The 288,358-nt window shown below is 36.5% G+C and overlaps 1 long non-coding RNA gene and 1 pseudogene across 1 annotated transcript; both read left to right on the top strand.

Moving 5' to 3' along the window:
- The first annotated feature begins 49,251 nt into the window (after positions 1-49,251).
- LOC125921904 (uncharacterized) lies at positions 49,252-192,424 on the top strand. Its single transcript, XR_007457531.1, has 3 exons — positions 49,252-49,364; positions 161,192-161,314; positions 192,323-192,424. It is a non-coding gene; the product is annotated as an uncharacterized LOC125921904 (long non-coding RNA).
- Positions 139,678-139,988, top strand: LOC125921898 (ATP synthase subunit g, mitochondrial-like; annotated as a pseudogene).
- Positions 192,425-288,358: the final 95,934 nt, after the last annotated feature.

The following is a 288,358-nucleotide window of genomic DNA, read 5'->3' as shown; positions in this document are numbered from 1 at the left end:
AGTGTACTCTTTAATAATTTTCTATAATTTTCCAAATTTCCTGTATTGAACATGTATTATTAAAAATGAAATAATTTTAAAAAGCTTATGTTGGGGTTTACCTTCATTTACTGTAAATAAGTAATAGTTGTTTGCCTAGCTGGCTTATTAATGGCTTGAACACCACTGACTTGATAGACTTTTACTTTAAATGAAAATTTCTTATTCTGAAAAAAACTAGCAGCTTCTGTTAGTACAATGACAATTGCATCTGTGAGAATTTCAGTCATAATTTCTTACAGGAAAAGAGGTCAAGACTCCTAAAAAGTACCAAAAAGGTAAAATCTCACTTCCCCCCAGTTAAATCAGAACATTATTAACTCTGTTTTTTTGTTTTGTTTTGTTTTTAACTGTGTGTGGGGGGGGGGGAGAGAGGGGGTGGGTGTTTCTGTGTTGGGGGGAAGAAGCTCTTTCCAAATGAGGTTAATTGTTGAACTTCCAAATGAACTGTTTTTAAAGTACAAAACCAGGGCTAATTCTATGGCATGGACTCTCTGAGATCATCAAAATTTTCAGCATTAATGAGATTATTATATCATTATGGTATCATTTGTGATAGTATTTCATATCTTGGGTTTAAGTAACCATCTCAGCACTAATTTTGAACCAATTAATTATATATGCCAACAGAATTCAGGTTGAGTTAGTTTCAAACTCCATTCCCTTTGACCGTGGTGGAAATAGACAAGAAACTTTAATTCAGTTTTAAGTGCAAAATAATTAAATGAATTGAGTTTGTTAATGGAATCTTCTGATTGGAAATGCCAGGAGGTCAATCAAGTAGTTTTATAGAATTTCTGTGAATTAAAATCATATCTCCAAGTAATGTGATAAATATTCACTCTATAGACTGAAAACATTGTTCATTTAATTGCCTTTCTTTTAAATTAGTCTAGAATAGGTAGTTTCATTAAATTTTATAGAAACCACTATACACTTTTAAAAGCACCATTTCTTAATATGTATTTGGTGGGGAAGCTTTTATCATCCCTTTTTCTTGATCAAAACAAAACTCTTTGGAGGAATTTTTCTTTCTCTCTTTTTCTTTTACTTTTCTGTTTCTTTCTTTTTTCTTTCTTTCTTTCTTTTCTTTCTTTCTTTCTTTTCTTTCTTTTTCTTTTTCTCTTTTTTTCTTTCTCTTTCTCTCTTTCTCTCTCTTTCTCTCTTTCTCTCTTTCTCTCTTTCTCTCTCTCTCTCTCTTTCTCTCTTTTCCTCTTTTCCTCTTTTCCTCTTTCTCTTTCTCTTTAAAACACTACTAATGTAGTGTGTCTTTGGTTTATATTGCAAAATATATACAAACTGTATAGCTTTTGATACTGAGATTCAATTCAAATGTGAATCCTCTATCTACAATGAAATATCTTTTCATAAATGCCCTGAAAACATTTAAGCAAGAATCTTGCTTAAAACAGTGTGATTTTTCTGATTTGTTTGAGGTATTTTAAAACAACTCACATAGCTCTGTTACCCTTGGACTCTTACTTCCTTCCATCAGTTGAAATGTCAATTTTTAAATCATTTCTCAATTTTACTTTCTCGCTTTCTTTTTCAGTATGGAACTTATCCATCCTTTTACTGACCTTTGTAAATGGTTTTCTTTGTTATAAGAACAAAGTAACAGTGCCCTCTTACTTGATAATTATCAGGAAACTATGAGATCAAGGAAGGAATAATTAATTTTATGTCTTCTTCTTGTTCTAAATCCCCTGTGCTTTTTGATGTCAGTCCTTATGGACCAGAAGGGAAACAGAAAAACTACTGCAAGTAGTTTACTGCTTCTGAATTTAGGCAAAAAGGCCATCTCTTAAAGTAGGAATAGAGTTTTCCTTTAATTATTATTGAGTGGCTTAACTACATAGGTTTATTTTTTCTGTTAAGCAAATAGCAAACAGGTCAAATTGAAATTGTTTCCATTAAAATTCACATAATTTTTGTAATACAATATTGAACTTGCCTATGTTCATTAGCTGAAGACAAGTCCGTTTCTTACAGAATAAATATATTAGGCCAAAAACTATAATCCCTCTCTTCATTTTATAATTATCTATGCATAGAGAGAAAAAGGAGTGAATTCGTGGTCTTGTTTTTTTTTTTTTTTTTTTTTTTCTAGGTACATTCTTAAGCATCAGGTAGCTATCTGTTCTGCTGGATAATTTCTGTTAATTAAAATTGATAATCCCAGAAAATGAAGTTCGTTACATTCATCTCTTGAGTCATTTTCGCCTCCTCTAAGTTTTGGATAATGAGGTCATCTGCTTCTTTGAAATGCCTCATGACTCTTGGCTGTTCAGAGAGATTGTCCATCTAAAACAGATAGCATAAGGTAATGAGACTCCTTTCCCATCTCATGGTGAAAGAACATTTTCTTTCCTGCCTTTTTTTTTTGCTTAGAAACTCTATGCAGAAATGAAATTATATATCTAATATTTTATGATTAATAAGTTTTTCCTTCAGGGTTACTGTTTTTCCCCTGTTTTTACTCTAATATATCTTGTTAAACAATGAAGCAGGTGACACTACCATTTGGCTTTAATGGCTGGCTTCTGAAAAGCATAATCATTCATCAAATTTATTTTTTAATTATGGCTCCCCGGGCCATTCACAAATATTCTTTGAAACAGTTTGTTAGAGTAAAAGTTAATTGTGGTATTTTCATAGTCTAGGGACTAAAGAGACCTTCAAAAACTCCTTTTGATGAAATAAGTAATAAAATATGGAAACAACCAAATCTGGAGTACAGTATGTATGTGTATATGCTAGAATCTTTATGCAAATTTGAAAACTTCTTATAGTTTTTTTTTTAGAGTGAAAATATGCCAGGACGTCAGACTTATAAACCCCTCTTGTCTTCAGTCTCATTGGCTATGTCCAATAAAGTTCGATATTTCCTAAAGGACCATTATGGTTTATTGGCTTAATGAAGCAAGTTGGAAAAAGTTTTGTGCAGCACCTTTTCTGTGCTCTGGGTGTTTTATAAAATTACAAAGTAGATTCCAACTTTAAACAATTCCTTTTGATGGGTTTACTTCCAGTGTGGCAAAACTGGACCTGAGGGAGTAACTACACAAGTGTCTCTTATACATATACACACTAGTTCTACCATGCTAACTGCTCCAAAGAGAGTATCCTTCAAGCAATGGTTAACATAGTGTTAATTTCCTCTTTTGGATATTTGCCAGGGTATCACGGTCAAAGTAATTGTATGGAGGATGGTTTGGGAGTCAGATGATTAACATTTTGTTATACAGGAGGAGATCTCTAAAAAATAGATTCATTCATTATCTTGAAAATTCTTTCTGAATATACGGATTTTCACAGCTAGACCGTTGGTACTGGACACGGAAGAATTCTGGTTTTCCTCACTAATATCAATGTCTAAAACCAAATTTTAAAATCTACTTCTTAATATAGAGAAGGGAAATAAGAAAACAATGAACAGGTCTGCTTAGTGTTTAAATAGATTAGTAGAGATGGATCTGGAAAATGCCCTTCCAGCAAACATACAAAGGAATGGAAGCTTTTCCTCTTTAATTTGTTGTTGTTGTGATCTTAAAACATTGATTCCTAGGCTGCCATTTGGTACTTAAAGGATAAACTTTAAAGCATACTTTATTCCATTATTTTATGTATTTGTTTTCTTAATATATATTAAACTATTCGGGTACAATTTAAGAGCTTCAGGTCAGAAAATGTATTCACTGTTCCCTGAAAAAGTGAATAAAGTCTCCAAGACAACCTATTAAGTTTTTTTTTGTTTGTTTGTTTGTTTTAAATTTTTTAACGTTTATTTATTTTTGAGACAGAGAGAGACAGAGCATGAATGGGGGAGGGTCAGAGAGAGAGGGAGACACAGAATCGGAAGCAGGCTCCAGGCTCTGAGCTGTCAGCACAGAGCCCGACGCGGGGCTCGAACTCACGGACCGTGAGATCATGACCTGAGCCGAAGTGGGATGCTTAACCGACCAAGCCACCCAGGCGCCCTGACGACCTATTAAGTTTATGGAAACACTTGATGTGCGTGATCTGGCTAGAAAAAAAAAAAAAAAGAGACAGAAGTGTGCTATTGAAAGATAATTTACAAAACAGATAAAATCACAGCTCTCATACAAATATAAAATGAACATATATCAGAGATTTTATTCAACTCCTTAATTAATGAGAAAAGTAGTAAGATGTTACAACTAGTTGAAAGGAAAATTCAAAGAAACATCTATATGAGCAGTAAGAAAAGCTGAAATGAATGTACAAGTAAATGCAAAACTGCTCTGTCCACAAACCAATAATGAATCACATTTCATAGGACTCAATTCATTTGCATTTCTATAGATAGGGTTGATTTGCGTTATTTTTAGTTTTCTAAAATTTACAGGGTTGTACAATAGCTCCGAGACAATGAAAGGCAGAAGTAACCAAGAAGGATGCACTAAACAGGACATCCAGCAGCATTTTTGCCCTGTTCAAGCCTTTCCCAATTTTTCCTGATAGTAAAAAAGTTGTTCAAATGTTGTCTTCCTACAATCTTGCTCACTAGGTGAAAAACATGAGTTTTTCCCATTAATTTTAATAAGAAGCTATCTGGCAAAAATAATTGCAAATTAGATTCAAGTGAATAAGAACTATGATTCCAAGATGAATAGAATATACTTCCTGCCACCCAAGACCATTTAACCTTTTAAATGAGAGCAGCGAGGTCTGGAATGTGCTCTAAGTAAATTATGAACTGCTGGGTGAATGTTGTAGAAGTTTCGACTTGGGAGGATCAAAGAGGGGTTGGCTCTTAATGATATTAAGTTGACTTAACTGCTTGGAAAGGGGACTCTTTTCTGATTATCCACATCCAATCTTCCTCATGTCTAATTGTTGCAACTGGGGAGGGACTTCCCTCTCCATGAAGGCAAGCTAGTAGAGGCTAGTAGAGCGTGTTGTGTTGTGTCTCAAACATATATACAAACTTTGAGTGTAAAATGAAGCACCCTAAGTGGAGAATTTCTAGATCCCAGATATTATGTTCTGAAGATGTAAAAAAAAAAAACAACTTTTTTTTTTTTTTTAAATCAGAGGTGGAAGGTAAGGAGCCAAGTTGGAAGGATGCTGTGCCCAAAGCTGAGGTTAGACAAGTGTGAGCATGTCTGAAAATCAGTTGGTGAGGCTGCTGGTAAACCTAATTAATGTGAAAGAGCAGAAATTCTTTGAAATCAAAGACTACATGCTTTATTCTTATTCACAAAGAAGGAAGCCTTGGGTGCATTCTGAAAGAGTTTGGTATAATGTAAGAGTAACTTAAAATAGTTTTCAGAATGCTACTATAATCACGGAGTTCATTAAAATATATGCATATTTTTCTTGCTTTACAGAGTTTTGCCTTGCACGTTAATATCAAAATTTATTATAGAAAATTTTACTCATGACCTTTTTTTTTTAACAAAGTTTCAAAGTTTCCTATGTTCATTTTATTGAGCTCAGGGATTTACATGGTAGCAGATATAAGAGATGAGTCCTGTCCTACTCATTAGTAGGGGCAGATGTTTCTCTAGGACTACTGAGAGATGTTCTTAGTAATCGTAATTATAATAAAAAATCTCTGCTTTATTAAGATGTGCTTCTGAGGGAAAGTCTTTCATTTTAAAAGATAAGGAGCTTCGAACATGTCCTATTCAGCAGAATCTAAAAAATCTAGTGAATGCTGGGAGAGTGTTCTAAATGCAGTGTGTGGGATCTCTTTGTCTTGACTGGCGTGTGATAAATTACCTAAATGAATAAAATAAAGGGAGTGGCTGATAAATTAATTTTGTCTTTTGCTAAACTCTTTGTGGTAGACTTTATAATAGTGAATTTTAGATGCTGATTAATTTATACTGTCGCTATTTATAAAATTCTGCAGTTGTTGCCTGAATGTTGTGGAGGCATTTGGGTCTAGTATAGAGATTGGATTTTTATTTGTCACATTGTCATTTCCTAACTTTTATAAACTTATACTTGATTGGAAAAGGGACAACAAGTGCTAGATGAGGGTCTTTTTTTTGTTTTGGGTTAAAAAAAAACAAATTGCACTTTCTGGTAGAAAAGAGTAGGGCACAAGATTCAAGAAGAGAATTTTTGCAACTAGAGCTTTCTTAAAAACTTTAGTATGTTTGCACACTGTGGATATGGCCATAGAAATTATAGATACAATTAAAAATTGTCACCTGATAAAGATTAAGTTAATAAGAATAGATTCAAAACATCTGAGGTTTGCATCTGCAACTGGATTGCCACCTAAAAGGAGAGGTTGCATATAATTTGCTGATGGACTTGATAGAATGACTCAGGTATCTTCTAAATATCAGGAACAATTTTATAGTATCATTCAGATATTGTCTAAAATACCACTAATACAAGATTCTTCGTGAATTGTGAGGTAGTGTTACAATAAGTGTTTTTGTTGCTAGTAAATATAAGATTTTTCTTGCATTGTGAGGTAATGTTATAATAAATGCTTTGGTTATAATAAATTATGCTGGTAATAAGGGATATAGAAAACTGAAAAGTTGTAAAGAAGCATTTTACCTTCAGGTTGGGGACACACCCCTCTCTAATGGATAGAAGTATATGGCAAATAGAAAAGTGTACTCTGTGGTATAAAATTCATTTGATACTTGATTTTAGAATAAGAAGACATATGCTGGGTGCCATCTTGCCACTTGTTACCCATCTTTCCTTAGAGATACTGCTAAATTGCGTCCTCTTTCCTCATTTTGAAATGAGTTTAATGCTATCACCATAGGATTGTAGTGAGGAATTAATGAAATAAAATTACCTGGCCTAGTGCCTGGCACATAATGAGTGTTCAGTTAAGTATTTATTGGCCTTGCCTCTTTCTAGAATCTGGTTGGAATGACCCATGAAATAATTCAGTTTCTTTTCCATGATGCTGTGATCGTCTTCCTTGTCTGTCTCACTACAGCAGAGGGACACCGATTCCTGTCACATCAGTAACAGAGGCATGTGCCAGCAGTTTCTGGGTGCTACCAGGATGTCTAAGTGAAGTAGATGAGTAATTTGGGAAAAAAACCCTCTCAATTGATTCTGATAGGATTCTCTCTAATTGAAGAATTGTCATAATATAATTACATTTTTTTTTTTCTGAAGTGCGTTGACGAAAGAAGGAGGCCTATGAATGAAATGCATAATTTTTCTGGCTCTGGAAATATACAAAGTACAATTGTCAAATTATACTTGTGGGTTATAAATCAGTCACTGCTCATCTTCAGGTGAGCTCTTAAGACTCACATCTGTAGACCTGGGGACCCAGAGCACAAAGGTGCAGTGGCTGGGGAATTGATTTTTTTTTCTACGTTGTTGTAAAAACACATTTCTGAGTGTAAACACATTTTTATCTATATTTCTGACCAAAAATGGACTGTATTTTTCTCTTACTAATCTGTGCCATCTGATCAACCAGCCATTTCAAACCAGGGTTAGTCTTAGGCCCAGTTTTAAAATAAGTAACATCCTATCAGTGGAACTAGAAACCTTTCTTGAAGGCTACTTACTGGTTTCAAGCAAGAGGGACAAAAATTCAGTAACACAGAACAGACTTCTAAGTAAGTTGTTTTTCTTGGGCACATTGGATATGCTGAAAAGTTAATGCTGTTTTTAAAGTTAATTCATGATAATTGAACTGAAGTGCTTGGAAAGTGCTGTTAGAGAGTCTATTTATGAACCCTGTGCCCTCTCTGTCCATTCAGTAAAAGCACCGTTCAGTAAAAGAAAGGAGAGTGAGCTGGCTGCATGGTGAGCACTTAGCCATATTTGCCTCCTTTCCCTCAAAAGTATCTGTTTTTCTAAGTGCTTTTTTTTCTTTTATTCCATCTACCTCATTGAGTCAGCACACCTGCAAGGCCCATTATCCCTCCACTCTGAAGACTGGGAAGGGCTGATAAAATGTATTTTTGTGTGATTCACTGCAAATAACCTTTGCTGCTCGGAGGTGTAGGTTGGAGATGGCAGTATAGGTTGGGAGGAGGAGAACATGTGGCACAAGTGAGTGAATTAATCTACTGTTTGGACAATCACATTGATAGATACTTTAAATAAATAAAATGCCAAGTCTTTGTTAGAATGGAGGACATTCATTGTTTTCATGACTGCGGCTGGAAATGAGTCATTTATAGGAAGGGTTACACTTTTACCCAGCAATTCCATTTTATAGTAGCAAAAAGTTGGTAACCACCTTTCTCTTCAACAATAGCAGGTTAATCAAATTATGCTCTATTTAAACAATGGAATACTAAGCAGGCCTTAAAATGATGATCTAAAGTAATATTTAATTACATGGGAAACTACCCTGATAAATGTAGTGAAAAAGGCTATGAGACCATATTTTTTTGTTTTGAGAGAAGTATTTCTCTATGTGAAAGAAAAGAGGCTAGCAAAATACCCATATAATATTAACAGTAATATTCTTTTTGTGATGGAATTAAAATTTCTTATTCTCATTGCATTGAATAACTAGGAACTATAAGGCATTATAGTAAAGTTATGAGAAAATTGTAAATAAATAACTTTTGAAAAGAGTGTGGGCATGTCAAGAAAGTCATGCTTGTAAACAAAAAGAAATTAGAAAGTGGGAAAGTCTTGTTTCAGCACATTTCTGATTAATTACCCAACTATATTACGTTGTTCAAGAATTGAGCCTTCCAGAAGTCTCTTTGCAAATAAGCCTAATATTAAGGAAGAAACCTATAAGAACCAAGAACATGCAGTTGTGAAAAAAATGTAGAAGCCTCATCGATATATCAAGGCTTAAGAAATAATTGAATCCACAATAGCTTCTTATCCTGAAAATGAAATCAGATTATTTAGAAGTAATATGTGAGAGTGTATTATTGTGTGTAAAACTAGATTTTAAAATATGTGTAATACAAAATATTTATAATATAAAATATTTCATGAACTAACAAAATTCTGCAAAGACATTTATCTTGTGGGGGGAATTGATCGGGATTCTTCACAGCACTATCTGTATAAAAGTGAATAGTCTGGGGGCATTAGACGGGTGGCAGTGGAAAAAACAGGGAGTTGGAATGGCTTTCTGCTCACCTCACTGGGCTGTGTGACCTCTTTGGACCTTGCTGTTCTAATCCGAAAATTGGAGAAAATAATAATAAATACCTATTAAAGTTGTTAAGTAAAAAGCATATTTAAAGTGCTTAGGAAAATGCTTGCCAAATAGCAGCGATTCAATGAATATTAGCTCTATGCTTGAATTTGGAGTCTCCCTTGGTGATTCAAATTTAATTATGGAAAAAGCTAATGGCTTCAAAAGTAGCCATTTTAGAGAGTGAATTCACAGTGGGGAGGAAAAACTCAAGCAGTTATTCTTTTACAGAACTCCGTGAACAGGTCTTGGGCTCATTTATTCAATATGATGCCAAATGGCCATGGAACAGTGGGTTTTCATATTTCTGTCATTTGTTTGGGTTCAGATTTGACTTTGATAAGTTCACAAGTGCAGAGATTCTTTTAGCTGGAGAGCGAGTTGGGTTCTCACCCTAGAAACTTCATGTTCAGTAGGTTAATTTGATTGACAGCCATTCTAATGGAGAGATTCAGAAGTAGAAGAACAAATCTGTGGCAATTAATGCCTGAATTATTGAGTAAGGAAATTAGGTTGGAATTTCGTCATCATGACATCTATTAACTTCCATAATCTTTACCTCAGGAAAAAGATTTAAAAATTCTCTGTTTTCGCAAGAATGACTATTGTAGGGGAAAGGAAGTGTTAAAACAGCTATATGAAATTACATTCTCTTAGGTGTTGTATGAAACAGTTTTCTCTGACATGTAATTTGCCTTTAAACAATCCAGAAGAGTTTGAATGGTGATTGTTAACTGAGTCTATCCAGATAGTTCAGTGACAGGGCAGCATGTGGACTTAGTGATGTCTCTGGATGTACGTCTACTTGACTAAGACACAGAGGTGAGCTCTTCTGGGGTGGCAGTGATCCAAAGATTTAAATCAAATTATAAAAGTAGAATCTTCCAGGCTTTCAACCTTACTTCTTTTAGTCCATTTTGTTTAAAATCATTGCAGGCTAGATTTTCTGCTTACCTGTTTTCGAGTTGCAGTAATGCTGGAATAATCATTTCAGGAACCACAACAAACATGTCCTCTAAGGCTCTCAGGCTACTGGATAAAGCAAAGAGATTCTATGATTATTAAGAGCTTTCAACATCTGAATTTGGTCTGGGAAAGCACGCTGTGCAATATTTTTCAGACTTGTAAAGCACATAGAAATGGATAGTATTGGACATATGGAGTTGTTCATTTTGCAGAACACTTGCTATCAGATGTTCTTAAATAACAGGATGAAGAACACATGCTTCATTAGCTCGATTGTCTGTGGATAACTGTGGTGATGCTCAACTTTTCTTTCACTTGCAAGTTTATGATGCTTTGGAAATTCTCTCTGAAATTTGCCACAGTGTGTAATGCTTGCACATTGCTTTAATCAAATTATTCACCCCTACTGAAATCCTGCTGGAGTCCATCAAGATATTTCTACTCAGCAATAATAATATCACATAAAGCTACATCCAGCCTTTAAACTACAATGCTAGGGGCTGTATTTTGAAGATCCAACATTCTAGAATTCCTATTCAACTGTCAACATATTTTCCCATTAACTTTTATGTAAACAACAACAAACAAAAACTACAACAATCTTCAGCCTTTAATATTAGACCTAATAATGCTAATATTACCTTTGGCCATCCAGTTATTGAATAGCTCTTTTAGGTGTCATGAAGTCAAGTGTTTACTGTGCCTTTTTTAAGTTTGCTTATTTTTTGAGACAGGCAGAGACAGCACCAGTGGGGGACGGGCAGAGAGACAGGGAGACAAAGAATCCCAAGCAGGCTCCGCACTGACAGTGGGGCTCAAACCCACGAAACCATGAGACCATGACCTGAGCGGAAACCAAGAGTCGGACACTTAACCACCTGTGCCGGCCAGGCATCCCCGAATGCTTATTATATTAACCGCAAGAAGAGATAGTAACTCTAGAGAACTGGGAAGTGGGCAGTTATCACTCACCACCTGGGGGTCGTTGCATTGTAGCAACAGAAACCTAATGGGTGCATGTGTATTAGTTTCCTATTGGTGTGACAAATTACTACAAACTTGGTGGACTTAAAACAAATATATTATCTTACAGTTCTAGAGGTGAGAAGTCGGAAGTGGGCCTCATTAAGCTAAAATCAGGGTGTTGGCAGGGTTGCCTTTCTTCTGAAGGCTCTAAGGGAGAATTCCATTTCCTTAACCTTTTCCATTTTCTAGATGCAGTCTGCACTCCTTGGCTGCTGGCCCCCTTCTATCTCCAAGCTCAGCAATAGCCGAATAGCCTGTGTCTCTCTGGCACTAATTCTTTTCCTTCCCTTTTCCACATTTAAAGGACTCTTATGATTATCTTGGACCCACCTGGATAACCCAGGATAATCTATTTTAACATCAGGTTATTAGGAACCTTAATCTCATCTGCAACCTTAATTCCTGCTTGCCCTGTAATATAATATATTCATGGGTTCTAAAGATTAGGGCATGGATTTTGGAGGGGGATTATTCCACCTATCTTAGAGTGTATTTCCACTTTTTCTCAAAGTTTACTTTTGAGAGAGAGAGAGAGAGAGAGAATGTGGAGGATGGCATGGAGAAGAGGAAGAGAGAGAGAATCCCAAGCAGGCTCTGAGCTGTCAGTGCAGAGCCTGACTTGGGGCTCTGTCTCATGAACTGCAAGATCCTGACCTGAGCTGAAATCGAGTCGGATGCTTAACTGACTGAGCCACCCAGGCATCCCTGCATTTCCATTCTTAAAAGAAGCTGGGAACCCATGATTTAGGTGAAATATCTGGATATTTAAATCTTTGAAACTACACATATACATATATTATATGGTCCATTTGAGCCAATAGGCTGCATATTTACAACCACTAATGTATTGCATGTCTGACTCAATGCAAAGTATCATGTCTCTTTTACTCAGGGCTTTTCAGTCTAATCAAGGAAGTAAACATTTAAGAATGTTTATAAAGCAATATGTCAACAACATAGTACAAGGAACACTAGTAGAGGCTTCGGAAATGATCATTATAGAGTGAAGCAAGATGGGTCTTAAAAAATTGTGATGGAGCTAGATTGGCAAAGGGGAATTTAAAACATATTATGAGTAGCTGGAGCAAGACCAGCAGTGGCGTGAATAGGAAAAAACCAGAGCGTGTAGTGACTTACCAAGAAGATGGTCTTGTTGGTGTAGGAGGAACCAGATTGAGGATAGGTTATATGGTACAGTGGTCCAGTTAACACACAGCATTCAAGTCTTTCTTTAGAATTTGGCTTTATTTTGAGATGCAATAAATTGTTTTAGTTTCATGTGCCAAAGAAACACATTGATATAATATAGGCTCAGGAAGTTATTTTGAGAGTTATCATAACAGAAAATGAAAGCATGACAATAAGAAGAATGACTGTTCTAGTTATCCAGGTGTGCTGTAATGAGAAACCTATACTAGCGTGCTCGGTGTGGGTTGAAAAAATCTAAAGACATTGCAAAGAAAGGATCAGCAGGGCTTGGTGAATGACTGGCAGTGAGGAGCTAATGAGATAAAGGTAATGACAAGATTTGAAGCATGGGGAGTAGGAGAACAATGGAATCACTGGCTGAGGTATATAGATTTGGGTAATTAAAGCCATGGAATTAGATGCATTTTTCTCAAAGGGAAAGAGCTGAAGTATGAGGGGATAGAAGAAGAAGGAAGAGCAGGACCATTGTAACACAGTGTCTCAACAGCCAGGTAGGAAGGAGTTTTAGGATAGACACATAAGGAATCCTGTGATAACAGATACAGTTTGTTTGCAGTGTGAGAATTGCTGGATGGATACAGAAGTTGAGAAGGCAAGATAAAGAAGACTTGTTCAAAAGAGTTTGCAGTGGAGTTTGAGGGAGAAATGAAATGCTTGGTAAGGGCGAGGAGATGAATTTCTAGGTTTGTTAGTCTTGAAGTGGTTACAAGACAGAAAAAGTCCAAGAGAAGAGTGGAGAGTAATGTTCCTGAAGAGACAGGTGTGGTGGACACCTTTGAAGTGCCTATGACACCAACTTCTTTTGTGAGATGCGCTCATTCTATCTTCAGGGTGAGCCCAGGAGACCCTTCTCTACTTCATGAGCTCACCCTATTGGCTACAATATATTTTCAGAGAGGAAATGAGCACCGGATACACGATAGACTAATCAGAATCTGTTCTCTAAGACATGTGTGGTTGAGCCTAAGAAGTGGATGTTATGAAATGAGGACATGTAAACTCAGGCTCTGAAGGTGCTATTTAGCTGTGTACATGTGCCTCACAACAGTGAGAATCAGTCAAGAGATAGGAGAGAGAGAGGAAGCAAGAGAGGTGGAAAGAAAGTGCGAGCAAAGAATGAGGGAGGGGCAGAAAGAGGAAGACTCTGCCTACATTTCTGCTGTTTTCCTGTTCCTGCTTTGAGCTCCTTCCGGTTTTCCCTCTTTCTTTAGATTTCAGTGATTATCCCATATCTTTTCCAGACATTCTCTTCTTTGCTTAAACTAGGTTGAAGTTATTCTGTTACTTTTACCCAAAAGAGTGAGGAATAAGACATAAGGCAAAGTTAAATACAGAACACTGGCTGACATTTTGAGAGCGCTTCCTAAGGTAAGAGGCAAGTGGAGAGATTTGGTACCATGAATATCTGGGAAACCAGATAACCAAAAGAGGTACTTTGGAAGCCTCATGTTCTTTATCCTATGATTAATTTAAGCCTCAGTTAGAAGATACATCTTCTGAGAAGTCTTCCTTCAACTGCTACTCTAGGTAAGGGGCCACTTTAATATGTTCCCTCCTGTATATTGTAGGATTTATTTTACTGTATTTAAATTGTGGGTGTACTTGTCTACAAGAGGCTCTAGACATTAAGCTCTAAAGAGTCAGGGACTATCTGTATTTATTAGAGAACAGTTCATATCTTCCCAGTAGAGACCAATAATTTTCCATTTTGCACGGTGTAAGTAAAGCTTTATACAGTTGAAACAGCTCTTCCTTGAAATGTTTAAAGTAGAAACTTAGTTGATCCATGCAACATCATGAGAACATGCCTAAAGATTTTAAATATATTGTTTGATTTGCTATTTCAATTATGCAGTGCTTAAAATTATTTGGGGGAAGTTGTTGATTTCTTTAAGTATTAATGGTAGTTACTTTCACAGCAATCTCAAAGTTGTATTACCTGATAATTTTAGGGGTCTAGATGTTCTAAATACAAATATAGAGGGAAAGAAAAAGGCAGAATATTCCTAATGATATGTGAATTGTTTTAGCAAAAATGTTTTAAGTAGTAAAGTGTGCAGTTAGGGGACATGTAATAATAAAATCAAGTACAGGCATCTCATAAAATGAGTTGGGCACTTGACTAGTCAAGCTTCTCCAAAGGGCGTCCAAGTGACTCAGCCTGTTAAGCGTCTGACTTTTGATTTTGCCTTAGGTCATGATCTCACGATTCGTGGGTTTGAACCCCAAATGGGGCTCTGTGCTGACAGTGTGGAGCCTGTTTGGAATTCTCCCTCCCCCTTTCTCTGCCCCTCCCGCACTTGCGAGCTCTCTCTCTCTTTCTCAAAATAAATAAACTTAAATTAAAAAAAAATTAAAAAAAGAAGCCTCTCCAAGCAGGTCTTCAAGCACACTGCTGCAACAAGTGACACTCACCCCTCTACTAACCTCAAAATAAAGAAATCGTGTTGTATCTCTTCTTTTCAATAAGGCCGGATTCCTCTGGTAGTAAGAAAAACGTGTAGAAGTGATGTTATTATGGACATAGTTCAGGTCCAGCACAGATATTTTGGATTTTTAAACTGTAAAAGAGATGGCATGCTTAACCATCATTTGCAGGACTTGATGATCGTAGACTCACACTATAGGAATTAGACAAATCTGCCATCACATGAGAACCAATTTTAGCAGAATTGACTCATGTTTGAAGTTCTGAAGATTTCAAGTCTTTGGTTCTGAAAATAACACACTTATTCATTCATACTCACACCCTGTTTTACCCTGTACTGGAAAGCAGCCAATGTATAAGGGAAAGACCCCCCTCTTGTCTCCCATGTCATTCACATCAGTGTTGGCAGGTGTCAGGTTATCAGTCCTTCTTGGTCTTCCTTCACACACTTGAGCTATCTGAATCATTTTTTTCCCCTCATTGAAACCCATTCCATCATCTTCTGAACATATTGATCTTCAGTCATGCACATACTCATCATACTCTTCATGGTGTTTCTGCCTTCAGGCCTCCCCTTCTCATTATTTCTATATTGGTCACTCTGTCCTCACAGCTGATGCCAATCACGCTTCTCACAAGTGCATTTCAAAGGCATTGAGCCTCTGGTGTTTCACTCACGGGAAAATAATACTGAATCTCTCGTTTGTGCCTGCAGTATAGATTCACTTAGCTGATTTAATTTGACTACTAGTCAAAAATTTTAAGAACTTTTATAAAAGTACATGCATTTTAAATCCTTCCCCAATACTCCCTTTTCACCCTATACACAAGTGAAAAGAGAAGAATTTCCTGTAACGAGCACAGAGAACAGTTGTACCACACACAAAAGAAAGGATCAATATTAATCATGACCTGCAGTCATACTACCTTTGGCTATGATCATCTCAGATCTCCCATTTGAGAGGGGCCCAGCTGGCTGCAGTTTTTTAAATAAAGAACCCTGTGGGAGGGCCAAGAAGTGGTCAGAAGCATTTCTGGTGATTCTGTTTGTGGCACTGCGTTCTGGCAAGTCTGCAACTCTGCCTTTGTCACGATCATGTATGCTCACTGGATTTCCTGTAGAAATTTTCATAAGATTATTACTAGTCTACTGTGGTCAATGTGTACTGATCCTACCTCGCACGTTGGATAGATTTTTTAAAGATATTTGGTTCAAGTAGATTCAAGAAAAACAACAACAATAGTGAGACCTGATTGGAATGTTAGGAAATGTCAGCTGCTGTGCAGCCTACTTCATCTAATTAAATTCTCAGCAATGTAAATTAACTTCTGGCCACATAATACAGGTGAGATGCTGTGGCGTAGAGGCATTGAGAATCATGTTCCATCAGTTTTGAGATGCATGTGTCTTAGTCCATTCGGGCTGCTATCACAAAATACCACAGACTAGGTGGCTTATAAACACCAGACACTTATTTCTCACAGTTCTGGGGCTGGAAGTCCAAGGTCAGGGTCCCGGTACAGTCAGGTTCTGGTGAAGGCCCTCTTTTGGCTTGCAGAATTCCACCTTCTCACCATGTCCTCACGTGATAGAAGGGTCGATAGAGCTTTGCCAGGCCTCTTTTAATAAAGACACCGATCCCATTCATGACGACCCTGCCTTCATGACCTAACTACCTCCCAAGGGTTCCCCCCCCCCCGCCCTATTAATACCAGCACCTCGGGCATTAGCTTTTCAACATAAGAATTTTGGGAAAGACACAAGCATTCAGACCATAGCACACAGTTTTCACATTTTAACACCTCCCAAATTGAGTCACGTCTTACTATCGATGGGTTGCAAAGGTAACCGGCAGTTTTATTTTTCCGAGTGGCCCATGAGATACTAGTATATATCTTCCAGTCCCTGGTGGTTTTGATTTCACAAAATGTGAGACTTTGTCTAACCCCATCCAGTTACTATGTGGTAAAGCAGACTGGAAATCCCAGGCTACGTTCTCCAACGTTACATTTCCAAGAAAGGAAAGCTGGGAATGAGGTGGAAGCACTCCAACTGATTCGAAGTAGCCTATTCTCTGTGAAGATGTGACATTCTTTCCACGGCTAGAGTTGACATTGACAAAAAGATTGGTAAAAACTTTGCTATTCTCGCCCCAGTTTTTATCGAGAGCAATTATGCAGGTCAGAGGGTGTGATCTCAGTGGCACTGGATGGAGAGGATAATAAGCTTGGAAACTCCTTTCGGTTTTCTGATTATGATATTTGCTGTGCAGATAAGGAAAGGACCTTTGAGTCTCTTTGTTTTTAGAATCTTATTTCTCTGGACTTTTTCTATATTCTCTTCTGCAGTCCTGAGCAGTCCTTGAATATACAGGTTATCCTCTCTGGACTCATAACCTAATTAATCAAAGACAAGGGCAGCCATCTCTTTGCTTAGGGACTGATAGTTTTCTGTTACACATTAGGAAATGTGTCTCAGAAGGCATTTATCTTTCTTTACTTGCTGTTCACATTGAAGAGAGAGAGTGAGAAGAGCAATAAATGGTTTCTCCTCTTCGCAGTGTTTCAGCATTTTCTGTGTGGCTTCTCATGTTCCTCTGCCTCCTGTTTTACTAGCACTTCAGAATGTCTGACAGTCTGTTTTAGAGACAGTTTATTGGCTGTGATGCTGAGAAACATGCAACTTATGTTTCTTAATTTTTTTCTGCTCTGTTTTCCTTTCCAAATTAATACCAGAAATGGCAACCATTTTATAAGTGGGAACTTGTCAAGAGAACTGGAAAAAAAAAAATCCAATCCCAGACTCCTGTGATGTGATGTTAATGAAATATTTTGGTGTGCTAAAACCTTAATTTAACACTGGCCTGGTGAGTGAAGCTGTCTTGTAATGAGTATCTTCAAGTCACAAAAACGCTTGAAACATTTCCAAAGATAATCAGAGTTCTGTAACACCAAACTTCATCTCGGGGGTAAATCACATAAAGAATTCCAAATATTTAACACACTCTCTTAGCAAAGATCAATCTCATGTGAGTTGTTGGATCAGACTTTTTATTGACCTTTGATAAAGGTAAATGCTGATGTTGGGAATCATGTAACTGCATCATTTGTGACAAGATGGACCCTTCTTAAAACCAGGAATTAGATGCTCAATTCAAATACTCTAATAACAGCTCTTTAAATCACTGAGCCCTTTTTTTTATGACTTGTGGGTTATTTTAAGATATTTTAAAACCACTACTCCAGCTGTTCCACCTATCCTTTGCCTGGGGATTATTTATTTATTTATTTATTTATCCAGTTACAAACATAAAGTTCAAATTTCCACTTGAAAAAGTCAGGAAGTTTCCAATGCTAAATAGGAGAAATTATTTTTTGATCCATGTTCCTCCTGCCTGACTTGTACTTTCTCATCACTTGTCTGCCATCCAATTAATGCATATCAGTTTTGTTTTGTCACCTCTGTTGAGAAATGTGATTGAATGATTAGTCCAATTTCATGCTATTACCTAACACATCACACATACGTAATTGAACAAAATGCTGTAGGTAGACTTCCCTGAGTTTGTGCTTCAGTAATTTCTCACAGAGTTAATGTAAGCATCACTTCCTCAGAAACAAAGATAACTAGGGCCAGCTATGTAATTTGTGGAGCTAAGTGCAGAAAAATAAAAAAACAAAAAACAAAAAAAAAGAAAAGAAAAAGGCAAGGCCCCACCTAGAAGTGAGGAAATCAATAGTCAGTGTCCTTTTCCCACAGTTTTGTGGACAAGTGACTCCTAAGGGACTACATCCTCTAGCACTAGACACCTGGACTGGGGGTTGACAAGAGGTTCCCATCAGGTGGACCACGGAGTGCATTGTGGGGCTGGCAGTCCCCTCAAATGCTAATGCATGCCTGTGCCTACCTACACATAGGCTCCCAATCAGGAACCAAGCCCTCACCCCTGCCCTAGGCAGAGAGCAGAGAAGCCCAGAGTAGGGGGGGAGCTGATTTGGGAGGAAGAGGTAAGAACCTGTCCGGGGGGTTGCAGGACGCTATGTGAGTTAGGGTTCCAAGCTTGGTCCATGTGCCACTGGCCCATTGAATGTCACTTAAAAAACACAAACTCAAAGATAAAATGATTCAGAATTTCAAGATGGCAACCACAGAGTATTAAAGCCATTTGAAATTGCCCTGGTTGTATGCCCTTGAAGCCTTCCTTGAATGATAACTACTCCTTCTTTTGTGAACTACTTACTTCAATTACTCTATGTTTGCTTCATGTTTTGAATATTTATTCATAAGCATTTCTCTTTACTAGATCATGCACTAATGAGCAGTCTGGTAGAATAAGTAGTATCTTTCTTGGAATTCCTACTTATTATATTTATAGCTGCAGTACTGCACATAGTAGGTTTATTAATTAGAAAAAGAAAACACAAAAATACATGATTCAAAGAATATTAGCTAAACCCTAACTTTTAATTTATTTAATATAGTAATGAGGCACTTATGTATATAATTTTCTAATATCTACTTGAGTATTATATTAGTTTTCAGGTTTGTAGGGATAGAGAGTATAAAGGAGATTGGTTATTTCCATCTGAGTGTTGTGAGTGTTGTTCATGCTACAAGTCAGTTGTTTCTGACCCTGGCTGCGGATTTCAATCACCCAGAAATTATTTTATAAACCCTGATGCTTGGGCTCTTCACTCAGTTTCTGACTGAAGTGAATAATACTCATTTACACTGAGTAAATGACTAAGTGAGAGACTGGTCATTATAGCCTTTCAACGCTCAGAGGGTGAAAGGGGACTGTGGGGGGTGGGGGTGGGGTTAAAGCTAGTTGTGGGCTGGGGCTGTCAACCTGAGCCCCTACACAAGCCTCTCCATTTGGCTTTGTCCTCTCAGAGCCTGGTAGCTGGGTTCTGAGGAATAGAGCAAGCGTTAGGATGCTCAGGTAGAACTCACAAGGCTGGCTGTGACCTAGCCTCAGAAATCCCAATGCATTGCTTCTGACACATTATGTTTGTCAAGCGAGCCACTAAGGCCAATCTAGATAAAAGAAAGGAAAAATTAGACTCCACTTCTTGTTGGTGGAGTGTCAAGATTACCTTTGAGAAGAGCATATAGGATGTAAAATATTGTTACATTTATCTTTGGAAATGCAACCTGCTGCAGAGGTCATGAACCCTTTAAAATCATTTTAGGCAGAACTGCAATATTAGAAAACCAAGGAAGTAGCCCAAGGTGTAGTTTGTTCCCCATTGTTTTTTTGAGTTCACAAGCTAGGCTTTTAAGATTTACCATGCTATGATTTCTAACTCTGGTGGTAAAAATTCTATTCATTTTTAAAAATGTTTGTAATGATAAAAGTGTATTGCTGAATTTTTAAAAATGAAAACAATGATAAATGGCAATCTTTTTATTTTGCTGCACTTTCCTTCCTAGCCCCAATTAAATAAAAGCAATGTATAAAATCTAGGATTTGGAAGGCCAGTCAATCCAACTCTCTAGTTTTATATCCACATGTCCAAAGAAACAAAACACTGAAAAGCCTAGATTTTATGAAACCTTACCTTGGCACACTACCTCTTCGTATCTATCACTTCAATAAAGAGACCTCATTAATTCTTTATCCAACCTGATTCAACTCAGTCCCTAGGTTTAGATGGTAACAGGTGTTCATCCACACCTGCCTGGCTTTAGGTCTTTCCTGGGCATGGCAAAGTCCTGGAACTTTGTGGGTTCAGTTTAGGTTCAGTTTGTAGAACCAGAGTGGTATTTTTTTGATGTTATGAACGTTCAACAAAAGTTAGAAAACAGTAACATAAAGTTTTCTCATTCAGCATATTTATAATATCCGTTGAGCAACCTAAACCCATTTAGGCAACCCAAACTGAGTTTATGGTACACATGATATATAGATATTTTACGAGGCTCTAAGGAGTGTTTATCTTTGGTGAGAACACACTCAGCAGCAGTAAATGCAGGCTATGGAAACATCTGTGCGTTTGTTTTATCCTAGGTAAATTTATACTTATGTCATTTTTTTCTTTCTAAGAACTATGATTAGTAGCAGAATTTTTGGAATAGATTACTAGGCCAGTCTCGAAGTATTAAGATGGTACGTTTTTTGCATGGGAAAGAGTCATGAAATTATCTGCACTACGAGCATCAGAGTTACAGATACATTTCAGTTACTGACCCAGTCTCTTCTTTTTTTTTTTTTTTTTTAATTTTTTTTTAACGTTTATTTATTTTTGAGACAGAGAGAGACAGAGCATGAACGGGGGAGGGTCAGAGAGAGAGGGAGACACAGAATCTGAAACAGGCTCCAGGCTCTGAGCAGTCAGCACAGAGCCCGACACGAGGCTCGAACTCACATACCGCGAGATCATGACCTGAGCTGAAGTCGGCCGCTCAACCGACTGAGCCACCCAGGCGCCCCTGACCCAGTCTCTTCTTATTAGCATTTTGAACACTTTTTTTTTTTCTAATTGAAGCCTCCCTTGTACGCTTCCATGTGGTCCTTTTCTTACCTTTGTTGTTGCTGCTGCTCTTGTTTTTAAATAATTAATCAATATTTGTCACCCTTCTCTCATCTTGACATCCTTTGGCTTTTTACAATGCGAGAATGGACACCTCCCGACTGTCTAGTTTTCAGTTTGTCCCTAAGTGAAGGACCACCTCTTTCAATACCACTTGGAGTATTCAAAAAACATGTGGTTCTTGGACCTACTCCAGATCTTATGGGATCAGTAAAATGCCCCACAAATCTGCATTTCAGCAGGTTTCCCCGGTGATTCTTAGTCATGAGAAATTTTGAGACCTACGTCTTACTGCTCAGCGGGCCATCCTCGGACTGGCAGGTTAGATATCCCTGGGGAGCTTGTTAGGAATGCAGAATCTCAGGTCCCCACCCCACACGTACTGAATTAGAAGCTGCATTTTAGCAGCATGTACCAATAATTGGTATTCACTTAAATTCTGAGAAGCAGTGATAGAGAAGGCTTAGTCCAAATTCCTAATGACTAACATAATTGTTACTACCCGTGTCTCCAGCTCCTTTTCCTGCCCCTTTCCGTCATGTGTACATTCCACTTGAGTCACTCCCAACTAGGAAAATGAGCCTGAAAAGTGCAGGTATTCTAGTATTTTTTGAGCTGCAAAATAAAAATTTTCTGTGGTTCAACCTAAATACTTGTGGTTCCTTGTATAAGAGTTGCTGTTCCATGATTCCTTGCCTTTGCTTTCTGCTGCAGTGACCCTTTTGCAAACTTGATGAATTGTTATTCATTCTAGAGGATGTTCTTTTATAAAGTTTGACTAACATCTGTACATCTGAGATCCTGGAAGTTTTAATCTGCCCATCACCCATTGCAATGACTAGAATATATAAGGAATTCAGTTAATACTTAATGAATGTTAAATGAATGAGTATTTCAAATGTTTTCTGTCTTCTTCACCACAAATCCACTACTGGTGATGGAAGCTTTTATTATAGTTTCCCTTATAACAGCTAGTATCAAAAGAAAACAAAGTAGAAATGTATTTTCCAATTCTTAATATAAAATATATAATATAATATGTTTTGCATGGTGCAAAATATATGTCCCTAAAAATTGTCACTAATTATGGTATTGGTCAAAAAATTAATGCCTTTCAGGGAAATACCCCTCTCTCTATTTGAACCCTATGCTTTATAGAAAGTTTTGACTCTTCTTAAGATAGTAATAGTCACCTCTAAATTTACCAGTTTTTAACTGGGTTTGTTGCTACCTCTACTGATATGGGATAGGGTTAGCAGGGCACTTCTGGTTTTATTCTAGGGAAAAAAAAGGAAACCAGATAACATCTTTACATCTTGAGTTTTTCTGCTGTGATATGAGAATAACAAAGAACACAGTTTGGATAAGTTCCAGTTTGGCTAGAGAATATATACTTCACATATGCTCTTTGACTTTAGCAATATTATCTTGTGATTTAAGGATTTCCCTTTTGTTTGGAAGGTTTTTATTCAGATAAATGCATCCTTGATGAAAATGAGATCTTAATAAAATTTTAACCCAGACGCTATGAAATTAAACACATACTCTATTTTAAAAAAAGTAATTTTCACTTTATACCAAATAGTAACAGATCCCCCAGATTGCTTGCCAAGAGATTACCCGGACAGTTCTGATTGTCCACTTTAATGAACAATTTCCTTTATTATTTCTCCCTGCTTGTAAAACTAATGTTAGTTCATTGTAAAAAATATATAAATTCTTTGAAGATATAAAGAAGGGTCAAGTCTGTGGTAATAATCACTATTAACATTTTAGCATATATTCTCCCAGATTTATTTCTCTGTAGGCACTACAATATATATGTTGTATGTTATGATTCATAGAAAACATGGGCCACTGAATCTGAAATGCACTAAAGGAAACCTATGTGTTTCTAGTCCACAGCTGTAAAGCATTTTTGATCCATTGGTTCATGCTATATATGGGCCATACTCCTTGAGAGTAAGGAATATAATTTTTGTGTTTTACATGCATATGAACTTTGTAAATATGTTATTAATATACACTTTCCATTGTAACATATTATAAATTAATACAGTGTTAAATGATCACTAAAGTTTTATTTAACTGTTTATATCTTTTTCTGAAATGTTGTAAGTTTTAATATTGATTCTTTTTCATGGACAAATGATTAGTGCGATTTTGTGAAAATTTATTGTTAAATCATTAGTTTTTCTTGCCAACTGGGGAACATATCTAAACCGAGACCACTAATTGTCTACGATTCTTTGAACTCTTTGTTTCTAATGAAAAAAATGGAAACTACTGGTCCCTTTCTAATGTGTTTTGTTAAGCAAGAAATGATGTTGGGCTTTTTTCATTCTCATGTTTTGAATTTCATCTTTTTTTTTTTTTGAGAATAGCTTATGTCTATTCAATCATTGGTGTTCTCTAATGTTATGAGTTTGTTTTCTGATTACTTAAATTTTCATCATTATTTAGAAGTTACCATAAGCAAAACTTTCTTTCTTCATTTTCTTTTTCAAGATATGTGTGACTTATAGAAAATCTACTAAAGCCACTTACACACACACACACACACACACACACACACACATTCACTTACAAATATTGGAAGCATATTTTGAGTTCAGGGTCAAGGCCTAAAAATTTCAATTGATTAAACTTAATGAGGATAAGGCATTTGAGACACTTGAATAGAGGATGCTATTCATAGTTCCAGTGATTATATGATAATTATAAAAAGTGGACCCAATGACCTTCACTCTGTGGAATTCTCTAAAGAAGGGGAAAATCAAGTTATTATCCTAGCATGATATTGTTCTTTAAGATGACTCTTAAAATAGACTTTTCATAATAATTACCTTGGAAAACTTTTGATATATGATTCATCAGTAGCTTTGGGCTAGATTTAAGCTTGAATCAAGGTCAGAATAAAATCACTTTGCTCAGCAAGAGTATAACCTTTGTGATCAAAACCTGAAAGGACATATGCTAAGTACTTTTACTTGATTTCTCTCATAGGTAGGAGATTTTTTTGTGTTTTTATTTTTTCTCTATTTTTAAGAAACTGAAATTTAACTATTTTGTCCTCTCAAAGAGGACTGGTGTATATTCTGAAGTGTGAGATGCCAAATTGACCTCAAGCTTTTGATACCTTGATAAACTTGATATCAGGTTTTGATACCTCAAGCTGTGAAGAAATTCGATTTTAAAGAATCAAATATTCTCCTTTATTGGAAGGCACTTTTATATGTACCTTTAAGTCTTTAATTTTCTTAAATATTTGTGAAAATAGGAAATATCTGTAATAAGTTGATTACTTTGTGACAGTGAAGCTGGACTTGGTAGGGTTCTGTTTGGGTTTAGACTGTTAAAGCTTTGATGACTCCCAGTTCTATAGTAGCAATGATCCTTCAGCATCTTTGAGTAGTGTGGAGATCTGAGACCAGTTCAACACAGGATGTTTTATTGATGTCTTGATAGCTACCATGGAAAAAGGATGTGGTTTTTAAACTCAATAACCACATATACCAAGCACTGTAATAGAAATGTTTCTTGCCCTTATGGGGCTTTCAGTCTGCAGAGTTAAAAATTTGTATTAAAGTTTATGAAGGAAAAGAACAGGATACTATGGGAGAAAATAATGGCATGTAGTGGCATAGTGGGGATGAGGGTTTTTTAACTTTGGTTACAGATGTTAGGAAAGAACTTTTTAAATAGGTGTTGTCATAGATTGGGTTCCCAGGAAACACACTCTAAGACTTGAGAGCCAGAGATTGATTGGTGGTAGGCAGGGCGGGGAGTGGGGTGGAGGGGAGACGGTGCTTGTGAGAATGACAAGAATAACTTGAAGAAAGGTGAAAGAAACAAAATTGGGCAGAGGTCGAAGCTGCAACAGTCTTAGACAATCCTATGGAAAGTGCTGGAGCTGAGATATACCTTCAGAGTTGTCTCTTCCTTGAAGCAAAAGGGCCTGGCTTGGCCTGTATACAATATCCCCCCTCCACTCAGCGCAAAGAGATATCTTACCAGGCATTGGGTAGGAGCTGCTCCTCAAGAGTGTGATCTCAGACAACGTTGCTGAAATAGGGATAATGCCCGGTTGGGAATTCAGCTGAGAGCCCTCAGTCACTGACTGAGGATCTTAGGAACATCATAGGATGTTCCAGAATCATAGGAACAAGCACATCAGTTTGAAGGAGGAATCTAGGCAGCACACCAGAGCATCCACTAGAATGAGAAAGCCACAGCCAAATGAAAATGGAGGGGCAGGGCTTTCTAGACAGAGAAAGCATCATGGGTAAAGGCCCTAGATTGGCAGTAGGTTTGAGTTATTGAAGTAACTGAGTGTTAGTAGGACTGCTGTAATCACTGTATAGAGAATGGGTTTAGTAGGAATGTGATAAAGGTTAGGACATTGTAACGATCCAAGGAAAATGGAATTGTGGCTTAGATATGATGGTAACAATAAATATGAAGAAAACTTATTTGCAGAATGTATTTCAAAGTAGAATCAACAGATCTTGGTGATGGGTTGGGTGATGGTGGAATGAATGAGAAGGTCTAGAATATCTTCCATATTTCTGGCTTGAGCAGCTAAGTGATAGACGGTACAGTTTACTAAGATAGGGAGTATTCAGAAAGGAGTAGGTTTCTGAAGACTACTACAAAAAAGGTATTTTGATTGAGTTAATAGAAACCATAATACCCATTAATCACACTTACACTGGAACATTTGACAACCTTTATGGTTGTCCTTTCCATCACTAAAATATTTCCTGAAAAACAGGGGAGTCATTACTGGGTACTACAAGAAAAGCAACATGACAATGTCAATTTTGTATCAATTTAGAAATGTTTATCCTCTGAGGTTTCATTGTATCCTATAGCACCTGTATAGGGTAACAACAACCACAACCACAACAACATTCCATATGGTTCTGGCTATTCTGTATGGATGTCTTGGTACAGATAATATCTCTTTGGGCATCCATATCCTGCAAAACATCCATATTCAATCACTTACTCAACTGTGTGTGTGTATGTGTGTGTGTATATACCTACAAGTTTCCAGAGAGTGTCCTAAAGTGTTGGAAGACACAGTTCTGAAGATGGCAGAAAAGGTCCCTGAGCTACTCATAAAGGTTACAGCCTTGTTAAGGGAAAAAAGCAAGAAACTAGTTAGTAACTAACAAAATAAGATCATTTCAGGTATGATTAATATATATATAAAAAAAGGGCAATGTAGTAAGTGATGAGTGAGGTGTGATGGGGCGTGCAACATGACATAGGACAGATACAGGAGGCCCCTCTGGGGAGGTGGCAGGCAGGCTGAGAACTGAACAGTAAGAAGGCTCGATTATGTGACGTCTGGGATAAGATCTTCCAGAGAAAAGAAAACTCAACTACCCAATGTCGGAACAAGTTTGGCATATCCAAGAAGCAGAAGGAAGCAGGGTAAGTGGCAATGGGAATGCCAGGAAATGAAGTCAGACAAGTAGACTGGAAGTACCTTGGAACCCATGGAAAGAACTTCGTCATTCAAAGAGCACTGGAGAACCTCTGAAGAACCTAAGCAGCTGAGTAAACCTGGTCTGATTTCTGTTTTCAAAAGAAAACTGGTGCGAAGAATGGATTCCAAAGAGGAAATGGGTAAAGCAGGAGGTAGCTGTTTAGGAGGACCTGGCAGTTGGCAGAAACATGATTGTGACTTGGACCAAATTGGTAGCAGGGGGGATTGAGAGGAATGCTTTGAAATACACTTTGGAGATGAATCCAATGAGTATTGCTGATAGCTAGGCTCTGGAGGTGAGGGAAAAGATCATTCCCCAGTTTTTAACTTGAGTAGCAGAGCATAGAGTACAATAAGAAATGGAAGACTGCGGAAAAAACACTTTGCAAAAAGAACCCAAATGTTCTCTTATGGAGATATCGAGGATGCTCTTGGACTGTGTCTGAAGATGCAAGACAGAAGTTCAAGTGGAAGTTGTAAATATAGGAGTCTTCAATGGCTACATCTTAATTAATGCAATCATAGTATATGACCTCCAATAAATAAAAGAAGAAGTAGACATCTAGAGGTCTGGAAGAGAGCAGAAGTCCAGCAAAGACCATATGTACTTTCTTCACCTTTGGTGTAGGTATATCTAAGGATAACTTTTCATTAGGCAGTAAGCTAGGAGGGAAATCAGAACAGCGCACTGTCACAGAAACCAACAGGGAAAAAAAAGTTTGAATAAAGGAAGAGTGACAAAAGTATTGGCTCCTACTGAATGAGGCAGGCTGGTAATATGTAAGTCACCGGTAAGATTGGTAAAATCAGGTTCAGTGGAGGAGAGGAAATTGAAACCTGATTACAGAAGAGTGAAAATGAGGCAATGAAATGCATTTGCCAGGAGACCACTCTTTTGATAGCTTTTCTGAGAAAGCAAAGAAGGGCAGTGGTCAATAAAGGATGAGAAGACTGGAAATAGACTTTCTGAAGGAGAGACCTTAGAGTAGTTTGCACTCTAGTGGAAATACTCCAGCTGAAAGAGAAGAAATGTTAATGCAGGATCCATGGGGATAACTGCTGGAATGATGACCCCTAGAGGTAAATTGGGGAGAGAATGGAGCCCAAGTGAGGGGCACAGCCTTCCATCTGAGTAGGGACAGAATGTGTCTTCTGTACAAGGAAGGCAGAAAGTGGGTAGAGATTCAGAGAGACTGGCAGGTTTTGTGATGAAAAGATGAAAATGTTCTGTTGCATCCATTTTTTCCCCCGTGAACTGCACGGTACTAATGGGGCAGGGGTGCCTGAAAAGGCAGATATGATGGAAGTGCAGATCGGGGAATACTGAAACTTTTCACATTGTGTATCTTCTTGGAGAAGATTGAAGGGAAATATTCTCAGGTTATTCCCAATTAACCATGTTTAATAGGTAAGAAAATATGGGATGGTAGCAACTTATGAGTGCCTAACCCTTATTATAAAGAGCAAACAATGACCCCTATAACAGTGTACTTCCTTCAAGTCTGACTGATGGATTTCTATTGTTCCTCAGCAGAAGTAACTATTTCTTCTTTTTTTTCACCAGAAGTAACTATTTCTAATCACTGAAAATTATAGACATGTCCACTTAAGTTTAGTATGACTCTCTTTTAAGAGAAGTTTCTAAATTTAGTGGGGTATTTTCACTATTAGTTTTATTGGGACCTTACTGAAACCAAGAAAATATTTCTTCTTTAGGAAAGAGGGTTTTCAACTTGCCTTCTTCTCCCCCATAAATAAGGAAAGAGAGCCCCTTTCAGAGCCCCTGTAAGGTAGGTTATAAAGTATCTATTTTTAGGGCAATAAAACTCACATAGAATCATCTTCTACCTCTGCATCCTCCACTCATTTTCCCCTTTCAGCTTTGTGTGAAGATTACAAGGGGGACACAACCTGTCCATAGAAGTGCCTTTACGAGCAGATTTTATCATGCTTGACGAAATTCCTGTTCTAGAACATACTCTATCATCATGAGAGCAGATCATCCTGATGTCACAGTTTCTCAGGCATGGGTGTTGCACCTTTCTGGATAACTGAAAGGGTAGGAAGGAAGATCAGCTCTGGCTGGAAATAACCATCTGTTCTGTTTTTATTGTTGTTGCTTGTTTACTTAATAACTGACGGCAGGAAAGCAAATCTGGGTTCTGTGCCCCAAATTTCTGTGTGTGTGTGTGTGTGTGTGTGTGTGTGTGTGTGTATGTGTCTATGTGTGAATGTGTTCATGTATTTCCCTTTCCCCTTGATGTGAGTCTTCTAAGGATGACTTTTTACTATGCAGTGTGATGGCTTTTCTCAAGATTATGAGCATTTAGTGGTTCTGTTTATTTGTATTTTTAATATTCTTAAATTACAGAAAATAACTTGAGGATTTAAAATATCACTTTATCCAATGCAAAAAAGAAAATGGGTGATGGGGCCTCATTGAAATTGATATCATGGAAGTACAGATTTAAAACAACTTAGTACTTTTTACTTAAGTTTTAATACATTTTTTGAGAGCTGAGTTATGATTTACAAGGTGATAGTAATGGAAGTTTAGCTATAAGCCAGTCTAACTTCGCAGAAATCTGAAATCCGTTTCCTCTGGAGAAAAACAGGCAAACACCTAAAAAGTTGAAATGGTACCTGGGTACATAGGGTAAAGCAAATATGAGCATAAATTTTAAAGATTTGTGGACCAGAGCCAACTTGCAAAACATTTCTGAGTCTTCAGTGATCTTATTAAAATGCAGACTCACAGTGTTCTGTAATGATATGCATTTAACATTAACTTTGCCTCCAAGTTTGTTATTCTCATCTGAGAAAGGGTTTAAAGTATAAAATTCTGTTTTTGAATTTAATTATTATTTTATGCCTGAGTATCAGAATGTTTGTTATTGGTTAACACTTACACTCATCATATGTACACATATTGTATTTATACTCTTTGGAGGCATGATATTTTATAAGTCGAAGAAATAAATATGTATCTATTATTAATGTACAGCCGCCATTGTATATTTATGATACATGATATTTTTCTTTGCTCTTTTAGAATGATTGATTTTTGTCTCTGTGCAGCTTTTATAGTTAGATTGAGTGATGATTTTCTCTCTCAGAGGTGTCAGTGGAAACATTTCTAACTGCCCGAGGCAGTCATATGCCACAGCTGCCACCATATTTAAACTACTTCCTCACGTAAGTGCATAATTTTGTCACCTGGTGGTAAAGAGCAAAGAGCTACAAAAAGGAAATTTTGCAAAAGGTAGTTTTATTTCTCCTGAGCTAATGCTGCAACTCTGTCAATTAGGCCTTTCAAGGTAGATGAAAACATTTGTTTGCAAATGAAATAACTCAGCGAATTTCAGCAAGACTCAGCAAAACTCAGAATGCCATTTCCTGAAGATGCAGCCACATTCTTGTTAATCATAGATGATCAGATACCATCTAGGACACTTAGTGGCTCTCCAGATATTGAAAACATTTTTAGTTAGAGACAAAGCAACACTCACCTAAGGAAAGCCAAAGAAAAATAATAAATGAAACAAAAATATTAAAAACATGAAGAATTTTACAAAAAGATAGAAAAAAGGAAGGTGGGAGAAATAATTTGAATCAGTAGATCTTTTCATTTTATATTGCAAGGTGTAGCTCTGGTTTTCTTGTTGCTAAATGATAAGACGTCTTAATGAAATAACAGAAATATTTGCTATCTAGGTTAACATGGTGTCAATGGTTTAAACCTAGGATGATGATTTAGTTAAAAAAAAAAAAAATAGACCTCTGCTTAAAATGACATTTGGGAAATTACCTAAAATCTGTCTTTAAAGTTTTGTGCTTTTGAGATTACTGCCTATTTCTTAACAACCCCCTCAAAGTATGTTTCTGTTTCAAAGAGAAAAAAAAATATGAAAATATTTATAGTCACACCATGCCAAACCACCATGTAGTGTGATTTGTTTCCTTGCTTTTCCAGGGCTGTCTCCACTAGGGTATCCAAGGCCTGCTTCCATACCATTCCTAAGCTTTTCTCCCTTTCAGTCTTTCCAATTTGGGTCCCATTCCTTAGACACCCTGCTTTCTGCTTTTTAGTTTTTGCTTTTAATGCAAAGTAATACCCTCATTCAATGGGTATTTGTGTCAATGAAAAAAAAATCTCAGCAGCCATGTTTATCCCTGTAGAAGCTGGTAGAATGATTTGCAGCTCTGTTTCCCCTCTGTCCTCACCAAATTATGCTGGGTTGGAATCTGCTACTTTTGTTCATGCATCTTGACCCTACATCTCTCTACAGAGAATTGAACTGTCAGCCTTTGAAATAACAGAATAATTTAGGTGATGAGGTTTTATTTTTTTTTTCCTCAGAGGATCATGCTGAAAAACATACTACTTTATATAGAGATAAACCCCAAATCTAAAAGAACAGTAAGAACAATGCCTCTTTTAAAATAGCATTTATGAATGAAGTAAATAGTTCATATAATAAATATGAGATAGAATTCCTTTCAGAAAATTAATGGACAATAAGATAATAATGGACTTTTCAGGGAGCAGAAGATTGAAAGAAAAAGAACAATTTCTGATTCTAGGTAGATAAAAAAAATACTCATAAAAATTATGATGATTTCCAGTATGGAAATAAAATAAAATACTGGATTGGAGGTCACTGAGTAGCATTACTTTTAGGAAATGTTAGTTTTTACTCTGCGTTCTGGAAAAAGATCCAGAAGTGGTAGTCAGATTGCTACAAATGTCCCCCAAATTCTCACAGGCTACCACTGGAGGTGCATATGTGCAAGTATGGGATAGCCAGGTTAGCTCTCAGTCAGTGGTTGACATAGTTTGTCCGGCTTGGCCAGCAGTTTGGCAGGCTAAAAATAAAAAGGCTAGAAAAGAGAACTTTAAAAGACAAAAGACTCAATAAGAGTTAAGAGGAATTCAAGGTAATGTCAACTCTTCAAATATTCAGGGAGGACCAGGAAGTAGCACAATCAATGCCAAGTTTGAATAGTAGATTCAATCCAGGCACAAGCTAAGCATTTGGGGCTCTTTGCTGGTTGTTTATTTCAAGGGAAATTGAACAAAATTTCAGGGATTTGGGTTTCATGGAGCCTGAAAGTAGTCCAATACAGGAAACCATATTTAATAAAAATAATCCAAAATTATGAATATGGAATTAGTTTTAGGGTCATGGAAGGGGCTCATGGAAGTGAGGGGGCTGCAAGCTTACATTTGAGAAACTTCATGTTAAATCCACTTCTGAGTAGAGAGATGTTGTCCCTGTCGGTTTTAAAGGCAGGCCATTCCAGAGGTAGTAAGAGGTGTTGTAGAAACAAGTTGACTCAAGATGGAACAGCCATTCTCACCTAGAAGAAGTGAATGTTAAAGCCACCTGGCAGGCTTTAAAATAAAACCTGCCTGGGCTCCATCTCTACAGATTTCAATCGAAACAGTCTGGAGTGGTGCTAGGTCTTTGGTATTATACAGCCCTTCTCTTCCATGTAGACCTATAAAATGCAGCCAAGATGGAAAGCTACTGATAGCTAATAATAATAGGGGTGATGATGATTTTGTTGCTGCCATGTATGAAACATCTACTTTGTAGAAGAAGATACTCTATCAGACACTTGACAAGCATTATCTTCTTAGTATTCATGACTCTCAGAGGTAAACTCCTCTGAGGTAAGACCTTGAGAGGTATTATCACCATCTCAAGAAGGAGGATTCTGAGGCTCAAGGAGGTGCCTTGGATTACACAGCAAATGCAAGATCTAAATGCAGATGCCAGGATCTAAGTAACTCTAGTCTGGCCATTTCTCTGCCTCTTTTTATTCCACCTCCTTAGACAACAGCATCTTTGAGGGGGGCAGAGAAAGTTCGAGACTTCACAGAAGGAGCTAACTGGGGGGAATTTATAAGAACTGCATACCAAATCAGTTCTTGGAAGTCCAGGAACATCCACATCCACATCCACATCCATGGAAGCAAAGAGAACTAGTTCTGGATCTCAAAAGAGTTCTTACGGAGGCCGAAGTTAAGTTTGTCTGTCTGTCTGTCTTTCTTTCTTTCTCTTTCTTCCGTCTTTTTACCCCCTTGATCCCAACACTGAGGGTTAAAGTCACCATCAGGAACAGTGACACAAGCCTTCCTCACTTCTCTTTTCCTCATTCATTGGGTCTCCTTTGCTGCTCACAGAGTGTTCCTGGCTTCCTGGGTAGATGCCACTGCTTCTGTCTATAGATTCTTTTTTCTATTTCCTGTACAAATGCTATCCATGGCCCTCCTCTTCTCTCTCTGCAACAACTGTAAGCTAATGGATTGTGTTTATATATACCTTTTGTATACATGGATCTATGTCCAACTTCCCTTCTAATTTCTAGCTGACACTATTGAACTCTATTCAGCTATCAAAAAGTAGGTTATGCAGCTGCTCTAGATTTCTTATACCACTTCCTTTTAAAAAAATTTAAGTTTATTTATTTTTTAAAGAGAGAGAGAGAGCTGTCAGCACTAGAGCTCAACACAGAGCTCAAACTCACAACCTGCGAGATCATGACCTGAGCCAAAGTTGGATGCTTAACTGACTGAGCTGCCCAGGTGCCCCTTATAGCACTTAATTCTAAATTACTTGCTTATGTTTTTAGTAACTCCCTTTTCCCTGATGACTGGACCATTTCATGTCCTAGGAACTAGGTGATTCCATGGGCAGTTTGAAAGGCATCATACCATATTGCAGTCACCCGTGGCTACCTACCACCAATCCATGTCCCGTGGTGTTTATGCGCCATGTTTTTTTTTCCATTTGGCTGGCTAATTGCTTTCAAATTAGCCAATAGGATTCTTATTGGCCAGTAGAATTTAGGATGTCCATCCAAGCTTGCTTGGATGTGACTTGATGACATGCTCTGGTTGTCTTACTCCATAGATGAATAGGCAGGAGAGATGCAGAGGGAAGGGCATGAGAGGTAGAGTCAGCATCCTGGATGAAAGTTTGCCTCTCGTGCTTCCCTGTTACAGGATCTTGGGCAAGTTAGTTGCTCTGTCATCTCCTAGAAAAATAGAATGACTATCTACTGTAATGTTTTAAATGTGGGAATGTGAAACATTATTGAAATAGGGAGATATCTAATGTATTTTCAAGTATTGCTTTTTTTTTTTAATTTTTAACGTTTATTTATTTTTGAGACAGAGAGAGACAGAGCATGAATGGGGGAGGGGCAGAGAGCGGGAGACACAGAATCTGAAACAGGCTTCAGGCTCTGAGCTGTCAGCACAGAGCCGGACGCAGGGCTTGAACTCACGGACCGCGAGATCATGACCTGAGCTGAAGTCGGCCGCTTAACCGACTGAGCCACCCAGGCGCCCCTCAAGTATTGCTTTTAAATGCAGACGCTTTCCTTTCTCAGGAAAGGAAATTCAATTCTAATTCTTTCACAAAGTCCCTTTTTCTTGGAAATGCTTTTTAAAAAAAGTTTAGTGACCATGGTTCTGTTTCTCTTGTGCAACTCCAATAAGCCCTCAAAAAAATCAGTATGTGTTTTGAGGGATGAGGTGTAGATTCAGAGATTCCAGATATTACTAGGTTTTGTCCCTCCCTGCCTGCTGATTTGAGGTCCACAGTCAACTCTAATACATAAATCAAGAGAAATCACTAGAAATATCTCAAACTCTCCTTTCTTGTTAGTGTAACAGCATAACACGTGTTCAGTCAGTACTGATTTATGCACAGTATTGTATTTCTCCTTTCTATTCTAAAAATGTGGTCTTTTATTGCTTTCAGGTGATTGATTAAATTAAGCAGCATTTATGTTTTATTCTGTTTAGGGAGCAGAAATAAAAATATATACTTTCGTATCAGGTATATATATTTTAGGGAAAAACAGAAAGGAAAGTAATATACATATTACATATTCGTTCACTTATTGGATCAGCAAAGTTACTGAGTTCCTACTCTGTGCCAGGTGCTAGAGATATAGCAATGGAAAACCCAGAGAGAAATCCCTGCCCTCATCTAACATAAATTCTACAATTAAAAGGATAAAACATGAAGATGATTTTTTTCTGTTTATGTTGCATACATATTATAACCAGCTAACACGTATTTTTTCTGGCATTTTACAACATGCTTTTATGTGATAATTTATCTAATTAAATATTCCTAGTAAATTTGTGAGGGAATGATTATACTTAATCCATTCTATATATGAGAAAAGGCCAGCTCTGTATAGCCTTAGTTCTCCATCAAAGTCAGTGGTAGAGTTGACCACGGACTTACATTTTCTGCTGTGTTTACAACCTCTATTTTAGTATTCTTTCTTCTCCTTATGATGTAACACTATATACCAGTCCCAGGGAAAAGAATGACAGAAATCTATTTTCTTCTTGCTTTGTCACAATACAAGCACAGGAAGTGTAATTATATTCATCCCAATTGATGGATGTAGCTAAATCTAAGCATTTTAGGAGAGGAATAAAAACAGAATTAGTTGTATTAACAAAGTAATCTTACATGTCTGGGAGTATCTTATATCTGACGTGATTTTTTTTTTTAAGTGTTCTGGCTTTTAGTGGACTAGAGACCACAAGAATGTTATGTTATGTTGCCACCCAGGCAATTCAAGCTAGGTTTCAACCTAGGTATTTATTTTTATGCTCTTATTAGTTTTATTGTGAGTATAATGCAACCATAGGCTTTTCCTTATAATGTAGCTTCAGTGGCCTCCTTCATTGTTGGTTAACACTGAATAAATATTTATAGACAGGTATAGATATTCTGTCAAGGAGATGATGATGATGAAAATGATTTTACAGGATTTTGGGAACAAGAACCACCTTCTAACATTTGTTTTTACCTTAAAACATTTTTTAAAACCTAATAATCTTTTTATGGACTATTTCATAAATGCAAAAATTTCAACAGAGATTCTGTAGGCTCAGGGGAGACACACTTTTCTCTCATCTGTAGGACAGTAGTGACTTTAGTTCTTATCGGGAGAAATGGCTGAGCAGCTAAAACGGATTCTTTCGCATTGGTTATGCATAACTAAATGCTGATAACATAATATAGTGTTCTTGGAACCATGCAACCATAAATAAATGTACCATATGTTTACTTTCTAAGAAACATCCTTTAAGAAGGAATGGGAAAATGTCAGTTTGAGGAAGCCAGAAATAAATATTCATAATTGACAGCTAAGGAAAATGACTTAGGTCTCACATATTCACACTCATATTACCACACTGACCTTCTTCATGTTACCTGCTTAGTACCCTAAAAGCCACAAAATGTATGGAATGGAGTAGAAAAGTCAAGGATGCTCAGATCTTGATTCCATTCCTTTCTGAGCAATGGCACTCAATATGAAGGAAGCAACAAGTCAAGTTACAGTGAAGTGAATGCGTGGGAAGTTGCTTCAGGGAAAAAAACCCAAAAAACATTATATAGGTTTGTTTTAATTTGTTGTAAAAGCTTCTAGAAATGACATATGATATGATAGTTAATTTTTTGAAAGAAAAGTTATGAACATAATTCCACCATACTAATGCTTTACATGATTTTGTCTATTGGCCTCACTAGCTCCAAGCAAAGTTAGTGGGGAGATATCGTTCACTTCTACAGTTTTCTTATCATATTCTTTAAATTATATTTGTTATCTAGTCGACATTACTTTTTTTTTTTTTTTTTAATTTCAGAGTCTCTCCAACAAGACCAAAGTTCTGTAATAATTGGTTCCTCTCAGTGTCTCCTATGATTATCAAGATGCCTGGTACATAGTTTGTACCCAATAAATGTTTGTGGATTAACTGAGTGAAAACATAGCCTTATGCTTGAACTATTTTCCTTTCTAAGATTCATTTCCTATTCCCATACTACCCTCCCAAACTATGCTTGCTTTCTTTCCTAAGATATAATTTACATATCATAAAATTCACCGTTTTATAGTATACAAATCTGTGATTTTTAGTATATTCAAAGAATTGTGGAACTATTACCACCATCTAATTCCAGAATATTTCCATTGCCTAAAAAGAAGCTCCATTCATAGTCACTCCCCAATCTCCCCTCCCTTCAGGAACTTGCAACCACCAAAACTTCTACTTTTTGTCTCTGTAGATTTGCCTATCTGGACATTTCATTTAAATGGAATCATATACTATGTGGCCTTTTTCTCTGTTCCTTCTTTCATTTAGCATGTTTTCAGTATTTATATTTTGTTTCAGTACTCCATTCTTTGCCTTTGCCTTTGTATGGATGAATAATATTCTTTTGTGTGAGTATACCACATTTTGTTTATTGATTCATTCGTTAATGCAAATTTTATTCACTATCAGTTGATAGTCATTTGAGTTGTTTCCACTTTTGGGCTATTATGAATAATGCTGCCACGAACATTTGTGTACAAGATTTTTTTGGGAACATATGTTTTTATTTCTCTTGGGAAGACACCTAGTTGTGGAAATGCTAGGTCATATAACTGAACTTTTTAAGGAGCTGATTTTCCACAGAAGTTGCACCATTTTGCATTCCCATCAGCAATGTAGGGAAATACCCAAATCTCCACATTCTCATCAAAACCTTTTCCCATTAAAAAAAAAAATTTTTTTAGACATCACAATGGGTATGAGGTGATATCTCTTTGTAGTTTTTTGACTTACATTTCCTTAATGACTATGTTGAGCATATTCTCATGTGCTTATTGGCCATTTGTATAACTTATTTGAAGAAATATCTGTTCAGATTTTTTTGCCAGTTTTTCAGTTGGGTTATTTGTCTTTTTATTGTTGATTTTTAAGTATTCTTTACATATTCTGGATATTAGACCCTTACCAGATTTGTGATTTGCAAATATTCTCTGCTATTCTAAAGGTTGTCTTTTAACTTTCTTTGTAGTATCCTTTGATACACAAAAGTTTTTACTTGTGATGAGGTCCAATTTTTCTATTTTTTTTTCTTTAGTGGCTTGTGCTTTTGGTGGTAGGTTGAAAGAACCACTGCCTAGTCCAAGGTCACAAAAATTTATGTCTATAATTTTCTCAAAGAGTTTTATAGTTTGAGTTATATTTAGGTCTTTAATCACTTTGAGTTAATTTTTGTATATGGTATGAGGCAGGGGTCCACATTTATTCTGTTGCATGTGTTATGTCTCATTATCCTGAGACATAATGAGAACACTGGCTTTTGAGTTTAAATTCTGAGATATTCCACTAATTATTAAATCTTTCTGAACTTTTGTGTTTCTCATAAAATGGAAGCTGTAAAATCTACTTCATAGGATTGTTCAGAAAATTAAATGAGATATATTCATAGTGCCTAGTCATATAGAGGATTACCCAAAGAAATGCAGCTATCATTAGTTTTGTTGTATATCATATTATTTTATTAGCATCGTTATTATTAAACCAAATATTTTGGCAAAAAATAAAGTGCTTAAAAATCCAAACATGATGAGAAATATTGGTTGTTCTGTTGATTGTTAACTGGCTCCCTCTACAGATAATTTAAGAGTCTTGGTTGTAATGGAAACCAATAACTAGTGTTAAGAATGTACAGATATTGGAAGTATGCTTGTGGTTCTCCAAAGATACTATGTTGTCCTTTTCATGTCGAGTATGATCTTAATTAAATCTGTTGGCAACACTGATTTATATTTTTAATAACCAGAGATATATTAGCTAGGATCAAAATAGTCATCTTTCTTGACTAATCTATTTCTCAAAATACCCTGCTGGGTTTTGCACATTTTCTTTGGATTAAGTAACATAAACTATGCAGGAAGTATAATTATGTTTCTATAGAAGAAGTCCAAAACACCTTGCAAAAGCATGATTTCTCTGAGCATAGAGAGATAAGTTGTAGGTATTTTTTGTCACTTTTTGGCCTACTACACAGCAAATGATACATTTTATATTGCTAGCAAACACACAATTTTAATTACAAAAAAAACTTTGTGATGTGCAGTGCCCTCCTTTATTTTCAGATTGGGTCTGCTCTATCCTATTTCATTAACCAATGTCACTAAATTGGTTTCACAACCCAATAAAATGTTGCAACCTGTAATTGAAAAAACTCTTCATTTCAAGAAGTAAACACTTCCTTTGTGGCTTTTTTTCCAGGATCAGACCAAGCAATTATTTGGAACACTTAGAAAAATCTTAAGAACTTAAGATTTTTAGTATTTTGGTTTTATAAATTTTGGTATTCACATTTTTGTGCCAGACCATTTTCTTTGGTAATATATCCCTCCTTCTTTCACTTTGTTTAAAGGCACTCTGTATACTTTTGTTTAAAATAAGAGTACAAAAGCATTCAAATGCGCTGTAGAATTGTGTTCACTTTAACTACAAAAAAATAATTCCACTGAATCCATATTATGCTCTTTCATTTTTTTCCACCATGATTTCTATTTACTTTCCTACATTTGATAAGGTTTGCATTTCGTACAAAGTTCTTCTTAACGAGTGATTTGTATTGAATGTCATGTTTTAAATGTAAAAAAGAGTATATTATTACAATGAAAAGGAAGCATGTCGAATAAAAGAGCAGACGGACAGGGCTTGATTGATGTTCGGAAGTTATTTTTGCTGTGAACTCCCGTCAGCCTAGAAATCATAAAACAGAAAGGAGGCTTGGTTCAGCTCACACGCCCTTAGGGGATGTATGGAAAAGGATTTAAAATTCTGATAGAGTAACTTCAAAAATGTAGCAGCTGAAATAATTTATTTCACTACAGAGCAACCAACTGAACTTTTACATTGAAATTATTCTTTTTGAACTTGCGCATGGTAGCAGGGAGGCTCAGTGGTCTCTGTACCTCAGTGCGAAGGATGCCTAGCTGCATAGCTCTGCCTTTCTGCCCCAAACCAAACACTGGCTGTTCTGATCCTTCCTGCACATTCTCACTGGCCATTTCCTGAATAATAGGGAAAAACAGCCAAAAGCTCACAATTTCAAAAAAAAAAGGTTGAAGAAGGAGGCTGAGGGTAGTGAACAGAAGAAATATTGGCCTACTCGCTACTTGGGCATTTTTACCCATAATGACACCTACATTCGATCCTAATTGTGGTATATGATCTAGACGGGACCTTGAGGTTATTTTAGAAGAGGAAAGACAAAAGTAGTGAACCGGCCAAGGGCGGGTGCTAGTTGTTGATACGTTACGTTCCTTCTCACTCTCTTTCCTCTCTACCAAGCTATGCTTGGGCAGCTCCATGTATCTCTTTCGTATCTGAGTGATACTGAGATGACCATCACCAAGGAAAAAGCTATTGCCACCTCTGACAATGTTTCTCAATGTGATCCCATCTATGATAGCTGTATGTTTAATCCTGGTTAACTATGAACATACAGGGTAATAATGATGAGGCCAATAAATTGTCAAATGAATTTTCATTGTATTAGTCAAAAGCAACAGTATTGACATTTGATAAACAGTATGTATTTATGTATATGCATGTGAGTGTATGACATATCATTAATCCAACATACAAAAATGCAATCTTATTTATGTGTAAGAGTTTTCAGACTCTGTAAATTTCCAGTTATTACCAGTGCTGTGTAACTCACAAATTGAAAACCATTGCTCTAAAATTTTAAAAATCACTATTCTAACAGATGAGGAAGATGAAGTTTAGAGGTATCCCTGGGTTAATCATTTAAATGGTCAGAAACTAAAACAGTAAAAAATAAAGGGATTATGAATAAAGAAAAATGTATTATCTAATTTGCCTTTATTGATACCCATACCTTGAAACATGGAAAAAGCCCAAAAGAATGGAAATATATATGTTTATTTTTAAATGAACATTTTCCTGGAATCTAGTTTGTGTGTTTTATTTTTCAGATGAAATTCTTCTTGCTTTAATGTAAAGAAACACCAGAAAATATGCTGCTATGAATAATATTTGTAACTTTAGTAAGTGTCTATGCTAATCACTTAAATATGTGATTTATCAAAAATTACTGAGGTACATAATCAGGACAAAAAAAAGACCCCATCACAACAATAACAACAAAAATAAATTTTCACACACACCTCTAGCAAAAGTGAAAGAATTAGAATTATTGAGTACATTTTTAATTTATGTTATTGAGATTTTAGTCACAATACTTTAAATTTTTATTTATGGAAGAAATATTTCCATTCTGAAAAAAGAAGAAAAGTTTCATTATCAGGTATAGAACTTGAAACCTGGAAAATTCTGCTTTGGGATGGAAGTTAGTATTGAATCATTTCATGGTTCATAGTTAATTAGCTTTTATCTAATGTTGAATAGAGATATTCCAACTGGAAAGCGATCTCTAGTTAACAAGCTTTTACAATTGAGGGTAATTTTTGTCCCCCACCAAGGAACAGCTAGATTGCATTCTATGCTAATGAAACTGTTTTTCAGCGGAGCATACAGTGATTTTCATAATTCTAGTCCTGGCTGGGATGTTGGGAAAATGGTGCATGGCCAGAATAATTAAAATGGGATTTAAGGCCATACGTTGGAGGGCTTTTATTTTCCAACATGGTTGTTTGTGACTGCAGTTACTCTGAAGCCTCAAAAATTGGGACTTCACAACTTTCCTTGGAAGTTGTGATCTTTGATTCAAATCCCAGCTCTGCTGCTACCAGCTCTATAACCTTGACCAATTTTCTTAACTTCTCTGAGACTCAACTTTGTAAGTATCAAATAATGTGGTGCTTATTTAGCAGTATTGTTAAGAAGGTTTTATATTATATCTAAAGTACCTGTCATGCTATATTCAAAAATCAAAATTGCTATTATTATTATCATGACCAGTATTATTACCAGTATAATTCACATAGTGATGATGATTATTCCTATGTTATTTAGCAAGTCCTCCTTTAAAAATATACTGAAAATAAACACTTTTCTAATGAAAGTGTCAGGCTAAATACATCCAACATAAAATAAATGAGTGTGTCTTTGAATGCATTGGTATGATGAACTCATGATTATGAAATTTAGAAATGCTGAATCTAATAAGCTGCCTCAGTTTCTTTACTATGACAGAGCAGATGAGATTCTAGAGAGATCCATACTGTCACACACATAGTTATTTGGTCACCATTATGGCCCGCCCTTATTCAAATGAATATTACCCCTTTGGTAATTGCATACAAGGTAGGAAAACATCTATACATTCTTCAGAATGTTCCAGAATCCCACTAAGACTTCTTTATTAACATTGTCCAGACTACAGCATTGATTTTTCCACATATATTCTAGCCTACAATATCCTCTCCGTTGGAAAAATAATGTATTTCCTTTACATTAAGAAAAGAGCAAGGTACATGAAGGCAAAAGGAAGTCCTTTACAGATTTTGTATGAAAAAGAAAAACAAAAGGAAAAACAGGTTGCTTCTATGTGGCAGGTCTCTCCACAAGATGGCACTCATTTTTCCTCCTCTTTTTAAATTGACAAATATCAATTTGTCATTGTTTTATTACACATTCATAGAACAAACATATTGATGGATTATGTATCAAATATAGCTGATTTCAAGTATTTTTAAAGCATTTAATTATATACCTTATTCTTAGTAGTAATGAGTGTAATTTTACCTCTAAGACTTTGTTTGGATGTGAGCATATTATTAAGTCTTAGGAGGACATACGTACCCCCACTCCCACTCCCACTCCCAAATGTGACAAAACTCATATTAACCTAAAAGATTTCTATTGAAACCTCCATGGAGTATAAACTTAAAATCATAACTGAAGGCTAAAAAGAACCAGAATGTTCCTCCATTCTTTAAGTGTATTTATTTATTTTGAGAAAGGGGCAGAGAGAGTGAGTGAGTAGAGAAGGGGCATAGAAGGAGGGAGAGACAATCCCAAGAAGGCTCTGCACTGTCAGCACAAAGCCCGACATGGGGCTCAAACTCACAAACAATGAGATCATGACCTGAAATCAAGAGTTGGAAGCTTAACGTACTGAACCACCCAGGCGCCTCCCCCCCATTTTGTTTTTATCATCACTTTAAATTTTAAGCAATGTACCTTTCCACTTAAAGAAAATATCTGTGATAATTTTATTTGGAAATGAGTCAGAAGCGTATTTACCCTCAAAGAATAAGGGTCTCCATACTCATTTTAATGATGTGAAATGTCACAAATTTATTCTTGTCACCTTAAGTTAACTTCAGTTGGAGTCTGTATAATCATAGAATTTTAAAACAGGAAAAAAGCTGATTCATTAACTGATTTTTTAAGATCAGATGCAGAGAAATATATGTCAGCTATTAAAACAATAGAGAAAAATGTTAGATTGTCTCATGAAAAACAGACTTTGAGTATGAACTAGTAAGTAAATAATAAATAGAATTTGACAACTTCACAGTTAAATCTTTAGAATTTGTCTCAGATTATATTTCCTATCTACTGGTTTTCTTTCAAAAAACTTAGAAGATATGGAGCGTATGAGGGCAAAATTAGAGCTTACTCGATTTGTTGATGTGGTGATAATGATCCCCTACTAAGAAACACTGAATCTAATATAGTTTCCAGTGTCTAGATTTTCTTTTGGTGGACTTTAGAGTAGTTTAAGGTTTCTATAAGACAGGTTGCTGAGGGCTATAGTAAAATTTGCAATGCCATGATCATAACAACTATTATTATGGAGTCTTCTCACGTTCTAGGATACCAGTGCTGCATTGGAAGCTAATATTGCAGAATGCTTGCCACTCCATAGCAAAAGTCACACTTGGAAAGAAGGAGGCAGAACAATTCTGAGAGAATTCTGAGAAGTGAAAAATATTACTACAGAGAGATAACTAGGATTTATATCAGACTGCTCATATGAAAACAAAACTAATGCTCAAATTATTTTCATAAGAATAATCACTACTGCTATAATAACTTGTCATGGACTTGACACTAAAATAAGCACTTCATATTTCATTTTTCTTAGATCATTTTACACTCCCAAAATTCCCAGTGAGACCAAAATCATTATCCCCTTTTTAATAGATAGAATGAGTAATAACCAGAAAGGTTAAGTGGCTTGGATTTGGAGGTAGGATTGAAACCCAGTTGTACCTTGTTTCAAAGCCCATGCCTTTAACCATTACACATCCCTGCCTCATGGTCTTGAAAGGGCATAGAATATTAGAATTTGACCACAGGCTTCAGAGATAAGTGATTATTTTTATATGAGTGTCAGTTCCATTCTTTCAAATTTTTAGGTTATTGAAAAAATACATTTTCAATGAATGCAGGAGAGATTTCAGTTTGATATACAGAAGAAATGCTTGGTCCTCAGGATGTGGACACAGTGAACAATCTACAAAAGGGCTGTGTGGACTCTGAATGAGAAGTCTGTAAAAAGCAAGTTGTCGGGACACCTGTTGGCTCAGTCGGTTAAGTGTCCGATTCTTGATCTTGGCTCAGGTCATGGTTTCATGGTTCCTGAGTTTGAACCTTGGGTCAGGGTTAGAATTCTCTCTCCTTCTCTCTCTTCCCCTACTCCCCTCATTCTCTCTGTCTGTCTCTCTCTCTCTCCCCCAAAATAAATAAACTTAAAAAAAAAAAAAGAAGCAGCAAGTTGTCACAACCACCTGTCCTAGTTGTGTGGTTCAATCCTCTAAAGGACTTAGGAACTGCACAGGTGTCTCCTTTTAGAGCGTTTATTATGACTGCAAACATCTTTACATGAAAGATATCTCATACATATTGAACTCAATCAGCATCTTTCCGCATTCACTTCTTGTCTCTATCAGTATAAAGCCCTAGACCTTTAACTAGCTGGTGTTACCTGATATGATAATTTTTCTCATTAATCACATTTTCACATTTTCATCAAACTAGTCGACTTTCACTTGTAATAGTTACCTGAAAGTTTCTCCAGTTCCTATGCCTTAGTTTATCTAGCTATTCATATACTGTTGGATATTTAGAATTTTCCATTTTGTGCTACCATGAGTGAGCATTTGCTGTTTCTTTTAGGGGAAGGCAGGGAGGGGTATTTGAGAGATACATGCTGGTTTCTTTGAAATCAAGTCCCTGTGGTAAAATTATTATATCAAAGGATATTAATAGATGTTAAACTCTTGTTTAAAATTTCAAGACAGCTTTTTAGAAAGAACAACTTTTTAATGACTTGGGCAATGTATAAATCATAAATCTCAAGCTCAGATTCTGAGTAAGTGATCTGGAAAAGCCCCCACCACCCTGGCCAAGTGATAGAAAAGTGACAGCAGCTGCCCAGGTGTTTGACAGCAGAGAGGAATAGGGGTAGATCACCTGGGTGGTCACCATCTACCATCTGGCAGGAACAGCGCCCTCTGCTCAGCTCTGTCTAGATGTTGCCTTGTGAGCATACAGTTCCGGTGCTGGCGTAGAACTTCCAATTTTTATGGAGACTCTGGAAATCCAGGTTTTATGTGAAATCTCTTTGGCAAGAACCTTAAAGTGTTCTTGAATACGGTGTGGGGAGAAAAGGTGCTGGCTTAATCCTGCCCATGGACAAGGCCTCCAGTTGGTGGCCTCTGTGGGATATATTCTATTTCTCCAAAGACTCACACTGAGCTTTACCATTTTCTATTTTATTTGCCGCATCGGTGGGTGTGCAATGATACCTTAGTGTTATTTTAGTTATCATTTTTAGTTGTTTGTAAAGCTGTGTTTGCCCACCTCCCCACTCCCCAGTTAGATAGTTCTCTCTTTATTCAAGTGAAATTTTGTTTGTCTCCTTTATTTGTGAGAGGAAGTCTGGGTAATGTGATGTGAAAGGCACATTAATTCTTTATACACTCGCAAACGTGTGTGTATACATATGTGTGGGTCTACACACATATATGATAGTATGTTTTAATTAGATATATTTCATGCATGATCTCATTGTGTTGCTTTCTTCTTCTATATGGTATAGTTCAGATGCTTTAGTTATACATATCTGTGCTCATCCATCTTGCCTCTGATGAGATCCTAATGTACTACATTTCTTTATTATCAGGGATTTATCTCTTCTCCCATGGCTAGAAGGAGACTTTTTTTTTTACCTCTAGTTTTCAATGAAATATTTAATTCTGACTCATCTGGAAATTAATACATTGTGTGATATGAGAAAAGTAATTTTTCTATACTGATATCATATCAGCTCAATATTATTTATTAAATAGTAATTTATTTCTTTATTGTTGAGGATTCTTATAATCTTTTGAATTGATTTTACCAATCTCAATTGTATTTCATTTGTCTTTCATGGGTTTTGAACTATTTCTTACTATGTAGTTATTGCTTTGTGATTTTAATCTCTGATAGAATAAATCATACAGAGATATGTCAGACTTCTTTATTATTTAGACAAGGTGATCCCTTCATGACCTCTAGTGTTTCCTTTTGCAAAACAAAAAAACAAAAACACAAACAAACAAAAACAAGAAAAATGTTAACTTCTAAAATGAACTAATATGGTCAAGGGGAATTAAGTGTTATCAGCTGAGAATGAATGACAGATTCCTTGTATAACATATTTTTGCCAAGTAAGCAGTATCATCTGATGCAATGATGTGATTAACAGTTTTCATTGAATCGTTTTAGGAATCCATGAAACTAAGAAATGAAATAGATGGTCTCTAAGTTTTCTCAAAATACTGGAGTTCTTTGACTTTTTTTTTCCTTGAAATAACTATACATCATGTAGATGACCCCAGTGTCTGACAATGTATTTCCTTTGTGATGTGACAACAATCTCAGACATCTGGGTGACCTTCCCTAAGTGCTACCACAACCTCCTATGCCCTACTCTCCTGCAGCCTCTCCTGCTTCTCCTCTTTGCCTGCCTGGCACCCTGTACGTATTCCCGCACAGGTCCTGGTACAACACTGTAGGAGGGAAGAATAACTTACTCGGTGACTTCAGTCCATGTGAATGAACCCTGTGGAGTGACCCTCAATGTTGTGGTATTTCCCCCTAGAGGGTGAAAGCAAGAAGTTTCCAAACCTGGAAAGTTTGAGATTCTGGCATCACAGCAGTCTGCCAGGGCTCCTTCCAAGAGGCAGCTTCATTATGGCCATGGCTCAGGTGTTTGAGACTGGAGTGAAAGCTAAAAATAGAATGGAAGTGCCTGATAATCATCGTGGCCACACGAACGTGTGTGAGTTCTTTGAGTTCTCTTCTTAGTCCAAGAGGATTAGCAGGACTGCACATACATACAGAATTAGAAGCTTAGAATATTTTGGGTTCTCTTTGCAGACAACCATAGAGGATAGCCTAAAGTTTAAAACAAAGCCACTGCATCTTTGCAGGGTGGTTATTTATTGTTCATGGCCAGTGATAAACTGGCTATTCCTGTTACAAGAGAGTGCCGTGCTGAGACTCCGGGAACTATATTTATCTGGACAATGATAATATATAACCTAGTAAATAGAAATGAAATTTTCCCACCTAGCACGTTTTCTGATTGCATCTTAAAGAAGAACATTTTGGTAAATATATCTAAAATGAAGGTAGGGATATTTTACAACTGTAAACCATCCTTGCATAGCAGGGATGTAGTCCATTAATTCTCAGAGCTTGAGGCAAGGCTGACAATTCATAAGTGGTAAATCCAGAGAGTTATGAAGATATTAAATCTCACATCTGGTGAGAAAATGTGTTATTTCACTGGGTTGATTGATGGACACTTTTCCATTACAGTGCAATTTAGGAAATTGCACTGTTAATTGCTAGGGTTTTAGCAAAGCTCTGTAGTTCAATTCCAATTACTTTCATTTTGAAAAACAGAACAGCTGGATGGTAAAATTGCCTGGAGCTGTCACCAAGGGAGGGCACGAGCCAGCAACCCGACCTCTCCCATTCCTGACTTGGATTTTCTACAGAACTATTAGTGAAATCAAAGGCTCCAGGTATCTGAGGTCTCCTTACCATGTATTTTCCTCAGGGTCCAGAGCATGTCCGTTTGCTGACTTCTCAGGTGATGGCCACTCTGTCATAGGTGCATTCCTATTAATACTAATTCGCCTCTCTCATCACAGGGCAGAGATGAGAAAAGTAAATCTCATTACACCTTGATCCCTTCCCACAAGGTGGTCACTTCCTTGCTTTGGAGCCAAGCAGAGCTTTGAATTTTTCCTGCAGAGATTTCTTTTGCTGTCATATTGACCTTTGGGGCCTCTGTCTGTGGGGCAAATTGCATGTCTCCACACACAATGTCTTTGTCTCTGGCTAACTTTAGAAAGAACAACTCCAGTCATGGTTTGGAAATGACCTGGTACCAGCAGCTCACTGGTTAAGTTAGCCCCCCGGGTTCTCAGATGATTCTGCCCCAGATCACTGACTGTTTGAGCCAGATATGGATCCGATTTTTTTTTCTTTTGGTTAATGTAATATAGGCTCCAGGAGGCTCTGCCTTGCTCGGTGTAGCTGTGGATATATAAGGGGGTTTCCTCAGTAGTTTCAGGATTTAGGGGGTATTATAAATGAGGGCATGGCAAGTCTGACAAAATCTTGATGAGGACAAAGTTGGGGAAGGATATCAAAGAAAAATATTTGTGAGGAGAAGGAAAGCTTACCTATGCAGATGGGAAATTTAGAGAAAATGGTGTCTCGCCTTTCCAGAATCTCTCCTTACTGTTCAGTACATTTTTGATGTTGTAAATTCAGATTAATACTTTTAAATGTCCTTTTAAATCACCCTTGAAATATGTGTTCAACATATTTTGACAGGACAGATTGAGGACAGGCGCTATGAGAGAAAGGGCCTTACCTCTCTGGTTGTTATCCTAAGCAATGCATTCTGGCCGAAGGCCTGTATAATACTCAGATAAACAGATACCTGCCCAAACTACTATTACTCTTGGGGGAAATGTTTTCTTGGAGTTAGACCCTCTCCCTACCTGAGAGGTTTTGAAGATATGACTATGTATGTATGTGGTCTGTGCCTTGTTCTAACACAATTATTAATAACCTCCCCCCCGGAACTCTCAAAAGAATCCCAAGGTGAATCATAAATTATATAATCACCCTACTTATCAAAGTCTTCTGAATTATATGTAGTGTGCAATCTGGTAAGTAAAATGTTCTCAGCCTCCCTAGATTTCCTGCCATGTTCTTAGCCTTTGTAGAACAGATGTCCCCAGGGAGTGGCACATCCCTCTCAATCAAGCTACGGTTAAAATCTCAGAGTCATAGAAATTTATGTCTGATGGGACCCTTAAAACCAAATCCAAAAAACCTCTTGGCAAGTTAAAAGGCTTGACTTACTTTCAAAAACTAAGACATAATGTTGTACACGAACTGGTTATTTTCATTTGTCATTATCTCTTCCTTTGCCTTTTGTGTTAATGGCAAGTGTATCTTCTGAAATATTTGAAATACCACCGTTCTGAGCTGTTGTCTCCTGTAACTCTTTCCTTCCTTACATTTAACAGCCCCATTACTTTCATTCTTCTCTCGTAGGTCCTCTTTTCTGTCTTTTTATTCCTGTGGGTCTGTCGTGTTACCCATCCGTGAGCCTCCATCGCATCCATCTGAAGACTGAGCAGAGCCCTTTGGACATGGTGATCTGGGGTTGGCAGAGGTAAGATTATTTATGTACGTGCACCTTTTTACTGAAATTGAATACGGCCAACTGCATCAATGAACACTGCATGAGTGCTTAATTGATGAGGACCCTGACTCTTCTTTACTTCGTTATATCCTTCCAAAGACATTTGTTGTGGGATTTTATTATTCTTGTTTAAGTGTATGCACTAGGTATATTTCTTCACTGAATCATTTAATCCTACTCCTAATAACAGGGGCCATTTATTTAGATTTTAGTTCATGTTCAATCTTGATCTTCCTCCAGAAAGTGTGTGAGATTTAGTTCTCTTCCATTATTTCCCTTTCTAGAAATGCTATTCCACAGAAAATTGGGCCTTTTTTTTTTCTTAGTAACTTAGTTATTCATAGTTCTGTAACCATTTCCCATGTGTGATTTCTGTTTCCCTATGTATATTTAAAGCTTACTGGCTTATTTAAAGCCATGTGTTTGTACACTTTTTAGATCTCTACAGAACTGAGCTTCTCGTCAAGTACACAGAAAAATTTCCTTGATTATCTTGACCAAAGGTGTCTGCACCATGGCTGTTTATCATTTTTGGATACAGAGAGGCTGTTCACCTCTTTTGGTTAGGCTCTTTGATTGAACGTGTCAGAAAGCACTTCTAACTTAGACAAAGTGAGAGTTTTGCTGAGATCTGTTATGGGGGTTGCCCAGAAAATTCAAGGAAAAATTGAAAACTAGTCTTAGAAACAGCAGAACCTAGGGCAGCCCTAGGGTTCCACATAATTGTTATTAATGGGCTTTTTTTTTTAATCTTTGTTGTTTAACTCAAGATTCAAATTCCAGAGCTAAGCTCAGCTCTTCTGTTCATTTTTGAACAAGAAAGGGTGGACTTTCTGGATTAGTGTTGCCTTTATGATGGGACCAATGATGGATAAAACCTTCAAAAAGCTCTTCCTTAGCTTTTTGTGTGCTACTTCACTCCACACATCTAAAGGTGCAATGATACATTACTAGCCCATTGAGTGCCCTTCATTCCATGCTACTGTTGTTTCTTTTGTATTTCTTACCCAGGCAAACACACATGTCCTCTCTATGACTCCACCATGCTTATATTTATAGATCATCCTATGGTTTCTCTACATTTAGAAATATTCTTGTAAGCTTTTATATTCCTGTGGCACCTAATGGATTTCTATGCAGGTTAAGGGAATGAATGAACATACAAAGTTGCTAGCTTTAATAGAATGCTATTAACCAGAGAAAAAAAGCCTTCTCCGCATGATTTGAAAACTTGAAGTTATAACATTTTTATATTCCCTTTAGGTACATTTTCAAAGTAATAGGCTATCCTATTATTCTTCCGAGCTAAATTTTTAAATTTTTTCAAAATGTATGAAGGTGGTTAAAAAAGAAATTTCTCCCTGTTTTCTATATCACCTCTTCTCAAGTAATATCAGCCTCATCCCTACAAATTAGCAGTTTCCAGAGTGCTAATGCACAGGCTATATATAGCCAAAGGTAGCCTTTTAGTGAGCGTTAAAGAGAGTGGGTGATAGACTCTGAATTCATTATGTCCTATATAGTAACATTGTTGCTTTATCTTTGGACATTCAAGATATTGTACAAGATAAAAAATAGCTCTTATTACTTCATGTAATTTTGTGATGCATTTCATTGAAATTTTATTAATATTTAACATAATAATTTATTGTAAGCTGTGAATTTGCCATAAATAATGGATTTAAAAATTATGAATATTGAAGCATGATTTAATTATGTTATAGCATGGTGTTTTTTAAAATTTTTCGGTAGGACTTATCTGACTTAAAAAAAAACTATGGGGAGAAAAGCTAATAGTAACTTTTATTTGTAGTGCAACTATGATCTTTTGAAGTACTTTTATATCTATTGCTTCATTGTTTGGTCATAACTAGGATACAAGAAAAACAGGTGATACAGGATGGGGGCTTTGAATCACATGGTACCAGTCAGCCTGGTGATAGAAACCCACCATGTGGGCAATCAACCAATCATACTATATAATTGATCCCCAATAAACACTCTGAACACTGAGTCCCAGGTGATTTTCCCTTGCTGGCAATATTCTGTGTGTATTGTCACACAGTGCCAGGAAAGTAGTACCTCCTGACTCCATGGGGAGAGGATAATGGAAGCTCCATGATTGCTACTTTCCTGGACTCAGCCCTTTGTGCCTCATTCTTTGACTGGTACTCCTCTGTACCCTTTCACTGTAATGAGCTGTAACCATGAAACTGCTTTCAGTGAGTTCTGTGAGTCCTTCTAGAGAGTCATCTAGACTGAGGGTAGTTATGGGATATCCCAAACTTGCAATTAGTGTCAGAAGTGAGGGCAGTCTAAGGACTATATGGCCTCTAACTTTGCAGTTGTCTGAACCTCCCAGAAGTGACATAAACTCTGACAATAAGGTACTGATCCATTGGATTTTGAATCAATATAATATTGAAATCCTGAAGTTATTAATTTTCCTATCCTATCATGTAAGTTTTTTTGTAAAATAAGCCAATTATGGATTATGCCTTCTTTCTCTGATGGAAGATTTTAAGTTTCTTAAAACAGGAATTACCTTTTTTTTTTTTTTTTGCCTCTTCTAGTTTTTACATTTATGGTTTTGCTAATGTTAAAGGATCACTTTTAGATTGATTGAAGTCCTCAAGGTTCTATTGTTTGTGTGTGTAATTTCAAGCCACAGATTCACTCACAATTTCTCAGTATTCTTTCCGTTTCCTTATCAGTAATTAGCAGGCCCCACTTCATTTTGTTTCTAATCTCTATTTACATTGCTTCTTTATTACCCTTTTTTTCATGCCTGCAAGCTACCATTTCTTTTGCCTTTTTGATTTGGTCCCTCTTCTAAAAATAGTTGTCTCTTCCTTACCATATCAGTTCAACTACTTGGTTATTGAATGTCAACTGTGTGTGAAACATCATTTCATATTTTGAGAGTCACATCTGGGAAAAATCCAAGGCCTACGTAATGAGTCTTTTTACTATGCTTTCCATTCTGATACTAGATTTGGGGTGTGTGCGTGTGTGTGTGCGTGCGTGCGTGTGTGTGTGTGTGTGTGTGTGTGTTGCCAGTCTTAGGAATGAATTATACCATCATCTCAGCAAATGTTGTCATGTGTGGCTATAGGAACAGAGCAAATAAAATGATAGCCGGTTTAAGGCAAAGGAGGAACAAGGGTGCAGGTCTCTGGACTTCAGTTTACTGCATTTTAGTTGCATTTGTTTTTCTTTCTACATGTTACTAGCTCAGAACATTCCCAAACTCAAAAATTTCAAACTGGAGGCATACAGGACATCATATAAATTACCACTCCCCCTGAAATTTCTAATACACAGCTATATAACCAGGAAACAAAGGGATCTATGGCTCTACATGTTTAGGTTCCTGAGCAGCTCACTTCTTTTTAACGTTGTTTCTAGTTGATCTCCAACCTGCTCTACGCAAGTTCTTAGCTGACAGAATTGAATACTTAGCCTAAAACAGATGTAATAGATTCATACCCGAACTTGTTTAAATCTGAGTAAGACTACAATTTTCATTCACAATGACAGAAAAATATGTAGCTCTGTGGAAGATACACCAGGCAAACAAGCTTTCTCCAACAGTGTGTTACGTTAGGCTTCTTTTTCTCTTGGTCTCCTTTGTTTTATTTCTTACTGATGAATCCAAACCTGATTAGGTGTTGAAGTTGCTTTGGATATTAGGCATGCCAATACCCTCTAGGTTTTAGGTCCTGTTCCTTCTCAAGCATTTCCTCTGAAGTCATCTTCATGGCACTCTTACTCCTAGGTGTCTGGCTGGGGGATAGAGCAGCCTCCCATCAGCAAAAGTGCTTTGGAGCAATAGCCTTCTACTTGTTTTAATTAATTAATTAATTTTTTTTTTTTTACGTTTATTTTTGAGACAGAGAGAGACAGAGCAGAGAGAGACAGAGAGGGGCAGACAGAGAGGGAGACACAGAATCGGAAGCAGGCTCCAGGCTCTGAGCCATCAGCCCAGAGCCGGACGCGGGGCTCGAACTCACGGTCTGTGAGATCATGACCTGAGCTGAAGTCGGACGCTTAACCGACCGAGCCACCCAGGCGCCCCTACTTGTTTTAATTTAAAAATAATTTTTTAGGGACATGGGTGGCTCAGTCAGTGAAGCGTCTGATGCTTGGTTTTGGCTCAGGTCATGATCTCACAGTTCGTGGGTTCAAGCCCCATGTCAGGCTCTCTGCTGGCAGTATGGTGCCTGCTTGAGATTCTCTCTCTCTCCCTCTGTCTTTGCCCCTCGCTTGCTCTCTTTCTCAAAAATAAACGTTAAAACAACTATATATATATATATATATATATATATATATATATTATTCATTAGTATAATAATAATTAAAACTGTCACTCCAGGAGTATATACCATACTTATTTTGTAGTTCTTGGTATTTCTGTCACATGATAGTCTATCCTTGACTCAGATGAACGTATACCCTCGTTTGAGAATCACAGAGGTAAAATATATGAATTTTGGAAATCATTAGACAAACAGGTTTCTGGTTTCAGATCTTCTCAGAGGTTTTTGTGTGTTAATATAGACTGAGAGTCAAGCTTTTTTTTTAATGTTTATTTATTTTTGACAGAGACAGAGACAGAGCATGAGCAGGGGAGGGACAGAGAGGGGGAGACACAGAATCTGAAGCAGGCTCCGGGCTCTGAACTGTCTCCAGCCCGACACGGGGCTCGAACTCACAGACCGCAAGATCATGACCTGAGCCAAAGTCAGACGCTCAACCAACTGAGCCACCCAGGCACCCCAATATAGACTGAGAGTCAAAAAGAAGAGACCTACTAACCCACGTTTCCCAAATATATTTTACCTTAAAATGTTTTTCACACAGATTACTGGAATCTTATGAAATGAGCATTCCAAGGGATACAGTTTGAGAAAGGCTTGTCTAATTCATTGTTACCTCTCCATTTTATTATGTAAATGCATGTTTTCTTAAAATAATTTTTTAACTTACTAATTAAATACAGTAAATATTAATTCTACTGTGATATAAAAGGAAATCAGGTTTTTTTCAGTTTCATAGCTTGTCACAAAACTTTTTCTGTTATTTGGGTAAAGATGTTTAAAAAATCTACTCAGTGTTTGGCAAATAGGTCATTAGGTACCTAGTCTAGAAATTAGAAGAATCCAGATTCTGACACCTATCAGTTCTGGGATTCCAACCTTTCTAGTCATATAACCTCTGTTTTATTTCAATTGCTTGTTTAAGAATTTTAAAAACACAAAACACCTGCCCCCCCAAAAATAAAGATAGCACCTGTCTTATGTACTTCACAGTATGTTGAGCATTAAATTAGATAGTTAAATTTACTGTGTAAACTAGAAAGTATAATAGGAATGTAAGGTCTTATCACTATTACTACCATTATTATATGACTAATCTCATGTCCATTTAATCTTGCAAGTGTGGGTAGAATTGGTGGGATTTACAGAGATGCTGAAAACCATTTGAAATAAAGAATGAATGGTTACTTGAATCAAATGTGAGTTTCTTCTACTAGTTTCCTCCATCATCTTTTTGAAAGAACTCTCTCTATATGTTTATATGGGTTAGTTTTAATTTGTTTCTTCTTATTTGCTCTCAGCCATCACAGCTACCATTCCCATGAGAGGCTTTCTTTGTCTTATAATTTATTTTTAAGTGAGACGGCAAAACTGTTTTAGTTTAATGCATTGTTTCTTCAAGTTTCCTGTAAGTAGCATTTATGAGCAATTTCAGATTTATTCTGTTATAATGGGCATTTTAAAAAGATTATCCTAAGGCTTTATGATGGCTTTAGAATAAATCTAGCTAAAAAAATCTATCTTGGTGGTGGAAAAAAAGAAAGTCTCCTAAATGTCTTTAAACAACAGTCCGTCTTTTGGAGACCTGTTTGGAGACAGGTTTGTCTCCTGAGTGTATTGAACAACAGTTATTCATGGCATTTCTTCAGCATTGTGTATTTTCAAAGCCATTTGCAATCATCAATTCATTTAACCACCCAGCAATTCCAGCACTGAGAAGTGAATGTAACCTGACCACCACCTGAGCTGTAGTATTAGTGCCCCAAATTGCCTCTGTGCTCACATCATCGAAGACTTGGCTTTGATTAAAAATCACCCTGGGAACAAATGGAAGGCTAAATATAAGCTACTCCTCTCTATTTCTTTGTCTCTTATTTGCTTATAAGTGGAATAATGTATCACCACTTCAGAGAGAGCTCTGTGTGTCCCCAAACTCCTTAGAGACGGTTTGCCCTTAGAAATCAGAAGGCAAGCTGTTGTGGTAGGATCCTTTTAGGGAACTTTTTGTATTCACCTTTAAGGTCCAGCTCAGACATGATTTTATAATTGAAAATTTCCATACAACTTCTCCTTCTGTCTTCCCATAATTTAATTCATGTACTTCTGTGTTCTCACAGAATTTTATACATATTTCACTTACAGCTTTTGCCACAATTTTGGTGTAGCTCTAAGTCTAGACTGGGAGCATTTCTCTGGCCTATAATCATATCTCATGTATTCATCTATCCTCATGCCTTATCACAGTGTGTGGATCATATGGAAACATGAGCATCTTTATATCTCATCTTAGAACTCCCCTTCTCCAAGCGGCTTTCACTGAGCTCAGGTTGATGTAAAGAGTAGAAGAGGGGCATCCAAAACAGCTGGGCTCAGTGCAATCTCCCCGGAGCCACTGATGCTTTGGCTAATTTCTCAGCATGATGAGGTTGTATTTTGGTGACGCAGATATGAAGGAAAAAATGGGGTGTGTGAAAGCTCCAGGGCAAGAAACAGCATGAGACACTGGATGGATTATGAATAGTCTTCATAATAGTGGCCATCACCTGCCAGCATCCTTTTCATTATCATCTCCACCATTGTCATCTCATAGTTACCATTTATTGAGCATTTTCTAGATGCCTAGCACTGTCTTTGGTGTCTTACGGACTTTACCTCACGTGATAATCACAATAGCCATGCAATGTAGGAATTATTATCATCATACTTTTTCAGGTGAAAAAAGATTCAGAGAGACTAAAGACTTTCTCAGGTTCCACGGTTAGTAAGCAAGGTAGCCAGGATTTGAACCTCATGGCATGAGGATTGTGTCTTTTTGTGTTGCACTGTGCCACTTGGATAACCATCTCAGGCCTGCTTCCTTCTTGGAATACCTGCTGATGTGTCACTTCTTTTTTCTCCTTTGTCTATGAACCTGCAAGTGGTGAGCAGCCCACAGGCTACGTTCAGTGACACTTTTCAGTTCTGTGATTCTGTTCAGAATCCACACATCCTCTAAAAGGCCTCCTATAGAAGGAGTCGCCATTAACTGCAAATGGAGCTCTGATCACAGGAGGAATGGGGACAGGAGCTGAGACCATTATTCTCTATTCTAAGATGTCTAAAGCAGACCATAACACCTTTTATGTTTTCATTCCTTGCTTTGAGGCCTACACCTTGAAGGCTACCTTTCTTCTCAGGTCCCCCAAATGGTTTTTATTCTCAAAATTATAAAAGGCAATGCTATTAGTTCATGCTCTTGCAGTTTAAGGAAGCAAAAACTTTTCAAATCTTGAGCACAATTACTTAGAGTGTTTAATTTAAAACAAGGCAGATTGAGCTCTATTGCTTGTGGTTAAATACGTGATGTGCTCCTTACGGGGCTTTGGACCATGTAGTAACTCATTGCAGAGTCAGCAGGAACCATTTGAGAGTTGCCTGACACAGTACAGAGTCATTTGCAATTTACATCAATCAAAGAAATCAATGAAATTTGCAAAACTTTGTGGCTCTCAGAAGACTTAAGTGTTACTTAAAATTCCAGCAAAGAGTGGCTTACCATATTTAAGTGTTCCATTCCATCTTCCATCTCAAACATACTATACCACAAAATTAATTCAAGGGGCATTTAACTAATATGAAAAGGATATAGAAGTGTGTAATCTGGGATGTGTGTGTGTGTGTGTGTGTGTGTGTGTGTGTGTGTGTGTATTCCTGCCATTTTTCAGTGTGGTACATACTTTACATTGGGAGATTTAGAAAACATGGTGATTATTATTTTTTTCCTTTTCCTTTCCTTTTCTTTCATTTATACTTTAATTCCCATCAGTTGCTTATATATCCTTAAATAAATCTTCATTATTTGGCACTGAAAATATTTATGTGTAAATTAATCTTACATCATCCATCTTATATATAGTTTGTTAAAAACTTATCATTAAATATTGCTTGTTTCCTTGACCTCGCCCTACATACTCTTTTTTTAGATTGTAAAAGTCTAGGTTAGAGGTCATGAATAGTGGTAAGGCACCAACCTTTGGAAGTATTGAAACTCACAAGACCCTTTACAAGTGATTTCACTCTTGCTCTTATAAGATTTTGTAAGATACCATGTATTATAAGCTGATATTGAGCTAAAAACAGAAAAGGGAGAAAATAAAAAGCATTGAATTTGTGGCCTTCTCACATTAGTGGATAGAAAACTATTAATTGGTATTAAAATGTAATGTTGAGTGCTATAAACTTTGTGGTAGTAGCTTGAACATTGTCAATATCTTTATCCATTGTTTTAATAAAATGCTTTTAAATGTGCTATGCTTTGTTTTAGTTATGAAGTTATGGGTCTTCCAGCCACCATCCCCAAATTTAATGCATTCTGAGAGAATCACTCAGAGTCGGTGATCCTTTGTTCCAGGCTCTAAGGGTGTATTGTCTCTCTGTCTGTCTGTCTCCCTCTCTCTCTCTCTCTCTCTGGCTGTCTCTCTCTTTCTTGATTTCTGGGAAATATACGTATTTTGCAAGACTTCATGGGGGGGGGGGTGAGGGAGTCAGAGAAGAAATCCTCTTACTCTGCCTTTCCTCATTTGTTAAAATGAAGGTTCATTGCTCTCATTCTAATTATCCCCAACTGTAAAGTCAACTAGGCATATTTGAACCATTTTTTCATAGTTACTGACCAAATAATTGTGTACATTTATGTATACAGTACTTGAATTTAGAATAAAGAACTGGTTGGCAACAGATTTAGTACAGTACTAGTGGACTGATAAAAATAAACTTAAGCTCTTAAAGATGATAGTTTTAGAAAAATTTTCATTGTACTAGGCACAGGATGTTATATATTTTTCAATATGTTGGAATAACCTTCAAAGGAAGAACTAATGGCTTGAAAATATTTTTTAAAATGTGTCACTGATAATAAAATTAGTCACTTACCCCTATAATTTATTCCATCTTGAGAGTTCCCTAATTCTGACTTTCTTGCTTTCCCTCTTCCTACTACCATCTCTTTCCATACTTTTACTTGTTTCTGGAGCATCAAACAGATATGGAGCCTCATGGCCAAGGTGTGACCACCAGATGCTAAGACTCCTCTGAGAAAACATTTCTAAAGGGGTCTCAGAATTGATGCACCAAGAGCCCCTAGCTTCAACTGAAACTGGTAATTTTGTGTTTCCGAAGAGTCCATTTCAGTGCTTAGGTTTTAGTTTACAGATCTAGGGAGCTCAAGGTTGATGAGGGCCTTTTTAAACCTTTAAAAAATGAATTCACATGTGTAAGGGAAGCAAGATTGTACCTCTGCCCAACCGAGGTTCAGGACTCTTGAACAAAAAGTCAAATTAACAAAAGAAAAACAGCTTACAATGCCTGCAGCACACATCACACAGGAGAAGGAAGACTCTGTGAAAAGTAATTCAAAGTGGTGATTTAGAACTCTGGTTTATACAGCATGTTCAGCAAGGAACAACAAATCTGTGTAGAAATCACAGGACAAAGGAGGGATTTTAGCCTTGCAAGGGTGGCAAACTGTGGGAAGGCAAATATATGAGAAGGAAATAATGGAGGTAGATTTGTTTACAGATTCCTCTGGTGCCATCTCTGGGCTGCTATGAGTCTGTCTGCAGTAAAAGGAGAATTTATATTTTATATACTGCCTTTAGGCTTCACAGGGGGAGGGTGGGGAGAGCTTTCCTGCATTTCCCTCTTCTTAATTGCCTTCAGCTCAAAATAATTTTTATGTCAAAGAAGTATATCTTAAGTGAAATATATTGATTTCCTTCATGTGCATAAGTGGAACCTCTACTTCAGCATACTTTAGAATAATGCACATCTGCTCATTTTAATTATTACTTAAATTAGTAAGGATTAAGACTCTAAGAACAGGTGATATCAGCAGGAATTGAAATTCATAGAGAAAAGATGGCCATTCCTGAGTCTTTTTCACACTTTGAGTTTTCACAGCATTGATGTCTGCATAGTTTGTATGGTAACATCCACTCCCTGGAGTTTTTCTCTCCGTTCATATTTAGGATGAGCAATGGCTGAGAGTCAGGCTTCTGGAGTCTAGTCCCAGGAGAACATTAGTTAGCTTTGTGGTGTGTGCAAAAGCACTTAAACTCTCTGGGCTTTAGTTCCTACACATTTAAAATGACTCTTTTTCAAGATCTTTGAGAGCATTCACAGCTTAAAAGGTCTGTGAATTCCTTGCATTTTTGATCTTTAGATATATATTACTATCTCCATGAGGCCATGGCTTCTATATCAGACATATCTAGAACAGTGCTGGTGATAATTTAGGCACTCAAGAAGTTGAATTCATTCAAAGGAAATAAAGTGTTAAAGAATGCATTCCTATAAGAATGCGTTCCTATAAGAATTCTGATAACTATCTGTCATATTTCCTTGTTCTCAGTGATGCATGTATTGTTGGCATATGGAATAGGGTTAACTCTGAAACTGTTTATGTTGAAATCAGCCTTCTTCAGACTTCAAATTAAGATTGTCAGAAGTGGATGTTTTGAGCCTGTGGGCTATATGTCTACACAGATAAAGGCTAGAGAGGAGCAGTAGAATCAGAATGAATTTGTACCATTTCCTACTAAGGCAGCAGAGAAAATCTAAACTCTTCCTCTCACCACCACCGCCCCCCCAACAAATCCTCCTAAAAATAACAAATTTAATTATAACTCATTGATAATCTAGGAGGATCCATTATTCTCCAGAGAATTGCCAACACTTTATTTCACTTAATTTGGGATGATGTAATGAAGAATCATTTTCTGGTGAAATGGCAGATGGAACTTGGTTTCTGGTTAGAGAGTTTTCATTGATAGTTATTTTTCCTTCTTTTTTTAATCAAGGGCTCCCGAACTTCATTAGTTGAAACCACACCTCCCACAGCTACAGTTAGGTGTGTGGGAATATTATTAAAAGTACATTTTCAGTAGAGGAAGTCTCCAGAATGTGTTACTGCTAATCTTCTGAGCCATTAGTGGTATTCATATGATAAAATGTTAATGTGTCTCTTCTAATTTAAGTGCATTTCTGAACATACCTCAAAGCCAAGCCATGCTGGGTTGAAATGAGGAATGTGATTGGATTTGATTTTAATAGAACATAACATTGATGGAATTGAGATTGACCTCATTATGATTCTCAATTCCATACTAGATCTTTGCTTTAGGCATTAAAGAGCATATGGTAATAACTTTTTTTTAAGCTTTGCTGTAAAGATTTAGTGGAAAGATTATCTGAAATACTCTTTATCAAATATCTTATTTAAATAAGAGGGATTCTTTAAAGCATTAGCATTAAAAATTCACAGAACGCATGAAATTAAAGACAGAAAAATCTATTAGGTTATCTTTCCTCTCCCAGAAAAGGATTACTTCAGAGGAAAGAAGCTATGAAAGTGAAAAATAATAACTGAAACAATTATAATATTAACATTACAGATGAAAGAGGAAAGAATGTATTGGATTGGTTAGAGAAATCAGCTGAAATAAATATTTTATTCTTTAAAAAGTCTTTTACTCCATTTTTACGTATTAAGTTTTCACGTTTGAAACATTTACACTTAAATCATCGGTCCTTTTTGTTGTTTTTACACCTGAGTGATTTTGAGGTGTTTTTATTACAAATAAACTTCTGGAATTAAAATTTGATTGAAAATTATTAATGCAAATCATCTGCTTAAAGTACCTTGTGAATCTGCCTTTTTTGTTTTTGGATTCTCAACACAAAATTCTCTTTAAGCACACATATATGACATTTTAGTTTTGTTATATAATATACACACAGACTGAAATGACTTGAAGTTTTACTTATGTGCTATAAAGAAATTATTAGCAGACTTGTAAATAAAATCATTTCTGATTTTATTTTTAAGAGCTAATGAGCTCTCATCTTTCTAAACATAAGGTAAATGAGTATAAGGGAGGAAAACTTGACGTTTTTCCCCCCTCTATCCATGTTAATTCATTGGCTTGAGCCCTGAAAATTAGACTGACAAAAGATATTCAAAGAAACATGGAGTTCATTAACGCATACACGTGCATACACAGAATTCAGTGATGAGTAACTCAAAGGGGTGGTTAAAACTTGGGCTTATTTAGCATCTTAACAAAAGAACAATAAAATTGTAGAGAAGTGTCAAGACAAAGGAAACGGTCTTTGAGTTTTTAGGGTGGCAAATTGTGGGAAAGTAAATATATGGAGAAACTAATTGTAGGTATGGGCCAGTTAGCAAGATTTGTTTGTGTAGAATCTCTTGGTGTCATCTTGTTTCCAGTAATAAGGTTGTTATCTCTTTCTTGCTAGGAGAAGTGGGTAGGGAGGGAGCACCTTCATGAGTAGAATTCACGTATTTATGTTCTGCTTTCAGGCAAATAAGGGAGAGGGTGGAGCAGGCAGAGATCTTATCCTGTGTCTATATTTTTTAAATTGCCTTCAGCACAAAATAATCCTTATGCCAGAGTGGAATACTTTGGGGTGACATACTCTGAACCCCTTCACGGCTAGGCAAAAAAACTTTAAATTTGTCAACTTAGAGCATCACTGATGCTTTCAATTTAATGATTTATTTTGGATGACTCAGTACCTTTTAGGAAAATGTTCACTCTTTTAGATACTTTCTACCCCCATCCTTTTCATCTCCAGCTAGACATGTATAGTTCTATTTCTTGTGGTGGGTGTAGATCATCTTATCTAGCAACAGTGTGGCAGGTCTGGTCTGCTCATAAGGCTGGCAACTGTGAGGTATGACTGATCCCATATAGACATTTGGGTGGAATGCTGGCACCCATGTTTGGAATCTATAGCCCAGTGAAGTGTCACTCATCTTGATTTTCAGTGAGATCCCATAGTATCTCAAACATGTCTGTATTCACCCAGCAATACTACCTGACATAAGTCATAATAAAGACTAACTTTAAATTTTTTTTAATGTTTATTTATTTTTGACAGAGAGACAGGGCATGAGTGAGGGGGGCAGAGAGAGGGAGACACAGAATCCAAAGCAGGCTCCAGGCTCTGAGCTGTCAGCACAGAGCCCGATGCGGGGCTTGAACCCACGAGCTGTGAGATCATGACCTGAGCCGAAGTCGGACGCTCAACCGACTGAGACACCCAGGTGCCCCTCCCCTTTTTAAAAAAATTTTTTTAAGATTAACTTAATGAAAGTTGAAAAAATAGAGTGATATCATTTGGCCTTTATAATAACTTGTTAAAGTGTGCATTGTTACCCCAGTTCACGATGGGAAAACTAAGTCTCGGGGCAGTTAAGTGACTTGTCTAAATTTACCATACTAGTTAGTGTGAGGCAGAAATGGAATTCTAACTGAAGTCTGTATAAAGGCAAAGCCCATCTTTGGACTCTAAGCCATACTGTCTCCTTCTGTAGTGCAGATTTTGTCACTTATTTCTAATAGCTTGGTTTATATGCTAATAGACTAATGTATTATTTTTTTCTCTATGTGTTACCCAGCATAAACATAGGTTGTATATAATTTGAGGTAGATTCCCCTACCTACATCTTATGTGAGAGCACAACCACATCTGCATATTCATTTTTCATAAAGCCTCATAGAAGGGGATGTTGAACTGTGCTCTTAATAGTAAAGCTGCAAATGTCATATCCACTCAGGTATGGAAATAATTTTCATAAATAATTCAAAGAAATGGAAACATTTTTAGGTAGTAACAACTTTCTGCAACTCTCAAAAATTTGAAGTTTTTTTTTTTAATGATTTTTGGCTTTCATGTTCAACTCCAGTTGGAAAATGCCATCATGGTATAATATTTCACTAAAGGAAAAGTTCATGTAGAACAATATAGAGTTATTGAGAAATAACCAAAGACTTTGCTGATAAATTAACATGAGTTTATTTGGTTTTGGACAGATTTCCAGGTCCTGTTCCTGACCATGATTGTATATACACAGCTCCTTGCTCTCTTGGCCACTGACACATCTGCAGGATAGATGATGGATAACTCCATCAAAAATACTTTATCATTCTCTTCATAATGAGGCATATTTTTTGTGCCTGTACTTGATGTAGTTATTTGGAGTACTTCTGGCTGAATACCTCTTCTCTCTCCCTCTCTCTTTCTCCCTCGCTTTCTTTTATGGATGAGAGAAGGAAAAATATAGTTTTTTTTTTTCCCACCAAATTTCCCACCTCTTACATGCTTTGCTTCAACAACTTGCGCAATGGCAGATAGAAAGAAGAGCTGAGCAGTTGCTAGGTAGCACGTTTCTGTAGATCGATCCACAAAGGACAGAATAGAGTGCATTCTGAAGGGGTGAGGACTAGAAAATGAAGCCAAATCAGCAAAACAAAGTAATACAAAAAGTATGAAGCAAATTAATCATGACAGAACCTATATAAAATCTGGAGAACAAGTTGCTGTACCTTAACCTTCAATAAACAGATTCATTTTGAATTTTTCTAGGGTGGAAGATTTAAATGCAGACAGATTCCCATAGTATCTTAAACATAGAGATTGATTTTGAGAGAAATTGATGGCAATAGTTGAATTCTGTTAACTATTTTCCAGTTTAAGGAGGGCATTTACTAAAACATTATTATTGTAAGATCATAGAAGTGACAGACTTTTCGCTTCCTTATAAAACAACTTTGTTATCCTATATTTAAATGAATATAAGTCCACTAAAATGAAATGCTCATGTTTAGCAAGATCATATTTTGGATTTAATTTTTGACACAGAAATTTTGGCAATTTTAAATGCAAAACTGTTATGTTGATAAAGGGAAATTCTATTAAAATCAATCAAATTCTTGCTTGTTACTACCATCCATTTCAGTTTGTTAGAATGTTTTCCATTAGTAGAACCAACTTTATTAGTAATCACTTACCCTGGTAACCATCTGTATTGATTGCGTGGTAAAGAACACCAGATTTGCTTGTTTGTTTGCTTTTACATCTCTTGGTGAAAAACCGACAGCTAAATTATTAGTGACATGTTCCAGGATTCGAAAACGTGTCTTTGTGACATCTTGTTTCTTCTCCTCAAACTAGTAACTGGTTGTGATTGGAGTTTCTCTTTTGAGTGAGAGACATAGATGCAACCGGTTTTAGAACAAAAACTGGCTCATGATAATTACATGCATGAGAAAATAAATAAAGTTATGAGGTAGAATTTGCTGAAATGCATATTTAAGAAGTGGGGCCAATGGCACTTAATAATATATAAAAACTCTAAGAAGATATCTTTGGTATTTCTAAAGATGTGGCCAGGAAACTGAAGATTTGGGGAGCGTGACTTGAGGTCTCATTGCTTCTTTCAGTAAATGGCTGGGATAGTGGAAGAGAGAGGCAGGGTCAGGAAATAAAATGGCTGACTTTGAATTTCAGAGGCTTGCCTTAAGAAAAAGTGGTGTCTGGATCAAAAGAATAGGGAGACAAACCTGTCCTCTCACAATGATTCTGTAATAGTTTTTCTAAAAATGGAATGGAGTTGCATCAGAAGGTAAAATTCCTTATTTCTGGGAAATGTTGAAACCAATGAACAACTTCTTGGTGAGAGAATTATAAAGAGAGTTTGATCATAGGTGATAGGAATAGATGATTTCTAAATGTCCCTATAGTCTTAGATCTTATGATATTGTTAATTTCTCTGCATTTAACTTTTTTAGAAGAGTGTAATTTTATAAAATGCCAGACCAGTTAACCTAGGTTACAGAATATAAATATAAATTTCTCTCTTTCAAAAAGAGTAAAGTTGTATCTCCTATGTTCCAATCCAATACAAAGAATTTAGTATTTACAGAATTGAAATGAAGCCCATATTTTATATAACTCATCATTTCAAACTTAAGAATACTTAGAGAGTACTATTTCATGTGACCCCACACTGGAAAGTTGTCATATTACAGGTTAGCTCTACTAGTCAAGCCTTGGGAAGACAAAAGTAGAAAGCAAACTCTGGAACATGGAGTAGCATGGGGAAAGGACTGGATCTCCCAGAAGATAGGAATGACTGATGAGGAAGGGGAATTTTCAGATGCTGATAAACCATATGCAGAAAGTGAAGTGAACTGTTAGGCCAGTGTTCCAGCTCTTGTGAGGCCAAACATATTCTTCTATGACAATTGTCATAATACAAATTCAACTCACAATTTACATGTTTTTAAGCTAGTCTATTATGAATTTTCTATGTGGGACAATACCTTTGATTTTATAATGAAACTTGATGGAAAATGAGAATTATAACAGTTTTCTGAGATATAATCCATAAAATTGAAGGATCTTTTATGTTGAAGGACTAGATTGTGACATTCCTTAAATATAGTTAATAAGAGTTATCTGAGTCAACATATTCTAATTGAATTAAACATAATTGAGTAAGACTCAAAGAAAGTAAAATATGAGCTATCTGCCATAATTTATTTTTAAATTTTCATTTCAAATGATTTCAAGGAATACTAAGTTGTCCCATGGAATATACTGTAGATTGAAGACCTCTTCTCATGGGGGCAGAAATTAAAGACTTTGACTTAATAGGTAAAGTTTTGAGATCACATATTTTCTATTGCCACCAGAAAATAATTACTGTATGAACACTTAGAACTGTGTTCTCTTTTTCCTCTTCAGCTCTGGGTATTCTCTTGATGAATTAAATAGGTCAAATGGCAAATAAAGATGGTTCCAATCTGATGTTCTAATATTCAATTCTATTTCATGTTCCTTTTCTTGATGATATGCATCATTTTTTGGTTAATAGAATGTACTTTTTTCTACATTAATAGTTAGCTCAATGGTTTAGAAAATAGTTTTCAAAAGGGTGAGATCTTATGTGAAATCCTTAAATTTGTTCAGTGTGTGTGTATGTGTGTGTGTGTGTGTGTGTGTGTGTGTGTGTTTATTTGTCTCTGTCTTTGCTAAGCATAGCCAGCCACTTTGGAAGTGCACATTATCAATTAGTTTTGCTGAAAACAGCTGGGGACATTTGGTGAAAGAATGTGACTAAAACAGCATATCCATCACCACTCCAAGGGAATCTGTTATAAGCATGTCCCCTTGGGGCTCAAGTGACTTCTGCAAACAGAGGAAGCTCTCTTATTCAGTAGGATCAGGACCAGGAGTTGGCTGGTTAATGGACACATTGATTAGTATGGAAAGTCAAATAATACATACAATGAAAGCTAATGATATATACAACTTTAAGCATTTTTTTTTAAATTAAGACATATGAATAAACTCTTAGCGATTCATCTTTTGATTAAGAATTAAGACTTTTTCTTTGAATGCAGGCCCTCTCTGGGATGTTTTGTGTTGTATTTTTAGTATAAGCCATATCCATTTTGTGCCCTCTCCATATCAGTTTCATTTTCATGAAAAAGAAGTGAGAGTATGGATGTTGATATAGTTATGTGACAAATCTTCCTAGGTATTTATGATTTTTTCCCATACCTAACTCAATAGTATTTTTTCAACTTTTCACCTTTAGCAAGACTCCCCAAAACTTTTAATCAAATAGTCTCTGAAGTTTAATACTCAAATTTCACTGCTTTTTGATAATATGTAATCAAATGTATATAAGTATAAATATGTTCTAAAAGAAGAACATAATTCTCATTGTAAAGATGTCCCCTCCTCTATTTCCCATACTAAGAAGTAGAAAACCATTTACTGGTGGAATAAAATGGCACTGAGAAAGAGCCTACACAAACAAACCTTCCTTTACCTACCATTAATTTTCCCATCTACTTATCTTCCTACAATCAGTCCCCTTAAAGCTTAAGCCCCTTTTCCTTCATCTTGTCACTTCTCTATGAAATTATTATTCTTTGTTAAGATGCTGTGTGTGCACAAGTTCTAACTGCTTCCTTCAGTTACTCATCTCTGAGTTCTCCCATGTGTACACTCATCGTGCACATTAATAAATTCTGTTTGTTTTTTCTCTTGTTGCTCTGTCTGTTGTGAGTTTATTTGGCAGGCCCAGCTACCAAACCTAGAAGGGTAGAAGAGCAATTGTTTTCCTTCTCTACATAGGCATACAACTCAACTGGTGGGTTAAGAAGCTAATGGTGAAAGAGCAGTCACTAGATTGAGTGTTTAGTACGTCATGGACAGCAATCATTGTGTTTAAGGGAGGAAATGGCTAGTGAGGGTTAGTCAGACGAATCACATAAATAAAGGTCAGTTAAGAGAACTTCTAGTGTTTTAATGTTCTTGATTTTAAAGTTCTTGAATGAAGTGACTGCATCTTATACATCCTTATATGTCCTATTTACCTAGCACAGCGTCTAGCACATAACAGACATATGCAATTGTTTCTCCATTTGAATTAATACACTTTGACAACTTAATTATCCCAACAGGAAACTGTTCCTTCTAAGGAGATTAGTGGTAGTTGCATTTTGTTTTGTTTTCTCCCATGCTCACTGAGCCATAAGGCAATATTAACATCCTGTTTGTGTTTCATTTTGATTGCCATTTGGTCAGCTTGAGCCTGAGAAAATTTATGCACAGTGTTTAAGAGGCCCAATTTATGCTGAAAGCTTTGGAATTATCTTAGAGCCATCTTGAAGCTCCTGCAAATTACAATTGCAGTCATAGAAATGCTAGAAATCAAATGACTTTTGGTATATACAGTGTCAGACCATGTTTAGATTACTCCCTTCAATCCAAGCATTGAAAAGAGCTGGCCATTAGTGGATTATAGGATTTTTACTAGATGCTAGCTTTCTATAAAAATGTATTTGTATTTTACGAAAGTTGTGCCTGTTCACGGTTTTAAAAGTCAGAGTAATACAGGCCTATTATTACTGTTTTAACAAGCTTTCTGCTGAACCACCACTCCACTACCATTCCTTGGTCTCTGCCCCTTCTACTGGACCTAATCTCAACTCTTCCACAGCTGTTTCTTCTCACACGTGTTTCCATATTTCTAAAGTGGCCAAATGGCCACTTTGCCGTTTTCTGATATTTCTTTTCCGGTTATGGTCCATCTTCCTATTACAGAAAATGAAGTTTGGGCTCTCTCACTTCAGGTCTGTCTCCATCCTACATTACATACATTTTCTCTTTCCTCAGTCCTCCCAAATCTATGTCACATGTTATTAAATGAATATTCAGTATTTACATAACTATATAAATATTGATCATAGAAAAGCCACTTGGTTACTATGATTACATTTTTCCCTTTTCTGACTTTTTTTGTGGAGCCAGTAATTGCTCCATTTTTCTCATTTTTTTTTTTCATTTTCCTCTGTAATTAATTCAGTGCAAACACTCAGAAAACTTATAGGCCCTCTTCAGTATGGTCAAACTCAGCAAGGGATCTAATGGTCCTATTTTCTCTTTAGAGACAGCTCTTCTGGGGCCTCCAACTCCTGCCCCGGTGGGGATGGTTTCCCTCAGGTTTGTAGCACAGTTGTTGCTTGGGACCTTTTTTCATCACTGCTATGGAAACTGCTTCTGTCTTCCCCTTGTATTGGGTGCCCTGCTTTCTGAATCTCCTAATTATTTCTTATGAGAACACTTTAGTAACTATCCAGAAAAACTGATTGAGGGGTACATTCCTTAAAATCTTCACTTTCTCAAAAAAGCTTTCTTGTACCCCCACATGTAATTGATCATGTGGCTAGTTATCGAATTCTAGGGTGAAAACAATTGCCCCTCAGAATTTTAAAGGCAATGCAGCGTTCTATTCTCGTCTACCTTCCAGCTTCGGAAGTCTAATGCCTTTATTATATCTGATTGGTTATTTTTAAAAGCTTTTCCCATTATTTTCTTTCCTACCTGGTGTCTTGAAATTTTACAATGTTATATCCTGATGTGGACCTTTTTCATTAATTTGTGCTCTGCACTTGGCTGACTCTTTTAATCCAGAAATGCATGCCTGCAATACTGGAAAATTGTATTCTATTTTCTTGGATCATTCTGACCCTCTGTTTTCTCTTTTCTCCTCCTGGAACTCCCATCAATCAGATGTCGATCTCCTGGATTCATTCTCTACTGTATGTAAGTTTTTGGTGTCCTATTTTCTTTTTTTTTTAATTGTTTAATGTTTATTTATTTTTGAGAGAGAGAGAGAAACAGAGTGTGAGTGAAGGAGGGTCAGAGAGAGAGGGAGACACAGAATCTGAAGCAGGCTCCAGGCTCTGAGCTGTCAGCACAGAGCCTTGACGTGGGGCTCAAACTCACGAGCCTTGAGATCATGACCTGAGTCAAAGTTGGACACCCAACTGACTGAGTCATCCAGGAGTCCCTGTTGTCCTATTTTCTATCATTTGTTTTATTTATATAGTTTCTGAGAAATTTCTTCAACCTTTATATTGGACTTTTTATTGGATAATCATTTTAATTTCTAAGAGTCCTTTCCTATTTCTGAATGCTTTTGTTTATGGTGTCCTGATAAAATTGCATAGGTGCAAGATCTACTCGTCTTTCCTTTTATGTCAGAGAATACACATATGCAAATATGCACACACACACACACACATACACACACACACACACACACACACACACAGAGTTTAGTTTCTTCTTCTTGCATTGTCTGTTTCCATCAATGTCTTTTGTTATTTTTAGTACTGACCTAAGTACCAAACAGTACAGAAAAGACTGATGAGAAATCCCATATGGGTGTGGGTATAAAGGGCGCCATCTTTGGGTAAATGCACAGGAACAGGGCTCAGCCTTTTTTTTTGTGTGTGTGTGCATGAGGACATACAAATGCCAGTCCAAATCTCTAGGTCCTTTTTCTTGGACCATTTAGTTTCCCCAGAAAAGAATTTTCTGCTCTCATTCCATATGGACAAGTGTATTTAACTCCTGTTTTCAGTGTAGTATTTCACCCCTCCCCTAGCTGGTGTCCTTGAGTCTTTTCAGTAAGTTAACTTCCTATCTTCAGTGAGGATGGGGAAAGGGCAGTTAATTAGCTGGCTAAGTGGAAAATGGGATCTGAGAGTCTGATTTTTCTCCTGTGGACTTAAAAATAATCTTCCTGCTTTTAGTTCCATCCTGCACCCTGGACTTCCCAGGTCCCTGGTAACTAATTCCAAAGCCTAGCAGGGCTTCTACATCTGCATGTGGTTTTCATCGGACTGGTAAATACCCTTTCTCTCCCCAGGCAGTGAAATTTCTCAGGCTATCTCAGTACCCCACTTCCTTCCACGTTCCTCTTTCCAGAATTGGCTGACAAAACTTGTCTGCTGATGTCCCAGCTCCTATTTTCTCTGTGTTTATAGTTGAGCTCTTTATTTTGATTTTAGTGAAATTTGGGAAAGGAATAGGATAAAGATTATATTTCTTTTCTCACTAGTAAGAAGAAGCTAATATTTGCTTTTGTAAAATGCTAAATACATTCTATAGTAACTGCTATTAATTTACATTTATTAGTTCTGACCTTTGGTTAACGTTATTTTGACTTTGGGTGTTAACTTTCCTAAATCTGTATTCATAAAACCACTGAAGCCATTGACTATTTATTTCTATAACCTGAAAACTAAGCAGTCTGAGCGCTGCTTTAAAATTTGGACAGTTAATTTGCACACTGTTGCTTTTGAATGTTGTACTTTAGATTATGTTCTTAAGTTTATCTTATCTACTCTATAATAAGACGTTTTAATGCACATCTGATTCCCTATCATTCTCACAAGTATTTGCATTTAATGCTTTGTTTTCTTTATCTGATTCACCTTATGAAATATTCCCTTTAGCAGAGATTAGAAGTAGTTTATTACTTATTTTCTGAGTCAATGAGATTGCATACATGTAAATATTATAATCTAGTTATATGGTTAGAATACTTCTGCATACATGCTTGAATCATTCTCTCTGCTAACATAATTTTCAATGGAAATATATTACTTTCTTTTGCAGATAAAATGTATTAAGGATATCTTCTTTTTAAATAATGTATGAATTATAAATCTGTGCTTATAAGTTTATGATGCCTTCAAGTAAGCAACATTGTCAGTGGAAAAATTATTGCGTGAGTTTGTTTTTATGCTGCTAATAAAATGAAACTGTGTTAGGTAAGAATACATTAAAAAATGATAGTTAAAGTTAAACAAGAAACTACTGAATTGTGTTTGTTTTGAAACTGAAACAAAAAGCAATATTTACCCAGCATTCCCTGAAGCAACCATTCCAGATGAAGCTTTCATTGAACTTGGCAAGCAAATGATGACAATCATATTCTTTTTTTTTTTTTCTGACCATCATATTCTTAAGTAGAATAGATTGTTGGAAAAATGAACAGCTCTACCTCAATGATCAGTTATGCTTTTCTCTTCAACTAGTCTACATTTTGGCTTTAGCTAAGCTTCAGTGATGATTTCTTTGTCACTTGGTTTAAGTGGGAAGTTTAGTCTATTCTATGTAGGATGAGTAAACTAAGAGTTTTCATTACTTTTCCACAACTGAGCTAGCTCAATACAGAAATTACTTAAAGAATCCTGACCCTGGTACCAAAGAACATGGAACTAAAGACAGTTTGATAGCCCAAGTCATGCCCACGACATCTACGTCCCAGTCCTCAGACTCCATGAATATGTTACCTTATATGGCAGAAGGGACTTAACAGAGGTAATTAAAAATCTGGAGATGGGAAGACTACACTGAGTTCTCCAGGTGAGCCCAAGGATGTAACCACAAGTATACTTATAAGAGAGAAACAGAAGGGGAGGAGACTGTAGAAGAGGAGCAGGTGATGTGATGATAAGAGCAAATAAAAATTACAGATGCTGCACTCCTTCTTTGAAGATGGAAGGTGCTATGAGCTAAGGAACAAGGAGTATAGCTCTAGAAGCTGGAAAGGGCCAGGAAAGGATTCTCCTGTAGTGTATTTTATTACAGCAGCAATAGGAAATGAATACAGCAAGTCACTCCCCCCAAACCACTGTAAACCAATACAAAATAAAAAATAGGAAAAGAAAGCCACAAAACTTCCATTTCCCTTCAGCCATAACCTAGATCCATGCTGAAGTAAGATTGCAATAGAATATTTGCCAAATATTCCAGTTATCGCTACTTTTGTAGAAAGGTTCTTGAGGAGACTTTTCCGTTAGGTGAAATACTTAGTGAAATGGTTTGTAAAAGTTATCAGAGGTAGTCAAGCTTGGTATCCTTAGATTCAGCAACAGAACAATTTTATTTTAATCCCTCCTGGAATTTTTCTTTTTATACCATGTTCTCTAAGAGGAAATGAAGTGAATTTTATAATTAGTAATTACAGAGGAACTTCAGGCTAATTTGTTGACTAGCTTTTTTAGAGATGGCTATGGTAGCTATTTATTTATTTATTTTTCCTACAAGTAATCATGGCAGAAAAGGAGAAGCAAATGTATCGTTTTTGTGAAATTTAGTGGAGAGATATTGAAGTGCAAAACACTTTATAAAGATGTGTTTCAAAATGTGGCTTCAAAAATGCGTTACTTACAAATTGCATACAACAGATGTATATGAAAGCAAGCACAGTGATCATCAATTCTTTTGAATATTACATAAACTCCCGTATCAGTTACCTTTTAGTACCTAACAAATCACCCCGGGACTTATTAGCTTAAAAGCACAACCATTTATTTGTTCTCAATTCTGCAGTTTGGATTTGGCTTGACCGGTGGGTTCCTTTGCACATCCTGCTAATGATCCTGCCTAGGCTCACTCATGCAGCTGTAGAAATTAGACAACTCAGTTGAGGCCGAATGACCCAAGAGAATCTTTCACAAGCCTGGAAGTTGATGATGGCTGTTGGCTGTGGCACCCTCCTCTGTATTGCTTGCCTCTTATTTGCTAATAGGCTAGACTAGGTTTCTTCAGATGGTAGTGAAAGCATTCCAAAGCAAAAACAGAAGCTGAAGTTCTCTTAGGCTTAGCATGAGAAATCACACAATGGTACTTCTATTGTATTCTCTTTGGTAAAAGCAAATCACAAGGCCAGCCCATTTTTGTGGTGATGGTAGTGGTGGTTCCAGCCAGCCCATCCTGAAGGAGTGGAGAAAGAGTCCACATCTCAACGGGCAGAGTGTAAAGTCACATTACAAAGGATATAGATGTAGGGTAGCGCAGGTCTCATTAGGGGGTACTAGTGTAATTATCTACCCCACATCTCTAAAGCACATGATTTGCCTCATCTTTTATCTTTATCCAGGCGAGGTGGGTCTTTCTGTTTGTTTTTTATTTTTTCTTAATTAATGATGAATAATGGCGGGAGAGGAAATTATAGCAATTTGGTTTGGAAAAACAAATTACTTGAATACTTGAGGGTGTGTATAATGGACATTTGGGTTTTTTTTTAATTTTTTTTAATGTTTATTTATTTTTGAGACAGAGAGAGACAGAGCATGAACAGGGGAGGGGCAGAGAGAGAGGGAGACACAGAATCTGAAATGGGCTTCAGGCTCTGAGCTGTCAGCACAGAGCTCGACGCGGGGCTCGAACTCACAGACCGTGAGATCATGACCTGAGCTGAAGTCGGACGCTTAACCGACTGAGCCACCCAGGCGCCCCGGACATTTGTTTTTTGATGTTTTTTTTTTTTCATTACTTACTTTTAAATAGGTTGCTTGAATATAGAAAATATATAAGTCCTATTTTATTTGTATAAAGAAAGTGCTGTGGGGTTGTTCAAATTACTTGATAGAAGTGTATTGGAAACCAGAGGACTTTGATCTTTCATGGTACGGGTTTGTGAAGGGAAAGTGGTTAGATGTATAGTTTGGGGAAATAGGCAGTAGAAATGGATGATGGGGCTACTAGGTGATTTCTTTGGGGCAGTGGATCTCTTAACCTGGCTGCACCTTAGATTATCTAGGGAGCTTATAAAAACATCGATGCTTAAGTCCTATCCCAGCCCAATTACATCAGAATTTCTAGGTATCCACACTTTGTAAAATCTTCCCAGGAGAGTCTAATGTGTGGCCAGGATTTAGGACCACTCACTGTTTTAAGGGTTAGAGATTTGAAGGAATGGTTTGAAATAATGAGGTTTGGGGATATAGTATAGAAAGGTTGGGTTTGGACAGGGCCTCCAGCCAGAGCTGATAAATTGGCAGTGCCTCAAGGTGGAAAAATTATTAACCTTCCTGTTTGATTGGATAGCAGATGAAGTGTCCTAATTTTCTGATGGGGCTTCTAATTTTTTAATATATTTTTAGAAGGCAAAATAGCATCAGTGAGAGGACGTTATTTTGAGCTAATAAAAGTAATTGAAAGTCTGATAATAGAATGACTAGAGATAAAATAATGGCAAAAGGATTTTCATATACCAATTACATTTTTATGTTCTCTGTTTAAAAGAACAAAATTCATAAGTAGAGATTTGTAATTTGTACTCTCTTCCCCCAGTGGGATTATTCTTAACTCACTCATAGCTAGAGTCGAAAGTATATTGTTTAAAAGTTGGTGAGGCTTTTCAAAGGAACAAGGGATTATGCTACCTTCTTTTAATAATTCTTAAATATGTTACCCCCAGGAAATGGAAAAACATATTTGCAAATGGTATGCAAACCATTTGTCCAGTTGCACTATTTTATATAGGAGAGAATTCTTAGCTACCATAGTTGGGGAATTTACAAGGCTCTAGAGTAATCTGGGATGGATAGAAATGTAGCTTGTATTATGATACTACTATAATTTTGCTTGTTACTAGCAAAGCTCCTTTCTCACTAATATTTTCCAGAGCTAACAGAATAAGTGTTTGTATCTCAGCTACTCACAAAGGACTGAAATAACCAGACTATTCATTTGTTGACCTTCAAAAGTAGCTGATTAAAAGCAGTGTCTTGATGGCTCAACAGTGTCATCCCAAATCAAGACTTGATTGTGAATGGGGAGAGTAATCTAATACTGTACCTGAAGTGAAAGATTAATGTCTCAGACTGGGTGAAGCCATCAAATAGGTAATATTTCTTTTTTCCTTAAAAAGTAATTACTGGTGGGGTAAAGAATACATTCAGGCATTCAAAGATTTAAGATGACATGAAATCTTTGGAGTTAGAGTTATAAAAGTTGATTTATTCCAGAAGATCCAGAAAAAAACGGTTCAATGAAGCCATCTCTGTATGTTGAGACTGTTTGCTTCCACCCAAGTCACTAGGATAAAAAAAAGAAAAAATCAGCATTGAGATGAAAAATTCCATCAAAGGAAAAAACTCTAAGTTAAGGCCAAGGATTAAAAATAAAATAAAATAAAATTATCCCTTTGATCCTGAAGCTAAATCTAAAGTAATCTGCAGCAAAAGGCCTTTTTTTGTTTAAGGATTCCCAGTCCCTTGAGGTGAGGTGTGTGCTGTGTTTAATAAAGATGATGTGACTGATTACTTTTCACACACTGACAACTCCCTATGGTGTCTTTTATATGTATGTTTGTCCGGGGGGGTAGGTAGGGGGACGGATATTAAAGGTCTGTTTCTCTGTGTGGTGGTCACCTGTTCTTAAAAGGGATGTATCAAACTTACCTGGAAATAATGTTAGGGGTCCAAAACATAATGTGGAGACCAATGAGACTGATCTGCATGGAAGCTGTGCAGTACTGTGAATAGCAATGAAGTGGGGAGAATGGAGCCCCAGGCAAGGTGAGATATCTGCTCAACTGTTATATTTCTCAAGAATTATACTGAAGCTCAATTCTGATTATGGACAAAGTGTTATGTCCTGAAGTAAAGATGATGAGTAAACAAGAACGAGAATCTTCTTTTCTGTGATGTGTATGCATAAATGAGCTGTACAAATTTATTTTATTTCCCTAATTGATTTCATGGAGGAATCTTATTGAGTGAATGCGGGAAGAGCAATTTTTACACCAGACCTTAGTGTAAAGTAAAGCAAATGATTACTAGAAATCCTCAAGGTAATTATAGTACAAGGAAATCAATATAAAGCCATACTGCAGTGTTTATTTCGGTTATGGACGTGTATGGGTATGGTTAGAAACTGTTTCTATCTTACAATAAACAAAGCTGAAGTTTGCTTTCAGAATAACACAAAGGTAGATATCTTCCGTGTCAACATCAAAACCAGTTAAAAACTGAGATTCGATAACACAGAACAAAAAACTTTGTGTTAAAATATTTCTAGTATGACAACATGACTTACTATGGCCTGTGCAAAAGTTAACATGTTCTTTCTCTGGATTTTTTCCCCTTTACTTTCTCATTACATTTGGGGTACCTGTTTTCTGTCATTCGGTCATTAATGTGTCTTTCCATGTCCTTGGATTGTCTCAACTATTATTTTGGTTTTAAAGCCAGGATTCTCAAACCTATTATTTCAAATTTACCATATTTTAAATCAAGCTCATTGTCTACCTTCTGTAAACATCTTTATGCTTTCTTTATTGCTCTCGATTGATGCCATCACGACCCCCGTGTTCAGATAAGCTGGAAACCCAAGTGTCATTGTGCATTCTCCCTCCATCCCAACACCCAGTATTCGGCCTTTGTTGATGTTCAACGTTCTTTCTTTTCACTGCTACACATCCGAATACAGGCCCTCCTCATTTTCACCAGAATGTTTCACCTGCTTTCCAACTCATTGCTGGTATCTTACCACTTCTGGTAAAGCATACACATTCTCTGGCATTGCGTTCATGGCCTGTCACAAAATGACCTTGCGATCCTGATCTTTCACCAATTCTCTGCATCTCTCCCCAGGCGCTCCCTCTTACTTGTTCTCTGGTGATAACAAACTTCTAGGAGCCCCTTAATCTTTCATGTCTCTTGCTTTGCAAACCCTTCTCCCTCTTCTGGGAAGGCCTGTTCTCTTTTAATTGCTCATTGGTTGGTCCCTTTCCCTCTTCTTGGGTAGGTAATTCCACTCTTTCACCCCACATCCCACATCATGTATTGGTGATGGTCCATGCAATGACCCTATTATATGGCTTATGTCCTTTGAGCAAATGCTACCTTGACATGAAACTTTCTACAAAGACATTAATGTTAGTGAAATGCCACTTGGGAATTAAAGCATAATGTTTTGAGGGGCGCCTGGGTGGCTCAGTCGGTTAAGCATCCGACTTTGGCTCAGGTAACAATCCCGCGGTCCGTGAGTTCGAGCCCTGCATCGGGCTCTGTGCTGACAGCTCAGAGCCTGGAGCCTGCTTCTGATTCTGTGTCTCCCTCTCTCTGACCCTCCCCCATTCATGCTCTGTCTCTCTCTGTCTCAAAAATAAATAAATGTTAAAAAAAATTAAAAAAAAAAGCATACTGTTTTGAGAAGTGAAGTCCAATGACGTTGTAAAGAACTAGAAACTCTAGGGGCGCCTGGGTGGCTCGGTCGGTTAAGCGTCTGACTTCGGCTCAGGTCATGATCTCACGGTCCGTGAGTTCGAGCCCCACGTCGGGCTCTGTGCTGACCGCTCAGAGCCTGGAGCCTGTTTCAGATTCTGTGTCTCCCTCTCTCTCTGCCCCTCCCCTGTTCATGCTCTCTCTCTCTCTCTCTCTCTCTCTGTCTCAAAAATAAATAAACATTAAAAAAATTAAAAAATAAAAATAAAAAAGAACTAGAAACTCTTAACAAGGGTGCTCTCTCTAGAGGCTGCTTCCTTGAGGGGCCATGGTCTAGAGTCTATATCAGGGTCTGAGTTCATGTGTATGGAGAGTTGAGAGGTGGCAGTCGTGGTAGTTATCATGGAGGTGGGAGACCCAGACAAGATGGGTGTGTCTCAAGATGCCAGAAAGGTAAAAGCCAAAGAAGCTAGTACAAGACTGAAGATCAAAGATAATATACAAAATGCAAACACCAGATTTAAAGGTTGGTGCAGGGTTGATGAGGAGCTGAAGCTAAGCAGGGAATCAGGTAGAAATGGAACTGAGCGGAGCAGGGAAGGAATGCAGCAAGGCGGTTTCTGGGCCGCTGTCAGGATAGGCATGAAATGTTCATAGCTTGTCATTTTTTTTGGGAGGGTACATAAAACATGAAGCTTGGGCACATTGGACTGACATAGACCACTGGTTTCAGCAATCTCTGGTGTCCCATTTTCAAATTCAGATTAAAATGAAGGCCAATAAATCCTGCTTTGCTGTCTCTAAATAATTGGGATTGGAATTGGACTATGGGGCTTATTTCTAAGATATCTTTCGGCTCTACTGTGTTACACATCTATGATTTTATTTTTGTTTGGTTATCTGATGTGGACCATAATTTCATTTTGCTGGTTTAGAAGTAAGTCATGTCAGCATGATTTTTCTCTGTAACTTAGTTTCTGTTTTCCTTTTAATAGTAAAACACAGTGATACATATGTGTAATATCCTAAATTAATAGAAGTTACTCAAGTCTTTAGAATTTCTTGAAATTACACAGTATGCTTTTTTGAAAGCTCTACATTTTCTAAAATCAAATTTGCCAGGTGAAACTTTAGGTATTGTGTAGATATTCAGTGGACTTATGTTTTGGCAATATACCTTAGATTATATTTTTATATCTTTTTCTTTTGGCAGTGCATACAAATATATGCCACCATTAGATGGACTATATGGAAGTGCATGCTTTGTAAATACAATTTGATGATGGAGAAAGTTAGACATTTAAGTCTGTAATGATTGGTATAAAGTACGTTGGATGAGACCGTGTAGTTGAATTTCCCAAATGATAGGAAATCGGCAGTAAAGAAATATATACAAAATAAATTTCAAGAGTTGTCGGATGTTTACCTGTCACTACAAATTATGTTGGAGACAGTACAGGTAATCTGAATGGAAAATTGTGCTAGGAATGTCTTCCTCTGAGCCATTTATACCCATTCTTCCATAAAATGTTATTTATCCAATGATTTTATTGTATCTTGTCTTGCTTTATTTTTTTACTATCTTCTTGTGCTTCTCCTGACTTCAGACCTCTGTAACATCTTCCAGATGTGCTCTCCTGGCCCATGAAATCAAGTGTGGGTAAGACCTGGTGCAGAGCAGGAAGGCGACCCATACTTGGTTTCAGAGGCTGTGAGAATATCGACGGTTTTGAGGGAATACCATTCATGTTTACACAGGCCTTTCAGAGAACCCTTCAGGGCAACCTTGTTTTATTAAAGACAGAAACAAATAAGAAAAAGGGGTATATTCATAATTGTTTTACATTTCTGGTCCAAAAGAGTTTTTTAGAACTTTTTAAAAAATAGCCCGGTTGACATATAATTTGACACCTGTTAATGATTTTTAAAACATTGTACAAATATGAAGCTTCTTCCTCCTTAAGGACATACCTCTTCTCCCTCCACTACTTGAGCTCTGGTGTTCAGTTTGCCCACGCTCCAGAGCTAGCTCCTGGGAGAGAACAGAGGTGAACAGAGGTGCAAAGACAAGAGAACATTTGGCTGGGGCCCTCATTTATGCTTTCACATCTACCATAGTTTTTCTAAGTACATCTTTTCCACACACGCAGCCCCGCTCACGGCTGATTGCCTATAAGGCCAAACATCCTGAGTTAGCAATCTGCTAGAATTCCACATTTTTTTCTGTGTAAGAGATTGGTATATGTATACATATAAATGCACATATATGCATATCTAATTAGATACTTGGCTGCATGCATTGTATTTTTGCTGGTAATTCATTTATAGACTATATTTGTTGAACTGATATTTGTTAATTTTTGTTTATCCTATATTTTTTAATTTAATTCAATTTTTCTTGGGGTAGGGAGCATGGTAGTGTTGATATGGGTTGTCATCCCTTGAGCTATAGGAACCATTTCAAAATTGCTTTTTATATTTTCAACCAGAATTCTGAAGACCTGGATCCTTGGCATAAAAATTTAAGCTAGGAAAGCAAGTTCTGCCAAGTGTATATTACATACCTCCTGGCCATGGATTTCGGTGGGCTTACTTAGAGAAATATGAAAGTCATTTCCAATGAAGACTTATTCTGTATTGCCTTACTTGACTTTCATATTTCTAACACATTTTCTATTCACAAATGGCAGTCCTTTGTTCCACTTACAATATTTTAATCTATAAATATGCAAAATTAATAAAGGACACATTTCCATTTTCTTGGGTTCTGACACAGCAAATTCTTTGCTCAGGATTTTCCTTTGTTGAGAAATGAGTTGGAGCAACTCAGTTCCCTTTAAACCGTCTTCTAAATTAAAGATCCCCTTTGGGCTGATCTAGAGAAGTGCTGTCCAGTAGGTTTTTCTGCAGTGATGGGAATGACCTATTATAATTTAGGTCTACTATGGTAGCCAATAGCCATGGGACACTTGAAATATGGCTCATGTAATTGAGGAACTAATTTTTTAAATTTATACAGCTACATGTGCTTAGTAGGCACTGTATTGGACAGCACAGTTCTAGAGTGCAGTAATCATTCTGACAATTTCTTCTAGATTAAAATTTCACCAAATGCATCTTTTTCAGTTCTCTTATGAATGTGGTAGGCGTCGATCAGTAGCTTAAGTTTATATATTTTGGAACAATTTTAATTTATCACCATGTACTTCTGTAATAAACTGTCTACAAAATAGTAAACTAAAATGATTGTCCAATTTTTAAACTATTTCTATGGATGTAATTTTATTTTTAATAGAAACACTCATCAGATTTCTGCTGAATGCTAAAAGCTAGCCAATTACCAAGCAATGACCATATACAGTAATTGACTTTGGCCAGTATTGCATAAACTACTCCTTAAGTTGCAAAAAAGAATTTGATGTGATTCCTCTTTTCAACAATCTTCTGGTATTGCTAGAAAGACAAAACTAGCAGGCATGAAATAATTAAAAATCAATCAGTCTTAAACTCCATTATGCAAAATAGGAGTGTAAAAGTGGGTGAATCAGTGTGACCATAGTAGCCAATCTCTGCACTTTAAAGAATCCTTAGAAATCATGTATTCTGAATTTTAGACATGATAACATTGTAGTTCAGTGGGTTTACCCATTTAGGATTCCACAGTCAGGTAATGACATGTCCGGAATATGAATGAAGATTCTCCCAACCCTTACACCATTGGTCTTTCCTCATTAGTTTGCCTTTAAGGCTGCTGTCTAGAGAAGATTCTTTTTAACAATTCACTAAAAAGAAAGCTTGAGGTCAAGCAATTATAAAGCAAGTTCCATTTTAAATATCAGTTTCCTCTATCAGAGTGTTCCTCAAACTTTAGTTACTCACTTAATGCATTCATATGTTTTGTCATATGCTTCTATCACCTATACTGTTGTGTTATTTTAAATTTAAATCTACTATAAGGAAAATGGAAAGCCAAGATCATATATCATAAGTAAAGTTAACTGGGAAATAAATACCTGGAAAATAAAAACTAAGCTATGCTGTAAACTCCAGACAGATACTTTGCTTAAGCCAGAGGCCTGTTTTTTTTTTTTTTTCTTATAAAGGAGATTAGTAAATGTTGGAAAAGCATTAGTTGTAATAGTCCCACATTACTATAAAAAACAATCCTTTCCTTGACTTCTAGTTTTAAAAACTGTGAGATTTACGAGGTCTCATTGCTGAATCTAATACCTTTCATTCCAGTCTCTCCCCCACACCCCACCCAGAACCATGGTTGTTTTGTGACTGCTTCAGAAAAGAATTAACCAAGAACCCTTATGTCTGTACCAACACACATGCACGTCTGCATGAATCTGTATGTGTGTTGGCTGGTGGTGGGGCTAGGGGGTTTTTCAAATTGTGTAATAATTGTGTAAGTGTTCTGATTTGTTCTCTTAACTGAAGCAAAGCTTGTTTTATCTACTGGTTGTCATTTTTATTGTGGTTATCTTCTATAGGGAAGGTATTATATAATTAAATTATTTTTTAAATGTTAAGTAAACGGAATTTGTATGGACTGTCTTTCCATCTACAAACATGTAATTGTCACTATTCATTAAGTGAAAAAAATTTATGGTTGTAGCAGTCAGGAACCCATAGATAACTCTGTGGCTTATAGAAGTGGTTTATTAGGGGAAAAGATGACAGGTGTGTCTCTTTTAAAGGTGGAAAGGGCTGTCAAAGAATAGTTAAAAATCTTAAAAACATGACTTTCATACAAGTATCAAGTAAGGATACATCATAGTTTATTTAACTCATTAATTAGAAAAGCTTTAGGATGTTAGAGCTGGTTTAAAGAGCTTTGTGAGGAAGAGATATATAGTTAGCTGGGAAAGATATGAAGGTGGTAAGTTAGAGAAAATACAAATAAATGTCCAATAGGGCAATAAAAATCATAACCTTTGATTATATCTTTTCTACCAGAAGAGAAATAATTTGTATCTCTACCAGATCAAAATCTACAAAAGTAATTTGACCAACTCTGGGTGCTTCCCAATAGTAAATAGTAAATGAAACAATGGTACATTTCCCAAGAACAGTCCTTCTTGGGACTCCAGGTGATATTGCCCCCACGGGGTATTTGGCAAGGCTGGAGATGTTCTAGGTCTTGGCAACATGGAGAGTGTTGCTGGCATCTAGTGGATAGAGCCCAGGAATGATGCTAAACATCTTTAAAATTTTTTTTAAGTTTATTTATTTATTTTGAGAGACAGCATACATAAGCGGGGGAGGAGTAGTGAGAAGGAGAGACAGAATCCCAAGTAGGCTGCCTGCCGTCAGCACAGGGCTCAATGTGGGGCTCGAACTCATGAACCACAAGATCATGACCTGAGCCGAGACCAAGAGTTGGACGCTCAAACAACTGAGCCACCCAGGTGCCTCTGCTAGACATCTTAAAGTGCAAAGGACAACTTCCCTGCCTCCTCTTAATAGGGAAAGGATCATCCAGGCCAAAATCTCAGTGCTGTTCCAATATAGAAACCCTGCCCTAGAGAATTAAGTATCCTTTGTGCAGATCTGTTAGTACTCCAGCATGACATTGAAAGAAACCAGTCTTTTTTTTTTCCTTCTTTCCAAGTTTTGGGTAATTTTTCTCAACATGTGTGCAGACTTTCCAAGTGACTCAAGTTTCATTGGTTTTTTCAATAAACACTTGATTTATATTTTCAGAACACACCTAGAGGAAATAGACATTGTGAGCTGAACTAGAGCTAGAGCTCTGCCTTTCACATTTCCTGTCCCTTTCTTTCATTCTGAGGCTGCTTTCTTACATTTGATTTTTTTATCCTAAAATAAATGGTAAAGAAATAATAAAACATGAATTATCTGTCACTGTGACCATTTTCATGAATGTTTCATTCCATTTTCTACGGGACAACATTTTTCTCAGCTGACTGTATCTTCTCCTGATTGACATGATTCTTGAAAAAGAAATAGAGGCTGATGCATTGTAATGCGGGACAGGAAAGAAGTGCATATTAGTAAAGGATAGATGCTCCCCACTTCTGACTAAATTTCCTGTACAGTTAGGAAGTTAAGGAAAACTGACATATTCTTAATAAGGAAATAGGGAGTCGAAAGCATCATACTTTAGTCTTTTTTAGCACTTCAGCGGATTGAACTGAGAGTCAGAAATTGAGGGCAGTCTCTTCTTATACCCCTAAGTTAATGAAATGCTAAAAACAATGGAAAATTCATTCGTAATCTACCTGATAACCCAGCATTGTGTATTTTAGGCTTTTACTAAGTACTAGCTTCATGTTGTTGTTTTTTTTTTTCCTTCTTAAGTTAATTTGATTTAATTCAACATATGCTTCTTGGGTGAGGCAGAGGCACACAGAGATGAGGATAAGGTTGAAGACATAAACTCTTAAGACTAGTACCTAATGTTGTAGTTATGGAAAAGATGCAATTTCATAGACTTATCAGCATTATTCTCCTGTTGCCATATTGTCTTCCTGATTATCATTTTAATGGTGTGATTTAGATGGGTTTAAAAACAGCTGAAGTTTCCCACAGAAAGTAAGGTATAATTTATGATTACATATCTATATGTCTTAGCAATAGGATCAAGACTACTATACAAGAGTAAAATTCTCTTCCAAGTAATAGCACGGCACCTGCTACTTGATAGGTGCTTAGAAAATGTTTGTTACTGGGGCCTGGGTGGCTCTGTCAGTTAAGCGTCCGACTTCGGCCCAGGTTATGATCTCACAGTTAGTGAGTTTGAGCCCCGTGTCAGGCTCTGTGCTTACAGTTCAGAGCCTGGAACCTGCTTTTGGAGTCTCCCTTTCAATTTGTTCCTCCCTTGCCCACTCTCTGTCTCTTTGTCTCTCTGTCTCTCTGTCTCTGTCTCTCTCTCTCTCTCTTCCTCTTTCTCTCAAAAATAAATAAACATTTAGAAAAATTAAAAAAGATGTTTGTTCCTTTTCTTCTGTTCAAATCCTACAATTTTTATACTGGAAGGAACCTTGAACGTTTTAATTAAATGAAACCTAGTTAATTTCACTTAAGCAGTGTTGAGCTCTATACTTGAACTGAAAAGATTGGATTCAAGTCCTACCTCTGCCCCTCATTGACTGCATGATATTAGATAAGTCACTTTATATCTTAGGGAATATTTCTGTAATATAACTGTAAATGGGGCCAGTTGCACTAGATAACATAAAACATTTAAGGTTTAACATGTTTCGGTTCTATCCAAGATCTCCTGCTAACAAAATTGAGGTAAAGATCCATGGTTTCTTAAAGAAAACAAAAACTAATAAAGTAAATCTTAACCTATCAAACAAGGTTATCATATAAGGATCCCCAGAGTACTATAAAGTAATACACATTCATTTGGAAACAGAAAAATTACCATATTAAGAGCCCACTATATATTAAGGAGGACTTTAAATATTTTTTGAGAGTTTTCACTATTAATTCTCACTGATGCTCTCAGGTAGGTAGTATGCTTCTCAATTTATTTGAAGAAACTAAAGAAGTTACCACATTATCCCAAACAACCCACCAGGTATACTTTACCGTATACCGTGCCAATGTCTAGAAAACTGATGTGTTCATTTAAAAACATCACTTAAACCTGTATGTAGCAGTATTTTTCCTTACTTCTTTAAAGTTCTGAAAGGGCCTCTTAAGAATGCTTTTGTGGACTATGACTATTTAAAAAACCCTTCAGGAAAGTGGGAAATCACTTCTCTTGTATCTCACATGAATTGTTCCTATAGCTAGGAGACTGTAAAAATCATTCTTGGCATTCTTCAGAAAAATGTCAGGGTGTGGGGAGTAGGTGGATCTATGAACTGGAAGCCTGGGTGATGTCATGAAAAACACTTCAGAATTGAGTGTTCTACACTCTTGCTAACTCGGTGTGTGAGATAACTAATTGCCAGAAAGACATATGAGTGAGGGAGATATACCTGGTGATCTCCATGACCTTACAGTCTGTCTCCTACCTCTTCTTGTACAACTTTCTCTCTCTTTCTGTCTCTGATGTGCTGTGTGTAGTGAGCACGAGAGTCCAAAGTTCTGTTGGTAAGCTTTCAGTTAATCCTCTGTTTCTTAGCCTCCTATCTTCCCTCAGTCGTCCACTCTTATATGACAAGTACCAAATCTTTTTAGGTTTTTTTGCGGGGGCAACTCCCCTTTCAGCCTTTCTCCCTTCTGTGACCACTCCAGGTTTTGGCTTCTGCTCCTTTTTTATGTTTTTTCCAACTGCGTCAAAGAATTTCCACAATTGTGATGAGAACTCCGTGCAGAGATGGTCCCTTCCTCATTCTCTCTCTCTCTCTCTCTCTCTCTCTCTCTCTCTCTCTCTCTCTCTTTGTGGTAAGTTTTATTATTATTGTAGATTTCCAGTGATTTCAGTATCATTTCTGAATAGAAAGGAGATACATACATGTAGGGGTACACTATGCTGTAGCCTTGGGAAAGTAAGTGGAGAATGGAGATTATTGATAAATTAGGAAAAGAAGCAAATAATGTCACTCGAATGTTCCAAAGGAAATGTGCCTGTTTGGGTGGGGGGCCGGGGGGAGGGTATCCAGAGGTGGCTAGAAATGCATCAAGAGGAGAACCACACAAGATGAACCACACAAGAATTATAAACTTTTTTTCTCACTGTGAACATCTGGATGAGATGCTATAGTCATTCATTAAGTCAACAGATAATTACTGACAGCCTATTTATGGAAACTCCACCTTGGGTGCCTATGCTGTGAAGACCAATGAGTATAGCTTCTGTCTTCCATTTGCTCATGGTATTGAGGTACAGTTAGAGGCTTAAAAACAGAAAAGAAATACAACACAGTATGTTAAAGAGGAGGCATTATAATTTAGAAGTAACTAATTGCCCAAACTGAAAGAGAAATCTTACAACACATATTCTGGTTAATATTTTATAGAGTAGATGCTAATTATTTTTAAACTAATCAGAGGTTTGAAAAATGTTCATCAAAGGGTGGTTTCTATGATATGTACATAAACTAATCAGGGGTTTGAAAAATATTCATTAGAGAGTAGCTTCTATGATACATCCAATCTAAGATTAATATGTGGCACATGATTCCAAGAATCATGTTTTGAGTATTTAATCATAAGGTATAAGAGATGTGGAGCTTTAGAAGGGAGAGTTAATTATCATTGGAGTCATTCCTATTTTGGAAAATACAATAAACAAAAGGCAATGATGCATCATTATGCGCCAACTATAACAGCTCAAGGCATGGACAGTGCTGTATAAGGAGGTGCATTTTAATGCAAAAACAATGCCTTGTAAAGGTGGAGGGCACAGGATTTCTTGGTTTAGAGGAGAATATGGGTTCTCCAAAGGGTCGATTCTCCTAACGTATTCCCCAGTATTATAACTACTTATATCCAGGCTTTGAAATAATGGGGACTGTAGAATATGCCTATATGTAGATGGGGTCTCCTAGGAGGAAGAAGTAATTGAATAAATATACCAGTGTTATTAAATTGCAATTTCTCTGCCTCTTACTATTACATTATCTAGTCACAGAATTTCCCTTATCCTGTAACAGGACAGGGGTCACCAAGGGCCATAACCATGTCTCCCATCTTCTTCAAACCCTTTCCAGTGATCAGGAGAATGAAACCATGAAATAGGAAACATTTACTTTCAGGCACTGCCTTTATTCATTTTTAATAAGGAATTATTAGGAGGCACAACTCATGCTGTTATTAATTTCAAATTAAAGCTCAGACTATGTATGACCTCTTTAAATCAGTTATTTTCCAATTCACTTATTTTGGCTGTAATTATGACTGATTGTGCAATTCTTATTGGAATAGCTATGGTGTGATTTAATTTCAGTTGAGGTCTTTACAGTAATAACTAGGGAATCTTTTCTACATAAACTTATAATATACCTTTTTTTTTTTTTACCTTATAGCATTAAGATAACAGACTTGGGCACCTGACATATTTCTTTTTACTGCGTTGTGGAAAATAATTTGTCTGTTTATTCTGTGACTATGTCTAGGCAGCTCCAAAATATTGAACTTTGTTTCACTAACAGAAAGGATGATATGTTTCTTAATATCAGTACTTAATTTATTGACATATTATATGTATTTGTGGGCACATATCCACATATAAATACACATAGCCACTTATATAAAGATGCCCAGAGGTTAGAAACGAAGTATTCCTTGATAAAATTTTTTTAAAAAGCTCCATGTCAATATCTGCGTTGTGTTCCATTCTGAAAAATCAAACTCCGCACTTACATTTATTTTTGCATATTGAAACTAGAAAAGAAACTTCATTGGTTATTTTTATTATGTTAAAAACCTCAACCTTTCTATTTGACACTGTGCTCTATTTAAGCTCATCCTTTAGAATCTGACAAAAAATCCATTTTAAATATTGTTTTGGAAACCAGATTTCTGATGCTCTCCACTGTTGCTAGACCTTATTTTCGTGTGTGTGATGTACTGCACAAATTGCCTATTGATACGAAGCAGGCTGTGGAACGATTTTTCAGCTTTGATCACTAGAATGAATCGATTTTTAACAAGCCCTCGATATGGCAGCCGTTGCTGATGTTGTGTGTCTAACAACTTCATTGAAGGGCTGCATTTGATTTGCTGTTGCTAAGTGCTCTCTTTCAGTGAGCTTGTCTGTGAAGACTTCCGCAACCAACTGAAGATCTTCTATCGGGTTAGAAAATGCTGTTAAATGTTATTTACTGATTAAAAAATAATTATAGGCAGTCTCCATTACACAGAATCATCAGTTTGCCATTAGTGCTACTTGCATTAGAAAATGCAAATGAAACTCAAAACCAGCTTTCTCACCAAACACGCTGATTAAAATAAAAAGGTATCTGTTCATTTTGAATGTGCAAGGTTAGTGGCAGAGTCTATTGTGGTGTTACTTTCCCTTAGTGCTTATTATGTTTTGTGTTCAGCCAGCACAGTCATTGTTGTCCTCACAGAAAAACCATGAAATTGGGAGTCTCCAGAAATTGTCAGCATCCTAGCACAACTGGAAAGATGAAATCATAGACCACTGATTATTTATGTCCCAGTTGCAAGCTACCCTGTGGACCAGTATGCTAAGCTGAACAATTAACTATTACCATCGGCTTCCCGAAAATAGCAATATAGATAGCATTTTAAATCTGCAAGAGGATTGTCAACCTCTTTTCCTTCAATCCTTACTTGATTTCTGTAGTCAGTTAAAAAAGCCAAACTAGGTAAAACGTCCATAAAGGCAAAGTCTTTATTTTTTTTTTTAAAAACAGTCTCATTAATATCACTACCTATTTTATTCATCAAAGTACTTTACTCTAATTTTTTTTTTTAAATTTTTTTTTCAACGTTTTTTATTTATTTTTGGGACAGAGAGAGACAGAGCATGAACGGGGGAGGGGCAGAGAGAGAGGGAGACACAGAATCGGAAACAGGCTCCAGGCTCCGAGCCATCAGCCCAGAGCCTGACGCGGGGCTCGAACTCACAGACCGCGAGATCGTGACCTGGCTGAAGTCGGACGCTTAACCGACTGCGCCACCCAGGCGCCCCTCTAATTTTTCTTTTAATCTCCGTTAAAGACGTTAATGCGTTAGGGGGTTTACATGTATACGTGTTGTGTTAGCTCTTTGAAGCCTGGCAAGTGTTTGCTTTTCTAAAAAAAGTTTTTTTCGCCTAGTTGTCAGGTATCTTGGCATTGTCCTTTTCTTGTTGGATTCCACTGAGAATAGAATGTCCTTTAAATATTTTAACAACGTAGCCACAAACTATTCATGATTTCCTCCTTCCATTTAAAAATATAGTTTAGTTCATCTTGACCAAAGATTGACAATTTTAAGAGTATTTTTGACAGCTGTGACTGTCAAGAATAGAGTAGAATCAATGATTAAGCTGGGTAAATCTAGGAAAACTAAACTGACATAGCAAGGAAAAATATATTTCTGGTTTTAGAAATAAATATGTCAAACTAAAATAATTGCATTTGTCCTTAACCCACTTTCCCGAGAAGCTATCAGCCACTTGAATACCATGAAAGGGTTCAGATCAGAGAGGGAACCAACTCTCTACAGTTTCAGCAGCATAATCATGTCGTTGATCAGTATAAAAATTCACTGTCCTATTAAAATAGCTTAAGTTACAGCCAAGAATGGAACGAAACCAGGATCATAATAAACTTTGAGTTTTGTTTTGTAGGCAAATCAAATGTGAAAGGGAACCAGATAGTGGCAAAATTGCTTATAACTTCATGCTTGCTGCTTTCCTTATCGCTGTGTTTAGTTTTTGTTTTGTGTGTTAAATTGACCAGAATGGGCCAAAAAGGCTGAGTGTTCTTGTTCAATATGTGACGAAGTGCCAAATGCGGGAGGTACCTGAAGTACTGTTTGTTAATATTTTTGTCAGCTTTCATTTTGCTCTCTGTTAATAAGATGGATCAAAAGAAACAATTCAGTGAGTTTCTGTGTTTACTTAGTTTCCTTGGGTGATCTCTGGGTTTCTGTATTCTTTTAGAAACATGTTCATGTTTCATTCTCAAACATGTAAATATAGACGAAAATTTAAGGGCTGGTCAAGAGACATGAACTGGAGTGTTTGCTTTGATCCGCCTGTTCATTCTTCTTTATTCTAGCAGGGCATAAAAGGCCCTTGACAGTGGCCCGAGGCTGCCTTTTCTGAATGAAACTTTGTTCAGACCCAGAACCATAAATTTACCATGATTATCCATGCAGTTATTAATTACACGAGAGCCCTTTATTAAGACCTCTTGGTCCTCCCTAATTATTCACCAAATCACAGATCCTTAATGATTTACCACTTACCAGTTTTATCAACAACTTAGAGTAAAATTAGACACTCTTTTTAAGTCTTTTCATTTCCCTTCATTCTTCCTTGGGAAAGGAAAAATATTTTGCCCCAATTGCCACATTAGAAGACCATCTTTTCTTGAATAATTTCCTCAGAAAACACCCAAAGTTTTCATCACTTTTTCTAAAATGGCAATTCTATCTTTCTCTCTGAACACATGTTAGAATAAAAGATGCCTGACAGCTGATTAGGAAAGTGACATATATTTTACTTCCTTTCAGATGAAATCTTCTAAAAACGTATTTACTTACCAGGGGCAGTGACAGCCTATCCAGCAAAAATAATTGATATCCTTTTTGGTTATTTTAGAAGGGGGGCAATGAAACAAGAAAGACCTTTCTCGTACCTTCAGAGATGAAGAAGTTGGAAGAAACTGATTGTCATTAAATTAAGGTTTTCTTTTAGACACATCTGGCCACTAATATATTCTTGTATAATTGTGGGAACTCTTTGCTTCACTCGTGTTAATAATCAGGCTAAGTGTGTGCTGTTTTCAAATATGCTTGCCAGGAAAACATGCATATTCTGACCTTGAGGTAGAATCTAAAAAAAATATTTTAATATTAGCAAACTTATACATAATTACATATCCCTGAAATATTATCCAAGGTAAGTATAGCACATCTTCAATAATTCAGATAAATACATACAGAACTATTTTCTAAATGAAGCTCATTTACTTTTGAGTGAAACTTAAACTGGGAATGTTGCTTCTATTTTTATAAGCTAACTGATCATAAGAAAGTTTGTCATACATTTCAGGATATTTACTTTTGACATATATAAAATAGATACAGCTCCAGTACCCACACCATCCAGTTGCATGCTGTGAGCTTTATTCATAGTCATGTAAATATTATTAATTACTATGAAATACCTTTAAGGAAATGTGGTTTTGGCACTTATCTGTACAAACAGCAAGAAAGGAAAACAAGTTCTTTCTCCTTTCTTTTCTTTCTTCCTTTCCTTTCTCTTTCCCTTTCCCATTTTCTCTTTCTTTCTTCCTTTCTTTCTTTCTTTCTTTCTTTCTTTCTTTCTTTCTTTCTTTCTCTTTCTTAAGAGAGAGTCTGTTCTGCTTTAAGAAACAAACCCTGCTTGATTTTTTTTTCCAAAGGACCACAGCCAAGGAGGTCAAATTGTTTTTTTAAGCATAACAAACATTTTTAACAGAATATTTACAATGTTAATTTCTTAAAGACTTTGCTATAAATTCTTTTTTCTTAGCACTTCAATGTAGTCACAATCAAATAGTCATCTGCGGAGGTATTAATATATATGTTTTCTTGCCTTTTGAAATGCAATCACAAGTCAGTGTTGCTCATTTTAAAGCTTGACAGAGTGAGGTTATTCATTGTTCTAGAAATTACAACAATTTCCTGTTCTGTGGCAAGCCGAGAGAATAGGAACTAAGCTACTCTACCAAATTCCATATTTTCTAGGCACCCTGGAACATCCTTGTTTCTATATTAAAGCATTCTTCTATACATAAATCAGTATGTGGCACATGCCATCTGATCAGTGTGGTTGTGGGGCATCTGTAGAAGTCATGCTTTGTTGACCTAATGGGAGCTCTGTCTTCAGAGAAGTAGAAAATTGGTTGTTTCTGTAGGTTATAAATTTCCAAGCCATTGCTTGCCACCTGAGAGCTTTAATCCCATTATATTGGTTGTTTCCATAGTTAAGGAGTGGCTTGTCAGAATGCTAACTGTCCATGTCTCTTCTCCAAGCCATTAGGTAATAAATTGGATATAATATGTAATTTCTCAGGATTTTTTTTATATAATGAAAGATATTATGTTAAATCCTGTGCACTAAAATGTTTTTTAGCTGTCTCATATGATCTGATGTTTTTTGACCTGTGAAAACTGCAAAAACTCCCAGTTTCCATCAGAGACCCCATTGTGCTACTAGGTTTATCAGTTTTCTCCCCTTAAGAATGTTTGACTTTGGGGAATATAGTTTTTTTTCCACTCTATTAGATTACATTTTATTATATCTGTCCTTGAAACTTTTAACACTTAACTAGCAGTTCGATTTTTAACGACTCATGAGAGATCAGGAATTTTTCTTAAGCCTTATATTGTCGTGCCAATAACTTTTTGATGGGTATCACTCATAGTCTTGCAGCTTAATATTATAAATCACAAACTATTAAAACATATTGAAATTGTACAGGTGTTTAAAGATACAATATGTTAAAATGTTTTATATTTTTCAACATATTATAAACTGTAAATCACATTCAGTTATATCATTTCCCTTACCTTTCACTATTGTTTGTCTCATTATGGCATTTGTACTGTTTTTCTCGTTTGTGAATTGAAAGATTGAAGTGAGGAGGTTAACTTGACCAATGAAAGGTCATATGCCTAGTTGGCAAAATAAAGGCTAGAGCACAGATATAGTTTAATATCATCTCTACTACAATACTCTGAAAGCAATGCGTGGTTCATCGGAGTGGTATTTTATGTAACATACCAGGCTTTCTTTCTCAATGATTGTGGCTATACATTGCTTTCTGATAACATGAATGAATCAGGTCACTGAAGACTTTTCCAAATAACATCTGTCGAGTTTATCCACTGCCAAATTTTCAGGTGTGGAATCTGCCCTGGTGCAGGTACAGGCCTTCTGTGCCACTGCATGAAAAGACGTGAGTAAGGACTCCTTGAACAATAGCAACAATGACCACTTTCAGTTGAAATGTTAGTTGCCCGTAACTGCCCGAGACAGTTGCCCGAATAGCACTGCCCGAAACACTGCTATTTTTATGACACACACCAGAGCAAATTCTAAAGCATCTACCATATTACCAGTTACAATTCACTTCATTATTTTTTTTTTCTCCTTAGGAGAACAATGTAATTCCTATCATTGCAGATTCTCAAAATAAATTATGGTTGGAAAAAAAAAAACACACATACACACACAGTTTCCAATACAAATTTCACCAAGCTTTTGCATCCCCCTCGTTTTGGTTGAGAATCAAAGAAGAGAAACTGTGTTCCCAGTGGAGAAGCCACAAGGAAGGCTTTATATAAAAGCCAAAGTTAAAATGATGCCAACAGGCAGATGGAACCCAAGTCTGAATGAGAAAATTCTGAGCCAGGCCTCTCGCTGTGGCTTTAATATAGCCCAGTTGTTCCCTGATTCCGCTGTCTTTATTACTGGGATTTCAGTTATTTATGAATTGAATTCCCATGTAGTTATCTTGCTGTTATTGTAAAATGCCACATGATATTTTGTGCTAAGTCAATAAATGCCTCGTGCCACCACTGTATTTACTCTGGGTTTGTAATCTCTGTGCGTTTACCCTTTTTCTGACATTTTCCGAGTCTCTCCCTGCAAACTGGCTGGCCAGGAAGCCACGCTTCCTTTCAGCAATTGACAGTGTGCGGCTGCAGGCCTAACCACCAATTCACACCCCAGGGGACCGTCCTCTCCAGGAAGAGATTTGCTATCAGTTGTCTGACACTTCAGTTACTTTAAAAATTGCTCCTAGGACTTGAGTTTCTTGCAGGTAATTCTTAGAGAAACATGAAAAAGTATTGGTTGTTTGAAGCTTAAGCTTAAAAATAAGCAGAAGCAATAAAGTAGGATCATTTGAATTGGAGAAATAGGAATATCAAGAGGTTGTGGGATAAATTTTCTAATTCAGAGGCTTCAAACTCTTTCGAACAAGATCTATAATAAGAAATATAATTTATAATGTGGCTTACATTCGTTTGTATGCTTTTATTAAAACTACAGTTTATTTTTTAAGTTCGTTTTTGCCTTCCTTTTTTTATCTTCAAAGATTTTCTATTTATTTTCGCGGGAGAGAGAACGAGAGAGAGAGAGAGAACACAAGCGGAGGGAGGGCAGAGAGAGAGGAGACACAGAATCCGAAGCAGGCTCCAGCTCTTAGCTGTCAGCACAGAGCCTGACATGGGGCTTGAACTTATGAACCAGAAGATCATGACCTGAGCCAAAGTTGGATCCCCAACCGACTGAGCCACCCAGGCGTCCCATAGTCCAACAGTATTTATAAGCAATGCTTATCCTCATGACACGGGATTGTCAAAGTGTGATTTTTTTTAAGTTAAAAACATGATTTTCATGCAAAAATAAAATGAACAAATGTCAAAGATTTCATTCAACTCATTAGTTACTGAGGGAACAATTAAGATGTTAATATTGGTTAAAAGATCATCGAAGATCTGAATATTTATAGGGAATTTAATAGAGAGGTTAAGATTGCTCAGTTAGCTAGAACTCTGGTTATGGTGCTACAGGACAATCAGTCACAACCTGTAGGGCTTTATTTCCCACCAGACAGAAATTATTTGCATATCTACTATATAAAAAATTTACAAGTTTACATGTACTTTCACTAGTTCTGGGACCCTCCATCCATAATGAAGTCAAAGTTTATCCTCCTAAATAATGATTGGTTGAGTCTATTAAAAAATGCACCTATGTGATGGTGAAAGACAATAGTGTCCCAATTCTTTTTACTCGTCTTTTCCGAATTTGGTTAATTTTTATTAATAGGCTGCATTCTGATATTTTCTATTGTGTTCCCTCTCATTTTTAAAATGCTGATATGGCTCACCACATTACGGTCATGTGCCACTAGCAGGCCATGACTCGCTTTAAATAACACCACTCTAATGTACCTTTAATAAGGACCCTCCCGAACACCACCAGAGGCAAGTTTCTTTCTGTCCTGTGAATAAAAAGCTAACAAAAAGCTGGGGGTGGGGAATGGAAGGAGGAAGAGGAGAAGGAAGAGCCTATTAACAGATAAACTGAGGCATGTTAAAAACTTTAAGACTTTCTTTGAGCAAAAAGTGAGTCTAATAGTGCAGCACCAAACCAAAAGTGATTGGGAGCACTCTACTAGAGAAGCCAGGAGAAAGACTTACAGAGAAAGAAAGGAAAAAGTTTTTGTAATGTTCATTTATTTATTTTGAGATACAGATAGAAAGAGAGAGAGAACGAGCAGAGGAGGGGCAGAGAGAGAGAGAGGGAGAGAGAGAATCCCAAGCAGGCTCCACGTGGTCAGCACAGAGCCCGGTGCAGGGCTCCATCTTGCAAAGTGCGAGGTCATGACGTGAGCCGAAATCAAGAACCTGACGCTTAACCGACCGAGCCATTCAGGCACCCCAAGGAAGGAAATTATCTGACTGGCTATATCTTAAAGCCTAGTTGGCTGTTTGTGATTGGTTGTCCTGAGTGTTGTGGTTTCCTCACCTTGAGGCCTTTACAGGTTTAGATTTACGTGTGTTTACACAGGCCTCCACCTCACTCTGATGGCCTCCTTGTGTCATAAGCTTAACAAGCCTCAGCAATCTGTCTTCAGAGACCTCAGTATTCTATGAAGTGATAAGACTTCTTATAAAGTCATCATTCGTTTTCTCATAGAACACATATTTTGTGTAAGTTTCAACTTAACCTCCTCTCCCCCTGAGTAGAGTAGAAGTGAGACAACTTTGTAGAGTTTTCATAGCTATGGGCAAAGGTGAATTCGTTCTCTGGAGCCATGACCCCATTTTACAGATAGGGAAATTGATTTAGGAAACTAAGAGGATCTGCTCCACCACCAACAATTCTTTGGGGAAGCCCCAGTGTGAAGCCATGGCATGAAGAGGACGGTCCTGGGACTCAGAAGGCAGTGAAATTCATTATGAGTGACAGCCACCAGAAGAAAGGCCTTGACGAAAGCTCTCATCTTCCTTAGTTGCCACATCTCTAAAATAGAGCTATAATGAGGATTAAAGGGTGGACTACATATTTATTTGTAAAACTACAAACAGACAAAAAACCAAAACCAAACAAAAACCAAACACACACACAAAAACAACCCCTCGAAAAAAACAAAAAAGTAAAGACACTTCAAAAATGTATCGTAGCTTTACTCTAATCAGTTTATCCAGTGTACATTTTTCCATCCTTGGATACCTTCTAACAGAGGAGATCTAAATATTGACCTATTCGCACATATTTAGAAGGAGTTGAGATCATGGGTACAGCATTCCCTGTTTGAATCTAGTTAATTTTGTAACTGCTTCCTTTATTCTACATACAGTTCTATATTAAAATATTTAAAGATGTGATAGTTATTATTGCTAATAGATCATTGCTGTAAAATGCTCTAAAATTTGCAAGTTAAAGAGCACCATTCCGATAAAATGTATTATTATTATATAAGATTTTCCACCTGTGGAGGTTTCTAATTATGCTTTCCATGCATTAAAAAAATGCAGCTAGAGAAACTGATAAATGGCCAACAGCTACTTCCCTGCTGATTATACAAAATTTCATTATAGTAGAACATTTAACAATTTAATTCCAAGCTCTCTCAGGAATAGCATGTAAAGTGTTTTGCTTAGGTCTCTTTTTAAGCACCAAGTTTTCAGCTTAAATAAAAGGTACATTGAGCCTTTGCCATAAGCAAAGTTAAATTATTAAATTATAAGATGTGAGCTTGAAGATGACAGGCAAAGATAGCAGAAATAAACACAATCAAAACATGCCCAAATGTTTTCTTTCCCCCGCCCCCCCACCCTCTATTCTCAGAGAGACCATAATTGTTGGGATGGAAATGAGGCTGTTTCACTGAGAGGCTACTCTCCTGATTGCTAAGAAAGAAGTTTTAAAATTCCCATAAATATTAAAAAACATTCTAGGCATAATTACACCTTTTGCAAAGTGCTTCAGACAGTTGCAGTAATGGGTCTCTTGAGTTTTCTTTTTTTCGTGCCTTCTTCCACCTCCACCTCCACCTCCTACCCTGATTCTCCTGATTACATTAGAGAAATGAGAAGGCTTCATTTAGGCACTTGTGTGTCTATTGTACTTTCTGGCTCAACACTGGGCAGGTGCTATTTTCGTGTTTTGTAAACGAAAAAGCAGGGCCACAGATCAGTTGGCGTGGGACCTCGGCAGGCAGCAGACTGGTGCCAGGGAATGTGGACATAGAGTCTGCATCTGAGAACCAGCAACAGTGGAGCCCAGGATGGCATACCAGAGGGTATTTATTCACAGCTTTGAATCGTAAATGCAAAAGGTACATAGCCATTAAAATTCCAGGAATCGTCCTTTGGTTTTCCATTATGTAACTAAAATAACCACTTTGCCTACCATTTCCTGCTGCTAAGTTTTGGGGATCTAATTCTCTTCATTTCAGAGTATTCTAGAGGAATAATAGTTACTTAATTTGTACCTAGAAACCCTTTCTTTTTCTATTCCTGCTAAAATATTCTGACCCTCTGCTATTGACCCCTTCTTAGTCATATTTCCACTGTACTCTTTACCTCGTGCTCAAACCACAGCATACCTTCCTGCTCATGCAAAGGGCAGAAGACATTTGGTGTAGAGAAGATCACAGGTTTGGAGTCAGTTCAACCTGTTCTTAGATCGCAGTGCTTCCCCTCTGCTTGACCTTGTAGGGAAGGGAAAAAATACTTTTTATTCTACCCTTTTATGTTCAGTACCTGGGGCAATGCAAATAAAAGTGACAAATGGTCTAACAGGGGAAACAGTTTATTATGTATGCATATGGAAGCCTTAATAGAAAAATAGTGGAGATCCAAAGAAGTGGCTAGAACCTGAGATTTATATACCATTTTAGCAAAGAACAGTAAATATGTGGAAAAGTGACAGGATAAAGGAAAAGAGGTTTTAGGGGAGGTAAGCTATGGTAAGTTAAATGTTTGAGGAAACTAATGGAAGGTAAGTGTTGTCTAGTAAGGTTTGTTATAGATACCTCTTAGTGCCATCTCTGGGCTGATAAGAGTCGAGAGTCATCCATGGTGTAGGTAAATAGGAGGAAGCGTTGAGAAAAGAGCCTTTTTTGAGTCTCTTGTTTTTCAGTTTCCTTTTAGCTGAAAATAATCCTTCTGCCAAAGTGATTAATTTTAGAGTGGTATATTCTGATCCCCTTAAACCTTGAAAAGGTTACTCACTTCCCGGAGCCTCAACATCATACTCTGTAAAGGAGAGCAAAACCTTGTGTGATCGTTGTGGGAATAAATGCCTCTTACCCACTGCCTTCATAGGGCACTGCTCTTTTTTCAAGGCCTCTAAGAAAAGTGCTTCTCTACTTATCGTTTTCCTGGATTTTACTTTTCATTTTCTTTCTTTTCATTTTTTCTCTATTTAGTTAATTCCATATCCTCCAGCTGGACAATCCTACTGAGAGGTTGGGATGGGAGCAGGAAGAAACTGAAGAGGGATAAAGATAATGAAATAGTAGGAGACCAAGGAAATGTAAACATTTGTCATTTTTGTCTTACCCCGTAAACACATAGAAGCCATATAGTAACCTTGCCTATAATGTCCCCTTTATCCTTCATTCTTTCTATCCACAAATAGTGTAGTTCTGTATGTCTTTGAAGGCTCAACCCAGATTTTATATTTTTACTTACTTTATTTTAGTTCCTTAGCTGAAAGTAACTATTCTTACCCCAAACTTCCATGGAGTTTTAAAAAAAAATGTTATTTATTTGTTGTTATTGTCCTACTTTCTGCACTTTAGGATAGGTTCATATCTCAAGTTTCTTGTTTAATTGACCTGTGGAGCAACATCTCTTCCCGTTCTGACATGAGAACTAGATAAATGACTGTACTTAAGTGACTGAATTCAGGTCAGAAATAGAAATACTGGATTTAACTAATCATTACTTATGGGCAACATCCTGATAGTATTACTATTCTACCATCAATAAATGTTGTAGAAGGAAAAAAAATTCTGAAAGATTAATTCTTTGGGCCCATGTTGACTCTCTCTTTGCCACGGAGATTGCTCATTGTGCCAATAATTTAGCAATGTGGGAGATTATTTTTCTTCTGGTTGGTAGCAATTCTGATAACTGCTGATTTAGGCAGAATTCACGCCAAGAACCTCACAGTGAAAGCTGCTATACCATCACTAAATCTGTGAGCCCACTCATCTTGTAGTCTGAAAGTTTCAAATGAAGCTCTTTTTATGTTTTCACACTTTACGTACACTATGTTTAAAGTTAAAGTAGACCCCTGCCCCCACCTGACCTTTTCTCAAAGTTTTAGATCTTAAATAAAAGGAAATCAGTGACTGATTTCATTTCAGCTGAATTTCCCATAGAAGGACCGAGGAGAGTTGAGGGTCCTGTTTTATGCCATTAGATAAGAATAAATCCATGATAATCCATGATTTAAAGCAAGATAAATTTTGCTTTTATGGCAGTTGGGTCTTGTGTTAAAATATGACACTTTACTATAGGTCACTATAGTAAAAAAAAAGCTTTATTTCTTTAAGATTTTTGGTGAATTGCCTTTTGCAAAATATCAAGAACACATCTGAACCATAGGAGCCAAGGGCATGAAGATTATTGTAAGCTGAAGGCAACTGAGATGCTACCAGATCAAGAGAAACTTTTTGCCCCTCCATTAACTACACAGAAGAAACTAAATTTCCCAGAATAATGGTTATTGCCAGAGAGAAATTTTATCTGAGTGACTCATCTGTATGGTGGGGCAAACATCTAATTACTAAAATCCACTCATCTTATTGCCCTGTGATGTGCATTCCTTCCTTTCAAAGTCCCAGTCCCCTACCCCCAGTTCAGGATGGCATATATATATCTCTAGAGATATATATAGATATATATATCTCTAGATATATATATCTCATTTTGCCTGCCTATCTTTGGAATTTCCCTGTCTGTATGGATTCCCTGTACATATAGAATTAAATTTGATTTTTAGTCCAACTAGAAGGACCTTGAGAGGACAGGAGATTCTTGTTCCCAGACAGTAGTTTAATGACCAAAAGGACAGTGTGCCCTGTATTTAAGAAGATGGTATGAGCGGTGAGAAAATGGATACACATTTTTGGAATTAAGCTATGATTCAGTTATCTAGAAGATTAGCCAATAAATGCCTTGGTGTTACTATAATTGATTCCATTTGCAAATTGGAATTTTGCAAGCAAAACTCACTTGCTACTTTCTTGACACCATTGACTTTGCAAAATTAAATTCACATGTATGCTTCAAGGGAAAAAATGGAAAGCATGTCTTTCTTTCGCCATCTATCTCTGTCTTAGCAGAAATTTATGTTTTCATTGTGATTGTTCTTTTAAGGGAAGGCAAAGCATGAATGATTTTCCTTGTAACATAGAAAATTCTGATTTAATTGTTTGTAATAGTTGATTCTGGTTTCTGACTTCAATTGTGTTCTTCTTGACAAGCTCCTATTTCCTGATTCCCCCGCTCAGCTTCCCATCCTGTGGCTTGACAGGAAGATATTAAAAGACTGATGGAAAACTGTGTATGCCTCTAGCACTCTGCATTTTACCTTAACAGTTACTCAATAATTATTTGTTGAATGAGAGCTTAATTTTTCCTTTTATGTAAGATATGTGGCAGAAGGCAGTAAGCTGGAGATGGTGACTTACAGACAGTGTAGGGCTCATGAAACCCTCCACCAAACACCAGTGAGCAGGGAGGCACAGAAAGCAAGGAATGGAGAGTTTGTGCCCATTGTGTGTTGTGTCTGGGAAATCTCAACAACATCATCTGTCCATCCAGAATCACTGGATTTGTGAGATCCGTGAGGTTAGAAATGAACCCTTCCTTTATTCTTGACCGTTTCCATCTCACGCCTCTCATGCAATACTTGGCATGGGGGCATAGAAAAATGCCATTAAGGTACTTTCTATGAATACAAACAGAAATAACATTCTCTAAATGCAAAATGGAGTGAAATAAGTCTCCTTTTAATTTCTGAAATACTACAGATTAATCCCGAATGCTTTGAAAGATGATTCTCTTTAAAAGAAGAAATGCTTATACCATATATATAAAATGCTTATATATAACATAAAATCATTAAGCCTATCTGAATAATTACTATAGAACCAAAGAGCAAAGTTGCCCATTTATTTTTAATCTTGAATGACATGGCAGTGACTCACACTGTAGTGTAAAATATTTGGTGATACAGACACAGAAGGACTTTTTAAACTTCTATTTTGGGAGCAAAAGTAGGATTTCTAATCAGTGCGGCACCCTTTAAAATCATTCAATTGATGCCTGTGTATTTAGGGAGAGAAGAAATGAGGAACATGAATAGATTTCCTGAGAGAGTTAGAGTGAACAGTGATTAAGCTTAGAACATAAAATTACCATTTATGATTAGTTCGGTTCAATTAATTCCATCTATCTATCCATCCCTTAATTCATTTATTCAATCAACCAGCATTTATTGAAAAACCTATTTTGTGTCAGGCTCTGGGCAAAGCCCTGGGGATACAGGGATCAAAGAATTGATGGTCTTGTGGTAAAGCCAGAGATGTAATTGCGGTACCCAAGGGCAGCACAAGTTTTATGCTAGGGAATAACAGGGAGATCTAGAAGCACGTATTCCAGGCAAGTGATGCAGGCTGTAATTCACAAATAACGTGAGAACCACATGGAAGGCAAGGGGATAAGGTGCCAACAGTGACCAAAATAGGAAATGTTCCCTGCCCTCAAGAAGATTATAGTTCTTATGCATTATAGTTCTGATGCATATACTTATAGGCAATCATCTTTGAGGATATTTTTAGTTCTAAGTGGCTTCAGTGAAGTTTCTGGTAATAAACACTGGGTATGTAATCTTAGGTTACCAATTGCGTGTTTGTTCAAAGAGTCCTGGTTTGCACACTACTTCCCCTCTGCCAAAGAATTTAGTCACTATCATGATTTTTGCTCGTTGCTGTATGCAAGTTCACCCAGAAGTACAGAAAATCCAACCAACTAGTGTTTTGTGACTGTGACACGTTTATAAAAATTTTCATATTAGCAATGAAATGCTGTAATCCTGTTTGTCCCAAGAAAATGCTTGCATTTCTGTCTTAATTAAATCTCTCAAACCAAGCAGGTTTCTGCAGGATATAATCCATTCATTCAGGTGTGAAAGGCTGGGACCTATTTACATACTCACAACCCTGATAGCTGTGTCTGGTATAAAATAAATTTATTTCTGAGTTGTCTGGGTTCTGCAGATATTGCAATTACTATTGTACATTCAAACTTTCTCCTAAAAGACTCATTTAGGACAGTTCTGGAAAATACTGAAAATGTGAAAATAGATTGTAAGCTCTTGGGGCAAAGACCATGTTTTGATTTTGGTTTTCTTTACTGCTCCGAAAGTGCTGTGTGTGCCTACAGCTCCTTATAAATATGTAAATAAAAATAAAATGATTAGCTGAACTGGAGTTAAAAAAAAGAGACTCTTCTTATAAAAGGACCGTTATGAGAGAAAATAGCCAGAGTTTAGAAAATGCAGTCATTGGGAAAGAGTGTTCTGGATTATATAGGTCTAGTTTTATTTTCTTATATTCATCACAACGGGAATAATATTTGCTTGAAGTTATAGCAAAGGTTTTCAGTGAAACAGGCTACAAGCACATGAGTAATTCAATACATGGCAAGTAGAGTAATTATAGTTCTGAGTTACCTTTTCAGTCACTTGTAGTGGGGAAATGGCAGAACACTAAGGAAGGAGAAGAAACAGAGGAGCAGATTCAGAGAAGGATAAAACAGATACATGTTTGAGCTTAGCATATTTGAGGGAAATATCCTGTGGACACTCAGAGGAAAAGTGGCTCGAAAGAGTTCTGGGAATTTCTTTAAAAGTAAAAATATGACCATATTAAAGGCAAAGCATAGAGATAACCATGCAGATGAAAAGAAAGATAAGAAAACCATAGGAGGCTGCCATCTGTAAAGCATAGTCTGTTTTTAAGATCTGAAATGCAAAAAGCAATTATCTGCTGAATAGAACAAAGGCAGATCAGGAAGGAGGAGAGTTAGGGAACAGTAGAAGCCTGCGGGGCGGTCAGAGAGGCCAGGACACAAAATGAGTTCCAATTAGAGCAGGTCACCAAGGAGAAGGAAGAAGCCTTTCATAACACATTTGAAACAAGAACAAGGTGAAAGGAAGTGTAGGCTCCCCAGTTAACAAGGAAGGGAAACAAATAACATGACACAGAGAAGCCTTGGGTTTTCTATCTATTTATTTTTAGATTATGACCATGAAAAAAAGGATTTGCAGCAGACTCTGAATACAACTCACAAATAGAGACTTAGACATAGTCATTAAAGGAAAAATCAAGCAATTAAAACTTCACTCATTTTAGCTAAATGCAATAGATTATCTGTAATCATCAGTGAGATGGATGAGAATACTCTTTCTGAAGACTATGTTTTTATTGAGTCATTGGGGTTTAGACAAGATTCCACAAATCAGTCTTAAAGACGCTTTTTTTTTTAATTTTAGAGAGAGAGAGAGAGAGAGAGCAAGGAGAAGAGAGGGGCAGAGGGAGAGAGAGGGAATCTTAAGTAGATTCCACACTCAGAGCAGAGCCCAATGCAAGACTGAATCCCACACCCCTGGGATCATGACCTAAACAGAAATCAGGAATCAAACACTCAAGCGACAGAGCCACCCAGGCACCCCAGTGAAGAGGCTTTTTGAGAGAACTCACCCATTATCATCTTCAAATAGCTGGAGTTGCAATCATTGTAACTGATTTTAAAGTGGAGATGCTGGAAATATGTACTTTCTAATCAGATTTCTTTTCATTCTTACAAAGAAACTGGATCATTTCTTCCCAAGTCAAGTATTTATATCTTCATTAGCAATAAACACAGACTTTCCGTTAGAAAATTACATGAACTAGCTCGATACCTTTTTAAGGAGTTATGGAACTTTAATAGGAAATATGTCTGTGTTTATCTTTTCTTTATATTGTTTTCAATATGATACAAAGGATAAGGTTAGTGATGATTTGTATCTAGAAATACAAGAATATCTAAAAATAGTGTAATGGATAGATGGTCTCTAGTTCCTTCATAATGAACACATTTTATTGTATACTTTTTAAACCTCCCATATGGATATGTAACCAGTTTATTGAGCTGCTGAACTCAGTATATAGTCATGTGAAATGGTTTTGTTCTCCCAGTCTTCTCCTTCAAGCACACTTTTGTGTCTCCCTTTAGAGTCTCTTAATTCAGAGGTAGAAGACTGTGGTGATTAATAGTGAGGACCTGAACTGCCTGTTCCCAGTATATGCTAGTTGTGTGACTTTGGGAAAGTTACTTAACAGGTAATGCATCAATTTTCACATCTGTATAATGGAAAAGCAAAAGAAATTGTGTATAATAGCAAAATTGTGTATAATAGCAAAAGAAATTGTGAAGATTCATTGAATCTTATTTAAATCACAGTGTCTAGTGCACGGTAAAGACCCGTGTAAATGTTACCTATAATATTATCTCAGTCAAATTCAGTATTTTCCAGTCATGTTCAGTTATTGAAAAGTCAATCCAATATATATGTTTTTTAATTTGAATTGCATCATTACTCTTTCTTCTGTTTAGGTTTAACCCTAGATTTCAGGGAACTGCTTTAGGGAGAAGAAGGGAAAGTCTCTCTCAATCTTCTTTTAGGTTCTAACTCTTCTGATATCAAGGCAAACATTTGGGTTCTTGGGGAGAAGGCAAGGATTCCCATAAGAAAGCCAGACTTGGGACTATTGCCACATAGAAGGGATTGACACTGTAGGTAGTAGCAGGAAACTGTATGCAGGTGCCTTTTGCATGGCTTTCTCATGGAGCACGTGTATGTGGTCTCGTGGGGGAGGTCACTGTGTGATTTCTCCTTGGTACAGATTCTGGCTCCTGCTTGTCATCTTTGATACTGTCTCACATTTTCCCTATTTCCTGTTAACTGGTGAACCCCATAGCTGGGGTTTCCTCAACAGGCAGGCTGTGGTCTTAGGAAGGCACTGGCCAGATAGCCACGATGCTATTTTTCTGGTATCTCTCAAAGACAAATTATTGCTGTGTAAAGTGGAGAAATGTAAGCTACTTCACCTACCCTCAGCCTTCTGCTTATCAAGATTGGGAGCCGTTGGGTAGCAAAGCCAATGTGACAATGTCTTAAGAAGTCCCATTTGTTGGCAATTCATTTGTGGAACACAGAATACTAAATACCTATTTAGTTTTAGTTTAGGGACTAGTCACCAATTCCAGGGCAATAGGAAAATCTCCTATCAACTTGTCATAGATATACAGATCCATTAATTTGAAGCCAAGGCTACAGATCCCATAATTTGAGTATAGTCTTAACTTTAGAGATTCTTTAAATGTTACATTACCCTCTGCTGTTGCTCAATAAGAACAACCCTATTTGGGTACTGCATATCTGATTTATCACTCTCCACCTCTGAGTCTCATATGTAAAACTCATTTTTAATGGCCTCTTGGGAATTCCCATTAAGAACAAGGGACGCAGAATGACTTACGTGGGCAATTTCCAAGATTACAGTCTATTACAATTTTCCCAGCCCACACATGTGGTTTAACTGCACTAAATATGCTTGAATAGCAGGTATTTTTAAAAAGGTATTTATTAGGTGTATGGGCAAAAAGAATAAGATTGAGAAGTTTCCAGCCATTGGCTCCCCACTCCTGGCCCCAGATCTCCTCTCACCTATCTGAGTACTATGGAGGAAGGTGGTTGATTATGTTGCAGATGGCCCTCCTGTACCACTGCTTGCTCTTTCCGTCCAGATTTTGTATCTCTAGAAATGTAGAACAGACAGGAAGTTGGGACCCTAGGTTATCAAATTAATGGCGGAAATGCAACATCAACTTGGGCATCTCAGGAAATAGGACACACAATTTTTATAATGCTCATCCTAGAATTTTTTTAGGTTTGGATATAGCCAGCTTTTCATTGCTCCCTCATTGCTGGAGCTGATAGCCTTGAAACAGGTTGTTTTACCTTCTTTATCCCAAGATTCATGTGGGGGAAAGGAGATATGACACTACATTATTTGGAAAGTTACACTTAATGATTCAGAACTTTAAAAGTCTGGCCTTGATTCCTTTCCTTTAATTTTCAAACAAGGGGGTAAATATTCATAAGGAAAAAAATCTAATACAGACTGAAATCTGCTTTAGCTTTTGCGTTCTGACAAGCTTCCTTAACAAAAAAAGAAATATTTAGGAAGTCTTCTCAATAAGACACTGCCATTTCTCTGGTACCTCCACTATTAGCTCATTATCACCAACTTTTCCTTTGATATTGTGTGATTGGTAGTCCCTTCTCAATTTAAGTCTGGTGTGAGAAAATTGGGAAATATCACTTTATTCCTGCAGGACTGATCTTATTATGTATTGGTGATCCAGCCTTGCCATCTTAAGTATGACTCAGAGATGACATTGATGAAATTAGAAGTGAAGTCTAACATAGTTGTGACTCTCAGAGGCATGGGACTACTGAGTCATGTCAAGAGACTCTTGATTAGGAATTAAAATCCGTGGTTTCTACCAGTCCCATAAGACAGTCTCTGGGCCTCAGCCCAAAATGAAGTTTGGTATCTCTTTTGCATAGCTGTTACTTTAGTCTGGGTCTCAACCCAAAATTGGCCTTGTATTTTGTCTTTTTTGTTTACAAATAAAATTCACAGTGCTTTAATAATAGTTAATACTTATTAAGTATTGACTATGTGCCAGACATTGTGTTAATGCATTTCATATGCATTATCTCATGTAATCCTCCCAACACATTGAGGTAAATAATATTTTATATAAGAAGCTAATGTAGGGGCCAAGGACAGGCCTCCTCAACATGGGTTACTTGACATACAGAGGCCACCAAACTGAAAATAATCAAGGCCTGAAAGACTCAGGAAGAAATGTTGACACACACCTCCTGACACTCAACTGCCTTAAAGAATTTAAATAGAGGACCTGCTCTAGGAGGAGAGTTAGCCTCATATATAACTACCATATAATGGGAACTAGGTATGGTAGATAGGTAGGAACCCGGCAAGGCCTGTTTGATCAAAGTCCTGTCTATGCTATGTCACGTGTTTCTGAATGGCCCAGCGACCTTTTGTTTAACAAATATTTACTCTTTCTCATCTTCGTGTGAATTGCATTTCTTCTCTTTGAAGTCACAGATTCCTACCCTCCACCCCAGGCCACTTCTCCTTCGTTCAGAATGGCATATATACTTCATTTTGCCTGACCATCTTTGGAGTTTCCATGTCTGTGTGGATTCCCTGTATACATAAAATTAAATTCGATTTTCTCCGCTCATGTTAATTCTTCTCATGTCGAATTCTTAGTCCAGCTAGAAGAGCCTTGAATGGAAGATAAATTTTTTCTCCCCCACACTAGAGAAAATAAACATTTTTCTCAAAGATTTATAAATGATAGGAATCTAGGTCTTTTTGGCTTTTGACTTTGCATTTTGAACAGACAACTAATATTGCTACTAAAACTACTTTAACTATGTTCCATATTTCTTTATCAGTTAGATCATTTATTAAAGAAGGACATGGATAAGTTTGAAAACTTTAATGAAGCTTTTCAGGTTTGCATTCCAAAATAATCGTTTTTGACTGCGTCTCTCTGATAGTCCAATAAATCTTCATTAGCAACTTTCAACCAAACAATACAGCATTATTAGCTATAGTCACCATGCTATACATTAGATCCCGGGATTTATTCATCTTATAACTGAAAGTTTGTGCCCTTTAACCAATATCCTCCTATTTCCCCACCCCATAGCCCCTGGCAACCACCATTCTACTCTCTGTTTATATGTGTTTGATATTTATTTAGATTCCACATATCAAAATAAATGATATTGTATATATAAATATTTCCATATATATCTACATTCATATAGAAATATGAATATTTATGTGTCTCTATATATATCTGTGTACATGTGTGTATCATAGATATAGATATAGATATAGATATAGATATAGATACAGATATAGATAGATATAGATATATAGATGTCACAGTTTCCAGTTTCTCTATCCATTCATCTGATGATACACACAAGTTATTTCCATGTCTTAACTATTGTGAATAATGCTGTAATTAACATGGAAGTCCAGATATCTTTTCAAGGTAGTGATGTTATTTTTATATCTTTCTGATATATACCCCAAACCTGGATTTTTAAATGATATTGTTATTGTATTTTTTTATTTTTTTGAGGAATCTCCATACTGGTTTCCATAGTGGGTATATCTACATTCCTACCAACAACGTGCAGGGGTTCCCTTTTTTCTTCATCCTTGCCAGCATTTATCTCTTGCCCTTTTGGTAATAGCCATTCTATCTCATTATGGTGTTGATTTTTGTTTCCCTGATGATTTGTGATGTTGAGCATCTTTTCATGGACTTGGCCATTTGTATGTCAGCTTTGGGAAAAAGTCTATTCAAATCTCTTGACTGGTTTTTAGTTGTATTATTTGTTTTTTGGCTATTGAGTTGCATGAGCTCCTTATAATTTTGGATATTAACCACTTGTATTAACCATTACATCATACATTATATACATATATACATATGTGTGCATATATGTATATGTATATAATGTATATATGTACATATATGTATATATATTAACCACCACATTATACATTATATACATATATACATTAACCATGCATATATGTGTGTGTGTGTGTATATATATATATATGTGTGTGTGTGTGTGTGTGTGTGTATATATATATATATGTATATATATATATATATATAAACATTTGCAAACTATATATATATATTTGCAAATGTTTTTCCTGTTCTGTAGATTACCTTTTCATTGAATTGTTTCTTTGCCTGTGTAGAAGCTTTTTATTTTTATGTAGTCCCATTTGTTTATTTTTGCTTTTGTTGCTTGTGCTTTTGATGTCAAATCCAAAAAAAATATTGGATTTATAAGCATACAAACTTGTAACAAATACTAAATAAGCCATAGAGATCTAATGTACAGTATTTTGAATACAGATAATAATATTGTACTGATTGTACGGTGTGTCATATGATAAATATTACAATAGCAATCATATTGCAATATATAAATGTATCAAAGTAACATGCTATATGCAATTTACACAATGTACATGTCAAATTTATCCAACTAAAAATAATTTTTAAAAAAAGAAAAAAAATCTTTATTTTGTATTTGAATTTTATTTCATGTATCAGAGTTTCAGGTTCTCACATAGGACAAGTTACAAAACTCATGGATGATATTTGCTTAATTTATTCAGTTTGAATTATATTTTGTTGTTTTGTTTTTTTCTCAGTATTGTTGCTTCAGTTCTGTTCCTGTTGACATTTTCTGTTTCCTGCTCTCAATGTCCCAGGACCTGATCTGTTTATCTTTGTTTCTTGTAGTTTATTCACTTGTCAAACTATTATTAAGTATCTGTGTCAGCTAGTGTTGTTCACAAGTGATTGAAAATTACTACCTGAAAATGGTACTTACCTGTTGTTAATGGGGCAATATCAAATGGAAAGAAACTCTAATAAACTGCCAATTTATCTTTTAGAAAAATTGCGCGATCCTTTTATTAGCCTGGAACAAGTATAGACATTACTATTAATAACAAGTGGTACCATTCACTATGATCTCACCATGTGCCAAGTGACTCATGTGGAATATTCTACCAAAGTTGCTGTTACCCTAGGGGTTCTCTTTTTCCCATGGTTATGTTCTTATTTGTGACACAGCGGCAGCTTCATCGCAAAAGAAGAATCAGATAAATCGAGAGTGGTTTAAACAAACCAGAGAGAAAAAGAAGGAAGAGGAAAAAAGATTTATTTTTGTGAGCATATACTCAACTGATTAAAGACAAATTTTTCTCTTTCTAGCCTTCCCCAAATACATGGAGAAACTTGAAATCTTGGGGTCACACAGACAAAGTTTGGGCTAATCCAGATCTGCTAATGTCTAGGCATTTTTAAAGCTGCCTTAGGCTATTTCTGCCATCATTTTGTAGCAGGAATTTGTCTAGAATAGATTCAGATTTGGGGAGGATTTTGTGTGTCTTTTAAACAACTGCATGGGATGTGTGCCTCATTTTTTTTAATGCATGTTTGTTAGAGCATATTTATAAGTCATATGAGAGCCAGGTGCTCTAAAAAGATGGGAGCACTCAGTGGAAGGTATGTTTGAGAAGTGTGGTTAAACAACAGTTGTCTTTCTGGCAGGATATCAAAATACTCTGAATATACTAGTAAGTAAAGGGACTCTATAAGACACTGATAAGTGAGATTTTACTTTCATAATATTTGACCATCAAAATCTTTTTCAGAAAGCAACAATAGAGACAAGAATTTCTAGGAATACTCTATGGAAAAGAAATGCTATGGTAGAAGTAGGCAAATGGGCAGTTTCTAATCGCTTAGGTACAGAATGTCACATTCCCTCTGCGAGCCTAAATTCTTAGTATTTTCTACATATTTCTGGTAGAGTGTGATTGTTATAGCCATTTTAGAAAACTGTTGACAATACATATAAAGAGCCATAAAAGTATTCATACTTTTTGACCCAGCAATTCCACTTTGGAAAATAAAGAATCTAAAATAATGAATATGATATATGACCTCTTTTAGTATAACATTTTTTAACAACACATTATAGTACTAGAAAAAACTTAAATGCCCAGAGATAAGTAAGAAAATTATAATATAGTAAATGTGAATTATAATAGTCATTAAAATGATGATTATAAAGACTGTAACAGTAGAAAAATCCTTAGAAGAAGTCAATAAAAAGAAAGATGCAATAAAAAGAAACATGTATACAGAATGACTTTATAAACTACAAAAGAAGCAGAGGAAAATTTTCTCAAAGAAAATACAAAAAATGCCAATAGTAGTTATGTGTTTTTGAGCTGGTAGATTTCTGCATGGTTTTCTAATTCTTTAAAACAATGTGGTTCGTTTGTATTTATAATAATACTTCAAAGATATTTTTGCTAAATAAGAGAAAAATTGAGGCAATTACCCTTTTTTTTTGTATTCAAACTTTGACTTCTGAGTGAGCAAAATTGGTTCCTTTTTCTTATGATAAAGGAGGCCTGTCCTTTGTACCTGCTGCAGGCAGCCTACCTGGGAGGCGGGCAGTTCCTCCAACCAGCAAAGGATACTTCCCTTCAGAACTTCACTGATAAATGAGGAAGTTTTGGTATAAAGTTTCAGTCATTTGTGCAGACTAAATACATGGACCTCAGCATTCTCCTTTTTGTGTTCTTCATGAGTTGTTAGATGATAAAATGCAAAATGAAGAGAAGCTGATGCAAACATTTCTGTTTTATTTAATTTACGTGAGCTTTTTTTTTTAAATCCCCCAAATGAGCTCTTTGGTGTCTAAAGGTATTTCACACAGAGTTTTTAGCATCATTATTATTGAAATGAAAGGAGGGGAAATCAATGATAAACATCCTGCAGACGTAACACATTTGATTTCAATTTGCACCAAGTTGTTAGTTATTAAATCCATTGTGAAGCTTTCTTCAACTTGCTTAAATTCCTCATACTCTTGACTGCTGAACAAGTGCTTCTGAATTTCTGATATATTTTGGCAATTTTTTTCTCATGCTATATGACTTGTCATTTAAAGATGCACCAGAAACGAAATTTTCAGGATATGTCCACATTCAATTTGACGTCATAAAATTGTCTATTAGTTTGAGTTTTGAAACAGAAGAACAGGATTGAATCATTTTGTATTAAAACAAAGCTCTCTTGGCTTGTGGTCTTGGGAATATTTGCTTAGATAGACACTTCTCTTTCTTCAAGTGGAAATTGAGGTGACTTAGTAATGTACTTTGGATATACATTTTTACTCTGCTCCTTTAAAACTCTCCTCAGCAATTTTTCAGTGACCTTGAGTGAGTGACTTTATAATTCTGAAATTTCCTTGGGGAATATTTTAAGGGTCAAACAAATTTAATGGCATTTACCTCTAGAGAAATCAGGCATATGATACTCAGGTGTGGTATAGTGTATGCTCAAGTACAAATAACTAAGAGAAGCTTAAACAATTAGTAAGTAGTTTGTCTTCCAGTACCAAGTGGCCTAGGGGGAGGCCAGCAGGACCTGTAGTGGCTCAAGAATGCCTCCAAGTACCCAGATTCTTAACTTTCCCACTTCTGCACCTGCAGAATGTTCGTTTTCATTTTGTACTTTTCATCCATAGATTCAGGATGGCTTTTGCACCTCCAGGCACCTCATCTACATTGCGGTCTAAAAGATGACAAAGTAGGATGTCAGTGCCTGTATGAGGGCACATATCCAGAAATCTGGGGCAGACTTCTGTTTATACGCCATAAGCTGCCACTGGGTCACGTGGCCACCATTAGCTGCACAAAAGCTTCCAGCTCTCTACAGAAACAACAACAACAACAACAACAACAACAAGGCAGGGGTTAGGGAGGGGTGTGTCAAGTGACCTTGTCTCCAGTAACTGCCACATACCTCCCTAGAATATTACTTAAACCACAAAATCATCCCATTTTTCCCAAGCCAAATTAGATGTCTTAGCTTTTAAACACTGAAAGTTGTAAGCTTCCACTCTCTTCCCTCAAGTATGTTGCCCAGTTCTTAGAACTGTTGCTGGGTGAGGAGGAGGCCAGAACAAAGGAAGTGCTGCATGCTCCAGCAGGGACCACTCATAGTTGGATAGAGAAATATTAGGAGAACAGTCCTTATAGAAGTATTCCAGTCATGAGGATAGCGTGGGTTCATTTAAAATAGAAATTAGAAGTTCTTTATTGTTACAGTAGGGTACAATAAATAATGAGTGTAACATTGGCTGTTGAGTTCTCAAGAAGAAGGAAATTATGTTGACTATTTTTTTCTAATGAGGAGATGGCAGAAATATTTATGTTCTGTGTGTACATGGTAGAAAATGTAACATTATATAAAGAAGCAAACTCTGATAGACCGTCTAAAATCTTTTCCTAAGTAGAAAAGAGTTTCTACTTTTGTAGATCTACTTTTTGAAGATTTTGTGTCTCCACTGTTTTTACTTTTTAATGAGGGAGTTAACATAGTAGTGTGTTAAGGGGAAAAATCCACCTATGTTTACTTTCATTTCATACAGATCATTTTAGTGCCCAGAAAAGGAATGACACAATCTTGGTGTTAAAAATCTTTAAGCTGATGGGTGCCTGGGTGGCTCAGTTGGTTATACATCTGACTGTTGGTTTTGGCTTAATGATGATCTCATGCTTTAGTGAGTTCGAGCCCCACGTTGAGCTCTGTGCTGGCAGCAAGGAGCCTGCTTGGGGTTCTCTCTCTCTGTCTCTCTTGGAATAAATAAACTTTAAAAAATTTTTTTTAAAAATTTGTAAGTTTAGGAAGAGCTAATAAATTTAAAAAACAAATTTTTTGGGGTGCAAAAAAGCACAAACACTCAGTCACAGATCATCACCAGTCCAGAGGTGGATCTTTAGGGACCACTGACTTATTGTGAAGGATTTTGCATATCTGGGATTGACTTGTTTTTCTCGTCTTCAGCAGCCATATATATACAATTCATATTTGTTTGGTGGCTATTGTGTGCTACTAGCCCAGTCACATGCATGGTGTGAAGTGTTGTGTGTAGCAAATGATCTCCCCTCCAATTTTCTGAAATAATTGTCTTCCTTTTAGAATAAGTTGAGATGGGAAACACTATACATGTGCCATCATTGACCTATCTTATGCCAATGGCAAACTTACTATTCAGGGTAATTTTTACTGCTGAGACCAGAAATGGTATCAGCTCTTGTCTCACCACAATGTTTAGGAAGCCACATTCAATTTATTGGAGCTGACAGGTAAAAATCCCTTTGTCCTTCTTGAATTAGGCATTATCCCCAGAAGGCCTTTGTTAAAATGTGCTTGTTATGTGAAAGGGGAGACTTATTGACACATCAGTTCAGATTAACCAGCTGTTACATGGCAGAGAGAAGAGTACCAAGGGAAAAAATATATAAATCAATTATGTTTTAAAGTCATTGTGAGGAAAGGGCTGGGAATGTAGAGGGGCTTCTAAGGAGCAACATGAGAGCACCCTCAGAGAGGAGGTAAGGGCACTATCAAATGGTTCCTTTTGAGCTCCTACAGTTCCCCTTCTCATGTGGGAATGAGCACATTTGCAACGGCTTCTCATTGCTTGTCATATTCAATGTGGATTTCCCCCAACTACCTTGCACAAACTATAAACTCTGGCAAATCAGTTATGGATCCCAGAACATTGATCTATTTGTATCTCTGGTCTTTGATGTGGCTGTTCTTAAGCCTACATGCTTAAGTGTTTCAGGTAATTGCATTTAAGTAAAACTTAATACACAATATTGTGTAATTGCATTTAAATAAAACTAATACAAGAATATTTCTAATATTTAGAAATGTTAGCTTCTCTCAAACTTTACCTCCCTCCAAGAGTTCTTTCCAGATTTTTTGTTTGTTTGTTTTTCCCTACCTCCCAAATAAGACATGAGATTCATTTACCGAAGAAGTAGAAGAAATATGTTGTAAAGAAGCCTTTCCCATACTTCTATAAGGAGCATTCTCAGGATTAGAGTGAACCACAGTGTTAAACAGAACAACTTGAAGGTGTTTAAACTATGATAGGGCAGAGACTAAAATATATGTTTATTCAATTATAATTTTGTTTTTAAAAAAATCATTTTCATTTAAAATTCAGGGCACCTACGGGGCACCTGGGTGGCTCAGTCGGTTAAGCACCAGACTTCAGCTCAAGCATGATTTCATGGTTTGTGGTTTTGAGCCCCATGTCAGGCTCTGTGCTGACAGATCAGAGCCTGGAGCCTGCTTCAGATTCTGTGTCTCCCTCTCTCTCTGCCCCTCCCCTGCTTGTGTTCTATCTCCCTCTCTCAAAAAATAAATAAACATTAATTTTTTTTTTTTTTTTAATTCAGGGCACCTGTGTGGCTCAGTCAGTTAAACATCCAGATTCCGCTCAGGTCATGATCTCACGGCTCCTGAATTCAAGTTCTGTGCTGGAACATTGGGCTCTGTGCTAATGGCTCTGAGCCAGGAGCCTGCTTAGGATTCTGTGTCCCCCTCTCTCTCTGCCCCTCCTCCACTCGCACTCTGTCTCTCAAAAATAAACAAAAAAATTTTTGTAATAAAATAAAAAGTAATATAAAGACATTAGGGCTATGAAAAATAATCACCCATAATTCCACCATATTAATATAAATGCTTTGGGATTTTGGTGCGTTTCCTTCTAGAATCCTTTTTTTTTTTTTTTCTTTTTTCTTTTTTTGGTCCTAGGCATTGCTAAAATATGTTTGTATTTCATTCCTTCAACAAATATTTGTTGCATGAATTTTGTCAGCATGCCTTATATTTTAAATTGTCATCTTTTATAAATTAGAGCATTCTATATCATTACTGTATTAATTTACATTATTTGATTTCTAGTGAGAATGGTGTTTCTAAAGCACTTGCTAAAATATGGGAATTGCCAACTTCTGTGAGTTGTCTTACAGAATTTATCTATCTACTTAATGATTTTCTAAATAATTGCGTTCTCTTTAGTGAGGATAGTGATGTTATTTTGATGTATTTTCAAACATTACACTTTGTTCTTTCATTTGATCTATGTTTCTGTGACATGCAAAAGTTAAAAAAATGTCATGAGCTTGTGCTCAATCAATTCACTGATTATTGTCTTTGTGATTTTTTTTAACTTCTGATTGTTAAAAACTCCCCCTCTTCAGAGATTTAATGAATATCAATTTCAGTTTTTTAATAACTTGTTTTAAAAAATATTTAACTCTAATCTACTTGAATCTGTTTGGGTAAATGGTGTGAGGTGAGGCTCTAAATGGATTTTCCCCAAGATTGCTTATCATTTATTCAAACACAAATTATTGAATAATGTACCATTCCCCTGTGATTTGAGATGCTTTATCTATGATTCAAATTTTACAGAGAATACGACTATCTCCGGTCTAAAGCATTGCTTTAAATTGAAATTTTAAAAATCAAGACCCTTTTTTAAAAATGCAAAATATTGTGATTATTTATTTGTAATGCAGGGTACACGTGGCAGGCACTTTGAAATAGCTCTCTGAGGAGAGAACACAGAAATCATTATTATAGTTTCAAGTGCAGAGTATACTTGCAATATTTCCTTTGCAGAACTTTTAGACTAGCATACAAATAACAGGTGAGTCTCAATTGTGTCTGATTGCTTTCTGCAGCATTAAGAAGTCATACTGTAAGCAGGAATATGCACCAATATTTACCTAGAAGAATATTGATAGAAATATTGATAATGCTGAAAACAGAAATAAACTAAGCTCCAAAGTAGGAAACTTCTTATATAAATCATGACACTTCCTTGCAGTTCTTAAAACATTATGGAATGGTGATAACCTGGAAAATATTCACAGAATATTATTGAGTTAATAAAATGAAGTATTGTGTAAAAGAGAATGACCAATGTAATACCACATTGGTAAAACAACATGTGTATAGTGTTATACACTCGTATTATTTTCTTTGTCTGTGAAACAGAGGGAAAATACTTGCAAGATATTCAACATGATATTAATGAAGATTACCTGACCATCTCTATGTGGATATATTAATGCCTACATCAACACTAAGATTGAGCAGCTATCTGTACTGTTTCTTCCTTTGACTCTGATTTTTTTTTTTACTATAAATAGACAATTGACATGAGCTGAAATTATGTCAAGGAGGTTGGCTTAACAGCATAAACAGTAGATTTCACTTTCTGAGGATACTAGGTTTTTGTTCAGATAAGAAAACAAAACTCTGGCATCAAATGCTACTGTCTTGTTTTTCTTTGTGCCATTAATAAAGTTCAGTGATAAAATTTCAGGAAGCATCCTCTCAACCACACCCAAACATCATACCATTAGTTTCTAAACTCTGCAGAAGTAAAGGAAGAGGTTCATCCCAATAAAGAAAATCACAGGGTAAATGGATCTCTTGAAGTGTCTATGCAAAACGCTTTTTTTGCCACTTTCACCTTGTTCTTATGACTGAAGAGTTATGTGAGAGACCAGTGGTGACAAGACCAAGTCGCTCAGTTAATTTGTTTGGCACCCTTTGAAAATTCCATCATCATAAAAATTGTGTACCAAGTAAGGTTTTGCTATTTTAGTCATTAAATGGTTGGCTGACCATTAGGGACATTGATAGTATTCTATTATGCCAGATAAAACTCTGTGTCGTGCTCTCAGAGCAAAATATTTTAAAAGAGCAGATTAATGGTGCAAAAAGGCCTAATTAGGCTCTGGAGTTCTCTATAAGCACTACATTTTCCTATGTAAAGAAGCTTAGTGAGCGTGGGGAAGAGAATGCATATTTTATTTGGGCCATGTAAGAAATCTTCCTGCTCAGAAGGCTAGCTTTACCTACTGACTAATACAAGGCATGACTAAAAAGTAATCAAGGAAATCCCACAGGCCACATGTGAAAATCAGTTTCATCACTTTATAGTCACATCTCATTTTTCATTTATTTCATGCTGTGCCAATCTCAGAGAGGGCCACTGGAATTGGAGACAATAATTGAAACTTTGAATTCGGTGCCAAACAGTTATATTAATATTCTCTTTTGGTAACATTATAGGTACAGGTGATGGTGGCGGGGGTTGGGGAAGCTTACTTTTGTGTGAAGTGTATGGAACCCTGGTATGAAAGGGAAGGTGGTCATGGTGAAGGTGGGATAAGAAAACCAATAAAATTCATAGTACTTCATTTGAAGTGTTGGATATACGCGAAGGTGATATTTAACATTACTTTGTCACTTGTATGGAACAGGACAGCCACAAATTCAGAGCAGACACCAGAGCTGCTAGGGTCCTAGAGGCCCCCTACTGCTAGCTTTAATAATTTATTATCTGGATTGGGAGAGGTCCTTGAGGTCCAGCGGAGATGGAGGGAGCCATCTAGTGGGTGGGGGCACTCAGGGACTGGAGGACAGAGACTACTTCTCCACCAGTATGGAAATACATACAGCAATATTTTAACAACCAGTGTGCATATAAGCAACTAAAGTTCTTTCAGGACATTTATTTGAGGAGTTTGTGTCCAGGATTTCAGATTCTGAAAGAGCTTAGGATCCAAACCTTTTCAATATGAAGAGATTTCTTCCAGGCATTTTCTGTCATTCCTTCCCTTTGAGTTCAAGGGTCTGCTTCGTTTTGTCTGACTGTGTTTCCTAGCTCAGGCCCTAAGGGGGGCAATTATCACTGGCCTGGTGAAACCATCAGCAAGATCATTTCCTGTGTGGCTTCTGATGGAAACAACTGTCAAGGTACTGCCCTGTGCTAGAACTGGAGGTCTCCTCCCCTGAACCCCACCCCTCCTCTAAGGCTGATCACCTGTGCCCACAGCCACCATTAGTGCTTCTCTGTTTCACTGAGCATCTCTGACAGCCACAATGAGCACCAGCATCTGGGGCTGACTTGGAGGAAACATGAACTCAACACAAGCAGCTTTTAAATTATCAATGAAAGGTATCAAAATATGTATTTGTTCAATAAACAAAACCCCATTTGCCTTGGGAAGACGCTTGTGTCACTCATTACCAGTTCGACTTTACATTTGTATTTTAATATGTCTCCCCTCATCTGGTATTTGGTTTGCCAATTTTTAGTCACGTTGAGAGCAGAGAAAGTCTGTTTTTGAATACCATTTCGTTTCCACAGACCTATGTCTCACTTAACTTTAAATAATTTACTCTAGAAAATAAGATTTCTCCTTGGGAAGTTTAACTTTAAGTCACCCAAAACTCATTTTAATGACTTTTTTTTGTCAATAAAGCATTTTTGATTTTTAACCAAGTTGAAAGTTTTATTTATGTATTTGTTTTTTTGTTTATTTATTTATTTTAATATAATTTATTGTCAGACTGGCTTACATACAACACCTAGTACTCATCCCAACAAGTGCCCTCCTCAATGTCCATCACCCATTTTTCCTCTCCCCCACCCCGCCATCCACCCTCAGTTTGTTCTCTGTATTTAAGAGTCTCTTGTGGTTTGCCTCCCTCCCTCTCTGTTTGTAACTATTTTTTCCCCTTCCCTTCCCCCATGGCCTTCTGTTAAGTATCTTTTATTTTTAAATCTTTATTCAACATACTTATCTTTTTTTTTTTTCTTCCCTTATATAAAGTTCCTGTAAGTTTGTCAGGGAAAAGAAGTAGGAAAATTGATTCCTAGGTGAAATCATTTATGAACTGATGACTTCACAGAAAGAAAAAGAGAGACAACACAAATACAAAAGTGGAGACAGTGATAAGTTCTGCTGAACTTAGTATAGGAATTTGCAAACCACCATGAGAAAAATTATAGCAGAAATGTTTCTGATGGATTGATAGGGTCTCTTTTTAATTCACTTTTTTGTCCTCCTACAGCTTACCTTCCCGAGGTTTAAAACTTTAGAAATAAGCAAAGAATAGGAATCATTTTCCAAAACCTTTCATAAATGTGACATTGATTCATTGATATACAGCCCATTAGCTTAGAGTTTCATCTCTTCATCTATCATTTCAATTATCTCCTGATTTCCCCAGGGCATTTGATAAATGGGAGACCATTTACATTTGGTGCATTAATGACCTTGGTAAATTTTGAAAATGCACCCCCCTACTATAGGCCTATATGTTTCAAAGCGACCTACTAGTTCTTTGTGCGTGCTCAAGGATAGAATGACATACATGCATCTTCATTACTTGGAGAGAATTTAAAAATAAAATTCTGAAAATGTGGGGTTTTATGTTGTTACATCCATAACAATAAGTAATTGTGTATGGGTTAAAACATACATATAGCAAAAGAGACAGAAGGTCATTGTTCAAAATAAATATGGCCCTTTGGGTGGTATTTTTCCTCTTCAGAGTTTGTTCTCGAAAGCATTCCTCATCAGATATGGTTACAGAACAAGGTTTTTGTTTGTTTCAGTGTGATATTATTTTGTTGTTGTCATTTTCTTACCATGCTGAGTTGAAAAAGATTTTTTTTCTAATTTCACTTGTTGGCCTATCCCAAAATGTTCAACAACCAAATGCAACACACTCTACATAATCCCTGTTATATATGAGAGCTACCTATCTATATTGATACCTATTTATTTACTTCCTTGTTTGTACCTTATCTGTAGTTGCTTCTTTAGGGGAGGGGAGGGACAGTGGAATGTTGGGGGAACACACCAGTGGACCTATTCTACAATTACTCTCACATTCAGATGAAGCAAAAATGCTTCAAACAGAGCTATCTCCTGGTGGTCTGGAGTTTCATTTGGTCATCAAGATATTTGCATTGGAAGAATTTCTGAAAGAAATACATCTGCTAGGAAGGAAATGCTGGCTATGTCTAGTCCCTTTGAAGATTTAAAGAACGAGATTATGATCTCTTGTTTACAAAATTTAAATTACTCATACATAGCTTCACCAGTCATAGGATCTTCCCTCTCCATGAAGGGATCTGGCTTTCTCAATTCTTCATATTAATTGAAACCCATCAGTTATTTCCATTGAAAAGAAACTTATATTCTTTTAATTAACTGGTATCAAATATGAAGAATCATCCATGCTTTTCTCATCTTGTACTAATTTCCTGGTTAGTTTGGTGATGTTGCCTAACATAACTTTGGTCACATAAATGTCTATAAAATTAGGATAAATGTACTCTTATTAAAGATTCTTCAAAATTATTAGATAAACAGGAGATTTGGATTGAAAATTTTAGATGATGGTAATGAAGCCAAATTTCTGAGAAGTAGAAGCTGTTGATAACTTTCTCTGAATATAACATTAAGTGTATCACAAAAACAATCAAATAATTTTGTAAAAAAATCAGTTAACCCATCACCTTTACTTCCTTGTAAAAATACAAGATTTTTGAAGTAATGCTGGGGGTAATATTTATGATTAGAAAGAAGTTAGCTTCAGTGTGGCTTTAGCAAACTCCTGAGGGTGAGAGTTGGATGTGAAATGAGGAGATCTCTTTGGGGTTCAGCTCAGACTCCCAGCCGTTCAGGGTTATAGCCTACTCTGTTTTGACAGATGGCTCCTTTATGAGCAAGGCTTCTAAGAGGACATGTTGCAGATGTGAAATGTACTTGAAAAGGTCAGAAATTCATTGCTTTATAGCACTTAGTGGTTAAGGTTTTGGAGGGCAAGGATATATTTTATTTATCTAGATACCTTCTGGCACCTAGTGCAGTGCTTAGCACATATGAGGAATTTAGTAATTTTTGACAAATGAATGAATGACTGAAATAAATGATGAGTAAATGAATGAACATTTTGTTTTACTTAGAGGTTACCAGAGCTATTTATAAATTGCATGGCAAATACCCAGCACGTACATAATAAAGAGGAGATTCTGTCAGTGAACCACAGAAGTTAAAGGCTAGAGGAAAAATTGGAAATCTTGACATTTATATGGAAAAGTTCATCTTCATGCAGGTGACTCAAATCTACTTCTCTGGTCCCTCTTTTTGGGCAGGGCTCACCAGAGCACCAGCCAAATGACTAAGATGAGAATTGGATTCTTTCTTGTTAGGTCTAGAATGAATCAAGCATTTCCTACAAGATGTATCAGCTGAAATATGGGTTCAAGGATCCTGCCCAGCAGAAGAGAAAAGCCAAGGTCCAGATACCAAAAAGAAAAAATAAATACCAGGGATCAAAGGATAAAAAAAAGAGAAGCTAGGTCAAAACACAGAACCATGGTGTTTAATCTTGTTAGAACAAGGGATCACAGTAAAATAGGTTATTAATAAGCAAGAAGGAGGGAAGGGATGGAGTCCTTGGCAGTTGTCTCCAGTTCCAGCCTGTGGTTGTGTCCCAATTCAATGAGCTCACTGATGAGGTATGTGGAAAAATCAAGCCGAACTGACAAATTTATGCAAACCTGGTCCTTTGCTGGTGTGTAGCCTCACACTTCTGATTGCATACCGGACTTTCTCCCCAGAGTGTTTCCTTGGCACTGCATATTTAACATATCTAAAATGAAAAATAGCTTCTCTTACATTTATTGTCAGAAAAAAAAATATTGCAAGACTTGGAAATGGGCAATAGAGATTACAGGGTATCTTTCCTCTCAGTGGAGTGCTGGGCATTGTCTAAGAGGACTCTCTGGGGATTATATAATTCTATAGGAGTATGTACCTCTGATTGACTTTCTGTTGACTAGGCTATTTTACAACTCTCAAGACATAGAAGTCCTAAAAAACTGATAGTCATGTAAATGATCCTCTGTGTAGCAGTACAAAGGAATGGTGTCCCAGAGACTCATATTTGATTAGTGCACTATGGAAAAGATGACCTAAATAATGTTATTGCCCTTTATAATATTAACCAATTTGACATTTATTAACAAATTAATTTCAGCACTCCTGATTGCCCTTGTTAGGAGTGTGTGTGAGTGTGTGTTTTACTGTTTTTCTTTCATTAATTAATGTGTTGAATAAAATCTTTAACATATTCTATATTTACAAAATACTCATCTTTTTAATTTTATAAAAATTGTACTATTTATCACTAAATCTGTACCATGCTAAATACTTGATACCAGTGAGCTTTCTCATTCCTTGGCTCTCCGTTAATTTTTTGTAATTTTGCTAATTTTTTTTGTAATATTTTTATTTATTTTTGAGAGACAGAGCACGAGTTGGGGAGGGTCAAAGAGAGACACACAGAATCTGAAGCAGGCTCCAGGCTCAGAGCTGTCAGCACAGAGCCCAAAATGAGGCCCAAACTCACAAACTGTGAGATCATGACCTGTGCCAAAGTCAAGATGCTCAACCAACTGAGCCACCCAGGCGCCCCTATTCAGTTATTAAATTAAATGCACTTGACTTCAATTCACATTTTCTGTATCATGAGCCCGTTCAAATTCCAATTATTTTGTACTTTGGCTGATCCAATGACCCAATACTCCCCAAACTTATCTTGCAAATTTATCTCCCCGTCATCACAATCCAAACACAAAAGCCAAACTTTTCATCTAAACTCAAGTCTTCAGGACATTCTCAGCTCACAAACCTTGTTTGACTTCCTATTGACTAGTAAATCAAAATTCCCAAGCTTCAGCTCCTTACAAATAGAGATCTAAGGGATTCTCTTATCTCTATATTCACTGACCCTTCTATTAGTTTGCCATAACAAAGTAAAAACACTGGGTGGCTTAAACAGCAGAAATTTAAGTTCTCAAAGTTCTTGAGGATAATGGTATAAGATCAAGCTGTCGACAAGGTTGATTTCTTCTGAAGTCTTCTCTTCTTGGCTTGTAGATGGTTGTCTTATCCCTGTGTCTTCATGGTCTTTCCTTTGTGTGTCTGTGTCCTAATCTATTCTTATAAAGACATCAATAATATTAGAGTAGGATCTATCCATATGACCTCACTTTACCCGAATTACCTCTTCAAAACCCTATCTATACATTACAGGTTTGAGGTGTTGGGGATTAAAATTTCACCATATAAATTTGAGGAGAACACAGTTTAGCCTATAACACCTCTAGAGGAGGAAAGAAGATAAATGTTTGTTGAATGCCTACCGTGAGACACACGCTATATTTTATGCTTTCACGTATGTTAAAAAATAGTTGCCTTGATGTTTTCCTGAACATATCCCAACTCAATTTCTACTTGTAATATATCACCTCTATGACACCTAATTTTCCCCCTTATGGTACTTTCACATTCTACCTGGTTTTAAAATCATTTTGTAGGTGTTTTTTTTAATGTTTATTTATTTTTGAAACAGAAAGACATCATGAGCAGGGCTGGGGCAGAGAGAGAGGGAGACACAGAATATAACACAGGCTCTAAGCTATCAGCACAGAGCCTGACTCAGGGCTTGAACTCACAGACCATGAGATCTTGGCCTGAGCCAAAGTTGGACACTTAACCAACTGAGCCACTCAAGCACCTCTGTGTTTTTTAATAACAGTTTATTAGTTCCTTAAAGGTAAGATGATATTGACTTTTTTAGGACCCACCTGAGGTGTATGGCCTGTTGTATAGAATATAGGATATTTGCTAAATTAAAAATCAAAGGAAGGAAAAGAAAGTTTGTAAAATGAAAGAGACAAGGTGACCAAGTTGGTGTTTGTTTGTTTGTTTGTTTTTCTGGTGGGAGTGGGAAGGAGTTGGGGGAGGATGAGTCAAGAAAAGGAAGCACAAGACAGGTGTTTCATAAGAGGCACAATTAGAAAGATTTTAAGTTTGAGGCCAATAATAAACCATTTCTGGAATGTGGAAGTTCTAATACTTTACCTTTTAATTGATGGTGTTATTAGTAAATCATATTCCATATAGTTTCATGCCTTTGACCAATGGAGAACATTATAATTTTTTAATCAAAGTGATTTTAAGATTGATCCTCATTCCCAGTGTATCACATTGGTTTGAAGGTCTGATATTACTTATTTGTCTCCCGCAATCAGCTGGGGTGTGGCTTAAGGGGACAATTTACTGTGTGGCAGTGAATATATTCTGCAATTCAGCCAATCTGGTGTGGTTTGTGAAGCATGAAAAGATTTGAAAGTCTCAGCTAATGTGCATTACATGTGTCACATTCCCCAAACTAGGCCTAAGACTTGTGAGGGTGTGATCCATAACTCCATCTACTGCCACCAGACTGTGATATTTATTGCTGTGAAAATTCCCATGACAAATTTGTTGCTGTGGCACATTTACCATTATAAATTGACATAGAGCCATAGATGTGATGGCTTCAGACATAGAAACCCCAGCACTTTATTATTTTTTTCAAGTCTTAGACTTAGGTTGCTGTGAAATTTTTAGAAGTTCCTATTTCTTTGGGTTATTAAAAAAATCCAGCAAATCATTCTTTTAATAGAGTGTATTATTATTCAAACCTTTTCTGAAGAAAGGTTTCATCTGATTTCTAAATTTAACAGAATGCTCTTATCTCAAAATTGTAGTCACCATCCACTTAACATGTATTTTTCTCATTATTGAAATATTCCAAATGCTTCCTTGTAAAAGAAATCAGGACTAAATTTAATAGCTTGTACAGGGACTGTTTGGGAGGGGGGTATACATATGATTTCTCATTAAAGTAAGATGTTCTAAATTGAGACTGGTGGAGCTGAATGTGTGGCTTCAGTATATGTGGAGCTCTGTAGTGTGTCCAAGGCACATAAGGATGAATAGTCATTGTGCTGGTTTTCAAGAAGTTTCCGTCACCTGAGGAGAGAAACAAATGACCATATATAAGTTAACCATCAGTTCTCAACTGGGGGGTGATTTTTACCCCCTGAACCCACCTCCACAGAACACATTGCCAGTTGAGATAGGAATCTGCATCAGGAAATTAGATATATACATATAAAGCTTTAGTAGAGCACTGGGCTAGAGATATGGATGTGACAATCTTAACACAGTAGGTTTGAAATAAAAAGACCAGTAAGATTATACAGTAAGAGTGTGTGGATGATAAGGACATTCATCGGGTGAGGGACACCTGCCTTTAATAGGAAACATAGAATCACAAAGGCAACAAAGAAATCCAATAATATGATAAGATTAGCAAACAATTTTTAGAGCCCATACAATGTGCAAAAAGCTGTGCTAAGTACTTTACTTACATTAATTCTCATAACTAGCCTATTATTCTCAGCTGTTTTATATAATGATTGAAGGAGGGATCAACAGTATCAAATGCAACAGAAACCTTCAGTACAGTGAAAGCTAAGGTGTTTATAGATTTGACAATTAAGAGTTCATTGGCAACCTTAGTGAGAGCAGTATCTGCAGAGTCATGGAGCTGGAAGCTAGAGTCCAGTGGGTAGGAAGGGAGAGGCTGGTGTAGAAGTAGAGATAAAGACCTTTGCATTGGAGCACCTGGGTGACTTGGCCAGTTAAGTGTCCAATTCTTGTTTTTGTGTCAGGTCATGATCTCAGAGTCTGTTTCAGGATAGAAGAGATGGGAGAAAGTAAGAGTGTGGATATTGTTTGTAGACCTTGAGGAGAGAAATGAAGATTTCTGATAGACACCTTAGACAGGAAAAGAGACTTGAGACACAGTGCCTGTGGCCCAGCTGAGATAGGATATCACTTCCCTCAATCCAGCAGTCCACTGAGCCCCTTTTTGGAATTTCTCCCTTTTACCCCATTTGGATTTATCTGAAACACTCTTTCAGGAGGACCTTTGAATGTCTCATTATCCTTACTTATCAGGGCACTGTTCTATAAAATCAAATCACATGAATCCTCTACTACCTTCTGTCTTCTCTATTCCTGCAACCCAGGTAGTTCAGTGCCCAAGGGAAAAACAAACACTGTTGGACTACAGCCTGTATCTGAGATGAGGATTCCCTAAGTAAATGTTATATAATTTGCTTATTCTTTGTGATCATCTTACCATACCATATTAATGTATATTGAGCATTTCTTTCCATTAATACAATGCTAATATGGAATAATTTTTTCTTCACCCATCATTTTCCTGCCTCTGCATCTTACTCTGAGCAAAACATGTGTTTTCTATATTATTTATAGTCTGATTCATTGATTTAACCAAAAATATTGAATATCTGTAATATACTAGGTCTCAGTTTGTAGGCCACATACAACATGGTTCTGGTACTTGAAGAGTTCAGTCAGTAGAAAAAGCAGATAGGTTAATAACCATTTAAAATGAAAAAGAGTAAGTGCTCTAAGAGATGTAATATATAGAGTCATTATTCAAGCCAATGCAGTAACTACACCTCCCTCCCCCATAAAATGTCTTCTACTCAAATACTGAATTACTTTTATTTTTTCAAGTGGGCTGTCAAGAATGGAAACACCCCCTTTCTTTGCTTGATGGATTTTTTCCCCTCTTTCTTTCTCTCTTTTCTCTCTTTGGTTTTTACCTTGCCAATTCTGTGCATGGGCTCCTTTCATATTCTGAAATCCCAGTTAAGGGACTTTCTCACTGATTATAATGACTTGGTCTGTTTTCACAGCTGTAATCTTGAAGTTTCTTAATAGTGCCATATTTTAAACATTATTCTGAAATGCTAGAAGGTTTGAAGGTGTTCGAAAAGTAAACAGTCGGCTCGTATAAAAGAGAACAGTTGTAATATAAAACTTTCAACAATTTGTATCAGATCATTGGCACTTCATTGAAAATCTCAAGGTCTTGAAACAACAAAATTTTCCCCCAAGGGGAACTAATTCACTAGACATGTATATGCATTAGAACCAGATGAAGGTGATGCAGAGAAATTGGAAAGACAATTTCTGGGCTTATTAGAAGCCGGAGACCACGCATTTGTATTTCTACTGGATTCTTTGGCCTTGGCAAGACTCTTTTCTCCCAGCAGAGCAGATTTTGGGAATTTGCATTTATGTTCATGATCACCTTTGACATCTGAGACTCTGAGGACTTGACATCACATACTATTATTATTATAAGCTGTTAAGCTCAAATTGCTACTTTGGTGTTAACAAGAATGGTGCCACATGGTGAGCATATGCTGTTTGTGAAAGTAAATGATGCTTTAAGAATGTTTTATTCTCAAAAGGAAGTCTACTGGCAGATAGCTTGTATTCAAACTCTGTGTATGTTCCAATTTGACCATCATAAACAATGTTTAAAGAGTCAAGGTTGTTACTTGAGAATAAATCAGGGAGCTCTTGAACATGTGGGTGGATATATTCACTGTAAAGCATGACAGACATTTTCCCCTATGTTTATCCTTTTAAAAATGTATGTATTCCACTTCAGGGCTCCATAGATCTTTCAGATGGTATCTTAATAGAGTTTCCTCAGCACAGAAGTGATTTATTTCTTTCAATGGAAGATTTACCTAAATCTACTATTTAGAAATTTAGCATTATTATAACTGGATGTAGAATTCCTTTACCTTGGACAGACTAAAAAAAAAAAAAAAAAAAAAAACCTCCCAAGACTAATTAGGCAATTTAAATGGTGAATAATGCTATTTCCCTATGCATCTGCTTTGTGAGTTAAACTGATGAAGATTTAATCTTCTTTTTCACAGTTTCTTTTGTCTGCAAAACTAAAGATCCACTTTTATAAAAGATTCTCCTTTGTTTTGTTTTAGAAAGAGATTTGACACCTGAATAGTAGTGGTAATGAAATTCTCTGTGGGTTAAGCTTCAAGAAAGAAATATTAACATGAAACTAATGAAGTATTAACAAATAAATTGAGTTCATAATGGTAACCATTTCCCTACATTCTATGTGATGATCGTAGACTTATGTATAAGTAGTTTAGAGTTTTGCATCTGATCATCAATAGCCATCAGTGCATTCCTAAAAATAAAGCAACTGGGGAAAACTAATAAATAATCTCACCAGAATGAGATTATGAGCCCCTCAGCTGTCACAAGCCTTTCCCCCCACCCAAAAGAAAAAACAATTTATTTTCTTTTATAAGGATTAAAGTTCTAGTGTGTTATAACCTGAGACTTGAGATTAAATATGAATACAATTGAAAGCAAATAAAGGATATTACTTCCCTTCTTATATCCTATATAAGCTCATTCTTCATGGGGAACAGCTGGAGCATACAAACTGCCAGGTTAATCTTCCTCAAAGTTGGCTCCCAACGAATGACTTCTGTGTACAAACTGATGGAGGACCATATGAGACAAGCAAAGGGAGTTTAGATCTGATGCATTTATGGGGCAGGGAGGGAAGTGCTATTGACAGTATGGGAGCAAAAGAATGACAATACGTAAAAGTACTTTAAGGACAGTTAGTCTGGAAGCCAACAATAAAATGAACACTGCAGATAGAAAAGATGGAAACAAAGAGATGGTATTTGTATCACGTGGAGAACCTGGCACCCACTCACAAACTTCCTCCTTTACCTAATATGGCTCAAGGCAAATTAGTGTGGAGAAAAAGCCACTGAGCTTACAATAAAGATGCTCTTGGTGACTTTAAGAATGTATTTTTTTTCCAAAAATTATGGAAACAGCTATCAGCTTACAGAGAATTGGAAGAGGAAGTTTTGGGGACACGTGAAAAGATGCTATGGGTAAGGGGAATGAGGGCTTAGACAGAGAATGGAGAAAAATGAAAAAGTACCTAGAGGAAGATGCAATGTTATTTCTAATTTTTTGAAAGCCTGTGAGCAATTTACTGTAATACAAGGGTAATACACAAAGAACATGAGTGTGTGTCAGCAGTGAAATTGGTGACTTTAGGGAGGAGTTCAAATTGTTGAGAATAGAGATCCTAAAATGCCAATTCCTGAAGCAAATAGCCCCCAAGACTGGGGAATTCACTATTGACTATGTAGGCATATATTATATTTTGTGATTCAGCAAATATTTTTATTTCCTGATGATAAATTTGTGAATGAATCTACTTTCCCAAGTGACAGATGTTTCACAAGGGTGATAAAAGAGGTGAACTAGGAGATTCTTTGATTTCCCTTTCTAAAAGCAGAAAGAAACTGGAAGAAAAGCATGAAGGGAAAATACAAAGTCCATTAATATTTTCATGAGTCAAGCTTTATGGCCATAGTTATCCCCAGAAGGAGGTGAGTTCATAGTATCAATGGCCATTGGGAATTGGGGTGACAGGAGAGGGGAGGATATTGAAGGGAAGGATACAGGTATTCTTTTTACATGTACAAAAATGACCTAATTTGCCTACATATCAGTAGCTGATATTTTATCCCAAGAGTTTCTCTGCAATTAAAAGCTTTAGATGCTTAGTTTCAAAGACGTACAGGTTGACCAGCAGTCTAAAAGATAATAAGTTGTTGGATAATTATCTCAATCTACCTCTATCCCTTCACCCAAACAGAACTGTTAAACCACCAGCAGTAATTACTTGGATTTTAGCTTTCAGGCACCAGACAGTGGATTATAATCAATAGCAGCTCTGTCATTGGGGAAAGGAGGCTGCAGGTGAAAGGTGAGAAGCTCTTCTCTCTTTGCAAGCTTCAGAAAAGCAAGTCTGTTTTCTAGTCATTAGCCTCGTGTTGTGTGTGTGTGTACATGTTTAAGAGTTTATTCTAAGTCGTTTACTCCTTTTTATTAAAGATAATTTAAATGTGATCTATAATATGCCAAATTCTAGTTGATTACATTTTCGAGAGACTGCTCCTTCAAGAAAATAAACTAAGCACAGTGCCTCTTTTTTTCCCCTTTATCACAGATCTTTACTATTATTGAAATTCTTCTCTATGTTAAAAGTCAGATAGAATTTAGTTCATAAACAGCTTAAAGAATCTATTTTCCCAATCTTTTCCAGGTATGGAAAATGTAATACTTGAAAGACAAGTATCTATCACAAATCAAAATGATGTTTAAACACAAAAGATACATTTGCCAAATTGCTTCCTTTTCCTGGTGCTCCTTTAGAGACATATGGAAATTAATTCTTATTATATGCATGTTTTTCTCCTTTTCTTCAAAATTCACTGGTTTTTTTTCCCAAATTTGAACATTTCAGCTTTTTTATTTTTCTGGTTTTCAGCTCTAGGGTTTAATCCCCTTTCGCTCCCCACCACACCAACTTTTCTCCAGTCCTATTGCTGTGGCAGTATAACATTTTTAATTTCCTCTTTTTGAGAATTTGTTCTCATTGTTGTTGTTCCTGTTGTCTTTGCTTTTGCCCTGTACTTTTGGGCAAACCCCCCAGCAAATGTCTTAAAAGTTCACTGTAACCTTGCCCTTCAATAACAGGATCAGTGAATGATACTGTAGTAGGTGCCTTAGACTGAATGGAGAACAAGTAACCAAGGATGACAAGATCAGAAAAATCAGACAATGGCTGATGAAGATAAAAACATAACAGTTGGAATAACACTGAAAGAATGTATATATATAGAGAGAGCACAGAAATCTGAGTGCCATTAAAATATTATTACATTAAGTGTCTGAAAACCTATTGGGCTTTAATCCTGACTTTTCTGCTGCCAGCTAGGTGACTGTAGTGACTTCACTGAACTTAATGTTTTCTTTCAGAATGCAGGCATACCTTGGAGATGTTGCAAGTTTGTTTCCAGAACATTTCAATAAAGAAAATACCACAGTAAAGCAAGTCGCATGAATTTTTTTATTTCCTAGTGCATATAAAAGTTATTTTTACACTATACTGTAGTATATTAAGTGTGCAATAGCATTATTTCTAAAAACAAAACAAGTTGTACATACCTTAATTAAAAATAATTTATAGGTGGGGCACCTGGGTGACTCAGTTAAACGTCTGACTCTTGATTTCAGTTCAGATCATGATCTCACAGTTCATGGGATCAAGCCCTGCTGTCAGTGTGGAATCTGCTTGGGATTCTCTCTCCTCTCTCTGCCCCTTCCTCTCTGCCCCTCCCCCTTTCTCCCTTTCTCCCTTTCTCTAAAATAAATAAATAAACTTAAAAATACTTTATTGCTAAAAAATGTTAATCATCATCTGGGCTGTTAGTAAGTCATAATCTTTATTCTGGTGGAGGGTCTTGCCTCAGTTGTTGATGGCTGCTGACTGGTCAGGGTATCCGCTGCTGAAGGGTGGGGTGGCTGTGGCAATTTATTACAATAAAACAGCAATAAATATTACCTCACTGATTGATCCTTTCATGAACGATTTCTCTATAGCAAGAGATGCTGTGTTGGATACCATTTTATCCACAGTAGAACTTCTTTCAAAATTGGAGTCAATCTTCTTAAACTGATGCTTTGTCAATTAAGTTTATGTAATATTCTAAATCCTTTGTTGTCATTTCTACAGTCTTCACAGCATCTTCACCAGGGGTAGTTTCCATCCCACGAAACTACTTTCTTTGCTAATCTATAAGAAGCAACTTCTCATTTATTCAAGTTTTATCACGAGATTGCAGCAATTCAGTCCCATCTTCAGTCTCCACTTCTAATTTTCTTGCTACTTAAAACACATATGCAGTTACTTCCTCCACTGAAGTTTTGAACCCCTCAAAGTCATCCATGAGGGTTAAAATCCACTTCTTCCACATTACTGTTCATTCTGATAATTTGACCTCTTCTCATGAATCATGAATTTTCATAATAACATCTAGAATGGTGAATCCTTCCCAAAATGTATTTGATTTACTTTGCCTGGATCCACCAGAAGGATTACTGTCTATGGCAGCTATAGTCTTATGGAATATATTTCTTAAGAAATAATACTTGAAAGTTGAAATTACTTCCTCTTTTAAAATATTTTCAAGTTAGTTAACATACAGTGTAGTCTTGGCTTCAGGAGTAGAACCCAGTGATTCATCTCGTACATAAGACACCCAGTGCTCATCCCAAAAAGTGCCCTCCTTAATGCCTGTTGAAATTATTTCTTGATCTATGGGTTGCAGAATGGATGTTGTGTTAGCAGGCATGACAACAACATCAATCTTGTTATACATCACCATCAGAGCTCTTGGTGGCCAGGTACATTGTCCATGAACAGTAATATTTTGAAAGTAATCTTTTTTTTTCCCCCTCCTGAGCAGTAGGTCTCAACAACGGGCTTAAAATATCCAGTAAACCATGCTGTTAAATTAATGCACTGTAATCCAGGCTTCCTTGTTCCTTGTATGGAGCACAGGCAGGGTAGATTTAGCTAATTCTTAAAGGTTTAGGATCTTCAGGATGGTAATGAGTGTTCAATTTAAAGCCACCAGCTGCATTAGCCCCTAACCAAAGAGCCTGTCCTTTGAAGATTTAAAGCCAGGTGTTGACTTCTTTTCAGCTATGATAGTCCTTGATTGCACTTCCTTCCAATAGAAGGCTTTTTCATCTCATTGAAAATCTGTTGTTTAGTGTAGCCACCTTCATTACTTAGCTTAGCCAGATCTGGATAATTTGCTGCAGCTTCTACATCAGCACTTGCTGTGTCACCTCGCATTTTTATGTTATGGAGACTGCTTCTTTCCGTAAACCTCATGAACTGACCCTTCCAGCTTTTCTCCTATAGCTTCCTCACTTCTCTCAACCTTTACAGTATTAAAGAGTGCTAAAGCCTGCTCTGGATTAGGCTTTGGTTTTAGGGAATCTTGTGGCTGGTTTAATCTTTGATCTAGACCACTCAAACTTTCTCCATATCAGCAATAAGGCTGTTTTGCTTTTTAACATTTGTGCATTCACTGGAGTAGCATGCCTAATTTCCTTTGAGAACTTTTCCTTTGCATTCACAACTTTGCTAACTGATGCAAGGGGCCTACCTAGTTTTCAGCCTGTCTTAGCTTTCGACGTGTGTTCCTCACTCAATTGTTTCTAACTTCTGATTTCAGGTGAGAGACATGCAACTCTTCCTTTTACTTGAACACTTAGGGGCCATTGAAAGGCTGTTAACTAGCCTACTTTCAATATTGTTGTGTCTCAGGGAATAGGGAGGTCTGAGCAGAGGGAGACGGATGGGGGATTGACTGGTCAGTGTAGATGTGAAAACACACATGATATTTATTAAGTTCGCTATTCTATATGGGTGTGGTTCATGGTACCCCCAAACCGTTACAATGGTGATCAGAGATCGTGGAACACAGATCACCATAACAAAGCTAATAGTGATGAAAAGCTTTAAATACTATGAGAATTAACTAAAATATGACACAGAGACACAAAGTGAGCAAATGCTGTTGGAAAGATGACTCTGGAAGGCTTGCTCCATGCAGGGTTGCCACAAATCTTCAATTTGTACACAATGTAATATCTGGAAAGAGCAATAAAGTGAAGAGCAATAAACATGAGGTATGCCTGTATCTAGATCATAATACCCTTCCAGGATTATTGTGAAGAAAGTACGAATCTTTTTACAAACAGTGCTTTGAATTCCATTTATTATTAAAACCTGTGTTTATGCTGGGTCTGTGGAAGAGAACTAAAACTAACTCAAGAGCCATGGGGAATCTGATTTTTTTCTTCCTTCCTTTGCAGTTCAGGCTTTGCGAGGTAGCCCGAGAATTTACCCTTGATTTGGTTTGAAACCAGGGTGCTATTTTTAGGCAGAGTGACAATTTCTACTTACTGCTTTTATTAGCTTGACCTTGCTTCCCAGTCCAAGTACTCACTTCTTCTCCACTACCTAAATAGCAGATTCTTTCAGAAAACAGTCTAATTTTCTCTTACTTTGGAGATGGCCATGGTGTTATTTTTGCCCTTGCTTGTCTCCCAAGTAGAAGAGAGTAACTCTGCCCAATCCATCGTACTGGTGACCTCATGCTCAACCTGCTTTTGAGCATCCCTCCCTCATTAAGCAGTCCTTTTCAGCACTCTCAGACTGTCAAGGCAGTGAAATTCTGGTCAAGAAAAGCTCTCAAGTTATTGAAAGGATGTTCTTCACATTTAATGGTTGGGTCTACAGGTGGTATGGAAGGCTCTGTGCCACTTCTCCTGTATGTATGCCATATTCCTATAGCCTAAACTGAGGTTGCTAAAGGACATCAAGATAAAACTGAGGGTTTTAATCTTCTTCCTCATATTTAAACATCCAGGGGATACCAGTAAAGTGGGAAATTGTAGATTAGCAGAGGAGTCTCTTACACATTTCAATTGCCATGTTACTGCACAGTAATTTATGTCAATGCTTACATTATGAGCCTTGTTTGTCCCTGTGCTAATTTATCAGCTAACAAAATATGCATTTGCTGTGACAGTTACATTCTTCACTTAGGTTTATGTTCCTTCAGACCCTTTTTCTGGGGCCCATCCTGGTATATATAATTTTAAGAAGCCTAAACAACTGGCTTAAAAATTTTCACTTTGGCATAAATAACGCCAGAGTTCATTCGTTCTTAGTACTGTTCATGGAAATTTATTGTGTCCTCCTCTATGATTAACACCTGATAGCTGGTTGTCTGTGGTGAGCCAGTTTTCTTTGGGACCCTCGACTGACCAGTGTTTTCTGTAACCACCAGCTTTCCCTTGGCACCTTTCTCTGGGTAATTCTCCTCTCCCCCACAATCTCCCTGTACTCTTTGCTCGTCCAAGTTATTGACTTGGCTTAATTTAGTTTGAAGTATGCCACACCACACACATATTTTCTTATGAGGCCGTTGGAAGTGGGGTTCTAGTCTGTCCGGTTGAGCTCTAGCAGCCTCTGGCTACAGAGGTTCACCTTCTACTTGATGATCCTTTCAGCAGTCTTAGTACAGAAGAGTTTGCAAGCCGGTAGCTGGTAGGTCAAGTCAGCCCAAAGAATTCTTGTTTGGTCCATATAAATTGTTTATATGGATTTAAAGATTGAGAGATTTCATATGAAATGCACAGTTTCTCTTACCATAGCAAAGGACAACACTCAGGCCTAATCCCTTCTTGTCAACAATCTTTACCCTTGCCCACCATTTACACAGTATAAACAGGTCATTTACAACCAGTGCCTGCTTCACTCATGTATTGGGACAGTTTCCTTTTCTCAACAAGCATTTGAACAACTACATCATGTACTGAAGTTTTTAATCAAATAGATACGGTTTACGCGTGTGTTGACGGGAGGAAGGATGACATCTAATTTCTTAAGTCATGGAAAGGACTTAGGATATCTGTTTTGATATACAGAGATCTTTCTTAGATTCAGGTAAAAATAGGATACATTTTCTTCCCATTTTAATAATATGTTTATACAAAAATTCATTTTCTATCAAAGAGAAACTTTTCTGCAGTTGAAATGCATGATGATGAACTTCTGAATATTTTAAACAAGGTTATAATATGGGTGAATATATTTGCATTGTATTAGGTTGAGTCTGGAAAAATTATACACAAATGTTAAAGAAACTACACAAAGTGTGTGTGTGTGTATGTGTGTGTGTGTGAACTTCTAACGATTCATTCTATTTCTCTATTTTGTTATAAAGTGGTCCCCCTTATCCACAGTTTTGCCTCCCTTGGTTTCAGTTACCCACAGTCAACTATGGTTGGGAAGCAGGTGATCCCTTTTCTGACATAGTATCAGAAGTTCAAGAGTAACCTAACACTACATCACAATGCCTATGTCATTTACCTCACTCCATCTCATCATGTAGGAGTCTTACCGTCTCACATTATCAGAAGGGTGAGTACAGCACAATAAGATATTTTGAGAAAGAGAGAAAGAGTGAGAAAAAGGCCACATTCACATAACTTTTATTATAGCATATAGTTATAATTATTCTACTTTATTATCAGTTATTGTTGTTATTATCTTACTGTGCCAAATTTATAAATTAAACTTTATCATAGGTATGTATGCAGAGGAAAAAACATAGTATACATAGTGTAGGGTTTGGTACTATTCATGGTTCCAGGCATCCACTGGGGGTCATGCAACATATCCCCCACCGATAACAGGAGACTGCTGTACTTAAGCAGAGTTTTCAGGGCAAACACAGATACACTGTCATGATGTTAAACTATATAGTTTAATCCAACTTCACCAATGATCACTCAAATACCTTTTACAAATATATTGCAAGAACAGCATTTTTGTGTTTGTCTTGCTTTGGTTTTGGTTCTGTACTGCCTAGGTGACCTCTTCTTCTCATCCATCACTTAAATCAGGAAATCAAAAAGCAACAAGCTGCAAGACAGACTCTTGTTCAAGATAAACCTTGTGACCTTCTAACAGGTCACTGAATCTTCTGTGATAGTTCACCTGGCCAAGTGATTTCTTATATGTTGGAACTTATTCATGAGCCAGCAAAGCTCTGGCTGATGTCACAGAACCTGTGAGTACTGCTCATGGCTTCATCTTTAGACACACTGGGTCTATTCTGTTTCCTTCTGAAACTCAGTTGGGGCACCATATCTTTAAAACTAAATGCTTCAGATAAATAGGGCCTATTTTTCCTTATGAACATATGCATATCTTCTATTAATCCTAATGAGCTGGGAACATTCAGGAGAGAACAACTGAATAAGGTAATAGTATGGAGTATTTTGCTGAAAAAGAAGTGGTTTTTCTGTGGGGTGTATGGGGAAGAAATAGAAAAAAGAACAAAAAAAAAAGACCTTCATGAAGTAAATGGCTTAAAGGTAAAGCTTATAAAATAGGAATGCTGTTATTCCTTTTGTATTTTCTGAGAAAGTTCTGCCTGTGAATCCACAAAGTGGCACAAATACAAATACATCACATATGCCTGCTGTGATTAAATTTCTCTAATTACACAACCATACTTGATATGTGGGACTGATGCATCACCTCTTTTTTTTTTTTTTTCTTCTGTAATCATTGTTATATCCGTGCTCTATAATCAACGTTCATCACAGCTAATTAGAATTTTTTGGTCTGTTGTTTCTGAGATCTGACGTTCCTAGAGTTCAACTAAAAAATTCATTTTTAAATATCTCTAGACTCTGGAGCAAAAAAATAATAATAAAAATAATAAATTCTAGAGGCATATTATTCACAAATGGCTTTTTGAAATGTTAATGTACTATGATTTTTTTATTGAATTTAAATGATTACTCTTGATGTAAGAGACTAAGTCTCACTTATGATCTTAAAGGACTCTCCTGTGATATACAGGTACCTTTCTATTGGTGAAAGTACCTGTCAGTCTTGCTTGTTAGTAAAAATTCTGTGGATTTCTGTATGATACCTGGGGACAGATATTTTTTGTTGTGTTTGATTGCCATTAATGTTGCTTTCTCTGGTAAAAACAATAGAATGCTGCAGATTCACGTCATTCATAAGTTTAAAGCTTTTGTTCATTCTCAAATGCAGTTTTCTTTCAGTGTTTCTAATTATGACACTTTAAATGCTAAATGATAGTGGTAGGAAAAGCTGGTTAAATTTTAGCAGTCTATTACAACAGATTTAATCTACTTTCTAGATGTTAATTCGAGGCCAGAGCTTTCAACTTGTTGCTCTGTTTTGTCATAGGAAATCCTATCATCTCTTGCAACCCCCTCTTAAGGCAATTGTAACCTTTAGAAGTTTGACTGAAGAGTAAACCTAAGTGGAAGTCAGATATTCATTACCTGCTATATCCTACCTTCTTTATTTTGTATTATCCTAGCTTGTTTTCATCATCTACCTTCATCTACATTTTCATTTTCATTTCATTTGTACCTGTACTTTGGACTGAGTCATTCTCTAAAAAACAAACCTGTGCTACTGAGCAGCCATTTTGTTTCCCTCTCCTGAGAAGTTCACGGTACATTGGAGGATCTAGGGCTATGAACATATGATTACAATGAATCTGAAAAGATGGATTAGGAAAGAGGTACCATGCTAAGCTGGAAGGGAGAATGAAAAATCTGTGAGACTAATAGGAAAGGCTCTGCAGAATAGGTGATATTTGTGCTGAGACTTGAAGGATGCTAATAAAATTTAAATTAAATTAAATTAAATTAAATTTACAAAATTAAATTTAAGGAATGACATTCTCCGTGCTGGGCACTGTTCTAAGCACTTAAAATGTATTAGCTCCTTTAAATCTCCAGAACCCAGTGAAGTGCCATATATTATAACCATTTTAAAGGTAAGGAAACCGAGGCACAGAAAAGTTAGCTGACTTGTCCAAAGTCACTGTGGCAGATTTTATTTTCTAAAGATGGCCATAGCAATATCTCTCTTTAAATTTGTTTTTCTTAAATCTTGCCACTCCCACATTACGAAGGGAAGTCTAATTCCTTTGCTTGAATCTGGTTGGGTTTGGAACTCGCATAAAACGATCAGAATGTGGCAGAAGTGGCACTGAGTGACTTCAAGGCTTGGTCAGGAAAGAAGACACAGCATCCACCTGCATCACTAGAACACTTGTACTGGAGCCTTGAGCTGCCATGTTGTCAGTCCACAGCCCTGAGGCCATCTTGTTTTGAGGAAGCTCAAAATAGCTCTAATGAAAGGCCATCTGGAGAAGAGAGAGAGGTGCCTGACCAGCTCCCCGCAGCTCCAGTCCATCTTTGCTTTTCTAGCTCCATTCACACTAACTGTAGCTCATAAGAGATTTGGAGCCAGTACTTCCTAGCCATGGCTTCCCAAATTCCACTGGAACTGTGAGACAACACAATAATTACTTTTAAGCTACCAAATTTTGAACTGATTTGATACATAGCAACACTATTGGGAACAGTCACACAGCTAATAAGTTGTGAGCCCTTTATGCATCTTGGAACCATGGCCCAGTTTGTCCATAACCTCACAGGGAAGGCCCAGCGCTGGTAAACACTGATATAACTTACTCGGAGCCCTGATTGGCCACATTTTGGCCCAATGCCAAGGTTGAGCTGGTTCTTCCAACCCCTGCTAAGACCCCTAAAGCTATTCAGAGCGTGAAATAAATAGTTGAGAGTGTTCAAAATCATAGCTTCAAACAGCTCATACTTAAGGAAGCTCTGTTGAATGGTTTGGTGGCTACTGAGGTATGGATGTGATTTTATGTTGGCAAGATCATAGACAAGCATGGCCTCATTGGCTATAATGTTTGAAAATCAATCTTTAACATTGGTTTATTATTTGAGTGTTCTTGGACCATGTGTGATCAGACTGGCATTTGAAACAATAAGATAAGGAATACAATAAACATAGCATCATTGGCCATGATGTTTGAAGAGCAGTCTTTAACATGTGTTTATATTTGGCTTATTATTTGAGTTTTCTTGGACCATGTGTGATCAGACTGGTATTTGAATACAATAATAATAATAATTATTATTATTATAGAATTACAAAATAATAATATAATCATGCATTATTATATAATTATTATTATATAATTATATATAACAATAATTATAATAATAATTATTATTATAAGTAGTAGTAGTGAGCCAGAATTTGAACCCATTCTGACTTCAGAGCCACTTTTGCCCTATGCCAGAAAATAAAGCTTGAGAAGATATATGGATATTTTAAGTAAGTGCTTTAAGTAAAACCTCCATGTTGTGTGATGTGTTGGAAATCTCGCCTTCAAATCAATATTCTGAGGGTTGGGAAATGTTTTTGCATAATGAGTTTTTTCTTTTATGGTTGAAAATCAAATGAGGGAAGAATAAGAGAATGTTTGATGGGGTCATAAGCACATCAACTATCATAATTGTAAAAGGTGACTGTTCAGTGATTGGGTAGATATATGTTGCATCATCTGAGTAATGACTTCCAACCATGTTAAAATGACATGGCAGTTTAGATGGGGAGGTGGAGGGTGATTTAGATGAATATTTTAATGAGGCAATAATTTCTTAGTAGGCAGCTTAGAGTGGAGAAGACTGAAACTACTTTGGAGCCAGAAAGCTTATGTTTCAGTGAGCATGAGTTTCAACCTTGTCTTTAGTTAATTTATAGCAACTTGTTGAATTATATATCCCATACTAGCCAGTAAGCTTATTTAGCATGGGAATGAAAGTTTATTTTGAAAAATAATAATAATGGGTTTGATCTCTGGATCCTTTGGCCCCAGCATAAAGAAGACATTCAATAAACATTTACCAAGTAAGTGAATGACTGTATAATACAGTATTGTTAACTATCATTCACCATGCTGTGCATTGGATCTCTAGAACTGACTTGTCTTATAGTACTGAAACTGTGCTCTTTGACCAACATCTCATTTTGTATCCCCTTCTCTTCCTGGCAACCAACCACTATTCTACTCTCTGCTTCAGCGAATTTGATTATTTTAGATTCCATGTTAAAAGTGAGACCATACAGTATTTGTCTTTTTGTGTCTGGCTTATTTCACTTAACATAATGTCCTCCAGTTTCATCCATGTTGTTGCAAATGGCAGGATTTCCTTTTTTGGTTTTAAGGCTGAATAATATCCCATTGTGTATATATACTACATTTTCTTTGCCCATCTGTCCATTGGTGAACATTTAAGCTATTTCCATGTCTTGGCTGTTGTCACTAATGCTGTAATGAACATGGGAATATAGATACCTCTTTGAGACTCAGATTTCATTTCCCTTGGATATATACCCAGAAGTAGAATTGCTAGAATTATATGTTATTTCTATTATTAATTTTTTGAAGAACTCCATACCATATTTTCATAATGGCTATACTAATTTACATTTCCCCCAATAGTGGTGCCCTTTTCTCCACATCCACTTCAACACTTGTTATCTTTTGTCTTTTTTATAATTGTGATTCTAATAAGTATGAATGATATCTCATTGTGGTTTTGATTTGCATTTTTCCTGATAATCAGTGATATTGAGAACACTTTCACATACCTATTGGCCATTGTATGTCTTCTTTTGAAAAATGTCTATTTAGGTCCTTTGCCCATTTTAAAAATTGAGTTATTTCATTTCTTTGCTATTGAGTTGTATGAGTTTCTTATATATTAAATCTAAATATACTCACCACACACACATACACACACACAATAGTGATAATGTAGAAGTGATGGGTAATGTATTTACCTTGATTGTGGTGGTCTTTGCACAATGTATATGTATCAAAACATCAAGTTGTATGCCTTAAATGCATATAATTTTCACAGACAAATCTATCTCAATAAAGTTACTTAAAGAAGCAATAACTATAGTTTATTAGAACTTCGCCTTTCTGATTTCTAAAATGTAGATCAGTAGTCGAATTTGCAATCTAGAAATTATCTGTACTTGTCATACCTTATACTGGGAAATTTTCTAGGACCGGAGTATTTTCTAGGTCATGGAGTGGCCTGCACTTTACAAATAAATAAATAGCTACATTTAAAATTTGTCTTCTTGGGGTGCCTGAGCTTTGGGGCTCAGTCAGTTAAGCATCCAACGTTGGCTCAGGTCATGATCTCAGTTTGTGAGCTCAAGCCCTGCATCGATCGGGCTCTCTGCTGTCAGCACAGAGCCTGCTTCGGATCATCCGTCCCCCTCTCTCTCTGTTCCTTCCCCACTTGTGCACATGCATGAGTGTGTGATGTCTCTCTAAAAAATAAATAAACATAAAAAAATTTAAAATTTGTCTTCTTCGATCGACGTTATGTGTAAAACAAACACTATTAGAACTAATGTGACATTGGTTCCTACCATTGTTCTGTAATGATGCACAAATGGAGGGCTAGAGAATCCAGCTACAAGATAGATTTAGGATATCTCATTTTACTTCAGGATACAGAGGCTCATGTGATTTCTTAATAGTCTTCTGGGATAGAAGTTTCTCCACCACAGCTACCTCAATCCAGATAGTTCAATTCTGCCGTTATTAATAAGACTTATTCTACCTCCCTGATTTATGAAGTTCACATGTAACTCCGAATGTGAAAATATGATGCAAGCAGGCAAATGCTAATTATGTGAAATAATATATAATTGGTAATTATAATTATAAATCATGACTAATTTGTGCTATTGATAACTTAAAGGAAACCTAGAACAGAAGAGCCAATCAATTTTTGTCAGTTATGATATAGACTTGTCTGTGACTTTTTGCCTTTATGAATAAAGGCTGATAATTCAGTAAGACTGTATTTTACAAACTTGCAAACTTCCATCATATTACATAGTGGAGCTATTTTTTGCAGCTACTTGGTAAGAATAATATATAAATTGTGGACCTCTGACTCTTGGTTTCAGCTCAGGTCATGATCTCACGGGTTCATGGGTTCAAGCCCCTCATTGGGCTCCACGCTGCTGGTGAGGATCCTGTTTGGGATTCCCTCACCCTCTTTCTCTGTCCCTCCCCTGCTTGCACACTCTCTCTCTCAAAGTAAATAAATAAACTTTAAAAAGAATAGTATATAAATTGCATAGAAAATTTGAAATAAAGCGATTGCACTTAGAAAGTCACCGTGTTATAAATTGGAAAAAAGAAAAAAAGAAGCAAAAGAGAACAAATTTCATTTGTAACTAACATTTGAGAAATATTGATAATAGTAATAATAACATTACATGACTAAATAGGTCCATGCATTTAACTTGTAATAATGTAGTCTTCACAGCAAACCAATGAGGCAGGTCTTTAGCTATTACCCTCTTTTTAAAGATGAGGAAACTGAAGGATAGAGAGCAACAAACACCATAGTCTTTTGAAAATTTTATTTAAATCTAAGTTAGTTAACATATATAGTGTAATAATGGTTTCAGGAATAGAATTTATTGATTCATCACTTACATATAACACCCGGTGCTCATCACAAAAAGTGCCCTCCTTAATGCCCATCACCCATTTAGCTCATCCCCCCCGTCCACCTCCCCTCCAGCAACCCTTAGTTTGTTTTCTGTATTTAAGTCTTTTAAAGTTTGCCTCCCTCTCTGTTTTTATATTATTTTTCCTTTTCTTCCCTGTATTCATCTGTTTTGTGTCTTAAATTACACATATGAATAAAATCCTACCATATTTGTCTTTGACTGACTTATTTCACTCAGCATAATGCATTCTAGTTCCATCCACATTGTTGCAAATGGCAAGATTTCATTCTTTTTGAAGTCTGAGTAATATCACATTGTATATGTACACCACATCTTCTTTATAGGTTTAATTGATGGACATTGGGCTCTTTCCATAATTTGGCTATTGTTTATAGTGCTGCTGTAAACACTGAGGTGTGTGTGCCCTTTCAAATCATTTTTGTATCCTTTGGATAAATACCTAGGAGTGCAATTCCTGGGTTGTAGGTAGGGTAGACCTATTTTTACTTTTTTTTTTTTTTTTTGAGACACCTTCATACTGTTTCAGAGTGGCTGTATTTCCCTGATGATCAGTGATGTTGAGCATCTTTTCATCTTTTCATGTGTCTGTTAGCCATCTGGATGTCTTCTTTGTAAAAGTATCTGTTCATGTCTTTAGCCCATTTCTTCCCTGGAGTATTTGTTTTTTGAGTATTGAGTTTGCTAAGTTCTTCATAGATTTTGGATACTAACTCTTTATTCAGTATGTCATTTGCAAATATCTTCTCCCATTCCTTGGTCGCCTTTTAGTTTTGTTGATTGTTTCCTTTGCTGTGCAGATTTTTATCTTGGTGAGGTCCCAATAGTTTGTTTTTTCTTTTGTTTCCCTTGCCTCCCGAGACATGTCCAGTAAGAATTTGCTGAGGCCGAGGTCAAAGTGGTTGTTGCCTCTTTTCTCCTCGAGGATTTTGATGGTTTCCTGTCTTATATTGAGGTCTTTCATCTATTTTGAGTTTATTTTTTGTGTATGGTGTAAGAAAGTGGTCCAGGTTCATTTTTCTGCATGTCGCCTGTCTAGTTTTCCCAGCACCATTTGCTGAAGATAATGTCTTTTTTCCATTGGATACTGTTTCTTGCTTTATCGAAGATTAGTTGGCCATACATTTGTGGGTCCATTTCTGGGTTCTCTGTTGTGTTCCATTGATCTCTGTGTCTGCTTTTGTGCTAGTACTGTATTATCTTGATGATTACAGCTTTTTAATATAGCTCGAAGTCTGGAATTGTGATGCCTCCAGGTTAAGTTTTCTTTCTCACAATTACTTTGGCTATCCAGGGTATTTTGTGGTTCCATACAAATTTTAGAATTGTTTGTTCTAGCTCTGTGAAGAATTTTGGTGTTATTTTGATAGGGATTGTGTTGAATGTGTAGATTGCTTTAGGTAGTATTGACATTTTAACAGTATTTGTTCTTCCAATCCACGAGCATGGAATATTTTCCATTTCTTTGTGTCTTCTTCAATTTCTTTCATAAACTTTCCATAGTTTTCAGTGTACAGATCTTTTACCTCTTTGGTTAGGTTTATTCCTGTGTGTTTTGTGGGTTTTGATGCAATTGTAAATGGGATCGACTCCTTGTTTTCTCTTTCTGCTGCTTCATTATTGGTGTATAGAAATGCAACTGATTTCTGTATGTTGATTTTATATCCTGCAACTTTGCTGAATTCATGTATCAGCTCTAGCAGTTTTTTGATGGAGTATTTTGGTCTTTCCACATAGAGTATCTTGTCTGCAAAGAGTGAAAGCAAACACCATAGTCTTGACTATATCACTATAGTTAGTATGAGATTATTAGTTTCAGTTGAAAATTACAGTTAAAAATAGCACTGTAAGTACCCCAAAATATTTCAAACAATTCCTAATTATTAATAGAAAGGGGCTACAGTAAGGCAGTGATAATTTTAGAGTTATTATTTAACCTGACTGATTTATTGCAAATTTAGTGAGCTATGACATACGCTTAAAGACAACATAATTTTGGTTTCAATATTTTTGCCCTTTTTAAAAATTTCTTTAAAAAATAAATATATCTCTAAAAACATAGGCTACATTAAATGAGTGCACTATAATATAATGGCTCTTTTTTCACTATCTCTGGTTTCACTCATTTTAAAGTAGTCATTGTTGAATATAACTTATTTCCTATGTACCTTGTTTTTTCCACAGTTCCCTTTGTCAGATGAATTTCTGCTGAATCTTTAAGAAAAGCCACTTAGTGGAAACATGAAAGAAATTTGTATTGTCCCTGAGAGAGCATTTACAGGGGGTTTCAAAATGTGCATGGCATTGTCATAGGTATTATCATAGTTTTGCTTCTCAATATCCTATGAAGTATCATCACATTATTTTTTAAATGAGTTAGAAGAGGTTCACAAATGTGAAGTGAATTGCACAGTATCTTGTGTTAAGTGGTGGAACTAGGAATCAAACCTAGATTCTGTCAACTCTAATATTTTATTGCCTTCTAATTGTTTTCTGCCTTATAGAGTGGCCATGTAAAGAATGAAGTTATTAGTTCACAAGGAATGATCTCTTCTGATACTTTCTCCAATAGTCTAGCACATTTCCACATTCCTCCTTTCTGTCTCTACATAACCAGTGATGAACAGTATAAGAACGTGGTTGGACATCAGGAGACTCATGAAGGTCAAGATTTTTGTTGTGAGGTTTGTAGTTTGTTCCCTAGTGACTGGGGATTGAACGGGTTGCTCAGGCCTTGAAATTAAATCGCATGCACCAATTTAAGGAAAATCCTAGAATTAAGACTATGTATAGAAGTTATTCCTTTGGTGTTATCTAAATCTTCAGAATAAATATATTATTATTATCCTTCATGCGTAATTCTATAATCTCAAAATGAGGTCATAAAAACCCAGAACGTTGTTTAAGCGCATTTCCTAATTATATTTAGGGCATGTATGAATTTCTCAGAGATGTTGATTAATGCCATACCTTACCTAAATCTAAAGAGAATTACATTAAGCTTGGGACCTACAAAAAAATTAACTGATTTTCTGTAAAAGCTAATTACAGTAAGAAGCTTAGGTCATTCACTTCATGAAGCCCATTGATTTGAAAATTAGTGTGATACATAAGATCTGTGTGTGATCTTTGGGGTGATTTTCACAAAGCAAACACACAATCCTTTAAAAACAAAAATACACATACTAAATTGGGCCAACCATTTGGTTTAGAGAAAGATGTGAGTAAAATAAAACAGTTCTCATTTTGACTTTATTCTGCACTGTGGCCACCTCTGTGTAAGATTTGCTGTGTTCCTGAAAGCATTGTGCATTATTACTAAAACTGCATAAAAACAGACTAAATGGATCACATGATTTTAGAACAGAAGAATGTTTTAAGAAAATAATCAACTCTAAGGAGCCTAAATTCACAAATTGTGTTTAAAGATAGAAATTAACAGCCTATTTGTATAGCTTGTTCAACAGACCTTTCATGTGTTTGCAGTTCTGTTGTATTTGTCCTACAACCAGAAATGCAACACTGCTCTTGCAAACATCATATTTAATTCTTGAAGAGACTGCAGTATGTCATTACAGATGGATTGATAGCCTTGATGATATCATTGAACTTTTGTCATGCCTAACCTGGAAGACTTGCTATATGTCAGAGAATTTTTGTCATTCATCTTGCTTTTGAAAGGCCAAATTTATTTGCAACCTTGAATGACATTGGACACATGAAACAGCCTGAAATCTATCATGCAGCGAGTATCTTATAAAACTGCAATTTAAAATCCTAAGTATTGACTTGGTTTTCAGAACCATCTTCAAAGCCACTGACTTTCAAATTTTTTACTTATAGACACTGACTTTTAGTTGATAACAATAACTTTATATTTTCATTTTTTGAGTATATGAGGTCACCGCATGTATACCATGCTTTATTATTTCCTTTTTAAAGAAAACTAGAAAACAGTAGAAGAGGAAATGCATGTTTATATTTTATATTTATTGATGTCAATATGTAGCTGACCAGTGAACCAGCACTAGTAATGAATTCTATCCTTTGGTGGAATTATTCAGCCAAGTTTTAAAAAAATCTCAGATTATATATGAAAACAGCAGGGTTACATGAAAACAGCGCTATCAGAGGAAAAACAAAATTGTTTTTGAGCTTTCTCTGGTGTAGTATAAGAAATGTGATATTTGTTACTATAAATTTATAATTCTGTCCGTATTAAAACTGAATTCACATTTAATACAAATTAAACAAGAAAGCCAATTGAATGCCTTCTGTGAGCCAGGTTTGAATTCTCAAGTATGTGATAATAATAGCTAATGTGTAGCTAATAAAAAATAATAACAATAGCTTCTGTTTATAGAAATTACTTTATGTTAGAAAGCGTGCTAAGACTTTTAAATGTGTTACTGAATTTCATTCTCACAGAAGCCTTATAAAGTAGTTACTTTCTTTTTCCTTAGTGTACAGATGACAAAATTAAGAACTGTGAAGTTAACAACAAACATTTCATAAAGGGGTTTACTCTTGTGTTCATCGCTCTTAAGCCAAATATGAATTACTATCTTTGGAATTGTGTGTTCAGGGAAGTTGCCTGCCTGTTGCATTTAGTCATCCTTAAACGGTTTCTACTTTAGACCTAGCGGGAGGTTCTTGGTATAAAATGTGTGGCATCCTTTCCTTTCATCAAATCTCCAGTACATAAGCGTGGATCAAATTTTCTTAAGAGTACATGGTCTCTCCTATAACTTCCACTGAGGGTATCCTAGAATTCTGTTCTTACCACTTGAATGTGAAGATTCCTCCAGAGACCGAAAGCATTGGCATGCATTGCTGCTTTTTCAAGTATGGAGCATCCAACCGATGGTATGATATAGCCTTGGCCATGGGAAATGAACTGAATAAAACACCAACATTCTGTATCATTGAGTAGCTTTAAACTCCTCACAAAGCAAATTAGAAAGCAAAATCTTAAAGATTATTCATTTAAAAATAGCATACTATGTATTCTAAAATTCAAGTGAATATACTTAAAGTGATGTAATTGTGCACCATGACAGAGTGTATAAAAAAGAAAAACTACTAGCAACCTTTTAGCCTCAACTTTACATATTTTTTTTGCATTTATTGTGCTATTTTTCTCAAAGTATACTTATTACAAAGAAGTTGGGAAGCAGCCAAGGACAGAGCAACAAAACAAAAATCATCAATAATTACTTCATTCAGAGATACAAAGTTTTAGCATATTTTAGTATGTTCTTGCAATTTTTTTCTAATAAAATATATTGATATATCTTATATAAGTAGATACACATAGGGTTACCATTATATATGTACACACCCTTATTGTGTGATGACATTTGCAGAGGTGAATAAATATTCCCCTGGAATGTTGATTATTCTATAGCAGTCCTCTGTTTGGATGTATAATAATTTACTTAAAATTCTACTATATGATATTTAGTTTCCATTTTTCCTCCTCTGATATTTAAAAATACATAAACCATGGGGATGCCTGCGTGGCTCAGTCGGTTGAGTGTCTGACTCTTCATTTCGGCTCAGGTCGTGATCTCACGGTTCATGAGTTCAAGCCCCATGTCAGGCTCTGCACTGATGGTACGAGACTGCTTGAGATTCTTTCCCTCTCTCTCTGCCCCCCTCTCAAAAGAAATAAATAAAACATAAAAAATTAAAAATACATAAATCATGGACACTTGTAATCATTTCCCTTGGATGTCGTCTTGAAAGTAGAATTGCTGGGTAGAAAAGTATATATATTCCAATTCTTTTTTTAAATTGAGGTACAGTTGAACACAATGTGACGTTAGTTTCAGGTATAGAACAGTGATTTTACAAGTCTATATGTTATGCTGTGGTCACCACAAGTGTAGCTATCATCTGTCACCATACAATGCTGTTACAGTAATATTGACTATATTTCCTACACTGTACTTTTTATTCCTGTGACTTATTCCATGATTAAAAGCCTGTACCTCTCTCTTCCCTTTACCCATTTTACACATCCCTCCACCCTCTTCCCCTCTGTCAACCACCGGTTCCTTTGGGTCTTTTTCTGCTCTTATTGTTTTGTTTTATAGTTTTCACATGTAAGTGAAATCATATGGTACTTGTCTTTCTCTGTCTGACTTATTTCACTTACCAAATATCCTCTTGGTCCATCCATGTGGTCACAAATAGGAAGATTTCATTCTTTTTTTATGATTGGGTTAATTTTCCATGGTATATCTACACCACATCTTCATTATCACTTGAGTCGCTTCCATATCTTGGCTGTAGTAAATAACTCTGCAGTAAACATAGGAGTATATACCTTTTGGTATATACCTTTTGGAGTTGCTGTTTTTGTTTTCTTTGGGTAATGTTGAGTAGTGGAATTATCGGACCATATAATATTTCTGTTTTTAACTTTTTGAGGAACCCCATACTGGTTTTCATAGTGGTGGCACCAATTACGTTCCCAACAACACTGTATGATGTTCCCTTTTCTCACCAATACTTTTGATTTTTTTATTGTTTGTTTTTTGATTCTAGCCATTCTGACAGGTATGAGATGATATCTCATTGTGACTTTGATTTGCATTTCCCTGACAATTAGTGACATTGAGTGTCTTTTCATGTGTCTGTTGGCCATGTATAGCTCCTCTGGAAAAACGTCTCTTCAAGTCTTCTCCTCATTTTTAAAAATTTATTTATTAATTATTTATTAATTTATTTAATTTTTTAATGTTTATTTTATTTTTGAGAGAGAGTGACAGAGCATGAGGGGCAAAAAGAGAGGGGAACACAGAATCTGAATTAGGCTTGTCAGCTGTCAGCAGGCTGTCAGCACAGAGCCCCATGTGGAGCTCGAGCTCACGAACCACGAGATCATGACCTGAACTGAAGTCAGACACTTAACTAACTGAACCACCCAGGCACCCCTCCCCTCATTTTTTAATCGAATTATTATTTTTTTGGTGTTCAATTGTGTAAGGTCTTTATATATTTTGGATAGTAACCCTTTATTTGGTATATCGTTTGCAAATATCCTGTCCCATTCAGTAGGTTGCCTTTTTGTTTCGTTGATAGTCTTCACTGTGCAAAACTTTTTTTGTTTTTTGGGTTTTTTTGTTTTTGTTTTTGTTTTTGTTTTGTTTTGTTTTGTTTTGTTTTAGTCTCAGTAGTTTATTTTTGCTTTTGTTTCCCTTGCCCGAGGAGACATATCTAGAAAAGTGTTGCTAAGGCTGATGTCAGAGATTACTGCCTATTTTCTTTTAGGGTTTTAATGGTTTCGTGTCTCACCTTTAGATCTTTAATCCATTTTGAGTTTATTTGTGTATATGGTGTAAGGAAGTTGTCCAGTTTCATTCTTTTGCATGTAGTTGTTTATTTTTCCCACCACCACTTATTGAAGACTGTCTTTTCCCACTATATATTCTTGCCCCCTTTGTCAAAGATTAATTGCCCATATAAGCATGGGTTTATTTCTGGGCTTTCTATCCTTTTCCATTGATCTATGTGTCTGTTTTTTTTGCCAGTATCATACTGTTTTGGTTAATAAGCTTACTAACTGGCTTGTTGACTGAGTCAAATTGTTAAGAAAAATAAACAAACTTACAATGCTTCAATTAATGAGGTTTTCTTTGGGCTAATGTAAGGAAAAGTAAGGAAGATCCTATTCAAATACTGTGAATAGGAGTTCTTTTATTGGCTATGATTGTGTAAATAGTAGACCAATTCTCCACCCTAGAACAGCTAGAAAAGTTGCATTTAATATAAAAATCATTCATCTGAAGACATCAGAGAATATCATGGCAGGCAGGAAAGTCAGTGAGGTGAGTTTACCCCTCGAGGGGTTGATTCATAAGTAACATAATGGGACAAACTGAAAAGGTGAGAAGAAAGTGGCTGCTAACAAGGAGAAAAGGTACATGGGGCTGAGGTGATATAAATTGGAATTCAGACCTATCATGGAAGCCAAAATTTGAGGGATCAAGATACTGAAGAGAAAGTATACCAGTCAAAGTCTAGTAAGAGACAGAAACCATGCAAAGATTTGATCAGGACCAAAAAAAGGTAATACAGATTATTAATTAGGAACTGAGGATAAAGTACTCAGGGGGATAAAGAGAATGTTGAAGAATATAGGAATAGCAGATGATAGGGAGCAGCTACTATGTCTAGGACTGAAGGAGAATACCCAAGAAAGGAATGTACTTGGAAGCATTCTCCCACCCCTCTAACCCCCACAGTTTGAAATTTAGATCTTGGAGAGGGTGGGGCTATGTCCCACTTTATGGCACAGAAATTTGCAGTGGGGCTGCTGGCCAGGGACAGTGAGCAGGAGCCTGTTGCTGGGCATAGCAGTGAGATTCACTGAGAATCTGCCTGTTGGGGTACTGGTGAGACTTTCTGAAGCTGATACACCACTGGCAGGGGGCGCTGCTTGCTGGTGGAGATGCTTCCCACCTGCTGGCAGACACAGTGTCCACACCTGCAAAACAGAAAGCACTGGCCTTTTTCTCTTCCAGAGTTCCTCTAGGCCCTCTACCAAGATGACTTAACATTGCATCATCTGACCAGGGAGATATATTCATAAGATCCAGCTTCAGTATCATAAAGCAAGTCTAAGAAGAGTAGATTTATAGAAATGAGAAAATTGATGACAAGATGGAAAGTTTTACCTGAAAAGAAGAATTTATATAAATAATCAAATGAATGTAGGGGTGCCTGGGTGGCTCCATCAGTTAAGTGTCTGACTCTTGATTTCAGTTCAGGTCATGATATCATGGTTTCATGAGATTGAGTCCCTTGTGGCTTCTATGATGATGACACAGAGCCTGCTTGAGATTGTTCCCCTCTCTCTTCCCCTCCTCCACTTGCACTCTGTCTCAAAATAAATAAATAAACTTAAGAAAAAGAATTTAAAAAAATCAATTGTAAATAGTAGAAATGAAAAAGAAAACTTTAATGGAAAAATGAAGTATATGGAATTAATGGCATATGATAAAGAGCTGTTTATAGAATTAATAACCTAGAAGACAGAAATATATCTAGTGGAATATATCTAGACTGAAGTAAAGAAAGAAAAGAAAGATGATAAAACAAAACAAAACAGAAAAAAGCATGAGACAAATGATGTATAGTTCAAAAGTCTTACAAACATGTGTTATGCAGTACTAGGAAGAAAAGAAAGAAAATAGGGCAAAAGCAATATTCGAAGAGATAACCGTGGATACAATTTCTCTAAAACTGAAAGAAAGGCACAAAACTCCAAGGAGAAAAAATACAAAACAAAACACATAAAAGTATATCACAGTAAAACACATGAGAAAAAAAAAGGATAATGAGAAAATCTTAAAAGCAGACAGAAAGTCACATTATATTCAAAAGGAAATTTAATTGATAATGGAATGCCACTTTTGAAATGCTCCGAATAACTGCCAATGTAGAATTCTATTCCACTGATAGTCTTCTTCAAAAATTAAGATGTAATAAATGGAGAAGATAGACAAATCTGTGCAGAAGAGATCCAAATAATATATGTAAGTACTTCATCCTCAAAGAAAGGGAAGCATAACTCTCCACTCTTGAAGTGACCCCATTCCAAAGACCCCATTTTAAATGACCCTATTCCAAAGAATACAGGATGGAAAAAGGGATAAACAACAGTAACCTTACAGTCGAAAAACCTGACAAACAGTATGTCAGCCTGAGGATCAAGGTTGACATCAACAGTGCTAAATCATGTTGATAATTTATATCTCTGATATGATGTCATGAAAATGTCACTTTACTTCTGTGATCTTCCTCCTCAAAACACATAATCCCAGTCTAATAACAGCAAAGACATCATAAAAATCCAAATTGAAAGACAGTCTATAAAGCACCTGACTAGTACTCCTCAAAAATGTCAAGGTCACCAAAAGCAAGGAAAGTAGTAGAAACTGTCACGGCCTAAAATAAGTTAAGGGTACATGACAACTAAATAAAACCTGGATGGGATCCTGGGACACGAAAAGGGCAGTAAGTAAAAAGTAAGGAAGCCTGAGTAAAGTATGGACTTTAGTCAACAATAAGGTATCAATATTGGCTTATTATTATAACAAATGTACCATACTAATACAAAATATTTATAATAGTGGAATGTGGAGTATACGGGATATACTGGAACTCTGTACTATCTTTGCAGTTTTTTTCCTGCAAAATCAAAAACTGTTCTAAATATTTTTGTAAGTTTATTTAAAAATTAAGGTGAAGGTATCATTTCCCAACAAATAGAATCTGAAAAAAAAGAAAAGAAAAGTTGTGCCAGCAGTCCATATGAAAAGAAATACTAAAAGCAATTTTCAGGCAGAGGGAACATTATTCCAGAAAGAAGTACAGAAATGCAGGAAGCAATAATGAATAGCAGAAAAGGTAAATATATAGATGTTTATATTATTTTTGACCATGCAAAATAATAATAAAAAATCTTATGGGGTCTTTTGATCTGAAATTAAAAAGCATGATAGCAATAACATAAAAGCAGGAAAAGCATAATGGAGTTAAAATGTAAGTTTCTAGCATTACCAAGGAAGTGGTTAAAGCACTAATTTATATTAGAGTTTAATAATAGATGTTTTAATATCTATAGTAACTACTGAAAGAATAATATAGGATGTATAACTGACAATCTAATATAGAGTGCAAATAGAACGGCAAAAATAATAAATTTAAAAGGATAAAATAGCAGAGAGCAAAAGTAACATAAAATATATAGAATTTTAGAAAAATAGTAAAATGATAACTTTCATCCAAATATGTCAGGGAATACATTAAAAGTCAATGATGTAATACCACAACTTAAATATATTAGGATATTTACAATAACACATATAGATAGATATAACTATATGGATATAGTTTGTTGAATGCATGAATATGAAAAAGGTTAAAAGTATAGAAACAAAATGTCATGCAAACACAAACCAAAAGAAAACTGATATAGCTATACTAATATCATTAAACCTCAACTTTAATGAAAGAAACGTAACTGGATCTAAAGAGGAACACTTCATAATAACAAAGGGTTAATTTGCTAGGAAGATGTGGCAATTCTAAATTTGTATGTCACAATAGAGCTTCCAAATATATAGAACAAAATTTTCAATAGTCATAAAGAACAAATGTTAAAATCACATAGGGAAACTTTACTCTGCCACTTTCACTAGCTGATATAGTGAACAGTGCTTGGTATAACGAGCATATAAAGAAAAATCCTTAATGATACAAAGATATGAAATACATGGTTAACAAACTTGAACTAATTAAATCTACATATTTATATATATTTGAAATATATACATATAATATATACGCATATACACATACAGAATATGTAGTACTTGAGAATTACTGAATACATCTTATTTTCCAGTAAACATAGATTTTTTTTTAACCAGAATTGATCATGTGCTGGCATATGAAGCAAGTCTTAACAAATTTGGAAGAATTGAACCACGTAGATTATAATGTGTCCATAGTGGAATTAATATAGCATTTCATAATAATAAAATGATTGCAAATGCCTCAACTGTTTGAAAAACCTTCAAAATATACCTCAAAATAACCCAAAGAAGGGTGAATGTAGATTGGGAAATATATTGAATTGAATGATAACACATTACAACACAGAAAACCTGTGGGATGCAGTTAATACTTTATTTTTAGGAAAATTTATAGTCTGGAATGAATATATTAGTGTGATATGCTGTCTTCAAAGAGGCTGCCATCAACTTCTTTCTTTCCCGGACACTGCAATTCACACATTTTGGGAAGGAATTTTTCCACATCCTGGAATCTCAGCTGACCTGTGACTGCTTTAACCAAAATATATCTAAGAAGTGATGCTATGTAATTCCAAGTTTACGTCATGAGGAGCCTTGCAGCTTCTGTTTGGATCTCTTGGAATGTCTCTCTAGGGAGTGATAACCACCTTGTAAAATGTCTCTACCCTGAGACCACCACGCAGTGAGAAAGTCAAAGTTAGTCATGTGTAGAGAGAGATTAATGCCCAGCCAACCACCCAAATATTCCAACCATCTCAGCCCCAATCCCAACATGTGAGTTAAAAAGCTTGTATGCAAACCTAACTCCAACTTCCATTTGACTGCTATCATACTTGCACTCCCAAATGAGAACTATCAAACTGAGTCCTTCAATCCTCAGAAATGTGAAACATAAAAATAAATTGCCTCTTTAAATGAATTTGGGAGTAGTTTGTTACACATTTATAGCAAGAAGTATTTTTAAAGTTTATTTATTTATTTTGAGAGAGATAAAGAGAGCACAAGCAGGTGAGAGGCAAAGAGAAGGAGAAACAGGCTCCTTCCCAAGCAGGCTCCGTGCCATCAGCACAGAGCCCGATGCAAGGCTTGAACTCATGAACTGTGAGATTATAACTGAACCAAGATCAAGAGTCAGATGCTTATCTGACTGAGCCACCCCAGCACCCCGATAACCAGAAATATTTTATAAGAAGAAAGTCTAAAAACTGATGATGCAGATGTCCATCTCAATAGCTTAGAAGCAGAGCAGTGAAAGAAATCTATAAAAGGTAGAAGGAAGGCAATGATAGAGATCACAATGCTAAAGTAATTAGATGGAAAAATGTGGAATACTGAAAAATCAATAAAGCCAAAAGTTTGTTCTTAGAAAAGATGAAGATAGATAGATAGATAGATAGATACCAAAGCTGTTCAAAAATAAAAGAGAAGACATGCATTTATTTCAGGAATAAAAAAGGGGATGTCACTACAAATTGGACAGATATTTAAAAAGAGTGTGATGATTCCAGACTTCAAGCTGATTACAAAGTTATAGTCATCAAGACATTATGGTACTGGCACAAAAGCAGACACATAGATCAGTGGAACAGAATAGAAAACCCAGAAATGGACCCATAAATGTATGGCCAACTAATCTTTGACAAAGCAGGAAGTAATATCCAATGGAAAAAAACCAGTCTGGTATTGGGAAATGGTATTGGGAAAACTGGGCAGCTACATGCAAAAGAATGAAATTGAACTACTTTCTTACACTATATACAAAAGTAAATTCAAAATGGATGAAAGATCTAAATGTGAGACAGGAAACCATCAAAATCCTAAAGGAGAACACAGGCAGCAACCTCTTTGACCTCAGCCTAGCAACGTCTTACTAGACATATCACCAGAGGAAGAGAAACAAAAGCAAAAATGAACTATTGGGATTCCATAAAAAAGGTTTGCACAGTGAAGGAAGCAATCAACAAAACTAAAAGATAACCTACAGAATGGGAGAAAATATTTGCAAATGGCATTTATGATAAATGCTAGCATCCCAAATCTACAAAGAACTTAGCAAACTCAACACCCAAAAAACCAAATAATCCAGTTAAGAAATGAGAGAAGATATGAACAGATACTTCTCCAAAGAAGACATCCAAATGGCTCACAGACACATGAAAATATGCTCAACATCACTCATCATCAGGAAAATACACATCAAAACCACAAGGTACCACCTCATACCTTTCAGAATGGCTAAAACTAACAGCACAATAAATAATAGGTGTTGGCCAAGATGCAGAGAAAGGGGAATCATCTTGTACTATTGGTGGGAATGTAAACTGGTGTATCCACTTTGGAGAACAGGATGGAGTTTACTGTTCTCAAAAAGTTAAAAAAAGAATTATCAGCAATTGCGCTACTGGGTATTTACCCAAAGGATACAAAGATTCAGATTCGAAGGGGTACATGCACCTTGATTTTCATAGCAGCATATCAACAATAGCCAAGCTATGGAGAGAACCCAGATGTCCATCTATTGATGAATGGATAAAGAAGATGTGGTTTAAGCATAAGAGACTGTTAAAAACTGAGAACAAACTGAGGGTTGATGGGGGTTGGAGGGAGGGCAGGGTGGGTGATGGGTATTGAGGAGGGCACCTTTTGGGATGAGCACTGGGTGTTGTAAATAAATAAATAAATAAATAAATAAATAAATAAATAAATGTAAAAAAAAGAAGAAGATGTGGTTTATATGTGCAATGGAATATTACTCAGTCTTCAAAAAAGAATGAAATCCTGCTATTTGCAATGAAGTGAATGGATCTAAAATGTATTATGCTAAGCAAAATAAATCAGTCAGAGAAAGACAAATACTGCATGATTTCACTCAACTGTGGAATTTAATAAAACAAAACCTATGAACATATGGGGAGGGGGAAGAAAGAAAGGAAAAAGAGAGAGGGAAACAAACCATAAGAGACTCTTAAGATAGAGAGCAAACTCAGGGTTGATGGAGGGAGTTGGGTGAGGGATGGGCTAGATGGGTGATGTGTATTAAGGAGGGCATTTGTTATGATGAGCACTGGGTGTTGTATATAATTGGTGACTCAATGAATTCTACTCCTGAAACCAATATTGTACTGTTTGTTAACTAATTAGAATTGAAATAAAAACTTGAAAAAATAAAAATAAAAAGATAGTGTAAGAATATTGTTAACAACTTAACAGCAATGCATTTGACCATTTATATGATATGGACAAATTCCTTAAAACATATTTACATCTTTAAATAAAAATCTGAGTATTTTTATATTCACTAAAGAAATTGAATCTGTAATTAAAATCCTTTTAATGTGCACCCCACCCTCACACACACACACACACACACACACACACACACAAACACACACAGGTACACAATCATAATCCCAGACACAGATGGCATCACAGATAAACTCTTCCAAAACATTTAAGTAAGAAATAACAATGGTCTTATACTGGTTATCTCAGAGAATAGGAAAAGAGGAAAGACCTTTCCCACTTGTTTTATATATGACTTGGATGCCAAAACCTAACAAGAATATTATAAGAAATAAAAAATGTGGGCAAATCTCTCTCATGAATATAACCACAAAAATTCTAAACAAAATGTTAGCTAACTAAATCCAGGAATATATAAAAAAGACACTGTATCAGGACTACCTGTACAGGGGATTCAGGGATACAAAAATCAATCAGCTTTATTCATCATATTATCAGAATCAACAGGAAAAACCATATAATTATCTTTATAGATTCAGAAAATTAATAAATAAAACTTAACATCTATGTATGATACAAATACTAAATAAATGGGAAGAAAGAACATTTCTTAATCTGGTAAAACTAATCTATAAAAAAGCCCAACTATGTGCACATCATAATTAACAGCGAAATGTTAAAAAACTATCCGAGTTCAGAAGCAAGACAAGGGTGATCACTGCCACCATTGCTATTTAACATTCTACCTTGGCCACTAGTAAAAGAACCAATATTTTATTTTTTTTTAATTTATTTTTATTTTATTTTATTTTATTTTATTTTATTTTATTTTATTTATTTTTTGAGAGACAGAGCATGAGCAGGAGGGGGCCAGAGAGAGAGGGAGACACAGAACTTGAAGTGGGCTCCAGGCTCCATGCTGTCAGCACAGAGCCCAACGCGGGGCTGAAACTCACAAACCGTAAGATCGTGACCTGAGCTGAAGTCAAACGCTCAACTGGCTGAGCCATCCAGGCACCCCACCAATATTTTAAGAATTGGACAAATGGACAAAATTATTTGAACAAGCACTTCGACAAGATGTTATCTAAGTGGCCAGAAACATGAAAATGTGCTTAACCTAATTATCATCATGAAAATGCAAAATTAAAACTTGCAATATGATACGAGAATGCGCTCTCCAGAAGAGTAAAAATAAAACAAAAGAGAATATCCCAAATGGTGGCAGGGATGCATAACATGAGAAACATCTGGTGTCTAATATACCATTGGTGGGAGTGTAAATTAGAATAACTTCTTTAGAAGACCATTTGGGTATAAATACTAAAGCAAAGTATATCATACCTTTTGACCTAGCAATTCCAGTCCTAGCTTTATTACCCGACAGAAATGCGTATGTGAGTTCACTAAAGATGTGTATGAGAATGTTTATAACAGCACTCTTTATAATAACCCCAAGTAAGAAAACCCAATTTCTCAACAGCTATGAAATGGACCAATTAAAATGGTAGTTATTAATAGAATTAAGTAATATACAAGAGTGAGAATGAACGAACAAGTATGTGCAACAATGTGGATGTCTCATAAGCAGAAAGTCCAATGAAAGAAGCCAGACACTCACACACAAATACACACAGTATGATTCTGCTTATATAGTTCAAAAAGATAAAACTATCCTATAGTGATGAAAGATCAGGGTAGTTGTTACCTTCAGCCAGGCAGAGTGCTCCTTGGGTGCTAGGAATGTTCTCTTTATTGTGGCTGCATTGGTATATTCTATCTCTGAAAACTCAGCAAACTGTATACTTAGGATTTGTGTACTTTCCTGTGTATATGGCACACTTTAATGAAAAGTCAACTAAAAATAAGCAAAAGCAGTCTCAACACCTGCACAGCCATACCTCAGATCAAAGAAGTTACATCCAGTCAGGATGCAGGTAGCTCACTCTGCCTGTCGGTTCTTTGTTTTTTCAGGATTAGTTCTATCCTCTCGGGGTTCCACCGTCAGGGTGACTCAGCCCCACTTTTTCTATGCTTCTGCTTTGTCAGCTTCTTCTGCCCCAACACATTCTCCTTCTCTCTTTCGATCTCTCTCTTTTCTCTCCCATTTTTACCTGCCCCTCCCCACTTCCTCCCTGCCCTTTCTACCCTCCCTCTCTTCCAGCCACACTCATCTCATGAGGCAAAGACTTAGTAACTGTCAGCTAGTCAGCATGCAGGAGAGATGCCCCTTTTGAGGGGAACACACCATTATCAAACCTACAGTTGTGCTGGATGGAATATTTATTAGCTGTAAGCTGGATGGGGAAATACATAAAACTAAACCCTATCTGTAAAGGTGGGTTCTGGCCACAGGTTTAGAAGTGCGCCGTGGACGTAGCTAGTACATGGACACAACCAAATCACATTTCCGTTTAGTCCTTAACTCCATCTCTAGCCATTGGAAATCCTGGAACTACTTTTCTTTTTTTTTTTTTTTTTTTTTTTTTAACGTTTATTTATTTTTGAGACAGAGAGAGACAGAGCATGAACGGGGGAGGGTCTGAGAGAGGGAGACACAGAATCCGAAACAGGCTCCAGGCTCCGAGCTGTCAGCACAGGGCTCGATGCGGGGCTTGAACTCACCAACCATGAGATCATGACCTGAGCCGAAGTCGGACGCTTAACTGACTGAGCCACCCAGGCGCCCCCCTGGAACTACTTTTCTAACTTTCCCACGCTATCCAGCACAATGCCAAAAACATAGTGGAGGGTGTTGAAGAGTTATCTGTTTGAAAAGCCAGTAATAACATATTTCTTTAAGGGACAAATGGGTGACCTAGTGTTCTGACTCACTGGTTTATGACTCTGTTCTCAATCTCATCCTCAAATGATGACTTGGGTGTGAAATTTCTGGAGCCACTGAAGTCTTTTTTTGTGCGTGTCTAGTTATAGGAGGCTAATTCTGCTTAAATATTCAATTGCAGATAGAAATGAATGTACCGTTGACAGTGGTGGCTGTCAGAACCAATGCTGTAATACAGTTGGGCATTATCACTGCAAGTGTCAAGCTGGCCGGAAGCTGGAGGAAGATGGCAGAGGATGTGAAGGTAACGGGTAGGACTGTCTGCTTACTGATAAGGAAAAGAGAGAACATCTACGTAATGCAAAAGGGAGGGTTTGTCTTTTATCCAGAGCCAGTTGAAGTGCCTGTGTTGAATGTTGTCAAGAGTACAGATCTTCCTCTCATGTCTAGATTACAAAATTGTAACCCTAAGAACACTTCAAGTAGCTTATTATAGGAAACATATGATTATACACTGGTTTGGTTGTGTCATGTTCTGATTATGGAATTTCAATCATTCATTTAAATCCCTGGGTAAAGTACATATTTTTGAAAGCATTTCATTTAATTCTGAAGTAAAAATGGTGCTTATCATAAAATACTCATATGTTGCTACAATGGAAATGGAGAGGCACAAAACTAACCACAGGGATAGTATTCTTGGTATAGAATCAGCTTTTTTCACAAACTTCAATTTACTGTCTCCCTTTAAAATTAATTCCTTCCTGCCTTTATTTATTAATTCATCATTTTGTTCATTTGACGATCATTGAATTCCTGCTCTGTAGCTGGCATTAATCCATGCTCTGCGGATATAAAAATTAATGAGAGATAAATTCTGCCCTGAAGGAGTTTACTGATTACAGGCAAAGATGGAAACATAAGCCAAAACCTTACAGAATGGTGTGTAATACATTATAGCATAAGGCTAAATGCAATGGACTCAACGAGACCTGGGTTTGAAGCTCAGCTCTCACAATTTATGTAACCCTGGGAACGTTAATTGTTAACACTCTTTCCTCGTCTATAATATTTGGGATAATGCCAGTTTCTAAAATCACAAAATTTACTGTGGGATTAAATAAGATGATGTATCTAACGCAGTTGGCATAGTGCATGGCATATAGTATGCGTTCAGATGTTAACTATGAATTTTGCTCTCATTTATGAACTCAGTCGTTGCCCATATTGGGAATGTAATGGAGCCCAGACATTGTTCCCTTTTCTTGTTCTCTAAAAAGGACAAAGATCCAAATTAAAAGGAACCCTGTATCAAGCCTTTTAACTGTCTTTTCTGATTTTCCCTCCATCTATTCATATTACTAGAATGCTAGGGCATTTTTTTTAGATCACTTAGAAATGTATTTATTCTAACTATGTTTTCCATTGACCTTACAAAATCATACTTTTTTTTTAAACTCTGACAGAGTCTATTCCCAATGGGGCATGCGTGAATAAGTTGGTAGGAGAAAACAAAATAAACCGAGAGCCATCCAACTGGAGATGACTGGAGCTGGGGCTATGGGTTTGATTGGGACTGTCAAGGCAAGACAAGTTGTAGTGTTTTTCAGCCCCTTCTGGCATGTTCTGGCAGGCAGCAACAGGAAGGCCTCCAGGGAAGCTGGCAGATATTCAAGGGCAACTGCATCTGGGCCTTCTGGAGATAGGGCTTTACCCCAAGCAAAGTCCTCTGCCAGGAAGAGTATAAATTAATAAAGGCAAGCACTAAATTCACCCAGTCTCCTTTCATTCGAGGGAGGTAATCTCTATTTCTGATGAGATTATCTGTCAGTGGTGTTCTCACTGTTGATTCAATATCAGAGAACAGGAGGACTCAAGGACCCCATGGTGTCCAAATGAAAAGTGGGACACTGACCACTGCAGAGAGCATAGTCTACATGATGAGAATATTCTTTGTCGTGGCTTCTCCCTTCCCTTACAGGCAGCGATCTCTGTCTTTTTGGCTGAGTAGTATTATCACCATTGTCCTTATTATAAATACATTCAAAGTGCCAGCACAGCAATTACCTACTGTTAGGTTTAACAGTTGCTGTTATGTTTCTAATAACTATTAGGCTAATAAGTCATGATAAACTTTGTACCCGCTAATTCATTTACACGCCATTATCTCATATGTAACTGAACTTAGTTACTCTTCATGTAATCGTCAACACCTTTAGAGCAATGATTTCCTGGTTCCATTTAACTGATGTCCTTTTGCACAGACTGAATAAGAGCAAGGTTAGGATTTGGGAGAATCAAGAGCAGGACCCTGAGCTAACACTGACTTCCTGCTTACTGAGATTCAGCACTGGGGATGGTGGTGTGGAGCAGACCAATGTGCCATGGTAGAGAGCCACCCCACAGTGTGATACTTCTTACAATCTTTTCCTGTTCGTTTCCTTAAATGACAGTTTGGTAGATGTGATGCTAGAGAAGCGGCTTGCTAGATCACTCAATGTACAGTGGTCTCAGATTTGTTTATATACCTAATTAAATACAAAATAACAGAGGTCATTTTGAAATTGAGTGCATTCTAAAGTCACTGTAAATGAGCATTTCAATTTATGTGAGTATACTAATGAGTCATTCATATTTATTTACTGGATGCTAACAGTAAAGGTCAGTTGGTTTCCAAAACCATTGTGTTAAATGCTACAGACATAGAATTAAATAGTCATTTGAAAAGAGTTTTTTTTTTTTTTGCATTAATATAAATTTAATTTAACTTGTTTGAATTGCCTTTTAAAATAGAGATCAACATTTTAGTAAACGGTTGTTGTACTATCACAATAAATCTAGAGTCTACTTTTCAATGGAAATGGAAATATTTGTAAATGGTCTTGTTAGCCAATCTTATTTTTAACCTTTTCTCTCAACAGCTATAAACTTGTGGAGAAGGCTTCTGATTAGCTCAGTTACATGGTATCCCTTTTTCTCAGGCATGGCAGGGAGCCTAAAGCAGGGTTTCTAATTCACACTGCAGATAGGTTGTTATAAAGTGTAAATTAAACAGCAAAATAGAGGGGAAGGCACTGCCTCCTAGTGGACACTGTGGTATATAGTGTGTGTGTGTGTGTGTGTGTGTGTGTGTGTGTGTGTATGTGCGTGTGTGTATGTATATATACACACACGCACATATATATATATATATATACACACATGTTTGTATATGTATACATATATGTTTATATATTTTTTGAAAGGGCATTAGTTTTTTTTCTTTAATGTATTAATGTGGATTATAGTATTTACAGCTTTTCATATATGTAAGCATCTTCGCATTTCAGGAAAAAATTCAGCTGGATTTTAATATTTTATTTGCTACTAAATCCAATTTGCTATTATTTTATTTAGGATTTTTTTTTATTCATAACCATGAGTGAAATAGACCAGTAATTTGTCTTTCTCATATGTTTTATGGTAGTTGTTCTCACCTTGAGTGATTTTGTCCTCAGAGACCTTTGGCAATGTCTGCAGACATTGATTTTCACAACTGAGGGTAGGGGGTACTGTTGGCATCTAGTGGGTAGAGGCCAGGATATGCTAACTAGCCTCTTCTTCTGTTACTTTGACTATAACACTTGTTAGACCCTCAGTCTATCTCACAGGCTGCTTTCATCTGTTGTATTTTCCTTTCTCTCTTCACTGCATATGCTCAACTAGTTTATTGAGTTTGAAATATAAATAATTTAAATGGACAGTTTTAAACGTCTTATTTTTCTCAAATCTGTAGGTTTCTTTCTGTTGTATGCTCAGGTTTATATTCTATCCTTTTTTTTTTTTTTTTTTTACTGTTTCACACGTAGCTACATTGTGTGTCTGATTCCATTGTGTGTTTTGGTTGGGAAGTCTAAATCTGTTATTTCTTATTTCCGGGCCGTTAGTTACACTCTCTTTCCCTTCATGTTGTATACACTTCTAGTATGGAACTCACAGAGGACTGTACTTATTTATACATTTGTACTTCCTCTTACATTGGGAATAAGTTCTGAGAAAGGGCCATGTCTTACCACTTTCTCATCCCTAGTTAACAGGTGGCTAGAGCCCAGCAGAATTCCATAAATGTTATTGAATGACTGGATGGGCAGATGAATACCCATCTACTCAAATATAAATGCATACAAGCATACAATCTGTATACCTTTATTCACTTCCTTATCTACAGATTCTAATCATGCTGGGTCTGTCACTTAAAGTCTGGCTAGTTAAACCATTTGGTTATCACTAGGTCTTTGTGTAAATATTTGCTGATAACAAGACTGTTTCATTTGAAAAGGTAAATCACATTTTTAATTCTAGAGGGCAAATCAAAGTCTTTTAGCTTAGTTTAAACTTCCTGAAGTTTCTCCAGGTGACTTTTCTAAATATATAACTAGTGTAGCTCTTTCAGCATAGTAGTCCCATGGAATCAAAGAATTTCTCTAAATAAAACAGTAACTAACATTACTGTATTTTTAATAAGTGAACTGATAATAAACATTGGACATTTGAGATACACCTTACATTTGGGAAAAATAAATGGACATAAAAGTATATTATTTAATGAATTGACTGTTGAAATATTTTAAAGTAATTTTGATAATGTTTTCAGCCAATTCTTTTTCCTGAAAAATGTTAGAAATTATAATATGAATAAACAAAGTGTAACTCAGTATGCCATTGTCATGGAATTTATAGAATTTTTGGCTTAAAAAAGGCTTCTATAGATGGAATCCCAGGGAAATTAAATGATTTGAGCAAGCTCAAAATGCTAATTGGTGGACCAAGGGACAGCAGAAGCTGAGCTTTCATATTTCCTTTCTGGAGTATTGATAGGCAATATGAACTGGATACAGATCAGGTTAATCAGAACCATGGAGTCACAGCACTACCAGGGTCCCAGAGACCTTGAACTCACAGAGGCCAGGATCTACAGAGGAGGGAATTGAAGACCTGGAGAAATTGACTGACTTGCTCCAAGTTGCAGACTATTTATAGAGCTAAGAACAATCTAGTTCTTTTCCCAACTGCCATTCCACTCCTCAATCTGGTCAGTAAACATTCATCAGATAACTACTATGTGCTCAGCACTGTGTTGCATAGTTTTAGAATACTGGAGTACTATAAAATATGGTGTCTTCTGATATAGGGTTTCAGTATCATTATGAATCCTAGATATAAAATTATCTTGTGATAATATAAGCACAAGTAATTTTATTATATGCTTTGGGAGTTCATGCAGGCCAGCTCTTTGCCTCCAGGCAGCACTGTATCTAACCCTGGCTGTTTATCCTGCTCTCAGAGATCTCCAAGGGAAGAGGTTCTACACATCTTTTCCATGGTCTGTTTAATAACCCTTGTTATCAGGGAAGCCTTCCTTATATGTAATCTATTTTGCTTCTGCTGAAGTTTAAGCTTTTTGATTTTATTGTCTTCTTAGTCCAATAAGAGTTAGCTAACCAGAATCCTCCTTTACAGTAATTCTTCACATACTTACAGCTTACTACTGTGCCCCTCCTTAACTTAGTAAAACTGTATGCCCAATACCAGAGCCTGTTGACACTTTAAGAAAAAAGTATTATCTATCTATCCATCCACCCACCCACATACATAAATGCATGCATATTTGATTTTGAGTTCATAAAATTCACTTGAAGAGATTATTAAGGATTTATCTACTTCTGTGCATTGCTTCTGTTAATAGTCATTCATAAAGGGCCTCCTGAACATCTACTGGTGTTAGGGAGGATGTGAAGGTGGTAGCAATAATTTCCCTAACCTCCAACAGTTGACAATCTATTGGGATGATGAAAATGGAGAACTGTTGGTCTTTCCTCATAAACTAAAGAAAAAGTTATCCTTTTTGAATTTATCAAGACATATTTACAATAATGGAGTTCTTTATGTTTACAAGCTTGAATCACTTAAAATCCTCAGGATTTATAAGAGTTGATGCATAAATGTATTCCGAGTTTTCTTTCTTTTCATACATCTACCCATCCATTCATTCACCAAACATGTGTCTGACCCATCCACTGTAGGCCATGTTGAAGAAAGAGCACACACTTGGGTTTGAATATTGACTGACTTCCTAACTGTGAGGCTTAGAACAAGTTACTTAATATCTAGGGGTTTCCCTTTCTTAGTTTATGAAACCAGAATAACTATATCTAACCTGATGTAGATTGAAAGATTAAATGAGATGTATGAAACCCCTTGGTGGTGAAAACACCTCCTTTCCTCTACCTCATGACCACAGAAGAGGGATGTTCATCAGTTTAACAATCCTGACATCTTTCTGCCTGCTCACTCACTGCCTGCTTTCCAGACGAGAAGGAATAAGTTACCTTATTGGCAGGTTTGAAGAAGCAAACTTGTGTGTTTGGGGAAAGACATGTGAGGTTTAGCCCATCTTCCTGTCTCCTCTTTAGGATCTGCAAATGCCTGCAAAAATGCTCATTCTAGTCTTCTCTGCTATAATGTGTATTTAACAAGGGCAGAGCACCACATGGGGAAGAGTGAGATTTTTCAACTACACCTGTAACCAGGTGGGAGCATTTGCTTAATTCTGCATACAATTTTAGGAAGCCCATTGTTGCTGTACCCCTAAATCTTCTTCTCCAGTTTCAACTTTAACAAAAATAAAGCTTGTATTTTGTGTACATCCTTGTATTTTTGATTAGCTCTCAATTAATTCAAAACTAAGGCAAGGAACACAAATTTATTATTATACCCTTCCATATACTAATACCTTGCATTTGCCTAATGCATAATACATGCTCAAGACATTTTCCTTTCCTCATTTTTAAATTTCCTCCAATGTTATATGTTGTTAAAGATAAAAATACATGTAAGGTTATCTTTCTCTCTCCAAGGAGCTTCCAGTTCAATAAAAGATTTAAGATGGATGAACAAACAGCTACAGTGTAAGATAGCAGGAGTAAATATAAGGCAGGTGTAGGCAAAGTGCTATGGGAATTAACCAGACAAAGAGATAACCCACCATTGAATCAAAATAGGCTGTAAGAACAGGGTTAGACACTAATCATTCAGTCCTGGGACTGAACAACCCTCCTTCCATTTCTTTAGTTTCTTAAAAAAAAATCCCCTATTGGAGTACGGCTGTCAGTCTTCTCTCCTGTTTGACATTGGAAGGCATCTAAGATTTTAACAGCAAAGCTGGCATTGCCACACCCACAATCCTTCTTTGTAGAAAGTCTAAGGGTATTCTTAAGTATCTATGTCTTTTAGACACATCTGAAACTTTGCTATGAAAGGGGAAATCCACTTTATCTCTTTTTAAGTTGATCTTTTAAACGAAGCTCATCATTTCTCCTCTAATGATTCAGAGAGATCATTTCAACACCGTGGCTCTCAGCCAACACTTACAGTCAAAGGTGTATTTGGTAGTGAGGCAAACTGGAAGAGACTATAACTGACATAAATTCTCCAAGATGAGCTGGCTCACTTTCCAAATTTCATTAGGGACATACAGATTCACGGCAGTTATAGCTTCTATAGGTAGTACAAAAGAGAGAGACTAGAGAAAAGAGGTCCCAGAAGTCTGTGGTTAACAAACAAGACACCTCTCAGAGGGGTCTCTTGTTGGAAGTATGCCAGGACAAAAATTAACCAGCCACAAACCTACTGTTTCAGTACTACCCGGCACTTGCAAAAAACAGTGAAACAGAAGCGGCCAATCAGGGCAAACTGCTGTGTGGAAATGTCTGGGAATGGTGGGCAGTAAGGGATCTTCTTTCCAAAGTTCGGTTCATGGCCCTTAAATTTTACCTTATATCAAGAAACATAATATAGGCTTAATATTCTTTGTTTTAAGTGAAGCATAGTTGATATACAATGTCAACAATATTATATTCATTCAGGCGTACAACATAGTGATTCAATAATTCTCAATATTATGCTGTGCTCACCACGGTAAGTAGTTACCATCTGTCACCATACAACATTATTGCAATATTATTGACTATGTTCCCCTATGCTGTCCTACTTTTCACCCCATGACTTACTTATTTTATAACTGGAAGTTTGTACCTCTTAATCCCCTTCACTTATTTCACCCATCCCCCTCCCCGGTGGCAACCACCAATTCATTCTCTGAATTTATTTATTTATAATTCTATTTCTGTTTTTTGTTTATTTGTTTGTTCGTTTAGTTTTTTAGATTCCACATAGAAGTGAAATCATATGATATTTGTCTGTCTTTGCCTTATTTTACCTAGCATAATACCCTCTAGGTCCACTCATGTTGTTGCAAATGGCAAAATCTCATTCCTTGTTAGAGCTCAGTAATATTCCTGTGTGTGTGTGTGCGTGTGTGTGTGCGTGCGCGTGCGTGTGTGTGTGTGTGTGTGTATAATATCTTATCCATTTAACTATCAAGGGACACTTAGATTGTTTCCCTATCTTGGCTATTGTAAATAGTGCTGCAATAAACACAGGGCTGCATATATCTTTTGGATTAGTGTTTTTGTTTTCTTTGGGTAGTAGTGGAATTACTGGATTATATGGTATCTTTCTTCTGCAATTCTGAATGACAACCTTGCCAGGTAGAGTATTCTTAATTGTATGTTGTGTTTTTGTGGGTTTTTTTTTTTCCTTTCAGCACTTTGAATATATCACACCACTCTCTTGTTGCCTGCAAAGTTTCTGCTGAAAATCAGCTGGTAGCTTAACGGGCTATCTCTCGTACATAATTAATTACTCCTCTCTTGCCTCTAAGATTCTCTCTTTATCTTTAATCTTTGACATTTGAATTATCATGTGCCTTGGTGGTGACCTCCTTAGATTGGCCTTATTTGGGACTCCTGGACCTGTATCTGGATGTCTGTTTCCTTTCACAGGTTAGGGAAGCTTTTAGCTATTATTTCTTCGGGTAAGTTTTCTGCCTCTTTCACTCTCTATTCTCATCCTGAGACCCCTATAGTCCAAATGTTAGTATGCTGGATGTTGTCCTGGACATCCCATAACCTATCCTCATTCTGTTAAAAATATTTATTTATTTTTTGGGAAAGCACAAGCAGGGGAGGGGGAGAGAGAGGAGGACAAAGGATCTGAAGCTGGCTCTGTGCTAACAGGCTGACAGCAGTGAGCCTGGTGTGGTGCTCAAACTCATGAACCACGAGATTATGATCTGAGCCAAAGTCAGATGCTCAACCAACTGAGCCACCCATGTTCCCCAGCCTATCCTCATTTTTTTTGGTATTTTTTATATGAAATTTATTGTCAAATTAGTTTCCATACAACACCCAGTGCTCATCCCAAAAGATGCCCTCTTCAGTGCCCATCACCTACCCTACCCTCCCTCCCTCCCCCCCATCAACCCTCAGTTTGTTCTCAGTTTTTAAGAGTCTCTTATGCTTTGGCTCTCTCTCCCACTCTAACCTCTTTTTTTTTTTTCTTTTTTCCCCTTCCCCTCCCTATCCTCATTTTTTAATTTGTTTCTCTCTTTGCTGTTCAGCTTAGGTGCATTTCATTACCCTGTCTTCCAGATCACTGATATGTTGTTCTTCATTCTCTAATCTGTTGTTGAATTAATGAATTAGTGTATTTTTCATTTCAGTTATTCAACTATTTAGATCTTTGTTAAAGTTCTCACTGAGTTCATCCATTCTTTTATCAAGAGAGATATTGGGCCTCTGGCCTTGTAAAAAAGTGTTGGCTTCTGTGACTATTTATCAAAATACTCAGGGTACCTGATCATAAATTATGTTTTACTCATAGTCTGTCTTACAAACTGAGAAAAGCAGTTGGGTTTTTGAAAACCCTTTGATAACACTCCAATAATAGACCACCTAACAAGGCCGAGTGACACTGCTCATTGGAGGAGGCCTTCATTTCTCAGAAAACACCTGTGATGAGGAAAGGAGATAGCTCAGGTTAGTCTGAGTTTGTCCCTGGATCCTGTTGAACACCATTTCAGGGTTGGGATGGAGAAGAGCAAAACCACGATGCCTCAAGTTTCCCTGTCTGTGTGGGCATGAGGACAGGGATAGGAAGAATAATCCTTGACAGGAATGAATTTTATATGTGTGTTTCTCAGTTATAAAATTCTCTTGTTCTAACAAGCTTATAGAAGCATGATGCAAAAAGAAAATCTTTCTCTACTTCATGCATATTTCTTTCTTTTTTGAGGAGGACCAAAATGACTCCCACTAATTCATCAAAAAATATTAACAATAGTATAGTGAGAAAAATGGTGGTTATAAACTGCTTTTAATTGATAAGAAAATAAGTTGGTTTAAAATATTTTTCTGTATTTTTAAACAAGTTAGCTTGTGCATTTAAATCAATGATTATAAACGATGATATGCCTGTAAAATTCAAGGGGCTAAAAGATTTGAACAAGTTATCTATTTATTTTCTATAATTTCTTATATTTTAAATAATCATCACATTTTAGGAGGCTTGACTGAGCACTGGGAAATGTTAAAACTGCAGCTGAAAAAATTAGGTTAATTGTAATTCATTAGATGCTGTCCTTATTAAAAGTGAATTGATTTAATCCCCATTAAAAGCCCTAAGGCATGAGAAAGCAAAATGGCTATGTGAAAGCTTAGTGTTCTTAACAATTAGAAGATACCTCAGTTCAGTGTTTCTCAAACTTTAACGTGCATATGAATTATCTTGGATCTTGTTAAAATGCAAATTCTGATTCAGCAGGTATGGGACCAGCCTGAGAATCTGCATTTCTAACAGGTTTTCAGAGGATGTGATGCTGTTGTCCACAGACCACACTGAAGGGAGAGGCTTTTGTTAGACTTCTTTTTTTTTTTTTTTTTTTTTTAGTTTATTTGTAACATAATTACTAAGCCCTTACTAATTGAAATACAGCTATGGTAAGGAGTTATAGAATGGCGTAATATGATCTGCTATTCTGGACATTTTTTAGAACATTTCAAAAAACACTTTTATTGAGATATAATTCATATATGATACAATTTATCCTTTTGAAGTAGACAATTCAATGTTTTTTTAAATATATTTACAAAAATATGCAATTATCACCACAATTGATTTTAGAATATTTTTATCACCTCAAAAAGAAAACCTATACCTTTTAGTGTCACCTTTTTTATCTTCCCCATTTCCTTCTAGACCTAAGCAACCACAAATCTACTCTGTATCTCGCTATATTTTTCTATTTTGGACTTTATGTGAATGAAATAAAACAATATGTGGCCTTTTGTGACTGGTTTCTTTCACTTAGCATAGTGTTTTCATATAAGGCTCATCCATATTATAGATTGTGTCAAAATTTCTCTCCTTTTTAAGGCTGAATAATATTCTGTTTTATGGATATACTACTATTTGTTTATTCATTTGTCATCTGTTGGACATTTGGGTTGTCTCCATCTTTGAGCTATTATGAATAATACTGTTATAAACATCCATGTTCAAGTTTTTGTAAATACATACTTTCATTTCTCTTGGATATATACCTTGTAGGATAATTGCTGGAGTAAATGGTAACTGTATGTTTAATTTTTCTGGAGCTTTTAATTTAAATAAATAAATCAGATTTAGAAATATAGATATTCATATGGGTATGCATATGGCTAGATATACATCAAGCAATTGGCTTCATGAAAAGCATTCCATAGTTAAATAATTTTGAGGAGCACTATATACATTTAAAAAAAATAATAATTTTGAGGAACACTGTATATTAAAACTCTCTTGAGGAAAACCAGACAAAAGAGGAATCATTTAACTTTGTTTAACACAGGTTTCCCCAACATGTTAGGGAAACATGTTTGGAAATCTTTGAAAGTGAAATATTTACAACTCAAGGATTTAGTGTTTAATAGAATGCCCTTTGAGAAATGGTTTACTTGAATGTTCTGAAGATAGAAGACCTATTGGATGAGTATGAGTATTTTCCAGGAACGTATGAATGATTTGTTTGGACTGAAAATGGCTTCAACTCCAGAGGTAAATTCCATAGGAGCATAGGTGGGAGTGTGGTTTTCGATGAGGGATATTTGAGCAGAGCAATAAGATAAAAATGTAGTTTCTGTAAGTTGTTCTGGCAATGATGTATAGGCTGATGTGGAAATATCAGGGAGACCATTGAGATTGTCTAGCTATTGGCATCCATAATATGGAGAACCAAATAAGAATGAGCAAGTTGTGATGACACAAGGGAAAGGGGAAATACCAACGTTTTTGTAAATAAGATGATAAATAATATGGAATACATTATTGGTAGCAGAAATGCCAGGTGTAATATGATAGAAAAGGTAATGAACAGAGAGATTCCATTCTAACCAGATTTATTAGAATATCTATGTAAAAACTTCTATCATTGTAAGAAAATTATAGTCCATTTTTTCATCATTTCTCATTTGAAAATCAGTACTTGATTTCTGCGTGTGACCCTGCCATAGGTTTTGATGTTACCATCTGGTAGAGCCTGCTTATTATCTTCATTATAGACTGAGGCTCTTTTTATGCTAATTCCTATTTTTCACCATTAAATTGTAAGTTAACTCAATTTCAAATTAATGAGAAATAAGATTAAAGATAAAAACTTCCCCTGAATGTTATTATTAATTATGCTGTTAGGGCACAATATTTAGCACTGCTCAAATCTGCTTGTAAATAAGTTCTCTATTTGAATAAGATGACCTGTCTTTAATTTTGTTCCTGTTACTGTTTTTTCCTGTTTGCCTTTTGTTGGATGTCATTGGAAAATGGAATTGCCAGATGGTTTGTAGAGAGAAGTGAACAATGACAGTTTTTCTTTTAAAGACTCTTTATACACAAACAAGTTAGCAAACAAACAAAAAAGAACGTTTGCTTAAAAAAAAGAAAAAGAAACTTTTGCTTAAAACACACAGATACACTCAGAATCTCAGATTGTTAATTATATACTCTTGTTTCTATCAGGAGGAATATGACAAATATGGGTGATAGTTCTTAAATTAGATAGCAATATGGATCTCTAGGAGCCACACATTGTCAGCATAACAAAGCATGCAGATAGTCCCCTGGCCAGCATTTGTTGTTCAGCTATAGCTATTTAAGTCTCCATTCATTTTTACACGTGGTGCTCCCTGATATCAGTAAAGAGCTGCCCATGTTGCCCACAGGAGCTCCAACAGTATAAAGATCATCAATATAGACATCAGGAGATCACTTCAGTGATCACTTCAGATCTACCCACTGGGAACTCCCTTCCCTTCTCTGGGCCTCGGTTTTCTCATCTGTAAAATGGGACATGTGGAATGGGAAATCTTGAAGCTTCTTCCGGTTATAAATTCTGTAATTCACAAAGCATAAACCTACAACTTCAAATGTAATCCAAAAGCTGTAATTCTGTAAAAGAGACCAGGAAGAGATTTTTAGAGGATAATGAGGCATAAAGACTTCTTCTCTGAACCCCACAGCCTTTCTTCACTAGTCCTGGGGCTACACAGAGAAGGTAAGGCATCTAGCGAAGATAGGAGATCATATCTAATTGGAGGGTGGAAAAGAACAAAACATAAGCAGCAACTAAACTGCATCAGACATTATGGAAGCAATGGATTCTACCTGCCTTTTAGGCATAGCTTTAGGACAACCTTGTTTTCCATTTAGGTCTTGTTTCTGGTTCTCTCAAAAAATGAAAGTTCTGTGGGATTTCCACAGCTCCAGCATAGCGTTACATACCTTATATTCAATATATTCATGTTGAACTTACTGTCGTCCATTATTCACATCAGTCGTCAGTCTAGAGGAGATTTTAGACAAGAAAATAAAACACCATATATTTCCTCAAATAATTCTTTGAATTGCTCACTTTTAAATTGAGAGGAATAGCTGCAGTCTCAATAAATATTTCTTTAAAAATTATATATATATATTAATAAAAACTATAATTAAAGTTCCTTTTTGCCCAATTAAATGGTTTACATTTCTGTGCTGATTCCCAGGAAACACATTCTAAATTACAAGGCATATATGGTTCTCACGTTAATACACATATTAACCAAAAATGTTACCTATGTGTTTTCTGGATATACTCCCCACACTCACATAATTAAGCTAGTACTTACATTGGTTAGTAAACGTATCAGAAATGAAAGTTATCAATTACTGTTTTAAGAGTATGATGCCTTTTAAAAGTTGCTTTTTATGGGTCATTTCTAATGTACATATGATATTGGCATAACTGAAGATCCCAGTGAGGCCAAGCTCAAGAAGTTGGAGTGAGAAAGAAAATTAGATATCTTCTGAAAATCAACACAAAATCAATGAGAGTAAAGATAAATCGAGGTAATTCTGTTCTCAGAGAAATGGGAAGAGCTGACCATAACCTTAAGTTACTCACAGAGCTTGAAAAAGAGTTTGGCAATCAAAGGTGCTGGGACACAAAATCGTACAAAGATGGCAGCCCATCCAAGCACACCCAGGAGAAATGGAGCCTTTAAAACAGCAAACTCTGAAAATCTTGGTCCTATGTGCCAATAAATAAGTTAATTTATCCCACTGAACAATAAGTTTCACATAACTAATTCCACGTGTTAGATCTCTGTGATAGATTATAGTATGGTTCCTGTATCAGCTTGGATACAATTAAGAGAGAGAGAAACACATAGTAATTTGAACATGGGAAGTTTAATGCAAAGAATGGTTAACTCTAACAGGAAGTTGGAGGAAAGAATAACTAGACAGTAAGAACTATAGGAGACTCTAAAGAATACATGATCACAGCTATTACCCCAGACTGGGGTCCATACCCTTCAAGAAGAGGCTCCCCAGACTGGGGAGATGTCTGGAAGAGATCCAGACATTGTCGGAGAGGGTGTGGTCGTGATTCACTGGATGGCAGAGAGGCCACTGTGGTGGCCACCAAAACTTGCTGGAAATATGACCTCTGGAACTTGCCAGAAATCTGCTCTCTAGAGTGCTGGAGAAAACTATTTATGGAGAGGTATCTCTTCACTACAACATTTCCCAAAGGGTGTGTCAGGGGAACCTGCTGGTTGTTGGGGTTTGATGACCACCAGTCATTGCAAGAACCAAGAATTGAGGAAGCTGTCTACAATGTAGAAGTTGACACTGGAAGAACTATGCACAAATGCAGCAACCTAATGCTAGAGAAGCTGCCCATGCTGCTGAAGCCTAACACTGGACAAACAGCCTGCATTAGAAAATCTGGCTAGTAGGAAACCTGTGTGCCGCAAGAGCCAGTTGCTGGTGAAGACTTTTGTACTAAGGGAGCCAGGCATTGGAGAAGTTGTCTCAGGAACCTGCCTATGAGAGCATGGTGGAACAGGAAGAGAACCCCTTACTTTACCATGTCTCTCTAGTACTTTCAACTGGTAGGGGAAGGGAAATGATTTAAAAGACCCAGATCCATTTTCACACAAAGGGAAAAAGCAAATTTGAAGCCGGGACATAATAAACCAACAATGAGCACAACTCCCAATTATGCTCATTCCACCTATTAAAAGGATTATAAATACACGTCCTTAATCATAGAGACTTGGGTACTCCCCTGAAGTCAGTTATTTCCCCTATCCATTGCCAACTTGGTCATGTAACTTGCTTGGGCCAATAGCATTTGAGTGGAAGTGATACACCACCAGCTCTGAACAGAGGTTTTGTTTTTAATAATTTTTTGTTGTTTAATTTTTTATTTCATAATCATAAACTTAACTCTGCAATGCAGCTAGATTTGGAGGGGATAAGGAAAATATGGAGCCCACAGAACTGCAGCAAGAGCACAAAGATTATAGGATATTTCAAACAAGGGTGATGGGGTGTTCACCTGAGCTACAAAAGGATTGGTCTGGCGGTTGAGATAAAACACAAGTCAAATTTATTAGACTTGTCCACAGTCAGCAGTAATGATCTTGCTGGTCTTGCCATTCCTGGACCCAAAGCTGAGCAGAAATTTTAAATGTGAATGTGTAATTCGATGTCTCTATCCTCTTCCATGAAGAAAGCAAGTCCCAGAGAGAGGCTACTCTTTTATCTGAGTCCCAGAATGAGGCACAGAGCTTAGTGGAGCCACAGCCAACCTACAGACCTCTAAAAGAAGATAAGACATTGATGTTTATTGATGTTTATACACCCCTAAGGATTTTGGTTGTTTTTTACTACAAATGCAGCTTCATGCTTGACAAACAACTCTGGTTTTGACTTGGCTGGTTATGACTATGCTGCTTAAACTGTAGTGTAAATCATTATGTTATTTGCTGATTTTACATATTCACCTGCACTAAGAAGATGTAAATGGAGAGGCAAGGCTTGAGCTTGGATTGAGGCAAATTACATCACAGCACTGTCAACCTGAGAAAAGTCTCCAGATGCAGCTAGCTAGTATTTCCCAGATGGCATCTAGCTGGTATTTCTTGGATGGCATCTCAGCCTTGCTTAGGCATAACTGTCTAGTGGAAGGTTAGAGATGGAAAGATTATAGTCAACTGTTTCTTTAATGCCAAGAGCTGCTCTACAATACTATCACTTTTCTGTCTTTGACAGTTTTGCTGATCAACTGTCAAGATTATCATTTACTTCATTTTATTTTATCTTAATCAAGCATCCCCAGATCAGTTGGGATACTGGGTTGTGGATTATCTTTGGATTGATTGTTGTCCTTAACTAGATTTGGTTGACTTCTACACAACTTTCTGTGGAGGAAATTTTTTTTTTTTTGACAATTTCATACTCACATAGACTCACTCACTTACATAGACGTATTCTTTCCTAATTGATTTAGAAGAAAATCATTTTCTAATTCACTGTTCTCCTAGCCACTGTAAGTATAATTGATTTCCCTGTGCATTGCTATTAAAACAATTATTATATTTAGTAATCTCAAAGCACCTCCCAACCACACACACACACACACACACACACACACACATGCACACACGCGTGCCACTGCCATCTGGGACTAGATAGTTCAGCCTTTATTCAGCTGAAAAATAATTCTGCTACTCAATAAAATATTTTTAATTAAATTCAGAAATAGGAATTAATATACTATGATTTTATCACTGAATTATTAGAGCATGGGTCAAATATTAACATGTATGTAAAATCTATGTATAATTAAGGAAAATTTGGAAACCTGGGTGGATCGGTCAATTAAGTGTCTGACTCGTGATTTCATCTCAGGTCATGATCTCACAGTTTGTGAGACTAAGCCTCACATCAGGCTCTGCACTGAAGGTGTGAAGCCTGTTTGGGATTCTTTCTCTCTCTCTGCCCCTCCTGCTCTCTCTCTCTCTCTCAAAATAAATAAATAAGCCTTAACAAAAGAAAAACTAAATATCACTAATGCTTTCCTTTGACAGTGAGAAATATTACTTCCTATGGATATTTTAAAAATTGGCTACAGTGTTCAGATCCTGTTTCTGTAATAATGATCAATCCTAGAACTAATTTCATTTGGGGCAAGTAAATGAAAGACATCATGAGGAAGTAGAAAAAAATGCACAGTCTAGTCTAGGCTCTGCCATTGTACTTCCAGAATCAGCTTTCTCATATCTAAAGCGGGGATTAATAATATTTGCTTGACCAAACTCATGGGAACCTTTTTCTAAGAACCAAATTAACATGTGTCAGTAAAAAGGATATGTAAATAGTAAAAGTGTTTGCAAACGTGAAAAATTTTTATACTGTGAAGCGATGTTGGAATCTTCCTTAATCCCATTGAACCTAGAGCCTAGGCAAGGGGGTAAGACTTATCCAGAAGAGTAATCTTCAAAGTATATCCTACTACAGAAAGAAGCACAAGATATCGATAGGATGTTAAAGGTAAGAGTAGGTAGAAATGTAATGTCTCCTTCTTCTGAAGCCATTAATAACTATAACTTAAACTATCAGGAAGTATCATATTTCCCAAAGTCCCATTTAACAAAAAAGATGTGGTCAAGCAGTAGAGAAATTTATTGCTGATATGCTCCCTAATAATTATATAGCATTATCATTAAAATGGGAGGAGACAAAATGATGAAAAGTAGCTTAATGCCAAACTGGAGGTGGGGGTTAGGGATGGAAGGAATGTACTCAACCCATACTCATATCTTCTCTCTGCCTTTGCCTGGACTCCATTGTTCCAAGAATCTAGTGAGCACTTAGTTTCCTTATTTCTCTGTAGTCCCCCAGCCTTGGGGCAAACCCTCTATATTAAAAATTCATGTGGCATATTATATTTCTTTGTTAAACTGTCTGTCTCTCCCATAAGACTAGAAGTGCCTTGAAGATAAGAATCCTGTCTTTTTTTTTTTAATTCTTTTTTAAGTTTATTTATTTTTAGAGAGAGAGCAAGCAAGCACAAATGGAGTAGGGGCAGAGAGAGTGGGAGAGAGAATTCCAAGTGGACTCCACGTTGACACAGCACAGAGCCCAACATAAGGCTCAAACTGACAAACCGTGAGATCATGACCTGAGCTGAAATCAGGAGTTGGAGGCTTAACCAACTGAGGCAACCAGATGCCCCTAAAGAATCCTGTCATAATTGTCTTGTAGCCCTGACTGATGCTTTGCACTGGGCCTGTCATTCAGTAGATGTTCAATGAATGTTAGGTGAAGGAATGAATGGGTAGAAAATAAAGTAGTAGGAAGAGATAGAATTTAGTAAAGCTTTAATGAAGAATTGCACTTCTTAAATTAAAAGGAACTGTTTTCAAGACAGAGCATAATGCAAATGTTGTATCAAAGTTTAGTAGAAAAATTAGTCCATAGCCTTGCAGGTATTTTTTTCAGGAGACTCCTGGAAGACATGATTAGTTGCTAATGTCTGAGTTCCTATGTTTATGCTTACTCTTGTCTTAAAAATAGACTTAGAACAATTATGATATTTGGTTTAAACAGATAACACTTTTCTTTGAAAAAAAAAGAATGTATTTTTAGGTTGAAATAGGGTGGAGGAAGAGGTGTTACAAAAGTCACAGGGCTGTGTCCAGTATATAAACCTAAAAGCTTAGGAATCCTTTTCATATACAGATTTGGTAATTATTTTGTAAAAGGAGAGAGAACATTTTAAATTTCTTTGAACTGAATATATTCTGAATTACAATATGGCATTAACTTCCATTTTTTCAGATGTTGTAAAGATAGGTGTGAAACTCTCAAGCATTTTCCAGAATTTTTGAGCAAACTTAACTATTAACCATCTGTAAACGGGTCATCTCATTCTTCCTCTTAAGTGTGACAAAAGAGTATATATAATCCTTGACTGTGCTTACAAGAAATATTAGGAGGAATACCGTATCTGCCAGGCTGTAGAAATTTGACTTTCAATGGAAATGTTTCATAAGGTAAATCTTACTTTGTCCATTACCCTGCCTGCTATATGATATAAATTCTTTGCCTACTAATCACAAATCTCAAGATCTGGGAAATGGAGTTCCCTAGAACAGGCTATATATTTTTTATTGCCATCTCGAATCAAACTGATGCCGTTTTTCATGAGAGGACTAATAAAAGTCACATTCTGTATTGAAACATCCCTGTATTTTATAGACCCATCTGATATAACCTTAATAAAGTTTTAAAACAATCCATAATAGATTTTGCAAGAAGCTCAGATCTGCCAGCACTCTCATTAACAGCCCAATTTGAAGCACTACTTTAGGCATGATTATCTGCAAAATGTTAGTGGGGTTGTTTAATATTAACAGACTAGCTGAAGGGACAGGAAGCTCAATTATTCAAAAATCCAGTTAGATTGCTATTTAGAGTAATTTAACAAATAAAATTTCATTTATTCTTATTTTCAAAGTACAGACTTATGTTTATTTCCTCAAATATGTAGTTCATCGAAAGTGCCGACATTTCTAAGTGATTCTGCATGAGAAGAAACAGTTGATTAAAATAAAAATACCCCTTAGCTTGTTAAAACATAAATGTATTACAAATGACACCATACTCAAACAGTCTTTGCTCAGTTGACTACACATTATGAAACAAAAAAGCCAGAGTCTTTCCCATCTAATGTTCACAGAAAGGACAAATAATGAACAAATATAGTTGCACGTAATTGTCTTTTACATATAATTGTCTTTTTTATTGACTCCTCTATCTGGGAGGATATCCTCTGGGCCTGAGACCTATTTATAAAAAGTATTTACTTACCTAGACTTTCTTTCTTTAACATAGGAGGTTATCAAATTAAGATTGAATTAATCATCAGATATGGCACCTAGGCAGCTTGGTTAAGCATCCAACTTCAGCTCAGGTCATGATCTCCCGGTTCATGGGTTGGAGCCCCTTATCAGGCGCTGTGCTGATAGCTCAGAGCCTGGAGCCTACTTTGGGTTCTGTCTCCCTCTCTCTCCTGCCCCTCCCAAGCTCACTAGCTCTCTTTTTCTCTCTCTCTCTCTCAAAAATAAACATTAAAATTTTTTTTTATTAAAAAAAAAGATTGAACTAATCATCAAAAAGAATGAGACAATTACTTTAGTTGTGAGGTAAGATTGTCTGTACTATATTAAACTTTGTGTGTATGTGTGCAAGTGTGTTAGAACTGATATTGAAGGGGCACCTGGATGGCTCAGTCAGTTAAACGTCCGACTTCAGCTCAGGTCGTGATCTCATGGTTTGTGAGTTCAAGGCCCGCGTCGGGCTCTGTGCTGACGGCTCAGAGCCTGGAGCCTGCTTCAGATTCTGTGTCTCCTCCTCTCTCTGCCCCTCCCCTGCTCATGCTCTGTCTCTCAATAATAATAAATAAACATTTAAAAAAAAGAGCTGGATTAATTTACTGCAAATTATTGAGAGTATGGTCAGAGTCTGGGAAGATAAGAGATAGCAGTCAAAAAGGGAGACTTATTTTCAATTGTTTCTTCTCTGTACTGTTTATGTGTGTGTGTGTGTGTGTGTGTGTGTGTGTATATATATATATATATATATACAGCCAGTAAAAATATTCAATTCAAGGAAATTGATAAAATATAAATTTGTTGAATTTAAAACACAGAAGCAAACTTATTTATTATTTATTTATTATTAATTGCAGTGAAAGAAGATCCAAGCCATGGCTATTAGACTACTAACTCTCATAGTGGGTTTAGTGATGATAACAAAAACAGAAAGGCATTTCATACACTTGCTACTAGTCACCCTTCTCCACTACACCCATTAGTAGAATTCCAACCAATATTTATTCTTTATTGTACAACTTAGCCATTGGACACCATTTTTGTATACTTTTGCATTAAATTTGACAACATACTCGGTTCTTAGTAGGTCAGTTGAACCATTAAAGCCACTTTGGGTCAGGTAGTGCGATTTGGAATTACAGAATTAGAATGAACATTAATGTATTCTTGTTCCTTTTTGTTAGCTTTTAAATGTCATATGTCTAACTCTTGAATCTGTTTATTTTAGAATTCTGATCACTTATCCAAAATTATTTTAAATTCCCAAAGACCAGTAGGCAGTATGTGGGGCAAAGTTACAAACATATCATATTTGAAGTCATTTCTCCTCTGGCTTTCACAGGAGGTCCTCGCCATTTCATCCCTGATGATTACCTAATCCTGCATAAGACGAGGAGGACAAAATGAGATAAATTAACACCCTAGGCTCCTGGGTACATTCTGTATATGACAGTTTTTCTTGCCCTGCAGAGACAATCTAGTTTTCTTGAAAGAATCACTTATTTTACTCATAGAAAGCAGTGTGCTCCCCTGCCTCACTATGAGAGGTAATAATTACAAGACCTGCTTCACACTTTGATGTATCTGTTTGTTTCTTGGATATTGCTCCTGGGTTATTATAGCAACTGTTATATTTCAAACAGGAGTTTATCCGATATCTTTATATGACAAGTAGCACCTAGACTTTTCAAATTAGATTTTGCCCATGACTCATTCCCATTTGTTATGTTCACGGTATGTTCACTTGTTATGATCTGGTTTCTGTGACCAGATCCGCAATATCATTTTTATTTAATTTTGTTGCTCAGTTAATGCTAATTTCATTTTGCTATTTTCCATATTAAGGAAGTCAGAAACATTCCCTTTTAGGTTAATGACACCTTTTCAGGATGATTTGAGGATTTATTTTTATATCTAGGTTGTTATTCTTTTTCTAAAGCCAGAGAAGAATAATTTCGGATCATTTAGGAAGATCCATCAAATGAATTATAATTTGGAACCATTTACTTCAGGCATTATTATTATTTTTTTACATATGAAGACATCATCCAGACTTTTCTAAGAATGTCCTGATTTAATGAGCTTATTCTTTTTAATGAAGGAAATTTATTAAGGGCATTACTAAATATATATTTATTTTGTAACATTCATTATATAAATATATTTATACACAAGGTGATTTTGATTAATGTGTATCAAAATTTGGTTGAGAAAATAAAATCCATATTTTCTTCCCCACTGGCAAGCAAGCAGGCAATATTAAATACGAAATATGATGATGATAAAATAATTTGAGAGATTTAATGGCATAAAATCTTACCTTTTTGCAATGAGGTCAATGAGATGGTGGGTTAAGCCTCCCCAGGTGGCTACTGAGAGTCTCGTGGTCTGGTTGAGGATGGAAAGCTCTTCTGGCCCTTGCTGAGGTTTGGTGCACTAGCTGGCAGTTGTGTACTCCACTTAAACATCAGTAGAGAAAACTCTTTACCCATGGCTGGGTTAGGTTTCAAGGTTAGGTACAACGATTCTAGGAGTCTCCCTGTAGATGACTGCTCAAGGACACTGGTCCAGATGAGTGTTGGGGTTATGGAAAGATAATCATTACATTTATTGCCCAAACTAGACTGCTTTGGAGAATAAAGGGTAGAGGGATACTTAATTAAAGTTGTATAGTTGTAAGTATTAAAACATAAAAAATATTGCATTCCATAAAATAAACATGTGTGATTTATAACATGTAATAAATGAAAACACCAGAGTAGCAAGGACATTCATACTACTCTCTCTAAGCCCTACAGTAGGACTTAAAAACCTTTTGTGAATGACCCTATAATTTTCTATGTTATCCACTGACCCTGTCAACTGAGGGCCAGTTGCAGCAAAAGACTACTGGAGCCAATCTTCTCTAGAGTTTAGAGAACAAAGTGACTGTAGTTGATGTGTGGATTACATTTCTATCTCATGGAATTGCTGGAAGGGTGAAATTGGATGGGGTGATGTGTGGGAATACCTTCTACCCTGCTGATCTAAGCATCCAGAAACGCTAGCTTCCTTCCCTTCCTTTTTTACCACTCACAGCACACTTGCACAAAATTCATACAACACCCACTTCACTTTACCTTTATTCTAGTTGTTCATGCCTTTTGTCTATTAGACTCAAAGCTTGTTTAGTACAACCCACTTTTTACATGTCTTTATACCTATCCAGGGCCCAGGACACTGTTAGATCATAAAAAATACATGTTGGTTAATGGAATGTTTCTGACTGTGCCCAAGAAAGAGACTCCTATCTGCCCATCTTGCTCAAAAAGTGGAGAAATAATTCAATGGGTTTGTTGAGCTTGAGGGCATTAAATGTTAAAGGCATGTGACATTCTTGGGTCAGATTGACAAGGCCAGCTTCTCATCTGTCATCTGGTTTCCTGAGTAGATTACTCCCCAGGTACATGATTCATTATGAAGAACAATACAGATTTTTAAGCTACTAATATATCCATAAATAGGCATGCATGTGAACCGAGATGCCCTTGGTCTCTCAGGTCGTCTATGTGAACCAATACATTCAAACCTCTGAATCTGCCATGCTGAGGGTCAGAACATGAATAAGAAAGATCAGGGAACAAGCTTCTCTGAGGCCAATCTCACCTGAGTCTCTCAGACATTTTTAGGCACGTTTACACCCTTTCATGAGTTGAAATAACTTTGCTATGGTATGGTGTGTCTTTACTTTCCAAGGAGATCATTAGTCTATGCCAAATTTTATTTTTGTTTTCAGTTGTTTTTCCCCTAAAATTTTCATAATGATGTGAATGAACATGTATTGTTGAGTAGCACTTTGTAATTTATATAACCTACTATTTCAGTAGAAGGTATTATTATTCCTGTTTCCAGTTGTGAGGAAAATGGAGCTTAGAAAGATTAAAAGATATGCTTGTGATTAGTAAGTGGTGGAAGTAGCCTTTTGTTTTTTTTTACTCCAAATCTAATGCTTTTTCTACAGTGCCACCTGTCTTCAAATATATAGTGTGCAAAGATATTTATAATCCTTCTAATGAAGAATGTAAGTTGAAAATGAATTAGCTAATATCCCAGAAATGCTTCCTTTAATAAATACAATAAAAATTTGATAAGAATTTAGTGAGAGGTCATTCCATTCCATTTACTTTATGTAATTATTGTCTATTTTTTAAAAGTGTGACCTAGATCCTAGGTTGATTGGGCATTTTTAAATGCACATTGCAAACTAAGTTCAAGTCTATTTAAAATTTTCTAGGTTGCTTTGATTTGTTTCTGGGTCATGGCTGATGTTTGCAGACACTCTGAATCTGGAATCATTGAAAGGTTTTATTAATGAATCCTTCTCAAGCTGTTCGTCAGTGAAAATAGCACAAATGCATATGGATGTTAGTCCCTGGGTGGCAAACTATGTCATCATGCCCAGCTTCCAAGAAGACCTGAGAAGTTTAGCACCACCCACACCCATTTCTTAGGAGACCTGTTTTAAGGCTGTGTAGATTTTCTATAAACAGACATATGTGTGAAAGCTACACACTGGAGGAATTAAGGAAACCATTGGATCTAGAACAATAGATCAGAAGAATATTAATGTTAATCAGAGGCAAACAAAAATTGTAATATATTTTGATTCCTGATTTCTTTTCAATCTTACCTGTTCCTTTGAATCTGTATATAGAGGAATCCTGGCCTATGCCCTGGGGAAGAACAGTACCTCCTTTGCTTTGTTTCCTCACTTCCTCTTCTTTTCTTTCCTTCATGATTTTGTTTTCCTTTGTAAAATATTCGTAAAACCATGGATTAGAATATACAGTGTTATATCTCTTTTTTTCTAAAAATATCCTGTATAGTAGGAAATATATGTATATATATATATATACATATATGTGTATATATACATATATATACATATATATATATATATACATATATATATATATATATATATATATAGTGTATGTGTGTGTGTGTTTGTGTGTGTGTGTTTACTTCTTACAACACTTCTAAAATGGAGACTTTCAGAAAAGATTTTATGGTGAATTCTCATTTAAACTCTTTCATCTTTTCCAGAGATTTGGTAGTTAGTGGTAAATAAGATAAATTTTTGAAATGAAGAATAGCCAAACTAAAAAAATAAAGAAGTCAAACTTTTCCATATAACATAACAAAAAAGAAACAGAATCACAGAGTTGTAAGCAGGTATGGATGGAGTTGGCCGACGTCAGACCTTTTGGGTTCCAAGACACCAGGAATTGGACTTCGAGACTGAAACAACCCAGTGGAAAGTGGATCGATTTGCTAAGGCTGCCATAATAACTACCACAAATTGGGTGGCAGACATGTAGGTGCCTGGTTGGCTCAGTCAGTTGAGCGTCCGACTTCGGCTTAGGTCATGATCTCAGTTTGTGGGTTCAAGCCCTGTGTTGGGCTCTGTGCTGACAGCTCAGAGCCTGGAGCCTGCTTCAGATTCTGTGTCTCCCTCTCTCTCTCTTCCTCTCTCCCTCTCATGCTCTGTCTCTTTCTCTCTCTCAAAAAGTAAACATTAAAAAAATTTTTTTAATGGCAAAAATGTTCTGTTTCACAGTTTTGATGACCAGCAGTCTGAGATTAAAGAGTCAGCAGAGCCGTGCTCCCTCTGAAGGTGCCAGAGAAGGATCTATTCTAGGCCTCTCTCCTAGTTTGTCATACTTTCCTGGCAATTTCTGGTGTCTGTTGGCTTGTAGAAGCATCACACCAATCTCTGCCTCCATCATCACATGATTTTCCCTGTATGGGTGTCTTTCTCTTCATATGGCACTTTTCTTTTTTTGTAATTTAACTTTATTTTTTATTTTTTTAAAATTTACATCCAAATTAGTTAGTATATAGTGAAGCAATGATTTCAGTAGATTCCTTAGTGCCCCTTACCCGTTTAGCCCGTCCCCCTCCCACAACCCCTCCAGCAACCCTCTGTTTGTTCTCCATATTTAGGAGTCTCTTTTGTTTTGTCCCCCTCCCTGTTTTTATATTATTTTTGTTTCCCTTCCCTTATGTTCATCTGTTTTGTCTCGTAAAGTCCTCATATGAGTGAAGTCATATGATTTTTGTCTTTCTCTGACTCATGATACCCTCCAGTTCCATCCATGTAGTTGCAAATGGCAAGATTTCATTCTTTTTGATTGCTGAGTCATACTGCATTGTGTGTGTGTGTGTGTATATATATATATATATATACCACATCTTCTTTATCCATTCATCCATCGATGGACATTTAGGCTCTTTCCATACTTTGGCTATTGTTGATAGTGCTGCTATAAACATGTGGGTGCATGTGTCCCTTCGTAGTAGTGCAATTGCTGGGTCTAGGGTAGTTCTGTTTTTAGTTTTTTGGGAAACCTCCATACTGTTTTCCAGAGTGGCTGCACCAGCTTGCATTCCCACCAATAATGCAAAAGAGATCCTCTTTCTCTGCATCCTCGCCAACATCTGTTGTTGCCTAAGCTGTTCATGTTAGCCATTCTGACAGGTATATAAGGTGGTATCTCATTGTGATTTTGATTTGTATTTCCCTGATGATGAGTGATGTTGAGCATTTTTTCATGTGTTGGTTGGCCATCTGGATGTCTTCTTTGGAGAAGTGTCTATTCATGTCCTTTGCCCATTTCTTCACTGGATTATTTGTTTGTTGGGTGTTGAGTTTGATAAGTTCTTTGTAGATTTTGGATACTAACCCTTTATCTGATACGTCATTTGCAAATATCTTCTCCCATTCTGTCGGTTGCCTTTTAGTTTTGCTGATTGTTTCCTTCGCTGTGCAGAAGCTTTTTATTTTGATGAGGTCCCAGTAGTTCATTTTTGCTTTTGTTTCCCTTGCTTCCGGAGACATGTTGAGTAAGAAATTGCAAGATCAAAGAGGTTTTTGCCTGCTTTCTCCTTGAGGATTTTGATGGCTTCCTGTCTTACATTGAAGTCTTTCATCCATTTTGAGTTTATTTTTGTGTATGGTGTAAGAAAGTGGTCCAGGTTCATTCTTCTGCATGTCACTGTCCAGTTTTCCCAGCACCACTTGCTGAAGAGACTGTCTTTATTCCATTGGGTATTCTTTCCTGCTTTGTCAAAGATAAGTTCCCATGGCACTCTTTTTGTAAAGATACCATTCATATTGGATTAGATGTATACCCTACTTCAATATGACCTCATCTTAGTTTAACTAATTACACCTGCAGTGACCCTATTTCTGAATAAGATCACATTCTGTGGTACTGAGGGTTAGGACTTCAACATATAAATTTTAGGGAGACACAACTCAACCCATAACAGTAGGGTCTCAAGGCCAAACTCATGGCCAGAAACCAGGGGCCAGGAACAAATTTTCCCACCTTTGAAAGGAGGCTGACTCAAGCTGCTTGTTCTAATTTACATACCTCAGATGGTGAGGAGGAGTCAGAACTAGGCCAAGCCACCTCCTTGTTCAGAGACTGTGTCTATGATAGTTCCATTCCAGGAATCCATGCGTCCTAATGCAGCACTTGTTTTGGAGAATCTAGGTGCAGGTGACTGCAAAACTGGTATATGGAGATGAATGAGTTCAGAGAGATAACAGAGAAAGTAAAATGCTTTCATGTAAGTTGAAGTTGTCAACTAAAATTCTAAAGCACATAGAAGAGAGTCAATGGTAGGGAAAAGAACTAAAAGTTTTAGCAATGAACATGATGAGTATAGTTCCATAATTCACTAGTTAAAAATGGCTTCGAAGTAAGTATGTTCAAGGGGCACCTGAACAAGGTGGCTCAGTCAGTTAAGCATCTAACTCTTGATTTTGGCTTAGGTCATAATCTCATGGCACATGAGTTCAAGCCTTGCATTGGGCTCCGTGTGGAAAGTGCAGAACCTGCTTGGGATTCTCTCCTTCCCTCCCTCTCTGCACCTCCCCCTGTGCACTTGCACTCTCTCTCTCTCAAAATAAATCAACAACAAAAAAAGAAAGGAATACTAAAAGAAAATAATAAAACTAAAACTGGCAAATGTGAATCCAAAATAAGAGGTCATAAAATAAAATTCATGGAAATTGTGGATATAGTTATAGATATATCTTAAGAATTGAAAGATAGTGCTGAAGATTTCATTTAGCACATAATTAAATGATATGATGAGATGAAATATATGAAATGAGTTAAGATATATAATGTTAAATTGAGAAGTGACAAAATATGTATATTAGGAGACCCAGAAATAGTGGAGAAATGACAGAGAAGTAATATTTGAAGAGATGATAGCTAAATAAATGTTTTTCCAGAATTAGAGAAAGATATACAATTTAATTTACATTATAGTGAAGCTTCAGGACATCAAGGGTAAGGGGAAAATTCTAAAAGCAACAAGATAAAAAAGACAGATTACCTAAAATGACAGATGATTTGTCATAGTAGAGTCTAGGAGAAAATGGAGCAAGATCTTCAGAATGGTGAAGAATATACAGTCTTCATTATGTGCGAATTCACCTACTAAAATTTATTTTTATCCCCCAAATCAATACTCACAGTGCTATCATAGTCATTTGTGGACATGCACAGAGCAGCTGAACATTGGAGTCATGCAATATACACATTCCCAGCTGAGGTCAGACAAGGTAACGCTGTCTTCTTATTTTAGTGTTCACACTGTAAACTAGTGTTCTTTTTGCAGTCTATTTAGTACTATGTTTTCCATATATTTGTGCGTTTTGTTAGTGATTGTACTATTTAAAATAATATATATAATTATATAGTATATAATTATATACTATATTATTATATATAATTATATATATTATTGGGGCGCCTGGGTGGCTCAGTCGGTTAAGCGTCCGACTTCAGCTCAGGTCACGATCTCGCGGTCCGCGAGTTCGAGCCCTGCGTCGGGCTCTGGGCTGATGGCTCAGAGCCTGGAGCTTGCTTCCGATTCTGTGTCTCCCTCTCTCTCTGCCCCTCCCCCGTTCATGCTGTGTCTCTCTCTGTCTCAAAAATAAATAAATGTTAAAAAAAATTTAATTATATATATTATGTAATGTATATATTATGTAATATATATTATACATAATATATATTATGTGTAATATATATTACACATAATATATACGTGTTATATATATATATATATATATATATTAAGTATGGTGTTTTTAAACATAAACATACACAGAACAATATTCTTTATTGATAGGTTAGTGAAAACGTTGTGACCAGAGGCTTGCAGAAACCTGTGTACTCTCCTTTGGAATAAGAATTAAATCTCATCTAGGAATTATAAACCGAAGAAACTGTATTCTTCATATACTTAAATAGGGCAACACATCTTTTTTAAGTTTATTTATTTATTTTAAGATATGGGGAGAGGGAGAAAGGGAGAGAGAGAGGGAGAGGGGGAGAGAGAGGGAGAGGGGGAGAGAGAGGGAGAGGGGGAGAGAGAAGGAGAGGGGGAGAGAGAGGGAGAGGAGAGAGAGAATCCTAAGCAGAGTCAGTACTGTCAGTGCAGAGCCCAATGTGGGTCTTGAACTCATGAACCTGTGAGATCATGACCTAAGCTGAAACCAAGAGTTGACCACTTAACTGACTGAGCCACCCAGGATCCCCAGAGGGCATCAGGTTTTTAGCAAGAAACCAAACCAAAGAATAACTTATCACATGATACTATATTCATTTGCTGGTGGTACCTACTGTTAAAGTTATTTTGAATTTTGATTTTTTTCCTATATCATCCTATGTATACTGAAAAGCCCATTCGTAAAAAATGTCTCATTTTTTTTCAGTGACCTAGGGCAAACATCACTCTTTATAGGTATTGATTGTTGTTTCAGGATTTTTATGTACTTGAAATTTCCAAATAATTATCTTGATTAAAAGCATTTGCTATATTCCTTTTAGACTGTATATGCTTTCATTGGCATTTTTTTTATTACCATACAGAATTAAGACTTCCGTAAAACCCAGAGAGAGGACATTTGTTTAGCTGCTAACAAGAAGCAGCTGTTTTCTATGGGAGATCAATCATTATTTTCTGTATTTCTTATTCAATAACCTTATTTTCAACACGTGTCATGTCCTGCGAAGCGAACGTTCAGGGGGCCTGTCATGTAACAGAACTGGACACAGCTTGAATTTTGAAACAGCAGAACTTCAGCTGGAAAAAAAAAGAGTCCAACATTTTCTTCTTTAATGATTTTGCTATTATAATAATAATGGGTTTTACAGATACAAAATGAATGTAGATGGAACTCTATTTGTCGGAAGGAAATTCTGTGTGTTAAGTGGAGATAGGGCAGACCTCAGGAGGATATCCAAGTTTTCTTTTTTACTTCAAGCTCTTTTGTTGTTGTTGCTTCTATGTTCTCTTCACATAATTCTTTCACCTTTATCAACACCTTTTAGGGCCCCAGTGGTCTCTACCTTATCAAAAGCAGAATGAAAAAAGGATATGATATCGCTGATTTAATTCCTGGTATTACTGGAAGTAAACTCTCGTGGAGAATTTTATTTAATTTTTATCAGTTTGTCTTTGGTTAAAGGGATTTCCAACATTCTGAAGTAGGAGAGAGAGAGAATCTAGAAGAATCCTCCTGAAACCCCTTAATAATAATGAAAATAATAAAAATAACATTAGAACCTGACATTTATTGACTTCTCACTATGTACCAGGCTCTATGCTATCAGCTACTTTAATCCTCAAGACAATCCTATGGGTCAGGCACTATTATGAAGCTCCATTTTTATACATAATAAAAGCTTCTTGAGCTCACATAGCCAGCAGCCTCAGCATCATTCAGGAGGTGGTTAGAAATGCAAATTCTCAGCCCCCCCACCCCCCAATGTGAAGACCAGAAACTCTGGGCTTGCAGCCCAGCAATCTTTTTTAACAACTCCTCCAGGTAAGTTGGATTCCTTAAAGGCTGAGATCCTAAACTCTGGCTCCCAGTGGAAGGGTCTTTTCTGCTTTGTACTAGAGAGCAGAGGGCTGTGTCGCATTTGTTTGTGTTCCAATGCCTAAAAATGTGCTTGATTCTTAAGAGGTGTTCAATAAAGGCACACTGCATAGCTGTGAATAAATCTGTAATGATTCATTTTATGTAGCTATATTGAGGGTAACAAGATGATCTGATCATTCACAAGCCCTCTTTAACCAGGTCTGCTTTCTTTTCTTTCTAGTGGGAAGATCTGTAATTTATTTACAGCAAACATCAGGCTATGGAGACCTCAGGTCCAGTGTGCAGTGATGGGTGTTCACTTGTGAATTGGAGCATTCTTCTTAAGACTTCAAGGTCTGAGCAGTGCACCTGATTCATTGTTTTTGTATTTTGACAGGCTGGGGATAGGAAGTGGAAGGGAGAGAGTATTCCAGGTATTCAGGGAGTGAAAAATAAGAGTAGCCAGACAGACAAGTCATGAACACATAAAACAAATAAGCACCAAAGCCTGAATTGCTAATATAAAGCAACAAGAGAAGCCACATTTTAAAGCAGATCATAATTAATAAAATAATTTATACAGATAGTTATTAAAGATGTTGAGTTTGGTATTGTGTCCAGAGTCCTAGAATAGGAATCAGCAGGTCAGGACTCCAGTCTCCAGTCTCCATTAATTGCCATTTGCTAATGGGTGGATGACTTAAGCTCCTCGAGTCTCTGTTTTTTCATCTGTAAAAAACCCTACCTACCTCATAAGTTTATTAAAAGAATCAGAAAGCATAATGTACAGGTCTTTCTACTGTAACATGAATTCCTAAGAAAACACCACAGCCCTAAAAATAATGAAACTGTAAAAATATGAAGGGCGCATTACCTAAACCAAATGCAACTTTATAACCAAAGCTCTATCTAAAGCAACCATGCTAATAAAAATACTACTGTTCTTCAAAAGACAAATTAAAATCATAAAAAGGAAATTCTGTAGTAAATATAGGACCTTACCTTAAAAAGTGTGTGTGTGTGTGTGAGAGAGAGAGAGAGAGAGAAAGAGAGACAGAGAAAGGAAGAGAACACAGCTAGCTAAAAAGAGAGTAAGGAAAGCCTGAAGCTTTTGAACAAGAGGACCAAAGAACACCAAATGCATATACCTCTGAGAGCAAGCCAGTTCAGAAGAAGAATATGGAGTGAGTGGGCATTGGTTTTAGTTTGCAACACTTTCTGTATTTCAGTTGTATGGCATCCATTCAGCTGCTGCTATGTGGTGGGACAAAAAAGCTAATATGTTGGAAAAAATTAGAATCGGAACCAATGCATTGAATTGACCTAATTCCCTTATTTATCAACATCTTATCAGCAATTCTCATTCTAGGAACACTTGTAACAAAACAGGCTGCATTTGGAAGTATTGTGAAACAAGTCCCCAAATAATCAAAATTGTCAGTGTAATCAAGTCCTCTGTGAATTTTTCATTAAATCTGTGACAACATGCAAATGGTGGTGTGCTGAGTGACTTAAGGAATATCAGCCAAATGAACGATTTGTGGTCTTTGAGTTCTATCCTGAGTGATTGGGATGTATTTTGGGCAAAGCAATCAGTTAACGTACCTCTGTTTATAAAAATTTTACAGTGATACCAAGATAATCTCAGTATCTCCAGCAGTTAGTCATTTGGAATAAGCAAGGCGTCCAGAGGCGTTTTTACGTTTATGTGCAGAGTCTTTTTAATTAAATGGTAACTTTTCAAAACTCAAATTATTGGTAACAAAAATAACCCATTTCAGTAGTAACGACAGTAATGCATTTCTTGTTGCCACAGCTTTGAAAGTCAACAGAGGGAGCAAAGACTGCTTCACCCGTTCCTTCATTTCATCTCTTTCCTACCTGCCTGTAGGCCTCCCTTCCCTAGGTTTTGGGCCCACTTGCTTCATGAAATGGTTGCCATGCTAGCAAGCTGTGTGAGGCTACATACCTGAAAAGAAGTTTATTGGACGCTAGGGTGTGAAGAGAATTCAGGACAACATTGGAAAGGGGGAAGAGGCAGAAGCAGCCTGGAAAGGAAGTAGGGAGAAGTTGCTGGGGACTTGGGGTAGAGATGGACACATTGGGGTCTCCCATGAGACAAGCGTCATGCCCCATGACTGCAGAATGGCCAAGGACATGTGCGAAGCACTGGAAAGTGGCCTCCTATGTGCGAATTCTCCCAGTCTTAACGAAAAGGACCCACCCCATTCCCAAGCGTGGCACAGAGGGGGCGGAAATGGTTTCTACGGAGAGCCCCTGAGAGCCCTGCACACGAGTGGCTGCTGGGGACCAAAGAACAGGGCCATTTCTCATAACTGGCGCTGTCCTGAGAATTTCTTACCCGATAGAGATTAGTGCACCTTATATTTGGTTTAGCAAAGCAAGTAAAAACTGGCATGAATTGTCTCTCCTGGTGTGGGATAAAATAAATCTCTAACACAAATGTAAAACACCCCTCCCTGGATTCTTAAGCAGTACAAGAAATGACTTAGCTTCACCTCTCCAGGAACGCAATTTATACACACATGCATTTACCTTTACAAAACAATGTAATACAACATTAGAAGTATTGGGTCTGTTTTTTATAGTTATTCCACCTCTTCTTCAGTTTTACTAAATGTCTCTGATTTCTGATCTGTTCCCCTCATTTAGCTCTGGCCTTTGGAGAATAAAGTTCATTAGAAATATAAATAACACAGTAATTTTGAAAATATATTTATGACATGAGAAAATATTTATAGTTCAATATTCAGTGGGGAAAAAAGCAGGATATAGATACATGCAGCATGATTTGAATTTTATATTAAAAAGAAAATGTAGCAAATAACTGGAACCAACAACAGGATTGAAAAACTAATTAGCTGGTAATGGGGTTGTGCCAGCTTCGGGTACTGATAATTGGAAGGAGATGGAGAATTCTGCTTTTTGTTTTCACCTCCTACTTCTTGAGAAAAAGAAAAAAAAAAAAAAAAGAAATGGGGGAGAAAGTTTCCTGCAATGATGCCTTGAAAGAAGGTCCAAGGAAATGGGAGAGTTGCTTGGGATTCACCTACTACCTGATACATAGATATATGTACAGAGAGATTGAAAAATAAATAAAGCAGATATTGAAGTACACATGGATATGGATAAAGATATGGGTCTGGGAAAGAAATTCATAAAGATAGAAAGGTAGATACAGATCAGATATGTGAGACTAGAAAGAGATTCACCAAAATGCTACCATACTCTCTCCCAATAGTGGCTTTATGGGATATTTAATTTCCTTTTTAAAAATTATTTTCAGTAATATGCATCTTGTCAAAATGATGGTGTATTACTTTTATAATGATGAAAATATTTTAAAATGTTTATGCATGAGATAAGCTTCAGTAAGCACAGACTAAGGCCCTATTTCTTTAGATAAAGAAGATTGTGTAAAGCTCTAGGTTTTAAAATTCTGATTTTTATTTTTCTTTTTGAAGAGAAGGTTCTACTATGTCACCGTCGACAACGATATTAGTCCTGGCTGATGCACAATGACAAATGCATTAAATGAATTTTTGGCTTTTCACTTATGGGCTGTACCAGGTTATTTGTATTTTTCCTTTTATTATCAAAATGTACATGTGTATAAAGGCTGCTTAAGGGTACAAAATAGTAAATGGCTCCTTCACAATAATTTTTCGTAATTCCTTTAGATTTCATTCTGGAAACCAACCTGTAATCTTGATCTTCTTCACTTCTCTGTTCTCTCATTGAGCTCATTTACAGACATGTTTTAAAACAGTATACATTTTAGAATGAGTATTACCAACCACATCAGAACGAGAATCTTTAGAGTTTAGTCCTCATCTTTCATTTTGTGGGAGAGGTAGGAATAGAGGAGGAGGAAAGGAAATTAACCCTTTCTGCTGTCCCTTAACATTTCTGGAAATGAGTATATAAAAAGACTTATCTCCATCCCTTAAGGTTGTTATCAGGGCTTTTAAGAAAGTATTCTAAAAGGTTTGTATAAGATGCTAATGAACATGCTAAAGCATATTCACTATATTACCAACTAATTTGCTTTCCTTTCTACGTTTAGAAATGTTTTTTAAGAGCAGTTGCTACATTACTCCTTTTTACCCCATATTGATTGAAAAAGAGTTATGTTTAAGGTCTTGAACGTTGTGAGTTTGGTATAAGGAAATAAACAATAGCTTTTTAATATGGAAGTTGGTTCTAATTGAAAGAAAAGCTTTGAAAAATTGGTAATAAAAAGATTCAGCATATTACTTTCAGGATGACATTTTGATAATGTGTGATTTAAATTGGAAAGATGTGCATTAAATTTCTGTGAAAATATTCATGAGAATATTAGACATACATTTTGATGTAAGAATATTTAAAAGTAATCTAAAGTATTTTTCTGGGCTCATATATTTTTGAACAATTAAATTTGTTAAGCCCTATTAGATGTTTAATAAAGGAAAGAAGACAGCATCAAGTGTTCAAATTTACTTTCAAATCATATATTTTAAAAATAAATTTTCAATATCCTTATTCTATAATTTTTATACTTATGGAAATGTTATTATTTCAAAAAGTTTTGAGACAACCTTGAATGTATTGTGTTCAGAGTTGATTACAATTATAGTTAAATTTTTATATGGGCAATTTACAGAAAACAATTATCAGGTATTTGTAGCAAATCAAAATAATGGTGATTCTAATAAAAAAAACAATAGAGTTCATTTCTCTTTGAAACGTAAATTAATAACTAGTTGAAAGTGAGGAAGAGTATCTTTCCTTTATATGACTTTCCATCCAGCTAAAAGAATTACATCTTTAGTTAAACATGCATTCACATTTTATGTTTTTTGATTCCCTCTTCCATGAAAGGCTTTTCCTGGGGAAGTTTTAATAAACTGCGTTTTAAGTATCTTGGTGATGAAGGCTAAGTATTAATATTTTGTGTCTTCCACATAACCTCTCACAGCATTACTACTACTAACTATCTGTTTATTGACTCAGTTAACCAGAAATTTATCTGCTATTATTAGGTCCAAAAAACATATAAAAAAATATACAGGGATGCCTGGGTGGCTCAGTAGGTTAAGTGTCCAACTCTTAATCTCAGCTCAGGTGTTGGGTCACCTGGATGGCTCAGTCACTTAATCATCTCTTGATTTTGGCTCAGGTCATGATCTCAAGGTCCTGAGATCAAGGTCCTACATCCGACTCCATGCTGAGTGTGGAGATTGCTTGGAATTCTCCCTCTTCCTCTCTCTCTGCCCTTCTTTCACTCCATGCACTTGCTCTCTCTCTCTCTCTCTCTCAAAATAAATAAATATTAAAAAAAAATACAGGTTTTACTGTTACTTTACATGTCTATTAAAAGCAGTCTTTCCTAGATATTGTTTTATATATCTTTTGGTTAAGACTTTGTCACCTTTTTGCTGTTTTACTTCAGTTACAATGCCTACAGGGCTTTGTCCAGATTCTTGAATGCAGGCTTCCACCTTAATGACCTTAACACTTATTTTTAAATGTAGATAATTTTCCATTTAACAGACATCTGGTTTTTTATTACACTTGCATCTCTCTTTATTATAAATATATTTTGCTTTCACCTCATGAGAGCCTTACAAAGGAAATTCAATACAGTTTCCCCCAATAAACTCCTTAAAAATTATAATAAAATGTTTCGCAGGAGCATGATACATGTCCAGAAATGTGTTAAATGCTTATAGAAACGTGAAAATAAGAATTATTTCCAACATTAGCATTTTTACCATATTTTTTTGAAATTCTTTTCTTGTGAATTACTGTGTTTCAAATTTGATTTCTGGCCTGATTTTTAAATAAACCATCAGGAGATGGGTTCCCAGGAAGCAGACTCGGATGGAGATTAATGTGCATGAATTTTATTAGAGGGTACCCTTAGGATCAACAACTGTGGAAAGGAAGGGAGGGAAACAGAAATGGGTGTAGAAAGAAAATGGGCTGTGATGGAGTCGCACAAAACTCCAGTGGATCTCATGGGAAGTTCTGAAGTTGAGACGGCCCTTTAGAGTTTGCTGACTTGGGGCCAGGGGCTGGGCTTTTATGCTCTGCACAGTGATTGGATTCGGGCTGGCCCAAGAAGGGGACACATCCTTGGATAAGAGGCTATCTTGAGGAGAGACAGTTTCCAAAGACGGGTGACAGCGGAAGGCTTTATACTGGCAGCACTCTTGGCACCTGGGGTCGAAGTCCTTCATTCCTGGAGGGGGATCGGGCGGCACAGCACAGCGCCCGCCACACGCATGTATCATGAGCAGAGCTGGACGTTTGCACTGACTCTGCATCAAGCTGTTTTGAGCTGAGGCACACTCACAGCCCTGGCACACAAAATCATAGAGCAGATGCTGCTTTCTTCTCCTACCTCTTTGCCTCCCTGACATTTTAGCTTTCTTTGCATATTTAGAAGACCAACCAGTGATGTGCTTTGTTTCCTGAACTTTTGTGTTTGAAAAATCAACTTGAAGATTGCAGATAGATGTAACTGACAATGCATCTGTTATATTGTTCTTATGTGGAGTTCCCCCCGAAATATTTGGTAGATCTTAATAGAGTTTCTCTTTTGACCTTGTTTAATTTGAATGGACACTTTTAATTAAAGCCTGCAAAATTTCTAAATGTGCCATATGGTTTGCATAAAAGATTCAGAATAGAAGGAAGGGTAATTATTGTCTATGGAATAGCGAAAAGGATGTTCAACTAGCCAACTATCAAATGTAATTCCGATGTAAAAGACAAACTGAAGGAGCAATAATCAGTTTTAAATTATGCCAGTTTTGAATTATATTTTCTGGCCTTTTTATTTCGTGTAGAATTTGTGGCTAAAACCTTAATAAAGTAGTAAAGAGTCATTCCCACCAAAACTTAATTGTTTTTACAGTGATTACATGTAGCTTACTCTACATTTGTTTGTAGCAGTTATTTGGGAATACATTAAACCTTGAAAAAAGAGCATTTGTCCTCTGAGTGGATCAAAATCTTGAAAAATCTTAAATATGAGGCAAATATTGATGCTCTGTGCCTTACGTTCAGATTTTGAAATGCAAGTAGTAGATCTTGCTTGTAATCTGTTTTAAATTAATGAAGAAAGTAAAGGAAACCCTAGGAAAGGCATAGTTGTAGCTATGATATTATATACAGAATATGAAATGTATTCAATATTTGATAAATAGAGATTAGCTGCCAGGTGCTGTTGATTTCGGTTATCAGTTTTGGTGACATAATACATGTAATTTAAAAATATAGAAGCGATTCATTCTCGTTATAATATATATAAATAATAAAGAGAAATTGAAATTCTCTCTTCAGTAATTTTTCCTACCCTTTGTGCTCACCCTTTCCTCTAGATTTAACCACTGATCTGTGTGTACCCTGAGTGGTCTTCTTATAAGCATTTACAAAAACATAGACATGTATGCATCTGCATAAAAAAATCTGTGTATACATTCATAGATCCTAAACATTTGGATAAATGTATATGCATATATATACATTATATGTAGACATCTATATCATGCCATGTATATTCAGGAACTTTCTCTCACTTACCATTATGACAAACAATTTTATGCCAGCACATTTAAGTAGAACTTATTATTTAAAAACTTTGTGGGGCGCCTGGGTGGCTCAGTCAGTTAACTGTCTGACTTCGACTCAGGTCATGATCTCACAGTTTGTGAGTTCGAACCCCACTTCGGCCTCTGTGCTAACAGCTCAGAGCCTGGAGCCTGCTTCAGATTCCATGTCTCCCTCTCTCTCTGCCCCTCCCCCACTTGCACTCTGTCTCTCAAAAATAAAGAAACACAATTTTTTTTTTTACATTTGCATAGTACTCCAGTAGGGTTGACTTACCAATTTTTATTTAACCAGTTTGAAGCATGTAAATAGATGTTCTTTGAAGATACCTTTATTTGATTTATTATAGTTTGCTTATTTATTAAATAGGTGGATGTTTTTATATTATTTATTTCCTTCAGGATCAAAGTGATATCTTTTTTCATTTTTTGTTGCTTAAATTTTGCAATACTTTAAATATTTTATTCATATTTAGATATTCTTTAAGACCAGGCTATTAATTGTAAAATAAATCTATTATATTTTAAAAATACTTTTACATCCTTCTCTTCCAAATGTTCCTTTTTTTTTCTGGAGCAGCCTCTTCTGTGCTTTTTTCTTTTTTGAGAATGTAAGTTCCTCTACAACATTATGTAATATGTAACAGCAAATGCCAAGTTCTTCATAAATAGGTGCAATACTCTAAATTAAAGTCTACTTCCAAATAAAGTTTATATTTGGGGTTAAACTTTCCATTTTTGAGGCATGCATTATAAAAACCTGACCTACTACTAGAGCACATTCTTCCAATTTCTAATCAATGTCCATTCAACCAAAGCAATAACTGCTTCATAAGCTAAATTAGAGTGCCTTCTTATAGCTGATAATTCTTGGTACAGCCTCTTGAGCATCAAGTGCGAATTTCAAGAGAATCCGTCCCTCGACAAATTCAGCGTTATCAGCCTGAATCCAGACAGCTTTTGCTTCCCTTTGAATGTTACTAGCCTGTACTTTCCATCTCTTTCATTTGTGCTCCCTTTGTGAATCCACAAAATCATGTTCAGAACACTAGTGGAAGAAAGAGCATAGGGGCCAGAATGCATGTTTTCTTTACCTAAAGCACTTCAGCCCCTACAAATTTCTCTTTCTTGTTCAATTCTCACTGAGAACCTCATCTATATCGTATTTGCCTGCAGTCAGAAACTCTTAAATGATAAACCTGAAAATGTATTTTCCTTGCCCTGTCACGTCAGGTGCTAACAGAGTTCTCCTTCTTCAAATCAGATCCACTCTCTAAAATGAATGACTTAAACCTAAGTCTATTCTGTGACACTTACTAGAATGTTTCTAACATTCGTCAACTATATTCTTGGCATTACTGACTCATCTTTACTGAAGATTTGTCTTTTTGATAAGTGAATTGCTTTATTAGATCTCTTTATTTTTATTTATTTTTATTTTTATTTTTATTTTTATTTTTACAGAAAGAGAGAGTATGAGCCAGAAGAAGGGCAGAGAGAGAGAGAGAGAGAGAGAGAGAGAGAGAGAGAATATCAAGCAGACTCCACACTCAGCACAGAGACCAATGCGGGGCTCAATCCACAGCCCTGGGATCATGACCTGAGCCGAAATCAAGATTCTAATGCTCACCGTAGCCAAAATCAAGATTCTGACTGGGCCACCCAGCCGCCCCTAGATCTCTTTTAAGGTAAGCAAATTATCGTGTTTCTACATGCATACTTTTATTTAAATTTATGTACGTTATCATTCATTTATTTAATTAATAAGTCTCTCTTTGCTATCTACTATGCCCAAGAGATTATGCTAAGTGCCAGAGGTCTTATGTGTTTGGACCACACAAAAGCGACTATAGTATGAAGGAGAAAGAACACTGGATTTAGCATCAGAACCCATGGGTTTGAGTCCTGGCTTTGCAGTTTAGTTGCTCTCAGACCGTGGCCAAATTGCTTAACCTATCTCAGCTCCAGTTCCTATGCACACCTCAAATGGGACCAATAATATATTGTTCATTGATTTCATAGGAATTAAATGAATGCTAAATCACCTTATAATTGATTAGTGCAAATAATAACTATAAAGTATATCCATGTTTTGTACCCTAAATGAGCTTATATTTTAATGGAGAGTACAAAAGTATTCTGGTCAAAGGTTACCTGGGATTGCCTAGTAGCCAAAGAAAATAGCATGGCATGTTCCCAGCACGTTGGACCTTTCTGTAGATGTCAATACTATTGACAGTCTCACCTCTCAGCCCTCACTCCTATGTTGCATTCACTGTCCTGGAACTTTAATGATTCTCTCTCATGTCCCTGAGTCCTTCTTCCCAGTCCTGGGCATTTTCTAAGGCAAGGTATGTTCAGAAGAGAGAAGGACAGAAAAAAATATATATTGTAATTTTCCAGGGAACTAAATCATTTCCAATTGCAAGAACCAAGGAAATATTTATGAAAGATGAGAAATTTCAGCCAGAACCTGGAGGATGGTAGAATTTCAGCCTCTGGGAAATGAAGAGATCACTCCTAGTTCAGGGATCAGAACAAGCCAGACAAGGAGCCAGCAAAGAGCCTCTGCAATACTGAGTGTGACACAATATGGTTAGGGCCTTAAATACATAAAGCAAAGTAGTGAGATGTCAATCTAGAAAGGAGGGCTGTAGCTAGAGAAGAACTGACAGGGGTCAGATGTTAGGAATTTGCATTCCATCCGGTACGCATTAGGGCCACACTGAAAATTTTGGAAATTCCTACTATACCAATAACTTCCAGCAAATAACCAATAACTTTCAGACATTAGTCCCCCAGACTCTCCTACATAAGGGAGAATTTTTTGATGGAATAGCAGAAAGACAGTTCTGACAACACATCTAATTTACACAGCTAAACTGAACATTTGACATCTCAGTCTAAAGTATCTGCATTTGAGTCATCTCATTGATTTTGAGATTCCTGGAAGACTTCTCCTTAAATAAAAGAGTACACCAAAGAAATGTCTTTTAGGAAAAAGCGAGGTTAATCCCAACGGAAAATTCCAGTCTCTACCCTCAAAACATCAGATATGTTAAGATCTCCAGTGGTCATCGGTCACTCGCATCCGGTGAGCAGTCGGTTAGAGGATAGAAAATGCCCAGGACTAGAAAGAAGTTTTCAGGGATGTGAGAGAGGATCATTAGAGTAGTCAGCACAGCAAATCCAAGGTAGGAGAGGGGACTGAGAGAGGAGGCTGAACTGCCAGAAGAGGAGATGGCCATGAAACAGAGACCCCTGGATTTTGGAGTGGAGGAGGAGCAGAATGGTGGAGAGAGGGGGTGGCAAACACAAGGAAAAATAACCAATGGCAAGGGAGAGAGGGAAAGTGGAGCTGAAGAGAATAACTGATGTTATGAAGTCTGAAGGATGGAAATGGAATCAGATGGAGGGTATTGTGTAGAGAAATTGACTTTAGAACCCAAAGGAAAAAGAGAAAGGGGGTAGAAATAGGAAGTATTTTGTAAAGAGGGAGGACAAAGGAATGCTCATCAACTAGCTCAAGGTTCACAATAAGATCAAAGGGGAGCAGCTCTTGGAACCTGAGAAGTATATGTAAGGTGACCTACATAATTCTCAGGGCCTAGCGCAAAAATGAAATTGTGTGACCTTTGTTCAAAAAGCAGAAAAAGGTGTTGTTATAAGTGCTAAAATTTGAAACTTATTTTTCTTCAGTGGTTTCTGTCTCATTCTGTCATGGTGTCTTTTATTTGCTCTTGTGCTCCTTGGGCATGGGGACACTTGAGGGAACTGCAGATACTCATTGGTGCCAAGAGTCCCCCACCCCCCCAACCCCCTTGCAACTCAGCATGTGCTTGTCATACCTGAGCACAGACATAGTGCTCTGGCTGTTGGCAGGAAAGCCTGTCTCTTTCCTACCAGCTCACACCCCTACCCACAATGGATGGATGAAACCCAAGGATTCTTTATGCTGAGACTCAATTAGCACTGGATCAGTGCTGGATAGGAGGCTAACCTCTGCAAAGTTGCCTTGCAGATGGGCTTTGTCACTACTAGTCTGGTGTGGGGCAAGCTGCTGCTATTACCTGCTGAGATGCCACAGAGACTTTCATCATACCCTGATCTTCTCCCAACACATGTTTAGGCCCCCACAGAAGAGTAGGGGTGGCAGAGAGCTTCAGTGGTAACTGGGTATAGGCAGGGGTGGTGCTAGGCAGCTTAGAAGAGCCATTCCATAGAGGAGGGGAGGTGCTAGAAGATGGAAGGTTGTGTGTGAGCTGAGGTTCCAAGTTCTGGTTCATGTTGCACTGTCCCACCTGACTTCACTTTCAAAACACAAGTCCTGAGACAAAATTATTAGATATCTCAAGATGGTGAACACAGGGGTGCCTGGATGGCTCAGTCAGTTGAGTGTCCGACTCTTGATTTTGGTTCAGGTCATGTTCTCACAGTCGTGAAACTGAGCACCAGATTCTCTCTCTCTCCCTCTGTCCCTCCCCCCTTTCTCTCCCAAAATAAATAAATAAATTTTTTTTAAAAATATGGTGAACACAGAACACTAAACTCTAAGCACAGAGCCTTTTTGAGCCAGGGCCCTTTGCCATTATCCTGGTCACATACCCATGAAGCTGCCTCTAAGCGTGTGTGTGTGTGTGTGTGTGTGTGTGTGTGTGTGTGAGATGTAAAAAGCTTAGAATAGTCATGAGTTGAATGGGTCCTTCAGTAGTGCTATCCTTTCTTGGTGCCTTTTGAGGTAAAGCAGGGTGAGTCGATTTCAGGGACACATTACTATTTTTATGGACTCAAGGCGTGTTTGCCTTAATGGACCCTTTCATGTATTAAAAAAATTTTAAGTATATTTTATGACTGCTTTGATATAATGATGAATATATTAATATTGTATATTAAAATATTTTATTTAACCTAAAGGAAAAAAAACAACTTTCTTAACCTAAAAGTTTAAGATGTTAAAACATTTATGTGGGCCTCTAAAACTATTGTGGGTACTAGGTACTATGCCTAACGAATAAGTTGGCTCTGATGGATGGTAGGTGTCATTCAGACCAGGCACAGAGATATGAGATGGGATCAGGAGGAAGGGATTCTGGAGACCAGTGGGAACAACAGAATACCCTGGCTGGGTAGAAAGAGGTATGAGAAGTCTCTGGGGAATGAGGAACTATTAGATAAGGGTCTGGAGCTATAGCAAAAGGAGAGGGAAGTATCAAGAGGAATGGGGTAATAAATGGAAGTTTGGAGTCATGTTGGGAAATAGTCTAGGTCTTATGGTGTTGAAACTATCAAAAAAACCCCAATTGGATTAGAGATAAAGGCCAGTCATGGTCACATAAATGTTTATTTTTATGTTTAATGTATTCATTTGCTTTATATATTTAGATATATACACATATATATACACACATACACACACACACACACACATATATATATATATATATATATATATAGAGAGAGAGAGAGAGAGAGAGAGAGAGAGAGACCAACAGGTAATTCTCTAAGAAATAAATGCTGGGAGAAAAGAGTTTTTTAGATTATTCTTAATATTAAGAAAATTCCTAAATTATATTCTCCCAGTTCTAGTTTATTTGGCTGTAGCTAACAAAGGAATGAGAAAGGTAATACAGTTTTGCTTCACCTGGGCTTTTAAATATAAGCAGTACACCAGTTTTTGTGAACAGTAACTTCAAGGTTTGATTTCAGGACATTTGTACTTAATCTACAAGTGTTAATATTTCTGAGATAATTTTAAACAATATCATATCAGATTGCATATGAGTTATTTTATAGTAATAGAAGTCACATTTAACTACAGGTTAAGTGACTACATTAAAAGGGAATACAATTATTTTAATGGATTTCTAATTAAATTCTTAAATCTTGGATAGTCTAGAGGTGCACTTTAAATGAAATTGATCTTTCTTAGAAGTTTGGTTGAAACTGTTGGCAAAGAGGGAAAAAATCTAAAAAAACAAGATTCTATTTTAAGTGTGATACTTTATCTTAAAAAGTACCTGTTTTGATAAACATCGAATAAGGAAAGGGTTAAGAAAGAACAGAAGAATGTAATGTAATAATGGCCAAAAATATATATAAGCTGATAGTTTGGCAAAAAAGGGTATAACCTATAAATAAGCATAAAATATTTATTCTTTTTAAGAAAAATGTTTAATGTTTATTTTTGAGAGGGAGAGAGACAGAGCAAGAGCAGGGGAGGGGCAGAGAGAGAGAGGGAGACACAGAATTTGAAGCAGGCTCCAGGCTCCATCTGTCAACACAGAGCCTGACGCGGGGCTCAAACCCACAAACCATGAGATCATGACCTGAGCCGAAGTCAGACGCTTAACCAGCTGAGCCACCCAGGTTCCCCTAAAATGTTTATTCTTAAAAGTAATAAATTGAAAATTAAAGAAAGGTACCAATTTTACTAAAAAATAAAGTAGCAAAATGTTGCATTGTTTTATTTGTACTATTTTGTTTATAATATTTTTTTATGTTTTAAAATAACTATTTTATGGGGAATATATATAACTATTTTTTTTCCTTCCAAATGTTTGTAATGTGGTAAGGTCACATAAATACAGAAGGACAAGGGAGAGGAGAAGTAGGAGGAAGAGAAAGACATGAAAAGGATAATACAGTGAGCTCTCTATAGATTAACATGTTTAATCAGAGTCTGAATAGCCATTTGTTAAAAATGTTAAAGAAGGGACTCCTACAGTATGTAGGAGTTTGAACTAGTTTATCTTCTGAGGTCCTTTTAAATTCTAGAATTCGATAAATCAGTTATTTTTAGAATTTTAGTAACAGTTTTTACTAGAAAAGAAATAGAGGTGACATTAGAAGTGGCACACAATTTAACATACTCACAAAAATATACAGCAAATTATCTTTATGATATAAACAAAGTGTAACTTCAAGCACGCTACAGAAAAAAGCAGTGCTACTTTTCTGGTAGCTTGAGCAAAAGTCCTCGGTAAGATGTTATTTTATCTGGCTTGGGTCACCTGCCTTGACCTAATCATTGCGGCTAGGGAGATGGAGTTCTCAGGTTGCCTCAGCCAAGGCCCTACACCCACCCCATAGTTCAGTGGTGATCATGGGACAGACAGGTGGTAGCAGCCCTAACTCCCAGTTCACTAGAGAGGAGCTCTGAAATCTGGAAAAAGAGAGGAGGAAAATTGTGCAGATAAAATCATTACAAGAGCTCTCCAAATTCATAACATCAATTCGTCATTATTATGGTCTCTATTAAAGTCCCATGCATGGTATAAATTGTATGGTTTCTGAATGTGATAAAACAGCCAGTTTATTGTAGTTCATTTGATCCCTTAGGCTGAGATGTGGAGAGAAATTTAACTATAAGAGGTAGGGTTTATCAGACGTAATGGAAAGGAGAGAAACTGGCTTCTGAGCTTTTTCTGAGTCTTAATTCCCAGCTTCTGGATCTCCTCATCTTGTTTCTCCAGCTGCCCAGTGACCAAGAGCTGTCCAAGGCCCCATATCAGCCATACTCTTAGTTTCTCTGTCTGCTGTTCCAACTTGTCTGTCTCTCCCTCCCTCTCTCCCATAAGAGGTCTTGCTCTTTCCTTGAATCTAGTAAGTAGGCATATCTATTCAAAAGCCATGCTGAGATGAAAATTCTAGCCTCACATTCACTTTCCCAGGAGTGTTTTCCTATTGACATATATAGTCAATGGGGAAGAGAGGATTTTGTCCTGAAGAAGACACTCTCTCACTCACTTGCTTCTCTCTCTCTCTCTCTCTCTCTCTCTCTCTCTCCAAACAGAACCCCACTGTGTATTCTGTCCTGCATCTCAATACCTGGGAAAAGATGCATCTTTCAAACATTGACCCCTGTAGAGTATACAGAGCTCTAGGTGCTCATCTCCCATTTGAGACCCTTAGAGTTGGGTTTTCAAGGATCTTCATAAAGGTCTTTTAACAATTTCTACATCAACCCAGTTATCTTAATCAAACAGGCAGCTGGCCAACCATTATTCATTACCTGCTTCTGATTTCCAAACCCCATGTTGGTCCTCCCATCTCCTATGGCCCCTTTTCTGCCTCTCTTGGTGTCTTTATTCACCATTTGCTTAGGAAAAACTAAGCACCATCTACATGCTAGAGCTATGTTAGCCCTAGAGAAAAAAGGAGAAGTGGAGCCAGTCATAGGAAGATTAAAATCTCTGGGGACCATGCCATTCATTCTTTTAAGGATTCACGGTTTCTGTTTTTCTAAACTAATGCTCAGGGTGAAGCCTTATCCACCCCTGGAAATAACATCTTTGGGTCTCAATCCACTAAAAGTTTGGTTATTCCTTAAAAACTGGAAAAGAATCAATGCATCTGGACTGTGAACTGAACTGGATATAAAGTTAGCTAAGGAGAACCAACCACGTGAGATTTTGCTGAGGCTCACTTTTACTTTCTTCCCATGGATACTAATCCTACGAAGTACAAAAATAATTTTGCATCTCATTAAGTGTATGTCAAGTTGATGTTTGTAGTAAACTCCATGTGCATGCTTTATTGTCATTGCTTGCTGCTCCCTCACACAGAGAGACTATGATGACAATATTGTATTATAATATACTAGAGTCTTGTCACACTGTGGTCCTCAGGGATGATATTGGGTCATGTTATAGATGAGGCAGCAATATAATAGATCCATGAAAGCATGACCTTGGCTGCTCTGTTTTCAATAACAAAGAATAGGTTATTTCTGGGCTTGGAAAATTTTTAAAGAAATAGACATCCCCAGAAGGCAAACTTGCTATACACATTCTGCACTATAACAGAAACACCTTATAATTTTCAAATCTACTAGACTATTTTCAGTCCCCATTTTATTTGATTTTCAGCAACATTGATATTGTTCTTCATTCCCTTTTAAAAAGACTCCTCCTTAGGGGCATTGTCCTGCTACTTAGGATTCTGCAGTGTCCTGCTCCTTTCCCCTTTCTCTGTCCCCCTCTCTCAGTCCCTTTTGCTAAGCCCTCTTCCTCTGCAAATTCAGCTATCCACTACTCATTTATTCCCTATTTTTCATTGTATCAACAAATATTTATTGTACATATGCATGTGCATATGGGCTGGGCACTAACACAGGTATGGGAAGCACAGTGATAAGCAAAACACATTATCTTTTTTTGTCCTCAAGGAGCTAACAATATAGGAAAATTGTTGGTTCCCTGGATTAGGGATTTACATCATCAGTGTTCTTTAAAATCATGTAAAAGCATGCTAACATGACATCTTTTCCTTTATCCCTTCTGAGCTAAAGCAAAAGATCATATTGCCAAATTGGGTTCAGACACAGAGATCTACCAGAGATCTACTTGAGAGACCTACCCAGAGATCCATCCCTCATCATGCTTTACTAATAGTTTCAAGGCTACAGGCAATCAAGAGGCATAAGGGAAAGAGGAAGAAAGCAGGAACATCTGTGGCTTCTCAGGTCCTTCCAACTTGCAACGGACATGCTTTTTCTAACCCAGAGTAACAGATGATTATGTGTGTGATTTCTAGTCTATATACTGTCAAGAACTGTGCAGGATCTGGGATTTTACCCCACTTTTTACACTAACAAGTTAGCCTATTACTGGATGCTAACAGAAGACATGAGACTTCTGGGTCAGAAACAAAAGGTTTTATTGCTTCTGGCAAAAGCAGTGGCCAAAGCTTAATTTGTTCATGTCAACTTCTATCTCCCCATATCCCACATCGGTCACACAAGGGCTTATAATAGAGCCTGTACATACAATCGATTGCATTATACAAAGGGAACACTAAGCTTGGGGGTGTCCACCACTTTTATAGTTAGTGGAAACAAGCCTGCTCATTTTCTCAGGAGATATGTTGACTCATCTCTCTCTGTAAGCACAGCCTAAAAAAAATGTTTTGGGTAAAGAGAGTGGTCAAGCGTAGAATGTATAAGGATACTCAGGGACCATGGTGGATTGTTTCTTCCAGTACATGCCTCCTCTTGGAATGCACTAATGTGATTTGAGAGTCTCAATAATTTTAGAATTTCCTCTCTCTCTTACATCTTTAACGCAGCCCTTTTTATTGGCCATCAGTATTTTAGCTACTGCAAGTCTCATCCACCTTAAACACCCCCTACCTCTACCACACTCTTCTGTCCAACTACAAGCCCCTCACCTTAACAGTTAAATTTATTACAATACATCTTTTAACTCATGTTCTCTCTTTCTTTTCCTTCCACTTTTTCTTCAACCCAACCCACTGCAATCTGGGATCGGTATTAGCTACTCCATTGAAACAGTTTTCTATGTCTCAATGTCCTCCCCTGTAGGTTGGGGTAATAATACTCTCTACTTCACAGGGCTATTATTTGATTACTAAATATGTTTAATATCTGTAAAGAGTTTAGAGAAATGCATGGCAAATAATAAGTGTTCAATAATTGTTAAGTTGTTTATTACTAACATGCTCTTCATCAATGTCGTCAGTGAAATTCTTCTTGCTAAATCCAGCGGGCCCTGGCAGTTCCTACTTGACATCTGTGTGTTGACCGCATTTCCTTCTTAAAAACTCGCCTTCCTTGGTTTCCATGATGCAAGTCTCTCGGTTTTCCTCCTACTTCTCTGTGTGGTTTTCTTGGTCAACTCTGTGTGTCCTACAGCGGCCTGCCTTAAATGTTGATATTCCTCAGGGTCCTCTATTTGACTCCTTTCTCTTTTTTATCTACATGATTCTGCTTAGTGCTCTCATCTACTCTTGTGCCTTGAATTACTATCTCTAAACCTCATTCACTTATGTATTTAACAGATATTTATAGAGCATATTCTATGTGTCAAACACTGGGATTACTATTGTGAGCAAAACTTGACAGTGTTCCTGCTCTCATGGACTTAGTCATTAATTAGGAACACAGATACCAAATAATCACATACACAAATCTACAAATTAATGGCTCCAAAGAAAATGAAGATAGTCCTAAGAAATCATAGTACATAAATATGACCTAGATTGAGGGGGAAATACAGGCTTTCATAAGGTAGTGGTGCTTGGGTAGACATCTACAGGATGCACATATATTAGGTAAAGGAGGGGAGGAGGAAATCAAAAGGAGTACAGAGTATTCAAGGTACTTAAAGAAGATCAGAGTTGTTAAAACACAGTAAGGGGAAAAGAATAGCAAGATAGAATTAGAGAAGGAGGCAAAGACCAGAGATGGTGATGTAGGGACCATGCAGACCATGTTTCTGGTCAGTGTAAGAGCAATGGGAAGTAATGGAGGGTATAAAACTATGACATGAGTGAGGGAGTAAGTGACTTGATTTTTCTTTTTTTTAAACATCATTGTGGTGCAGCATAAAGATATTGGAGGTCCCATTGTGGATATGGGGTATTAATTATAACCATCTATGTAGTTTCTATTAGAGCAATGTTAGTAGATGACAAGTGGACAGATTTGAGATGTTTTAGGAGATAAGTTTGATACAGTTTAATGTAGTTACTAGATCAGATATGGGTGAAGGGGAGGAAAGTATCAAGGATGACTCCTAATTTTTAGACTTCTACAGGTAGATAGATGGTAGCTGACAAATCAGCCCATATCTCTCTCTTGATTTTAGTCCACACACTCAATTGCCTGCTAGATATTCCCAACTTCCCATCTCACTTGCCCATCAGATAATCTATGTTCAAAACTGAACTATGCTAGCAAATGTTCTTCCTCTTGTGCTATTACAGTGAATTCCACAACCATCCATCCAATTGCTCAAGGCAGTTGACCTTGACTCTTTCTTCTCCATCACATCCAGTTAATAACCAACTTATATTGATTTTTTTTTATCCTTAACATCTTTTATATCTGCCCACATTTCTGTATTTCCACTGCTACTAGCTTAGATCAAGTCCTCATCATTCATCTGGATTTTGGTGATAGTTATTCCTTGGCTTCTCTGCCTTCAGTCTCCCACTTCTCTTATCTATTTTTCACTCTGCTGGTGCCCGTTGTCTATAAAGTATGGTCCCTTAGTATGGAAGAAAAGACCCTCCATGATCAGAACTCAGCCACATCTCTAGTACCATCTTTTTTTTTTTTTTTTTTTTTTGGCTTTAATCCTTACTTTATAAGACCAAATGCTTTCCATTTTCTACAAAAACATATTGTCCTATCCTCAGCACAAGATAACAAGTCTTTTGAGCTTTGATCCTTCCTAATGCTGTAATTCTTTAAGGGGCCCCTGGGTGGCTCAGTCAGTTAAGTGTCTGACTTCAGCTCAGGTCATGATCTTACACTTCATGAGTTCAAGCCCCATGCCAGGCTCTGCTGACAACTTAGAGCCTAGAGCCTGCTTTGGATTCTGTGCCTCCTTCTCTCTCTGCCCCTCCCCTGCTCACATTCTCTCTCTCTCTCTCTCTCTCTCTCTCTCTCTCTCTCTCTCTCTCAAAAACAAACATTAAAAAAATAAAGATAAATAAAAAATACGCATTACCATCCTGTTTGCCTCTTTGTGAACTAGATGGTTTTTACTGAGAAAGGCCGTCTCTATTACTGGATGAATGTATGGGTTAGAAAACTGGTAACATTTTTTTTTAACAAAAAGGCAGAATGTAGGGCAACAACAGCATCTGCAAATTTAACAGCATGTATTTATTTCCTACTAACTGAGCAACTAGCTACCAGAAGTAGCTACCAAGAAACCAACAAAAAGAGAAAGCAGAGACCAGGGGTTGGGGGAAAAGCTAGGGAAGGATCACTCAACGCAGGTGTTGTAAGGAAACTGTTAAAGAAGGCATCATCTTCAGCCTCTCTAGTGCTGTCAGATGTACCATGACACAGGCAGTTTGATAAACCCTTAATATTTGTAGTAAGAATGAACCAAAATTGTGACAGACCCCCAAATTCATTAGAAGCTTGATAGAATATAATCATTCCAATAAATATTGCAAGGAAGAACTACATGACTTTTCCTGACCCTTGATGAAATATAGATTAAACCTTCTTACTAATCAGAGAGACAGTAAATCTTTTTGATAAGTGTATGCAGAGTTTAAACTGCATTTGGTGACTTCCTCCTATACACCATCTTCACAGTTTACAACATGTATCAGTAAGGATGCTTTTGTTTATAAGCAACAGAATTATGTAACTCAAAGTGCTTAAACAGTAAAAGGGTCTTGTGTTATTGGGTCACTTAACTGAGAAGTCTAGAGGTAGGGAGGACTTTAGGCACAGTTCAGTTGGGGTCTCAACTGGTTCTCTGTGAGTCCTTCCATTCTGTCTCACTTGTTGACTTTACCTTTAGTGTTGTTTCATTATGGGAACAACACGGCTCACATCCACGCATTATAATTTCCAGAGCAAGAAGGCATCTATGCCTCAGGATTCCTAACCCACATCAGCTGACTGAGCATCAGCTGATTGGATCACATCTGAACAAATTCATTCATTATTGAGAAAGCTATATGCTAATGAAGAAATAAACTTGTTCAATCACTATGGCAAATGGAGGTGAGATAATGTCAAGTAGAGTGTTCCTGGAATTTGAGAGGGGAATTGTGTTCATCAATCTCACATAAACTATATGGCTTTTCTAAAATGGAAGAGATAAAATATCCCAAAGGAAAACCTGGGGTTATCTAGTATAAGTGGTGAAGAAAAAAATGGATGAAATTCCTAACAGACAACCAGTAAATATTCACTACAGACACAATTCAAATTTATTCATTTTAAAAACTTAGAAATTCTGTGTCCTGGATTTTTAAAGCTACTTGTGAATGGTTAAAACAAATGTCAAGCATCTACTGCAGGGGTAAAGAGAGATTACGTGCAATCAGAGCCCAATTCTCAGAAATCCCATTGATGAATGTGGATGCATAAGAAGACTAAATACTGTGCCTGACTCTCAAATCACATATTCATTCATTCATTCATTCATTCATTCATGCAGCATTTATGGAATATCTACTCTATGCCGGAAGAGTTTAATGCAACAGAATCTTTGACCTTAAGGGGTTTATTCAAGTAAGCACTGTAGAATTACAATTGAATAGTTAGAAGTTTTGATATACTCCTGTATATGGTACTATAGTATAACATAGTGAAAATAAAGCCACATGGAAAATCTAGTGGAATCTTTACCAACCCTTCAATATTTCCTCCAAAGCTAACACTTCTACAATGTAATCCCCATCATAAAGCAACCCAAGAACATTCATTTCCAATCAACAGGTTTCTGAGAATGATACGTTAAAAGGGAAATGGAAAAATAATTTATCTTATTCTAATTGTACACTCTAAGAAAATAATATGAAACAATTTTGGTTGTTTGGAAACAAAAATGGATCGTTATTGTCTCAGAAAGATTTTATGTGAAAAATACATTTGATAATAATGTGAATTCTCTTAAACTATTATATTCTGTGATCATCTGGGGAAATAGTTTTGGGAATTAATACAACAGAAATATTTATAGAAAGGACATTAAAAGGAAAAATAGCAGACATAGTTGATTCCTTGTGACATTCTTTTATAGTATAAAAATCATGAAATCCTTCGTCCATATCACAGAGATAATGCTGAAAAAAATTCTAATCACTTTATCATTATTTCTAGCAGTGTCCCGGAGCTCCAATTCTAAGGACAGAGCTTTCTTTAAGCATCTAACATGAAGACATAGCTCAGAGAATTTTTGAAGAAATAGTTTCTTCACATGAAGTATACTTTATGATAACATTTTAATGTAATATTGACATTTCTGGTTTTTAACTCTGTTGGGCAGAATCTTGATGGAAAAGAAAATCACTTGTGACAGCTTCAGCATGAGTGTCTAATATCATGGCAATTTAACCCGGTTTTATCCTATATCGGAGGTATTCCATCGGAAAAGAACTAAAGTGCCCTTCATGTTTTATAGAAGCAAGTAATTTTTCATAACAAATGATGCTAAAATAGTCTTAAAATTATTAACTCTTATTAAATGAATATTGTGGGAAATATTGGTGGTTTATTTTCAGAGGTTTTTGGTAGACAAAATATAAATCATTAAAAATATAGAGTATACATAAAAATGTGTATATATTATATAATATATAGAGAAAAATAAAAAATACGTATAATATTGGTCAGAGTATCGACTTACCCATTTGTACTAAACTGGTCTTTGGTCAAACAATTGAAAAGGTGAACCAAGTCATGACATTTGTGATCCATGTATGTGATCCATTTATGCTTGAACATTGGACTGTCTACACTCTTGCTTCTGAGAGTACAGTCCACAGGCCAGCAGCATCAGAATTGCCTTGGGTCTAGGTAGAAGTGCAGAATCTCAGCCCCTAGGCTCCAGATCTACTGAGTCAGCGTCTGCACTTCAACAAGACCCCCTAGGTGCTTAAAGCATTAACTACATCAGGGGATTTCAACTCTGTCTACACATTAGCATCAGTTGGGGTGCTTTTAAAATGTTTTATTCCCAGGCCTTACCCCAGACCAATTAAACAAGACTCTTTAAGGGTAGAACCAGGGCATGAGTATTTTTATATGCTCACCAAGTGATTCTAATATGCTGCAAAGCGTGAGAACTGTTAGTTACACAATGCCCAAACAATCAGTAAATTCAATGTATTCTGAAAAGGCATAAAAGAAAAAGGAAGTGAAACCAATTACTTTGTATTTGGTACTACTCTATAAATGATTGATTTTTTTTAACTGTTAATAAGTTTGCTTAGCTCCTGTGTGAACACAGCCTATTATGTCTCAACCTGCCTAGAAGTGTATTGTATTGTAAATCAAGAAGAAGAACACTTTGCCAAATCAATTAAAAGGAGTTTTAGGTTTGTTTTTCAACTTTGCTTCCCTTTGTCAGCCTTGCTTTCCAGCCTGACAGATCTAAATGCTGGATCTCAGACACTGTGCACATGCAAACCCCTGCACCTTTGGATTACCCACCCTCTTCTCCATGCACTCAGTGTTCAGTGTTTTACCCTATAATATTCCCTTGTCTCTCTAGCCCCAAATGAATTTGTTTCCTCTGAATCCCCATGTTACTTACTGTGTCTGTCATGCATTCTCACTGTATAGTCTTACATTGCTAGCTCCACTATTTAGTGGAATAAAATTACCTGTTGTTTAATTTCTATATATAATCTCAGTCATTAGCAATCTATTTCAAAATGTTATGCATGAATAGGGAAGGGAAAAAAGAAATCATGGCATAGTACATATGGCAGTCATTATAATCCTGTTTTATAGGTGAGCAAATGGAGTCTCAGAGAGCAAGGTGACAGGCTAGTAAGTTTCAACAGTAAGATATTTTCCCCAAGATTATTTAACTCAAAGTACAGGGGCAGTTTGATTGCTTTCATGTATATGTATGTATTTAATATGTTATAGTACTTCAACAATAGTTCCAGGGCAGAGTTAGAATATGAATACACCAAAATATTCATTTTATTTTTATTTTTATTTTTATTTTTGAGAGACAGAGAGAGGCAGAGCACAAGTGGGGGAGAGGCAGAGAGAGAGGGAGACAAAGAACCCGAAGCAGGTGCCAGGCTCTGAGCTGTCAGCACAGAGCCCGACATGGGGCTCGAACTTACAAACTGTAAGATCATGACCTGAGCTGAAGTCGGCTGCTTAACTGAGCCACCCAGGCACCCCACACCAAAACATTCTGAAAGAAAACTCCCTCTCAAAATTGATGTCCACTCTTCTCTTTGGAATACATTCAATGATTATTCTTTTTTAAACCAATTTGCTTTCTTCTGTTAGAAAATTAATGAAGTTTGATGAATAGGGGCAAAGGGAGGTGGTCATATTACACTTCTTTAAAATTACATCTTATGCTAAGTGAAATAAGTCAAAGACATGCTCTGATTTCACTTATACGTGGTAGCTAAAAACCAAAACTAATGAACAAACAAAAAGCAGAAACAGACCCATAAATATAGAGACCAAATTGATAGTTGCCAGTGGAAAGGGGAGTGGAGGGATGGCCAAAATGGGTGAGAGGAGTGGATGATACAGGCTTCCAGTTCTGGAATGAAGATGACCTAGGAAGAAGAGGTACAGCATAAGGAATATAGTCAATGATATCGTAGCAGGGTTACATGCTGACAGAGGGTAGTAGCTACACTTATGGTGAGGATAGCACAACATATAGACTTGTCTAACCTGTATGTTGTACACCTGAAACTAGTGTAACATTGTGGGTCAATTATAGTTTATTTACAAAGAAAAACGGGAGGGGCACCTGGGTGGCTCACTTGGCTAAGCATCTGACTCGTGATTTCGGCTCATGTCATGATCTCATGTTTCATGAAATTAAGACCCGCGTTGGGCCCTACATGGGTAGCACAGAGCCTGCTTGGGAATCTCTCTCTCTCTCTCTCTCTCTCTCTCTCTCTGCCCCTCTCCTGTGCATATGCTTGTGCATGTGTGTGGGTGTGCACTCTCTCTCTCTCAAAATAAATAAACATTAAAAAAATAAAAAAGAAAATGACATTTTAATGTACAACTAATACCAGAATAACTTTTTCTTATAAAAAATTAGAATATTGGAGATATGGATAAAATCTCTTTTTCCAACACCCTCCCACACACACATCATGCACTCCACCCAATCTAGATGCCTCTCTTTCCTCCCTGGAAGTAATCATTTTTATTTGTGCACACCCTTACAGATATTTTTAATGTCTTTAATACATATATACGGTATATTATCATAATTTTTATAGAATTGTTTTATGTTTTTAAAAAAATTTTTTAATGTTTATTCATTCCTGAGAGACATAGTGAGAGTGGGGGAGGGGCAGAGAGAGAGGGAGACACAGAATCCAAAGCAGGTTCCAGGCTCTGGACTGTCAGCACAGAGCCCGACATGGGACTCAAACCCATGAACTGTGAGATCATGACTTGAGCTGAAGTCGGACGCCCAACCAACTGAGCCACCCAAGTGCCCCTTTTTATGTTTTTGTCATATAAAACATAGGATTCTTGGAAACTAAGAGTTTTATTTGTACATCGAAAGTAAAAGACCTGGGAAGGATATCTAACTCAGGGGTCGACAGAATTAAGATTCAAAATTATATCTCAACCCTGTGGAATAATATCCTAAAGCTAGAGAGATAAAAATTTAGCTAGCATAAACGTTAAAGCCCTGTATAAAGTACAAATAACAAATGGAGAATTCTGAATTGAAATTAGTTTATATGAAAAAGATTTACAGGTTTATTTATCACAGACTCACAATTTAATAAAAATTCTAATACTTTGAAGTTAGTAGTTCTTATATCTAAAATAAGATTCCTTTAATAATATCAGAAATTACTCCAGAATATCTAAATTTAGAAGGAAAATACTAGATTGTATACAATGTGTATAATACGGTGAACAAATAATTTTAAAATGTGGGATTTACTTTGTGACTTAGTATATTTTCAGACATAGACATATGTATATATTTTTTTCTTTTTCACACACAGACACACAACAATGCCAAATGAAAGAAAATTCCTTTGTTTCCCTCAGGTCAAGCTCTGTAAACATACAAAACATTTTTTACAGATCAGATAGTTTTAATATGAGAAAAATCCTACAATGGAGCACTACAGTAGTATTCCTTGTCAATGTTGATGACTTCTCAAGTAAGGATTTTGCCCCAATGGACTTAATCTCACTCGATGTAAAGCTAATTGTCTATCGTGATAACATATTTTAGTGGCGAATATTCATACCCAACATTCTTTGACAGAATATCTGGAATTGGCGACATGGGAAGTCAGCGATGTTTCCTGCCTGATACACATGCTTGCCCATGTTAAATGTCCACCTCTGCCTGATTTTTACTTTGACACTTGCCAACAGGCATAGATTTCAAGTAAAGAGTATTCTCCAAACAAGAAAAATTTAGAAGCCCTTTATCCACTGATTACCTCAAAGGTTTTCCCTACATTTGTGGATATCTTCTCTTCATGATTTTAGATGCATAGTGCTGATTTAACTAGGGTATAAGGAAGTAGACATTCTGACAGATGAATTTATTTTCCTTTCCTAAAGAAAGGTGAATATGACATTAATTTATTATGACCTTGACTGGTCAGAAGACATAGGTGACCATGAGTCTTGATCTCTTTTCATTTCTTCGAAAATTAAACTCTCATATAAACATGCTAAGCATTTCAGAAAATGGAAACTTGAGTGACAAGGAAAAAGCTGAATCAATGGAACAAATGTATTGATGCATTTTTAAGAACTCCAAACCATGGTTTTACTTGAATTTATCTATCCTTGCCTTGATGTCCACCATAGCACATGAGAAGGAGATTCAAGGTCTTAACTCTATTATTGGCTTTATTCAGCAGCATCAGACCAATAATAGGTGTTTATCTACGAGTGTGTGCTGCTCCAGATAGAGTAGCTCATTGAAATTCTCCCCTCCGGTTTTCCTTCCCCAAGGAAATATCTATATCTCAGATCTGTCTAATTAACTAGTATGTGAAGAATAGAAAACTGTGAGACAATCCCTATGCTCATCGTTGCTGGGCTTTAAAAAGCTCAATAAAGTTTCTATCTACATTTTCTTGTTTACACTGTGGAGCAAAATGGATCAAACAAGCAAAGATTTGTGGCAACAGAGACAGTGCCTTTGTACAATATAACACATACTGTGTATCAAAGAAATATTGTGCCACTTCTCCGAAGCTGACATTGGAATGACATTGTAATCCTGGCCATCTGTCTTTCTCCTCTAGATGTCGATGAATGTGCGGTGGTGAATGGAGGCTGCCAGCAGCGCTATATTAACACTCTGGGCACCTTCCACTGTGAATGTGATACGGGATACAGACTCCATGCTGACGAACGCACCTGCATAAGTGAGTAAATATTAGAACCAGCTTGAAGCCGTTTTCAATGAAAATCGACCTGCCCATGTAAGGGCAGGAAGGAAAGGTTTTTCTATTGTAAAAATACCTCTGGAAGCTGATGGTTTTCAAGTACAAATCTATCTCTTAAGATAAAAAAGACATTTTGCTATTAAAAGACTGAAAGACAAAAAGAGATGGGGGAGGAAATACAGAAATTAACATTCATAAGTAAAACTCGAATCTCCAAAGGCGTGAATATTTCTATAGACTGTCATTTCTGCCACATGCAGTGAAGTGTAAATTTGTTAGTTATTGCTTATACAGGAGTACAGCACAGGGCCACAATGAAGAGAGGACAGGACGCTGAACTGCTACAATCACTAGCTACGAGGTTCACTCGTTTCAGGTCAGACTCAGAACTGGGCTCATGATTGTATCAGCAAAAATTATAACCGATAATAAGTTAAGGATCTTAGGGTTGCTCAAGAGTAGTTAAAACTACACGCATGAAATATGAAGTTATTGTAATTTATTATACATCAAATTATTCTCAGCTGTTAGTTTTGGGTGTTAGGGTTATTATGTTAAATCTTCTCTGATTATTTCTAACTTTAATCAATTTGCTAAAATAAGTAGGTACACAGAAAAAAAACCAGAATAAACTTGTAAACTTCTGTGCTCCCTGTATGATTTATACATGCTCTTTTTGTTGTTGTTTTAACAAGTAATTTAGGTAAGTGTTTATTTTTCTAAATTTTTAAAAATGTTTTTTTATTTATTTTTGAGAGAGAGAGAGAGAGAGAGAGAGAGAGTGAGCAGGGGAGGGGCAGAGAGAGAGGGAGGCATAGAATGTGAAGCAGGTTCCAGGCTCTGAGGTGTCAGCACAGAGCCTGATGTGGGGCTCGAACTCATGAACCAGGAGATCATGACCTGAGCTGAAGTCTGATGCTTAACTGACTGAGCCACCCAGGTGCCCCCAAAATGTTTATTTTTTAATTGAATGATTATTCCCAGATGGAATCAAGCATATTCTAATTTTATCTCTAGGTCTCTTTTAAAAGTATTTATTATATATAGGGCTTGTTCACTAGTCCATTTACTCAAAATTATTAGTGTTTTATAAGTATTCTATAATTATGAAACTTGAACTAGAAATCAGCCAATTTCATGTAGTTTCATTACATGTGCTTCCTTTTTCTTTTTCTCAACATGTTTTCAAGGAAATGAGAGAAGGCCAAGGGAAACAGGTACAGATGTCCTCGTCATAGGTCTGATTTTGATATGAGAAAATGGGGTTCTGACAGCAACAAAAAGACTTTGCCAAAATCGAGTGAAAATACAGATAGAAGTCATACCCAAGCAACCAGGGAACTCAATAGCATAATGATTATATCTACAGGAATCACAAATGGTGGGACAGCAGCCCATGCATATTTATGTAACCCAAATAGCCCCTTCTTTTTGCAAGATTACTGGTTTTAGCAACAGGAATCCCTTTCCCATCCACATCCCCAGCCTGTAAGGTCTTCAGGGTAACATCCTTTAAACTGACATTCTAACTTCTCTCAGTCACAAAATATTTGGGAGCAGCAGGATTATTGATACATACAGATGAGGTATTTCTCAGTTAAGGTTGAGCTGGTGAATTTTTGTATCTGATAGACAAATATTTTGCCAAGTAGTAATTTCTATAAATCTATGATATCTGGTCTTTTTGATAAGGCCAAATAAACACTCTAATAACCAACTAAATTATATACACAGGTATAATTTCCTAAGTTTTGGTGGTTAATAGCTATTTCTTAGTAAAATCATTAAGCACTTTTCTTACTCCTGACCGCCATTGCCCTTGAATTTTCTAAATTTTGTTCTAATGACTTCGGGTCAAGAGTGGAGTTGGATAAGGATATTATGGTTTATCTTTTCTATTTCTATTCCTTAAAAGTCCTGCTGTGCAGATACATGGACACTACAGTTATAGCTTAGTTTAAGTTCCTTATGCTGATCTTCTATGCAGAATTTCAGCATAGTATACAAATTATATATATATATGTTACATATATATATGTTATATATATATATGTAATTATATATATATGTAACATATATATATATATATATATATATATATATATATATGGTGCAAAGTAAGCTAATGAGAGGTATGGATTTCATGGCTATAATCTTTTTAAAGCATTAACCCCACAGATGTGACTCTACTGATGGTACATGACTGAGACCCAGCACTTGACCTTTATGGAAATTCTGATGCCTCTCTCACATAAAACACTGAAGGGCCTTAAGAATCTCAGGTGACACAATTACAGCATTCTTGTTAAAATGAGTTGGAGAAGGGGGCGCCTGGGTGGCGCAGTCGGTTAAGCGTCCGACTTCAGCCAGGTCACGATCTCACGGTCCGTGAGTTCGAGCCCCGCGTCAGGCTCTGGGCTGATGGCTCGGAGCCTGGAGCCTGTTTCCGATTCTGTGTCTCCCTCTCTCTCTGCCCCTCCCCCGTTCATGCTCTGTCTCTCTCTGTCCCAAAAATAAATAAAAAACGTTGAAAAAAAAAATTTAAAATGAGTTGGAGAAGAATTTAAGTACTTTGTATTTAAAGACTAATACTGTAAGCTTGAGGGTAAGAACTATTTGCTTATTTGTTTTGAAAAACTAGGTTTACTGTAGAGAACTGAATTTCATAGTGGTTTGTAATTTGAGTTATATTGTAGGAAGGGTCAGATATTTTTAAAAACAGGAAAATTAAGTTAGCTTGCTTTCCCTTTGGAATTTTTTACCTGGCAGAAGACTGAAAATGGTGGTTGATGCTTACAGGGAAATTGTAGTAGACAGAAATTCATCGTGACTCATGGTAGGGTCACGGAAGAAAAGACGGAGTTATGGAATTTTATGATCCCACTACTTCGGGGTACTTGAAATTAATTGCCTCCATTTATCCCTTCCTCCCTTCCTTCTCTTCCTTCCTACCTCTGCCCCATTTTTCCCATCAGTCATAGACCTAGGCTAGTGTGACATTTTGAATTATAGCCTCTGGTGCTCTTTGCACTTTGTCTTAATCACAGTTACAGTAAAGTAAACTCCCTGTACCTCTAAACATTTACAGAGTTTCAGATGATTTTGCTTTAAAAAAAAAAAAAGGGTCCCCTCTCTAGCAATTGTGCACTTGTGGTGATATACGGCCAGTCAGCCTCTGCCAAAATGATAAAGTTCCATGAAGTGCTTTCAGACAAGGGTCCATAGTAGCTGACTGCCATGGCAGGAAGTACGAGTGTGTGGGCCACACGGTTCCTTATAAAGGGTTTCCTGGACTGCCAATAAATACAGTGTGATCCCAGCAAAACTGGGGAGTTTAGCCCCAATGCGCTTCATCTCAGCTTCTGAATGTGTCTATAAATTCTTGGAATGTATGCCATTTTGGGGCGGGGTGGGGGGGCAAGAGCTTATTATTTTCATCAGATTCCTAAAGGTATCTATGACACATCAAAACATTCCACACGTCTTTTTGTCCTTACGATGGCACTTCTTAAGAAGGTGTATGTGTGGGGGGATCTCGTGACACTGTTATGTCAGGATACTGTCGCGTGATACTATCATATGGTTTAAAGCAATGCTGGTCAGTGACTGCTTCCCCCTACGGCCTCCTTTATGATAGAATTCCAAGCCAGAGGCCTGACTCCCTGTCCTTCAGTAGCACGCTTCCTGGCCTGCCATGACCTCTCCTGAGAGACAGCAGCATCAGGAAAGCCTGTCTGAGGAGATGTCCCCCACGGGAGGAGCACCGCAACAAGTGAGACCAGCCATGCCTGGTTGTCGGAAGGGCACAGACAAAGCATGGGAAAGCAGACAGAAATGGAATTCTCACCAGAGTTGATTTGCTATTCATAGTCTCCATTAACACAGATCTCATCAAGTAATTCATATACCTTTAAATTTTCCTTTACTTAGAAACCAAAAGCGTAAAAATTAGAAACTTCTAGGGGCACCTGGGTGGCTCAATTGGTTAAGTGTCTGACTTCAGCCCAGGTCATGATCTCGCAGTTCGTGGGTTCGAGCGCTGTATCTGGCTCTGTGCTGACAGCATAGAGCCTGGAGTCTGCTTCAGATTCTGTGTCTCCCTCTCTCTCTCTCTGCCCCTCCCTTGCTCATGCTCTGTCTCTCTCTCTCTCTCTCTCTCTCTCTCTCTGTCTCTCTCTCTCTCAAAAATAAATAAACATTGAAAAAAATTTTGCTTAAATAAAATAAAAAATTAGAAACTTTTAGCAATCATCTTTTGTAGAAATCATCAGACAGATAGATGTGTTGATGTTCTCACCAGTCTACCATTAACTCTTGTCCACAGATTAGGAACAGTGGCACAGTAGAAATCCAAGCTAGCACGTGGACTTCTATAAAGCATGTAATCTTTCTGCACCCTGGTTTCCTTATGTGTAAAATGTGAAAATTGGACAAAAATGACCTTAAAGCTACTGCATCTCTAAAGTGTTGTAATTTTATGGAGTTTCAAAAACGACTAATTCATAACGAATCATCTGCTAACCTATATTTTTAAAAACTCGATTGAATTATGTGTAATAATTACCCTTTAGAGCTCTAACTTTATTTGAAAAGTGTTTAAAGAATTTAGGCTTTAGAAAGCCCAAGCATAAAATCAGGATGAGAATTTTGTGTCCACTTTATTTTTTTTTTATTTTTATTTTTTGTGTGTGTGTCCACTTTAATTAAAATGAGTGTGTATCTCAAATGTTTTTATTGGAAAAAAATTATACTTCAATGCTTGTGTGAAAATACTATTTTTTATAATTGTATCTGGGAAGAATCTGAGAAATTATCTAGCCCAATCTCCTATGTGAGAGAGAGCCTGCCTTCTCTCTTCTCCATTTGAAGATAGGCCAGAAGGTGGCTGGCCATCTTAAGCCAAGAAGAAAACTGTCATCAGACACCCAACTCCATCCTGGACTTTCCAGCCCCCAGAACTATAGAAAATAAACTTCTGTTGACAAAGCCACCCAGTCAGTGGTATTTTGTAATGGCCCTTGAGCGGATGAACATGCTCCTGGTTCTCCTTTACCCACCCCTTCTCTGCTTTATCTCCATTTTGCTCTTCTACTTTCAGACATAAATCAGTACCTGTAAAATATCTGGCAGGTATTTATTAAATATTAGCTTTTACTATGACAGAATATTAAAAAACACAAGAAACTTTACCCAGATGGATTTGCTTGTTGGGGAAAAACTCAAACTCATTGCAATATTTCTAGTTTTTGATCTTTGCCAGTGTTCTCTGTTACAAAATATATTACCCTTCGATAGCTTTTAATTAGTGATTTTCTTATTGTTAAGAGGTGGACTTTAGTAAATATTGTTAAGTATAGGTAGTAATGATAATGTAGACTAACCCCCTTATACTGCCAGTGGATATTTTTTCACAGCCAGAGGCTACATACCAAAATAATTTATATTACCCAGATTTTCTGTATTTAGCTGTATAATTTGCATTTTAAGTAGCTTGTAAGGTTTTAGCTATAATTTGATAGACCTCACAAAATCTTTCATAATTTTCCATTTTTAATAGCAACCTTGTGAGACACACTCAGCTCAAATCTGCATTCATAATCATGTCCTTCCCCAGATATATTTGTTGAAATCAGCCTTTCCAGAGGGGTGAAATAATTAAATGATTGAAAGTTTTAATGCTTGCATAGTTCTCTTACCTTTCTTTCATGCCTTCAGCGCATAGATTTATTAACATCTGCACTCACGAATAAACAAATGGAATCACTGATGTCTGCACAGAGAAACCTCAGGTCAACAACATTTTAATTATTTTAGTCTTTAATGCAAGAATTCTTCACTTCCAGTTGCTGGGAATGGTCAGAATCTGTTTTTGTTCATTGGCCCCTTTTTAGTCTCACTAAATGAGAGGGGAACAAAAAGGAAAAAGAAAGGTAACAGGTAAGCTGTAAACTAAAGATTTTTTTCATGTGGGTAAGTGTGTGACAGTAGGGTAAGAGGTCATATTTTAATTCCAAATAAACAGAAGTTGGATGGAAAGAAAAGGAGGGAAGGACAACCTAGAAACTGGATTCAATAAAGATACCCTTAGTAAAACTTTGAGCTTGAATAAATTTTCTTAGATAAGATTTTTATGAGTTTCACATTTTAAGTTAATGCTAAACTTAGAAAAAAAGATTGAGAAAACCATTAGGTGTGGTGGTCTTTGTACAATGGATTCTTTTGTTTTGATCTCAGTGTTCTGATCAGTGATGTCTAAGTTTTATTTGATAGAAAGAGTAGAAGATTCTTTCGACGGAATGCAAAGCGGTTGCCCTAAAATTGGAGATGAAAGAGGTTGAAGACTTTCATTGTAACTACCTTTCAATTAGTTGCATTATTTATGAAGACAAATTAGAAACAGAATTCATTTCAGATGACAGCTGATGTCTTGAAAAGGGATATGTCAGGTTAAAAAAATTGTTTAGTTTGTCAGGTTGATGGCATCTCTCAGTCATTATCAGATTCCTTTCCCTCTCAATATTAATCACTTTTGTGTGGTAGATGATAAATTTAATTCCCAACTTTGAATTTAAGGAACACTTCCCCATGCCCTCCTCATCCCCAATCTGTAGTCTTACGAAAAATCATGAACTTCCCAAATTTTTATCCATGTTATTGATTATTATCCCAATTCAAAAACTTTTTCCAACTACTTGGCTTTTAGGAATACATTTGGAAACTTTCCTTTTTTTCTACAGTTTTTCCACAGTCTGAAGACTTGGGAAGGTAAGACTGACAATTTTAGACAGAGGCTGACTGAGGTCTAAATTCTACTGCATCACGTAAAAGTTGTGTGATCTTGGCCCAGTTTCTTAGTCTCTCTGATCTTCAGGGTCTGTATCGTTTCTCTTTCTGTCTCTCTATCTCTATCTATACCTAATAGAACCAGGAAAATATGTCACAAAAATCAATATTACACATTGTGCAAGGACACATACCTTATAAAGACGAATGCATTTAACACACTAGAATGGCTGCCCATCGGGATAGGGGAGACTGAGAGTAGACTCTAGAGCTAAAAGTGAACACATCAAGCAAGGAGGTCTCTACAAGGGCTAGGGAGTAATGAGAATTTTCCTTGAACTGAGCATTATGGTGAACTCTACCTTCCATATCGAAGGTTAGGACAAAACAGAACAAGGCAATGACATATTAGCACAGTGGTCTTCCTACTTGCCAGTAGTCTTTCCTTTCCTTCTTTTTCTCTGTGTGGAAGGTATCGTCACATGTCTTCCTTCAGAATAACCTCCAGGATTTTTTTTCTAGTTACATTTGTAAAATATTTTTAAAAGTGAGATTTTATAATATATATCATATCACATAATAACAAATAATTTTGTTTTCTTGTGTTTCTTAAGTAGTTTCATAGTGTGTTGCAGAATACCCACTGTTTCGGATGAACTTAAGTATGAAGAGATTAAAACAGTACCTGGCACATAGTGGATGCTCAGTAAATGGTGGCTTGAATCAATAGCTTGTGATGATTATGTGTGTGCTCTTACATTGTCTTCTCACAATCGGAACACCTGTCAAGTGCATAGAGACACTGAGAATGGGGGATTTTTGGATTGTTGGCAATTCCAAGTACAAGGGTCTAGCTTTAAATTATTCATTTGTGAAAATATAGCATGGGATTTAGGATTGCGAGAAAAATAACACTAATCTGAAAACAGCATATCTTGGAAAAAATTACACCTTGTTCATTGTAACAATATGAACTTTATGACATAGTTATCTCACATACAAGCTATGTGACTTTGAGGTAGCCACTTAACTGTTCAACGACTGTTCTCCATATCTAAGGGGTAGGGAGGGAAAGATACAGGATAGGTGAAATCCTTAATGTGGTGCCTAAAACAGAGTAAGCATTCAATAAATACTAGCTGAATATGAATTTCATACTTGCCACTGACTGTTGTTATGGGACCACATAGAATTATGGAGGGTCAGACACTATAGGTGTAAATTTGTTTTGGTGATCAGATGGCTTCCATTGAACATCTTTGTTGCTGGGTTTTTAGTAAATGTACATTAAGTGATTCTTTTAACATCTGTCTATTTTATTTTATTTTATTTTATTTTTTTATTTTTCATGCCTTTGGAGTTTTACAGCAATATTCACAACTATATTTTCACTGTATGGTAAAATTTCCCATTCTCATTTAGCACTAGATTGGCAATTTATATCTCCCTGTTTCCAAAAGCACTGGGGACAGTAAGCTTCAAGGCAGCTTATGCATTTTTACAGGGTACAAAGTACAAAAAGACATTAAACTAAATAGTACTGCTTCCATCCAAACGAAGCAGAAGGATTAAGAGATTGGAAATACCAGATATGAGCATAAAACTTAAGTCCAAATCTAGTATCCCAGTATGGTTTTCTAGCTAATGACGGGAAAAGAGCCACATGGTTTCAGAGTGTGCATTCTCTAACAACAATCAGAGAGACATTTTTTTTTAATTGAATGATATCAAAATCTAGTACTGAATATATGTCATTTATTTTGCAGAAAAAAATCCTGAAATTCTCGGCTAAGGGGCCTTCCGACCTTTACTTCCATCTAGCAACTTCAGTATTAACTCTCTGCTCTGTCTGCTTTGCTCTTCACTCAGAGAAAAAGTGCCCGGCTGTTATTCAGGCAAATCCCATCCTGCCTTCCCTTATAACTTTGCTTCTAATATTACATCCTTCTTTCTCTCCTATCATCAACCTTTTTCTCTCCATCTTAACATAAAACGTTTCCCTAAAACTAGTTTTGCCACGCTTATCCATGAATTTTCCCTACTCTTAGGTTCCAGAAGTGCTTACCAGTCGCTTTGCTTAATGTCTTGACAATAATGATCCCTTTTACCTTCATGACATTTTCTCCTCCTTGGTTTGTAGGACACGACTTTCTCTTGGTTCTTTTCCATCTCTGTGATGATTCCTTAACCTCTGTCATATAATCATTTCCCTCTGCCCACCTTTGAAAATTCTGATCATCTTCAGAGTTCTAATTTTGGCCCTTTCTCTACTTTCCCCTGTGTTCTTTTCCACTTTCACAGCTTTGCGTACTACAATCAGCCAGAGGTGAGTGATGTCCAAGTCAGTATGACTCAGTCAGTTCACTTTCTTTGTTCTCTTGACCTATAGATGCAGCTACCGTGTGAGGCCCTCATTAAAGAGGTCCCCAGCGTTTCAAACGTAGTGGACCTAAAACTAAATGTATCTTCCTTTTTCCTCTTGACTCCTCATCTTTCCTCTTCTCTTGTATTCCCCCTTCATGCCGTTCATTCTCCAGGCCAGCCTAGTACCCTGGAGTTGCTCATGGCTCATCTTGTCTCTAATTCCACACATCTAGTTCTCCAATAAGACCGGTGGGCAGTCTCTCCAGAATACCCCTGCCTCCAAAGAGCTCTCGCCACCAGGACTATTTGCATTCAGGTCCTGATAATCTCTTACCGAAAGGTTTATTGTCATTGCCTCTTAAATGGTGTCATCTTCCTTACTTGCCCCATTGCCACATATATCTCTTGAAAATATAATTCAAAAAATTATATTTTCATCCTTAAAACCCTTTATTGTCTCTGTGTAGCTTTTAGAACTAATTCAGAATGCTTACTGTGGCTTAAAAGATGCTTCCTGATCTGAGTCTTTGTTACTTCTGTCTCACCTGACCTGTTTCTACTCCATACTTCATACTCCAGGCTCAGATACACTGAACATTTGCAGTGTCTCAAGTATACCAGAAGTTTCCACATCCCTATGCCTTTTTCTTAGTGTCCCATCTGTCAGACACCCCCTGCTTCTGCACATGCTTTGTCACTGGGCTTGACTGCCGGTCGACACTTTCTCTTCACCCCTACTCTTCTCTCTTCCCCACCTTTCTTCACCTAACTCCTGCTTATCTTTCAAGATAAAGTTTGTAATCACGTCTTCTGAGAAAACTTTCCAGGTCCATTCCCATACTTCTAAAACAAATTTGTCACTTGTAAGATTTAAAGATTCTTTTAGTGATGAGACACATCATAAAGACACTCAGATAGACAAAAGGAAGAACACTTGGCTACTTACATCTCCAAATGAGAGAAGGGTATCACTCAGGACTGCATGGGTTACACCGAAGACAGGGTAACAGTAAACTGGAACTATAAGAGGTAGCTTATTTATGCCAAGTGGGGTGGGATTAGGCTAAACTCACTGTCTTCCTGGGATTGGGTATTTTGAATGATTTCACAAACACAAAAAAGCAGGGACCACCCTGGGTGTTCAGTGTCTGAGAACCTCTAGCGTTTGGGCGTGTGTTCCTGATACAGGAAGTAGTTGGGGTGGGGGCTTGGCAAAGTATCTGCGAAGGAGATCTGAGAGTTTTGAGCCATGACTTAAAAACTGGGTCAAGATAGCACTGTGAAATATTACATTATACCACTACATAGAGCCAAAGGCAGGTCTCTGACATAGAACCTCTTACAATGGATTGTAAAGATAGCTCTTCTTGACTACCTCCCCCACTAGGCTTTCATGTCTTTTGTATTCTCAATACCTCGCATGTGACTGAAATAAAGTGTTTAACTTTCTTAAATGACTCTACATTCATTCAGTGTTTAAAATATAAAGATCCTTGCAATATATTATGCTTTGTTTAGAAGTAGGAGCATTTTGTTTTCTTTATGATCTGCTTCTCTTTATAGATAAGACGGATTAAACGTAAATGCATGGCTTTGGCCTCTAAGAAAAAATCGAGACTGCTGGATTGGACCATTCACAGAGAAAGCCAGGTCTCCTCAGGGCTTGGCCCTCTGTGTTGACATCACGATGAGGCTGAACAAGCATAGTTTAAGTACCCTGTCTTCAGACGCATTAATTAATCCAAAGATTCTAATTCTAGAATCTAGAGAGTTGTAGTTTAATTTTGACTGTGACCATTAATAATAATAGTTACTATGATCTTTATCACATTATATCTAACGCCCACAGCCACCTTAAGAGGGAGATACTGATACTGTCATTTTAAAGACACCGAAACTGGGATTCAAAGGTTAATATTACAGCTTTGGAATCTCAGGCAGGGTTTATGGCCCTGCAGATTCCTTCTCGGAAATGAGTACACGTGATGGGGAAGCATACTGAGGCTGCTTTTTACCTGTTGAAGGGGAAGAAGGAGACAAGTAGTCAGTTCAGCACATCTGCCAGGTAAACTCTGCTAAACTTCTCTTTTCCAGGCTATACGATAGGGTGATTTAGAGTCTTATGTCATCCTAAGTTTGGGAACTGAGAGAGATTCTCTGTATTCTCTCTTAGAAACTGAAAAGTTGGCTCATTCCGTAGGTACCCACACTGGTTGTTTTGGGCGACGGTGCGTTGGCCTTCTGTCTGGGCAGGAATGCAAGTCAGACTCTTAAGCTTTCACAACAGAATGTCAACTTTGCCTCCTCAGTGTCTGGTATCTAAATCTTATGGCTCTCACTTCAGTTGACAATATAGAAATTCTGCACTACAGGCCTGTGTTGGAGGATCTGACCGTGAACTGAATGGGAGCCAACATTCATCCAAATCTCCCTTAAGACATCTGATATACAGAGTGCACAGCAGAAGATCATAAGCTTTGGCACCTAAAATCTCTAAGTTAGAATCCCAGCTTTGCACCCACTATCAGCGTGAACGTGGGCATGTTGTTAAATGATAACAACGGCTCATATTGATGGAGTGCTTGTTACCTATCAGGACACGGTGTTAAGTACTCTCTATTCACTGTTTCATTTAAACCTCATAAAATCCTGTGAGGTGGGTGCTAGTATGGCTATTTTAGCATGGGGAAAGAAATGAAACATAGAAAGTCTAAGCAACTTGAGGAAGGTCACTCCCCTTACAGAATGGATAAATCCATGATATGCCCTTTGGGCATAGCTGATCAATGAAATCCAGCTGTGTTAAAATAAACAAACACGTCTATTCAAAAGCAAAGCATTTGAATTTTATTGTTAAAGCTTTTTAAGGAAGGAAAAGATGCCAGTTAAAATTTAAAGGGTTCACAGCACAGTTGCATGGAAAATGGGTTAGGCATACATAGAATCAGAGAGAACCCATCAAGAGATATTGCCTTGGGGTGCCTGGGTGGCTCAGTCAGTTAAGCTTCCAATTTCAGCTCAGCTCATGATCTCCGGGTTCATCAATTCAAGCCACCAGGCTCTCTACTGTCAGCACAGAGCCTGCTTTGGATCCTCTGTCCTCCCTTCCTCTTCCTCTCCCCTCTCTCAAAAATAAATAAATATTAAAAGAGAGAGAGAGAGAGAGATTATTGCCTTATGGCTGGACTGGTGAGAGACTGTCACTTTGGGTTATGATGATTAAATTTGGGTTATGATGACTAAATGCCAGGAACCTGGAATCCTTTTTCCATGTATACTCAGCCATATGAATTTTATTTTATGAAAAATAATATCATATAGAACACACAAAATTTTGTAGTTTGATATTTTACAGTTTGCAAATTAGTTATTATGTAAAAGTCAATATAATCGTTTGAATATACACTCCAAGCGCATGAGTGTTTGCATCAAATTCTAGAATTTTGCTGGGTTATTTAATAACAACCTGATGACGTGTCATAAAGTAAAAAAGAAAGGATTTCCAAGACTTATTCTTGTGTGACACTGTTTAGAATTTGATTTGAAGGTTTCGTATTGTATGGTTTCATATTTGCTAGGAAGCTTTCGTCATGTCAGTCCCTCCCAAATGAGTCAGAGAGTATAAACCAATAGCACAGAGCCCCTCTGCCTGTTCTGCTCTGCCACGACCCCAGTGGCATTACTTTAGAAGTGGGTATAGTAGAGGACTCAAAATTTTAATAATTGCAATGGAATGGCTTGATTGATTATCTGCCTCTAGTGTTTTCTATATTGTATGTTGGAAAAAAAATGTTCGAGATTTCAATATTTCTCTTGGATTCGGGGGGAAAAATGCAAATTTGTTTTTCTGTTGAGCCGATTAATTAGTCCTCTTTCGTCTGGGGAGAATGCCCTGATTCCTACAACTCACATTTTTTAAAAAAATTCCTCAAATTTAAAAGCAGTCTAGTCTCAACCTGGCCTTATTTCGACAACAGCAACAAAAAAGATTTCATAAGCTTCCTTATTTCTCATTATACCTTTTATGGGACCCTGTGGTATAAGAACTACACTATTTCATCTCTTGTATTTCCATGAGACTAGTGATGGCTTCTCTAAGTGCCATATCCCATACACATCAGAATAATGGATTAAAACTAGAAAGAAAACATTATATATTAGGCCTCTTCAACCTCACTCTGAGTGTTGAAATAGACTGTTGCTTTGTTACACAGTTATTTAACTTGTATGGAATCATCAAAATACAAAATTTAAGATGCATCCCAGTGCATCCCAGTGACTGACACATTTGCTAACCCTCTCCTTGCAGAAAGCATAAGTTAATAAGTGCAGAGTCTCAGATTCAGTAGGATATATCCTGCCTTGGAAGCACAAATTACGAGATCAAGAATAATTGATAGTCCACGTGACCCATTAAAACAGGTTTCATTTAATGCAATATGGTTTAAAATTGTATCTCTTTTAAGTAGGCTAACCTGAATGTAGGCACCCTTTTTTTGCACTTTATAGCAAAACTGAGCAATTCCCTCCGCCATTCCGATCAGAGGACCTTGAACTGAGAGCACATGTTTAATGATGCCCGGACTAGCTATTGATTAAACACTGACAATGTTCAGAGGAATTGAGAATCAAAAAGCCTCCCCCATGGCCAGCTCTTCCATGCTCACTTCTTAATAGATGGCAAAGGAGGATTCTAAATGAGAGCGCTGCCCTGCTTGTCCTCAGAACTCCACAGGCAGTGGGATTAATTTCTGCTTCGCAGTCCTTTGCAACTACCGTGTCTAACATGTCCAGAAATGAATACAGATATCCCTCCTTTTTTATTTCCTTGTTCCTCCTTTTTGAAGCAAGAAATTTCTTATATGAATTTAATATAGAATGACACCACTGCATAAGCAGAATGAATGAGGGCTCACCATTAATTCATACATAAAAAATAAGACAAATCCTGGGGAGATAATTCAGGCTGAATAATTCTCCAAATCAAGCAAGCAAACAACAACGAAAGTTTAAAGAAGATAAAGAATAAGAGAAAATAAAAATAGAAAAAGGATTCGAAGCCAGGACTGATGTTCCTACCACCATGGCTCTGTTGAGTTGATTAGTTTCCAGAGGCTCAGATATTTTTAGGATATTCTTTTGTCTGGGTGGGAGATTGTGACCCAGAACTGTGAAGTAAGGCTGTTTCTACACTTAAAAAAAAAATGTGATTTTCAATGATGGAACCACCCAGCTGTTTTACCTTCAACAAACATTAATGGAACCCCTAGAGGGTGCCAGGAACATTGCTTGCTGCTTACCCTTTTAATGTTACTTAATCCCTCCAACAATCGTATGACATATTCATTATAATTTTTTTAGAGATGTGAAATCTGAGGTTTGGAGGAATTAAATAAATCTCTACTATCAAATAATCAGTAAATAGGAGAGACTAAAGTCATGCTGCTAGAAATTGTCAGAGCAAGGATTAAAATCCAGATATTTTGAATAATATTCTATTGAGCTAATTACCATATAATACCTTACTTAGGTATTTTTTTTTTATTTCTTTTAACATTTATTTTGTTTTTGAGACCGAGAGAGACAGAGCATGAACGGGGGAGGGTCAGAGAGAGAGGGAGACACAGAATCCAAAGCAGGCTCCAAGCTCTGAGCTGTCAGCACAGAGCCTGACACGGGGCTCGAACCCATGGACTGCGAGATCATGACCTGAGCTGAAGTCGGATGCTCAACCGACTGAGCCACCCAGGTGCCCCACCTTACTTAGTCTTATAATACACACTTAATGAAAGGTTGTGTGGAAAGCTCAGATTTTTTTTTTTTATTGTTGGTTGTTCGTTTACTTTTTTTCTCCCTGGTTTCCTAAGGATTACATCCTTAGAGTTAAAAAAAAAGTGGAAATATAAAAAAGTATAAATAAGGAAAGCATACACGACAAAAACCCACAACTCAGAAGCGACCACTGCTAACGTTTAGGTTTCTTTCATTTCAGTATTTTATTTATATGTTTTTTTCTCTTCATAACTGAGACCATGCTACTTTTTGTGATATATTCATAGAGCAGCACACATATCACACATACACTCCCTACATATCAATATGTATTAATCTAAAACTATTGGTAAAATGCACTTTAATTGGGGCAAATACCTTTTGATGTATGTAAGGAAAAAAATATATATATATAATGGAACTTTTTTCTCTTCTAAATAATGCTAATATTAGTATTTATTTGCATATATTATCTAGATATTTTATTGTTTTCTAGGTGAGATTCAAGCACAAGGGTTAACGTAAAAGAAGTTTTTGAAAAGTACATCGTTTTAAAAATTCTTGATACCTATTGTCAAAATATTTTCCAGATTTTAAGACCATTTGTTAATCTGTTACAACTTAACAGCTCCAATATAAAACCTCCTTTCTAGCACAAAATTTTATTGCCTTTTTCAGTGTTTACTAATTTAATAAGTAAAACCATGTGCATTGTTTTACTTCTTTCATTAACTTCAGATTCTAAAAATAAATGTGTCAGTTGTATTTCCTTTTATGAGTTTCCTGTTAAGGTACTTGGCTTTTTTAAATTGTGAATTTCAGGGACTCCTGGATGGCTCAGTCAGTTGAGCATCTGACTCTTGATTTTGGCTCAGGTCATGATCCCAGGGTTGTGAGATTGAGCCCCACATAGGGCTCTGCACTGAGCGTGGAACCTGCTTGACATTCTCTCTCTCTCCCTCTGCCCCTATCCCCCACTTTCACTCTCTCTCTCTATCTCTCTCTAAAGATAAATTTATCTCTCTAAAGATAAATAATAATAATAATAAATAGATTGTGAATTTCATCTTTTAAAATATATATATTATTTTATAAAGCAAGCATAGCATGATATCTGTCATCCTTATTACAAATATGTTGTAATTTTTTTGGTATAAAAGTGTATATATCACAATTTAGAATATATATATTGGGGCGCCTGGGTGGCTCCGTCAGTTAAGCGTCTGACTTCAGCTCAGGTCATGATCTCGCGGTCTGTGAGTTCGAGCCCTGCGTCGGGCTCTGTGCTGACCGCTCAGAGCCTGGAGCCTGTTTCAGATTCTGTGTCTCCCTCTCTCTCTGCCCCTCCCCTGTTCATGCTCTGTCTCTCTCTGTCTCAAAAATAAATAAAAACGTTAAAAAAATAAAAAACAAAAAATTTAGAATATATATATTAAAAAATAAGAGGAAAATGTAAGAAAATCATCACCATTACCACCCAGAGTTAATGAGTTTTAATATTTTCATTGTACTAGGTGCGAATTTGGGTCCTGAGGCCTGGCCAGATCCTTGACCAGAACTAGAGACAGATGTAGTAGAAAGCCTGTGTACCTCCAGCACTTTTGCTGTCTACCTATCCATTATGAATCAGTCATCCATATGGTTTTAAGAGCTTTTGAAGTAGGACTCCCTACCCACCCTTTCTTAGCAAATGAGACTGTACCTCAGTTCTTTGAATCGAATGAAATGGGCAGCAGGGGACTCCAAGGAAAATATTCACCAAAGGGTTCCAGCACTTTGTAATTCCTAATCCTAATAATGCCATGCTTCTCTGGCCCTCACATAGCTGGTACCTGACAGTGAGATTCTTCCTAGGACCCCAGAGCTAGTGTAGAAGAAATTCTTCTCACAGGAGCTATTAACCACAGAGGTTTTCTAAGCAGGGACATCCAAGCAACTGTTTAAACAGAGAAAAATGTCTGATCATATATTGTTGCAGCAAATTAAAGGCCTATGGTGATATTAATTCAGTATATTTTGGGGGCGCCTGGATGGCTCAGTCTGTTAGGCATCTGATTTCAACTCAAGTCATGGTCTCATGGTTTGTGAGTTTGAGCCCTGCATTGGGCTCTGTGCAGACAGCTTAGAGCCTGGAGCCTGCTTCGGATTCTGTGTCTCCCTCTCTTTCTGCTCCTCCCCTGCCCATGCTCTGTCTCTGTCTCTCAAGAATAAATAAAAATTATTTTTTTTAATGTATTTTTAAACTTTGGGACAGTAGTGGATAATTATTTCCAAGGTATCATGTAGAACAGTACAGATTTTTAGAAGTCCCCTAAAGGACTGATATTAAAGAGGACATTCTGAAGAGAACGATTAGGAAAGCATGATTCTCAACCTTCTAAAAGGACCAGTAAGATGATGCAGAATTCCCTATCTTTACTATAGACAAGAAAGTAATTGCTTAAGAGAGGCACACAAGTTTGAGGAGACAGTGTTCTCTGTCTGCTCATCCCATCTTTTTCCCACAAGAAGGAAAAAGGACAAAGTCAAAGAGGCTTGGCTGTGAGTTCTTTTTCTTTTCTAAAAGAAATTAAATTGGGGCGCCTGGGTGGCTCAGTTGGGTAAGCATCCAACTTCGGCTCAGGTCATGATCTCATGATTTATGAGTTCGAGCCCCGTGTCGGACTCTTGCTGACAGCTCAGAGCCTGGAGCCTACTTCGGATTCTGTGTCTCCTCTCTCTGCCCCTCCCACACTCATGCTCTGTCTCTCTCTGTCTCTCAATAAATAAACGTTCAAAAAAATTAAAAGAAATTAAATCAAAGTTTGTATGATTTTTAGAGCTCTTCTTAAATTTTAATATATATTCTCTTCCATGCCATTATATATTTAACAAAATCATTTTAATGACTGATATTCAGTTTTATGATAAATAATTTCTTTATTGATTTACCTGCTAATGGCCATTTTTGTGTTTTCTGTCTTTTGCTGTAGTGAACACAGTCACTGACGAGCACATTTGTAGTCAAATCTATGAATATATTCAGAATTACTTCCTTAGAATAAATGAACATGCATAGAATAACTGCATCAAAAATTATGTTTATTGTCAACCTATCCCCAGAAAGTATCAATTTAAATTTCTGTCACCAGTATTTTAGAAAAACCTGTCCTTTTTCTTCATGCCCAGATAAAATGTATAAATTATCATTTATTTTATCATTCTTCCCAATACAATAAGTGTCATAGGTTGGGTTCCCAAAAAAACACGTTTTAGGGGTTTGTTTAAGAATAACTCAAGTGAGAGGTTAGGGAAACAGGATAAGACAGAAGGAAATCGAAGTGCAATGCAATTTCAGCAAGAGTTTACCAGTCTTTACAGAGGACTCGAGAGCTGGGATGTTCCTTCAAGATTGTCCAGGCTTAAGGCAAGTGGTCTGGGACTTGATATGCTTATAACAATTTTCAGGCATCCCTGGATGGGGCCTGACCTTGGATGAGAAGGTTCTCTTCAGCTAAGGGCAATTGTTATGGAGAACAACTTGGCCATAAACAGTGACCATGGCTGGCAGTTGAGGAGTTAGTATGGTTCTGAAGGGGATAATTGGGCGGTGCTTCCAGAGCTGCTACGGCAGTCCATGACTTGTCCCACTCAGATCTGCTTGCTTTGTATAATAATTAGTAGGAAATCTCCTCCGGTATTCTGATTATTTTGTTCCCAGGAAAATTTGCAAGGGTAAGGCTAATGAAATGAACTACAGTCCTTGTCACTGCAGTTGGTCTTGAGGCTGAACTGAGACTCAGCATCTTCTCATTACAGCCCTAGATTTCTTTTAGTCTAATTCCATTACCAACTGTCATAGGTAGGGGTCTCTGGGATGTGCATAGAGGACATTTCTTGAAGAGTGCTCTTGGGAACAACACAGGTGAGAGGTGAAGGAAGGAATTGGGCAGATGGACGAGTTGAATTGAGATGCAGCTGGACTGAGATACAGTTGCCTCGGCCAAGTCTATGGGAACATCAGAGCTGGAATAGCTTTTCAGATTGGCCCTGTCTTTGCACAAGTCAGCAAGACTTTATTCTTATACCAGACCAATCTACGGATGCAGGCTTCTCTAGAGTAGGGGATGTGGCCTTGGGCAAAGTGGGTCTCTTCAGTTAATGACGCTTCTAGAGAGGGACTCAGCTGAAATCTGCCAGTTGCTAACGCCCCCAGGAGCTGAAGGAATGATTATTTCAGTCCCCAAATGGAATCTGGGCACCAAGCGATGGTACTCATTACAGCAGTTTAAATGGCATTTCATGATTACTGTAATTTGTATTATTTGATATGTCTGTTAACTATATGAATTCTTTCTTTTGGAATTACGTATTACTTTCTTCTATTTAAAAAAAATAATGTTTATTTTTGAGAGAAAGAGAGGCAGAGTGTGAGCAGTGGAGGGGCAGACAGAGAGGGAGACAGATTCTGAAGCAGGCTTTAGGCTCTGAGCTGTCCGCACAGAGCCTGACACGGGGCTCAAACTCATGGACTACAAGATCATGACCTGAGCTGAAGTTGGAAGCTTAACCGACTGAGCCACCCAGGTGACCCTCTTTCTTCTATTTTTCTATGTAGATAACATTTCATTGATTTGGGTTTTTTTCTGTCACATGTTGCAAATACTTCCATTTTTTCAATTTTTGGTTTTCAATATATCCATATTTAAATTTTATATAGAACAATGTATTTATCTTTTTCTTTTGCATTTCTTTCTTCCAGATGAGTTTTAAGAGTCCTCTATCAAGCTTACAGAGAATTACTAGATAATCAGATCTAGTAATTTTATTTGTTAGATTTAAATATTCAGTTTACTTGGAATTTATTTTGGTGCGTGGTATACACTTAAATTATGTATGTTTTCCAGATAATTCAACAATTATCCCAGCACCATTTTTGCGTGATACTTCTCATCTTCACTGAATTTAAGATTTCTATGTAATTATTAAGTTATTTTATATACCAGGTTCTGTCTATATGATATTCTTTTCATCAGTTAACCTGCTTATACTTACATCAAAAAATTCCCTAAATTATTATAGTTTTATAGTATGGCTTATTACTTAGTTGAGCTCACCCACCAGAATGCACAGGTTATTGATACAAGGGTAGGTGATCATGGTTATCTTATATACCTAAATTTTTTATACATCTTCTTGTTTATTTTTTTACATTTATTTATTTACTTTTGAGAGAGAGAAAAAAAGTGCTAGAGGGCGAGGGGCAGAGAGAGAGGAGAGAGAGAGAATCCCAAGCAGTGTCTGCACTACCAACACAGAGCTCAATGTGGGGCTCAAACTCATGAACTGTGAGATCATAACCTGAGCTGAGGTCAGACACTTAACTGACTGAGCTAACAAGTGCCCCTATGCCTCTTTTTCTTATATGAACACATCTGTATTTCTTTACTTCTGTCATCGTTCTATGCATTTTACCACTTGACATATGTTTAAACACAGTTTGAAAGTGTCACACTCTTGTCTTTTTTTCCTCTTCTTTTTGTTACAGTCAGTTTTTGAAAACAACCCCTGAGCTGCATGTTTCTTTTTAAATTCCTTATATTTTCTATTTCAGGCTTCAACAATATAAATAAATATTTATTGAGGTTTGAAAGAATAAGATCATCACTTCCTTTCTGTGTCAACTTCTTGGCTCTTGATTTCTCTACATCACAAACTATGTCTAGAATATCTCACGATGAGGTAGGAAAACATGGGAAAAAAGTAGATTAAAATACACTGAAGTGACACATATTCACTTTTCTGTCCTTTTATTACTTTTTCCTAAAGAGATGTCATTGATAAGGCTTTAAGTGTTTAGGCTAGATTTACTTTCAGGGAAGTTATAAATTGGGAGACCTCTGAACTTGGTGGAAAATTTTGGAACCCATAGAATGAAAAAGCTACTCATTGCTTCTGTTTATGTGTTTCTATTCATCCTAACATATCACTGAGTGAAGGACTGGCTCTGTAATTTGCAGGAATGAGTACAAAAATGAAAAGATAGGGTCTGCGGTTCAGAAAATATTAAGAATTTCAAGATGGTGATACCGAAGCATTCCACCGAGTGTGGAGCCATTTTGCAACTGCGTGGGTTTAAGGTCCTCAAAGCTGGCTTGTGCCGGAACCCACCCCACACACTGTGCGGGGCAGCAGTGTGACGGGGGGAGGACACTGGCAGCCATGGTTACTTTCCTGGCGAAGCTCACAGGGTCAGTGTAGATGAGAGCTGAAAAGTGCCAATTCATTTCCTTGAATAGTGCTCCATTATCTTCTGTAATTCAGGATTTGTTGTAGAACTTTGATCGCTTTACACTTGTCCCCAATTACCAACATAGTTTTTCAACTGCTACAGCCTTGGATAATCATTTAGCAGAATTTGTTAAATGACTACTGTGTGCAGAACACCCTACTATCACCCGGGTAAAGATAAGATTAGTGGCTTATTTTTATCGTTAAGAATCATTCCCAATAAAGCAGTATAAAGGTCCTTTGCAGAGGGTATTTTCATATCTATGGTGAGCATGTATGTACTCTGATTCATAACAGCCGCTGGAAATTTTCTTCTCATTAATCTGACTCCCCGAAAGGATATTGTCCTCCAAATGCAAGGAGCACTGTCACGAAGGAGGAAATGTATCTTACTAGAATAAGACTCTTGTAGATAATGACTGCGTGGTTTGTCTTGATTTGGGGACTAATATATATGTGCTCATTTTCTTTGGGGGAAGAGGATAATATCAAAATATATTAGCCAAAGAGCCGCAGGGGTAGGTAAGAAATAGGCAGAAATAGATTTCCTTTAGCAATTGATTCCTCAGCATGCTAGTTATGTTCAAACAAGCACTGGATTTTTTGACATCTGTTTTATTTTGTTTCTTGCCTCTTCCAGTATTCAAGCTGTCAGCTCTTGCTCTGTTAACAATGGGGGCTATGAGCTGAAGTGTGTTCAGATCACTGATGAACACTATAAGCCCTGGTGTCTTCCACACCACCAGCTGAAATGAGACAGCAAACACTGTGAGAGGAAGTCACGGTGAACACGTATTACCTGCTGCAAAGGAACAGCGTGTTGAGAGCAATAAAACTTTTTCCAGCACTATGTACCATTTTGCAAGATTGTGTGTTTGAAACAATCATTTTTTTATGCCTATAATCGACTTCACATGTTCCTTTCCATAAACAGCTGTTGCCTTTTGTGTCTCAGGAACCATTTGGGGCTCTGGGTTCCTATTCACTCTCTTTTAAGGGAGGGCAGACAGCAACAGCAATATGATTCATGGTGATGAGCTGTGACAGGATTCAAGAATTGAAAGTGATGTTAAGTGTCCCATGGAGTTTATAAGAAATTCCAAACAAAGATTTCTGGAAAATGCTTAAATGCACAAACAAAGCAAGAAGGGTGAAGACTTTCATTCTCCCTGTGCATTTTGTTACTGTGCTTCAACAAGAAACAGTCTCTGCAGACTCAATAGAAAAAAAAAAAAAAAACTACATGTATTCATAGTAGTGTTTTATTTTTTGATAAAAAACACATATTCCCTCACTTATGTTTATTTAATTAATTAAAATTCTCCGAAAGACTTGGTGTGCTAACCTCAACTCATTCAGCAGGGGAGACTGAATGAGTCAAGGGGAGGCTCCCATAATTTTCACCTATACCCTAATTGTACTCCCCAAAGGAGAAGTATCTTCTTTAATTCATGCAACACATTTTTTTCTCAGGGCTAAGTAAAATGTAAATAAAACTAGCTCTTTAAAATTTTGATATTATCTGCTAACACCAGTCTACATACAAACAGTGTATGTACTTGCTTCTGTGAAAATGCAGCAAGACTGCATTCTTTTCCAAATGAAGGGTTTTTTCCAGAGTCTTTTGTATAGAAATTCTGGGACCACAACTGCTTATTCCCCAGTTGGTTATAGGGGTTTTTTTCCCAAGTTAACTCTTTCCATTATTTTTTTTTCTTTTTCTAACTTCCCCAATTTTTTTCTCCTTTCTAGTTTCCTCGTCACTATATATCCACTCTGGCAACAAAGCTCTCCTTCTGAACCTCCCTTGGGGTTTTAGTACTGTATCACAGCTACATCCCCAAGCCATCTCTGTCAAAGATATGAATCCCCTTCATATTCTAGGGGTTCCTGGATTAGTGAGATTCCTTAGGCTACTTGAAGTTATGCAAATGAATGACATTTCATGCACCCTAGAATTTACTTTCTTGAGCAAAAGACTAGTGGGCAATTGGGATTAAATTTAACACTGCAAGGTGGTGGGGCAAGGCAGAGACCCCTGTTATATACCAAAAGAAAGAAATACCCTAGCCAGTTTAACACAATTAAGTAAGAACAGTGTCCTCTGCAAGTGAAATTGTGCATGTTTCCTCTGAGCAACTATACATGATTTGAGTTGTGGGTTATTCTCTGGAAGTCGTTCAGCATAATCAATGAAGAGCAGCAGATGCCATTTTGCTGGGCACCAGTGAAGGTGGGTCTGAACTGACGTGTGCAAGTTCATGCTCTCGTGGTAGTTAATGTCCATCACCTGTAAGGTCTACAGTTTGCCCGAAATGAATTAGTAACAACTGGAATTTTAGAAAGAAGAGGAAGAAAATTAACATATTAAAGTTTCTTCCTTTTAGAATTACGTGGATGAACTAAGATGATGTATTCTATACTGTAAACAAATTTCCCCAAAGCGTGGTTTTGCTACACTTGGGATGAAATGAGGGACAGAGTAGTTTTCCTCTGATATCATGGTCCATTTAGTAAAAACTTCTAGTAGTCCCAAAGAAAAGCTGCCTACCATCAACTATTGACATTAGCAATTACTCTGCTTAATTAAATTCTGTATTGACATAAACAGAATCTCTGCGTACAGCCGTCTAATCCTAATCCCACGAAAGATGGGAAGACTTTTCTTCATTTGTTCAACAAACATTAATGGATCATCTCCTTTTTGTTTGGCACTGTTCACGAGAGTGATGTTTCTGCCCCTGGAAGGCATTCATTACAAATGTAGTTGAAAGACTAGTTCACCTATAAAATGAAGTTTGATAGCAGCTCCTCTTTTCCTAGAAGTAGATCATGGAATGCTGAATAAGACAGGGCAGGGACATCCAAGGGACGTCCGAGGGACTATCTTAGGGATAGTCTAAGTCCAGCATCTGACTTAGACCATCTCAGCATGGTTTAATGACTTTATTTCAAGTTCATATTTGGGAGTTTGCTGTTACACATGCTTTTCTGCCAAAAGCTATTGGGATTATTTAGATCATATTTACTTTTGTTTCCCATTATGAAGTCAGATGGTTAAGGTGTTATTGCTTTAATTACACTGATTTGTCCTATGTATAATGGAAGTCCACAATCATGCAGTTGTGTACGTGTAAAGGAGTTGCCTTTCATGTTAAGCCCTATGGGGCTATTTGTGGTTTACTTGCATTTTTATCCAGAACCACCCTCAAAACATCATGTGTCAGTCAGAAATGCATTTGCAGTGCTCATAGACGCAGGGCTGTGATTTTGCTGACAATGTGTCACTGTCCAAGACAGTAGAGAGAAAGCAACAGGATGTGATAAAATAATAATAATAATAATAATAATAATAATAATAAATCTTAGAGACCAGAAGTGCTTTTTGCCAAACAGTTTGGCCTTACAAAATGTGTACAGAAAAAAAAATCATGGTGAAAGATACAGAAAGGAAACCAACTTTAAAGGCTTAACACCACCACCTGGTAACAGAGTGAAAGACTTGAGAGTAAAGGCCCCCAAAACTGGCCACCAATCCAGACACAAAAGCACTGGCTTTAAAGGGGTGTGTATAAGGCTTGAGTGCTTCACTAGCAAGGCAGCTCCAGCGTTTTATGAATTGGCCATATTATCTCTTCATTACTGGAGACAGAATAAAGCATAGTAAGGGAAGCAGGAAGTGGGCTTCTCTTTTCCCTAGATCTCAGATGTTTTCTGTGTTATCTGATATTGACTTCACCCTTTGTTGTGCCTCAGTTTCTCCTTATCAACTTGTCCTAAAATTTTCTCCATTAACCAAAAACGAGAAACTGCAAAGATCTCCAAGCAGAAAGAAAGATGGATAAGAAGAGCTAGAATGAAACAGGGTTGGCACGATAGGCATGCATTTCCCTGGGGCTGACACAGGGCCACCAGAGCACCAGAACAAGAAAGATTGCAACAACAGCGTCAGCCACAGGATCCTACAGCGCCCTTACTTCCCCTTTCCCAGACACAAACTTTGCAAACACATGAACCTCCCTACAGACACTCTTTAAATAACTTCTACACATGCATCCTTTCATTCGACTGTTGAGATATTTCCAACTTCCTCTCATGTTCCTACCATTGTTTTGCATTTTCCTTTTTCTTTATTAAGCAAATGATAAATACTTACTGAAGATGAATTAGAAAATGCCAATCTATAAAAAAAAAATTCCAATCAGCAAAAAAAAAATACATATATATATATATATACACACATATATACATACATATATACATATATATATATATATATATATGTACACATACACATATATATTTTGGGTTCTTCCAGAACTTTTTGTTTGTTTGTTTTGTTTGGCTTTTATCAGTTCTGGTATCATATCGATTGGGTGGTTTTTTAACCTAACCTATTTCTTTTTTCTTTATTTAAATTACTTAATATATTATAAACATATTTGTTCTGTGTCAGTTAAGATAATTCTACTACATAGTTTCCAATACTTACATAATATCCCATTCAGTGAATATAGCAAAGTATCCCTACGCATTTTCCTACTATCAAATAAGAATTTTTACTCTTTTATTTTTGGAAAATAATGCCGCAGTGAATGCTCTTCTGTTTTTACAAACATCTTCAATTATTTTCTTAGGTTCAATTCTTGAAAATGTAATTATGCAGTCAGTTATAAGGCATTGATACATAGCCAAACTAGAATCATGAAGCTGTATTTCATTCTCCTAGGAATTTCACAGTACTGTTTATTCTCAACCTCACCATTTGGTGGGTCCAACAGTATCTGATAATTGTTTCTGTTTACCTGTTAACGTTTTTATACATGACACTGAAATTTGTTTGTGTATTCCTTGGCCTTTTGAATACTTTTTATATTATATTGCTTCTTTATGCCATTTGCCATTGTTCTAGGGGCATGTACTTTGTTTTTGATATATAGGAGTTTGTTATTTATTGTAGATATTAATAAACCCCTTAAAGTGAATATATATTCTAATATTTTTCTACTATATTATTTGATTTTTTACATAGTTTGTGGAAGTTCTTGCTATTTTGAAATATTCTTTTGTGGAATATGGTTTTCTTTGTTTTGCCCCCAAATAGAATTTTACTCTGAAATATTTCATGTTCAACAAAATATGAATTTTAAAATATGAATTTAATACTAAATTTCAAATATGTGAAACCTCTACTTCTGGAAGATAAAAGTATAAGTTTCTCCCAATATTTTATGTATATATAGTGTTTCATTGTATGGATTACTATGAACTATTTTTACTCACAACACTTCTGACACCAAATATGTAGGTTTTCCACACCAAGCAACTCCCTAATTCTCTTCAGAGATCAATTGAGTGTCCCACAAGTCAATTCAATTGTAACATTAACTACCTGGCATTAGCACAGACCCCACAGAAATAAGGACATAGTCCCACAACACTGCTTCCACTTCTGATGCCAGTTGCAATTCCCAGGCCTCCCATACTTTTGATCAACTAGCTCTAAATTGAGATTTCTTACAAGCCTCTCCTCGGGTTCAATAATTGCTTGAATGGCTTATAAAATGAGGAAGACATTTTACTTACTACTACATTCATTCAGTATAGAGGGTACAACTCTGTAACAGCCAAATGGAAGAGATGTTTAGGGCAAAGTATTGGGGATAAGGGACACAGAATTTGCAGGTACTCTATGGGAATGCCATCCCCCCAGCATCTTCAGTTTGTTCACCAACTGAATCTTTCCAAACCCCACCATTCTAGGGGATTTTAATGAAGGTTCTACTATATAAGCATAATTTAGATTCTTGGCCATTGATGGTTAACTCAGTCTTCAGCTCCTCTTCTCTCCTCCCCTGCTTCAGGAGTGAGGATATTGAGGGAGGAAAAGTTCCAACCCTCTAATCACATGGTTGGTTCCTCTGGCAACCAGCTCCCATCCTGAAGCTATCTAGGGACCCACCAATACTATCTCATTAGCATAAACTCAGGTGTGATTGAAAGGGGATTATTATGAATAACAAAAGCTGTTTCTCTCATCTCTATCACTCAGAAAATTATAAGGATTTTAAAAGTTCTTGTTCCAGGAGCCAGAGGTTGAAGACCAAATATATATTTCCTGTTAATATCACAATTACCATAGTTTTTTTGACTAGTCCCTGATAAATTGAAACCAATTTATGTCCTGGCACATAATCTGTAGACATTTGTATTATTTCCTTAGGATACATTTCTAAATGTGGAATAGAGTGTAAAATATATATAGTTCTCTAGGCTTTTGATAGAATTTACAAATCTATCTTCAAGAAAAGGGAACCAGTTTATATTTCCATCAACATATAAGAGGATCAGTTATTTTCTATCCACCAACACAGGATATTGTCGGTCTTGTTTATTTTGCATGTGGATAGACAAAAATAATTTTATCAAGGGGTGCCTGGGAAGCTCAGTCAGTTATGTGTCTGACTCTTGATTTTGGCTCAGGTCATGATCTGACAGTTGGTGAGATCAAGCCCTGTGTTGGGCTTTTTGCTGACAGTGTGGAGCCTGCTTGGGATTCTGTCTCCCTCTATCTAAATAAACTTTTTGACAAATGAGAACAAAAATAATTTTATCAAATTCTAATTGTTAATGTAAAGTTTTGATAGGGAGAATGTAGTAACCAAATTTTAGGAAAGCTTAGGAGTCAAGTTGAGTTTAGAATTGATGTAGGGAAAAAGAGCAAGGGAGTCTATATCTGTTATCAGCTTGGAAATGATACAATAAAGTTGATATTTTAGGAAAATCACTTCGATGATTAAGAAATCTGTTGTAACAATTCAGGTATGATTAAATAAGTTTTAGCAATGAAGGAGCAGGAGGAATTATAGTTGATTTGACAAAGGAACTAGAGAATGTGATGAGAGATTAAACAAAAAGAGAAGATCATTTCAGGTTTTCCTACTTGTCGGAAATGATAGTAATAGCATGATGACAGGGAGGTTATTGGACCGCTGAGTTTATGATGATGGGGCAGGGGGGAGGTGGAGGAAATATCCATTTGGCAAACCCACTGCAAGTTAAATTGGGTGAGAGCTAAGGAATATCCCCATGATGTGCCTAAGAGATCATAAAAAATATCATGCTTGCATTTCTGGCATTATAATCCAAAGTTTATAATGGGCTAATGAGCTGAATTTCCAAAAACTTAGAATGTAAGTCTGTGCTAATTTGTTGAGAGGTGGGAGAGTAAAAAGAATAGCTGGACAGCTTTTATTGAAAGGCCTAGAATCATAGAAAGAATCTTAGAGATTGCCTAGTTCAGTAGTTTCCAAATTAGATGCTCCCAGGAACTTGAATTTAAGAAGTTAGAGTTTGAAGAAGGTAACTCAAGGATGGTACTGTGTGTGTGTGTGTGTGTGTGTGTGTGTACATGCACATGTGCATGTGTGTGAAGGGGAGAATATGGGTGTGGAGCTCTTCCAGGATTTTCATCTATTACAGAGGAACTCTAATTTTTAATCATTTAGTATATAAGGATTTTATTTAAAATGGTAGCCTTAAAATATTTGAAACTAGTAATCCTAAATATACAAATGAAAAAAAATTGAGCCTCAGAGAGACTGAATAACTTGTTTACACTCATCCATTTGTTCATTCATTCAGTGAATATTTAGTGAGCACCTGCTTTGGGCTAGGAACTGACATGGGCACTGGCAGTACAACAGTGAATAAGACCAAAGAGTCAAGGGGAAGAGACAGACATTGATCATAACCACCACACAGACTGGTATAGAAATGCCAAATGAGGTGGCTTAGAAAGCAACAGGCTCTGGATGGGCCATGTCTTAGCTCAGGCATCCTTCCAGTATTGTGTACACTGCCTTTCACCATGGTAGTGAACCTGCCCAGACCCTGAAATGACATCTAAACTTGAACTAAAGATAAAAAAAATTCCAAAGAAATCATAAAGAAGTTAACTAAGTTAATCAGGGACTGAAATATTACTCAAGGCAAAATCACTCTATTCCGTATCATTAGAAACAATTATGTCCCACTTCTTAATGGTAGTGATCTTAATGTTGAAATTGTGCCTTTTGTGTTTTCAGCAGACATTGACTTTTTGGTCCTCTTGTCATCAACCTCAAATTCTATTACCCTTTATTGGCTACACTGAGTCCCCCTCCATACTTCTCCTCTTCCTGTGGTCTTTTTGGTGTCATTAGCATCTCTTGCCTCAGGAACTATTGACATACTGATAGCAGCAACTTCTACAGGCGTCCTTTTAACTTTGCTGTGGATCAATATATGCCATGCAATTTATTTTATTGTTATGACTTTACACTTTCTATCATAAAAGCAATGCATGTTCATTGAGAAAAATTTGGAAAAAAAGTGAATCATAAAATAACAAAGAACAAAAACAGTAGAAACCACCCATACTGCCATAGAGAAGTAACAATTGTTAACATATTGGCATAAATCTTTTCAAGTGTTTTATTTGCATAAAGGAAAATGCTTTTATGAAATAGGATTATATACTATGCCTTCTATTATACAATATACTTTATTAAATATTTTAAAACATTATTTAATGTTATCTAATTTTCTACTATATTATGTTTAATGAGTGCACTATAATAATAGTTTGTTTAGAATTATCTTTGTGTTAGTTACCTTTGGAAAGTAAATTTATGTGCATTGCCTCATTGAAATTCACAGCAACCATATAAAGTAGACACTGTTACCATCCCTATTTTACAAATGAGGAAATGGAGCACCGTACAGGTTGGGTAATTGGCTCAAGGTTTTACAGCATGGAAGTAGCAGAAATAGGATTTGAACCCAGGGACTGGAACTCTGGAACCCAAGTTTTTCAAGTTGATTATATAATGCATAGCATACCATTGTTTTTTCGTAATTGCACTATTCCAATTTACTGATGTTGGATACTTAGATTTGCATTTTTTAACTATTTGAAGAAAATTATACTACATATTCTTACAGATAAATCTTTGCTCCCATACATGGTAATTTCCTTAAGTAAATTTCGCTGATTAAAACTGTTCAAGTCCAAGGGTTACTTGCACAATTTACGGCATCAAATTTTTATGCAAACTTAAATATTAAGGCAGCCCAGCCTCACAGACATAAGACTAAAAATTGGAAGCAATAAAACACTAAATCCAAATCCTTTTGATTTTTAACAAGTCATATCACCACTGTGTATCTTGTGGGAAACAAGCCTAACAATCTGTTCCTACCTTAATGTTATGAAATATTTTAGAAGTCAAAAAGACGAATTCTAAAAGAATTTAGATTTGATAAAATCTTGAAGATGCAGTTGCCTTCCATAGATAATGATCACTCAGTAATGGCTTGATGACTGACTAGGCCAGAAAATGTTGGGAAAATGTCCTGCGTTTTCTTATTTTTGTGATAGTTGACTTAAGGAACTGTTTGCTTGAGTTGTTGATAATTACAGAGATCATTAGAAGCTGAATAAATGACATATTGGGAGATTAAGGTCAAATGGTCTTTGTTGACCTATTTACCTTTTACAAATACATCAAGGAATTATATCTACCATTGCTTTAATAGAATTTCCAAGTGTGCCTGTTTTCAATATTGGTATTTTTGGAAATGTGTTTATACATGGAAATTATTGATGACAGATATTAAGCTACAGTAGCACTTTGGAAACAGTTTGACATTTTTGTGTTTTAACTTTTTCCAAACCAAAAATTAGGATAAAAAGTCTGGCATGTGTATATATACTTGAAAATTTGACTTCCCTTGAAAAATTTAGTATCCTTAGTTATAAACCAGTATGCCAACATTCCTCCTGCGCCATTGAAGGAAAGCTCTTGTGAAATAATTTCCACAGTTAGCAGTGAAGATCCATTTTCATTGTTTTTCTCACTTTTGATATGATCCAATGCTGTTGAAATCCCTCCAAATGACTCCTGCTCATCCCTTACCTCCACCACCCATCCAACAAGTGCCTTCGTTTAAAAAGTTGTTCACAACACTGGGAATGAATTTTCCCCAGCAAGCATTGCACTGAGTTGTTTGGGTTGGTGCTACACACATACTCAGTTTCAAATAACTGATCCCCAGCTGCTGCTGCTGCTGCCATTGTTCTTAACCTCCTGCCTTCCTATATTTATGCCCTGTAATTGTGGATTGAGTTCAAAATTTTCAAACCTATTTCTTATCATAGGTAATTCCAGGTTATTACAGAAGCAATAAAACCCAATAGTATAAAGGACTACGGGGTTAGACAGATTTGGTTTGGAGTCCCAGCTTCCTCATTTACTGTGATGGTGAACAGTAATTAAATTCACTGGTATTCTTCATCTATGATTTGGACACAATTGTACATGTATGCCATAAGGTTGTAAATAAAGATTTAAAAAGTAATGCATGTAAAGAGCTTAGTAGGTTGCCTGACTCACAAAAAAATTGCTAGAACCCTAAAGCAGGGACAGATACATTTTGAGCTGCAGGTTTACAAAGCTATTTCTTGACCTTGTCAGGACTGGAGTTCAGAGTTATCTGTGACACCAAATACTCAAACTGCTCAAACTGCAAATCCTCCATCCAGCATGACTTTCCTGGACCTCACCTTGCTGATTCTCAGTGCTTGCTTACTGAGTTTTAGAAATCAATTCCTATACACCCTCAAATTTTTCCTCAATGCCATTTCTCCCATCTTCCAGGAACAAAAGTCCCATTTCCCTTTAGTCTTCTGTCCTTTTTATGCATCATTGTTGTCTGACTTCAACTGCCTCTTTATCACTTATCTTCTGAAGCCCTCCTCATCCTTTATAACCTAACTTGGTAAGCATCCCATCTCTATAGCTATCATGAGAGAGCCCAGACTTCTCCTACACTTCAATATAGTGTAGGAGTTAAGAAACAGGTTCTGAATCCAACCCCCTAGGTTTCAAACCCTCTTTTTCCACAAATCCCAGTTCTGTCACACATTTTAACTTGGGACTTTAAATACACTTTGTGCCTCAGTTTCCTCATCTATAAAATGGGTATTTAAATTGTACCTACTTCTTGTTGTGAAGATTAAATTCATGAATGCATGTAAAGCACTTAACAACAGCGCCAGGAACATACTAAGCACTATGTAAATATTATCTGTTATTTTAATCATTATTTAACCTCAACTTTAATTATTACTATCATTTGTTAACAATTTGAAAATGTAGCTCAGAGTTATCTCTTCCAAATTCATCTCCTTGTTCCTTGCTTCCATCCCATACTTCTCCTCATCTTATTTGAATGGTGTATTGAATAAATATTTGAGAATTGCCTGAAACCATGCTTAGCACAAGGGAAGCACTCAAAAACAAAACAAAGCAAAACAAAACAAAACAAAACAACCCACCTCTTTATGTTGATTCTCAAACTCTTCAGAAATTGACTCAGTTTGCCCTTGACTTTCTTCTAGAAATTCTCTTCCTTGGATTTTGAGACCCTATTCTTTCCTGGTTCTGGTTCTTTTTCTGACACATGATCTCGCTTTCTACATCTTTTGCCATAATGTACTTGTTCACCTCCCCACGTGGAGTAAGCCCCTTGAGGGCAGTGGGAATACCTTATGTATCTCTGTCCTAGTATCTTACACTTAGAAGCAACTTAGTAAATCTTTGCTGACTTTAGTATCTGTCTTGATTATTTTAACTCCTACATAAGTATTTTCTTTATTTTCTCAATTCCTGTCAGGTTTAGCTATACACAAGCCTGAATACACTGGATTTTCATACCACTCACCATTGTTTTACTTTAAGTATTTTAAATTCTAAAATGTCTCCTTCTGATGTTTACCTTATTATTCTCTTATCCATTTCAATTTCTCTTTCTTACTATTTTCCTACTAATAATGCCTAACATTTATTAAGTGCCTATGATATTCCAGACACTGTATTAGTTGCTTTATACACACTATTCCACTTAGTATTTGCCACAATCCCATGAAATAGTTGTTACTATGCTTGTTTTATAGATAAGGGATTTAAGGCTCCTAGAAGTCAAGTAATTATTCTAAGATCACAGAACTAGTGGCCTTGGCGGTGTCAGGTTACAAATTCACATCTCTTTGATCTTTTCTTTATGCCATTTTTAAGTTTAGTGTATTAAATGTCAACATGAATATTCTAGACAGTAATTATTACGGCAATTCTAAGGCACAGAATTTTTCAAGAACATACTTAACTTTAAGAAAATGTTTAGTTTCTCATCCCTTTGGTATTCTCATTGCATCTATTAATACTTCACAGACCAGATAGCCTCCAAGTACCTCAGGGAAGGCGGCATTTGACTACCAGACCTCTTGTCAGAGCTGGCTGTAGTTGTGCTGAAAATTGGGTCTCCAGCTGGGCTGGACTGCAGTTAGGAAACATGATTGTAGATGGTGAACCTGCCACTGCTGGGAAGCGAACCAGACATGAATGTTAAGCAATAGTGTCCACAATTCACAACCCGGGACCTGCCAAGTTGACAGCCAGACTAAACTATAGCAGCGCAGGAAGATATGGCCAGTTTCTTCATCCGGTCAATACAAAGTCTTATATTGTACTTTGATGAACACAGTCTTAACTGTCCCATAAACCGAGTTGCTCTCAATTATGAATCTCAGTTAGATTCTTAGTGGGCATTTCATGTCTGAGTGCCCTTGCAAGTCTCATAATGACCCTAACTCTAGTTGGTTTGGATTAAGCTTTCAAGTGAACATGCAGTTTATTAAGTATGTAGAAACTCTAACAGCCGCCACACTTCTTCTCTCCATGAACTAAATAGATTTCTTGAATTTTATCATAGGACTTAGATGAAAGGGATCCATAATGCTGTGCTAGAAATAAGTCTTGACTTGCTGAGGGACTTGAACAGTATAGTGAGTATATGAAATGAATAACATTAGTAATGAGCAAAACTTGAAAAGAAAATCTAAAGGTTTGGGGGGATTTTCAGTCTCTTTTTAAAGATCATGTACCAAATGATTGTTTTATCTCACTTTTGCTTTGAGGATTTATTTCTTTCAGGCTTGAGATAGTCATTTGGTATTTCACCAGATGGAAAATCTGCTTATCTTTCTTTCAGATGTTGCTTTGTCATTCATTTCTATCATGCAAGGGGTATTTTGTAGGTTCCTATTATATGCCAGGCACTGGGGTTAGAAACTAAGAGTTCTTTGATGCTAAAACAGTTCCCTGCCCTCAATAAGCTCATGATTTAGTGGGAGGAAACAAATGCATAAATAAAGAGTATAGCAGCACAGTGGTAAAAGTAAGCATTATATATTACAGAAACCCCAGTGAATAACCCCAATAAGCCAGCCTAAACAGGTTCAGAGAAAGCTTTTAAGAGGAGGTAACACCTAAGTTAAATTTTGAAAGAGTAGGAATGAGTCCAGAGAAGGGAAGGACCAAGGTCCCAGGTATCTTCTACATTGTAGGATTAGTGCACAGTTAGTCTATTATATTCGAAATATCAACAATTAAGGAAGCTATGGGGATTTTATAGTGGATATTTTTATTACCATATATGCAAGTAATTTTTTATTAGGGACATATTTCTTGGATCAGAACATGTTTCCTGGTAAAATGCCACCGTAACCTCATATATGAAGATGTGCCTTGTTTAACCACATGGGTGTTTTATTAAACATGGATATATCAACCTTCCAAGTAGAATCACTGGCTTTCAAGTATCTTCAAAAATCAAGAAGTGCGAATACAGGAAGACGTGAAATCAAGGCACTCTAACTAATGAATACCTTTTGCAAATGCTCTAGGGGCCAATGAGGAGGTACGTGGAGGTTACCAATATATATTTTTGAGAAAATGATCTTGAGAAAGTATTACATGACTGTTTTGGGAGGTAGTCATGCTAAGAACAAAACCAGTCATATGTCTTCCATGGCATCTTTAATCTGTCTGTAACCATCAAAAGACTGGTTGCTGGAAACTTGAGGAAGTGTAATATAGCATGTCTAAGGGAGAAAAAATTCTTGGCTTAAGCTTGAAATTTGTGTCACTGGTTCTAATAAAATAACGTTTAGCAGTCTCAGTATACATTTGTACCGATTTGAAAAGAGGCTTTTCTTGAATTCAGAGGTATAAATTAGCTCATATAGGTTGAAGGTAGTTATAAGTTTAATTTTATGAATAAGTCAAGAATGTATCTCTGGCTATTTATTCAATGCATCTTTTGGAAAATAGAAGTATATGACAAAGTCTCACTAAAGGTAAATATTATAATTAACCAAGTTCTGAGTTGTTAAATCATATTTGTGTCTCATATTTGTTAAAAACCTAAATAAGCTTTTAAGTTGTGTTTTTCCCACTTAAGCATCTCCCAAAATTGTGACTAATCATCAAGTCCTTAAAATGATTTTCAGCCATCGTTTGAGCAGTTCAAGATAAACTACAATGTATTATTTTAAAATGCTGCTAAACTAATGTATGTAGTGAAATTTGTGCCAACTCAGCCATCTAAATTACCTTATTTATGTTCTCCAAGTTACATAGGAAGTGAAAAAGAAACAGCAATTTCATTTGAATTTGAAATGCCTTAACTGTATATAACCATACAAGATACTGAGGGATTTAAGATTGCGAAGTCACTGAAAGATTTTATCCTATGTGGCTTTAGGGCTACCATTATGAAGCATTCTCTTAATAAAACACACATATTTTAATAATCTTTAATAAAGAGGAAAGGATTATTAAACCAAAAGTGAGGAGACCTGAGGATTTTACTTTTGACCCTACCATTTATCCACTTAAAATCTTCAGTGTGCTACTATTAAACTTAAATTCCAAAATCCTTACCATGAACCAGTGTCTTACATGTGCAGACAAAGAACTTTCCCTATTGTTCTTTGAATATACTATGCCTTTTCTATCTCAGTGTCTCAAGACCTCTGCCCCAAATTCTCTTTTCCAGCTCTCCTCCTTAGCTACTGTTTCTTACATCATCTTGTTTATTTCCTTTATAGAACTCACCGAAATCTGTGATTTTTTTAAATTAGTTTACTCATAAGCTGTCTATCTCGTCTACTGGAATCAATGTTCTGTTAGGGCAGGAACATAGTCTATTCACTGTTATGCATCGCAAGCCTACAACCATGTATCTATTGTCATTCAAGGTAACATTTGATTTACTAGCAACTGACAGACCAATTCTTGAAACCAAATTTCTAATAGCTATATCCTCTTTTCATCAAAACACAGTTTATGAATCACCTTCTATGGAGATTATAGACAGATAGTAATATCAAGTTATATGAATCAGTTCCCTGCATTCATTATAAATTATTTGAAAAAATAAAATGCGCTCTGTTACTGATCTCTTAAGGTTTAAGGTAGGATATTATAAGAACTATGTGTATGACATCATCCATCATTTCCCATATTTGTTCTATGAAATATTAAATTATTGAACTTATTTACAATAAAAATAATGCCATGGTCAAAATTTTAAAAAAAGCAATAAATAAAAAATCATGACAAACTTAAATAACCTATCATCTTTTGAAGGACCATAATCTGTTATAGCATATTGAAAGCTCTGAGAGATTCAATGGAAAACAGATTTGCTGAGCAAGCATTCACATGCTTTTTTGATGTTGGAAATTTTTATTATGTGACATTTACTATCATCCCCAAAACTAGTCTAGTAAGGACCCCAATTTGAGAAACACTGTCTGCTTTCAATAATGAAAGCTGTCACCGAGATCATTGGGAAAGATTTCTTAGAGGAGGTAGTACCTAGGACTGAGTCTTAGAAAAAGAAAAAGTCTTAGCCAATCAGGTGATCAGCACAATGAGTATCTGGGCAAGGAGAGCAGGATGTAAGTGAGGTTGTAACCAGTGCTTTCTTATGTTTCTTTAAAACATTAACATTCATTTGTTAAGTAAATATGGTTGGATGGCTTAGAATAGATGAATAAATAAGATCTGGTACTTGCTATGAATGGGGCTCAAAAGTCCATTGGGACATATACAAAGATTGATATACAAAGTTATGTCAATTCATTGTCTTTAATATAAATCACAACCAATCAAACGAAAATATTACTCCTTTTTTGTTATTGTTATTTATCTTTTTTTAACTCAACATTTTAAATATAATGTACCCTGAATGAAATGCAGAAACTTTAATATTACACACTTAAATGGATATGCCATGTAACTACTATCAAAATAAAGATGTGACTCTTTCTGTCTCCTCCAAATTTCCTTTCCCAATTGCTCTACTCTTACAATCACTCAAATATTTAATCTTAACAACCAATGATCTGCTCTCTGTCAGTATAGATTAGATATGTGTTCTCTAGAGTGTTGTATAAAATGAATAATTCAGTATGTAATTATTTACATCTGTATTCATTTAAAGCTCAACTTAATGATTCTGAAATCCATCTATGTCTTTCTGTAAATTAGCAGTACATTCATTTTTATTACTGAATAGTAGTTTACTACAAAGCAGATACCTAAGAGTAGAATTGTTGGGCCATATAGTAAGTGCATATTTAACCTTATAAAAATATTGGCAAATTGTCTTCCAGAGTTATGCAACTTTATATTCCCACACATGAGGGTTCAAGGTGTTCTGCCCTCTTGTTAAAATTTGGAATTGTCAGTCAAGGGGTTATGTCGGATTTCTGAATCTATTTTAAATTAGGGTTATTTTTCTATAGTTTTATTTTTTGTAGTATTCATCTAGGGAAGAGTAATTTTGGCTTAATAAAGTGAGTTAAGAAACATTCCCTCCTGTCTACTTTCTTGAAGAGTTTGTGTAGGGGCACCTGGGTGGCTCAGCTTGTTAAGCATCCAACTTTGGCTCAGGTCATTGACCTCATGGTTCATGAGTTTGAGCCCTGCTTCAGTCTCTGTGCTGACAGCTCAGAGCCTGGAAGCTGCTGTGATTCTGTGTGTCCCTCTGTCTCTGCTACTCTCCCACGTGTACTCTGTCTCTCTCTCTCTCAAAAATAAATCAAACATTAAAAATGTTTTTTTAATAAATAAAAAAAGTTTGTTTAGAATTATTTAAATGTTGAAGGTAATTCACCAGTGAAACCATCTTAGCCTAGAATTTTCTTTGAGGAAAGTTTTTATTTATTAATATAATTTTTAAAATTGATATAAAGCTATTTAAGTTTTCATCACTTCTTGATTCAGTTTTGATATATTATAATATATTGTGCCATCCAGGGTGTCTTCCTATTTCATAAACTATCAACTATATTTGAAAAATTAATCATAATATCCGCTTATTAATTTGTGTCAAAGCTATATTCTTGCTCAGTTTAACTAGAGGTTAATTTTATTGACCTTTTAAAAACCAACTTTTCATTTTATTGATTGTCTCTATTGTTTATTGTTTATTTCACTGATTTCAGTCTATTACTTTTTCCTCTACTTCAGGTCAACTTGCTCTTCTTTTTTTAAGTTTCTTATTTATTTAGTTATTTTTTTATTTTATTCAAATCCATGTTAGTTAACATATAGTGTAATAATGGTTTCAGGAGTAGAATTTAGTGATTCATCACTTACATATAATACCCAGTGCTCATCCCAACAAGTGCCCTCCTTAATGCCCATCACCCATTTAGTCCATCCCTCCACCCACTTTCCCTCCAGCAACCCTCAGTTTGTTCTCTGTATTTAAGAATCTCTTATGGTTTTCCTCCCTCTCTGTTTTTATCTTATTTTTCCTTCCCTTCCCCTATGTTCATATGTTTTGTTTCTTAAATTCCACATATGACTAAAATCATATGACGTTTATCTTTCTCTGACTGACTTATTTCGCTTAGCATAATACATTCTAGTTCCATCCACATCATTGCAGGTGGCAAGATTTCATTCTTTTTGATCACAGAATAGTATTCCATCGTGTGTGTGTGTGTGTGTGTGTGTGTGTGTGTGTATGTAAACACACACACACCACATCTTTTTTATCCATTCATCAGTTGATGGACATTTGGCCTCTTTCCATAATTTGGCTATTGTTGTTCGCACTGCTATAAACATTGGGGTGCATGTGCCCCTTCAAATCAACATTTTTGTATCTTTTGGATAAATGCCTAGTAGTGCAATTGCTGGGTCATAAGTAGCTCTATTTTTAATTTTTTGAGGAACCTCCATACTGTTTTTCAGATTGGATGCACCAGTTTGCATTCCCACCAGCAGTGCGAGAGGGTTCCCCTTTCTCTGCATCCTCACCAACATCTGTTTTTTCCTGAATTGTTAATATAAGCCATTCTGATAGGTATGAGGTGGTAGCTCATTGCAGTTTTGATTTGTATTTCCCTGATGATCAGTGATGTTGGGCATCTTTTCATGTGTCTGTTAGCCATCTGGATGTCTTCTTTGTAAAAGTATCTGTTCATGTTTTTTGCCCATTTCTTCACTGGAGTATTTGTTTTTTGGGTGTTGAGTTTAAGTTCTTGTAGATGTTGAAAACCAACCCTTTATCTAATATGTCATTTGCAAATATTTTCTCCCATTCCTTGGTTGCCTTTTAGTTTTGTTCATTGTTTCCTTCACTGTGCAGAAGATTTTTATCTTGATGAGGTCCCAATAGTTCATTTTTGCTTTTGTTTTCCTTGCCTCCAGAGACATGTTTAGTAAGAAATTGCTGTGGCCAAGGTCAAAGTGGTTGTTACCTGTTTTCTCCTCTAGAATTTTGATGGTTTCCTGTCTTATACTGAGGTCTTTCATCCATTTTGAGTTTATTTTTGTGTATGTCAGAAGAAAGTGGTCCAGGTTCATTCTTCTGCATGTCACCTGTCCAGTTTTCCCAGTGCCTTTTGCTGAAGATACTGTCCTTTTTCCATTGGATATTCTTTCCTGCTTTGTCAAAGACTAGTTGGCCATACATTTGTGGGTCCATTTCTGAGTTTTCTATTGTGTTCCATTAAACTTTAGATCTACTCTTTTCTCATGTAAGTACTTAAAGTTATACTTTTTATAAGCACTGCTTTGTTTTCCCCTACACATATTAATGTTTACATTCACTTAAAAATATTTTCTAATTCCTTTGACCCAAGGATAATAGAATTGCATTGTTAAATTTCTAAATGAGTAAATTCCAGGTGTCATTTTGCATTCTAAATTAATTCCATTTTGATTAGAAAATATACTCTGTATATCTGCAATCATTTTACATTTACCAAGCCTTGGTTTGGGCTCAGAATATTTTGTCTTGTTAAATGTTCTATGTACACTTGAAAAAATGTGTATTCTTCAATTATTGACTGAAGTTGTTAGAAATGTCATTTTAAATTATTTGATAGTTGTTAAGCCTTGTCTCTAGTCACCTATTACTATTCTGTCACCTATCTTATCAATTATTGGTAGAGTATTGAAATCTCCAACTATATGTATTGGTGTGTCTATTTCTCCTTTCAGTTATATCAATTTATGCTTCATGTATTTTGAAACTTTGTTATTAGGTGCATATACAGTTAAAATGGTTTTGTGTTTTCTTGAAAAATTTATCACATTATTGTATTTTATGGTAGTAATTGATCACCTTATTATACTAGTCTACTTTGTCTGAAATCTACTTTGTGTAAAATTAATATAGCCATTCAAAGGTTTTTGGTTAGTGCTATCCTAGTATATATTTTTATTCTTTTAAAAAACATATATCTTGTTTTTTGTAGTTAAAGTATGTTTATTATAGATAGCACATAGTTGTGTCTTGCTTTTTTCCAAGTCTGAAAATTCTTATCTTTTAATATGAATATTTAGAGAATTTATATTTAATGTAATTTGCCATATCGTTTTTAATCTATGAGAATGCTGTTTTCTGTTCATGTCATTTATTCTTTATTCCCTTTTCCTCTTTTCAGACTTCTCCTTGGCTAATTAAGAATTTTTATATTTCATTTTGTCTCTGAAATTGCTTTACTAGTTATACTTCCTAAAAAATAATTGTTATTCCAGGATTTACAATATTTATTATTATTTTATCACAGTCTACTTTCAAAAATTGTTTACCACTTGATGTATAATGGTAGGCCCTTGCAACAATATACTTGTATTTCATTATGTTCTATTGCTTTGTACAATTGTCACATGTAAAAAAATACCAAATACATTTCTATTGTGTTTATTTTAACCTATATGGATATATATTAGATATTTTTAAATGGCAGAAACTATATTTTTATCACATATGTACAATGACTTGCAGTCTATTCCATTGTGTAGGTTCACATTTTCATTCGCTGTCATTTACCTGATACCTGAAGACTTCCCTTACCATTTCTTGTAGGTTAGATCTGTAGTGATGAATACTTTCAGCTTACTTTTTTTTTAATGTCTTTATGTCTTCTCCATTTATGTCATATCCATTTCGGGTATGTGCTTCTATTTTTTTTTGTTTGTTTGTTTTTATTTTCCCTCAGTATTTTTAAAATGTTTCCTTGTCTTCTGTCTTGCATGGTTTTTAACAAGATATATACAGTTTTTTTTATATTTTCTTCTATATGTAATATACTTTTCTTCGTTCTTTGGATTCTGTTAAGATTTTATTTTTATCGTTGATTTTCATCATTTTTATCATGATATGTTATGGTCCAGTTTTCTTTGTGTTTATCCTGCTTAGGTTCATTAAGTCTTCTGGATATGTGGGTCTAGTTTACATCAAATTTTGAAAATGTTTGGTCACTACTTTTTTCAGTTTTGTTCTTTTTTCTATTCCTTCTTTTCTTCTGAGATTTCAGTTATATTGTATTTTCTTTTCAATATTTTCCCTTTGGTTACTGAAACTGTTCACTTTGTTAATATTGCTTTGCTTTCTTTCATTAAATTGTGTATGTGTGCACGTGTGTGTGTGTGTGTGTGTGTGTGTGTGACCTAGCCTCTCCTCACAATTGTCCTGTTCCATGCCTTGGGCAACTAGGCCCCCCAGGCCTTTGGAGTGCAGCCCATTCCAAAATCACCTGCATACCCTCCAGAGTGGAGAGAGTCCACATCCAAAAATCACTTTAACGTGGCAGCTTTAAACTGGTGACTATCAATCCCCATTTAGATTTGCTGCCTGATGGGGTCCAGGGCTTCTCCAACAATCAAGGCTCCCAGATGTCTCTCTTTCTCTCTTTTTTCCCCTAAGTAATGTTTATTAAATGAAAGTTGAATGAATAAAGTCAGTTCTGTATTTTTTTTTAATAAGAGGTTACTTCCATTGCAGTTCAACAAACATTCATTTACTCAATAGATTTTTTTTGTTGGTTTTGTTTTTGTTTTGTTTTTTTACCTTTTGGTCCTTTTTTTCTTTTTAGATAATTTTGGATTCACATGCAATTTTAAAAATAACATAGAAAGACCACATGTATCTGTACCTAGTTTCCCATAATGGCAACATCTTGGAAAATTGTAGTACAATATCACAACCAGAATATTGGCATTGATGGAGTCAAGATATAGAACATTTTCATCATCACAAGGATCCCTAATGTTCCCTATTAATAACCACACTTTCCTTCCATGCCTACCCCCTCCTTAACCCCAGGCAACACTAATATGTTCTCCATTTCTATCATTTTGTCATTTCAAGAATGTTACATAAGAAATCAAAGAGTATATATACCATTATGGATGGGCTTTCTTCACTCAATATCGTTCTCCAGAGATTCACCCAAGTTCTTGCATGTAGCAGTAGTTCATACTATTCCATGATATGAATATACCAGTTTATTTAAACATTTCCATCTGAATTGATTACAGTTTTTAGAGCTTATTAATTAAGGTGCTATTTTCTAAAAGTTTTTTAAAGATAGTTTTATGTAAGGGGCGCCTGGGTGGCTCAGTCAGTTGAGCGTCCGACTTCGGCTCAGGTCACGATCTCGCGGTCCGTGAGTTTGAGCCCCGCGTCGGGCTCTGGGCTGATGGCTCAGAGCCTGAAGCCTGCTTCTGATTCTGTGTCTCCCTCTCTCTCTGACCCTCCCCCGTTCATGCTCTGTCTCTCTCTGCCTCAAAAATAAATAAACGTAAAAAAAAAAAATTAAAAAAAAAGATAGTTTTATGTTTTACATTTAAGTCTGTGATCAAGTTTTAGTTAATTTTTGCATAAGATATGAGATTTATGTCAAGATCCATTTGATTGCCTATCATTTGTTGAAAGGCTATCCTTATTTGCTTTTTCGTCTCAAAAATCAGGTGGGCATATTTGTATGGGTCTGTTTCTGGGTTCTTCATTTTTTTCCCACTGATTTATATATGTATCTTTCAACTAGTACCAAACAACCTCAATTATTCTTTTTATAATGTTTATTTATTTATTTATTTGCTTTGAGAGAAAGAGATAGAGAAAGCAGGGGAGGAGCAGTTGGAGAGGAAGAGAGAATCCCAAGCAGGCTCTAGGCTGTCAGCGTGGAGCCTGAAATGGGACTCAATCCCACAAACTATGATATGAGATCATGATCTGAGCTGAAATCATGAGTTAGATGCTCACCCAAATAAGCCACCCTGGTGCCCCAGAAATTTTCTTTTTTATTTTCTAAATCTGGAGAATCACATCCATTGATTTTTTTTGTGTAATGTTGAGTCAACCTTGAATGCTGCAATAAACCCTACTTGGTCATGTTACATAATTGTTTTATTTACATTGCTGGATTCGATTTGCTATTATTTTGTAAAGGATTTTTGCATATTTATTGCTAAGTGATATTAGTCTATAGTATTCTTTTTCTTTCTGTTTTTTGTTCTGTACTGTTTTACCTGGCTTTGGTATCAGGATAATATCATCTTCATAAAATACATTTGAAAGTATCCCTTTTTCTATTTTCTGGAAGAAATTATAGAATCAGTGTTAATTCTTCCTTAAATATTTGGTAGAATTATTCAGTGAAACCATCTGAACATAGAGATTTCTCTTTGCAGAGAAGTTAAATTATATATATTTTTTCTTAGTTATAGGGCTATACACGTTTTCTATTTCATATGAATGGCTTCTGGTTGTTTGTATTTCTTTTGAGAAAGAAATTTGGGCAACTGGATGGCTCAGTCAGTTAAGTGACCGACTCTTGATTTCTGCTCCGGTCATGATCTTGTGGTTTCTGAGGTCGAGCCCCACATGAGGCTCTGCACTGACAGAGTGGAGCCTGCTTGGGATTCTCTCCCTTATCTCTCTCTGTCCCTCCCGCACATGCAAACATGCTTTCTCTCTTTCTCTCTCTCAAAATAAATAAACAAACATTTAAAAAACTAAAAAAAGAAAGAAAGAAATTAGCCCATTTTGTCTAAGGTACCAAATTTATGTTATGCAGTTGTTTGCAGTTGTTTCTTACTATATTTTGGATGTCATCAGGATGTATAGTAACATCCTGTTTCATTTCTGATATTGGTAATCTTGTCTTTTCTCTTATTTGTCAGTCTTTTGTTGTCAACTTTATTGATCTATGCTAAGAATCAGTTCTTTAGTTCAATAATATTTTCTTTGTTTTCTGTTTTCAATTTCATTGTTTTCTGCTGTTATCCTTATTATTTTCCTCATTCTACCTAATTTGGGTTTATTTTGCTCTTCTTATTCTAAATTCTTGGTGTGGGAGCTTAGACTATCTTTTAGATGATCTTAGATTATCTTTTATCTTTTCTAATATATTTTGTGCCAAAAATCTGTCTCTGAGCACTGTTTATCTGTGTCTCCAAATTTTGGATGTTGGATTTTTATTTTTATTCAGTTTAATTCTTTTTATTTTTCCTTGGTACTTTCTCTTTGACCCATAAATTACATAGAGAAGTGTCTTGTTTAGTTTCCATGGGTTTAGAGATTTTCCTATAATCTCTGTTATTGATTTGTCAGTTGACTCCTTTGTGGCCAGAGAACATGTTTGATTTCAATTCTTTGAAATTTTTGAGGTTTGTTTTATAGCCCAAGATGTAATCTATGTTGGCCTATGTTTTTTTGGCACTTGATGAGAATGTGTATTCTGATGTTGAGTGGAGCATTATATTAAGTGTCAACTAGATATTCTGGGTTGATGGTGTTGTTGAGTTCTTCTATGTCTTTGATGGCTTTCTGTCTAGTTGTTCTGTTATTTGTTGGTGAAAGAGTGATGACATCTCCAACTGTAACTGTGAATTTGTCTATTCTCCTTCATTTCTTTTTTTAATTTAATTTTTTGTTTTTTTAAAATTTACATCCAAATTAGTTAGCATATAGTGCAACAGTGATTTCAGGAGTAGATTCCTTAATGCCCTTACCCACTTAGCGCCACAACCCCTCCAGTAACCCTCAGTTTGTTCTCCATATTTATGAGTCTCTTCTGTTTTGTCCCCCTCCCTGTTTTTATATTCTTTTTGCTTCCCTTCCCTTATGTTCATGTTTTGTCTCTTAAAGTCCTCATATGAGTGAAGTCATATGATTTTTGTCTTTCTCTGACTGACTAATTTCACTTAGCATAATACCCTCCAGTTCCATCCATGTAGTTGCAAATGGCAAGATTTCATTCTTTTTGATTGCCAAGTAATACTCCATTGTGTGTGTGTGTGTGTGTATATATATATACCACATCTTCTTTATCCATTCATCCATCAATGGACATTTAGGTTCTTTCCATACTTTGGGTATTGTTGATAGTGTTGCTATAAACATGGGGGTGCATGTGTCCCTTCGAAACAGCACACCTGTATCCCATGGATAAATACCTAGTAGTGCAATTGCTGGGTCATAGGGTAGTTCTGTTTTTAGTTTTTTAAAGAGCCTCCATACTGTTTTCCAGAGTGGCTGCATTCCCACCAACAATGCAAAAGAGATCCTCTTTCTCCCCATCCTCACCAACATCTGTTGTTGCCTGAGTTGTTCATGTTAGCCATTCTGACAAGTGTAAAGTGGTATCTCATTGTGGTTTTGATTTGTATTTCCCTGATGATGAGTGATGTTGAGCATTTTTTCATGTGTCGGTTGGCCATCTGGATGTCTTCTTTGGAGAAGTGTCTATTCATGTCTTTTGCCCATTTCTTCACTGGATTATTTGTTTTTTGGGTGTTGAGTTTGGTAAGTTCTTTGTAGATTTTGGATACTAACCCTTTATCTGATATGTCATTTGCAAATATCTTTTCTCAGTCTGTTGGTTGCCTTTTAGTTTTGCTGATTGCTTCCTTCACTCTGCAGAGGATTTTGTTTTGATGAGGTCCCAGTAGTTCGTTTGTGCTTTTGTTTCTCTTGCCTCTGGAGACGTGTTGAGTAAGAAGTTGCTGCGGGCAAGATCAAAGAGGTTTTTGTCTACTTTCTCCTTGAGGATTTTAATGGCTTCCTGTCTTACATTGAGTTCTTTCATCCATTTTGAGTTTATTTTTGTGTATGGTGTAAGAAAGTGGTCCAGGTTCATTCTTCTACATGTCATTGTCCAGTTTTCCCAGCACCACTTGCTAAAGAGATGTCTTTATTCCATTGGATATTCTTTCCTACTTTTTCAAAGATTAGTTGGCCATACGTTTGTGGGTCCATTTCTGGGTTCTCTGTTCTGTTCCATTGATCTGAGTGTCTGTTCTTGTGCCAGTACCATACTGTCTTGATGATTACCACTTTGTAGTATAGCTTGAAGTCTGGGATTGTGATACCTCCTACTTTGGTTTTCTTTTTCAAGACCACTTTGGCTATCTGGGGTCTTTTCTGGTTCCATACAAATTTTAGGATTATTTGTTCTAGCTCTGTGAAGAATGCTGGTGTTACTTTGATAGGGATTGCATTGAATATGTAAATTGCTTTGGGTAGTATCAACGTTTTAACAATATTTATTCTTCCTATCCAGGAGCATGGAATCTTTTTCCATTGTTTTGCGTCTTCTTCAATTTCTTTCATAAGCTTTCTATAGTTTTCAGTGTATAGATTTTTCTCCTCTTTGGTTAGATTTATTTCTAGGTATTTTATGGTTTTTTGTGCAACTGTAAATGGGATCGATTCCTTGATTTCTCTTTCTGTCGCTTCATTGTTGGTGTATAGGAATGCAACCGATTTCTGTGCATTGATTTTATATCCTGCAACTTTGGTGAATTCATGAATCAGTTCTAGCAGTTTTTGGTGGAATCTTTTGGGTTTTCCATATAGAGTATCATGTCATCTGCGAAGAGTGAAAGTTTGACCTCCTCCTGGCCGATTTGGATGCCTTTTATTTCTTTGTGTTGTCTGATTGCAGGGGCTAAGACTTCCAATACTATGTTGAATAACAGTGGTGAGAGTGGACATCCCTGTCTTGTTCCTGATCTTAGGGGGAAAGCTGTCAGTTTTTCCCCATTGAGGATGATATTAGCATTGGGTCATTCATATATGGCTTTTATGATCTCGAGGTATGCTCCTTCTATCCCTACTTTCTTGAGGGTTTTTTTCAAGAAAGGATGCTGTATTTTGCCAAATGCTTTCTCTGCATCTGTTGAGAGGATCATATGGTTCTTGTCCTTTCTTTTATTGATGTGATGAATCATGTTAATTGTTTGTGGATATTGAACCAGCCCTGCATCCCAGGTATAAGTCCTGCTTGGTCGTGGTGAATAATTTTTTTTAATGTATTGTTGGATCCAGTTGGTTAATATCTTGTTGAGAACTTTTGCATCCATGTTCATCAGGGGAATTGGTCTATAGTTCTCCTTTTTAGTGTGGTCTCTGGTTTTGGAATCAAGGTAATTATGGCTTCATAGAAAGAGTTTGGAAGTTTTCCTTCCATTTCTATTTTTTGGAACAGTTTCAAGAAAATAAGTGTTAACTCTTCCTTAAATGTTTGGTAGAATTCCCCTGGAAAGCCATCTGGCCCAGGACTCTTGTTTTTTGGCAGATTTTTGATTACTAATTTGATTTCCTTACTGGTTATAGGTCTGTTCAAATTTTCTATTTCTTCCTGTTTCAGTTTTGGTATTGTATATGTTTCTAGAAATTTGTCCATTTCTTCCAGATTACCCATCTTATTGGCATATAATTACCCACAATATTCTCTTATTATTGTTTTTATTTCTATTGTGTTGGTTGTGATCGCTCCTCTTTCATTCTTGATTTCATTTATTTTGGTCCTTTCCTTTTTCTTTTTGATCAAACTGCCTAGTGGTTTATCAATTTTGTTAACTCTTTCAAAGAACCAGCTTCTGGTTTCATTGATCTGTACTACTGGTTTTTTTTTTTTTTTTTTGGTTTTGATAGCATTAATTTCTGCTCTAATCTTTATTATTTCCTGTCTTCTGCTGGTTTGGGGTTTTATTTACTGTTCTTTTCCCAGCTCCTTAAGGTGTAAGTTTAGGTTGGTATCTGAGATCTTTCTTCCTTCTTTAGGAAGACATGTTTAACTAACATTCTTTAGTAGGATATTCTTCAGTCTCCAAGTATTTGTTACCTTTCCATTTTTTTCTTGTGGTTGATTTCGAGTTTCATAGTGTTGTAGTCTGAAAATATGCATGGTATGGTCTTGATCTTTTTGTACTTACTTAGGGCTGATTTGTGTCCCAGTATGTGGTCTATTCTGGAGAACGTTCCACGTGCACTGGAGAAGAATGTATATTCTGCTGCTTTAGGATGAAATGTTCTGAATTTATCTGTTAAGTCATTCTGGTCTAGTGTGCCATTCAAAGCCATTGTTTCCTTGTTGGTTTTTTGATCAGATGATCTGTCCATTGCTATGAGTTGGGTGTTGAAGTCTCCTACTATCATGGTATTACTATCGATGACTTTCTTTATGTTTGTGATTAATTGATTTATATATTTGGGTGCTTTACATGTGGCGCATAAATGTTTACAATTGTTAGGTCTTCTTGGTGGATAGACCCCTTGACTATGATATAATGCCTTTCTGCATCTCTTGATACAGTCTTTATTTTAAAGTCTAGATTGTCTGATATAAGTATGGCTACTCCAGCTTTCTTTTGTTGACCATTAGCATGATAGATGGGTCTCCATCCCCTTATTTTCAATCTGAAGGTGTCTTTGGGTCTAAAGTGGGTCTCTTGTAAACAGCATATAGATGCATCTTGTTTTCTTATCCATTCTATTACCCTATGTCTTTTGATTGGAGCATTGAGTCCATTGACGTTTAGAGTGAGTACTGAAGATATGAATTTATTTCCAGTATGATGCTTGTAGAGTTGCTATGTGAGCACATATAACATTTCTACCCCTATTTTTCTCTCTTCCTCTTCTGGGACCCCTATGATTCTGATGTTGTTCCTTTTTAATGAGTCACTGATTTCTCTAATTCTTAAATCGTGCTCTTTTGCCTTAGTCTCTCTCTTTTTTTCTGCTTCATTATTCTCTATAAGTTTGTCCTCTAAATTGCTGATTCTCTTTTGTGCCTCATCCATCCTTGCTGCCGCTGCATCCATCTGTGATTGCAGCTCAGTTATAGCATTTTTAATTTCTTTCTGGCTATTTTTTACTTCTTTTATCTCTGCAGAAAAGGATTCTAATCTACTTTCGATTCCAGCTAGTATTCTTATTATCGTGATTCTAAATTCTGCTTCAGACATCTTGCTTGTATCTGTGTTGGTTAAATCCCTGGCTGTCGTTTCTTTGTGCTCTTTCTTTTGGTGTGAATTCCTTCATTTTGTCATTTTGAAGGGAGAAAAGGAATTAATGAGTAGAAAAATTGAAAATAAAAAAAAAATAAAATTAAAAATATATTAAAATTAAAAATTAAACACACACACACAAATCAAATAGATGATGCTAGATCCTAGGTGTGTTTTGGTCTGGGTGCTGAAAGTGGTTTGACAGATTAGAGAAACAAAAGGGGGGAGGGAGAAAAAAAGGAAATCATTTGAGAATTTGAAAAAATGAATACACTGAAGTAGACTAAATTGAGATGATGGAGGTAAAATAGAATTTGAAAAAATATAGAAAAAGTAAAGAATATAGTAGGAAACAATTAAAGAAAACTATTTGCAATAAAAATTAAAAATAAATATGAATTTTTCTCTTTTTCTGTATTTAAGAAAAAAGAAATGAAAAAGAGAAAAAAGATAAAAAGAGAAAGAAAAAAAGGAAATTGTTTGAAAATTTGAAAAAGTGAATACACTGTAGTAGACTAAAGTAATAATGGTGGAAGTAAAATATAATTTGAAAAAATTTACATAAAAGCAAAAAATATAGTAAAAAAATTAAATAAAAATATTTTAATAGAAATTGAAAGTAAAAATGAAGTTTTTCTCTTTCTGCATTCAAGAAAAAGAAAAGAAATGAAAAAGAGAAAAAAGAAAAACAAAGAAAAAAGGAAATTGTTTGAAAACTTGAAAAGGTGAATACACTGAAGTAGACTAAAATAAAATGATGGAAGTAAATAGAATTTGAAAAAATGTACACAAAAGTAAAAAGTATAGTAATAAAAATTAAAGAAAAATATTTTTAATAACAATTGAAAATAAAAATGAATTTTTTCTCTTTCTGTATTCAAGAAAAAGAAAAGTGTAAAAGAGAAAAGGAAAAAAGGAAAAAAAAAGAAAATTGAATAGATGAATCTGCTAACAGATTGAAGTAGGACTGAAATTACTTCGTTTTCCCCTAAATGTCAGTCTATGTAGCGCTTTATAGTCCATACACTAAGCCGGCAGTGAGACTTGTGTTCTTGAAGACCGAAGTTGGCCCAGTTGGGCGGGGCTCAGTGTAACAGCTTTGTTGTCCACTAGATGGCGCTGCTAGCCTACTGGAGTGGATTGATGTGGCGCTCTTAGGTGCGTATGCACATGAACAGACCCATAACCAGCGAAGAAATTGAATCAGTCATCAAAAATCTCCCGACAAATAAGAGTCTCCCGACAAATAAGAGCGGGAGTGATGAAAATGGCGTCACCCAGCTACCCAGTCTGTAGTATCGGAAGGCTGTTCTCCCGGATCAGCAATCGTGCACCTGTCCTCTGTCTTCAGCTTTCATCCCCCTGCATTTTTCACTGTCTGTGACCAAGCCCCAGGCTGTACCTCTCTCCTGAGTTTTGTCTCAGGTGCGACTGTTTTCCATGGCCCCTTACTTCTGAAGGACTGCGGCTTTGACCCTTTCTGCCCCTCTGTGGGCAGAAATGGCTGCCACTGAGCAATGGCTGAATGTCAGCTGCACTTAGGAACGCTTGCTGGACCCTGCTGCTGCCGGTGCCCTGAGACTGTGGCCAGGTGCCAGCCTGTCCCAGAAAACTTTCACAAGATAGTGTAGCAGCAGCATTTGAGGGATAATGGAAAATCACAACACACATCTGGCACCAGGCTTCACCCTTAACGACCTTGTTCCAGCACCAGCGAATGTGGCCATTTATTGGGGTCTGCTGGGACCCAGGGGGCATTAACAGTCTCTACCAAATGTCCCTCCAGCAGTGGAACCACTTTTCCCCGTGTGGCCTGAGAACCTCCTGGACCCCACTCTATTCCTGGGGATTCTCCCTTCCCACCAGAGTACCACCAGGTATCGAGCTGTGGAGTTGCAGACTTTGCACTCCCCTTGTTTACACTCTTAATGGAATTTAAACCCTCTCCTTTCTCCTTTCTCCCTTTTTAGTCTAGTCCCTGCAACTGTTTCCAATTTTCCACTTTCTCTCCAGCTGCTTTTGGGGAGGGGTGCTTTTCCCATATTCTCCCCGCCTACCCAGTCTCCATCCTCTCTCCACCCGCAAAAGCGGTTCCCTGCCCTCCGTGGCTTCTCGCTCCCCAAATTCACCTCTCCAGGCCATGTACTTGCTGAATTCTGTGGTTCAGGTTGTACAGATTGTTGTGTGAATCCTCCAATCAGTTTTCTAGGTGTGTAGGATGGTTTAGTGTTGCTCTGGCTATATTTCATGGACTCAAGACACACAAAACATTTCCATGCTGTTCTGCCATCTTGGCTCCTCCCCTATTTCTCCTTCATTTCTATCACATATTTTGCAATTCAGTTTTTGGGTGTGTATATATTTAGTATTATGTCTTATTGGTGGATTGACCATTTTATTATTCTTTATTATTACATAATGTCTTTGATTTGGGAAATTTTCTTTGAACGAGATAGACTTTATCTGACAATATGGCCACTCCTACTGTCCTGTGATCAGTTTTTGCATGATATATATTTTCTCCATTCTTTTACTTTTGATCTGCCTATATGTTTATATTTGAAGTGAGTCATGTAAGAGTATATAGTTGGGTGATATTTTTTAATCCACTCTTCAAATCTGAGCCTTTTAATTGGTATACTAAGCCATTTACACTAACGTAATTATTGATATGTTACAGCTTGTCTACCATTTCTTTTTTCTCTTTATTGTTTTTGGTTTTTATTTTTGCTGTATCTTTTTTTTCCTGTCCTACTGTGGTTACTTTAACAATTTTTAGATTTCTGTTTTGTTTTATTTATAGCAGTTTGGACTGTATCTCTTTATATAGCTCTTTATTGATTACTCATTCCTCCCTGTATTATTTTCTGTATAACTAAATTACCTACTGGTCATATACTTTTACCAATTTAAGTGAGGTGTAGAACACTTAACTTCCTTTCTGTTTAATTTTCTCCACTTATATATAATTGTTTAAAATTTTTTTCTATGTTCATTTAGAACCATATCATATAATTTTTGCTTTAGCCATTATGATTCAGAAGTCTCAGGAGAGGAAGGAAAGTTTATTGGATATTTTTTTCCTTATTTTGCTCTTTCTTTCTTCCTGATGTTTTATAATTGTTTTTCCTTAATCATTTCCTTTCTATGTAGAAAACTTCCTTTATATATTGTCTTAGAGTTAATAAATTCCCTTAGTTTTCCCTTACCCAAGGATGTCTTAGTTTCCCCTCCATTTCTGAAGAGCAATTTTGCTGCATAGAAGATTCTGAATTGTTTTCTTTTAGTGGTTGAAAAATGTCACTTTCTCCAAGGCTCTCTGATTTCTGCTGAAAAATCTATTATTTCCCTTTTTTGTTTTTTTTACAGATGAAGTCTGTCATTGCTTTAAAGATTTTTCTTTTGTCTTTACTTTTCAGAAGTTTGACTATGATGTGTCTTGGTATGTATTTCATTGGGTTTAATTTGCTTGGGCTTTATTCAACTTCTTGGATCTATAGATTTACGTCTTTTGCCAAATTTGGGAAATTTTCAGCTTTATTTCTTTGAACACATTTTCAGACCCACCCTATTTCTTCTATCTCCTAAGATATTGATGTTCATACAATGTTATATCTTTGTTATATTTCCATGGGTCTCTAAAGTTCCATTCTTTTCTTTTCTCTCTTTCTTTTTTTAATTTTGTTTTGTTTTGTTTCCAATCTTTTATCTCTGTTGTTCATTTGGGTAATTTCTATTGTTCTATCTTCCAATTCACTGATTCTTTCCTCTGTCCTCTCCATCCTACCTTTTAGCCAATCCATTGAGATTTTTGGTTGTTGTGTTCTTCAGTTCTCAAATTTCCATTTTCATTTGTTTCAAGAATATTTGTAATTGCTTATTAAAGCAATTTTATGATGGCTGGTTTAAAATCTTTGTTATATAATATTAAGATCTCCAAAATCTTGGTGTTGGCATTTACTTGTTCACTTTTTCAATCTTGATATCTTCCTAGTTCTTGGCATAATGAGAAATTTTCTACTGAAAACTGGACATTTTGCATATTATGTTATTAGACTCTGGATCTTATGTACCCCTTATATTTTAAATGGTTTCCTTTGACACTACTCTGGAAGGGGAAATAGAGTGGGGAGAGTACCACTTTTTACTTCTCAGTGGGAGTAGAAGTCCTGGCTTTTAATTCTCATAAAAAATGTATGCCTCATTACTTCTGCGCTGGATGGGAATGCTAACTTTCTTTCGGTACCACTTGGCTAGGAGGTATAGGTGTGTCTTTTTACTGTTCCCAAATAGCTTTACATCCTTTACATCCTGTGGAGGGGAGAGTGTAGGCTTTGGTGTTTTAGGTGGGTGTTGGGTCACATTTTTTTTCTATGGTGTCTGGCTATAGCAAGGCAGTCATTTTCTGAAAGTTTTCTCTCTTATTAGGCTGTCTATTTTGGATCATTTGACTAGAGAAGCTCCTTTTAAAATGTGATATTGTCCGCTTAATATTGCTCTACTAGTTACCAGACTTTGTGTATTTAAATTGCTTAGTCTTTTTTGTTCTCTCTGTTCTTCATTTTGGATAATTTATACTGCTAAGTTTTTAGTTCAATAATTTTCTAATTATGTAATGTGCTGATAATACCATTTAGTGAACTTTCCATTTCAAATCTTATCTTCCTCTGCTTTAAAAGTTCCCTTTGGTAGTTTTTTTTTTTATATATATATATCTTCTCTTTCTCTACTCATTAAATGCACATTTTTCGTTAAATCATTGGGCATATTAGGTTTATTTATAATTCTGTTTTAATGTACTTATCTGCTGATTTCATCATCTGTTATTTGTAAGTCTGTTTTTATTAAATGAATTTTCTCCTGGATATGGGTCACATTTGCTTACACTGTCACATGTTTGTTAACCTTTTATGGGATGCTGGACACTATTCATTTCATATTGTTGAAGGCTAGCTTTTGTTCTTTAAAAGTATTGTGCTTTTTTCCTGGGTGCCAAGCTAGGTTACTTGCAAATCAGTTTGATCCTATCAAGTGCTGTTTTTAACCTTTGTTAAATTTAATCTAGAATTGACTTTACTCTGGAGTTAGATTAGTCCTACTGCTGAGTCATGGCCCTTGTGAGATCTCTGTTGAAAGCCCCATGTGTTCAACAGTATTTCCCCAGTCTGGCTGATAAGAACTAACTCATACTTGGCTCTCAGTGTGCTTTGGGAATTGTTTGACTTACAGCTTCCCTAATTCTTTGTTCTTTGCCTGGCCTCATGGAGATTTACCCTATTTATATCTGGATTAATATTTAGTGAAAAATTCAAAAGGATCAGTATATAGATTTCTGGAGGGTTCTTCCCCCCACTCTGTGCAGCACTGTCTTTCCCACCTCACCCTGCCCCTTCTAACATTCCACAAATTATAGTTTCCTTGATAATCATAAACTCTGATTTGTCTTCTTAATTTAGCAGCATCACTGAGCTCTCTTTTGGTTTCTCTTTCTTGTGCTGTAACGGAGAAATGGTCTCCAGCAAAACCCAAAGCAGTAATTTAGCTTACTTTGTTTCTCTTCACTCAAGGTTTCCACTCCTGTGCTCTTTGAGGTCCAATATCTACAAACAGTTGTTTCATATATGTTACTCTGGTTTTCTAATTGTTTATGGTAGAAGTAAGGCCATTCATGGTTAGTCTTTCAGAATCACAAGCCAAGCTTGAACAGGTCCTATTTAAGTTCCACTATATAAAGAGTACTGCCCTTTATCTCTATACAAAAGAAACATTAGGAACTTGACTGAAAATATAACTTGTGTCCCACATGCTACCCTTAAATATCCTTCTATGTTCTGCAGCTGAAAATAAAAGTTTTACCAAATGCTGCATTGTAGAAGTTTTATTTTACAGTTCTTTCATGCCTAATTCAAATGAGTTAAGTCCACAGTTAAAAACCAGTCCCCCAAACAAAAGGGACCTCTGACAGTAGTAGGGCTTGCTATAGGGCTATATATAGCCACTTTCTGGGAGGGTAACCCCTTCTATTGAGACCTGGACATCAAGAAGGCGTTAGGGCAATAGACGATTAAAGTGAATCTAGAAAAGGTGTTCCCAGAGACAGTGGTCAATGAGAAGAACATATCAAACATAATTGCAATCTACTTCATAATTTTACATCTGGCAGAAATGACCCCTCACTTTCCCGAGTTCAGAGGAAACGTTACCCATCCCACTGTCTGAAGAGTTGGTAGCAGGGGATATAGATTAAGTAAATTAAGTTTCTGGCATAAACGTAGCTGTGTAGGTCTCTTAACCTGTGACAAAAATACAGATGCAGTAAAGAAAACAAAACCAAAAATTCCACCAAATTTTATTTTTTGTGAAATTCGGGAGCACACTGAGTTAGATATATAATAAGTAAAGAGATGGAATTAGTAATTTTGAAACTTCCCAAAAAGAAAAGCTCTGGTCCAGATGGGTTCAATGGTGAATTATACCAAATGCTTAAGAAGAATTAGTACAAATTTTTACAAATTATTTAAAAATATGAAAGAGAAGAGAACACTTCCCAATTCATTCCATGAAGTCAGAATTACCCTCATAGCAATACCAGACAAGGATAACACTAGAAAGAAAACAACAAACAAATAATTTATGAATGTATATATAAAATCCTAAACAAAATATTAGGAAACCAAATCCAACAACATTTAGAAGGGATTATACACTATGATCAAGTAAGATTTATCTCAGAAAAAACAAGGTTGGTTCCACATCTCAAAATCAATTAATGCTATAACCATATAAATAGAATAAAATACAAAAACCACATTATCATCTCATCCCAATAGATTCAAGAAGAGCAATCAAAACAAAACAAAACACTTGACAAAATCTAGCATCCTTTCATGATAATTCAACAAACTTAAAACAGAAGAGAACTTTCTCAACCTGAGAAAGGGAACCTATGAAAAACCTACAGATAGCATTACACTTAATAGTGAATACTGAAACCTTCCCCCTAAGATCAGGAATAAGACAAGGATGTCTGTTCATGCCACTTCTATTCAACATTATACTGTAGGTTCTAACCAGAAAAATAAGGCAGGAGAAGAGGAAAAGCATCAAGATTGTAAAGGAGGAAATGGAATCTCTCCATTTGTAGATGACACGATTTGTGTATAGAAAACCCTAAGGAATTCACTTACAAAACCTAGTAAAGCTAATGAAGAAATTCAGCAAAGTTGAAGGATATAAAATGAACACATAAAAGTCAATTGGTTTTCTATATACTAGCAATGAATAATCTAGAAGTGAAATTAAACAATTCTATCTGCAACAGCATCAAAAGGGATAAAATATTTAAGAATAAATTTAACAAAAAAGTACAAAACTTATATATTAACAACTATAAAACATTTTGAAACAAATTAAATACCTAAAATAAATGGAAAGACATCTCATGTTCATGGATCAGATGCTTTAATATTGTTGAAATGACAATACTCCCCCAAATTAATCTACAATTTCAACTTAATTTCTCTATATCATAAAAGCAAAAAGTATAATACTATGTACTGTAACTGTGAAAGGTATATATATATATATATATATATATATATATGTATATGGCTGTGCATATATGTATTACATTTTTGAAAACAAAGTCTGAAATGATTCACACACAAAAAAATCCCAAAAAACTAATGAAAGCATTTACTTGTGGTAGTGGTTGGGTTACAACTAGGCCAATGTGGGGACAGAGTGGCTCTATATATTGTTTTGATTTTTATACTCTGTGTATTATAGGGGGAAAAAAAGTATGAGGACAGGAGCAGAAATTCTGCAGTTCTACCCCAGCAGCTTGTCAAAATCAACAAATAAGCTCTATATTGAGGTACTCCTGATAGGATATATGACTTCACAATATTCCAGACTTCCAGAGAATTTGACTAACACTGATTAAGACAGGAGCAAGCAAGGGTGAAAAGGAGGCCACATGACTTAATTACACTGGGATCTGAACTATATTCCATCTCCCCCACCTATGGGAGCTATGGCTAAGACTCTCCTCTGTTGCTTCAGCCTCCCTTCTTCTCACACCATGGTTGTTTATCCAAAGGCAAAGGTGACCCAGAGGAGATAAAAGATGATTCTGATGACCAAAGGAGTAAAATGGTTGGGAGAGAAGGAGAAAATGAAAGAGTATATGGTAGTGTTCATGCTGACTCTGTTGAACTTTTGGTACCAGAGGGCAGAAGGCATATTCTGGAAAGAGTGAAATTAAGGTAATTCTTCTCTGGCTCGAGTCCATATTTAAATCTGTTGAGATTTCGGAGTTCAGATCACAAAATGGAAACTTTTTATGGGATTAGTTCTTTCTGAAAGTGGGAAAAGACTCTCCAGAGTCCTTACCATCTTTAGATGAGAAACCCCATGGGCCCAGTTCCCTCTTTACCTTTCTCCACCCTTCCACCTTGTATATCTTTATGAAGTTAATGAATTATAAACTACCACTGCTTAATTGCTTTCAGAGATGGACCCCTGCGCAGGTGGGAATGTAGGTCCTCACATCTGTCAGATGAGAATGGTGTGGCCAGGTGTGTCTGTTTGCCCGGGGTACCAGCTGTCTGAAGACACAAAGGTCCGTGGAGGTAGAAGGTTGAAGCTGATGGCTTAATCGTGTAATTGTTTGAAATCTTGTTGTAATTCAGTTTTGAACAGTCAGAACTGCTGGGAGAAAGGTGTTTTCATTTATGCTTTAAAAAAAAAAAAAAACACTTATAATCGCATTTGATCATTCCGAAAGGTATTTTTGTGAAATTATAACAACTCAGTGAAATTTCAGTTACAAAAGAAACGCTCTGGTGTAGTTTCAGAATTAATGCTTTTGTTTTCTGTTTCTCATTATGAAGTGAATTCCAGAATTAATATTCAAAACCTTCCATAACTACACAGGGTGCTTTTCATTACAGGCTACAGAAAGTGGGGGATAACCTTTGAAACACAAGTATGTGCAAATGAGTGTTCTCAGAAGTGAGAAATAATTAAAACCAAAAAGAAAGAAACTATAAATACAAGGTTACATATTTCTGTTTCCTAGAAATAGCAAAACAGACATGCTTCAATTCAAAGATGAAAGTGACAAATTATTCCATAACCAGAACTAATAAATGAAATCATTCCTGTGGGACAGTCTTTGTTTTAATAACTTCAGAGAAATCACAGAATCCTTCATTTTTATCATGACATTTTCATGAAATGAGAAACAGTTTATTTGGATTAATTATGAAAATACCAAAATATTTCCTGACTTATGGGATGGATAAACACATTGAGAAACTGAAAAAGAATTAGGTCTAAAAGTTACTGCATAGTTATTTTTTTTCTTCTTTAAGCCAAAACTAAGATACAATTTTCTGTTGATGGTGCTAATATACTTTTCTGACAGAGACCATTTCTGCCTTGGTCTTCTGTTTACACAGCATTTACCTAACTTAGCGCCTGGCACAGACGAGGGCCTTATTAAATATTTGTGGAAACTCGACAAATACATACGTGTATAGATATATACAGCTATCTATATGTATCTAGATACAATCTCTTTCAAAATTTTATTTTAGTGTCTGATTCATTATTCCAAGAAAGTCTATCCCCCAAATTACTGTCCACTTAGAGTTTTACAAATATCTCAGAGGAATGAGTATCACTCATGAATGCCCTTGCAGATGACACGCAGGACAGTACAAGAATAAGTACTCCTTGGGAAAATGATGTTGAGACCTATTGACTTGAAGGGAAAGAACAGGGACTATCTGGACCACAGAATGAAGTTACACTGAATGGAACAGGCTCTCAGTGTCAGGACAAGGAGGGAGCATCCTTGTTTAAATGGCACTGCCCTGTGGCAATCAGGTAGAGCATAGACCATGGATTGCTACATAGGAAGGCCCCAAATCTGCCTGGTCCACATGTCCTGTCTACCTTAAATGAGGGAGATACCATTTTTGGTTAAGAATGTGATATATATTCCTAAAGGAAAATTATGATGACTTCTCCCTATATTATTAGGGAACAGATAAGGTATAATTTTTAGTTATTTCCTTTTCTCGTTCTCCCAATTAATAAATATTAGTAGATTCTGATAGAAGTATTTGAGAGCATTAGACCAGCACTTGAGAAAATACAATTAGCAGTTGGTTTACAATTTGCAAATGTGCCTGTGTGGTATTTCACTGTTAATGCTTGATGTCTGGGGTTGAGAGGAAGGAGACGCTTTAGCTCATGTTTATAGTTTACAAATAAATGTCGATTTGAGCCCTGAAAACATAGCTGCTGTGTATCTCTTTCTGTAGATATAAATGAGTGTGCTGAAGGGCTGGCTCACTGCAGCCGTCACTGCATGAACACAATGGGACCTTTCACGTGTGCCTGACACCCCGGCTTCGAGCTGGGAGCAGATGGAAAACAGTGTTACAGTAAGTGGCAGCAATAGAAGCCCAGGAAATGTGTTGCATTTTACAAATATTAAACAAGAGTAATAAACAAAAGAACTGTACTGCATAACTTGCCAAGGCAGAAGCTTCTGGAAATGTTTTCCCCTGGGGTGTGGTAAGAGTGGGATCTTAGAAGTCCAACACCCTCATTGTGGTTTGAGGAAACAGGGGCCCAGACTCCACAGAAAATGGTTGTCATAATGACCACAGTGTGCACAGTAAGGACTGTCTCAAGGCTTGTGATCCAGGGCTCTTTTGGACCCACAGCTCTCCTTCGTGAGGAGTCTGTCTACCTTCATCACCTCTGCCATGCAGTATTTATTGAACACTAATAACTCCAATGTAAAATACCAGGAAAAGGAGCTAGTGGTGGTGACGTACAGGAGCAACTCGTGATTGAAATAGCGTTCCTGGCACATTGGTTGCTCTAATGTGTATTTTTCACATCAGCTCTTCTCCCTTTCCCATTTCTGTTCATTTCCATCATGCCTTTTTTTTTTTTTTTTTTTTTTACATTTTATTTGTTTTTGAGAGAGAGAGAGAGACAGAGCACAAGTGGGGGAGAAGCAGAGAGAGAGAGAGAGAGAGACAGAATCCGAAGCACGCTCCAGGCTCTGAGCTGTCAGCACAGAGCCCGACACGGGGCTTGAACTCACAGACTGTGAGATGGTGACCTGAGCCGAAGTCGGATGCTTAACTGACTGAGCCCCCCAGGGGCCCCTTTCCATCATGCCTTTAAAGAGGCATGAAGAGCTTTAAGCAGCTTCTTCTGACTGCATTCTCTTTCACTGGCTCATCTGTGTACCCCTTTTCTTCTTCTTACTCAAAAAAAGATGGTCCATGTCATCTAACTTTAGCCTTTCCTCACCTAGGCTCCATTATACAATTTAATAGAGCTCTTATTGTGAATATATTAAAATGTTAATATGTGGAATTATTAACTGTTATTAATAGCTATTATATCTATTTTGTTTCGTGTCTTCTCCATTGGTCCACTACTCAACCTATAGATGAATAATGCACTTTCTGCTTTACTAAGCTTAAAATTATCTGATACAAATTCCCTCAAATTCCATGTTCTCTGCTTCGATATTTCTCTAACTCACTCTTCCTCCACTTCTTCCCTCTTCTTTTAAATGACAGAAGTTTTTTTTCTTCTTCTTATTTCTTTGGCTGATTTATCCACCTCTGCTTCTTCTTATGTAATCAGGGTATATCAACAATGCATTTTCTTTCATCTTTAGACTCTGCCCTTCTGTCACTGACTTCCTCCCTTCTTTCTCTACCAGGTAAATTGTGTTGTGTTCCAAACACAACCATGTTAATTAGTTTTACTTTGAATTCAAGACCATAAATCTCCAATGATTATGCAGCATGACTGGAACAATCTATACTATCCGAATATGTCTATTTCTATCCTCATCAAAAGCAATTCGAACACCTTCTCTTTGTGCTTCAAATTTTTATATGACCCCTGTTTTTGCCTTTATCCTTACCTTGTTTCTTACGTCATCAGGGAAGAGAATGCAAACTACCAGTCAAGTTAGCAATTGACCCAAAATACCCCATAGGATCTCATGAAAAAGACTTCACCCCTGTTCATATAAAGGAAGTGGTCCTAGTACTATCAAAGGCCACTTTCTCTACTATACTTCAGATTCCATTCTCTCTCATTATCTCAGTATCTTTGCTATTGCAGTTATCTAATGGAACACTCTCATCAGCCTATCAACATGGTCCAGTATCTCCTGTCTTTAAAGTACCCTCCTATGAGCCCATGCCCCACTATAGCTTCAGTCTGATCCCCTTCGTCAAACTTTTTTTATCACTTAGCCAATGTTTTCTCCTCATCTTGCACTCTCCCATTGTCCAAGACTAATCACATCTCATCTCTACCCACTCATAGTCATCCATAGCTTCCATGCTGCCAGGCTGCTTGTTAGCATCTCTGGTTTTATCCAACTTGACCTGTCAGCAGCATTCAACACACCTGACTAACCCCTGTTCTTATTCTTTTTTAAAATGTTTATTTATTTATTTTGGAGAGAGAGAGCACGCACACGTGTGCCGGGGAGAGGCAGAGAGAGAGGGAGAGAGAGAATCCCAGACAGGCTCCACACTGTCAGTGCAGAGCCTTACACAGGGCTCAATCTCATGAACCATGAGATCATGACCTAAGCCAAAATCAAGAGCCAGATGTTGAATGGACTGAGTCACCCAGGTGCCAGAAGTTAAACCTTTCTATGTCTCGCTTTTCTTCATTTTAAATTGAAATCAAGTTGGACTCTTAGCCAACTCAGCCACCCAGGTGCCCCCAACCTTCTTCTTCACAAAACATTTTCCTTCTCTTTCCATGTTTTCACATTTTCCTGGTTTGCTTTCCATCTCTTTCCCCTCTCTAAATGTTCAATTTATATTTCATTTCTCTTCTTCTGTTCACTATATGTGAATATATCAAACTGTGTACTCCTTGTCTCCACTTGCTTGACTGATAGGCATTGCAAAACAGAACTGCTGACTTCCAGTCTCAGTTCCAAATATGCTGTTCCCTGTTCTCCATACCTTAGAAAACTATCAATTCAATGTTGGAGCCAAAAACTCAATGACACAAAATTGGTAAGTGGCAGCACTGGGACTTGAACTGGGGTCTTTAGGCTCCAAATATACTGTCCTTTCAACTTTCTCATGCATCTGTATACATTGTGTGCCTACTTATTAATTTAATCAAGGAGGAATGATAGTGATAAATAGAATAAACAAATTTGTGTTTTTCCCTAAGCTGTCTCATGAAGAGACATTTTTAGGGTCACTAAAGAATTTAAAGAATTCGTCTCCACTGCACAAAATTCTGTGTTTCTTTAATGCTTGGGTTGCCAGTGTAGCCGTGAGTTCTGATGGTATATTTCTATTGCTTAAAGACAAGGCAGTTTTGCTATGGTGGTATTTGTCTTTTCAAGACCAAACTAATAGGACAGGAGAGAAGAATTAACTGCTAATTACGATACAACTTCTGAAGTGAGTCTTTCTCTCAGTGCCCGGAGGAGTCCTTTCAAGCAGAGAGAAATGTGGATGAGTTTTTCTTTCTTATTAATATTTTGACTTTTTTTTTTATTTTTTTTTTTTTTTCAATGTTTTTTATTTATTTTTGGGACAGAGAGAGACAGAGCATGAACGGGGGAGGGGCAGAGAGAGAGGGAGACACAGAATCGGAAACAGGCCCCAGGCTCCGAGCCATCAGCCCGGAGCCTGACGCGGGGCTCGAACTCACGGACCGCGAGATCGTGACCTGGCTGAAGTCGGACGCTTAACCGACTGCGCCACCCAGGCGCCCCAATATTTTGACTTTTTAATGCGGCCAGAGGTTTAGGAGGTTTAGGAAATGAGTATTCTTTACAAATGTCTGAAATAAAATCTCTTGCAGTCTGACTGGTACATTTTTAGTTGTCATGAAAGAGGGGGCCATTATTGCTAATGACTCATGAAGTACAGGCTTTCGGTAGAATTTACTTGGTAGGGCAATTTGCCCTAGAGTTGAATACATTTGGTAGAAGTGTATTTTTACATTTTTTTCCCTTATGAGAATATTTGGCTAAGTTCTTTGTGCAGGTCTCACTAGGCCTCAATATTTACTAACTGACACACAAAACTTTCTTGGTGAAAACTGGTGTTTTGGGTGGCTTCAAAACCTGTAGGTGGAGGAAGTGTTTTCAGAACACGGTAATGTTTAAGGATGAATTATGTGTCCTTCGGATAACAAGTATATTTTAGGAAAATATTGTTTTATTTTTTTCCTAGGAAAACAATGTTTTGTGTTTGTCTAATTTCTCCTCAGAGGCTCTCAAAACACTGTATAGCATAAACATGAAATCTTTATGGAGTGGTATAAATACACTATCACTGACTCATGATTAGAAATTGGAAAATTCCTGGGGTGCCTAGGTGGCTCAGTCAGTTCATCATCTGACTCTTAATCTCAGCTCAGGTCTTGATCTTAGGGTCCTGAGTTCTAGCCCTACATTGGGCTCCATGCTGAACGTGGAGCCTACTTTTAAAAAGTATATAAATAAATTGGAAAATTCCAGATCCAGCATGGTTAAATAAGACTTCCCCAGATTACCAAGCAATTTAGTGTACACTTCATATGTTGAATAAATAATGGTTATTTGCTATCTGTGACAAACTACAAGGATCATTTTTTAAAGTTTTTTTAAAGTTTTTTTTTTTTTTTTAAAGTAAGATGGTTGAGAATTATTTAACACCAGTATCAAGGACGCAAAATCTCAGCTTACTTCTAGTGGGCAGTTATAATAGATCTAAGTATTCACTTGTTTTAGTTTCGTGTATTCTTTAATAAAGGTTACAACAATGTAATTTATATTTAAATTAAATTACCACCAGCAGTCTTAGAACTGCATTGTCCACAGAAAATAACAAGAATAGGAGCCGTGATTTAAAGTATGTCTCCTTAAAGAGTATATGTTAATATATTATAAAAATATCAGTCCTCTTCATTATTTTGATCTTTCCTTTAGCTTTCGAATTTCCCTCAGTGCTAAAGTAGTTGGTTCTAAACCCACAGGGGTCCTTATTTTCAATAACAAATTGATTAGCATAATCCTTTTGTCTGTTCAATCATTTGAAACCTATTTTTGAACATTTGCGATGAGCTGGGTAATTCAGGATGATGATGGCACAGAGGGATGAGCCCAATGACAGGATGAGCGCTGAGTGCTCTGCAGAGGAGCACATAGGGCGGCTGCCTACCAGAGACTGAGGCTGGGGGCCCGGGAGCTATCACCATACAGGCGCTGCAGCAGGGATCAAGACCGTTTGAATGCTGATACAGGCCTTTGAGGGTACTGAATCCCTAGTACCCTTTTCCTCTTCTTTCCTGTCTCTCTTCTTCAGTAGTTAAGAATGGAAGGAAATGAACCAATATAAACACTCTTATTAAGAAGAGGTGGGTCCAGACAACACAAATGAAGAACTATAGTGGCCAGTGGTGAAAATAGCAGAATACCCAGATTCTGTATTTTTTAACAATGATTCAAAGCATTCTTTATTTCTCATTTCCTCACTTAGAAAATGATTGATTACAATGCCTGTGTGCTTAGGACAATTGGTATCCATATGCTGAGGCCAGTGTCCCCCTAAATGCCTATAGTTAGTTTCATGTACCAGGATCAGCAAATTGTTTTCCAAAGTCATAGTATGTTTATGTAATAAGTGATGCTCATATATATCAAAACTAATTAGCACATCAACACGATACTAGTTACTATGTATGATCAGCTCATTCTTTGGTTTTGTGATCATACTTTTGTAAGGCTATTTTTAACATTATTTTCATGTACTTACAGCCTCTAAAAAAAGACAGATAATAACATACCATTAGCTTGAGAACAGATGCGTCAACTGGCAAACAACCTGCTTGCGTTCTGATCATCGATTCAATGTGCGTATTTTTTATATCCTGAAAATACTGAAAATTCCCAGAGGTAACTGTCTTTTAAGAAGAGTGTTTAATAACCACTGGTGGACTCATTACTTTTCTGTATCACTTCATCAGTTTAACATTATTTATAGGTTTATTTTTGATAAGGTATAGACATTTACAATGCCTAATAGCCCTCAGTTTTATATGTGTAGAGTGTTGATAAATTTCCAATAAAGTTTGTCATCCTCCTAACAGAGTGTACCCATTATTAACATATATTCAGGTTTCCCTGTTGTTATGCTAATAACTCTCTTTTGCTTGTTTTGGAAAGGGATTGCATTGGAAATTGTCAATAGCTGTAAAGAGAACAATGGTGGTTGTTCCCATCACTGAGAGCATGTACTTGGGGGGGCCCCCCATTGTTCCTGTAACCATGGACACCAGCTTGATTCAGATGAGAAAACATGCATAGGTAATGTATGGTAAATGCCATCTTCAGAATTTGCCCTGGATTCATCTAGCCCTTTCATCTCTAATACACATTTGTGGCTGTAGTATGCAAGGAGAAGTGAATTGAATAGTATCTCTGGCTACTGGATAAATGTAAAAGAAAGATTTCTTGGCAGAAGACATCATTATATTTAGGTATTTATTTTGAAATTAAAGATTTAAAACATTTTAACAAAATATATCGACTTAATAGTTTTATGTCAAGAAAATCTTGCAGGGCCTATCTAACCATTTAATGTAATTTATGATTCAAACAACATATGCACCCTGCTTTACCTCAAGCAGAAACTAAACCATTGATTTTCAGCTTGGTGATGATTTGGGTGCATGTGCAACTTTGGTATTGCAAGTAGCTATATTCCAAAAGAAAACTTTAAAAGATATTATTCTTTGGAAATCCCACCTCAAGCCCATTCTTAATAATTTTTCCAACATATTATTAGACTTTGATCATATGGGAAAATAAGAATAAACTCCACCTTAACCTTGTTCCATATGAAATGTTTAATCCAAAGCTTCTGAGAAAAAGGAATATCTACTAAAATAAGAATAGTGAGCATCACACTGTATTACCATGTACTTTGGTTCTGAGAGAAACTCTAAGCCCCTCAAGCAATTTGCCATTATTCAGGAATTGTAATACCCTATTTGCTTGTTCTCTTTTGGAATACTTTATATCACCTTTCTTAAAAATTATAATATGAATCTGAAAAAAAAATCTTTGACCATTTCATACTACTCAATGTGGTTAGAGACAAATTGAAGTATCATAAAAGAAGAGGTGAATTACAGAGGTCAAAGTATTTGGGATCTTTTATTTTGGCACTATAACATGACAGAGTGAACTTAAAGGGATTTTGAAGTATTCTGGTTTCATAAATTATTTAACCAAAACAATGTCATTACACATATTTCTTGATCCAACATTGCTTTCAGCATTTTTCCCAGTCTACAGTGGTTAACTTAATGAAACCAATTACTTCCCTTGCCAATACGCTTATATTTTTCTACCTTGCTAACATTTTTATCTCTGGAAAATATAAAAGACTTTCTTCTTTCCTCCCTCCTTCCCTCCCTTCCCTTGTTCCTTCCCTCCTCCCTTTCTTCCTTTCTACCTGTCTTTCTCTTTTGACTGTTGGATAAGAGAAACTGGAATTTTGCTAAACCTCTGCAGCTTACAATCTGGTGTCTTTCCTTATTCTTTGAAAAGTACAATTCAGTGAAGCTCTTGTTTACAGCTAGGAAAAAAAATAACATCTGCCAGGGTCAAAATGTGGAAAAAGTACATATTTATAATATTTCAGCAGTCAGCATGAAGTTGTACTGTTTATGGCTCAAGTTTATTTCATCTTCCAACAATAAATAATACTCATTCCTTAAGTCCAAATATTCACTTGAGTAAAGGCAATGATTTGTTTGGAGTATACATACACATACTTTGCTTATTTGCCTGAGAACAGATTAAAGCCATGGACGCTTTATAAGAACATTCATGCATAAAGGAAACTAAATAATTTTTTAGCTTATTTTAAGATTAGCTTTTCAAAATATATTTGAATATACAAATAAATGTGAAAATCAGTCATCTAATCTGCAAATGTTCAGTCTTACCCAAATGCAAATTTTATTAGGGCTAAAACTTAGAGACGTGTTAAGTGGCTATCCAAAATATTAGTGCCTGACACGCAGTAAGTTCACTAAATTTAACAATTGGTAATTGTTAGGAAATATTTTTTTATTTCTAACCTTTGGAGCTTTATTCAGTGGTCATATATGGGGAACAAATATAAAAGCTCAAGTTCTTTTATGGTTTAGTTTTCTGTTGTTTTTTTAAGTAGGCTACATGCCCAGAATGGAGTCCAACATGGGGCTCAAACTCATAACCTTAGTATCAAGACCTGAGTTGAGATTGAGAGTCAGATACTCAAGCAACTGAGCCACCCAGGCATCCCTTATGGTTTACTTTGGATGCTTTTTTGAACTTAGAGCTGAAATGTTAAATTATTTTGCCTTGCTACATTTGCCTTGTTGATACTCTTTTATTATTATTATTATTATTATTATTACTAGGGCTACAATTTTATATACAGATGAATTTCTCTGTAACACTGCAACATTTGGCATATTGGCTTATGTCAGAAAAAATAGAGATGAGGAAAATTAAAAGGGAAAAATAAGCAAGCAAAAATCTCACCAAATAAGATCAGAAAAAAATATATAAAAATTTGGGGAACAGGTGATGCAAAAGTTGAAGAGACAGGGCATTTTAAGAAAGACTTATGAGGCAGAAAGGATGTTCAGGTGAGTTCCAGACTGAGGATGTTACAGATGAGACACGCTAGAAATAGACCCAGAGGAATGATAATAGAAGAAAAATCCAAAATGGATCATAAAATGATAGTCAGATGGAGGAACTAATTTTCCAATTATGTGATGCAATTGTGCTGTGTGCTAGTTGAGAACAGGGAATCCTAAGACCTGTATGTTTAGAGGCTCTGGTGGTATCTGAGAAGACTTAAAAAAAAAAAAAAAAGAAAAAAATCTTAAAATTAAAAAAAAGAAAAACCTAAAGTATAATGTTTTTGATGAAATGAAACTGAGTTTTATAAAAAGTATTGGGGGGGTGGCGCCTGGGTGGCTCATTCGGTTAAACGTCTGACTTGTGGTTTTGTCTCA

This window comes from Panthera uncia, chromosome C2, assembly GCF_023721935.1.
Source record: "Panthera uncia isolate 11264 chromosome C2, Puncia_PCG_1.0, whole genome shotgun sequence".
In the NCBI taxonomy this organism is placed as follows: Eukaryota; Metazoa; Chordata; class Mammalia; order Carnivora; family Felidae; genus Panthera; species Panthera uncia.
Note: the sequence above shows the minus strand (reverse complement) of the source record. Positions and strands in the feature narration are given on the sequence as shown.